The following is a 288,358-nucleotide window of genomic DNA, read 5'->3' as shown; positions in this document are numbered from 1 at the left end:
AATCTATCTCCAATCTTTAACCTAATTTATTTGGTTTTGTTTGTTTGCCAAGTGTCTCTTGTAAATCATTCTCCACTCCTCAAAGACCAGACCAGAGTTGGAATTTTCATTAGATTTTAGTGCCACCTTGTGGCAATCTTTATGGAGTCTTTTACTAAAAAAAAAAAAAAAAAGTAGAAAACCTTTAGTCAAAAAGTATGTGTTTTATGGATATTTTTATTTTAAAATATTTCAGAGCATATAAAACTCTGAATAATGTTTTACAAGTAGATTCTTTAGAAATTCTTCATATATATTTATACATATGTAACTTTTTCATGTACACTTTACAAAAATATTAACGAAAATGCCATTCAGTGAAAAAAAATTCCTTCCTAGTTAAACAGTAACTTCTAAAAGAAATTAGAAGAGAAAGATAAAGTCTATGGATCTTTACTAACTTACAGACTAAAGGACTTCATTTTTCCTTAATTATAATGTACAGAAATGTAAAACAACTTTAGCCACAAAAATCATTCCATTTTTGCCCCGGTTAAGAAAGGCATCATTGGATACTCTGGTGTAGTTAGAAGTAATGATAATTCATGTACTAGGAACTAGCAGTTCAATAGACATTCCTGACAGGCATTTAATTTAAAAACTTTCCTAATTTAGGAGTAGTTTAATGTCTCTAGGAAAATTGTCAATCTCCCATCTCTATGCAATGACCTTAAAAAATTGAAAAGTTGGTCAGGCGCGGTGGCTCACGCCTGTAATCCCAGCACTTTGGGAGGCCGAGGCAGGCAGATCATGAGGTCAGGAGATTGAGACCATCCTGGCTAACACGGTGAAACCCTATCTCTACTAAAAACACAAAAAATTAGCCGGGCATGGTGGTGGACACCTGTAGTCCCAGCTACTCGGGAGGCTCAGGCAGGAGAATGGCATGAACCGGGGAGGCGGAGCTTGCAAGTGAGCCATGAGCCGAGATCGCATCACTGCACTCCAGCCTGGGCGACAGAGTGAGACTCCGTCTCAAAAAAAAAAAAAAAAAAAAAAAGGAAAAGTTACCCTAGCTATATTATTTCACGTGGAAGAACTGAGGCATTCCGTCTGGCCCATTTGGAGCCCGTTCAGTCAGGAGTTACCTGGCTGCAGGGCACTCAAGCTGCTTTCTGGGTGGGGTCTCCGGCTAGGAGCAACAGCGGATAAAATACCCTTCTCTTCCCCTCAGAGTGTCGCAGAGCTAAGAAGGAGAAGGCTGCACTCAAAAGAGAACCACCATTGCTAGGCTATTAAACTGAGGCACGTGGGCATTGAACTCTGATCAAACTCCTGCTTGTCCAGCCCAGAGCAATGCCAAGGGGAACAGGCAATGGGCAGTAGGACCGATCCTGATCTCTCTAAAACTGCAGTCAGTACAGTAGCCAGTAACCATGTGTGGCTATTAAGTACTTGAAATGTCACTAATGCCACTGAGGAACTAGGCTTTTAATATTATTTCATTTTAATTACATTTAAAAACTGTTATTTGATTCAATTTGATGGAAACTTTTAGGTATATTTGAAACAACTTGGGTATATAAATCTGCTTTTTCAACTGAAAATTTTATGAAATCTAAATACAGATTCTTTTTGATAAAAATTTAGTGTCCAAATTAAGATGTGCTTTAACTATAAGCTAAACACTAGAATTTAAAGACTTAGATTGAAAAACATGTACAATAGTTTATTTTTACATGTTTATATTAATAACATGTTGAGATGGTAATACTTTGGATATAGTGGATTTTTTTAAATGTGTGAGATTTAATATGTTGAACATGTTATTCAAATTAATTTCATCTTTTTAGGTTTTATTATTATTTTTTTCTTGAGACAGAGTCTCATTCTGCCACCCAGGCTGGAGGGCAATGGTGTGATCTTGACTCACTGCAGTCTCTGCCTCTCAGGTTCAAGCGATTCTCATGCCTCAGCCTCCAGAGTAGCTGGGATTACAGGCGTGCGTCACCACGTCGGGCTAATTTTTGTATTTTTAATAGAGACAAGGTTTTGCCATGATGGCCAGGCTGGTCTCAAACTCCTGGCCCCAAGTGATCTGCCCACCTCTGCCTCCCACAGTGCTGGGATTACAGGTGTGAGCCACTACACCTAGCCACCTTTTTAACTTTTAACGTGTCAACTAGAAAACTTAAAATTACGCACTTGAGTCACATTGTATTTCTATTGGATAGCACTGGGCTAAAATGTCTACAAGTTCAGATGGTTCCCTGGCTCCTCCTTCAGCCACCATCCTCCCAAGGGAGAGTCACTGCTGACATGAGTCCCCTAAAATTCGTTCATCTTTCAGCTGGTAAGACTTCTTTTCGTTTGTTCTAAGCTCATCACTGGATTTCAGAGAGGTTCAGACACAGATGAACGCTGAGGTTTGGAGCAATGTGGAGACTGCCCTCTTGCATTGACTGACTGCTTTCTATACCCGCCACCTCTGTCCTTTTCAGCTCCTCCTCTATAGCAACTCCCTCCTCAAAGTTCTCCAACTCATCCCAACACCAGACAGCATTTTCCTGAACAGGAGAGGCTGTTTGGTCCTTTTTGTATGGTGACCTATTTTCCTTCCCAAAAAAGAGAATCAAAATCTAGTCCTTGTTCAATTTTGGTAGAAAAGTGGTGGGTGTGGATTGTTTTCAGGAAGTCTCCTATGAGCCTCAATCCTCTCAATTCAAGTCAGTAAACACAGATGGAGGGGACAGAGTAGACAAGGGGAGCTGAAAGAGGGAAAGGTGAGGGCAAGTAGGCACACACACCCCACACCCCATGCTGTGCTACATGATGTTACAAATATGTAAATGAATAGTGGAGTTGGCTTCCCACTGGACACAACATTTGAATAGGGCCTTGAATAACAAGTAGGATTTTTCCAGAAAGAAAAGCTTTGCTGGGCGCAGTGGCTCATGCCTGTAGTTCCAGCACTTTGGGAGGCAAAGGTAGGAGGACTGTTTGAGCCCAGGAGTTTGAGACCAGCCTGGGCAACATAGGGAGACTTCATCTCTATAAATAAATAAATAAGCTGGCTATGGGGCACGCACCTGTGGTCCCGGTTAATTGAGAGGCTAAGGTGGGAGGATCACTTGAGCCCAGGAGGTTGAGGCTGCAATGAGTCATGATCACGCCACCGTACTCCAGCCTGAGCTGCAGAGTAAGGTCTTGTTTCAAAAAAATATATATATATATTCAAAACAAAAGACAAGCCCATTTGTACCGTATGAAACATTGACTGTGCGGATTTTATATGGAGAAAGATTCTGCTAGTGCCGTTTGATAGAAAGGAAGAACTGTGATGGGCAGAAGTGGAAAAATGATGCTCCTTGTTCATGCATGAGGTTTGCCTGATGACAGCAAAGTGTGAGGTTCCTCCAACCCTGAGAAATGGGAGGGCAGAAAGGGAAGAGGAAGGTTGCAACAACTTCCCATTGGGTAAGTGCTGTCAGTACAAAATCCACCCCTGCAAATGCTTGCCAGTTTAGTGGTGTACGTTGAAATTGCACATTTATTAATTTGACAAAAGCTCCAAGAAAGTGGGTGTGGAGATGCAGTGAGCAGAAGGGAGGGGGTCTCGTGCCCGGGAGCTGGAGACTTGCTTTTTAGCCCCAGCGTGTCCTAGCTCCACAGCCTTGAGCAAACCATCCTTTCTAGGCCTCAGTTTCCCCATTTGTAAAATGAGAGGTAAAACCCAGGGGTCCTGCAGGTAACATAACTATGTGTGAGACATCAAGTAGTGGCAGCAATTATGGAGAACTGGAGAACATGCCATAATGCAGTTATAGAAGCTCAGAATTTAAAAATCAACTACTGTGTTGTTCAAACAATGCACAGGTGAGCCAGGCACTGTGGCTCATGACTATAATCCCAACACCTTGAGAGGCGGAGGTGAGAGGATCACTTGAGCTCAGGAGTTCAAGATCGATTCTGGGAAACATAGCCAGACCCTGTCTCTATTTCTTTAAACAAAATATAAGAAGAAAGAGAGAGAGAAAGGAAAAGAGAGAAAATGCACAGGCAGCGCAGACTAGATTTGGCCAACAGAACCAGTTCATAGCTCCTGAACTACATGAATTTCATTTTCATTTTGAACAGATCAAGGGGTATCTCACCTGCTGAAAATAATACTGTCAGTCCTTTCATAAAGCGAAAAAAGTGAAAAAAAGAACCCTTTAATAAAGCAAACACATTCTTTTATTTAGTTTTATTATTCAAGATCTTCTTTTATTTTAGTTGCTTAAACTGAAGTCCAAAGGATGAAATATTTCAAAGAATGGAACGTAGAGGAATGTGGTCTTAGGTAAGAAGTTGTTATTCCAGCTGAGGGGGGTTCCCGCACAGAAGGGTGAAAAATCTTACCCCCAATGCCTATCCAGAGGGGAACAGAACACCCAGTTTTTTCTCTTCCCTTTTTTTAGCCTTGAAACCAAATGATCTAATCGAAGTATATTTACACAGGGATGATTCACTTGTTTTCTCTTATGATGTCAGAATATTGCAATAGGGAGGAGTTTAATTCACAATGGGTTTCCACACTCCAGTGTGTTACCACTGAAGATGTGTCTGTAGCTATTTATAGCATGAGACAGAACCTATATTAGGAGCCACTGCTCAGAACCAGGAAATAGGGAAGCAGAGGACGCATTCGTGGGAGGACCCTGTGCTTCTGCTCCAGTCGGGCTGCTCAGTAGAACGTGGCACAGCAAGGGCAATTCTCCTTCCTCAGGGTCCTCAACTGGAAAGGAGAGAACTGAAAATCTCTTTTGTTGACAACTCTTCGATTGACCTGCTTTATTTGTGGGCTGTGGGGTAGTGTGATTTCTGCACAGCTTCATCACAATGTATGTTTAAGAAAGCAGTTGATGCATTTTAAAAATTTGTATAAATTTAAGAGGTATGGATGCAGTTTTGTTACATGGATATATTGTGTGTGTAGTGGGGAGGTCTGGGCTTTTAGTGTAACCATCACCTGAATAATGTACATTGTGCCCATTAAGCAATTTTTTATCCCTTACCCACTCCCACCCTTCCAAGTCTCCAGTGTTTATTATTCCACAGTCTATGTCTGTATGTACACATTATTTAGCTCCCATTTATAAGTGGAACGTGCAGTACCTGACTTTCTGAGTTGTTTCACTTAAAATAATGGCCTCTGGTTCTATGTATGTTGCTTCAAAAGACATTTTTTTTTTTTTTCATTTTAGTGGGTGAGTTGTATTCCATTGTGTATGTAGACCACCTTTTCTTTATCCCGCCATTCATTGATGACACTCAGGTTGATGCCACATCTTTGCTATTGTGAACAGTGCTATGATAAACTTAAGAGTGCAGGTAACTTTCCTTTGGGTAGATACCCAGTAGCGAGACTGCTGGATCAAATGGTCTTATAGCTTGAAAATCTCAATGATATGCCTAGAAAGTTCACTCATTCATTTATTCATTCCACTAATGCCTGGTAGGTGCCTTCTGTATAGCAGGGACCTAGGTATGGGACAGGCTGCTGTGCTTTAAGGAGCTCAGGGACTATGTATAGTTGGCATCTTACAGCTATTGAACGTCCTAAGCCTAAATGATGTAGAGACAGGGCTTGAACCTGGCAAATACGAAGGAGGTGATGATAGTTGCTGCTCTGATTCAAGCACTCATTCTGCAAACATATTCTGGGTCAGGAATGAGATACTGGGAGAAATTAGGTACAGACCCTGCTCTCAGGAGAACTCCAGTTGGTAAATATGGAGCTCCAGTCCATAAATAGAAGCACAACACTCAACAATTAAACTACTTCAACTGAGTATGGCAAGCATTGTAATGGGTAAGCACTGGGAAGGGGCTTAAGGAGGCCAGAGAAGGCTTGTACTGTGTGGTACATTGCACATTGGTGGCCCTCTATGAGCTGCACCCTCCAGTGTTCATCTCCTTGCATAGCTCTTTCACGTGATGATCTTAAGCTTGGCCATGTAACTAGCTTAGCCAGTGGGACATCAGCATTCATTGCATGAATATGCAAGCTGAAGCTTGATAAGTACTTGCACTTTGGGGCTTGCTCTTTTGAAATGCTTATTCCTGGAGAATACCCACCATGGTTTCAGGAAACTCAATTAGCCATGTGAAGAAACCCATATTGAGAACTGGGCCTCTAACCCACAGCCTCAGCTAAGCTCTCAGCAGGTGGCCAGCACCAACTGCCACCTCCATGGGTGGGACCATTTGAAGTCTCCACTCTAAAACCCCAGCCAACCCCATGGGAAGAAGAACTGCATGAGTCAACCTGCAGAATCATAAGAAATAATAAATTGTTGCTGTCTTAAGCCACTATGTTTTGGGATCATTTGTTTCACGGCAATGGATAACCAAATCTAGCTGAGTTCCTGATGACTGCATGGAAGTTAGCCAGGCGGAGAGAAAAGAGGGCATTCTAGATATGGAGGCTTTAGACCGCATGCGTATCCAGATACTAGGCACCTCAGTACCGTGGGAATGTGGGGTATAAGGTGGCAGTTACTGGAACGGGGGAGGCTCACCTGAAGGTAAATCTGGAATCTGCAAGACCACCCCTCATTTTGCAGATTTGCTAAAAGGATCATAGAACTCAGCACGTAACTGTACTCACAGCTATGATTTATTACAACAAAAGGATCAAAGCAAAATCAGCAAAGGGAAAGGCACACGGGTGAAGTCTGGGGAAAATCAAGTGCAAGGGAAATTGTTCTTCTCGAGAATCCTGAGTTCTCTCCCAGAGGCATCACACAGGACACGCTAATTATCCCAGCAATGAATTGTGACAACCCACGTGGAACATTGCTACCAAGAGGACTCGATGCCTAGGATTTTTCTTGGGTGCCTGTGCTAATTAAAGTTTGGTGTTTTTTTTTTTGTTTTTTTTTTTTGAGACAGTGTCTCACTCTGTTGCCCAGGCTGAAGTACAATGGTGTGATCTCAGCACACTGCAACCTCTGCCTCCCAGGTTCAAGCAACTCTCCTGCCTCTGCCTCCCAAGTAGCTGGGATTACAGGCACCCACCACCACACCTGGCTACTTTTTTTTTGTATTTTTAGTAGAGACGGGGTTTCACCGTGTTGGCCAGGCTGGTCTCGACCTCCTGACCTCAGGTGATCCACCCACCTCAGCATCCCAAAGTGCTGGTATTACAGGTGTGAGCCACTGCGCCCAGCAGTGCTGGTTAATTTTTATGCCTAATTTTTATAACTTTGTTAGGCTATGCTACCCAGTTGTTTAATCAAACACCAGCCTAGATATTGCTATGAAAGTATTTTTTAGATTTGATAAACATTTCAGTTACTCAAATACTTTGAGTAAAGCAGATTATATTCTATAATGAGGGTGGGCTTCTTCTAATTAGTTGAAGGTCTTGAGAGCAGAGACTCAGGTTTCCCTAAGAAGGGGGTATTCTTCCCAAAACTGCTACATAGACACCCTGCCTGAGCTTCCAGCTGCAGAATTTGGGCTCAAGGCTGCAACAACAGCTCTGAATTTCCAGCTTGCCAATCTGCCCTATAGATTCTGAACTTGCTAGCTCCCACAATGATGAACCAATTCCTTAAAATAAACCTCTCTCAGCCGGGCACAGTGGCTCATGCTTGTAATCCCAGCACTTTGGGAGGTTGAGGCGGGCAGATCACGAGGTGAGGAGATCAAGACCATCCTGGCCAACATGGTGAAACCCCATCTCTACTAAAAATACAAAAATTAGCTGGACTTGGCGCATGCCTGTGATCCCAGCTACTACGGAGGCCGAGGCAGGAGAATCACTTGAACCAGGGAGTCAGAGGTTGCACTGAGCCATGATGGCGCCACTGTACTCCAGCCTGGTGACAGAGCGAGTCTTATGGTCTTTTGAGATAGAGTGTCTCAAAAATAAAAAATAAAAAAAAATTAACCTCTCTCTCTCTCTCTCTCTCTCTGGTCTGGAGAACCTTGACTAATTCAGGGGTGGTCAAATAGGTAACTTCTGCCTGGCATGTAGCCAAATTCCAGACTTTCAGAAGGAAGGCAGGTGTCCAGCATAAACCATATTGTTTAGACAAACAATGTAGGCACAGCGAGCCACTCTTGTCAGTTCCTGGTGAGAACCGTTCCAAACTCCAGGCAAGAACCAACGTGCTTCTCATGAAGCAGGCCTTCCTAAGAACAGGCAGTGAGGCCTACCATGTTTACTCTTTTCTGCAGAGAAGGTAAACAATTTACATTGAGGGAACAGGGAGTCAGTGAGATTTTTTATGTAAATATGTTCCTCCACTGCAAGTTTTAAGAAGGAGGTGACGTGTTTTGTTCCATGAGGTGGCAGTGGTGTTGGGGATGGCTCACGGAGGGATGAAGGAGGGAAGCAGGCTTCAGATTAGGAGGCCTAGGCCAGGCGCGCGGTGCCTCACATCTGTAATCCCAGTACTTTGGGAGGCTGAGGTGGGAGGTTTATTTGAACCCAGGAGTTTGACACCAGCCTGGGCAACATAGGGAGACCCTGCTTCTACAAAAAAAAAAAAAAAAATTTAAAAATTAAAAAATTAGCCAGGCATGTGCTTGTAGTCTCAGCTACTCGGGTGGCTGAAGTGAGAGGATCACTTGAACCCGGCAGGTCGAGGCTGTGGTGAGCCATGATCGAACCACTGCATTCTAGCCTGAGTGACAAAGTGAGAACTTGTCTCAAAAAAAAAAAAAAAAAAAAAAAGAGTGACCTCTCCGACTATCAGGCAGAGCAAGGGTGGAGAGCTGGGGATAGATTTGAGAAAACAACAGGACTCTTGATAGGAATGTCCCCACCTCCTGAGCAGTCACCTCCTCTCCCACTCAGTGGGAGCCTGGGAGCCTCAGAGAAAGCTGTGTGTGTGTTATGTGTGTTTTGTGTGCTTTGTGTGTGCTGTGTATGTGTTTTGTTGTGTGTATGTTTTGTGTATGGGAGTGTTGTGTGTGTGCGCGTGTATTTGGGGGTGTGTGTGTGTGTGTGTGTGTGTGTGTCGGGCCATCTCGAATCTCTCTCTCCTCTCCTGGGTTATCAGGTGAGAGATGAGGAGGGCACCTGCCATGGCTGACAGACAGGAGGTGGGGGTGGGCTGCATCTGTATCCATGGTGGAGGTCAGTCACCCACCTGGAGACCTGAAGCCCCCACAGGGCCAGGCCCTTATCCCCCTCCTGCCTCCCATCGCAATCCACATAGGGCTTGTGCTCTCTGGGACCTCAGGGGTACACCTAGAGCTTCATAGCTGAAGGGATTTGGTGCAACATTAGGCTTTCATGACTCAAAGTGATGGTCCCTGGACCAGCAACACTGGCATTTCTTGGAAGCTTTGTAGAAAAGCAGAATCCGGGCCCCAGCCCAGTCCAGGCCCTACAGGATCAGAATCTGGGTTTTAACAAGATCTCCAGGCGATTCATCTGAACATTAAAGGTTGAGAAACACCACCCTCCGCTTGTCCTGCTGCGCTGGTGATGATGTGGCTGTGGTGGTTAAATCGAGTGCTGGGTACCATGAAGGCAGACTGCAGCCTCCTGTTTAACTTTTGGCTGATGTTCTTGGAATTATAATAAATTATACTATAAAATAAATAAATAATACTTAAATACTACTAGTAGTACTAATGATGATGATTCTAGTGGGAATAATCGTAACAATTTGGGGACTTCATGTGTTAGCTCCTGTTAAGGTCTCCATGCATGCAGTATCTCATCTAACTTCATCACATAACTTCATCTAACTTCTGCCCCTAGTGACAGAATGTGTTCATAACGAGCACCTTTTTCAGCAGCCGCCTCCCCCTTGTGCCTCTTCCGGGTGGATTCCAAGTTGGTCTGCTGACCCTCACCCTTTCTTGTTGTCCTTAGTGGAGAGAAGACTTGAAAGGAGACTAAAGGCTAAACTGATGCACATTTTTAAAGGGCCTGGAGCTTGTCCCAGAAGCAAGCACCCGGTCCAGAAGGCCAGGAAGGAGTCAAGAGAGAAGTGGAGGGAGAGGAGGGAGCCAGCCCAGCACAGAGATACAGAAAAAAGAGGAGTAAGGTTTGTGGGAGAGGCCACCTTGACAAGCAAGCTCTGGAATGGGCTGGGGAAGGAGAATGTTCAGGGAATTTTGTGTTTTGCTCTGTAGCTCTCCGTTGCCACCTCCTTGGAAGAGTTTTTTGTATATATTTACATTTCTTTTCCAAATATGTTTTGAGCTGAAATGATGTGCCTTCTGAATGCAACGTGGAACTGAGCTTGAACCCAAAGTGATCTGACCTTATTTGTGTTACACTCTTAGCCCCACAATTTACAGATAAGGAAGCAAAGGTTAGAGAGTTTAAATAAATTGCCTAGGGTTGCACAGCCAGTAAATGTTGAAACCAGCTTCCCATAAGCAATCTGTGCCGGTGGACAATAACCATGTGCCAAGTGGTTGGTTCAAATAAGCATTAAACCTCTTGTTACTATTCCCATGGCTATTTTCAGACTCCTCCAAGTGGCGGGTCTTCTTCCTCTTCCTCCTCTTTTTCTTCTTCTTGTTTGTGAGACAGGATCTCACTCTGTTGCCCAGGCTGCAGTGCAGTGGTGCCATCACAGTTCACTGCAGCATCGACCTCCTGGGCTCAAGCAATCCTTCCACGTCAGCCTCTGAAGTAGCTGGGACTACCGGTGTAAGCCAACACACCCAGATACTTTTTGGAATTTTTTGTACAGATGTGATCTTGCTTGTTGCCCAGGCTGGTCTCAAACTCCTGGGCTCAAGTGATCCTCCCTCTTTGACCTCCCAAAGTGCTGGGATTACAGGTGTGAGCCACCACACCCAGCCTGGTTGGAGGGTCTTCGAATTGCCAGTTCACACGCAGAAGTGACTCTAGAGCTCTTGGACTGTGAATGCCATTTTGTGCACTCCCTTCCTTGAAGTATGTTTCCCAAATTGTCCCCTCATCTTCCTTTCCCTTCTCAATGAGCCACCTACTGCCTTCCTGAAACAGCCTCTGTATGGGCCTCTCACAGGTGCTGTCTGTCTGAGTGGACATTTCCTGAGGTCTTCATCAAGGTTTGCCCTTGTACCTTAAAGCCAGCAGCTGGGATGGCTGATCAGAAAATCAGTGCATTTAGAGCACAGTTGGTATAGCAGGTCTTGCCAAAACCATGCACTCCCTTAGCGATTTTTTACTGAGCCCCTACTGGGAAAACAGCCCTCCCTGGAGGCAACGCTCTCTGCTGCCCCTCTGAAATCCTCCCTGACTTAAAACTCGCTTGTCATTAAGTAAAACTAAGCTCACCATGAGCCTCTTTCCCCACCAAGGGACAGAAGGGCTTCAGGTAGGCAATGTCGAAGAGATTAGACGGTGGAAAAGGTACCTGGCTGGTAAACGAGGGAAAGGGAAACTTCTATACTTTTTATCCTATAATGACTCAAGTATAAGAAAAATGTAGATAACAATATCAGCCACCCAGCTTTGCCAATCTTCGAATTTCTCACATTGATTTCAAATCACTTAGGTACATGTGAAACTCCTGTGTACCTCTCCCCAATCCTATTAAACATGTTATTTAATATCCCTGTGCATATATTTATACCTTTACCACAAATGACTATATCAGAAAGAATATCTGGTTGGGTTTTGCATGCTTTTAACTTTTGTGTGAATAGTATTATATATAACTTCTACAACTTGCTGTTTCTACTCAGTGGTATGTTACATTGAAATTTAGCAATGCAAATACATGTAACTCTTGTTTATTTAGTTTGCCTGGATAATGTTCCATTTTGTAACACTCATCCATCCTCCCGTGGTTGGACATTTGGGCTATTTGCAAGTTTTTTCTGATACGCACAGTGCAGAATGACCAATATTGCAATTGGATAGATGTGTGTATGCAGGTGGAAGAGATTCTAGAATATATACATATTCTAGGAAGGAACTTTTCATATGACAAGAATTCTGGATTGCATTTCAAGTTTAGAAATTGTAGCCAAGGGAGTATGAGGTGAGCATGGTGACTGCCTCCAGCTTCCATTTTGGGAGCCTCATGTCCTAAGTGAGTGAATGTGGCCATGTTTCAGCAAGAATGGGGTCCGTGACAGTGCTGTTATATCCAGACCCTGCAGAGTCACACCTGTAGACCCTGCTGTGAATCATCTATCTCATCTGTGTTCCTTTTGGATCTACAGTTGGAAACAGTGACAATTTGGAGGGTTCTGATGAGTTACACTGAGTGACAGTGAGAGAGTGGGGGAGAGGGAATGACTGTTTAGAGGAGGGGAAATGGGTTTATCATGGGGAAATCAGGAGGACTAATGGCCATTAGCCTTTTTTGGGTAATCAACCACCCAGCAAAGATTTCTTATCCTCTTAATTCTGTGGGTTCCTCTGTTGGTCTCTCCTGGGCACTCTTGTGTGGTTAGTTTCAGCTGGAGGTTGGCTGGGCAGGAGGGCCCCATAAGGTCTCACTCCCATGTCTAGAAGTTGGTGCTGGCTGTTGGCTGGGTCACTGTGATGCCACTGCCCGTGGCCTCTCACCCTCCAAGAAGTAAACCCAGCTGCCTTACATGGTGGTCTCAGGGCAGTATTCCAATCGAGCAGAAGCAGGTGAAGGCGGGGCCTAAAACTCACATATTAAATAGCATCACTTCTACCGGATTCTATTGGCCCAAGCAAGTCACAAGGCCAGTCCAGATTTAAGGAGAAGACAAGTGGAGGTCCCCTCTTGTTGGAAGGAGCAGGAAAGACACATTGCAAAGAAGCATGGGATGAATCACTTCTGCCATCTTTGAAAACAATCTCTCATGGTTGAGCAATTTGGGCAGAGATGGAACTTTAACATTCACCCTTGAGATTTTAGCTAGAGCCTTCTGTGCCACTTCCTAAACAGATCAGGACGGCTTTCCTGACTGGAAGGTGGTTCACAGGGCTGCTGGTCCTCCTCTTTATCAGAAGCCCAACAAGGCATCTACCTTCACCTTTGCGAATTCTTTGGATGTTTATTTTTTAAGCACTTCTTGTATACAGTGCATTGTGCTCGGTGCCTGGCACACCACAGTGAACAAAACAGGTGTGGTCCTACTCTCTTGGAGCTTTAATTCTATGGAAGGGAGAGAAGCATCACACAATTAACTGTATAGTTACATAATTGATGACTATGATGTTCAGTGCCATGGGATAAGTGAGGTATGTGCAGAGGAAATTTAAGTGGGTGCTCTGACCTAGTGCCATGGGAAACTTCCCAAGGAAGATACGTGAGCTAAATTTTGAAGAATAAATAGACATTATGCAAGCTGAGGGAGTGGGGAGGGTGGTAAAAGGGAATATTTCAGGCAAGAGAAACATTATGTAGTAGGGTCCTAGAGAGGCAAGAAGCCTGCATGTCTGAGGAACTGAGAATTAAACAGAAGAAAGGGGAGAATTGACCAGATGAGATCAGAAAACAGGCAAGTGCCAGGTCATGCAGGGTTTTATAGACCATGTAAATAAAGGGTTTTTTTCTATCCTGAGAGTAACAGAAATGTGTAGGCATGTGTTATGGACTGAACTGTGTGCCCCCAAATTGATATGTTGAAGCTCTATCTCCCAGTGTGACTGTATTTGGAATAGAGCCTTTAAGGAGATAATTAAAGTTAAATGAGGTCATAGGGTGGGGCCCTAACTCAATAGGACTGGTGTTCTCATAAGAAGAGGAATAGACACCAGGACAGCCGCGGCACAGAGGCAAGCCCGTGTGAGGACACAGGGAGAAAACAGCCTTCTGTAAGCCAAGAAGAAAAGCCATAGGATAAACCAACCTGCTGGCACCTTGATCATGGACTTCTAGCCTTTAGGTTATAAGAAAATAAATTTCTGTTGTTTAAGCCACCCAGTCTCAGATAGTTTCTTGAGGCTGCGGAGGCCTCAAGAAACTTATACAATCACAGTGGAAGTATACTTTGTTATGGCAACTGTAGGGGACTAATACAGCCTGTGAAATACTGAGATTTATGCTCCCAAGAAATCACCCTGGTTGTCTGTTGGGGATGGACCCAAGGAACAAAAATTGTCACAGCAAGATAAGCTAGGAGGCCATAGCAGATATCTGTGCAGGAGGAGGGCTGGCCTGCAGCAGGCTGGCTGCAGTGAGGATGGAGAGAATGGAGGCATGACCGAGAGGGGAGGCAGGGACTATTTAGAGGGAGGACGGGGTGGAGGCCTGATTGGAGGAGACACATTGAGGAGTTCTGGGGAGGAATGCCAGTGCTCTTCAGTTTGGCTGCAAAGAGAAGAGAGATGGGCAATAGATAGAGGATGAAGTGGAGTAGAGTTTTGTTTTCTTATAAAATGAATGACACATAAGAATTTGTTTGTTTTTGAGACAGGGTCTCACTCTCACCCAGACTGGAGCGCAGTGGTGTGATTATAGCTCCCTGCAGCCTCAAACTCCCGGGCTCAAGTGACCCTCCTGCCTCAGCCTCCCAAGTAGCTGGGAACACAGTTGCACCCAGCTAATCTTTAAAATTTTTTAAATTTTTTAAATTTTTTAAATTTTAAAAATTTTTTAAATTTTTTAAATTATAAATTTTTTTTAAATTTTTTAAATTTTTTAAATTTTTAAAATTTAATCACCACACCCAGCTAATTTTTAAAATTTTTGTAGAGGCAGGGTCTCGCCACGTTGCCCAGGCTGATATTGAACTCCTGGCCTCAAGCAGTCATCTTGCCCCGACTTCCCAAAGTGCTGGGATTACAGGCATGAGCCACCATGCCCAGCCCCATATAAGCATTTTAAATGCCGCTGGAAAGGGTGGCTAGAAAGAAGACTTGAATAAAAGTGTCAGGTTCCACCCAGGGAGATAGGAGGGATCAGGTCCAAACTGCATATGCTTTATGAGGGAGGGAATGAAGGAAAGAAAGTAATGTATAAACAAGAGAATGAATGAATGAATGAAAAGCACCTTCCTGTATGCACCAAACTATATTGTCAGAGTCTGCAATGCAGCAGCCATCCATTTTCAGTGTACACCACCTACCCAGTGAACCTATTCATAAAGCAGCTTGGGCTCTTTCCTTCTCCTTCAGCTGGATGTTTCCGATGCCCTACATGGCCATGGGCATGAGCTAAGGGAGCTACTGCCCAGGGATCCTGCTTGCTTGTGCCCTCCGGTCCTGTTCATGCCCAATTCCACGTGTGCCTCTTCCATCTCACTATGGCCGGCAGCTGGGCCTGCTCCACTCTGATTTGGTGGTTCTGATATGACTCAGTTCACAATGGGCAGTTTCAGCTTCATGGTCACTTGGTGTCCCATGTTCAGGTGATCAGTCTATTGTAGGGCCCAGAAGCACGCCAGTTGTTCAAGAGGCATTTAGTTCTCCACTGCAGAGGCCACGGCCTCACTCCAGTACCCAAGGGTCTGCACTGTGATTCTCCACTGGGACTGGCTGCAAACCTCACACAGCAGCTTTTCCCATCACTGACATCTTCCCCTCCATAGGTCTAAAGGATCACATGCCCCAAGAGGCAGAGGTATTGGCGGCTGCAGCCAGAGCCCTTTTGTGTCGTCCAGTGGATGGGCCTGGCACAGTCCACTCAGCCTTTCCCACCCTTCTGGTGACACATGATTTCCAGATGTCCATGGCCACCAAAAGGGAGTAAATATATAATTTTAACAACCACGCCCGCCCCAATGTGTTCAGCCCTCAGAAGCTTGCTAAACACTTTCTTATTCCATCCTTGCAATTTTCCTGGAAGCCCAGGCTTAAGCTTTTTGTCTTTCAGATGAGGAAACTGAGGCCTAGAGAGGTAGAGACTTGACTTGTTTATGAATGCTATACAGTGGGAGACAGAACCAGCAAGAAAACAGGAGCCTTGGACTGAGCAGTAAAATGTTTTAGAAACAGGGAAAGTTGGGTAGAGTAGAGGAGAGCATGGTAGCGGGTGCCCAGGTAGATTAACAGCCAGCTCCAGCCTGCCTGACTGGAGGAAGATATCAGGCTCTAAAAGTTGCCTGATTAAACCAAGGTCATTGTATTGGTCAGTTACCATGCTACTATGAAGAAATACCCGAGACTGGGTAATTTATAAAGAAAAGAGTTTTCATTGACTCACAGTTCCACATAGCTGGCTGCGGAGGCCTCAGGAAACTTCTAGAGTCACGGTGGAAGGCACCTCTTCACAGGGCAGCAGGAGGGAGAATGAGTGCCGAGTGAAAAGGGGACGCCTCTCATAAAACCATCAGATCTCGTGAGAACTCACTATCATGAGAACAGCATGGGGAAAACCACCCCCATGATTGAATTATCTCCACCTGGTTCCACCATTGACACATGGGGATTATTATAGCTCAAGGTGAGATTTGGGTGTGGATACAGAGCCAGACCATATCAGTCATCCCTTAGCACATGGAAGTGGATGGTGTGGGCTGGGCAATCCCCAAGACTCTGCCGCAACCCTCATCTCCCTCTACACTCCCCCTCACCCCAAAATCCAGGCTATTTAGAAGACCAAGTGTTTGACACCCGCTTACAGATTGATGAAACCAAATTAGGTGCTCAATGAAACCCAAGAATATTCCGATAAAAGATAAGAGCACTAAGTCAAGGACTTTGAGCTCCCTTTTCTCTCCTAATGTTTATTTTAAAAGCAGCAAACTTAACTTTTAGCAGAATCACCTGCAGGGTTTTCTCAAACTCAGATTCTGGGCCTCACTCCCAGGGTTTCTGATTCAGTAGGTCTGATCAGGGCCCAAGGAAATGCACTTTTCTCACAGGGTCCAAGGTGATGTATTGGTCAGCATCACCAAAGAAGCAGAACCAATAGATGTATGTGTGTTATAAGAAATGGGACCCAGTGCTGTGGTTCATGCCTGTAATCCCAGCACTTTGGGAGGCCGAGGCGGGAGGATTGCTTGAGCCCACGAGTTTAAGACCAGCCTGGACAATATGGCAAAACCCTATCTCTACACAAAAATATATAAAAATTAGCTGGGAATAGTGGTGTGCACCTGTAGGCCCAGTCACTCAGGAGGCTGAGGTGAGAGAATCACCTAAGCCCAGAAAGTCAAGGTTGTAGTGAGCCATGATGGCACCACTGCACTGCATCCTGGGCAACAGCGTGAGAACTTGCCTCAAAAAATATATGTCTATTTCCTTGGAAAGCCAGGCTTTCCAAAAAAAATTGGCTCACAGTTATGGAGGCTGACAAATCCTAAAATCTGCAGTCAGGAAGATGGAGACCCAGGAGAGCTACCGGTATAGTTCCAGTCTAGAAGTCTGCAGGCTCAAGACTTAGGAGGAGCTAATGTTTCAGTTTGAGTCTGAGAACTTAAACAAAAATGATGTCCCAGCTCAAAGGCAGTCACGCAGGAGGCATTCCCGCTTACTTGCAGCAGGGTCAGCTCTTTGTTCTATTCAGGCCTTCAACTGATTGGATGGGGCCCACCACACTGGAGAGGACAATTTTTATTCAACCTGCCAATTCAAATGTTAACATCAGCCAGGCGTGGTGGCTCATGCCTATGATCCCAGCACTTTGGAAGGCTGAAGAGGCAGATTGCTTGAGGCCAGGAGTTCAAGACCAGCCTGGGCAACATGGTGAAACCTCCTCTACTAAAAATATGAAAAATTAGCTGAGCATGGTAGTGTGTGTCCCAGCTACTCAGCAGGCTGAAGCACGAGAATTGCTTGAACCAGGGAAGTGGAGGTTGCAGTGAGCTGTCTTTAAAAAAAAAAAAAAATGTTAACATCATCCAGAAACTCCTTCACAGACACACCTAGAATAACATTTGGCCAGATATCCAGGCACCCCATCACCCAGTCAGGTTGACTCATAAAATTAATTATCACAGATGCTGCTGCTGCTGCCGTGTGACCAAACTTCGAAAATCACAGCTTGGGAGTGTCTGCCTCTCTTTGAGGTGGGGTTAAATCATTATCCCCCTGTCTCACAATCTACAGGGGGAACACCTATGATCACGGGACAGGAGTCACAGCAGGATAGGCACAGCCAACCACAGGAGCAAAACTCAACTGGCTGGCAGACTGTCAGGGACATAGAGTCCTCAGCTGAGTGGCTGGAATCCTGTGTTGCTTGTCATCAGATCCTAAAAGTCACTTCATCTCCCTGGGCTCGAGACTCACTTAGGATCCGTGGATAAAACACAGGACCTGCTAACACTAAAACCTTATTTGCTATTTATCTGAAATTCAAATTTAACCTGCATCTCTTTCTCTTTTTTCTTGCTTCTTCTTCTTTTTTTGCTAAATTTGGCAACAGGGCAGGCCACTGCTGCTGTCATTAGAAAGACTACTTCCAGCCCAGGCGAGGGGAGGAGAGCAAATCTGGAGATGGTAACCTGCTCCCCTAGGCCAGAGGAAGCAGAGACCTTCTCATGAGGACCAGGCAAGCAGAAATGTGAGTCAGCCTGAAGGGAGGGTGGGACATGTCCGGGCTCACTTAACCACAGAAGGGTGGCCCTCTCAGACCAACGCTGACACCAGCAGTAAACAGGAAATGTCCTCCGACCGCAGGCCTCCTGCTCTTCCTGCCAGGGTGGAGAAGATTCTAGCCCAGATTCAGAAGAGGAGCTGACTGGCCTGTGGCAACCCCAAGCTGGATGGCCAGCTGCGGAGGCAGAGGTGCGTCAGGTTTCTCAGCCCCCAGGCCGAGGAGGCCCCTACACCCACTTGCCCCAAGAAGCTGGGGCCCAGGCCAGAGAGACAGCCCCAGAGCTGATTTGGGGGCGGGGAGCTTCCTACAGGCCCTGGAGGTGCCAGGAGTGGGTGAGGTGTGGGGTGGTGGACTCTACAGCCTGGGCACACGGTTTGTCTGGGGGATCTCTTGGCTGCTGGTATGGTGGGGAGGTGTTCCTGTAGCTGCTGCAGGCACCTCTGTTTCCGTGTGAGCTCCGTGGATGAGAAGTGGGGTTGTGGAATGTGTGTCTAGAATCTGCCATCTCCAGCTCTGTGCCTGTTTCCCCCAGCCCCATAGGCCCCAAGACAAAGCAAGAGAAATGAGAGGAAATCACAGCTGGGTCAAAGCTCTGGGCCACGAGTACCGAGGTAGGTGGTGGCATCCAGACCCCCTCTCCATGGCGCCCGTGAGAGCACAAGGCAGAGGAGAGGATAGACCCCTGGCTTGAGGGGCCAACCACCAGCTTCTCAGCCAGCTCTGTCACTCACTTGCTGCTTGGCAAGTCACTTAACTGCTCCAAGCCTCAGTTTCCACTTCTGGAAATGAAGATATGGCCCCCTGCCTGCTTCCTCCTCATGCTGGCATAAGAATCAATGACATGGTGACAGGACTTTGTAAATTATAAGTTAGTATTAGTTAGGGCTCTTTAGTCACAAATGTGAGAAACTAGACATTAAATGAGGCAATGCAAAAGGGGGATTCACCAGCTCAGAGGCCCAAGACCCAGGGCAGGGAGAGGAGGTGCTCTTATTCCCTCTCACCCCTGCGGGTCAGTCTCTTCTTCCGCAAGCCTGGAGCCAACTTCACCTCCTAAGAGGAGCTTCTCTGCTCTGTCACTGCCAACTTGAACAACCACGGGGAGGGCCCTGAATTGTGTCACATGTCCACCCATGGTTGTGAGACACTATCTCATGCAGCTTCTTCTGGAAGTCCATACTGGAGAGCTGGGAAGCTGGGTTTCCCCAAAATAAGAGAGGTATTGTTCCCTAGACGGGGGGAATGTGCTGGGAAGACATCCATTGTCAAGGTAACATTTTCTCAATCTTCTTGTTTTGATTGTTGGCATCAGCATTATAAGTCTGCCACATTTTCCTCATTCCCATCATCCTTAGACAAAATAACGTAGGGGCCAAGGGCACAGGCTCTGGAACCCAGATTGCCTGGATTCAAGTTCTGGTTCTGCCATTTTCTCACTGTGTAACGTTGGGCAAGTTGCTTAACTTCTCTGCACCTCAGTTCATAAGTTCATGAAAATTAAATGAGTTGATACGTGGGAAGTAAGAATTGTGCCTGATGCCCGCCAGGGGTTCAACAAATGCTAATCATTATTATTGTCAGAAAAAAAGGGGCAGTGCCTGGGAATCCCAGGATGAGAGACAGCCTGAAGAAAAACCATCCTCCTCCACCTACTCCTCAACCTTCTTCCGGGGAGCGCTTACAACTGCAGGAGCTACGGCTCAATAAAGATGTACAGAGCTACGCAGTAAGCCCTGAGAATTACAGAAGTTGACAGAGAAAGTCGCTTTTTCTCCAGAAGCTCATTGCCGAGTAAGGGAGACAGAGGCATGAAGAGATCATGTCTGTCCTGTGCTAGGTAGAAGCGCGTGTAGGTCTCTGTGGGAAGCCACAGCGGGACAGCTGGTCCAGAGAGAGCTGCCTGGAAGAAATGACAGCTGAGCTAAGGCTTGGAGCAGGGGCAAGAGCCTGCCAAGCAAGGAAAGGAGGGAGGGTGTTGTGCTGCCCATTGGCTGTTGAGTCTCGGCTCCAGATCTCCACTTGTCAGGTTGGTGCCACTGGGGATTGATCTGTGCAAATTACATGTCCCCTAGGTCAGCTGGTTCTGGCAGGTTCTTCCAATAAGGGGCACTAGGAGACTGAGGTCAGGAGGAGAGAAGGGACTTGCTCTTTTGTGTTTGCTTGCTTCTCCCCAGCAAGCTTTTTGCGGCAGAAGCATCCATTGAAGCCTCCAGCTTTTTTCAGCCTCAGCAGCTGGAAGCCATTTGAAGCAACTGACAAACAGCTGGAGGCTGACATGCCTGCTGTGGCGGGAGCAACAGTTTAAACCAGTGAGCATGTAGCATCAGAAAGCTACATGGATGATACATAAGGTCGGGTGTGCAGATAGCCTTCCTGTCTAGCACTGGGTACCAGAAAGAGGCAGCTAGGGGCAGGGTCCAGCCCAGGGCAGGTTCAGAACCAAGATCCCATGTTGTGGGAGAATGGGGTCCATCAGGCGGAGCCTGGGCCCAGGGAGCTCTGGTGCAAATGCATGGAACCAAAGCACCCAGAACCTCCTCTGAGTTCCCAGCACTGATGGTGTTTTCAGAGATTACCATGACTCCCAGCCCTGGGAAGCCAGACTTGGGGCCAGGACTCTGAGTGGGGGGGTAGGAGAGGGGACAGCTCTAAGGATGGGTGTTGGTGGCTGACAGCAAGGGGCTGGCTGTATCCTCTGAGTATCTGGGAGCCATCATGGATCAAGGTGCCACTCCCATATTAGGAAAATTCTTTAAAAATTCCTCCGTGCAGTGCACTCTTGATTCTCTAGTGTGGGATGGGAGCATTGTGCCCCAGATGTGGGAAGTCCTGGGCCAGGCCCCACTTCTCTGGACCAGAAGTGCCGTGTCCCCACAACCCATCAGAGAGCTGGGGAAGTGCCATCCAGGCGAGCCTGAGCAGGTCCCCAGCCTTTCCCAATTCCCACATGTGCAATGGGAATGCAGCCAGTCAGAAGCAAGGGCCTCTGGCTCTGTGCCTCCACAGGGCAAGGCTGGCCACAAGAACTTGTCAGCCAAGGTTCGTGGACCCCTGCCAGTGCTGGCCCTGGCTCCAGGAGAGGAATGTCCCTAAAGAGCTGAGGACCTTCCTCCTAGTGCTGCTCCCGGATGGAGGGCTGGGCACAAAGAACACAGCATGGACACGGAGGACCCAGGCTGTGAGCTGTCACCCTCCACTGGGCCTGGGGGTGGTGGAGGGGGAGGATGGATGGAGAGACGGGAGAAGGGGATAAGTGAGGGAAGGAGGAAGGGAGGGAGACAAGGAGGTGGGGGAGAGGAGTCATATTGACGTCCAGGTTACGGACAGAAACGGACAGCTCAGGAGCCCATCAAGGCATAGCAATGCCGCAGAGGCCGAGCGCGTGTGCTCTCCCTCGAGCAGCTCCACTCCGCTGGGAATTCTTCGTATGGCACCTGGCTTGCACTTCAGTCTCTGTGAGTCCATCCAACAGTCAGTCCTACACTCCTATTCAGCTCTGGGGGCCACAGCCTGCTCAAAGAGCGTCTGAAGCCACCGAGGCAAGCGGCAGAACTAGTGGCCCCGCTGTGAGCGGGTTAGCTCATCTTCCTGGGACCCACAGAGCTGTCGGCCATTCCAAAGCATCAGCCTCCTCACTGGTTTCCGCCCAGCTGCCCAGGGACTCCCCATGGACTTGGGGGTTGACCTTCCACTGCCTCCAGCTCATGGGGATGGGCTTCTGCTCTAAAGGCAAGGCAGCACCACCAACCCCCTGCCACTCCAACAAGAGGGAGCTGTTCTTTTTCAACGTGGGGATTAAAACTTACAACAAAAATACTCAAGAAGCAGGCCAGGCACAGTGGCTCATGCCTGTAATCCCAGCACTTTGGGAGGCCAAGGCAGGCGGATCACCTGAGGTCGGCCGTTCAAGATCAGCCTGACCAACATAGAGAAACCCCGTCTTTACTAAAAATACAAAATTAGCCGGGCACGGTGGCACATGCCTGTACTCCCAGCTACTCAGAAGACTGAGGCAGGAGAATCACTTGAACCTGGGAGGCAGAGGTTACAGTGAACCGAGATCACGCCATTGCACTCCAGCCTGGACAACAAGAGCAAAACTCCATCTCAAAAAAAAAAAAATACTCAAGAAGCCCCAGCTCCAATGCACCATCAGAGCCTTCCAAAGTCCTTGTTTGTCACCACCTCATGGGGGTGGCTTCCAATGACTACCGAGCAGACCATCAGGCACTTATTCTCTGGTCATTCCAGGCATGTGACACATTGCCAGCCACTGGCATTGCCAAGAAGCTTGGGATGGACTGCTACCATAGTCACCTCGGGGGCATTACAAGCAGATGTGCCCAAAGTACTAAAAAGTTAATATTTGTTTATTTATTTTTGAGACAGAGTCTTGCTCTGTTGCGCCCAGGCTGGAGTGCAGTAGCACCATCTTGGCTCACTGCAACCTCCCGCTCCAGGGTTCAAGTGATTCTCCTGCCTCAGTCTCCCGGGTAGCTGGGATTACAGGCACCTGCCACCATACCCTGCTAATTTTTTGTATTTTTAGTAGAGACGGGGTTTCACCACATTGGCCAGGCTGGTCTCGAACTTGCGACCTCAGGTGATCCTCCCCGGCCTCGGCCTCCCAAAGTGCTGGGATTACAGGTGCTAGCCACTGCGCCTGGCCAAAGTTAATATTTATATTATCCAAAACCAGAGGTCCTACAGGAACAAATATTTACTTCCCTTTTTACAGAGGCCCACCTGCTAGGGCAATGTTTAGGTGCACATGACATAAACCAGGCAATGCTAGAGGTACGTGCGTATGGTATCTGTGCAGGGGTAAGCGATAGTTTTAACACAGGCCTTGGAGATTTCTATGAGATTGGTCATTTCCTTAAACAGCTTATTTCTGGCATCAAAAACTTCCGTCTTCAACACTCTTACTCCCTCCCATTACTTCAGTTTCTACCTTTACTCCTAAATATGCAGCTACAGCCTTTACTTGGTTCTTGAGCTCCAGATTTGGCAAACTCACCTATCTCCATGGGGAAGTCTCATGGCCTTCCAAGCTGAATAAAATGAAACGTCTCTCTTTGCTGTAAGCCCACTCCTCCTCCCATCTTCCCTGTTCCTGTGAGCCATAACACATTCACCTTATCACCAAGGGTCACGCCCTTAGAATCCTCACCAACGGCTCCTCACCCACAAGCAGGAAGGCTGGGCAGTGCGCCCTCACAGCTTGTCTCAGAATCCTCACATCCCTCATACCTGCTGTCACTGCCCCAGGTGACCTAGAAAGCTGCTCTCCTCCCTCCTTTTCTTACAGCACAACAAGCCAGGTTCATCTTCCAAAGCACTGCTGTCCTCTCCAAGCTGCAGTCTCTTGCTCTCTTGCCCTCAGAGTAAGTCCAAATGCCTCACCCGGGCCTCCATGATCCAGCCAAGCTGCCCTTGCAGCCTTTCCTCCCCACACCCCACCAGTATCCTCTGGGCTGCCCAAACAGCCTCCACCAGATTCCCGGGCAGGGGAGCCATGGGGGAGCGTCCAGTGTTGGAGCTGGAAGCCAGGGACGCTGACTTTAGAACTGGTTGGTTGCTGTGGAGCCACATGGAGTCTTCCCAGGTTTGTCTCCCTGTTTGAGGCTTGCACTCCAGAGGCCCCTCTGGGCAATAATGAACCACCGGGAGTGGTGCCAGGATAGCGACAGAGACGGACTGCCTGGAGCAGGGTCACCAGGACCAAGGCAGTAACTCCGGTCTGTCGGCGACTTTGTCCACTTCGTCTGTCTCTCAGGCAATTCCCAGAGCTGTGGGAGGGCCCAGGACATGCCCACACCTAGCCGCAGTGAGGATGAGGCTGGTTGCTCCTCACTTCTGTTAAATCAAACTAAATTTGGCCTGAGAAAGCCTCTGTACTCACATACTTGAGTTCTTACTTACGAACAACAAGCTAACTTAGTACCTAAACAAACTGAAAACTCAACTCAGCAATATGCTTCTGTAACAATAGCTGAGTCTCAGCCAATCACAGGCAGCCAGCTATTCAGACCTTGTTCCAGTGAGGAAAATGCTGAGCTGTAACTAACCCAGCTGTTTCTGTAGCTCACAATTTCTGTATGTCGCCTTCCTTTTTCTGTCCATAAATCTTATCTGACCATGTAGCAGCCCCAGAGTCTCTGAATCTATTCTGATTCTGGGGGCTATCAAATTCAGAAATCATTTTGGTTGGTGTTTTTTTTTTTTTCTTTTTTCTTTTTTTTCAATTAAACTCTGTTAAATTTATTATATCTAAAGTTTTTATTTTAACAGATTTGGTGTCAGAAGTGAGAATACAGAGTAAAACTTCAGCAACCCCCAGGAACACCAGGGAACCAGACCAGATACCCGTGGAGCCAGCTGTGCCCACTGATCGCTTGTTTGTAACTGGAGGTTGTGGCTGAATTTTCTTTCAGATTCCAAGATCCAAGAATCTGTGTTCTCAGCTCTCCAAGTTTGTTTGAGCAATCTTTGGACTGGGCTGGGTTTGGTATTGGATTGGATTCGATAATCAGCTGGATTAGATTTGGTTAGAGGCTGAGGGCCTCAGGTGGGTTCCTTTTTGATAATGAGTTCATCTCAATTAAAAGAGTCTGGGACTCCACCTTCTGGGACTCCAGCTACTTTTATGTATAAAATTATGGACCCAGAACATGTGCATTTTCAGAAAAATGGGTTAACCTCACTGAGACAACTTGGAAAAGATAATGGGGAAGTTTTAATTTGGTTAAAATTATTTATTTGCAAGTCATATGAGAAAAAAGGTATCAGAATCCCACACAAAAACAATAGTATATATTCTTTATATATATTTAAGAATAGTATATTCTTATACTATTAAATATATTAAATATATATTTAATATATATTTATATTATATATATTAAATATATATATTTAATTAGTATGGGTGTTGGGGGGGCATCTAAAAGACTAAACAAATCAAAAATTGCATCCCTAAAAGATTCTTTGCAAAAAGCAAGTGAAAATCTTAAACAACAGACTAAGGACATCATGAAAGAGGACTAAGGCCGAGCACAGTGGCTCACACCTGTAATCCCAGCACTTTGGGAGGTCAAGGTGGGAAAACTGCTTGAGTCGAGGAGTTCAAGACCAGCCTGGGCAACATAGTGAGACCTCATCTCTACAAAAAATAGCCAGGCGTAGTGGTTTACACCTGTAGTCCTAGCTACTTGGGAGGCTGAGGTGGGAAAATTGTTTGAGCCCAGGAGGTTGAGGCTTCAGTGAGCCAAGATTGCACCACTACACTCCAGTCTGAGCAACAGAGTGAGACACTGTCTCAAAATAATGATAAATAATAATAACAATACATTATTTTTGTTTTTGTTTTTTTGAGATGGAGTTTTTCTCTTGTTGCCCAGGCTGGATGGAGTGCACTGGCGTGATCTCAGCTCACCACAACCTCCGCCTCCCAGGTTCAAGCAATTCTCCTGCCTCAGCCTCCCAAGTGACTGGGATTACAGGTGCACACCACCACGCCTGGCTAATTTTGTATTTTTAGTAGAGATAGGGTTTCACCATATTGGTCAGGCTGGTCTCAAACTCCCAACCTCAGGTGATCCGCCTGCCTCAGCCTCCCAAATTGTTGGGATTACAGGCATGAGCCACTGTGTCCGACCTATAATAAATTAATTTTTTAAATTTCCAGTGGTAAGATACTTTGAAAAAAATAAGGACTATGCTCTTACTGAACTAACTACAACTGTTTATTCTCTTTATCCATCCCTAACTAAATATTCTGAGTCCACTAACCTTGCTAAATTACCCTTTCACCCTGAAGACGATTGACAAAAAGGAAGGCAAACAGATGTCTTTACAAAATAAGACCTCCAATCAGCCAGGCCTTCTTGCTGTAACCACTTTAACTCCATGATCTAAAATTGAGCTTAGAGCCATTGTAAAGGACTTCCCTGATACAAGGAGAAATCTTCAAAAATTTACTGAGGAATTTAGAATCTTCCTAGGAACGTAGGATCCAGAACTCCTTGACCTTTACCAATTTATTCACATGATATTGGGACCTGGCAAATGGATGCCAGCAACAGAATGGAACACACATGAGGAGGATATTAAAGACCCCTCCAAGACCTCCTCACGGAAAGGGCCAAAAGGAGCATGAAAAAATGCTGAACCCCTTCTAGATTCAATTTCTAAGATTTTTCACACATTTTTGTCTGCTGGTTTGCATGATGGACCAATCACATTCACCGAAAATTGATTGGTCCATGATGCAATCCTGCAGACAAGACAAAAAAAAAAAAAAAGATGAACCAGTTTCAGATTTAGAACTCACTTAGAAACACAATTTCAGAAATATTCTGAGCTCAACATATGGCAAGGAGCATTTCCTGCAGAGACTGAAATGGCATTAACTGTTCTATTTATAAACGGACTTCGTCCTGAACTTCGCAGTTTAATTAAAAATCATAAACCTAGATGGGAAGTGACAGATATGACTGAATTGGTGGCTGTAGCTGAACATTTTGAAAGGACTCTACAGGAAGAAAAAACCCAAATGTTAACAAGCCTATGTCCCTTCAACCTTCAAAAAGCTGCAACCTATGAAGCTTTTTCAACCAAGAGGTCCTAAAACAAGAGATCCCAAAGTATCTGCCTTTATTGCAAATGACTAGAAAAGAGAGGCTGGAAAAGAAATTCTCCATTTTTCTGTCAGTCCACCAATAAGCCTCTTTCCTTTAGGCTAGAGAGAGCCCAAGAGATTTTAGCTCTCGTGATAATTGACCAGACTCTAAGAGAGTCCCCTGGTAAAGTGCTGCCCATAATACCTCTAAATAAACATAGAGAAACAAGAGTTAGAATAAAGGAAATCTTGTACAATCCTGGTGGATACCAAAGCCTCCTATCTACCATAAAGCCACTTTAATAGATCAACACATCACTCAGAGAAAAAACGTTGTTTTTTTTTTTTTTTTTTTTTTTTTTTTTGGTGGGGGTTTTGAATGAATTTCAAGAGGTTCTTATGTTTGAACTTATTCAATTGACTTTGGGGCCATTTTCAGAAAAAACATACTTTTATACTATGGGATACTGCTCCAGTAGACTTGCTAGGGCAAGATTTACTTTCAAAGCTAAAAGAATGCGGGCAAGATGGCGGATAGAAGGCAGGACTAGCTTGCAGCTCCTGCTCCGACTGACAGAGCAGCGTGCGGAGACTCACATTGTGAACTTTTTCTCCAAGAATTACTGCAGGAACATACCAGGAAAGCTAACAGAATCCACAGACCCGTTGAAAGAACTAGATCACTGCTGCAGGGCCCCTGAGATGCTGAAAACCTGTGAGTTTGCTTGCTTGCTTCCTCAGTGGGGAAGCTGGTGGTCTAGGGCAAGTCCTCAGCCCTGGTCACCAGCTGCCTGTTAATAGACTTCGTGATGTTGGGGGGCCACGGTGGGAATGAGACCAGCCTTTAGGACTGCAGGCTGCATGGGAGTGGGGTGAGATCTGTGATTGCTGGCTTTCCCCCACTTCCCTGGCGACCAGTATGACTCAGCAGAGGCAGACATACTCCCCATGGGAATACAACTCCATTGGACTGGGAACCACACCCCCATCTCCCACAGCAGCCACAGCATGACCCAACCAAGGAGAGTCTGAGCTCAGACATGCCTATCCCTGCCCCCACCTGGTGGTCTTTCTCCACCCATGCCGGTAGCAGAAGACAAAGATCATAATCTCTTTGGGAGCTCTATGGCCCTGCCCACTGCCTGAGAAACCTGAATATTTAACCAGGTGTCTCTAGGGCAATTTTACATCCTCCCTATACGATTGCAGCTGATGTGCTCTTGGAAGCCCCACCTCCTGGCCAACCAACACAAAACCAGTACACTAAACAGAAATACAAGGAAGGACCTACGCAAAGTCCACGTCACTACCCTGCTACCTCCACTGGAGCAGGTGCTGGTATCTATGGCTGAGAGACCTGAAGGATCACATCACAGGACTCTGCAGACACTCCCCAGTGCCAGCCTGGAGCCCAGTAGCTCTGCTGGGTGGCTAGAGCCAGAAGAGCAAAAGCAATCACTGCAGTTCAGCTCTCAGGAAGCCCCATTCTTGGGGAAGGGGGAGAACACTGCATCAAGGGGGCACCCCGTGGGACAAAAGAATCTGAACAGCAGCCTTGAGTCCCAGATCTTCCCTCTGACATAGTCAACCCAAATGAAGAGGAACCAGAAAAACAATTCTGATAATATGACAAAACAAGATTTGTTAGTACCCCCAAAAGATCACACCAGCTCACCAGCAATGGATCCAAACCAAGATGAAATATCTGGATTGCCAGAAAAAGAATTCAGAATGTCGATTATTAAGCTAAACAAGAAGGCACCAAAGAAAGGTGAAGTCCAATTTAAAGAAATCAAAAACATGATACAGGATATAAAATAAAAATTCTTCAATGAAATAGATAGCATACATAAAAAATAATCACAACTTCTGAAAATCAATGACACACTTAGAGAAATGCAAAATGCACTAGAAAGTCTCAGCAATAGAACTGAACAAGCAGAAGAAAGAACTTCAGAGCTGAAAGACAAGGCTTTCAAATTAACTCAATCTGTCAAATACAAAAAAAAAAAAAGAATTTTTAAAAATGAACAAAGCCTCCAAGAAGTTTGGGACTATGTTAAATGCCCAAACCTAAGAATAATTGGTGTTCCCAAGGAAGAAGAAAAATCTAAAAGTTTGGAAAACATATTTGAGGGAATAATCAAGGAAAACTCCCCTGGCCTTGCTAGAGATCTAGACACCCAAATACAAGAAGCTCAAAGAACACCTGGGAAATTCATCACAAAAAGATCATCACTAGGCCAGGCGCAGTGGCTCATGCCTGTGATCCTGGCACTTTGGGAGGCCAAGGCAGGTGGATCACCGGAGGTGAGGAGTTCAAGACCAGCCTGGCCAACATGGTGAAACTCTGTCTCTACTAAAAATACAAAAATTAGCTGGACGTGATGGCGGGCACCTATAATCCCAGCTACTTGGGAGGCTGAGGCAGGAGCATTGCTTGAATCCAGGGAGGAGAGGTTGCAGTAAGCCAAGATTGTGCCACTGCATTCCAACCTGGGCAAAAGAGCAAAACTCTGTCTACAAAAAAAGAAAGAAAAAAAATATCATTGCCTAGGCACACAGTCATCAGATTATCTAAAGTCAATATGAAGGAAAGAATCTTAAGAGCTGTGAGGCAAAAGCATCAGGTAACCTATAAAGGAAAACCTATCAGAAAAATAGCAGATTTCTCAGCAGAAACCCTACAAGCTAGAAGGGATTGGGGTCCTATTTTTAGCTTCCTTAAACAAAACAATTATCAGCCAAGAATTTTATATACAGTGAAACTAAGCTACATTAATGAAGGAAAGATATAGTCTTTTCCAGATAAACAAATGCTGAGAAAATTTGCCACTGTCAAGCCAGCACTACAAGAACTGCTAAAAGGAGCTCTAAATCTTGAAACAAATCCTCAAAACACACCAAAATAGAACCTCCTTAAAGCATAAATCTCACAGACCTATGCAACAATAACAGTGAAACAATAACAATGAAAAAAAACCAAAATATTCAGGCAACAAGTAGCACAATGAACAGAATAGTACCTCACATCCCAATACTAATATTGAATGTAAACAGCCTCAATGCTCCACTTAAAAGATACAGAATGGTAGAACGGATAAGAATTTACCAAGTTTCTGCTGTCTTTGGGAGACTCACCTAGCACATAAAGACTCACATAAACTTAAGGTAAAGGGGTGGAAAAAGATATTCCATGCAAATGGACCCCAAAAGCGAGCAGGAGTAGCTATTCTTCTATCAGACAAAAGAAACTTGAAAGCAACGGCAGTTAAAAAAGACAAAGAGGGACATTATGTAATGGTAACAGGACTAGTCCAACAGGAAAATATCACAGTTCTATGTTTGGTGCATACCAAACACTAAAGCTCCCAAATGTATCAAACAATTACTGCTAGACCTAAGAAATGAGATCGACAGCAACATAATAGTGAGGGATTTTAATACTCCACTGACAGCACTGGACAGGTCATCAAGACAGAAAGTCAGCAAAGAAACAATGGACTTATACTATACCCTACAGCAAATGGACCTAACAGATATTTACAGAACATTCTACCCAACAACTGCAGAATATACATTCTATTCATCAGCACATGGAACATTCTCCAAAGCTAAAAGAAAGTATATATTCTTGTCAGAAAGAAAAATAATCTTACAGTTTCCTGACTCTTCTGCACCAGAATTGTTATGTTCTCTATGGGCAGAAATTGATGAGATTAAAAATCAGGACCGTAATGCCCCTGATGTTTCTAAAATACCCGAATGTTTATGGGTCTTTTCCTCAACTGACACAGGAAGGGTTGAAAATGTGGAACCCGCAAAAATCCAGACGATTATTCTAAACCTTTCCCTAAATTACTCCAACAGTCACTAAAACCCAAAGCATTTCAAGGGCTCTCACCAATTGTGGAAGATTTAATTAAACAAGGACTTAAAATTGTATGTACTAGTGCTGGTAATTCTACAACCCTAGCAGCTGAAAAACCAGAGTCCAGAGCAAGATGGCCCACTAGTATCCCCTAGCACTGATCTCCTTCATGAAGACAGCCAGAACAACGAATAAACAACTACACGTTAGTGAAAACAACTGAGAGAGAGTGCTGGAGTGCATCAGAGGCATAATAGAAACCCCAGTGAGCTCAGAAACTTGAGATGGCCACATAAAGAATGGAAGGAAGCCAGGCACGGTGGCTCACGCCTGTAATCCCAGCACTTTGGGAGGTCGAAGTGGGAGGATCATGAGGTCAGGGGATTGAGACCATCCTGGCTAACACAGTGAAACCCCGTCTCCACTAAAAATACAAAAAATTAGCCGGGCATGGTGGCGGGTGCCTGTAGTCCCAGCTACTCGGGAGGCTGAGGCAGGAGAATGGCGTGAACCCAGGAGGCGGAGCTTGCAGTGAGCGGAGATCACGCCACTGCACTCCAGCCTGGGCGACAGAGCAAGAGTCCATCTCAAAAAATAATAATAATAATAATGGAAGGAAATGCCAAACCTCCACCACCGCATCTCCCAGCTGGGGTCAGCTGAAAACCAGGAGGAACTTCTTTGTATGGTGAGGAGTTAAGCATGAGGATCCCAGCAACCCTCATCACCACCTTGGGCACCTACAGACCTCACCACTGTAGTCCCTTGCATTCCTTACAGGCATTAAGCCCAGCTCAAGGAGCTGCCTGGAGTTCACATAGCTGTGCTTCCTCCGAGAGAAGGAGCAGATACTGCGCTCGCCCCTGTGTGGCCCATGCAGCTACTGCACTAAGCCGTCTTGGAACTGGGACTACATCTGGAGTATTATGCTGCAGGGGTAAGTACTAGCCATAGCTTCCCTTTATCCCTGAGGCTAAGATGACAATGAACTGTCCCTGGCCACTGACCCAACAGCCCCATGCTGAGCTGCAACTGAAAGCAGCTGTTGTGCCCTTCCCAGGAAAGCTAAGCAGAGGTGGAGCTGCTCCACCTACCCCTCCCTCCAGCCCCTTGGGCCAGAATTGAAGCAGTAACCTTCTTCCTGGGAAAACAGTAGCTGGGCCACGCAGAGAAGTCACATCTCCCCAGTGCCTAAGTTAAAGCAGTGTCCCACATCCCAGGAAATGGTGCCCTAGCCACCTGGAGTGGTCACACACCCCAGTACCTAAGCTGAAGTGATATCCTGCATCTCAGGGAAACAGTGCCTAGGCTTTCCAGAACAGTTATGCTCCCATCACCCCAGGTTTGAGCTGAAATGACACATAGTCTCCTGGAGAATGTGTGCCTTGCTCAAGCTGAACAGCTGCATATCCCAGGGCTGAGCTGGTGTGGTACCCCACATCCCAGGGAAACAGAGCAGTGGCTGAGCAGAGACACCCTGTTCTACAGGCCAAACAATTTTAGTACCCTGTTTTCCTGCAGCGAGACTAGTTCCTCAGAGCCTGCGCTGTTGAGACAGTCCTTTCCCTGAGGAGTGGAGTCATCTCTGTGGTGTTCCCTGCCCCTCCAGAGCCCAAATGACAGCTGTGCTTTACCATTCTGGAGCACTTGCTGCCACCGCCCCTGGCCTCACAGAGTCTGGGATACTGACAAGCCCCACCATCCTAGGGTCTAGAGTCACTACTACATGGTGCTTCATCCTCTGGAACCTGAGTTGTCACTGAGCTCATTGACTCTGGTTCCTGAATTGCAGCCCTACTCTACTTCCCAGGCCCACACCGCCAGAGCAACTCTTCTTCCCTGGAGTCAGGCCAGTGCTATGCCCTTCCCTCCAGGGGTAGAATCACAGGCATAACTTGCCCACCTGGACCTGAGCTGCCAGGGAGTTACTGAAAGTCAGATATCCTGACTCTATGGGCAATCAACATCCAACTCTGCCTCAGAAAACAAACCTGCACCCCAAGACCTGGGTGCCACAATAGGTTTGTGAGACCCTGAGCCTAGAACCCTGACCCCACAGCCACTCAGAGCACATGCACCTAGAACCCAGTGCCTCTGCCCTGCCTGTAGACTATGTCAGACCTGATACTAAGAGTGATCTCCTCAGCTAAGTCTCTCCATTGTGGAGAAAATGAGACTAGGAGGACCCTAAAAGCCCTTGACACCAAGGACATTCACAACCTACACTGCCGCTGCCACAAACTTCTACAGCATAGGCTACTAAGGTACCCACAGCTATTGCTGTCATAGAACGCAGCTGAAGAAACTCCACAGAAACTAAACCACTGCACCTATCTAGAACTAGAGTCACCACACCTTTCCCAACTGGCACACTAAAACCCAAAACTGCAAGTGAAAATCCTTCTCTACAAAAGCCACACTAGGAAGTTTGGAAGAGCCGATTTTTCCACCAGATGCACAGACGTCAATGTAGGGACAAAAGAATCATGAAAGGATACAGAAATATGACACCACTAAAGTAACATAACAATCTACCAACAGACCCCAATGAAAAGGAAATCAACAAATTGTTGGGATAAAAGAATCCAAAATAATGATCTTTAGGAAACTCAATGAGATACAAGAAAATATAGATGATTTGATGAAATCAGGAAAACAATTCAAAATACACATGAGAAATTCAACAAAGAGATGAAAATCATAAAAAAACAACCAAACAGAAATCTTGCAGCTAAAGAATTCAATGAGTGAAGTAAAAAAAAATACAATAAAGTGTTTCAACAGCAGACTTGATCAAGCAGAAGAAAGAATCTCTTAACTTGAAGATAGGTCATTTGAAATTGTCCAGAAAAAGAAGTTACAATGAGAAAGAATGAAGAAAACCTACAAGACTTGTACAATAGCATTAAGTGAACAAATATGCATTTTATGAGAATACCAGAAGGAGAAGATAAAAGGTGTAGAAAATTTGTTTAATTAAACAATAGCTGAAAACTTCCCAAGTCTGGGAACAAATATGAACATCCAGACCCAAGAAGCTCAAAGGTCCCCAGGTAGATTCAACTCGAAAATATCCTCTCTAAGGTACATTGTAGTCAAACTATCTTAAGTCAAATACAAAAGAATTCTAAAAACAGTAAGAGAAAAGTGTCATCATATACAAGACTGAAGCAGATTTATCTGCAGACAACCATGTAGGCCAAGAGAGAATGGGATGATATAGTCTCTTTTCTGGCAGGAAAAAAAAATTGCCAATGAAGAATACTATACCCAGCAAAGTTTCCCTGCAGAAATGAGGAAGAAATAAAGTCTCTCCCAAAAAAGCAAAAGTAAGTGAATTAATCACCACTACGCTGACCCTACAATAAATGTTTAAAGGAGTCCTACATCTAGACATGAAAAAATGATATCTACCATCATGGAAACACACAAAAGTGTGTAAAACTCACTGGTAGAGGAGATGCACAAATGAGAAAGAGAAAGGAGTCAGCTGTTAGAGGCAACTGTTACCATTATAGAAAATCACCAAACTGCAATGAAAATAAGAGGAAGAAAGGAACAAAGGATATACAAAACAATCAGAAAACAATATAGAAAATGATAAAAATAAATCCTCACCTATCAATAACAACCTTGAATGTAAATGGATTAAATTCCCCACTTAAAAGATATAGACTAGCTGAATAGATTTTTAAAATGATCCAACTATATGCTGCCTGCAAAAAAAAACTCACTTTATCTATATAGATACATATAGATTGAAAGTGAAGGAATGAAAAAAGATATTCCATGCAAACAAAAGTCAAAAGCAACCAGGAGTAACTGTATCAGAAAAAAACTAACTTTAAATAAAAAACTGTAGAAAGAGACCAGGTCACTATATAATAATAACATAACCAATTCAGTAAGAGAATACGAAACATTTTCCAGGATAGACCACATGTTAGGTCACAAAACAAGTCTCAACAAATTTAAAAGAAGTGAAACGATATTCTTTTTTTGTTTTAAGAGATGGGGTCTTGCTGTGTTTCCCAAGCTGGAGTGCAGTTGCCATTCAAAGGCACGATCATAGCACACTTCAAACTTGAACTCCTGGGCTCAAGTAATCCTCCCACCTTAGCCTCCCAAGCATCTGGAACTTCAGGCACGTGCCACTGTGCCTAGCTTTAAGTATCTTTTCTGACCCCAATGGAATAAAACCAGAAATTAGTAACAAGAGAAACTTTTGAAATTCTACAAATACCTGAAAATTATTATACAACATGCTCCTGAAAAACCAATGGTTCAGTGAAGAAATTAAGAAGAAAATTTTAAAGTTTATTAAAACAAATGAAAATAGAAACATAACATACCAAATCTATTGGATACAGCAAAAGCAAAGCAGTTTTAAGAGGGAAGTGTATAGCAATAAATGCCTATATCAAAAAAATAAAGAGGTTTCAAATAAATATCCTAATGATGCATCTCAAGGAACTAGAAAAGCAAGAAGAAAAAAAAATCAAAACTGAGTAGAAGTAAAAAAAAAATAAAGATCAGAGCAGAAATTTAAAAATGGAGACAAAAATGCAAAATATCAATGAAATGAAAAGTTGGTTTTTTGAAAAGATAACAAACCACTAGCTAGACTATCCAAAATAAAAGAGAAATGACTCAAGTGAATAAAATCAGAAATTAAAAAACAAAACAAAACACTGGTCGGGCACGGTGGCTCATACCTGTAATCCCAGCACTTTGGGAGGCTGAGGTGGGAGGATCCCTTGACCTCAGGAGTTTGAGACCAGCCTGGGCAACGGAGGGGGACCCTATCTCTACCAAAAATACAAAAATTAGCCCAGCATGGTGGTGCACATTTGTGGTCCTAGCTACTCCAAAGGCTGAGGTGGGAAGATCACTGGAACCAGGAAGTTGAAGCTGTAGTGAGCCATTATCACACCACTGCACTCAGCCTGGGTGACAGTGAGACCCTGTCAAAAAAAAAGAAAGAGGGGGGGGAGAGAGAGAGAGAGAGAGGAAAGAGAGAGAGAGAAAGAAAGAAAGAAAGAGAGGAGAGAGAGAGAGAGAGAGAAAGGAAAGAAAGAAAGAAAGAAAGAAAGAAAGAAAGAAAGAAAGAAAGAAAGAAAGAAAGAAAGAAAGAGAAAGAAAAAAAGAGAAAGAAAGAATTACAAAAAATACCACAGAAATACAAAAGATTGTTGGAGACTAATACAATTATATGCCAACAAATTAGAAAACCTAGAAGAAATGAATTAATTCCTGGACACATACAACCTACAAAGATTGAATCAAGAAGAAATAGAAAGTTTAAACAGGCCAATTACAAGTAATGAGGTTGAATCTGTAATAAAACATCTCCCATTAAAGAAAAAAATCCTGGCTTTCTGATATTCAAGTGGTTGATAAACACAATGACTTTTGTACTCTTAGAAACAGAAGAAGCTAACACCCATTGTTTCACTCCTCTGTTTGTTCTACCCAGTTATATAAAATATGACATGCCTACTTATTTAGAAAAAAAAGGTCTACAAAAAGTGCATCAGTAGTGGTAGAGGTCAGGACAGTGGCTATTTATGGGTCTGGTTGAAGTATTGACTGAGAAGGAACGTAGGGTGACATTCTGGGGTGATGAAAATGTTTTGATTTTTTTTTATTTTAATTTTATTTATTTATTTATTTATTTATGTAATATGGAGACGGGTCTCACTATGTTGCCCAGGCTAGTCTCAAACTCCTAGACTCAAGTGAACCTCCTGTCATGACCTCCCAAAGTGCTGGGAATACAGGCATGAGCCACCACGCCTGGCTGAAATGTTTCAAATGTTAATGTGGATGGAAAGAGTATGTGTATATGTAAGTAAAAATTAATTGAGATATTCATATGATTCATGCACTTTATGTACCTCATTGGATGTATTTTATACTAAATTTTAAAAATAATAAATAGAAGGAAATTTAAAACTAAAAAAATTAAAACAACCAATTGGATGAGGTTAGAGATTTGTTGATACTTTACAGGCAATTAACAAACTTGTAATACCAAATTTCCTGTAATTTCAAATCCTAAAACTTTATTATCTAATGTGCCCACTAATTCAATGTGGCTTATGGTAATATACCTTTGATCAACCTTCTTTAGCATTCCAGTTCATAAAGAGAGTCAACTTATTTGCTTTTACTTGGAAAAATCAGCAGTATACCTTCACCATATGAATTTTTCCCAGGCAGTACACCAGAACTCAATGACCCCACAGTTTCCTCAAAATTTTACTTTTTATTCAGTATGTAGATGGCCTACTGCTATGTTCTCCCACTAAAAAATGACTGCTTTGAAATGGATTCAGTTTACCTTTTACAGCAACTCATACATAAAGGTCACAAGGTTTTGATGGAAAACTTCCATTTTCATGAGAAAAAGTCCACTATTTGGGACATGACTTAACTACTGAAGACTTTCTCTCTCACCTGAGAGAATAAAAACTATTTAAAGTTGTCCTCAGCCTGCAACCAAAGGACAATTAACAGGTTTTCTTGTATTTGCAGGATATTGCAATCCTGGGTTCTAAATTGCTCCTTAATGGCCTCACTATTGTATGAGCTCATTAGAAATGCAGCACCAGATCCTTTACTTTGGGAAGATAGTTATGAACAGGATTTTAACCAAATGGCATTGACCTCACAACAGTCTCCAAGCTTTAGGACTTCCAGATTACACTAAACCTTTAACCTTGTTCATTTGTCAATGTAGCAATCAGTCATTAGAAGTTCTTACCCAAGAACATGGCAGAGCACATAGGCCTATTGAATATTATAGCCTGCAATTAGACTCAGTAGCTAAGGTATACTTGAATTGTATTAAAACAGTAACAGCAGTCGAGTTGGTGAAAGCTTCATCTGAGCTGGTGAAGGAACTTAATTTGCAAGTCCCATTATGCTGTGGAAAGTCTATTAAATTCCAAACAAACAATATTTTTCAGCAAATAGATTAAAATCTTATGAAATTCTTTTCCTGTTTCCTTCTAATCTTGGTATAAAATACTGCTATCTATTTAACCCTGCTACTTTATTAACTCTGCCTGATGATGGTGAAGGTCACAATTGTGCAAGTGTAGCATCAGAAATAGTCACCCCTTGTGTTAACTTACAAGATACTTCATTGGATCATCTTGAGTTAATACTTTTCTTGATGAGTCCTATGCCATAACCTCAGAAGGAAAAGATCAGGCAGGGTATGCCATTACTACTCAAAATGAGTTAATAAAGACGGGATTTCTTCCTCAATTTAAGTCAGTTCAATTTGTAAAGCTTTTTGCTCTCACCCAAGCTTGTCATATAGCTAAGGACAAGTCAGTAAATATTCACACAGATAGCAGATATGCTTTTGAAGTAACACACAGTTTGGGCATGTTCCAGAAACAATGAAGGCTTCTCACTGCTACTAGGACTCCTATCAAAAATGGGCTCCTTTCTGCTTTGCTATTACCATTACAGATTGCCATTATTAATATCGAAGCTCAACCTGTAAAACTGAATCTGAATATCAAGGGAATGGCTGATTTTTATGCTAAATCAGTGCTGAAATGTTAGAATATGCAACTTGGATTAACTGTAAGAGTGATCCAAGTCAATTCCCTTATGAAGACCTATTTAATAAACAGTGCAGTGCATCTGATTTGGAAAAACAAAATTGGTATCTGAAAGTACGTAAGTGCAATGTAAGCATGGAATCGCAGAGGGCCTGGACGGCCACCTGGTCCTTCTTGAGTCTTTGAAGTTTCCATTGTTAAAATCTCTGCACTCCAGAACTCATCATGGAACAGAAAAAATGATACAAATTATGAAAAAATATTGGTGGGGTAATTGTTCTAAAATTACTAAAAATGGGTTATAACCAATGTGTGTTTTGTCAGACTCACGATTCTGGGAGAACAAAACTTCAGGAGGTATATTTCTGCTACACGATGGACCATTTGAACATTTAGAGATGGACTTCATTCAGTTGCCACCCTCAATGGAGTGTCAGTACATTCTTGTAGCAGCTTGTATGTTTTCTGGTTGGTTAGGGGCTTTTCTATGTAGGAAGGCCAATGCTGTGACAATAGCTAATAAATTATTAGAAAATGTGTTTCCATTATGAGGCATTCTTAGAGAAATCTCCAGTGATATGTAAACTCACTTTATGGAGCAAGTTATAATGCAGTTTAAAAAGGTGTTATAGACACATTGGCACTACCATTGTGTCTATCCCACTCAGTCTTCCGGAAAGATTGAAAGAACAAATGGTAGGCCGGGCGCGACGGCTCACACCTGTAATCCCAGCACTTTGGGAGGCCAAAGAGGGTGGATCACAAGGTCAGGAGATCAAGACCATCCTGGCCAACATGGTGAAACCCCATCTCTACTAAAAATACAAAAATTAGCCGGGTGTGGTGGCAGACACCTGTAATCCCAGCTACTTGGGAGGCTGAGGCAGGAGAATCGCTTGAACTCCGGAGGCAGAAGTTGCAGTGAGCAGAGTTTGCACTACTGCACTCCAGCCTGGTGACAGAGCGAGACTCTGTCTAAAAAAAAAAAAAGAACAAATGGCATCTCAAAACCGAAACTGGAAAAGTTAACCGAGTCACTTGGCCAAAATGTACTACCATTGGCTTTAATGACAACCTGATCCACTCCCACTGGAAACCACAAGTTGACCTCCTATGAAATAGTCACTGGAAGGCCTATTCCGCTAATAATAGAACTTCGTGCATCTCCCACTCTCCATTTAGTTTGACTAAATAGAGCAAGGCTTTAATGCGTTATGCCAAAGCATATCTTCCCCGGGTAAAGGAAGATTTCTGTGATCCGCTGACTGAGGACAATCAAACCATTCATGATCTAGGACCTGGTGACTGGGTCTTCTGAAAACTACATCAGAGGAACACCGCTCTCGAACTCCCTAGAAAGGAACCATACCAAGTTCTTCCACCACCCATACTTCAGTGAAACTTCAGGGCTTTGAAACTTGGGTTCACATCTCACAACTCAAAAGAACTGCTTCAGACTTTTAGAACGGTATACCTGTTGAAGACTTTAAGATAAAGCTATTAATAGAAAAATGTATCCCAGAAGCAGATGACATACTAGACTTGAACAACTTTCCTAAGATAACAGATCAAGACTTTCATGCCATCATGGAAGCTTTATGCTTTTTCTTTTTTCCTCATTTTCTGCTGTCCTAATCCTTTCCTTTTGCCTTCAGGAAAATCCATGGGACCATAAGAAGTGGATGGCTTCAACTCTAGCTTATGCTCTGGCACAAAGCCAGAGAATGGCTGGGTACAATGGTGCATGCCTGTAGTCCCAGCTACTCAGGAGGCTGAGACAGGTGGACGCTTGAATCTAGGAGTTTAAGTACAGCCTGGGCAATATGGCAAGACCTTGTCTCCAGAAAAAGGAAAGGAAAGGAAGGGGAGGGGAGGAGAGGAGAGGAGAGGAGAGGAGAGGAGAGGAGAGGAGAGGAGAGGAGAGAAGTCGAGCAATTGTTGGGTTTGTGGGCTAATGCCAAGGAAAGGAGAGGAGAGGAGGGGAGGGGAGGGGAGGGGCCAAGAAAGGAACGGAAAGGAAAGGAGAGGAAAGGAAAGGACAGGAGAAAAGCCCAGCAATTGTTGGGTTTGTGGGCTAATGCCAGGGTCAGAAAACAATTCCACTGATGTCAGTGCCTCTCCATGTTCCCAATGAGAGTCACCCTGAAATTTCAAAGAAAGAATGGAAAGCTATCCTTGATATTTATTTTAAAGATGACTGCAACTTACTTCACTGCACTTGCTAGAAGCAACACTCTAGGTCGAGCATGGTGGCTCACGCCTGTAATCCCAACACTTTGGGAGGCCAAGCGGGAGCAGATCACTTGAGGCCACGAGTTAGAGACCAGCCTGGCCAACATGGTGAAACCCTGTCTCTACTAAAAATATAAAAATTAGCCAGGGGTGGTGGCACATGCCTGTAATCCCAGCTACTAGGGAGGCTGAGGCAGAAAATCGCTTGAACCCAGGAGTTGGGGGTTGCAGTGAGCTGAAATCCTGCCACTGCACTCCAGTCTGGGAGATGGAGCAAGACTCTGTCAAAAAAAAAAAGAAAGAAAGAAAAGAAAAAGAAAAAGAAACAACACTCTAACTTGAAAAAGATTATTGTGCTTCCAGGCATCACGCACTGAAAACCTGGGAATTACCTATGTGGGTACAGGTATTGTTTGTATCACGTAACCAGATTAAATTCAGTAGGATCCTTTTTTACTAAAGGTGGTTATACACCCTTACAGCATGTTATTAAAAGACTACCAAAAAGTGAATTTTTCACAGGAACTTGTGTAGGAGGTATGCGGATTTATGGGTGAACAAATTTAACTGACCCCCACTCCAATTAAGTGGCCCTCTTTTCCAATCGCTCAGGGCTTCTACTGGGTCTGTGTGGTATGCTTATTCTGTTCTGCCTGCTCACTGGTTTGGATCTTGCTTTCTGGCTGGCTCCCTTCTGCCTTTCAAATAGCTTCCTCTGAATGTTCCCATAGTAGTTTCTATGATCGAAGGCCAAAATGGTCAATAATCAAAATTAGCACCAACTTTGAAACTGATGAAGATAAGCTAGTTTCCACTGAGGAAAGAGTCCAGTGGGATTCCTGGGGGCCCACTTTCAGCAGCAGTGAGGTACCAGAAGGATGCAGTTTAAAGCTAATCCATAAATGAAGAAAAATCTTGGATTTTGCGGTGAATCAGACTTCCTAAGGTTTCAAACAAGTAGAAGCCCCTCTCTGAAAAGGAATGATAACGTATGCATTCAACAAAGCCACTCAATGGAACATCATGTAGCTTAAGTCCCCTTTTTATTTAAGTTGGGGGCTTCTGTTTGCTAGTGAGCAAAACTGAAAGTTCTACCTATTTCTCCCTTAATTTTGTTATTACAGAAAGCTATATTTCAAAGGTGGCTGATACTGCTGTTTTCTTAGATACTGCCACCAGATACATTAAGGAAATCTCTCAAGAGAAAGGAACAGATGATGTGTTTATGGGAGCAACTGACAGGTGATTTGTAAGCATTCTGAATGGTGAATGGCAAGCTTGCCTTTTTCCAAGGTTTTCTAAAGTACAAATTTCTTCCCTCAGGTCTCCAGGTTATTACGATTTGTGTTACCAGGTAACAACAAAAATGGCCTTTTAAAATCAGGCCATTTTACAGCGAACTATGGTTCTTAATCATCACCAAATCCTGAACGAAGGACTATGACCAATTAGAGTCAAATACTGTTGAACTGCCTGTATTGTCTAAACTTTGACCTGTTTGATTTTGTTAGGTTTGTTGAGTTCATTTCTTAGAATTTGTTGAGGAGTACACTTTGTGTTTGTTTGTTTTTGTTTGTTTGTTTGTTTTAAGAGGTAGTGTCTGTGTATACTGCCCAGGCTGGATTCAAACTTCTGGACTTAAGAGATCCTCCTGCCTCAGTCTCTCAAGTAACTGGGACTACAGGCTCATACCACAGCAACCAGCTGGTCTTTTCCTATTATTTTCTTGATAGTCATAATAGTCCCCTGATATGGTTTGGCTCTGTGTTCCCACCCGTATCTCACCTTGAATTGTAATAATCCCCACATGTTGTGGGAAGAACCTGGTGGGAGGTAATTGAATCACAGAGACAGGTTTTTCCCCTGCTATTCCCATGGTAGTGAACGAGTCTCATGTTCTCCCACACAAGCTTTCTTGCCTGCCACCATGTAAGATATCCCTTTGCTCTTCCTTCATCTTCCTACATGTTTGTGAGGTCTCCCCAGCCATGTGGAGCTGTGAGTCCATTAAACTCCTTTCCTTTATAAATTACCCAGTCTTGGGTATGTCCTTATTAGCAACGTGAGAACAGACTAATATATCCCCCTGGTGCACGGCATCATCTCAAGTCTTAAAAGTTTTCTATGCAGCCAGCCACTGAGCATTGAACGGTCCCACCTCAAGTACATCAGCAAGAACATTAAAAACTTGTTTTACTGATGTGATGTTGTGACTTATGAATCCATGCCAAAACCAAATAAGTCATTATGATAGTGACAGGATGGTGTCAATGCCCAGAGTTTTGGTCAATGTCTCAAAATTGAGAGGCTGACCCAAAGGAGGGTAATTATTAAATCAAACTAAATTCAGCCTGAGAAAGCCACTATATTTGAATTCTCTTTTCTTTTTCTTTTTTTTTTTTCAATGAAGTCTCGCTCTGTTGCCCAGGCTGGAGTACAGTGGCACGATCTTGGCTCACTGCAACCTCTGCCTTCCGGGTTCAAGCAATTCTTCTGCCTCAGCCTCCCATGTAGCTGGGATTACAGGCGTGTACCACCACACCAGGCTAATTTTTGTATTTTTAGTAGAGACGGGGTTTTCCCATGTTGCCCAGGCTGGTCTTGAACTTCTGACTTCAAATAATCCACCCGCCTCAGCCTCCCAAAGTGCTGGGATTACAGGCGTGAGCCACCACACCTGGTCACTTAAGTTCTTATGTATGAATGGCAAACTAACTTAGTATTAAACAAACTGAAAAAGCTAATTTAGGAGTGAGCTTCTGTAGCAATAGCTAAGTCTCACCCAATCACAACAGCCATGCATTAGTCAATCACAGGCGGCCATCTGTTCAGAGCGTGTTCAAATAAGGTGAATGCTGTGCTGTAACCAACGCAGCTGTCTCTCTACCTCACTTTTATTTTCTGTCCTTTGCTTTTCTTCTTCTGCCGTAAATTTATCTGCCCATACAGCAGCCCTGAAGTCACTTTGAATCTGTTCCGATTCTCAGGACTGCCAGATTCATGAATCAATTTTTTTTCTTTTTCTTGCTCAATTAAACTCTGTGAAATCTAATTTGTCTAAAGTTTTTCTTTTAACCCTGCCAAGTAGCTCTTTCCATCTGGTTCTTGTCTCATGATCTAAGTGTTTCTCTACCTTTTCATCTCTGAAACAGAGTCACCTGGCGTTGGTGACACTCTGTTCTGATCATCTCTAATGGGAAACTAGCTCTAAAGATGCTGTTTACTATTACAGACAGACATTCACATCTTTTACTGTTTTGCTTTTGTGTTGTGTTTTAAAGATAGCATCATGTGGCCCTCTTTCTCAAGAGCCTGAAGGAGCCTTTGGACTAAAGCAATAAAATTCTGACCTTTAAAAAAATAAGTATCACAAAACTTTCTACCTTTAAAAATTGTATAACTTTTTTATTCTAAAATAAAAAGCATAGGTACACAAACCTAAGCTTTATTCCCAAAAAAGATGTTTCCGAAGGGAATATATTCAGGTTACAAAATGCTGTTTTTAGGGAGCTAAATGATAACTTATGGACACAGAGAAGGAAACAACAGATACTGGGGCTTACTCGAGGCGGGAGGGTGGCAGGAGGGAGAGGAGCAGAACAGGTAACTATCAGGTACTGAACTTAATACCTGGGTGATGTAATAATATGTATACCAAAGCCCCGTGACAGGTGTTTATCTATGTAACAAACCCTCACATGTACCCCTAAACCTAAAATAAAAATGTTGTTTTAAATGCTGTTTTTTTCTTCAATGTATTTAGCTATTTCAGTGATTCCCAAATGATTTATACTCTATTTCTCATTACATGTTAGATTGTGGGGTCAGTGGAAAAAAAAAAAAAAAAATCAGAAGCTTCTTCTTTTCTTTTTCTTTTCTTTTCTTTTTTTTTTTTTTTTTGAGATAGAGTCTCACTCTGTCACCCAGGCTGGAGTGCAGTAGCATGATCACAGCTCCCTACAACCTCCCCGTCCCGGGTTCAAGCGATTCTCCTGCCTCAGCCTCCCAAGTAGCTGAGACTACAGGTGCCACCACGCCCGGCTAGTTTTTGTAGAGATGCGGTTTCACCATGTTAGCCAGGCCAGTCTAGAACTCCTGGCCTCAAGTGATCCGCCCGCCTCAGCTTCCCAAAGTGCTAGGATTACAGGCGTGAGTCACCACACCTGGCCTGGAAGATTCATTTCACAAAAATTTTAATTTAGAGTTTATATAATTTTTAAAAATAATTGAAGAGCATCTCTATTCTATAGGCAAATTAACAGTTAATAGAGCCCTCAGTATGTGTCACAATAACTATAGCTTAGATATACCTCACTATATCTAAAACATATATTTAATTTATAGGAAAAAAATCATGAAAAATGAATTCAGGAGGAAGACTATAACTTAAAACAAGGTGAACAGTGATGATTCAGGGAAGAAAGAGGATGCCTGTGGTCTGTTCATCACTTTCCTCTACACCAAGATGGCCCCTTCAGCTTTGCTTATAACAAAGAGAAAACAACCAAATACTTTTGAAGAATAAGCCAATAATACTAAATAATCATTAAAAAGAAGTTATGTGCTAATGTAAAAAGTATCACATAAAAAGCCCTTCCAGATAAATTGTGGGTTTTGTGTTGTTTTTGTAGATTTTTAAATTTTTTTTGTAGAGAGGTCTTACTATGTTGCCCAGGCTAGTCTTGAACTCTTGGGCTCAAGCTCCGGTGTTGGCCTCCCAAAGGGCTAGGATTATAGGTGTGAGCCACCACACCCAGCCCCAGATAAATTGCTGGGGAATTTTTAGAAAAATCCAGAATACGCCTGTAATCCCAGCACTTTGGGAGGCCGAGCAGGCGGATCACGAGGTCAGGAGATCGAGACCGTCCTGGCCAACATGGAAACAAGGGATCAAAGAGAACCAATGTCTAAGAAATTTAGGAGGCACACATGGACAGGACTTAATGATGAATTAGATAGGAGAGATGAGAGAAAGAGAGACGTCAAGGACAGATCTTAGGTTTCTAACTTGGGAAATTGCATGGATGCTGTGCCCTGAGCCATGAGACTCTGGAGAGAAGCAAGATTGGAGGGGAAAAAGGCGAGTTCATTTTTTGAACCCATGAGGTTTAGTGCAAGTAAGATATTCAAGTGGAGGTTTCTAGTAAGGAATAGGTCAGGAAGCCAGAGGGTTGAGCAGGAGAAACTGCAGGGACCTGGAAACTAAGGGCATCCTTAGCATGTAAAAGCCGGAGGTATAGCCCAGGGAATAGCTGAGATTACCCAGAAAGAATGAGTAGAATGTGTGGAGAAAGATTGGACAGATTCCTGAGGAATACTAGCAATTAAAGTGCCTGTAGAGAAGTCAGAGTTTACAAAGGAAACCGAGAATAAGCCACTAGAGAAAAGGGTAAAAGACAAACCAAAGGGGCATAATCAGGAAAGTAAAAGTAGAGAACAAAGGGAGGGTTTGTAGTGGGAAACGCCCCCACTACCGTTGAGAGATCAAGAGACAAAAATCCCATTGAATAGAGTGTGGTGACTCAGATTCTCACTGCTACTTACTCAGTGACCTTAGACCTGTTATTAATTTTACACTGAGCTTCATCCATAAGTTGGAACGATTGCATTGTATTTAGATTGGCATCTTAATACATGTTCAGTAAATCTTAGCCATTATTATTCAATGGCATGAATAACTATTAGGGACTTTGTTAATCGGGAAGTGCCAAATTAGAGTGACTTTTAGCTGAAGGGGACAGTGCAATTCAGCACTTGAGAGAGGTTGTTTAAATGCAAAGAAGCAGTTCCAGGGAGGAAGAGATAGAAGATAGAGAAGACAGGCTTTCCATGGGAATAAAGTAAAGCAACACAGAAGGACAGGCATGGCAAGAAGCCATGTTGTATGTGTCTACAGAAATACAAAAAAATTAGCCGGGTGTGGTGGTGTGCACCTGTAGTCCCAGCTACTCGGGAGGCTGAGGCAAGGGCTATCACTTGAACCTGGGAGGCAGAGGTTGCAGTGAGCTGAGATCGTGCCATGATACTCCAGAACCTGGCAACAGAGAAACTCCGTCTCAAAAAAAAAAGAAAAAGAAAAAGAAAAATCCAGAATATCACCCATTTCTATTTAAAAAGGGCTGTTGTGTGTGTTTATCTGTGGGCACCAGGGTTATGAGTCGAAGTAATAATCTGGCCTATGGCCATACCACCCTGAACATGCCCGATCTCGTCTGATCTCGGAAGCTAAGCAGGGTCGGGCCTGGTTAGTACTTGGATGGAAATAGTAATCTGCCTGTTTTTTCTGTGTGTTTGCCTCCTCTCTCAAGGGTGCCCCAAGGGCTGGGTGGCAGTGTTTTCTCCTTCTGCCCATGCCTAAGCAGGAACAATGATTTAAAAGCCCTCACTAGAGAAAATTTCCTTTATGCATATTTGTAGAACGAGTTTTTCCTCTCCCAGAGGTAATGTAAGACTGTGCCTGTGGAAAGGAAGAAAAAGGCAGGGTGGTGCCAGATGAAGGGCAGAGAAGATGGATGAGGAATCAACGAAGTGTGAGGGAGAAGACCAGGGAGAGGATGAGCTGAGCTCCCATCAAGTGTGGCTCCATCACTAACTCCTCAGCTGACATCCACCAGCTGGTCAACAGCTCTAGGCACTTGTAAGACTCCTGAACAGAAGAGAAATGAACAGTCGGGATGAACTAACTAGATTATGCTGCAGTAACACCCTCCAACTCTCAGTGGTTTAAAACAATGAAAGAAAACCCTATATATCTCTACTCACAACATCAAATGTGTGGATTTTCCACCCCAAGCAATTCTCCGACTCTCCGGACACCAACTGCATGTCCTGCAATTCAATTCTGATATTATCCACACAGAGTGGGCACAGATCCCACACATTACAGGCTCAATTACACAAGTCCCGGGCCTCTGGTACTTCTGACCAACTTGGCTAAAAATTAGGGGTTTCCGCAACCCTCTCCTTGTGTTTGATAATCTGCTTTCGTGACTCACAGAACTCAAGAAAACACCTTACTTATGTGTGCTTTTATTTGTTTACTTAAATTCTGTAGAGGCAGGGTCTCACTATGTCACCCAGGCTAGTCTTGAACTCCTGAACTCTAGGGATCCTTCTACCTCAGCCTCATGAGTAGCTGGGACTTCAGGTGCACCCGACTACTCCCAGCTCCTAACTTATGGTTACCGGTTTATTATAAAAGATACAAATGAACAGTCCAGATGAAGAGGTACATAGGGCAAGGTGGGAAAGAGGCATGGAGCTTCCCTGCCCTCTCCAGATACACCACCCTCCCAGCACCTCCATGCGCTCACCAGCCTGGAAGCTCTCCAAACCCCTTCATTTAGGGTTTTTATGGAGTTTCCATTATGTAAACGTGATTGAGTCAATCATTGGCCACTGGTGATCAGGCTCGGTTCCCATCCCCTTTCCTCTCCCTGAAGGTGGAGTGCCTGGAGCTGAAAGTTCCAGCCCTCTAATCACATGGTTGCTTCCTCTGGCAACCAGCCCTTCTCCTCCTAGAGTCACCCCACTAGCATAAGCTCATGGTTGAAAGGGCTTATTATGAATAGAAAAAGATGCTCCTTCTACCAGTACCACTCAGGAAGCTACAAGGGAACTAGGGACTAACACCAAATACATATTTCTTATTACACCATGATATCACAAAAGGTTAATTATGCTCACACTATATGCCCATAAAGGCTTGGCTGGGGGCTAGCTCTCCTCCATGTCATTCATCTTTTGAAGACAGAGTCTCGCTCTGTCACCCAGGCTGGAGTGCAGTGGCGTGATCTTGATTCACTAAAACCTCCACCTCCCGGGTTCAAATGATTCTCCTGCCTGAGCCTCCCAAGTAGCTGGGATTACAGGTTTGTATGTCACCACGCCCGGCTAACTTTTGTATTTTTAGTAGAGATGGGGTTTTCACCATGTTGGCCAGGCTGGTCTCAAACTCCTGACTTCAGGTGATCCACCAATCTTGTCCCCAAGATTCAGAACATTTTTTTCCAGACTGAAGGCCAGAACCATGACACTTACTATGTCATCCCTGACCTTATAGCAGAGAAATAACTATGGAGACTCTGATCTTGACTTGGCTCAAGAAAGTCCAACATATTAATTCCCTAAGAAGTCTCAGATTTCCATCTGGGATCATTCCCCACTACCATCCTGGGGCCCATGAAAGGGCCAGGGGCAGGACAGGAGCTCGGGGAAGGTGTGCCAGGTAATTTGAGGGGTAAGAAGCTGCCCTCACAGAGCCCTGCCTTACGTACTTTCTTCCACCACAAGAGGACTGGGAGTCGAAAGGCAGTTGGTTTGGGGAAGGATGGCAGATTGAATAACAAAGTGAGACTCAGTCTAACAGGTGCATGACCCAGAACCTAGCCTGTGCCTGGTTCAGCCACCCACTCTGCCTCCCCCCTCCAGGCATGTGTCCATGACAGTTAGAGAGGACTGCTCAAGACATGGAAGATGTCCTTCCTCCTTAGAGAACCTTCTCAGGACAGCATCTTGGAGCCAGGGCCATGGGGAAGATGAGCGTGAGTGCAAGTCTTAAAAATAGAAATGTGATTCATTCTCTCCTCATTCAACAAATATTTCATTATTTTGATTCACCAAGTGTTATTGATCAGCAAGGAGCCCAGAACCATGATGGGAACTGAGGGATGTACAAACAAGTCTGAGAACGAGCCCCCATACTCACCAAACCTTCAGCCCAGAGGGCAATAGGACCCACAGCCAAACCCGGCGTTCAGGACCCACAAAAGCTCACAAACGGCACAGGAGCATTTTGGTGGGAGGCCAAAGGAGGAAAGGACTAATTCCTGCTGGAGACCCCAGAGCCTTTCCTGGCGAATGTTCAGCCAAAGTCATGGCCTCTTTTGAAAGGAGCTGGATAGGACCAGTCTCTCTTGTAATATTTTTCTCTAAGGCAAGCTGTCCTGCTGGGAGGAGAAGGAATGTGAGGATTTTCCTAGAATTTCACTGGCAGCTGTGTTCTGGGGAACAGGACTAATAAAGTGTTTATAATTCAGAAGCGTGATATAACAAAAAATAAGTATTTGGTTTACGTCCCCAGTTCTTGGTATACTGTTCCTAAAACCCTTGGAATCTCCATAATGATAAGAGTGACTTTTGTATGCTAATGAGATGACAGGTGGCTGAGGGCCCCTGGATAGTTTTAGGATGGGGTCTCCTTGCCAGAAAGCCCAAGGCGTGATTAGAGGGTTGGGACTTTCAGCCTCATCCCTAAACCTCTGGAGAGGGGAGAGGGGCTGGAGAGTGAGTCCAGCCAATGGCCAATGATTTAGTCAATCATGGTTATGTAATGAAACCTCCATAAAGTCCCTACGTTACAGGATTTGGGGAGCTACCAGGTTGGTGAACGCCTTGAGGTGCCAAGAGCATGGCTACCAGGAAGAGGGCGTGGAAGCTCCGTGCCCTTCTCAAATGCTCTGCCTGGTTCAGCGGTTCCATCTGGCTGTACATGAGTGGTGTCTTTTGAAATTAACTGGTAATAGTGAGTTAAGTAGTTTCCTGAGACATCTGAGACATTCTTGCAAATTTTCAAACCTGAAGAGGGAAGCTGTGGAAATCCCCATCTTTGTAGCCAAGTCAGACAGAAATGTGGGTAACCTGGGCACCCAATACTTGCAACTGGTGTCTGAAGTGAGCACAGTCTTGTGGGACTCAGTCCCGAAACCTGTGGAGTCTAGAATTGAATTGATTTGTTGGACATTCAGTTTGTGTCAAAGAAATGGAGAATTCATTGATGTAAGCAAACAACCTACCAAGACAAAGGTTCAGGCGGCAGGTGTTGCCACCTTCTCCACGTCAATGAGCAAAGCCACGTGCAGGCTGCCTAGGCCCAGTTTTCAGGAGTGCAGATGCTGAACAGTGTCCTCAGTCCCTCTCTTTGAGTCACGTCCAGGGGTGCACCCAGGAGCTGCACTGCCAGCCTCTTTCTAGGCCCTGTGTCTATCCTCTGCTATTTTCTCCCCGGGGAAGCCAGATTTCTCTGCTCCTTTGTCTCTATTTAGTCCCATAACCAGGTTAGCCTTCTGGGGTTAGCTCTAACTTTTCATCCTTTCTTCTAGAAATGTGACTGTCCTCTCTTCTACTCAAAACCGATGACCTCTCCTTCCCAGGGATATGTCTCTTGCTTCTTTCCCTATTCAAACTAATAGGTAGCTTCAAACAGAGACTAAAGTACCATAGTCTCCTCTTATCCAATGTTTCAGTTAGCTGTGATCAACAGAGGTCTGAAAATATTAAATGGAACATTCCAGGAATAAACAATGTATAAGTTTTAAATTGCACGCTGATCTGATAGCATGACAAAATCTCTCACCATCCTACCTCATCCCGCCAAGGACATGAACCATCCCTTTGTCCAGCATATCCATCTTGTATATGCTCCCCATGTGGGAGTCACTTAGTAGCCGTCTTAGTTAGTAGGTCTAGAAAACTTAGTATGTATAGGGTTTGGTACTATCCATGGTTTCAGGCATCTGCTGGGGGTCTTGGAATGCATTCCAGAAGGATAAGCAGAGAACTTCTACTATTGTTTCTTCCTGAACAAGAAGGCTTATCAGAGCCAACATTTTTCTAGTTGCAAGAAATAGGAGCCTGTTCTAATTCACCTGAGTTAAGATGGGAAATTTATTTCAAGGTATCACATTGTGTTAGACAATCAAAAACCAGGAAAGATCATTAGATGACAGTTAGACCATAGAAAAACAGGGACCAGAACTGGAAAACAATCAGAAATCAAAGCCGCTACTTTCTCAAATTTCCTTCCCAGATCCTTGGGATCACAGAATTTCTCAGCACGTGTCATTATGGATCTTCTTTCTCCCCGCCACAATGACTTTCTCTACTTCTCTGCCCACATGATAAAAGATGGCCCCACATAGAGCCCAAGATTGACAATGCTTTAGCTCAAGCAACCATCCGAGCCTGAATCGGACCACAGAATTCTCATACCAAAATACCAAAGAAGGAAACTTATTCCATGCTGCCCACATAGGCTACAAAAAAACTATGAAAGAACTATGACCCAGAGAGGCCATTATGTAACGCCAGTTTGGCTGTGTCAAAGGAACAGTTCTTAGAGAAGGGGAGCACTCTCAGGAGAGGGTAGCCCGGAACTCTATGACAGCTGAGCTATCATAGAGTTACAGCACTAAGTCAACCTACAGAGAACTGGGCAAGGCCACTTGTGTAGGGATAGAGATGGTTGCAGCAAAGAGGGCAGTGCAGAACCTGTCCAGTCCTTCAGCCAATATTTTAGTGTCTGGAGAAACTTCCAGGAGCATCTGGAGATGTAGAGTGACCAGCTACAAATACCTGGGCTGGCACTGGAAGTGGACAAGTGGGAAGTACACCAGGAAGCCACTGAGCAGGAAGAGGAAGACGTACAGGAACTGTCTGGGGATGGTCGATGACGGGCACCAGCAACAGTAGAGATAAGCCAGGAGCGTGATTGTGGGAATGAAGGTGGGAACCTGCAGTGGGCACAGTGGGGATTTGGCCCCTGAGACCTGGATGATGAAGGGGGAACAGAAGGTAGCGTATGGTCCCCAGGCTCTGTCCCTCCTGTCTGCCTTCCTGTTGTTTACACCAGCCGGCAGCTCCTCTCTTCCAGGCCCTGCTTTTAAACTTCGCCTGGACCAGGGGAGCCACCTGCTGGGCTACTGGAGGCTCTCCAGGGAGCAGAGCCTTGGGAGCCAGCATTCTGCTCTCCGTGCTGTGTGAACCCAAGTGTGTACATGGATTCTCTCTGCATCTGTTTTCCCTCCGAGTCCTCAAGAAGGGAAATGAGTCCCTGGCAAGCAAAGTTAATGCCTTGTGATTCAACTGTCCCTCCAGCCCCAGAAAAATATGGAAATTCTCTACCAAATATAAGGATCGTGGCAGCCCCTTACAGTTTTCTTCTTGGCTCTGAATGAGGCTGTGGCCCAAAGACCTGCCTCATGCAGGAGCGTAGGGTTGGAAAAGTCCAAAGTCTGTCTCAAAGTCTACCTTGTAAGGTCGGGGAAGATTCTTCTTCTTTATCTGCAACTACAGGAGAGTTGATGGTGGTTCTGCTGATAAGACAGGCTAGGAAAATGTGGGCTGCTCATTACCGGATTCTGCTGTAGGTGGGCTGACCCAGCAGGTGCAAACCTAGGGCAGAGGTGTCAGCTCATCCAGGGCCATTCGGCCACCTCAGCTCCCTGATCCATGCAGATCAAGTAGCAAAGGCAGGGTCAGGGCCCTAAGGAAAAGTATGCACTGGAGGTTAACCAGTAGCCTATTCCTCCCTTTGTCTTCAGGCATACAGTGGCATGCACACAAATTCAGTCACCCACATGCCTTCAGATCAGGCCTCTCTGACTTGCCCTGGCTGGATAACAAGGACATTTTCAAAGGGAAGGAGAGTTTGTGTTTCTTAAAAAAATGAAAACGTGGGCAGGATGCAGTGGCTCATGCCTGTAATCGCAACATTTTGGGAGGCTGAAATGGAAGGATCACTTGAGTCCAGGAGTTTGTGACCAGCCTGGGCAAGAGGGCGAGACCCTGTCTCTTTAAAATTAGCCAAGCGTCGTGGTTCATGCCTGTAGTTGCAACTACTCAGGAGGCTGGGGTGAGAGGATACCTTGATCCCAGAAGTTCAAATTTGCAGTGAGCTATGATTGCACCACTGCACTCCTGCTTGGGTGACAGAGCAAGAGCCTGTCTCTTTTTTTTTTTTTTTTTTTGAGATGGAGTCTTACTCTGTCGCCCAGGCTCACTGTAACCTCCACCTTCTGGGTTCAAGTGATTCTCCTGCCTCAGCCTCCGGAGTAGCTGGGATTACAGGCATGTGCCACCACTCCCGGCTAAATTTTGTATTTTTAGGAGAGACGGGGTTTCACCATGTTGGTCAGGTTGGTCACAAACTTCTGACCTCAAGTCATCTGCCTGCCTCGGCCTCCCAAAGTGCTGGGATTACAGGTGTGAGCCACCATGCCTGGCGATCCTGTCTCTTAAAGACAGAAAAAAGAAATCTTGGTAGAATCTCAGGGAAGTCTGTGCTCTCTTCAGGGACAGCATGCCCACAGCAGAACCCCCCCCAACCACCTATTATTTCCCTCTGGGCTGGTGGCATGGTGAGCTGGGCCACTGGGCACCCAGACAAACCCTTTGCTGTGCCCTCCCCAGTGCTTGTAGTTGGGTGACTGATGTAGGTCTGATAAAAACTCCTAACCCTGGAGGCAGGGTCCAGACCAGGTTATCTTTGGAGGTGGTCAATGCTAGGAGATGTTGGGTCCTACTTGGGATGGACCATTCAGTAATCCTCATTCTGCAGAGACATCCTCAGCCACATTCCCCAGTCTCAGCCTGAAGTCCCCCTAAGCTCACCATGGATTTGATTTTGTTCTTACCATATACTGATTTTATTCTTTCTTATAGGAAAAAGATAAAAGAAAAAAACCTTACATGTTACTTATTGTTCTTAAGAGAGTCGCATCAAGCACAGTACAAGCTGTTCCAAATTAATTCGACTATGACAACAAAGAAAGAAAACGGGCAATGCTTAAAAACTTCTTCCAGGCCAGGTGCGGCAGCTCACATCTGTAATCCAGCACTTTGGGAGGCAGAGGTGGGAGGACCACTTGAGCCCAGGAGTTTGAGACCAGGCAGGGCAACATAGCAAGATCTCATCTCTATTTATTTAAAATATGTATATAAATAATAGTTTTAAAAACTTCTTCTGAGAACTCCCTCTGCACCCAGACATTACGCTTGCCTGCTGCCCATTGACCCTGCTTCAAATGAGGTTATAAACTGGATATCACAATAACCCATCAATTTCTGCCCTTGAGAAAGTAATAAATGGGGTCAGAACATGGTTATTGTGCCTGCCCAGACTGGTTGTGACTCTGACCTGCGTTCCATAGAGATCATGTTAGGCCAGAGTCCAGAATGCAGACCTCCACCACAAAGGAAAAATCAGACCACAGCCGAGGGCTACAGGTAGTGAGAATAATGCCTGAATATCCTTTAAATCATCTTAGCAACAGAATAAAGGAACAAGAAAAAAAGGAAAAATGACAAAGACAGCATAAGTCTTTAATGTGTCTGTCTCTTGGTAAACATATGTCTTACTGAATTTTTAGAAACAGGACAAGAGAGGAGAGAGCCATGTTTAATTTTGGAAACACGACTGGGAGAGCATGGCTGAAATGTAGACGCATGTTCAGGGGACCTGAGCCTGGGCTTGCAGACGTGTGCATAGATGTGTTTATGTCTATATGCACGTGTGAGTGTGACTGTGTACACATGGGGTCTCCAGAAGTATGTGTGCATGTTTATGACTACATGTACTACATGTGTGTGTATATGACGGGAGGGGTCCAGGGGTGTGTATGCATGTGTTTATGTATACGTGCATGTGTGTGACTGTGTACACACGGGGGCTTCAGATACCTGATGTGGGAGGACTGTCTCACTTGCCTTATGAAGTTCACAGTGGTACTGAAACTTCCTGGAATGCCCAGGGCCAAAGCCACGGCCATGGTGAACATCAGGGCTGGAGTTGGTGTGGAACGATAAATATGACCCACGGACAGAATTCAGGGCTGGAAAGCAGAGCTGAGTGTCAAGCAGGCCCCAGGGGAGCCACAGGGAGCATCTCTTCCCCTGTCGAACACACTCTGGACACCAGAATGACCAACCTAACAGTTACTTGTCACCACAGCTTCCAGAGGTAGGTCTCTGTGGTTCACCTGGGGTAACCAGATCCAGGGAGGAGAGGACAGGGCAGGTATGGATGAACCATGGAGAGGAATATGGGATTATTTGGAGACTGTTTTTTTTTGTTGTTTTTTGTTTTTTGTTTTGTTTTGTTTTTTGAGATGGAGTCTTGCTCTGTCGCCCAGGCTGGAGTGCAGGGGCTCAATCTCGGCTCACTGCAGCCTCCACCTCCTGGGTTCAAGTGATTCTCCTGTCTCAGCTGCCTGAGTAGGTGGGATTACAGGTGCATGCCACCACGCCCAGCTAATTTTTGTATTTCTAGTAGAGATGGAGTTTTACCACGTTGGGCAGGCTGATCGTGAAATCCTGACCCCAGGTGATCTGCCCACCTTGGCCTCCCAAAGTGTTGAGATTACAGGCATGAGCCACCACACCCAGCCAAGACTGTATTATTATTCATCAAATATTCAGCCTTCCTCTCCCCACCTTTGTGGGAGGAATATCAGTCCCCCCCATTCATTGACGTGGAGTCTGGCCGTGTTGCTTGCTTGGACCAATAAAATGTGAGCTGGAGTGACAAGTAGATTCTCTAAATATGCTTATGTGGTTTGGCTTGGTCTCTTGAACCTCTGCTACCTGCTATAGGCAATATCAGGCCCCCAGTAGTGGTTACTGCCTTGATCTTAGTACCTGAGATAAGGATAGACTCAGACCAAGGTGAGACCCCAAGCAAGCCACAGCCTGAAGCCAAGTCACAGCTGACCCCTTGACTTGGGAACAACAGTCAAATGTTGTTGCAAGCCACTGAGAGTTGGGGGCTATTATTCAGCAGTGTTGCAGTCAAAGCTAACACTAGGGCAGAGTCCCCAGGGGGAGAAGACCCAGAGGGTACACAACCGCACTAATATTTTCTCTTCTCCCCATGGCCCCTGCACTACCGATGTGCACAAATATCTTTATTGCCAGTCCCCGAACCAGTGTGACCTCCCAAAAACCTGGAAGTAAAGGGATTAGAGTTAAAGCTGAGAGGCATGGGTGCCTAAGTCCCGTTCTCAGAAGAAAAGAGGGCTATATCTTATAGGGAAAGTCCTGTTTTGGGCCAAATGCTAAGCTTCAGGCAAGAGAAAGTGTAGCTGGCTGGCCCTGTGTCACCCCGCTTGCGGCCCCACCTTCTTGCCCAGCCCCAGGCCCCATCTCTCACCATGTGGCCCTCTCTTGCAGCCACAAAGCACAAACGATTTCCGCTGAAGAACATCTCATTGATGGAACCAAATGTTGAGACTGCAACAGCCAAGGGCATCAGCCAGGCCCAGGACCCCAGAACCTGGTTCTGAGGACAACCAAGGGATCAGGGGAAGGAATTCCAACAGCACCCTGGAAGAAGCCACAAGACCCCACTCAGAAATGGAGCAAGCAACACATTCAAAGACAAGTTTAAAGACACATGGAGCACTTTCCTTCCCCAGCCTGGAAAGTCTGCTTGGTGTCCAAGGGACATATGGTGTGATGCAGTCACCCCCGGTTCACAGCCATAGCGTCAGCAGAGAGGGTCTCACTGGGTGATAGCACTAGCAGGTAACTGAGGTTGACCAGGACATATAGGCTGGTGACCAGGGGGATGGCCATCACCAGTGCCCACACCAGGTTCTGCTGCAGAGTTGGGGAGAAGGGGGCACATGTTAGCCAGGGAGGCCTTGCTTAGGTGACCAGGACAAGCTCCACAGCACAGCGTTGAGCTCATCCCAGCAGCAGGGAGTTCTGCCAGGCCCTGGGGGATGAGTCAGGCCAGGTGTCCCTCTTACGTGAGCTCATGACCCCCACAGCCTTTACACGCATTCAGGCAGATGGGCTGGGAGGCAGTGAGGGTCATTAATTAGAGTCAGAGCAGCAGAGGTACAAGGGGGCTGGCAGGGCTGGGGGAAGAATGGAGTGATCACCAAAGCTTCTGGAATGAGGAGGACCTGAAGTTGGGCTCTCCCTGAAGAATGGAAGAGATTCAGGTAGCTAGGAAGGAGAAGAATTCTCAGAAGGAGCAACCACAAGAGCAACCACAGAGAGGAGGCAGGAACGTTAAAGATCTCATTAGTCTGCTACTGCCTGATCAATCCAACTGGAGTATTTCAGGACCCACTGCCCCAACCCAGCCTAGTTCCTGGGTTCTCAGCACTCAGGCCCAGACTGAGGGCCACTACACCAGGGCTTCTACTACAACCCTTGGCTTCTGCAACTAGAAATGGGGAATCACTGGGGGTCTGTAAAATGGGACTCCTCACTGCTCTGCCTCTGCATGGGTGAGGCCCAATGGAGAAGATAGGCAGGGAAGGGTCTAGACACAGGGTTTTGGGCACTTGGACTGGTTCACACTGTTGCAGCCTCAGCTCCCATCTGACCTACAGTCCCCCAATAAATGTATTGAAGACATTCAGTACATACTGAGGAATGAATGAAAAGTGCATTAAACCTGAGTGTACACAGCTCCCTCCCACTCTGCACCCCCAGCCCTGAACACCATTCTGAAGCCAAGAGTAAATGGAGGGAAGAGCACTCCCTCTGGACCCACAGAACTAAGATTTTCCAGGCTCAAACCAGCCGCAGATGGGCATCTTTAGACCCGCAAGTAGGAAGCCGCTTCAGAGGAAGCCGTGTCTGAGGCACCACTGGTCTCCTGGAGGGCGTGATCTGGGTGTCCCTTGGCTCACCTTGGGAAAGCGAGGCACACATTTGCAAGGCTTTTTCCTTCGCTGCTGTTTGGGCGTGGTACCAAACTGTGCATTCGAACACAGTGTTGCTATTACTGAAATTTAAAATGTAACATTCAACAAAACAGAGAAGAGGCAATTCTTTACCAAGATGCAGGCAGATATCTTGGAGAGCCTGGCACAAAGCAACCCCCATGGGGGCTGCACCAAGGTCCCAAACAGGCCTCCTCTCACCCACCAGATAAGGCCCTCCCCACATTTAAGCATCTGCTTCTGATAAGCATGCCTTCTCCTCTTCAGCATGATATAAAAAGCAATTTTCAGATCCTTCTGCCAGGGCTGAGATCTGCCCACAGAAAACTTCAGAGCTGGGTGTGGAAGGGAAGGCGTGGTGGCATTGAATAGTAATCTCAGGACTCACTTCAGGTCCCTGTGATCGGCCCCAGCGATGAGGCTGTCATCACTCACTGACATATTTCCTTGTGGTGCAGACATGCCTTGCCCTTTTTGGCGTCTGGATTGTTCATGCTGCTCCACATAGCTGTGTTGCCACAGGCTGCATCTGCCCTTGGAGGCTTGGCTCCAGGCTTCTCTCCCAGGAAGCCTCATTGGGCTGTTCTGCCTTGCCAGTCATACTACCTGGTGGGCTACGTGGCAAATCTGTGAAAGTGAAGCCAATTGCACAGCAGTGGATTCTCGAATAAGGTGGGTCCTCTCAGGTCCTTCCCAGCTCTAAAATTGGGGATTCTTACAAAAATCAGCCTGGTGTGGTGGGGCGTGCCCATAATCCCAGGTACTCAGGAGGCTGAGGCAGGAGAATCACTTGAACCGGGAGGCAGAGGTTGCAGTGAGCCAAGATCGCACCACTGCACTCCAACCTGGGTGACAGAGCAAGACTCTGTCTAAAATCGGGGATTCTGAGGGCAAAGGAAATTGCCCCAACCTCCACATAGGCATAGAGCGAATTCCTCATCACTCCAGTGCTGGAATTACAGGTCTCCCAAACGAGGTGCCCAGATGAGGCTGTCAGTAGCCAAAGTGGGCCAGTGGAGTGGAGTGCTCCCTCCCACAGGCCTCAGGATGGGATGACTTCAGCAAGATGGGCACCCAGCACGCATGGTCCAGCCCCACAGTCACAGGGCAGGGGCTTGGTTTGCCGCTGAACTTGACCTCATCTTAGGGAGCTCTCCCACCAGCTAAAGAGCTGTGATGATGGCAGAGCCCTGATTTGCGCCACAGACAGGTTTCTGGCCAAGACAATAAGAACAGATTTTCTGATTTCATGCTCGGGTACCTTCATTCTTCACTCAAATCCCAGGGAGTCTGGGCATAAGGCTGGCCCTAGTGTGGCAAAGGTTTTGCAGTTTCTTGAAAAAAAGTATGAAATAAACAAAGATACACCTAACATGTGCTTTAGAGGGCAAAGTTGGAGCCAGAATCCAGAGGAACGGCTTTGTGTTTGCTTTGAAACACACACTTGTCAAAAATGCTCTATACACAGCAGGGATCAAAAAACTACCACCCTAGACCAACTCCAGCCCACCAACTACGTTTGTAAATAAAGTTTTATTGGAACACAGCCCCACTCATGTATTTACCTTGGCCATTTTCATGCTACAACAGAGTCGGGTAGTTGGGACAGAGACCATTTGGCCCGCTGTGGGGACAAGAGTGACTTTTTTTAAAAATGCTAATCCCCAGCTGGGCACAGTGGCTCATGCCTGTAATCCCAGCACTTTGGGAGGCTGAGGTGAGTGGATTGTTTGAAGTCATGAGTTCAAGACCAGCCTAGGCAACATGGTGAAACCCCATCTCTACTAAAAATACAAAATTTAGCCAGGGGTGGTGGCACACATCTACTAAAAATACAAAAATGATACAGGCATGGTGGCGGGTGACTGCAGTCCCAGCTACTAAAGAGGCTGAGGTTGGAGGATTGCTTGAACCCAGGAGGCAGAGGCTGCAGTGAGCCAAGATCGCGCCACTGCACTCCAGCCTGGGTGACAGAGCAAGACTGTGTCCCAAAAAATACAACAAAACAAAAATAAATAAATAAATAAATAAATGCTAATCCCCCAGGTGACTTCTGACTAGCCCCACATCTGGGAATGCCTCCAAAGTATCAAGGTGACATTTTATTCTTTGTGTGGGAACACCTATTCACTGTGAGTGTCACCTTCCCTGCAAAACAACCTTTGCTGTTGGTCCACACAGCATAGGCTGTGACACCCATAGCAATGTACATGTGCCTTCCAAAGCACATATACTTTTTCCCCAACATATAAGCCCTGGCTCTGGGGTGCAGTACAGAGATCACCCTATCTTGCAGTCACCCAAGACCATGCTTCTGTCTGTAAATTCCCCCACCTTCTATTGACAAACTGGATTAGTCTGTCTCATTCTTTGGTTTCTCAGCTCTTTTGGCATTTGGGGGCCACTTTGCATATATGGCCCTTTCACAGAACACTCACAAAGCCTCAAATATTAACTTTCTGGATTCTTTAGAGCAAAGATTTGCCAGTCCCTGCTCTAAGGATGGGGGCTTGTCTGCCTCATCTTTGGACCCCGTATTCTTTCCCAAGTCCAGCTCTGAGCCCAGGGTGTGGTTCAGAGAGAGAGGGCTCTCACCCTGCGGACTGAAGGAGCCAGTGCCTCTGCTTGTAGTTCCCAGTTATCCCCAGAACCAGCCTGACCACAGGCGAACGGTGCACCTGAGAGGTGCACCTGTAGACCTGTTTAAGGCACTCAGAGGCCTAGCCATCTTCCAAAGGTGATTGTCATTGATATTCCAAAGCCTTGTGAGGTAGGCAGGGCAGCTATTAGAATCCCATTTAATAGGCAAAGAACTGACGCTCAAGGAATTACATGCAAAAATAAAAACTAGGTCCCAGAACTCCTGGCTCTCTCCCTGGCTCTCTCTCTGCACAATGACTTGTCTCCAAGCTGCTCACCTTCTCTCAATATCTCCCAAACCCCACTCCAAGGAGCCTTTGCCAAGACCGGGAGAGCTGTAATGGCCCTTAAGCCAGCCCAGAGGACAGAGAAGATAAGACATGAAGTTTTCACTCTGTGAGAATTTTAAAACTTCCGCAGGGAAAAAAATAAAACAAATAATACTCCAGGCAAATATATTTAAAATAGGAAAGAGTTAATACCTGCCATAACCAAAGATCCAAATGTTTTACCTGAATCCCAAGCTGTCCTGAAGACCGCCCCCACCAGGGCAGGGTCTAGTCAGCCCAGGTCCCACAGGTGGGGTGAGCCAGGCAGGACTGGCTCTTCCCCTGTCCAAAGTACGCTCTGTCCTATAGTAGCTCCCAGGCTCTGACAACTGTGAATTAACCACCTGCTGCAGTGTTCTGGAGAGGATGATCCAGGAGATAGATACAGAGTTGAAGCATCAAGCATGATCTTTCACAGGCAGTGTGACTGCAAAATCATTTTCCCTTTTGAAATCTGTTTCCCGTGTGAAAAATGGGCTCATAATGCCTATCTCGCAGAGCAGGAAACGGAGACCGTGAGTGTATTACTAGAAAGTTCTCTGCTTATTTGCAAAGTGATTATTTCTATCATTACATAAACTAATCAGGATGGCCGGTGGGCCAGCATGCAAGTCCCATGAGTGCAGGAGGGGAGCCCACATTTCCAGCTGGATTGCTCATAGTCTTAGTCACCCCAAAGCTGAATGATTACAGATCCAATTATTGGAGTTGCTGAAGTTCAGAGCTTTTACCACAGACGTGACATTATGGACTCACGTGTGGATTCTGGAGCTCCTCCATCACATAGTTGATGCTGTTCCAGTCATTGAGGGACCACAGGCAGGCCGAGCGTGGTGGCTCATGCCTGTCATCCCAGCACTTTGGGTGGTTGAGGTGGGCAGATCATTTGAGGTCAGGAGTTTGAGACCAGCCTGGCCAACACGGTGAAACCCTGTTTCTACTAAAAACACACAGATTACCCGGATGTGGTGATCCAAGCTTGTAATCCCAGTGGCTCGGGAGGCTGAGGCAGGAGAATCACTTGAACCCAAGAGGCGGAGCTTGCAGTGAGGCTAGATTGCACCACTGCACTCCAGCCTGGGCGACACAGTGAGACTCTGTCTCAAAAGGAAAAAAAAAAGAAAAAAAAAAACAACAACCCCAGGCCCTGGTAGAAGACTAGAAGGCCATGTCGATGTGCCCTGCCTGCCACATCGTGTGGTGGAAGGCAGACATAAGGGCTTCCGTGCAGCCCCAGCCCTGGCCCAACAGTACCCCACCAAGGATGACCAGCAATGAGAATACTTCGGCAGCCGTGCACACGTTTGTCAGCATGGTGGCCAGCCTGGAGCTCCAGCAGTTAGCCACCATCAGAAGGAGGATACTGGTGACAGCCACATTCTTGAGCACAGCCAGGGGCAGTGAGGCACAGCCAGGGTAAAAGGGAACTATTGCATGCTCCACAAAGCTCAAAGAAACAGCAGCAATGGTAGCTGGTCTGGCCACCAGCAAATATGCGTAGATGACCAGGAAGGCTGGCAAGGAGCTAAAGGTTCGTAAGATGTAGGTATACTTCCCCCAGATTCAGAAACAAGGCACCCAGTTCAGCATAGCACAGGGCGCCCAGCATGGCCGGGAGGCCACAGCCTGCCCAGACCATGAGACTGGCCCCAGGACTGCCCATGTGGACCAAGACCCCCTGTGGTGACATGACGATGCCAGAGTCAATCATACAGCCAGCAGTCAGGGACTCAATGCTCCACAGACCAATCTCCCTTTGCAGCCTCAGCCCAGGCACCCCATCATCCGTCCCTTGCCCTACCACCCCTCACAGCCATCTCTTTCCTTACTTCTCTCCATCTCAGGACTTCAATAGACACTGCCTCTGGTTGAGCAGAAGCAGGGGCTTTGATGTCTGTCTGTCTTACGGGCTTCCTGGAGAAGTTAATGATTACAGCGCCGGAGGGAGTCTGAGCCAGCAGCCAAAAAGTCAGGGCATAGTGTATTTAAAAAAAAAACAAAACAAAACTGAGGCCTCACTGATCTAGCCAGCACCTGTCCAGCTCAGACCCCAGTACAGGGAGTTTGCAGGAGCTGTTTGCCAACACAACCCAGGAAAGATCAAGGAAAGAGAGGTTTTAATAGAAAATCCTGTTGCACTGGGCATGAAAACTCACGTCTATAATCCCAGAATTTTGGGAGGCCGAGGCAGGAGAATCACTTGAGGCTAGGAGTTCAACACCAGTCTGGGCAATATAGCTAGACCTGGGCAACATAGCTAGACATATTGTCAATGGTTGCATTCTTGCAGAGTTGAGTCACTGTGACGGGGACTGTGTGCACAGCGAAGTCTAAAATATTGACTAGCTGGTATTTTCAGAAAAAGCTGCTGACCTTTGGCATTGGGCACAGACAGGAAGAATTGGGGCAGGAGAAAGAACAGAGTAGATGCCATACATCGACTGAGGCTGGCAGGCTGGCTTTGAGCACAGGTAAGACATTTCCTGAAAAGTCCCTGAAACACTTCAGAAGACTCTCAGGGGTCTGGAGATCACGTATGATCAAGGTGATAAGAGCAGGAAGCATGCGTTTTTGATGTTGACATAACTTCATTCATCTCCATGGGAGAATGGGACATAAGGATTTTCATATTATTCTCATAAACACTTTTAGGGGAGAATCATCAGCCCCATTTTACAGCTGTCCTGATTTATAGATGGCTCATACTTACAGAACTGTATTGGTCTCTACCAATAAAAAATTTAAAAATTTTAACAGTGTGGTGGTACATGCCTATAGTCCCAGTTACACGGTAGGCTAAGGTGGGAGAATCGAGGATAGCTTGAGCCCGGGAGGTCAAGGCTGCAAGGAGCCACGATCGCACCATTGCCCTCCATCTTAGGTGACGGGGTGAGACCCTGTTTAAAAAAAAGAAATCTCTGTTGCCCAATTCCACGGCAATATGTGAGGAATAACAATTGGATGGGTGCTTTGTAAATCATAAGTGACTGCACATCAGGAACCCAGGAAGTCTTTGCAACAGTTTTATCAGCCAAGCTATCAGGAAACAAAGGTTACAATGCATTCAACCTGTAATTAAAGTTGCATGAATCCTACCCTAGAGAAGACAGGTGGGGCAGGTCACATAAGCATTTTTTAGCAGCTCCATTAACATTTCCTTACCAGCACTGTTCCATAAAAATGACCGTCTTTTCTGTAGCTCAGTGGCAGAAGTCATGCACAGTAGTTCACAATGGAAATTTCATGGTGTCTGGCAAAACAAGCTCTTAACTTGGCCCAAACCAGATTTTTTTCTTTCTTTTATTTGTTAAATTTAAACATTTTAATGTTAACAAAAGAGAAAGAAAGAGAGAGATGGGGGTCTCGCTGTGTTGCCCAGGCTGGTCTCAAACTCCTGAGCTCAAGCAATCCTCCCACCTAAGCCTCCCAAAGTGGTAGGATTACAGGCGTGAGCCACCATGCCTGGACCAAAATTATTTCTGGTCATCAAACCAGTAGCCATTATTTTTCCGATTTTGTTTTTTCACCTCTGGTGCCCAATTCTGTGCATCTTTAGTAATTGTTCTGAGATCATCTTTTGGAAGCTTTTCTGACTGGGCCATGAGATTTGATCAGGAGGATCGCTAAGAGGAACATTCTTTGTAGCATTTTCTGCAAAATGGTATTCCTCTAACCTCCATGAAGTCTGGTTTCAAATGTCCTGGAATCTTAATAATGGCCAGAGCTGCAGGTAGTTGTTTTGCATCTAACAAGTCTTTTACATGAGGTTCATTATTTATTTTGTCTCTATTGCAAGAAAGGAGTCCCTGAGCCTACGCTGGCTCAGGAGGCTTTTCTGATTCAAAAATTTAAAAATTATTTTCACTCCCCTATGTTGCCCCTCTGTTAAAATAGAAACAGAGGCCAGGCATGGTGGCTCACGCTTATAATCCCAGCACTTTGGGAGACCGAGGTGAGCAGATTACATGAGGCCAGGAGTTCAAGACCAGCCTGGCCAACATCTCTACTAAAAATACAAAAATTAGCTGGGTCTGGTGGTGCACGCCTGTAATCCCAGCAACTTGGGTGGCTGAGGCATGAGAATCGCTTGAACCTAGGAGGCAGAGGTTGCAGTGAGCTGAGGTCACACCATTGTGCTCCAGCCTGGATGACAGAGCGAGACCCCATTTCAAAAAAACAAAACAAAACAAAAATACAAATGGGAATTAATTTATGTCCCACTCCTGAATACATGTAAACTTTGTGCAAAAATATCTTCTATGAAAATGATTTGTAATCTGTAGACTTAACATCTGGGAGATGTCCTTAGATGTAAAATCCCATCATTTGGGTTGTGGGTTTTTTGTTTTCTCCAAATAAATCTGATCTTTAAAGTTAAAAAAATTCAAAAAAAAGCTTTTTAATTAAAAATTTTAAAAATGTTTGAAGAAAATGAGAAAATAAAATAAAAACAAGAAAAGATCTCTGCTTTCACAATCTTTCAAAATCATGAGCAAGTTCAAATGCATATCTACTGTCTGTATAAATGTTAGCGATTTTTCTCTTGGGAAGGAAGCAGGCTGGAATGAGGGCAAATAGCTCTGTCTGCTGGGCTGAAGCAGCTAAAGCAAAGGGAGACCGCTTCCAGTCTCCAAGGAAGTGGTAATAGCATAACCTGCATATTGTTCACCAGTATCATCCTGTATGAGCCGTCTGTAAACCAGGACAGCTGTAAAATGGGCTGATGATTCTCCCACAAAAGTATTCATGAGAATAATATGAAAATCCTTATGTCCCATTCTGCTATGGAGATGAATGAAGTTATGTTGACATCAAAACTCACGCTTCCTGCTCGTACCCCACCTTGCTCATACGTGATCTCCAGGCCCCTTGCAAAGTCTTCTGAAGTGTTTCACGTATTTCTCAGGAAATGTCTTACCTGTGCTCAAAGCCAGCTTGCCAGCCTCAGTCTGTGTACGGCATCTCCTCTGTTCTTTCTCCTGCCCCAATTCTCCCCATCTGTGCCCAGTGCCAAGAGTCAGCAGCTTTTTCTGAAAATACCAGCTAGTCAATATTTTAGGCTTTGCTGTGGACACAGTCCCTGTCACAGTGACTCAACTCTGCTAGAAAGCAGCCATCGACAATATGTCAACAAATGAGTGCGGCAAGTTTCCAATAAAACTTTATTTATGAACAATGTGATTTTCATTTTAATTTCATATAATTTTCATAAGTCATAAAATATTTTTCTTTTTTTGCTTTTTTCGCCCAATCTTTTTGAAATGTAAAAAACATTCTTAGCTCACAGGCCATAAAAGAAACACAGGGAGCAGGCCAGGTTATCCCACAGGCTGCAGTTTGCCAACCACTGCCCTATATACCCATGACACTGCAGTGGGGGCCCCTCACTCCTGTGAAAATGCCAGTGTATCCAAGGACGCTGCCTGCAGTGTTTCCAAAGCTTCCAGTCCTCAAAGTGCTGGGAGGTGCTGGGATCCATGCAGAAATGAAGGAAGTTGCTTTTCCCCAGCTTTGTGAAATACTTTGTCACCTCAACCTGGAAGCTTCAGTTGCCCATATGCCCAGAGATAATCAAAGTGCAACCACATAATGAGGTCATACCCACAGCTGACTGAGTCCTCGTCTTATAACCCCAGCCAGGGGTGAATCCAGGTTCTGTGCTGCTTGAAGCATGTAAAATTTGGAGGCCCTCTTTTAGGCCGGGCACGGTGGCTCACATCTGTAATCCCAGCACTTTGGGAGGTGGAGGTGGGTGAATCACGAGGTCAGGAATTCGAAACCAGCCTGGTCAATATGGCGAAACCTGGTCTGTACTAAAAATACAAAAATTAGCCAGGCTTGGTGGCGCGTACCTGTGGTCCCAGCTACTCAGGAGGCTGAGGCAGAAGAATCACTTGAATCCATGAGGCGGAGGTTGCAGTGAACCAAGATCGTGCCACTGCACTCCAGTCTGGGAGACACAGCGAGACTCCATCTCAAAAAAAAAAAAATTTGGAGGCCCTCTTTTAATACAAGATGGGTGTGATGGTGACATCAGTGAAAATGGTGGAATAAGAAACTCCAAAGGTCTGTGCCTCCCTAAAATCAATGAAAAATACTTTAAGAATTAACTTTCTCAGAATTCTTTTTTCTTTTTCCTTTATAGAGAAGGGCTGTCACTATGTTGCCTAAGCTAGTCTCAAATTCCTGGCCACAAGTGACCCTTCCACCTCAGCTTTCCAAGGTGCTGGGATTACAGATGTGGGCCACCGCACTCAGCCAACTTTTTCAGAACTCTGGAAACTAATCAAAAACTTGTAGTAATCAGGAGAGTGTCTAAGCTAGTAAAACAGTTGCATCCTTGTAAGAGCAGGGGGTCTCTGTGGCATTTTAACTGACTTTGGTCTCATCCTCCTCTCCCCAGCTCAGTAGTAGCCTCAAAAATAACAGCCTGTATTCCCAGTATTAGAACCTGTCCCAGAGGGAGCAGAAAGGGAACACAAAGAATTGTAATTATTGGTTCTGACTGTCGGTGGCTCCCTGGAAGACCAACTCAAAAGGCCTGCCCTTATCTCATCTAACTTGGAACTCAGCCAAGCTAACACAGCAGGTAGCAAGTGCTAACAGTCAGGGCATACAATAGACTAACCAACACGCTTGGATGGAAAGCCTGGGGAATGGGTTCCTTCGGGCAATAAGGACTTTGAAAACCTCTGACAGATTCCTGGAAATCTAGAAGGCCACGCACCCAAAGTGGTACGCATGCTCAGAAAAGACCTGCTAAGGCTCTAAACTTCCATGTCAGGGTGACCTTCCCTTTAGGCTCTGTTCAAGCAGGTGAGGGCTAAGGCACAATTGCAAACCACCTGGCTGAATGTTGAAGATGTGTCCCAACACCTACAAAAGCCCATCTGCAAAGACTGGGAGATATTTTGGTATCAGGTGTTCAAGGAAAGCTCTTTCTAATCATTAGCTGACTACTATAAGTCTTGGATAATGGAATATAATTGAGAGTGCCGAGAAATAAGCTCGTATATTTATGATCAACTGATTTTCAAGAAGGGTATCAAGATCATTCAATAGAGAATTGTCTTTACAACAAATGATGTTGGGACACTGGATAGCTACGTGAAAATAAATGAATTTGGACTCTAACAGCTTAGTCCCTGGACTGCTGGGAGAGGGAGAGGGTAGAAGGGAAGGGTGGCTGCTGGGGCCCCCTCTAGACAAGCACTCTGGTCCCCAACCTGCTGTTCTAGGGGTTCCTTCCAAGCACACTCTTTCCCCAACCAGATCATTCCATTTTTGTCCCTGTCATTTGGGAAAATGGAGTTTCTCTTAGCTTAACCATGGCCTTCAGCAACACGGAGTCAGGTATGCTTCTCAGATGTAGCTCCTTGGATCTCTGCTCATAAGGGGCCTTTTAGGAGCCACTGGGGCCTCACACACCCTGGCAAGGAACCCAGGGAGAGGGTCCTGTGTGAGGTGGAGTGGGGCAGCCCAGGGCTTTTGATACCCTGGACAATACTGGTGTCAAGAAACTCTTTCTATATGAACAGACACTTCTCAAAAAAAAAGACATTTATGCAGCCAATAAACATGAGAAAAAAAGCTCAACATCACTGATCATTAAAGAAATGCAAATCAAAACCACAGTGAGATATTATCTCACACCAGTCAGAATGGCAATTATTAAAAAGTCAAGAAATAGGCTGGGCATGGTGGCTCATGCCTGTAATGCCAGCCCTTTGGGAGGCCAAGGTAGACAGATCACTGAGGTCAGAAGTTCAAGACCAGATCGAAACCCCGTCTCTACTAAAACTTACAAAAATTAGCTGGGCGAGGTGGCACACATCTGTACTCCCAGCTACTTGGGAGGCTGAGGTGGGAGGATCACTTGAACCCGGGAGGTGGAGGTTGCAGTGAGCTGAGATCATGCCACTGCACTCCAGCCTCAGCAACACAGTAAGACTCTGTCTCAAAAAAAAAAAAAAAAGTCAAGAAACAACAGATGCTGGTGAGGATGTGGAGAAATAGGAATGCGTTTATACTGTTGGTGGGAATGCAAATTAGTTGAACCATTGTGGAAGACAGTGTGGTGATTCCTCAAGAATCTAGAACCAGAAATACCACTTGACCCAGCAATCCCATTACTGGGTATACACTCAAAGGAATATAAATCATTCTATTATAAAGACACATGCACACATATGTTCACTGCAGCACTATTCACAATAGCAAAGACATGGAATCAACCCAAAAGCCCCCCAATGGTAGACTGGATAAAGAAAATATGGTACATATACACCATGGAATACTATGCAGTCATAAAAAGAAATGAGATTATGTCCTTTGCAGGGACATGGATGGAGCTGGAAGCCATTATCCTCAGCAAACTAACACAGGAACAGAAAACCAAACACTGCGTGTTCTCACTTATAAGAGGGAGCTGAACAATGAGAACACATGGACACAGAGAGGGGAGCAACGCACACTAGGGCCTATCGCGGGGTGGGCAGGGGGAGGGAGAGCATCAGGATAAATAGTTAATGCATGTGGGGCTTAATACCTCGGTGATGGGCTGATAGGTGCAGCAAACCAAAATGGCACACATTTACCTATGTAACAAAACTGTACGTTCTGCACATGTACCCCGGAACTTAAAATAAAATTTTAAAAAAAGAAAAAAGAAATCCTTTTAAGAACAGTCTGGGACACAAATGATGGGAACAAGACCCAGTCCTGATTTCTGAAAGCTTCGTGGTCCTACAGCCCCAGGAGCAAGAAGGAGAAAGTGATTGTGAACTCACAGACCTCAGTAGGTGCCAGGCCTCTCCCATCTGTCAAGGCAGGAACAGCTGGCCATAGCCTCTAAGCTTCAGCAAAGCCAGGCAAAGAAGCAGCCGTTCCTGCCCTCTCTACTGAACCCAGCATTTCCCACCCACAAGAGCCCTATAAGGACAGGACAGAGTCCTGGGAGAGGAGCTGCCTCATGGCCCAAGAACAATCTTGGCAAGGCTCACTAGGGGAGCACCAGGCCAGGCAAAGGCTCGGAGAGTGGATGCCTAGGCCTGGACTGGGGGCTGCCGCCCTCTAGTGGGCCCAGAGGGACAGAGGGAGACAGAAGAACTGGACAGAGAGAAAGAAGAGAGACAGAGAGTGAGAGAGAGGTGTCAAGGCAAGGGGGAAACAGAAGGACATGGACAGGGGAGCAGAGGGGAGAAACAGTCTCATTCCAGGGTAGTTCAGCTTCCCACTGGGCAGTGCATATTTCACCTGATTTGTACATTGGTCCCTGAGAGCTCTGTGAGGGCAAGTGTGGCCAGGGCTCTCATTCATCACCGAGAGTTCTGACAGAGCTGGGAATTCCTGAGCCACTGTTCTTTGATGATCTTATCTGGTTGTCTCCTCCTGTGAGATTGCACCGAGGACCCACTGCCAGATGGGTCAATTTAGGTGTCGTCTCCTTCTGACTCCAACTGTCCCATCCATTCCTCTGATTTCCACCCCATCCTTATATTTTTGCTAAATCTGTAGCTCTATTCTTGACCTCCCTCCAGAGCTTCAGACCTGTACACCCAGTTATCCACTTAATACCCCACATGCACGCCCCTGAAACACCCCACACTCACTATGTGGAAAATGGAGCTCATCGCCTCCCCCAAACCCACTCATCTTTGTGGTGTTTCTAATCTTCAGCAGCCCTACCACGTTTACTTGACATGGTAAACACTGTGAAGGGCCACCAAGGCTCCCCTCAGGAATGAGGGGTTTATTCTCCCAACTGCTAGAAGCACAGCCAGCAGAAAACCAAGGGTTTCCTCAATTGCAGAGGGCCCCTCACCCAAGCTCATTCCTTTCCCGGAAAGGTCCACATCATGTGACCTATCAGTGTGAGAACACAAAGACCCAGACCCATGGCCCCGGCTGGCACATCTCTGCAGGGTGGTCCCAGTTTTGCAGCTCCCGGGAGGGTCAGAGGACTCTCTGTTGAAGCTGTATTGCAGCCCACCTTCTCCATCTGCCCGATCCTGCTTCCTGCCCTTCCCTTCCATAGGCATTGAGCCCAAAAGAACAGCCAAATCAACCTTTGGAAAGCCAGCGTCTGTCTGAGACTTTTTTCCTGGGAGTACATTCTGCATGGAGCCAATCAGAATCCCAAAACAAACAATCCCAAACACCATAATTGCAAATGGTGAAATCCTGAAAGATCTAAAGTCCCTACCATCTAAAATCCTAAATATCACAACCCCAAAAGACTAGAATCCTGAAAGCTGAATTCTGAGAAAGGAATTAGAGTATTTTCAGTTGTAGGCAGGACAGTTGTATCATGTTAGTTGCATCATGTTAAGTAGAACTATTATTCATTATTGCTTTTATTTGCATTTGGAGGAAAATTCAGATGAGTAGATTGGCCACTATCTGAACGACAACAAAAATCACAGTTTAAAAATGCATCATTTGCTGCATTGGTGAATATTCCTTCTGGCTGATGAAATTCCAGGGGCTTTTAATAAATGTTAAGCTTCATTTGCCTGAAGAAGCCAGCAAAGTTATTGACTGGTTTGAAAAGAAGACACGGTGTTACTGTCCTATCGCCAGTATTGCTTCCACCAAATTCATGATCTATATATGAGGGCATGTGAAGTGGATTTCTGAGTCCCCAAAACAACATAGAAACATGGCACAGCAGATGGGAAAATGTAGGCCGGGTGCAGTGGCTCACACCTTTGGGCACTTTGGGAGCCCAAGATGGGTGGATCACCTGAGGTCAGGTGTTCGAGACCAGTCTGGCCAACATGGTGAAACACTGTCTCTACTAAAAATACAAAAATTAGCCGGGTGTGGTGGTGCATGCCTGTAATCCCAGCTACTTGGGAGGCTGAGGCAGGAGAATCACTTGAACCTGGAAGGGAGAGGCTGCAGTGAGCTGAGATCGTGTCACTGCACTCCAGTCTGGGCGACAGAGAAAATTCTGTCTCAAAAAAAAAATAAAAATAAAGGGAAAATGTAACAGGGAATACTGAATCATGGAAGAATTTCTTTTCTTTCTTTCTTTTTTTTTTGTTTTTTTTGTTGAGACAAAGTCTGGCTTTATCACCCAGGCTGGAGTGGAGTGGCCTGATATCTCGGCTCACTGCTACCTCAGCTCACTGCTACCTCTGCCTCCCAGGCTCAAGCCACCTAAGCTTCCCATGTAGCTGGGACTACAAGCACGCACCACTATGCCCACCTAACTTTTTGTTGTTGGTAGTAGTGGTAGAGATGGAGTGTCGCCATATTTGGGAGGTCTCAGCCTACCAAAGTGCTGGGATTACAGGTGTGAGCCACTGTGCCTGGCCAAGAATTTCAAAAAGAGCAACACCACATAGAAAATGAATGTGAACATATTCTCTAAGGAGAGCCGTGCCCTAAAAGGAAAAAAGCAACTATTCATCTCAATGCAGGACTTCAAAATATAATAATGATCATCAAAGTCAGTTAGCTCTTACGGTCTACCTATGTGTAATTACCCACACACTATCCCTGTAATATACTTTTTCATAGGTCAATTTTTCTGTTTTTATTTTTTTTAGTTTTTCCCACTATTTAAAATTGTCAGCATTACTTTTAACAGCTCACTACGCTATGAATTTCTTTCTTTTTTTTTTTTTTAAGAGATGGGTCTCACTATGTTGACCAGGCTGAAGTGCATTGACTATGCACAGGCATGATCATAGCACAGTACAACCTCAAACTCTTGGGCTCAAGCAATTCTGCCTCAGCCTACCGAGTAGCTAGGACTATGGGTGTGTGCCACCATGCTCAGCTATGCAATGGATGTCATAGTTGCATCATTTCCAATAGGGGAGGTATAAATTGCCTAAAGGCTTTTAGAGTCTTTTATATTTTACTCAAATTTGCTTCCACAAAAGTACATTATCTCAATGGTGACCTTGTGTGTAAGCAACGTGCATGTATGTAAAAACGTTGAAACTTCCTCAGTAAATGAAGAGATGTCTGTTTTTGTTCACTGGCATTTGTGAAAGAAAATTTTTTGAGTGCACAGTGGTAACTCCCTGCAGTTTTTGATCTTTGATCAATCTCATCAAAAGACTTAGGTTGTCCATCACAGTATTTCAGATGACCACAGTTATAAAGCTGGGTGCATTGGATAGGAGAGTGTTTGAGGGCGTAAGTATTTTGAAAAATTAAATAAATAAAGCTGGGTGCACGCAATTACCAACCATAGTGACATGTGTTTATATATTTCCCTTTTTGACCTATTTCTTTATGAATATATTTCCTCTGCTCTTGACTGTTATACTCCTGTGACTGTCTTTAGTCTACTGAATCCTTATTGTTGCAAAATGATGTGTGCTATTGCCTCTCGCATTGTGTCAAGTAGCCTATGAAGTGTTATTGTGTTTTTATGTTTCTCAAACAAATCCCCTTTTAAAAAATGTAAGTAAATGTCTTTAAAATAATTTCCAAAATTATTTTTTCCAGAATTATATTTTTGGGATTTTGATCTCTTGGGATTTCAACATTTGGGATTAAGGTGTGTGGGGCTCTGTTTTTCAGAATTATTGCCCAAACTCCTGTCCGCAACACCTGATCGCGGGGCTTAAACCCTTAAAGTCCTCACTGACAGCTCCTCACCCACAAGCAGGAAGGCTGGGCAATGCACCCTCACTGCTTGTCTCAGACCCCTCACGTCCTTCATACCTATGGCCACTGCCCCAGGTGACCTAGACAGCTGCTCTCCTCCCTCCTTTTCTTACAGCACAACGAGCCAGATTCATCTTCCAAAGCACTGCTGTCCTCTCCAAGCTGCAGTCTCTAGCTCTCTTTCCTTTAGAGTGAGTCCGAATGCCTCAGCCGGGCCTCCATGATCCAGCCAAGCTGTCCTTACAGTCTTTCCTCTCTGCATCCCACCGGCATCCCCTGGGCTGCCCAATCAGCCTCCACCAGATTGCCAGGGAGGGGAGCCATGGGGGAGTGTCCAATGTTGGAGCTGGAAGCCAGGGACGCTGACTTTAGAACTGGCTGGTTGCTATGGAACCGCATGGAGTCTTCTCCGGCTTTGTCTCTCTGTTTGTGGCTTGCACTCCGGAGGTCCTTCTGGGCGATAATGAAGCACCAGGAGTGGCACCAGGATCAATGGATCGCAGACAGAGATGGACTGCCTGGAGCAGGGTCACCAGGACCAAGGCAGTAACTCAGGTCTGTCAGGGTCTTTGTCCACTTTGTTTGTCCCTCAGGCAATTTCTAGGGCGGCAGGAGGGCCCAGGACAAGCCAGGGCCCAGCGAGGGTGAGGATGAGGCCATGAGGATGAGGCCAGTTGCTTGCTCCTCGCTATCAAATGGCTATCTTTTCATCTGGTTCTTGTCTCACCATCTAGACTTTGATTCGTCTTAGATCTCTGAACTATACGGTCTGATTCTGTGGCATTGACTGGGTGATATATTGATCTGATTATCCCTTATGTGAAATCAGGCCTATAGATGCCATTTACTCATCAATTCAGGTTTGCGTTTTTTTTGTCTTTTTTTTTTTTTTAGGTTTTTTTAGTTTCTAGTTTCTCAGGCTTTGTTGTTGTTGTTTTTACTTTCACTCTTTACAGGGTGTTTCTAAAAGAGCATTTGCTCTGCTCTAGGAGGTTCTTGTTTTGTTTTTGTTTTTTTGAGACAGAGCCGTGCTCTGTCACCCAGGCTGGAAGGTGGTGGCATGATCTCGGCTCACTGCAACCTCTGCTGCCCAGGTTCAAGTGATTCTCATGCCTTAGCCTCCCTAGTAGCTGAGATTACAAGAGTAGACCACCACACCTGCGTAATTTTTTTTTGTAATTTTAGTAGGGACAGAGTTTCACCATATTGCCCAGGCTGGCTTGAACTCCTAGCCTCAAGTGTTCTGCCCATCTCGGCCTCCCAAAGTGCTGGGATTACAGGCGTAAGCCACTGCGCTGGACTGCTCTAGAAGTTTTGTAATGACATTTAGACAAAACTGTAACATTTTGCTTTTTTAAAAATTAATAAATATATATTTCACCTACATATAATAGAAGCATTTTGTTTTTGAATGAAAAAATGTGTATGTACAAATCCAAATTTTACTTTCTACAAAACACTTCATTTTGAAGTGATTTTCAGAGTTGTGTGCTTCTTCCAATATTTAATATTTCAATTTAATTTAATTTAATTTTTCATAATTTAAATAGAGATGGGGTCCTACTATATTCTCCAGGCTGGTCTCTAACTCCTGGGCTCAACTGATCCTCCTGCCTCAGCCTCCCAAAGTAGCTGGGATTATAGGCACGAGCCACCACGCACAGCCCCATTATTTAATTCTTAATATTATTCCTATATATTTTACATTTATTTCTGAGTACCAGGGTTGCACGTTAAAATTGGGGATTTGGAGGCGGGCAGATGATGAGGTCAGGAGATGGAGACCATCTTGGCCAACATGGTGAAACAAAGTCTCCACTAAAAATACAAAAATTAGCCTGGTGTGGTGGTGTGTGCCTGTAATCCCGGCTACCTGAGAGGTTGAGGCAGGAGAATCTCTTGAACCAGGGAGTCAGAGGTTGCAGTGAGCCGAGGTCATGCCACTGCACTGCAGCCTGGGTGACAGAGCAAGACTCTGTCTCAAAAACAAAAACAAATAAACAAAACAAAGCAAAACAAAATTGGAGATTTGGGTGATCTGCTTAAGAAACACAGTTATATTATTTGATTCTTCACTTTAAAAAAGGCATCCAAGTATAAGTCCTTTAAATCAGTCAGACTAGTATTTGGTGTGATTCCATTTGTTTGTTTGTGAGACAAGGTCTTGCTCAGTCACTCAGGCTAAAGTGCAGTGGCGGTATCACAGGTCAGTGATTCTCCCACTCAGTTTCCCAAGTAGCTGGGAGGTGTGTGCCACCACTGCTGGATAATTTTTTATTTTATTTTTTGTTTTGCTTTTTGTAGAGATGGGGTCTCCCTATGCAGCCCAAGCTGGTTTCTAACTCCTGGGCTCAAGTGATCCTCCCACTTCAGCCTCCCCAGTTGCTGGGATTATAGGCGTGAGCCACTGCCTGGCCCATCTCATTTGTTTTATGCACATGCACACTTGGAAATTTTCTGGAAGGATACAGAAGAAAGTGTTAACGGTTGTTCCTTTGAAAGAATGAGAAGTAAATGCATCTTTCTGTGGCTGCTGGCATTTCTCCTAGCAAGCACAGTAAAGGAGGCATGTGCCTTTTCTGTGGTTACAGAAACAGAAATTTCAGTGGCTGGCCCTAGTTTTGTGAGTGCAAAGACAAGTACCACTACACCCAGCTAATTTTTATATTTTTAGTAGAGACAGGGTTTCACTATGTTGGCCAGGCTGGTCTCGAACTCCTGACCTCAAGCCATCCTCCCATCTCGGCCTCCCAAAGTGCTGGGATTACAGGTGTGAGCCACCACACCCGGCCTATTTCTACTTAACTTGTCTGGAGTTGTCTCCATTGTATGTAACCGTACCTTGAAATGACACAAGGAATAGGGGATAGAGGGCAGACTTACGAATCTCAGAGGAGATCTTCATAGGATGTTGCTAACAGCCTCCTTTGTTTAATTATCCCCCCATGGATGTGTACTATGCCCTGAACCAGATCCTGGTCTCTGTACAGCAATTTTCATCCCTTCCTTGTACTGGTTCCTTCTCCACCTCTTTAGCAAGATATCTATGTTTATGTATTAGTCAGGACTGTTTGGTTGCAAGTAACAGAAACTGTTAACTCAATCTATTTTAAGACAGATAGATAGATAAACAGTAATATGGTTTGGAGTTTGTCCCCTCCAAATCTCATGTTGAAATGTGACCTCCAGTCTTGGAGGTGGGGCATAGTGGAAGGCCCATTGGATCATGGGGGTGAATCTTTCACCAACGGTTTGGTGCCTTCCCCATGGTAATGAGTGAGTCCTTATTATGAGTGAGTCTGTTAGTTCACTTGAGAGCTGATTGTTTAAAGGAGCCTGGATCCTCGTCCTCACTCTCTCTTGCTCCCTTTTGCTATATGACATCCTGCTTCCTCTCCACCTTCTGCCATGACTATGAGCTTCCTGGAGCCCTTGCCAGAAGCAGATGCCAGCACCACACTTCCTGTACAGCCTGAAGAACATGAACCAATTAAACCTCTTTTCTTTATAAATTACTCAGTTTCAAGTATCTCTTTATAGAGATGCAAAAAATGGACTGACACAGATAGCCAGATAGATATTATATTGGATCACAACCAAACAGCAAGGAGGTTGGGGTAAACCTTTTTTTTCCTCCCTCTCTCCTTCTCTCTTTCCCTCCCAGTCCCCAACTCGATTTCTCTTTTAGTCTCTCTTTTATGCAAATTTGTGTACGTTAGTTTTCCTCTCTTAGGCTGGCTGTCTCCCACAAAAGTGTAATGATGACTACTGGGAGCTCTTGGCTCAGATCATTACAGTTTGTAAGAGAGAGAAGAGGGGCTTTCCTCTCCCAACTTCAGTCTGAAAAAAAAATCTTGTGGAATAATTCCATTTGAGTTAACTTGGTTTATGTGCTTGTCTTTTGGATAAATCATTATGTCATGAGGGTGGCTTAGCTTGATTCAAGCAGGGTCTCTTACTGGAAAAGACTAAATGATGCTTTAAAAAAGTAAATGACCGGCCGGGCGTGGTGGCTCATGCCTGTAATCCCAGCACTTTGGGAGGCCGAGGCGGGCAGATCACGAGGTCAGGAGATCGTGACCATCCTGGCTAACACAGTGAAACCGCATCTCTACTAAAAATACAAAAAAATTAGCCGGGCGTGGTGGCGGGCGCCTGTAGTCCCAGCTACTCAGGAGGCTGAGGCCGGAGAATGGTGTGAACCCAGGAGGCGGAGCTTGCAGTGAACCGAGATGGCACCACTGAACTCACTCCAGCCTGGGCGACAGAGCGAGACTCCCTCTCAAAAGAAAAAAAGAAAAAAGTAAATAACCATTAAAATGTGTCCCTCGACTGTGCAATGCATACATGACTATTTTTATATACAGTGAGCCCTCACTTAAGTTTGTTAATAAGTTCTGGAAACTGTGACTTAAAACAAAAAGTATGATTATAGCAATGCAGGAACGGCTCATTTTTTTAAAAAAAAGTATAATGAGACCAATCTTCTTTTCTCATCAATATTATAACAAAAAGACATTAAAGGAAACTACATTATTCCAGGACTCGCTGTGCAACAATTCACTGAAGTCCCAGTTTCCAAAAACCTAATTCAAAGATGTTAAATTAGAACTTCTTGCAATTCTTTTTTTTTTTTTTTTTTTTGAGATGGAGTCTTGCTCTGTCACCCAGGCTGGAATGCAATGGTGTGATCTCAGCTCTACAACCTCTGCCTCCGGTTCAAGCAATTCTCGAGCCTCAGCCTCCTGAGTAGCTGGGATTACAGGTGCACACCACCACATCCTGCTAATTTTTGTATTTTTAGTGGAGGCAGGGTTTCACCATGTTGGCCAGGCTGGTCTCAAACTCCTGACCTCAAGTGATCTCCCCACCTCAGCCTCCCAAAGTGCTAGGATTACAGGCGTGAAATTTTTAAACTGATTCTCTGGGAAAAAAAAGTCCTGGTTTATAGCATTTGCCAATTTCTGTTATATAATTACTCCCAGCATGGCTAATGTCAAGCTACCAACAGTTTAACAACTGGCTTTCAAAATTCCTGGAAATTTAACACTTGGTTCTCAAGCTCTCATTCTACTGTCCCATCCCATACTAGCCCAGGGTTTGGTCTTACGTCAATTCATATGGCAATAGCAAATTCGAAACAAGCAGAGACTTAAAAAGCACTTGCACATAGGAGCTTACCCTCTCGCTGCACCTGGAACTCTGTTATCAACTATGACAATGAGCCGGATGACTGAGCTGAACAGTGAGAGCCACATGACCCAGTTGTTAGGGAAGCAGGAGCCTGGGAGAGCCAGAATAATATCATTTTAAGTTCAAACTCCGTCTTGAAACTTGCAAGGCACATTCCTTGCCAGCCACAACTCGTCGTCCTAAGATGTTTATAGTTGAGAAAAACCTACAAGGACATACTCCTAAAATAGCAGAAAGTCCAGAAGTCCCAATTCCCATAACAATATATACTTTCAAGATAATAATAGTTATGTTTTGAGGTACTCACATACTAAAATGTCAAGAATAGTTTTCTTTAAATCAATAGAATAATAAATGTCATGCTCTCTGTTCACCAGCACATAAGCATAGCTGAGTTTAGTTTTTGCATAGACAGGACCCCTATATAAGAAAAATTCGTCCCTGTCTCAAAAAAAGTCCAAACAGTTAGAAGGTGTAATTTGATAAACCACAATCATTGTATCAGTAATCTATTGCCACTATAATGCTGTATAGCAAACCATCTCAAACTCAGTAGCTTGAAACAACAATCACAGAGGTAGTTGGAGTTCAGCAGCTCTGCCCTTGGCTTGACCACTTTACATTGCAGGTTTGCAGTTAACTGGGACAGCTCTGCTCCACAGTCTGTCATTCTGAAACCAACAAGCTAACCCCCCTGATATGTTCCTCACAGAGCAAAAGCATGAGAGGACACACAGGAACTCACAACTCGTCCTGAGATGAGGTCACTGTATTAACTATGTTTTCCTATTTTCTGTATCTTGATGCTCTGGCATTTGGAGGCTTTCCAGACACCAGGGCTGGCTAATTCTTAAAGATGGGAAATAACTGATTTAGAACACCTCCTCTCACATTCAAGCCAACCACCCGCCTTTATCTAATTCTTCTATACCAGCCCTAAATCACTCCAGAGCCAGATTCCAGGAAACTAGAGACCACCCATATAGCCCAAAGCTATATGAGGGAGTTATTCAAACCAGCCAGTCCTAAACTGTTCTCTGCCTGCACTGCCTTTCCTGTGGAAACCCCCATAAAGGCTATGACCTCCACATTCCCCTCACTTCTTTCTGCCTCCTGACCAAACCTGTGCTTTCTGCTGTGGCCCTGAATGGCATGGCATGCCCCCTTCTCTTGGGAAATGTAAGAAATAAATTCTTTTCTTAATGGCATCGGCCTCTCCATGTTGGCACCCTGCCACCTCCATAAATTAAAATCCGACGGGCACAGATGACACAGCCTCTAGCTGCACGTAGCCACTCCCACCCAAATTATCCAGTTCAAAGCAAATTGTATGGCCACATCCTCCTCTGAAAGAACTGTTAACACACAAGGCAAAAGATGCAGATATGGGAAAGGATAAAGAATTGGAAACACTGGCCAGGCGTGGTGGCTTATGCCTGTAATCCCAACACTTTGGGAGGCTGAGGAGGGAGGATTGCTTGAGCCCAGAAGGTTGAGACCAGCCTGGGCAACATGGCAAAACTCCATCTCTACTAAAAATACAAAAAATTAGCTGGGCATGGTGGCAAATGCCTGCAGTCCCAGGTACTCAGGAGGGCGAAGTGGCAGGATGGCTTGAACCCAGGAGGCAGAAGTTGCAGTGGGCCGTGATCGTGCCACTGCACTCCAGCCTGGGTGACAGAGTGAGACCCTGTCTCAAAAAAAAAAAAGGACTGACAACACTAATACACCCTACACACTGTTGTGTATAGCAATAAAGAAACATAAGGTTCCTAGGAATTATTCTGATGAAAGTTATTTTGTGACTTTATAGAGAAATTGACACAATTTTATTGAAAGTATTTAGGCTTACATAGAGAAATAGACCATGTCACCATATAGGAAGAACCAAAGGCAGAAAGATGTTCATTTCCCCCAAATTAATCTGTAATCCAATCCAATCCAAAAAAATTTGAGGAGGAAAAGAACAAGATGAGGAGACTTGGCCCACATAGCAAGACTTCTTAAGCTACAGTTATTAAAACAGTGTGATCTTGCTATGGGGAAAGAAAAAAAGGAGAGTAGCAGACAAGAGAGACCAGAGATGAATCTATGCATTTGTAGAAACGTTGTATGTCAGCAGGGCCACTTTCAATAACCATGTTGAAAAATGAAATAACATTTTACTTCATACCATGTGCAAACATCAGTTCTACACAGGATCAGTTGAGTCATGAGTCACCAGTCTGGTGGAGTCAGTCTGACAAAATCTCAAAAAAAAAATATTGGATAGGAGGTTTGAAGGATAGATTACATAAAATGAAAATAAAAACAATCTTAGGTTCTATAATATAATATGATGCTATCCATAGAAGCTGTTGGGGAAGCCACAAATCTTGTAACCTCTGTTCACATGACTCCTGAGCAGTAAGGGATTATATAAACTACACCTGCATTTTAGCAGAGTTCATGCCCCTCCATAATCTTCTGGAATTTCATTAGTCTTGCAAAGGCAGTTTTCAGTCCCTGAGCAAGGAGAGGGTTAGTTTTAGGGAGGGAGTATAATCATCCTTGCTTTCCAGTTAAACTATAAACCAAATTCCTCTCAAAGTTAGCTTGCCATGCCCAGGAATGACCAAAGACAGCTTGGAGGTCAGAAACAAGATGAAGTCAACTATGTCAGATTTCTCTTACTGCCATAATTTTGCAAAGGTAGTTTCAGTGGCATCGTAAAAGCACAAGCCATCGTAAAAGCACAAGCCAACCTGATGTGGTGGCTCACACCCGTTAATCCCAGCACTTCAGGAGGCCAAGGCAGGAGGATCACTTGAGCCTGCAATCCCAGCACTTTGGGAGGCTGAGATCACCTGAGTTCGGGAGTTCGAGACCAGCCTGGCTAACATGGCAAAACCCCATTGCTACTAAAAATATAAAAATTGGCCCAGCGTGGTGGCATGCACCGGTCATCCTAGCTACTGGGGAGGCTGAGGCAGGAGAATCACTTGAACCCAGGAGGCAGAGGTTGCGGTGAGCCAAGCTCAAGCCACTAGACTCTAGCTACCATATTAGACAGTACAGCTATATAGAATTTGCGGTCATTGTTTAATTGACTAATGGTATACTGTGTGAATTACTGTGGTAGTTTTCAATTGTCTCAGGTAACTGAAAAATTATTTTTGTGTAAATAAAATTATTAAAGAACGCTTCTTAATTTGTGTAAGTCAAATTTATAGGGTTCTAGAGTCTTGTGTAGCCAAGTTAAGTGAACTCAGTTGTTAATTATGGTCCAGATGGTGTTCAGAGTGGGCATGCTGTGCCCAGATGGGCATTACTAGAGCCCAATAATGACCAGTGTGTCTGCTTATTTGAGGGGCTTTGTGAATGAGTGAGGTGCCATATGACTTTCCCAGTGGAGCAGAATTTCCCAATGATCCTATCTTTACCTAAACTATAATTATTATTTTATTTTAGAGACAGAGTCTCACTCTGTCACCCAGCCTTAAGTTCAGCAGTGCAATTATAGCTCACTGCAGCCTCAAATTCTTCTGCTTAAGTGATTCTCCTGCCTTAGGCTCCCGAGTAGCTGAGATTACAGGTATGCCTCACCACATGCAGCTAATTTTTTTTTTTTTTTTTAAAGACTGAGTCTAGCTATATTGCCCAGATTGGTCTAAAACTCCTGACCTCAAGCAGTCTTCCCACTTCGGCCTCCCAAAGTGCTGGGATTACAGGCATAAGCCACTACACCAAGCCCCCTACCTCAACCTTTTTCACAAAAGCCTATTAGAGGGTTGGCTGGGCTCACTCCTGTAATCCTAGCACTTTGGGAGGCCAAGGCAGGAGGATCACTTGAAGTCGGGAGTTCGAGACCAGCCTGGCCAACATGGTGAAACCCCGTCTCTACTAAAAATACAAAAATTAGCTAGGCTTCATGGTGTGTGCCTGTAATCCCAACTACTTGGGACGCCAAGGCGCGAGAATCACTTGAACCCAGGAGGCAGAGGTTGCAGTGAGCTGAGATCGCACCATTGCACTCCAGCCTGGGCGACAGAGCAAGGCTCTGTCTCAAAAACAAACAAACAAACAAACAAAAAAAAAAAGTATTAGAGGCTAGAAGTGGCATTGCTCTCTTCAGACCAGTACCCATGGGATTTCTTAGCATATAGGTTATTAACAGAGAGGGGAGCAAAGACAGAGAAAGAAAAAAGTAGATGAGAAATGAGGGATAGAATGAGGTAAACAGAAAACGAAAATTATCTAGTGTTTGAGGTAAGAAACTAGCAATTTCTAAGAACTCCTTGGTAAGGATTTACTAATGTGCCCATGGTGAGACAGAAGACTCAGAAGCCTTCTATGACCCGTAAATCCATAGGAAGATGAGGATATGAGTTGGGCTGACTCCAAAGGTCAGCAGAGCCTGTGCCCTGAAAAAGCAGGTAGAGAGTAAGGTTGGAGATCTTAGAACTGTGAAGAAAACACTAGGGAAGGGGGAAAAAGTCAGCTGCATTGAGGCTGAGCCCAGCTTCAGGGTTTTCTTGGTCTGGGAGGACTGGGAAGGCTGAGGCTCGCTGGCTATGGCTGTCCTAAACCAGTCCTCCCACAGCCCTTCTCCCATGCCAGACCCAAGTGGGAGAAGTTTCTTTTGCATCCATAAGTCAGATTCACTGTTCTTATTCCCGCTTGCCCACTCTGGACTTCAGGGCACTGCAAATTTCCCTCAAGTATTATGGGGCATTCTTAGGAGGTGTCTCATGGGTACTCACAAACCAGTCTGTCAGTGACTGTCAATGCCAACCATCTTCACCCCCTTGTTCCTCCTGCCCCTGCTCCCCTTTATCGATGTCCCAGCTCACAATCCTGCAGTGAGGACATCTCCTGTAAGATGACTCATGCAGTGAGCCAATGTAATCCAAGCACTTTGGGAGGCTGAAACAAGAGGATCAGCTGAGCCAAGGAGTTCGAGACCAGCCTGGGCAACATAGTAAGACCCTGTCTCTATTAAAAAAAAAAAATTAAAGAAATTATTCAGGTGTGGTGACACATACCTGTAGTCTCAGCTACTTAGAAGTCTGAGGTGGGAGGATCGTTGAGCCCGGGAGGTCAAGGCTGCAGTGAGCTGCGATCTTGCCACTGCACACCATCCAGCCTGAATGACACAGAAAGAGACTGTCATACACACAAAAAAATTAAAAATCTCTTTTAACTTGTGAATATTTGCAGGAAAATCAACTGACAAAGGGCAGATTAACAAGAGAAAAGGCATGTGAATTTATTTATTTGGTTTTTTTTGTTTGTTTGTTTTTTAAATTTTTGTTTTTTGAGATGGAGTTTCGCACTTTCGCCCAGGCTGGAGTACAGTGGTGCGATCTTGGCTCACTGCAAGCTCCACGTCTTGGGTTCACGCCATTCTCCTGCCTCAGCCTCCCGAGCAGCTGGGACTACAGGCACCTGCCACCACGCCTGGCTAATTTTTTGTGTTTTTAGTAGAGACGGGGTTTCACCGTGTTAGCCAAGATGGTCTCAATCTCCTGACCTCATGATCTGCCCGCCTCGGCCTCCCAAAGTGCTGGGATTACAGGCATGAGCCACCACTCCTAGCCAGCATACAAATTTATTAACATGTGTGTGGGAGAATCACAGTGATTGCTCTTACCCCCCACCAATAGGTAACAGTAGCTTATACACCCTTTTTCGTAGAGGAGGGAGGAGATAGAGAATGCAGACAATTCTTCTGAGGGGCAGGAAATGATTAGTAGGAAGAATGAATGGATCAGGGAGACAAAAATTAACTTGTAAGTGATTGTTTTGGGAATTTGAATGAGCCCGAGAGGCAGGTAATATCTTGTGGAAAAGTCCATCTAGGTGTGGCTGCATTCTTCAGTCTTCTTTTCTGCAATAGATAATTGAGGTAACAGGGAGGGAATAGAAGGCAATTATGTTTCATTTGGTAAGATGCTTTCTGGTCAGATAAGGGAATTCTAGAGAGAGCCCTGCTCTGTGCATGGGGGACGAGAGACAACACAAAGTTAGAGGGAGCTTGATTTTGAGGCTGATTTCTTTTTCTTTTCTTTTTAAAAAAAATTTTTTTTTTTAATGCTTAACGGGCCTATTTCATGAGGCTTATCCCTGAAGTATTTCCATTACTAAAAGCATGCAGCATGCCCAAGTGCCCAATTTTAGAGAATCGTTTTCTCTACCTCAATATTCCCCTGTCTGAAATTTTCCTAGAAGTTTCACACACTAAAACCTGGGTTGGTGACCGTATTAGTCCATTCTCATGCTGCTAATAAAGACATACCCAAGACGGGGTAATTTAGAAAAGAAAAGAGGTGTAATAGACTCACAGTTCCACATGGCTGGCGAGGCCTCACAATCATGGCAGAAGGCAAAGGAGAAGCAAAGGTATGTCATACATGGTGGCAGGCAAGAGAAATGCTAAGCAAAAGAAGGAAAAGCCCTTTAAAAAACCATCAGCTCTCCTGAGAACTCACTCACTATCACGAGAACAGCAGCATGGGGATAATTACCCATAGTAATTCAATTACTTCCCACTGAGTCCCTCCCACCACACCTGGGGATTATGGGAACTACAATTCAAGATGAGATTTGGGTGGGGACACAGCTAAACCATATCAGTGACTATTGATGTGAGTTAGTAGCTGAGTGACAAAGGATCCCATTAAATCAGTTTCCCATTTCTGGGACTAGGCCAGCCCAATTTAAACAGTTGTGTCTCATTCCATGAGGTGACATGGCAGACAGGCTCTCAAACAAGAAAAAACAAAGTTTCATGTTTGGAATAGTCTACAAATCAGTTTTCTTAGAGTCTGGAGGGCAGTCAGTTGAGGTGTCTAGAAGTTAGACTTGAAACTCCTTTAGTTAAAGTGGAAGTAGGCAGTGGCAAGCTGACAGATTTTTTTGGTCTATAGTTTGTATGTCACAAGGTTGTTTACACATGAGATTCTAGTTGCAGGGCTTCAGGGAAAAAACTAGTTAAAATTTGAATGCATTCAAGTCAGAAAGATTGAAGAAAATTTGGAAACATTAGTTTAGGGACTTGTAGCCAGGAAAGAATTCCAGATTCAGTCCAAATGGTAGGCAAATAAAAACTCAAAAAGAATGGTCAAGAGCCAGGTACAGTGGTGCATACTTGTAGTCCCAGCTACTTGGTAGGCTAAGGCAGGAGAATATATTGAGTCTAAGAGTTTGAGTCTATAGTGCACTTGTGGTCAGGCATGTGAGTATCCAGCTGGGGCAACATAGCAAGACCTCACGTCTTAAAAAAAAAAAGTATTAGTCAGGGCTAGACTCTCTAATAACAGGGGTGCTTCTAAAATATAAATGTTTTCTCTCTAGTCCCCCATTAGAACCGAAGATAAATCATAGTAGGATCAATTTATTTGCAAAATATGTTTTAGTCTTATTATACTTGGCCTGATAATTTGCATAAAGTGCAGTAAGAATGTGATTAGCCATGTAGACTTTTTTTGTTGTTTTTGTTTTTTTTTTGAGACAGAGTCTCGCTCTGTCACCCAGGCTGGGGTGCAGTGGTGTGATATCAGCTCACTGCAACCTCCACCTCCCAAGTCCAAGCAATTCTCCTTCCTCAGCCTCCCAAGTAACTGAGATTACAGGTGTGTGCCACTATGCCCAGCTAATTTTTTGTATTCTTAGTAGAGACGGGGTTTCACCATGTTGGCCAGGCTGGTCTCGAACTACTGATCTCAAATGATCCTCTTGCCTCAGCCTCTCAAAATTCTGGGATTACAGGTGTGAACCACTGCGCCCGGCCTAGACTTTTTAAAAGTTGGGCTTGCCGAAATTTTTTTTCTCAGTTGGAGTCTCTATCTGTTGCCCAGGCTGGAGTGCAGTGGCACAATCATGACTCAATGCAGCCTCAAACTTCTGGGCTGAAATGAGCCTCCCACCTCAGTCTCCTGATTCCTGAGTAGCTGGGACTACAGGCACACACCACCAAACCTGGCTAATTTTTGTTTTAAACTTTTTTCTAGAGATAGGGTCTCGCTATGTTACCCAGGCTGGTCTTGAACTGCTGGGCTCAAGTGATACTCCTGCTTCAGCCTTTCAAAGTGCTAGTATTATAGGCATGTGCCCACTCCATCTGGCCTATAATTTTTTTTATAAGGAATCTATTATACTTTTGAAAACTTCTCAAGGATATGAAGCCAAGTCAAGGATTTGCCATCAGACTGTGCCTATAATATTTATATGAATTGAGTAAATTCCTCTCTTCTTGAGGTCCCCAAAATATCTTGAGATTCCTGCACCTGTCAGGAATGACAGTGACATTTTTTACTTGCTGCAACATCAGAAACCCTGTAAAGCAACTGTGTAGACAAGTTATCTGTCCAATACTTCAAGTTTATTGGCTTTATAAAGGCAACCTCAATGCCTCAAAGTGGTCTGGTCACATTTGAAAATGACATTCTAGTCAAAGATTTGGTAAAATAACCAGTGTTTCTAATGTGTCCTGTTACAAAAGAACTCATGCAAAGATAAAGGGAAAAATTATTTCTGGGAGGAAAAAGATCAGACAGTGTGAATATTCATACCAAAAAAGCACACTAGAGTTGTTACACTCCAGATCAGTCAAACAAATCCTTTTCACCCATTAATCAAGATTTTGTTAAGGAAAAAACAACAGTGATTATTTACTGTCCACTCAACTGGATTCCAGAGAGAGGGGATGGGATTTTGGCTCATAAGAATTTTTTACCCTTCTGATGACTTGTCAGGTCCTGGTTTCCCTTGGCTGCAGCTTCCAGAAAAGCAGAGTTTTGGTATCCTGTTCACAGCACCAAAACTATAGAGGCCAAGGAAAAACTTCTTCACTCTCTGAACATTTGCTGAAAAGTCAGCTGACAAAAGGCAGATTAATAGGACAAAAGGCAAACAAGTATACCAACATATGCTCAGGAGAGAACAACAAAGTGATTACTTCAACCCTCAATGGGGTAGAGAAACTTTTTTTTTTTTTTTTTTTTTTTTTTGAGGCAGGGTCTGGTTCTGTCATCTAGGTTAGAATGCAGTGATGCGATCTCAGCTCATTGCAACCTCTGCCTCCTGGGCTTAAGCCATCCTCCTACTTCAGTCTCCCAAGTAACTGAGACTACATGTACACTCCACCACCCAGCTAATGTTTGTATTTTTACCAATTAAAACAATTTAAATGACGGAGTTTCACTGTGTTGCCCAGGCTTGTCTTGATCTCCAGAGCTCAAGAGATCTGCCTGCCTTGACCTCCCAAAGTGCTGGGAATATAGGCATGAGCCACCACACTCAGCCCAGAAACGTATATACTCTTTTTCATAGGCAAGGGAGGAGATGGAGAATGTAGACAATTCTTTTGAGGGGCAGTAAATGATTATTAGGGAGAATGAATGGATCAAAGAAATAGAAATTAACTTGTAAATGGATTATTTCTGGAATTTGAATGAGCCTGAGAGGCAAGTAATATCTTGCGGAAAAGTCCATCCAGGTGTGGTTGTGTTCTTTATTCACCTTTTCTGAAATAGATAATGAGGTAACAGAAGGGGATATAAGGCAACTGTATTTCATTTGGTAAGATTTTACTTAATTAAGAAATTAATTAACTAAATTAAATAAATAATAATCAGAAATGAAAATTCTGAACAGAGTCCCTCATTATGCCCAGGGGATGAGGAAGAAGACAAGGTTGAAGGGAACTTGATTTTGAGGCTTGTTTCCGAGACTTTTCAATTTTCAAAAGCCCTCAGCAAGCACCATATTTTGGGAAATCATTTGCTGAACCCCAATCGTTGTCATGCCTTTCCAAAGGTGGATCTCCCATTGCCCCCAGTCCTTGACACGCAGTAGCACCTCTGCCAGAGGTGGGATGGGCCCCTGCATCAGTGCCTGGGCTTCAGTTTCAGGGCCTGAGCTCCATTCCAAATTCTCAGAAAGACTGGCTTATAATTTGACCCTCACCTGCCTCTACTGAAGACCTCATCAACCACAGTCCTGGCCATCACCCTCAAAGTATCTTGTTTCTTTTTCTGCTTTCCCAATTGGCACAGTTCTCTTCCTTGGCCCCAGCAAGCCACAAGCTAGGACCAGGGGTAGGCTCCAGGATAAAGAGGGGAGGGAGGCCCATCAGCAGGTGCAGCTCTGGGTCAGAGCACAGGGTAGCAGGTGGTGAGTATGTCTACGAGTCTATCAGGGAGTTAGCAGCAATTAGGAGAAATGAACTAAGAGGTGTCCCTGGGATGAAGAGCAGTAATAGGAACCTCCAGAGGCTTCCTAGTGCTTCTTTGGGTCACCAGTAGCCTCAGTGCCACAGGCAGCATGGATCTCTACTGGATGTGGAGAGGCAGCTGTGCCCCATGCCTGCCACTGCCTCCTACAGGGAGAAAAATAGAAGATGTCAAATTAAAGGGTTCATCACTCTTCTGAGCCAACCATCAATTCCTCTTTGGGCCCTGATATGGTTCAGCTGTGTCACTGCCCAAATCTCATTTTGGATTGTTCCCACAATCCCCACATGTCATGGGAGGGACCTAGTGGGAGGTAATTGGATCATGGGGGTGGTTTCACCTATGGTATTCTCATGATAGTTAGTTCTCACAAGATCTTATGATTTTATAAGGGGCTCTTCCTTCTTTGCTTGGCACTTCTCCTTCCTGCCACCTTGTGAAAAAAGTGCCTTTCTTCCACTTTGCCTTTGCGATGGTTGTAAGTTTCCTGAGGCCTTCCCAGCCATGTGGAACTGTGAGTCAATTAAACCTCTTTTCTTTATAAATTACCCAGTCTCAGATGTTCTTCAGAGCAATGTGAGAATGGACAAATACAGTAAATTGGTATCAGATATGGGGTGCTGCTATAAGGATACCTGAAAATGTGGAAGTGACTTTGGAACTGGGTAACAGGGAGAGGTTAGAACAGTTTGGACGGCTCAGAAGAAGACGAGAATATGTGGGAAAGTGTAAAACTTCCTAGAGACTTGTTGAATGGCTTTGACCAAAATACTGATAGTGATATGGACAATGAGGTCCAGGCTGAGGTGGCCTCAAATGGAAATATAGAACTTCTTGGGAACTGGAGCAAAGGTGACTCTTGCCATGCTTTAGCAAAGAGACTAGTGACATTTTGCCCCTGCCCTAGAGATCTGTGGAAGTTTGCACTTGAGAGAGATTGTTTAGGGTATCTGATGGAAGAAATTTCTTTTTTTTTTTTTTTTTTTTTTTGAGACGGAGTCTCGCTCTGTCACCCGGGCTGGGGTACAGTGGCCGGATCTCAGCTCACTGCAAGCTCCGCCTCCCGGGTTCACGCCATTCTCCTGCCTCAGCCTCCCGAGTAGCTGGGACTACAGGCGCCCGCCACCTCGCCCGGCTAGTTTTTTTTTTTTTTTGTATTTTTTAGTAGAGACGGGGTTTCACCGCGTTCGCCAGGATGGTCTCGATCTCCTGACCTCGTGATCCGCCCATCTCGGCCTCCCAAAGTGCTGGGATTACAGGCTTGAGCCACCGCGCCCGAAGAAATTTCTAAGCGGCAAAGCATTCAGGAGGAAGCAGAGCATCATAGTTTGGAAATTTTGTGGCCTGACCATGCAATAGAAAAGTAAAATGCATTTTCTGGGGAGAAATTCAAGCTGTCTGCAGAAATTTGCATAACTAATGAGGGGCCAAATGTTAATCACAAAGACAATGGGGAAAATGTCTCCAGGGCATGTCAGAGAACTTCACAGCAGCCCCTCCTATCACAGATCTGGAGGCCTAGTAGGGAAAAATGGTTTGTGGGCTGGGCCCAGGGCCCCCCTGCTCTATGCAGCCTCAGGATATAGTGCCCTGCATCCCAGCTGTTTCAGTGTCAGCCACGGCTAAAAGGGGCCAAGGTACAGCTCAGTATGTTGCTTTAGAAGGTTCAAGCCCCAAGCCTTGGGAGCTGCCACATAGTATTGGGCCTGTGTGTGCACAGAAGACAAGAATTGAGGTTTGAGAACCTCTGCCTAGATTTCAGGGGCTATATGGAAACACCTGGATGTCCAGGCAGAAGTTTGCTGCAGGGGTGGAGCCCTCATAGAGAACCTCTGCTAGGGCAGTGCAGAAGGGAAATGTAGGGTCAGAGCCCTCACGCAGAGTCCCCACTGGGGCACTGCCTAATGGAGCTATGAGAAGAGGGTCACCATCGTCCAGACCCCAGAATTGTAGATTCACTGACAACTTGCACCATACGCTTGGAAAAGCTGCAGGCACTCAATGCTAGCCCATGAAAGCAGCTGGAAGGGACAGTGTATCCTGCAAAGTCACAGGGGCAGAGCTGCCCGAGGCTGTGGGAGCTCACCTCTTGCATCAGCATGACCTGGATGTGAGATGTGGACTCAAAGGAGATCATTTTGGAACTTTAAGGTTTAATGACTGCCCGATTGGATTTTGGACTTTCGTGGGGCCTGTAGCCCCTTTGTTTTGGTCAATTTCTCCCTTTTGAAATGGGTATATTAACCCAATGCCTATACCCCCATTGTATCTAGGAAGTAACTAACTCACTTTTGATTTTACAGGCTCATAGGTGGAGCCTGCCTTGTCTCAGATGAGACTTTGGACTTAGACTTTTTGGGTTAATGCTGGAGTGAGTAAAGACTTTGGGGGACTGTTGGAAAGTCATGAGTGTGTTTTGAAATGTGAGGACACGAGAGTTAGGATGGGCCAGAGGTGAAATTATATGGTTTGGATATTACCCCACCTAAATCCCATCTTGAATTGTAGTTCCTGTAGCCCCGACATGTCATGGAAGGGACCAAGTGGGAGGTGATTGTATCATGGGGAGATTCCCTCATGCTGTTCTCATGATAGTGAATGAGTTCTCATGAGATCTGATGGTTTTATAAGGGGCTTTTCCCCCTTTGTTCAGCACTCCTTTTTCCCGCTGCCTTGTGAAGAAGGTACCTTTCTCGCCTTCACCTTCTGCTATGATTGTACGTTTCCTGAGGCTTTCTCAGCCATCACAACTGTGAGTTAATTAAACTTCTTATCTTTATAAATTACCCAGTCTCAGGTATTCTTCATAGCAGTGTAGGAACAGACTAGTACAGGGCCCTTGTGGTCCGTATCCTCACAACCTTCAGCTTCTAGAACAGTCCCTCTGGGGCCTAAAGTGGTATTTGACACATAGCACATATTCAATCTATGTTTGTCAAATGACTGGAGGACTCTGAAAGTGACGCCTACTTACTTGTAGCTGCTGGTTTCATGGCTAAACATTTTTTACTAACCTGGCCAGAAGTTTGCCATCACTCCTGTTAGACTGGTTTGGATGACTTCATTTCACAAAGCCCACATTCCTCAAAACAGGATCCTCACAGCATCATCCCTCAAAACAACACCAGCATCTCAAAATAACATTTCACAGGGTCATCCACTCAAAACACCTCAGCATCATCTCTCAAAATAACATCACACAGCGTCCTCTCTCCCACAGCTCAACCCCCCTTTCCTGGGGCAGCCACCAGCTGTGGTGAGGACCCAAACAAAGGGAAATAGCACTGCATGGGGGCAAGGCCTTCCTCACTGCATCTTAGAGGGTCTGGAGGAAGTGCCTATCAAAGCTCCTTTCCCAGAGGTGCTTAGGCAAGAGTGAGCAGACACCTTCCTGTGATGAGTCCACTCATTCATTCTACACCTATTTCTTTTTGTTTTTTTCTTTAATTAAAAAATTAGAGACAGGGTCCTCTGTGTTGCCCCAGCTGGTCTTGAACTCCTGGGATCAAGAGATCCTCCTGTCTCAGCCTCCCAAAGTGCTGGGATTACAGACATGAGCCACCCTGCCCAGCCCCACACCTATTTCTTAAGGGCTTATCCCATATCAGGCACTGTTTTAGAAGCTGAGGCAAGCCATGAACAGAACAAAGTCCCTGCTCTCAGGGAGCTTACACTCTAGTGCAGGAAGACAGTCAATAAACAAATAATATTTCAGGTAGTGATAAGTGCTCTGAAGAAAAGTCAATCAGAGTAAGGAGGCACAGAATGGCTAGGAAGGATATGAATGTGTGTTATCCAAGGAAGAGTTTTTAGAGGTGGTGTTCCTGATATAATGAATTTGAGCAGAAAACTGAAGGAAGTGAGGAAGTGATGTCTGTGTGTATCTGGGAGAAAATGGTCCAGGTAGAGGAATTAAAAACACAAAGACCCTGAAGTAAGTGTGTCTGGTGTTTCTGAGGAACAACAAAGCATCCATTGTGACTCAAGTGAGGGTGAGAGGGGTAAGCAATTTGAGAGGCAGCATGGAGCCAGGTCATGAAGATATGGTAAAGATTTTGGATTTTTCCCAAGTAGTATGAGGAGCAATTAAAGGGTTCTTAGCAGAGAAGTGACATGATCCAATTTGAGTTATAAAAGGAACACACTGACTGGCTACAAACTGAACTAGATTTGGCCAAGTGTGGGAGCAGGGAGACAGGAGGCTTTGCAGTAACCCAGCTGAGAGATGATAGTAGCATGGACCACAGCTGTGGCTGTGGTGGAAGTACCTGGAAATTCATAGAATCTGTCTCATAGATATATCTCAAAGGCAGATTTTCTGATGACTTGTATGTAAGGCTTTAGAGAAAGATGAAAGTCAAAGATGACTCCTGAAATAACTCAGAGCTGAGCAAATAGGAAGAATGCAGCTACTATGGGGAAATGCTTTCAACTCAGCATCTTGCATTTCTCTGAAAAGAAAATGAAAATCAGGAACCAAGAAAAGGACATGCTAAGGACCAGGGTACAGGGATCATAGTTGACTGAAGTTGCCAACCCTGCAAATGTGCGTGCTGATGGGCACGTAGATACAAAAGGGGCACAGTGAGGACCATGACGCTGATGGTAGGCATGTGGGTGCAAATGCAGATGAGTGCATTGTACAGGCAGGGTGCCACTTCAGGTGTGTGTTAGAACATGCATGTACTGCACAGTACACTCAGGTGAAGTCTTGTTACTCACCTTGTTTTGTTGTTGTTGTTGTTTGTTTGTTTTAATGAGACAAGTTCTCACTCCATCACCCAGGTTGGATTGCAGTGGTGCTATCTCAGCTTATTGCAGCCTTAACCTCTCGGGCTCAAGCAATCCTCCCACCTCAGCCTCCTGAGTAGCTGGGACTACAGGCATGTGCCACCATGCCTGGCTAATTCTTGTATTTTTTGTAGAGACAGGGTTTTGCCATGTTTCCCAGGCTGTTCTCAAATTCCTAAACCCAGGCAACCTGCCTGCCTTGGCCTCCCAAAGTACTGGGATTACAGGTGTGTGCCACCACACCCAGTCACTCACCCGTTTTAACTAATGTATGTACTAGACTTTTGACTGAATTGTTCAGTAAGATTTATCCGGTTCTAAAACCACCAATGGCAAAACTTTGAGGTTTTATTTGGGACTTGGTGCATGAGAAGCCCAGAGCCTGGAATGAGAACTATTAATACAAGCAGTTTACTCTGAATTATTGTAGACAATAAATTATAGATTCTGTGTAGAAGAGTTTGTTCTTGGGCTCCAGTTTCTCCTTATGGGTAAGATGGTGAAAATCCGTAACTACTGCAACCAAGAGTATAGTCTTTCCCTCTCAGGTTTCCTCCAGCCAAGGATGCCTGCAGATACCCCTTGATGAGCCCACACTGATTGTCTCACATGGTGAAGTTTGCTCTACAATGCTTTTGTTTTGGTTTTGGGTTTTTTGTTTTGTTTTGTTTTGTTTTGAGACAAGGTCTCACTCTGTTACCCAGGCTGGAGTGCAGTGGTGCGATAACAGCTCAGTGCAGCCTTGACTTCCCAAGCTCAAGTGATCCTCCTGCCTCAGCCTCCCAAATAGCTGGGACTGTGGGTGTGTGCCACCACACCCAGTTAATTTTTTTGTATTTTTTGTAGAGATGCGGTTCTGCCATGTTACCCAAGCTGGTCTTGAACTCCGAGGCTCAAATGACTGGCCCACCTCAGCCTCCCAAAGTGCTGAGATTACAGGCATAAGCCACCAGGCCTAGCCCATGCTCTGCAATATTTACTTTTTTTTTCTTTTTTTTTTTTGAGATGGAGTCTTGCTCTGTCTCCCAGGCTGGAGTGAAGTAGCATGCTCTCGGCTCACCGTCACCTCTGCCTCCCAGGTTCAAGCAATTCTCCTGCCTCAGCCCCCCAAGTAGCTGGGATTACAGGTGTGCACCGCCACACCAGGCTAATTTTTGTATTTTTAGTAGAGACAGGGTTTCGCCGTGTTGGCCAGGCTGGTTTCAAACTCCTGACCTCAGGTGATCCGCCCACCTTGGCCTCTCAAAGTGCTGGGATTACAAGTGTGAGCCACGCGCCCAGCCTGCCTTGTTTACTTCTTGCCTCAAACTATTTGTTCCTATTTATGGTCAAGAATTCTTAATTTTTGCTTACATCCATATTTCAAAGAGTATTTGTTTTTGTCTAATGTCTATAAAATGCTGAAAGTCAGCTCAAGTTTCAGCCAACCACATGATGGGATAGTTCTGCTTTCCCTGCCATGCTGTATTTGTCTCTGGGATCAGCCTTCCCTGTGAGCTTTGGCAACAGGATGGATATCTTAAACCCCTCTAAGAAATCACTCTCACACACCACACACGGCAGACTGTGAACACTGAGGCAGAGCCTGTGGCACAACCAGGAAGTTTGCAATAAGATTTTGTATGTATTTTTTCTGTAACAATACATCCCTGGATTAGTGACAAAATAAGAAAGCACAAAAAGCTTTCAAAATATCCATTCTTGGCAGTCTATTTTAATTAATTTTTTTCTCATTTTCTCATCCCATGGCACAATGTTGACATTCTTGGCAGTCTATAAAGTAGAAGATACCAGTAGATTTTCTTTGATATCATAAACAAATGGTGAATTACTTGTGTTTATTTTATTTTCTATTTTTTGTAGAGAGGGGTCTTTCCATGTTGCCCAGGTTGGTCTCCTGGGCTTAAGCAATTCTCCTGCCTCGGCTTCCTAAAGTGCTGGGATTACAGGCATGAGCCTATTTTTTTATTTTAATTTTTTAGAGATGGGCCCTTGCTATGTTGCCCAGGCTGGCCTCAAACTTCTGGGCTCAAGAGATCCTCCCACCTCAGCCTTCTGAGTAGCTGGGGCTACAGGTGTGTGCCACCATACCCAGATACTTCTTTGCATAATTTGACTCCCTGACTCAGCTTCTCACAGGCTCAGAATCACCCCTGTGGTATGTAGGTCAGGCCTGGACATTATGGAAGCATGGCATGCCTGGAATAGTACAGGGCTTCTTGGTCCAGTTTTGCCACAAAGTCATAGATCTCCTGGTCTCTAAGATCCACTTTTCTTTCTCTTTTCTTTCTTTCTTTCTTTTTTTTTTTTTTTTTTTAGACGGAGTCTCATTCTGTTGCCCAGGCTGGAGTACAATAGCATGATCTCGGCTCACTGCAACCTCCGCCTCCTGAGTTGAAGTGATTCTCCTGCCTCAGCCTCCCGAGTAGCTGTGATTACAGGTGCCTGCCACCATGCCTCGCTAATTTTTGTATTTTTAGTAGAGACAGTGTTTTGCCATGTTGGCCAGGCTGGTCTTGAACTCCTGACCTCAGGTGATCCACCCTCCTCAGCCCCCCAAAGTGCTGGAATTACAGACGTGAACCACCGTCTTTAATTTAAACCACTTTTCTTATTTTGAGCCAAAGAAAGCCTCCTGCTTTATGCCCAAGTGTGAGGAGTAGCCAGGATTTTCTCCCTGGGAAACCAAAACACTGCTGGGAGAAGCCTATCCTATCCAGGCATGTTCATATTCAGGAAAATGCCTCTGGCTCTCCCTCTGATATTCAACCGACCCCTTCTCCAGGGGCTGGTACGGTTTGGCTCTGTGTCCCCATCCAAATCTCATGTTGAACTGTAATCCCCATGTGTCGCGGGAGGGACCTGGTGGGAAGTAATTGGATCATAGGGGCGGTTTCCCCATACTGTTCTCATGACAGTGAGTGAGTTCTCACGAGATCTGATGGTTTAAAAGTGTGTGACTGTTTCCCCTTGCTCTTTCTCTGTCTCCTGCTCCACTGTGGTAAGATGTGCTTGCTCCCCCTTCACCTTCCGCCATGATTGTGAGTTTCCTGAGGCCTCCCACTCATGCTTCCTGTACAGCCTGTGGACTATGAGTCAATTAAACCTCTTTCCTTCATAAATTACCTAGTCTCGGGTAGTTCCTTTTTTTTTTTTTTTTTTTTTTTTACACAGGATCTCACTCTGTTGCCCAGGCTGGAGTGCAGTGGCACAATCTCAGCTCACTGCAACCTCCACCTCCTGGGTTCAAGCAATTCTCCTGCCTCAGCCTCCCAAGTAGCTAGGATTACAGGGTGTGCCACCATGCCTGACGAACTTTTCTATTTTTAGTAGAGACAGGGTTTTACCATGTTGGCCAGGCTGGTCTCCAACTCCTGACCTCAAGTGATCTGCACCTCCTTGACCTCCCAAAGTGCTGGGATTACAGGCGTGAGCCACCATGTCCTGCCTCATGTAGTTCTTTATAGCAGTGTGAGAACAAATACTGGGGCCAAACATGTTAAGATTATAAGAGCCCTTGCCTCGTGCACAAACATTTAGAGAATTCAAGCAAACAAACTCACAGACACTACAATTTTTCTAAACTACAACAATTATTCCCAGAACCCAAAGCATACTGAAATCCAGATCCCTATTTTCATTGCCTTTCATGGAAGAACAACAGGTAGTCAATATTTAGCTAACAGCGGGGTGTTTATTTTGTACAGGCACTTGGGCGATAGAGTGGGATTCAAGCCTGCATGAGCCATGTTGTTCCTTAAAATACGATGAGAATGATGGAAGAAAATTGCAGAACCTTCAAAACTGGAAATAATAGCTTTGGGGAAATCTTTTTTTTTTTTTTTTTTTTTTTTTTTTTTTTTTTTTTGTGAGATGGAGTCTCGCTCTGTTGCCCAGGCTGGAGTACAGTGGTGCCATCTCAGCTCACCGCAACCTCTGCCTTCCAGGTTTAAGCAATTCTTCTGTCTCAGCCTCTCAAGTAGCTGGGACTACAGGCACCTGCCACCATGCCCAACTAATTTTCGTATTTTTAGTAGAGACGGGGTTTTGCCATGTTGGCCAGGCTGGTCTCGACCGCTTGACTTCAAGTGATCCTCCTGCCTCAGCCTCCCAAAATGCTGGGATTATAGGCATGAGTCACCAAGCCCAGCCAGCTTTGGAGAAATCTCACACTTGAGACTAAGTGTTCCACTTAAAGAACAAGGTATTATTTAGTGTTATGTAAGTTCATCAGACTACGAATACTAAGAAATTTCCTCATAATTTTGAAAATGAGAAGTTGATATAAACCACGCCTCCACAATTGCTTAAGAAATTGGATTCTGTCCTGGACAAGAAGGAGGCTTACAATAGCTCTACAGAGGCTGCTTCAGAGCTCTTGCTTGATTCCAGCACTGAGCTAGGACTCTAACAGACGTGACTGCTATGACAGGATAAACCAGGAAGCAAAGCATTCCTCCTAGCTTGCCATCTTCCAGGGCACTCTTAGTCAACACAATAAGCTGAAGCTCACGGAAGTAGGATAGACCCATGATTGGAAGACAGGGTCTTACTTTATCACCCTGGATGGAATAGAGTGGCGCAATCTCGGCTCACTGCAGCCTCGACTTCCTGGACTCAAGCAATCCTCCTGCCTCAGTCCCCTGAGTAGCTGGGACTACGGGTGCACACCACCACGGCCCCACTAATTTTCTGTATTTTTTGTAGAGATGCGGTTTTGCCATGTTACCCAGGCTGGTCTCAAACTCCTGAGCTCAAGCAATCCACTTGCCTCAGCCTCCCAAAGTGTTGGGATTGACTGAGCCACCGCACCCAGTCAAGAGGATCTTCACTGGTGATCAGAATCCAGGTTGTCAAGCAAGAATTCAACTTAGTGCTGACTAAGCTCCTTCCCTCCCCCATTATGGTTTCCTCAGACTACAGAGAAGTGATTATGCCCAGAACTGTACCCAGCACTCAAACTATAGCTCTGAAGGGAAGACACATTGGTCTCAAATGAATGAGAAAGCTATCAAAAAGATTTTGGTCGCATTGAAGTCCAAGAAAATGTTCTAGGTCTGCCCATGATAACCTTGAGTAGGAAAAAAAAGAAAAAAAGAAGAAAACAGTGACCTTTCCATTAGGTAAACACACTACAGGCAGCGAGGAAGAAACACATCACATAAAAGGCAGAGAACCCAGTCTGAAAGAAACTACAACTGAGAGCAAAGGCCCTCCACACAAAAACTCATAGACAAAGGTTTATGTCAGCATTATTCATATTTGACAAAAGGTAGAAACAACCTAAATGTGCATCAACTAATGAACAGATAAACAAAATCCATACAATGAAATATAATTTGGCCATAAAAATGAAGTACTGATACATGCTCTCACATAGATGAATCTTTAAAACATTATGCTAAGTGTGGGCTGGATGGTGTGGCTCTCGTCTCTAATCCCAGCACTTTGGGAGGCCTAGGCAGTAAGATCACTTGAACTCAGGAGTTTAAGACCAGCCTGGGCAACACAGGGAGACCCTGTCTCTACAAACAAACAAAAAATTAAAAACTAAACAAAACATTATGCTAAGTGAAAGAAGCCAGTCACATAAAAGCACATATTACGTGATTCCATGTATATAAAATGTCCAGAATAGGCAAATCTATAGACAAACAGTAGATTGGTGGTTGCTGATAACTAGGGGATAGAAGGATAAGGGAGTGACAGCCTAAGTGTATGTGGTTTCTTTTCAAGATGATAAAAACAGGCCAGCGTGGTAGTGCACACCTGTAATTCCAGGACTTTTGGAGCTTGAGCCCAGGATTTTGAGTACAGCCTAGACAACATAGTGGACACCCATCCCTACAAAAAATGCAAAAATTAGCCAGGCGTGGTGGTACACAAATGTAGTCCCAGCCACTCTGTAGGCTGAGGTAGGAGGATGGCTTGAACCTGTGAGGTTGCGGCTGCAGTGAGCCATGATTGTGTCACTGCACTCCAGCCTGAGTAACAGAGCAAGATTTTATCTCAGAAGAAAAGAAAGAAGGCTGGTCTCAGTGGCTTATGCCTGTAATCCCAGCACTCTGGGAGGCCGAGGCGAGTGGATCACGAGGTCAGGAGATTGACACCATCCTGGCTACCCCATAGCCAGTGAAACCCCGTTTCTACTAAAAATACAAAAACAAAAAATTAGCTGGGTGTGGTGGCGGGCGCCTGTAGTCCCAGCTCCTCGGGAGGCTGAGGCAGGAGAATGGCATGAACCCGGGAGGCGGAGCTTGCAGTGAGCCAAGATCATGCCACTGCACTCCAGCCTGGGTGACAGAGCAAGATTCCATCTCAAAAAAAAAAAAAAAGAAGAAAAAGAAAAGAAAGAAAATAAATGATAAAAATATTCTGTGTAGATGCTGGGTGCATAACCTATGAATTAAGCCCTGCTCCACAAGGAGTAGCACCATTCAATAAAAGACAGCAAAATAAGATTAATAAAAATATTCTATAATTGAATGTGGTGACGGTTGCATATATCTGCGAATATACTAAAAACCATTGAATTGTATATGTTAAATGGATAAATTGTATAGTGTGTGAATTATATCTCAATAAATCTGTTTAAAATGTAAGAACTAACAATGTTATCTAAAACAAACTCGTTTAAACACAAAAAAAATAAGATGCAGAAAATCTGACAAGGCATGGGCAAAGATTTTTTACAGAAAGACACAAAATCACATTTTCTGAAGCTGCTGCTGATAGAAAAGAATATAATAACATGACTTCAATAAAACAAGTTCCAGAAGATGATGCATCAGTTGAGGTCTGGTCAGAAAAACAGAAACCACACTGATTATTTCAACAGAGAGAATTTAACATAGGGAATTGGTTAAACAGGCATTCAAGAGATGGCAAAAAAAAAAAGAGTCAGTGAGGTAACACAGAGTGAGCAACTGCAGTAAGCAGCCGCCACCCCTGGTGAAATAAAGGAATAAAGGGAAATAAAGGGGAGAGGTGGATGTTATCTGAACTTTCTATGCAGAGGAAAAGTCCCAAGGAGTTGGGGCATGGACCTCTGAGGAAGCAGTACTCTGGATGCCCCTGAGTTCGAAGAAGAGGCCCTGTGGAGCTGGGTCTTAGGCCTCTAGGGAGGGGTACAGTCCAGCTGCTGCTATTCCTCTGAGGGGGTAAAACAAGGCTAGTTCTAGTCTAATAGGAGAATGCAAGGGAAGTTGGAAACTGGAACCAGCTGCTGCAGTTGGACTTACATACTGTTCTGGGGTCATTCTGACAAAAATTACATGTGAACAGGAAGGAGCAAAAGACTTCTCCTTTCTTCTGCTTTCTTTTTTTTTTTTTTCTTGAGAAGGAGTTTCACTCTTATTGCCCAGGCTGGAGTGCAATGGCGCGATCTTGGCTCACCGCAACCTCTTCCTCCTGGGTTCAGGCAATTCTCCTACCTCAGACTCCTGAGTAGCTGGGATTACAGGCATGCACCACCACACCTGGTGCGCTCTCTCTCTCTCTCTCTCTCTCTCTCTCTCTCTCTCTCTCTCTCTCTCTATATATATATATATATATTTTTTTTTTTTTTTTAGTAGAGATGGGGTTTCTCCATGTTGATGGGGCTGGTTTCAAACTCCTGACCTCAGGTGATCTGCCCACCTCAGCCTCCCAAAGTGCTGGGATTACAGGGGTGAGCCACCGCACCTGGCCTTCTTCTGCCTTCTATCTTTTTGCCACAGTGCCCAGCCTTCTTCTGCCTTCTAATCTTTTTCCAGTTGCCCACTATTTGCAGAGCCTAACAGAGAACTAGCTCGTAAGAGGTGTAGCTTGCAGATTTCTTCTTATAATCTTTTTTTTTTTTTTTTTTTTAACAGGGTTTGTTATATTGCCCAGGCTGGTCTTGAATTGCTGGACTCAAGTGATCATCCTGCCTCAGCCTCCAGAGTGTCTGGGACCACAGGGGCATGCCACTATGCCTGGCTAATAGTTTTAAATTTTTTTTGTAGAGATGGGATCTTGCTATGTTGCTCAGGCTGGTCTTGAACTCCTAGGCTCAAGTGATCCTCCTGCCTCGGTTTCCCAAAATGCTGGGATTACAGGCATGAGTCACTGTGCCTGGCCATTCCACATTTTTATAAAATTAAATACATAAAAGAAGAAAAAAGCAAAACCCGAGTATAGGTGTTAAGTTTTACTTTTGTTTATTTTTGTTTTTTTTTTGTTTTGAGACAAAGTCTGACTCTCTCACCTAGGCTAGAGCACAGTGGTGCGATCTTGGCTCACTGCAACCTCTGCCTCCCAGGCTAAACCATCCTGCCACCTCAGCCTCCCAAGTGGCCGGGACTACAGGTGCACACCGCCACACCCGGCTAATTTTTTTGTATTTTTTGTAGAGATGGGGTTTCACCATGTTGCCTAGACTGGTCTTGAATGTGTGAGCTCAAGCGATCCGCCCTCCTTGGCCTCCCAAAGTGCTGGGATTACAGGCATGAGCCACTGTGCCTGGCCAAGAAGGCATTTTTAAACATGAAATAACTTGAAATATGAGGATATCATGGAATGAACAAAATTTTTTTTGTAATTCCTCCCATCAAAAGATAGTCTTTTGAATCTGGGCTGGCCTTATGATTTGTTTTCACCAATAAATTGTGGTGGAAAGGATACTATTTGAGTTCCAAGCTGAGGCCTCTCAAGAGGCCTTGCACTTTCCATTCTTAGTTCGCTACCATGTGAACAAGCCTGAGCTAGCCTGTTGGAGAGGCTACAAGGTGCCTTGGCTGATCACCAAACCTCAACCATCCAGTTAAGCCACCAGCTGACTGTAATTGCATAAGGGAGCCAGGAAAGATCCACAAATCCTCCCAGTTGAACCCAGCCAAATTCACCAACCCACAGGTTGTGATCTAATAAACACATGATTGTTGGGGGTAGTTTGTAACACAAGTAAATGCTAACTGATACATGATGAAACCTGTATAAGCAAATCAAAATGAACAGGTCAGAAATAGAGCAGTGAACAATGAATATACTTAAATACTGAAATTAAGACAAATCAATAGGAAAATCATGGATAAAATAGAATGTAAATATCATAAAATCTGACAAAGTATTTTTCGACAAAATATTAATATAATAAAAAATTATAAGCAAAAAATTAGGAAGGACAGGGAAGAGGTGGTAGAAAGTCAGACTGTTTTTTTCTTTTTGAGACGGAGTCTCACTCTGTTGCCCAGGCTGGAGTGCAGTGGCGCGATCTCAGCTCACCACAACCTCCACCTCCTGGGTTCAAGTGATTCTCTTGCCTCAGTCTACCGAGTAGCTGGGACCACAGGCACATGCCACCATGCCCGGCTAATTTTTGTAGTTTTAGTAGAGACGGGGTTTCAGTATGTTGGCCAGGCTGGTCTCAAACTCCTGATCTTGTGATCTGCCTGCCTTGGCCTCCCAAAGTGCTGGGATTACAGGCATGAGTCATCACGCCCAGCAAAAGTCAGACTGTTAATCTATCTTTAATGGAAAGGAATTCAGCACCGATCAATACTGAAACATACAGTTTGAAAAATTACAATGTCCTATGAATGATTTTTATAATTTTAACCTTTGAGGTTGAGCAAAGTGGCTTATGCCTATAGTCTCAGCTACTATGGAGGCTGAGGTGGAAGGATCACGTGAATCATTCCAGTCCAGCCACCGCATTCCAGCCTCAGCAAGACCCCCACTTTTAAATAAATAAATAAATAAATAAATTTTTCGCCTGAGAAATGTTTTATGAATCATTTTCTCTTGAGATGAAGTAGCAGTCATCTGATCAGTCCCTTCTGTTTTTCTCTTTTGTCAAATTCAAATGAAAATAAATTCAATACTGTATTTAAAACAATACTATGTTTTAAAAATAATATGTGAAGAAAGAACCTATTATTGTTCATGTTACTCTACCTGTGTATTTCTCCATTCATCCTTAAATCTGTATTTATGCCTATAATAATGGTGTTCATCAAATGTGATTTGTTTTCTGTGATATTAAAATTGGGATGATTTAAACTGCTTTGTATTTCTGAAAAATTTTATAAAGGGCTTGTATTTTTAATTTTTTTGTAGAGACAGGGTCTCACTATGTTTCCCAGGCTGGTTTTGAACTCCTGCCCTCAAGTGATCCTCCCATCTTGGCCTCCCAAAGTGCTAGAATTACAGGTGTGGACCTCTGTGCCCAACAAAGCTTGTATTACTTTTATCAAATCGACAAGGTTACAAAAAGAGTTTACAAGGAGTTTCACAGTCTCAGTGGAAAAGACCATTTGCATAAGGAATATTAAAATGCTCTAAGATTTATGCTCTAAGATGTGGTCTATCTAAATTGGTGGTTCTCAGTCATGGCTATACTTTGTAACTACTGAGGAGTTTGTTGTTGTTTGTTTTTGAGATGGCGTTTTGCTCTTGTCGTCCAGGCTGGAGTGCAAAGACGTGATCTCGGCTCATTGCAACCTCCACCTCCCGGGTTCAAGTGATTCTCCTGCCTCAGCCTCCCTAGTAACTGGGATTACAGGTGCCCACTACTACACCCGGCTAATTTTTGTATTTTTAGTAGAGATGGGGTTTCACCCTGTTGGCCAGGCTGGTCTCGAACTCCTGACCTTAGGTGACCCGCCCACCGCAGCATCCCAAAGTGTTGGGATTACACACAGGAGCCACCATGCCTGGTTGTGAAGAGCTTTTAAAAAGCACCCATGTCCACGCTTCAGCCAAGACCCATTAAATCCAAATCTCTGGTGGTAGGGCTTGGGAATTAATATATTTTAAATGTGCCCCAGGTGATTCTGATGTGCAACTCTGGTTGAGAACCACTGAACTCAACAAGCCAAGGAGACACATTCCCAAACGCAATGCTTGTGGCTGGAAATTCAATACACTCCATTCTGTGCCTCCTCCAGTCCATGGGGTATATACACCAGGACCAGTTGTTAAGGTAGAAGGGGAGAATGAACACTGGATAGGCTACTGGCAGTCTGATTTCCCTTGTGGTCATAAGATGCCTGTCAGCGGGAACTGTGGCAACATGTTTTCTTGTTTACATTCAGGGGAGAGACAGGACTGGCTTTTCTTCCTCCAGAAGCTCTGAGTTAGCACCTCTTTGTGTCTCACTGGCTCAAAATGGATAAGGCACGCCCATTACAGAACCAATTTCTAGCAAGTGGGATGGAATTATTGTGATTGGCTTACTAATGTTTCTCAAACTTTATTGTGTATAGGAATTACCCAGGAATCTTATTAAAATGTAGATTCTGATTCAGCTGATCTGGCATGGTGCCAAGATTCTGCATTTCTAACAAGCTCCCAGGTGATTAGAATGGCTGTTGGGGTGTCAATTACAATGTCCACCTCGACTACCAAGCACACGAGATATTTACATTAGCTTGAGGAGTGTATTCTTTCATTGTAGGTAAATCTAAAGAGAAGCCAATTATAATCAGAAGTGCTTAATGAGCATGGCAGATTGCAAAGCATATGTGAAGGCACAGAAGCAAGAAACTGCTCACTGTGCATAGGGAATCATGAGCTGGAGAGGAGACAGGGACATAGGCAGAGTCAGATCACTAAAGGGTGGAGCTTTCATCTGTGTCTTGCAGAGCACCAAACGTGTAAGAGATTCTCCATGAAGAAACACCTTCTAGGGTCAAATTTGGTTGGGACACATTGCATATTATGTCCCTCACTTGGATATTTACAATGCATATTTTTATTTTAAAGGCACTAAGAAGTCTGGCAGAAAATAAACCTTTTGTCAAATAGAGATAACACTTCATAGGTAATTTGTGGAGCTCAGTTCAAAATGAAAATGAGGGGCCCTTTCGTCAAAAACCACTAAGACTTTCTACATGGTGACATCAGAGCATTAAACCAATCACAGAACCTTTCTAGACACCCCCTAGGCCTTGTGCAACTGCCCAGGTCACGTGTCTGTGCTGAAGCTGGCCTTGCTCATGGGGATATCTGGAACACTAAATGAGACAATGTATGGAAAGTGCTTTGGTGCTTGCATGTTGAAAGCACCAAACAAATAACTATAGCATACACATGGCTTTTAGTAGGACTCTTGGTTGTAACAGAAACTCACTTCATCTAGCTTAAGCAAAGAAGCAGAATTTATTATAAGGATCCAGGAATGTGGCTCAGACTCCAAGGGTAGAGGCAGCCAGTCAGACACAAGAACATGTGATAGAGAGGCATTGTCACCACTCTCCTTTTCTCTCACAACTCCACTCTTTTCTACACGTTCCCTGTCTTACAGGATGGAACGAGTCTGCCCAAGGGATCCCAGGTCCAAGAGACTTTGGAGGTTGGGGTCTCTTAGTCCCAATTTCATATTCTAAGGGACAGCCTGTGATGGATTTATCTAGTTTCACCCACACTAAGCAACGGTATATAAAGACCCTTCTGCTATTATCAGCTTAACGGAGGGGAAAGGAGAAGGAAGGCAAAATGTGTACACCCCAGTATCTCCCATTCTTACTTGATCGTGAGACATTTCTTAAAGGAGTATCTATTAATACTGAACGCAGCACACTAGGGAAATGCTGTCGTGGGTGATGGGGAGCAACGAGATGGTTGAAGCAGAGGCCTGAGCGCCAGGAATTGGATTTGCATTTTAGATAGCAGTGAGCAGAACTGATTGGAGGGAGTGAGACTGGAGACAGGAAAGCTGATTAAGAGCCAGCTACAGAAATCCAGACCTGGGAAGCAAGGCTAGTATTAGTGAGGAGGCAGAGGAAGAGACTGTCTCCAGAATTACTTGGGAAGTAAAAATCTGCGAGGCTTGGTAAGTTATTTATATTTGGAGTGGGGGATAAGAGGAAGAGACAAGGAAGGTTCTCAGAGCAGTAATTTGGGGAATGAATAGGTGGTGGCACTGCCAACTATAGAGACAGTACAAGAGAGGGGGTAGGGGATGGGTGTGACTTCAGTTTTTAACATGCTTGGCGACAAGAACATTCAGGTGAAAATATCTAGAAGCCTGAAATATGAGTCTAAGGTAGGGGCTTGGGATGGATTTCAATGTCAGACATTTTTCAGTAATAGTTAAAAACCGAAGAGCCCATGTATTCAACAGGCACTTGAGAGCACAGTGTAAAACAAAACACAAGGTCCTTGCCCTCGTGGAGCTCACAGTCGCCTAGGGAATACATACATTAAGCAAAGTATAAGGGAGGTCCTGAATCTTTACGAAGTGCAGCATGTCAGGAGAGCCAGGAGCTGTGCAAACCATCAAGAACATATCAGACACGGTGCCTATTACAGCTGTGTGACCTGGAGCAGGTTAGGTTAGAATCCTGGAATCACCACTGCTTTGCACGGGGGGCCAGGACAGCAAGGCAGATTTGGGGTTTCCAACGAGCCTGTAAATCGGGAAGGAAACAGCGCTTGGTACCCGAGAAAAAGAAACAGCCAACGAGTGAGAATCACTGGCCCAGCTGGAGAACGACATGAGTTTCCTTTGTGTGCACCGGGACCAAGCACTGGGGGGCCGACAATTTGCTGAGAGCTGGCTCCACCTGCCTGGGGTGCAACGACGAGAAGAGTGACAGCCCTCTCGCGGGGTACAATCTTCCACCTCCAAATGCATCTTCCTCGTCTCGTGCGGAGGTATTGGGTGAAAGCTAAAGGCCTGAATTAACGTCCGGCTCTTGCGGGCGCCAGCACTCCGGAAGCGAAATGCCAGGAGTACCCCAAGGTGGGCGGCGCGGGCGCAGACACCCGCACACCCAGTTGGGGGAAAACAATGAGCAACCGGGTAGGAAGCCGAGAGTGAGAAGATTCAGAAGTCGAGGCCCCACGCGGTAAGAGAGTCGAACACAGCCTTTGGCAACAGCACGCCTGCGCTGTCCCAGCCCGGCGCGCGCTCCCGGCGCCGCGGCGGAGCCCAGGAGGGAAACGCGAGCCCGCAAGGTGAGGGCGGGGGAGGGCACGCCGGAGAGGCGGCCGAACACGTGAGAGCGCGGAGAACGTGCGCACGCGCAGGGCGCCCCCGGCCCGCGCGGCAGTAGCGCGGGAGCTGGGACGCAAGGCATTGAAAGGAGCCGCGCCTCGGTGAGAGTTCCCCCTCCCCTTTCTCCCGGGATGCATTGCGCGCGCCCGGTGGGCGGGGGGGAGGGGAGGGGAGGGGAGGCGGCGGTGGCAGCCATGTTGTTGTGAGTCTCTGTGTCTCACCCTCGGTACTTCGGTGGTTCGTAGGAGGAGGGGGAGGAGAAGGAGGAGGTGGGGTGGGGGGGGAGGGTGGTAGGTGGAGAAAGAAGACATTGCCGCCACCGAAGGCAGAGGAGGGGGAGGACCGCCAAGAGCGACGCCGCCGTGTGCCCAACGGTCGGTGTCCCCGGCTGAGGCAGCGCGGCCGCAGCAGCCCTGTAAGTCAGTCCGCGCTCGCTCTTTCTCCGGTCCTTTGGCGCTGCCGGGGCTGGCTCCCCGGGCTTTGTGCGGCGGCGTCGGCGGGAGCCGATCACCAGCGGGAGGGCGGACGGGGCCTGCTGAGTGCCCGGGCCGGTGCGGCCTGTGGCCCGCTCGCACAATGCAGGGGGAGGGGTGCCGGAAGGGGGTGTGCGCGCGCGGCGGAGGGGGCTCCCGTCCGACCGCTTTCCCGCTTCCTTCCCTCCGCTGGGCCGCCGCCTCGGGGGTCTGGGGCGCCGACCCCGTTCTCCCCCAGATTCGGCGGACTGGAGGTTAGAGACTGAGCTGTCGGCCCTGGGTTTCGGAAAGTGCGGGAGAGGCCGGGTGGCCCCAGAGAAGCATGCGGATTGCAAGTGGGTGAAGAGGAAGGAGTGGGTTTATGAAAACAAGTGTGGGCATTTTCAAAGGCCCGAATGTGTCCGGGAAAAGCTTGCCGTGGACAGATGTAGGTATGAAGCAGTGACTTGGATTCGCCTTGTTTAGGTGATGTTTTGTTATAGGAACGGATTTCGATAGAAAAATATGTAACTTATAACCAAAGACGAGATTAGCGGCTTCTGCTATTTGAGCAGTAGTTTTGTATCTGAATTGGGTCAGATTTAGGGGAAGATGTTTTTAAAGTTTTGTGCCCAAACACGTGTAAAAGTGTTGTTTCTGAGAACACAGCTAGAGAAAACCTACTTAACTTAGCTTTTTATTCTAACATACGTAAACTTTTGAAAGCATCATGTTAGGACTTAGTACTTCGAGATTTTTACTTGTTGAGAAAACTGGGGGCAGATGTTTGGTGAAGGAAAACATGATAAAAATGTTTGTACACGCTGAAGAGAAATGTAATACCTGTAAAGGTATTGTATGTCAAGAAAACAGTTTTAATAAAGGGAGTTACCGAAGAATTTTTAAAGCTTGTTTAATGGTTAGATTTCGTGTTTAATAGGTGACTCTTCGCCATATGACCTGGAGTATTGGAAGATGACTTAAGGAATCCTGTAAAAAAAAAAAAAAAAAAAAAAATGAGTATTTTCAATTTGTTTCTATTCTTAGCCTCCTTTTAACAATGATTTACTTCATTTGCTCAATCATCATGAGTAAATGATGGCATTTTCCGTGCTGCAAGAATTTCTTTAAAATTCGATTTTTGGTGAAATTGCATTGTGTAGAATTTTCTTGGTGTCCATGAGGGCAGTTTTTGTGTGCAGAAAATGTTTACGATAATCTTTAAAATAAAATTATATTTCAGAAACCTGGTTCTTGAGGATTTAAGTCAGTTTTTTATTCTGTTTACAGGTCTAGCTATTTTGAGTTATAATTGCCAGTAACAATCCTAAGCATCTTTCAACAATTTAAGCTGTGTTTAACACATGCTTTCCTTAATTTGAGTCCAAAGTTCTCTTAGGTGTTCCAGTATTTAGCAAGATTTCAACTTCTAAAAAGAGCCTAAATTACTGACATTTAATTTGTTCTTACAAAGCTGTCACTTTAGACTCAATTCTCAGGCATTACAAATACTGTATATGAATTACCACATAATACTTGGATTTTGTTTCTCTTAAGCATTCCATACTTGTTTATAAATCTTTTTTTCTTTTTTGAGACAGGGTCTTTCTCTGTCGCCCAGGCTGGAGTGCCGGTGGTGAGATCTCGGCCCACTGCAGCCACCGCGTCCCGGGCTGCAACTGTTCTACCACCTAAGCCTTCCGGAGTAGCTGTAGCTGGAGCTACAGGCGCACGCTACCACGCCCGGCTAATTTTTGCATTTTTGTAGACAGGGTCTCACTATGTTGCCTAGGCTCAACTCCCGAGCTCAAGCGATCCCTCCCGCCTCGGCCTCCCAGAGTGCTGGGATTACAGGCGTGAGCCACCGCACCGGGCTTGTTTATAAACCTTTCTGGTGTTGAAAGATAATTTGCCTTCCTGAGTTTGTACTTATCTTAGTTAACAAAAGTAATTTTGACCAGAGATTCAGGCCAGGTGTGAAATCGACACCCCATTTTCTCAGTAACCAAGCTGTCTCCTTTTTATAGACCCTAACATGAACTGCGTAATTTTAAGTGGAGGTGGGTTCCTGTCTCCTAAACTCAAGTTCTACATACTTCCTACCTTAAATACTTCGTTGGGTTTCCAGGATATGGAAATACTTTGTATTTTTTCATAGTCTTAAAATTTGCAGGTACTTAAAATATCCAAATATTTGATTCTCACATGGCTTTGTCTGCATGGCTGCAGTCACAGCTTGAGACCATTTTACTAACAGGTGTGATTAAGATAAAAATTATAACCAGGTAAATTGGTTTGTGGCATATTAAGTAAATTTCTTGCTTTTCTTCTTTAATTTTTTTTTTTGTTTTTTAAATATAGGCGAGACTTGCTATGTTGCCCAGGCTGGTCTCAAACTCCTGGGCTCAAGCAGTTCTCCCGCCTTGGCCTCCCAAAATGTTGGGATTATAAGCATGAGCCGCAGTGCCAGACCCTTGCTGCTTTTAGGAAATGCATTAAAATAGTCTAACTTGTTGCTTTTCTCCTACCTTCTCGCTTCGTTTTGATGAGTTTTTAAAAGGGAAGGCTGATGAAATATGGCTGAGCCCCTTCCTCTCTCTTTGTCTCTAGGAGTCTTCTCCCTGCAGAAAGCACTTAATTTGCTCTGCTTTTTCATGAGACTACCAAAGTTAGACTCCCCATTTCCAGAGGACGGTAGTTGTCCATTGCTACTTGTGACTGGGTTAAAATAATTATGGAGTGTGTTGTTAGGACGCCCCCTTGGCCTAGGTCTAAATTATGCCTCCACTGTGACTTTATCGGTAGTAAAGGAAATCTTTGGATTAGCATAAGTCCAGCTACTGTGTCTTTCAGTCAGTTCTGAATTCTGGTGTGGAAAAAGGTTTCCTCAAACCCTATCATTTAGGAGCTAATATTTTAATAGTGATTTTTATATTTGGCAATATAGACAGGAGACAGTTTTTATTTAAAACTTAATTGCTTTTGTAGTTGAAAAAGTTTTCTGTTTTCAAGCTTTTCCAGTGAGTGAAATGCTGTATAGAATTATTAGGTAGGTGCATGATAAATGCTTTTTGAGTTTCATGTAGCATTATGTTTAGAGACATGTTAGTTGTTTTTTTTTTTTTCCTTAGTGACTTTCTTCAAATAACAAAGATAAAGAGATTTATCTTTTTAAATGAAAAATCAAGGCATGCCTAATTAAACACAAATATTAAAAGTTTTGTTTGACCTTTGCTTGGTTCCTTTTTATATTCTTAAGTGCTTTAAATAATTTTTAAAAAGATTGTTTATTTAAGCATGTTGGCAAAAGCACAGTTTCATTAATAAGCTCTATTCTGCAAGTTTAGCTACTGAATCCCATCCATTTTCAGGTTACATATTGTAGATTTTCACTTCTTACTCTCTCACTATTCTCTTGTGGAGGAATAAAAGATTTTAGAATAGAGTACTGGGAAATATCCAAATGTACACACCTTGTATGCCTATCTCTGTAGCTGGCAAGTGCAGGAAAAGAAGTAGCATGAAGTGCAAAAGGAGAAGGGAGGTAATTGAATTGTTAGATGGTTTGATTGACTGCAAATGGGACAGGAAACAAAAAAGTAGTCATCACCTATTTGGAGCAAAATACGTTGGGACCACAGTAGCACCCTAAAATGTTTCCTGGAAGGGACCTGGTGCAATTGGCTGTGAAACTGTACTCAAAACCACCTAGTCAATACTGCTCGGGGAAATGGAACCTGCAGCTGACTGCCAACACACATACAGTGTGGTCATGGCAGGGCAGTAGGGAAGGATTATTTACATTTTTTTTTAGTTCTGGGGAAAAATACATTAATGGAGGGAACCTGGTTTGAGGATAGCTCTTTGATCTATTTTATTGTAGTAGCCATCTTATGACAAGAGTAACAAGTTCTGAATCTCAAAGTGGTGATCCCTGACTTTAGGCAGTTTCTGAAACAGTTAAGATCAGTGAGAGAGAGATGCGATTGGTCTTATGCATTCAGACATTAAAGAAGGCAAATGAGTGTTAGAGGCAGAGTGCCCCTAAGTATAGGTCTTTATTAGGCAGTCAAATGAAGCAAACTGTAGGAAGAGAAAAATGTGGATTGTATTGTATGATTTTATAAATACCAAAAATATACAGATGGGAACTGCTTGTATCTTCCATTTTGGTGACCACGTCATTTTTAAGTTAATTTATTAAAAACATCTCCATAGTAGCTTATCAGTACTTTTAGCGTAATTACATGCAAAAACATTCAGTTATCTGTGATAAAACTTGAATCTTGGCCGGGCGCGGTGGCTCACGCCTGTAATCCCAGCACTTTGGGAGGCCGAGGCGGGCGGATCACAAGGTCAGGAGATCGAGACCATGGTGAAACCCTGTCTCTACTAAAAATAGAAAAAATTAGCCGGGCGCAGTGGTGGGCGCCTGTAGTCCCAGCTACTCGGGAGGCTGAGGCAGGAGAATGGCGTGAACCCGGGAGGCGGAGCTTGCAGTGAGCCGAGATTGCGCCACTGCACTCCAGCCTGGGAAATGAAGCGAGACTCCGTCTCAAAAAAAAAAAAAAAAAAAAAAAAAAAAAAAAAAAAACTTGAATCTTTAAAACCAATTCAACATGAACATAATTATGTTTTGAAGGTGAGAGGATAATGGCTCCAGATTTTGCCTATAGGTGTTTTCTTGGACCACCTTTCCATGGAAGTGTAATTTATTTTTATCCAAAGAAGAGTCTTAGGTGCCCTCGTTTTAGTACCTAAATTATGTGCATCCTACACTAGCAAAAGTAGGAGTGCTCTAGGCTCTTGCTAAAGGTAAATTGTTTGCCAGTTCTTTCAGAATCGTGGCTGAGAAAATATTCATGGAGTATGGATATTCAGTCCATTTGTAGTCTGAATATTAAAGTGTTGTATTTTCATCAAGCTAAACTACCAGAAACCTGCACAATTTTTTTTTTGAGGCAGAGTTTTTGCTCTCACCCTGACTGGAGTGCAATGGCGTGATCTCTGCTCACTGCAACCTCAGCCACCCAGGTTCAACCAATTCTGCTGCCTCGGCCTACCAAGAAGCTGGGATTACAGGCGCCCACCACCACACCTGGCTGATTTTTGTGTTTTTAATAGAGACAGGGTTTCACTATGTTGACCAGGCTGGTCTTGAACTCCTGACCTCAAGTGATCCACCCGCCTTGTTCTCCCAAAGTGCTGGGATTACAGGTGTGAGCCACTGTGCCCTGCCCCACCCTTTTTTTTTTTTTTTTTTTTGAGAGTTGCAGACATATCATGTGCCACACACTGTCCTTAGGTGTTGGTGATAATGGTGATATGTGGTCCTTGTTTTTAAGGCCTTTATAGGAAAGTAGAGAAAAAGAGGATTAAAATTGTGATTACAGTGTAGCATGCTAGCCTGCCACAGAGGTGGTATTATAAAAGTGCTGTGGTGTGGGCACAGTGGTCCATGCCTGTAATCTCAACACTTTGAGAGACTGAGGCGGGACGATCGATCACTTGAGTCCAGGAATTCAAGAACAGCCTGGCCAGCATAGGGAGTCCTTGTCTCTACAAAAAATTTAAAAATTAGTCCGGCACGGTGGCACACACTTACAGTCCAAGCTATTTGGGAGGCTGAGGTGGGAGGGTCACTTGAATCCAGGAGATTGAGGCTGCAGGGAGCTGTGATCGTGCCACTGCATTCCAGGCTGGGCGACAGAGACCCTGTCTCCCCCCTTCCCCCTTAAAAAAAAGTGCTATGGACACATGTAGGTAGAGACTGCAGAAACAGGAAAAACTTTCCACAAGAGGTAAAGCGGAATCTTAAAATATTATAGAAGTAAATTTAGTCCCAAGATGGGTGAAGTGGCATTCGGCCAGAGGGATTAATAGCTGTAGTAATCCTGATGGGGGGAATGGCAGAGCTTAAGGTGCAGTTGTAGGGAGGAGGATGACAAAGGAGAGATAGGTAGAAACCCACCAGATTGAAGTCCTTTATCTAATATGAACAGTCCAGGATTGTAATTTAGGATGATTTAGACAATCATGCTGTCCTTGGAAAGCCTTAGAGAATTACTGTGTAGTTTTCCTGGATTATATTAGGAGTTAGGTATTTGACTTTTCCTTGAGGAACTGACTATAAGAAAGACTATGAGGCTGGGCACCTAACACTGGGAGGCCGTGGCAGGTATATTGCTTGAGCTCAGGAGTTTGAGACCAGCCTGGGCAACGTGATGAAACTCCATCTCTACAAGAAACGCAAAAATTAGCTGGGCATGGTGGCTCCAGTCTGTAGTCCCAGCTACTTGGGAGGCTGAGGCACGAGGATCTCTTGATCCCAAGAGGCAGAGATTGCAGTGAGCCAAGATTGAGCCACTGCACTCCAGCGGGGGCAACAGAGTGAGACCCTGTCTCAAAAAACAAAATAAAATAAAATAAAAAAAGACTATGAAACCTTGTATCTGTTAATGGGAATGTTGAAGATATTTTCTGTTACAACTCTGTTGCCTCAATAATGCTCCACTTAAGAAATTGCTTTTTTTGCTTTGAGACTGGGGTGAGGGTGGGTGTCTCACTCTGTTGCCCAGGCTGGAGTACAGTGGCGAAGTCACTGCTCACTGCAGCCTCAACTGCCCAGTCTCAGGCGGTTCTCTCACTTCAGCCTCCTGAGGAGCTGGGACTACAGGCGCACAACATCATACCCAACTAGTTACTTTTGTGTTATTTGTAGATACAAGATCTCGCAATGTTGCCTTGGCTAGTCTCGAATTTGTTGCCCCAGGTGGTCTTGAATTCCTGGACTCAAACAATCCTCCTGCCTTGGCCTCCTAAAATGCTAGGATTATAGGTCCAAGCCACCATGCCCAACAGAAATTTCTTTTAAAGCTTAGTGATAAGAATAAGGTTGCATCCAAGGGGTTGGTATGACTTCTTTCTCTGGATGAGAATTGTACATACCCACTGTTTGTACAATTACTAGCACAACTAGTTAGCATTAAACTTACTAGTTTATTTGCTATTTTATTTAATAAATTATTTAGTTATTTTTATTTAGAAACTTTTTTTTTCTTTCTTTCTTTCTTTTTTTTTTTTTTTTTTTTGAGGCAAGGTCTCTGTCACCCAGGCTGGAGTGCAGTAGTGTGAACATGACTCACTGCAGCCTTGACCTCCCTGGCTCTAGTGATCCTCCCACCTCAGCCTCCTTGAGTAGCTGGGACCACAGGCATGTACCAATACGCCCAGCTAATTTTTTTGTTTGTTATTTTGTGTATTTCCTTTAAGGTAGTCTGCCGTCTTCCAAACATTTGCTTAAGTGAATGAAGTAAGTTTTATTTAAATTATACTGAAGATTTTTTTTAAAAAAACATAGACCCTTTTAAAAATATATAATTTAGCTGGGCTTAGTGTGGCACTACTGTAACCCTAGAGGTTGAGGCAGGAGGATTGCTTGAGCCCAGGTTTGGAGGCTGTGATGGCACCACTGCACTCTAGCCTGGGTGACAGAGTAAGACCCTGTCTGTAAATATATATATGATTTAATACTTAATCCTTGAAACTAACACAGATTTGGTTTCTCTTCATACATTTCTACCTAGATGTTTGGTGGTGTTTTTGATGTAACTACTTGCCTTTTTAAAACTTAAGTATCTTTAGGAAATTGGCTTGGTCATTTCATCTCACTTTAAAGTTAACCAGTTCAAAGCTTTTCTTGATTACTTGAGGAACTTTAAAAACCAGAATTCATACTAATCACCTAAATGATTCCTTTTTACTTCAAAGATTTATCCAATTCATATATATTTCTTAGACTATTCATAAGTCATAACAAACTAAATATATTTTAAAGCTTTTAACCATAAGTTAGGGTTTTCCTAGACAAAACTTAAATCTCTGTTCTACCCAGTCTTATGAGAAAATTGAATATGTTTCATACCTCACATTCGTTTTTCTTTGTCTTGGAAATGACTAGAAACACTACATAAAATGTATTTGTGTTAACATTTATAGAAAAGTTATGGTAATACTGGGTTAAGGTTAAAGTTTTAGTTGTAGAATTTCTTGGAGCCAGTAACAGAAGGAAGGAAAGATTGAACATGTACTCAGAGCTTGCAAAAGAGCAGGTGGGTGCTACTGAGCAGCATACCTGAAATGTATCGGACAAGGGACCACTTATTTCTGAGAACACTGAGTTAGTGAATAAGGAGCATACTTAAGAAAATTCTAAAGAAACTGCATTAAAGTCTGCTTCTTAAAATTGTTATTTTTCTCCAGTTGTCTCAGACCATGCATTGATTTCTTCCTTTAGTTCTGTTACAATTTAGTTAACATTTCTTTTTCTTTTCTTGTTTTTGTTTTGTTTTGTTTTGTTTTGAGACGGGGTCTCGCCCTGTTGCCCAGGCTGGAGTTTAGTGGCGCAATCTCCGCTCACTACAACCACCACCTCCTGGGTTTAAGCGATTCTCCTGCCTCAGCCTCCCTAGTAGCTGGGATCGCAGGTGCCTGCCACCACACCTAGCTAATTTTTGTATTTTAGTAGAGACGGCCTTTCACCATGTTGGCCAGGCTGGTCTCAAAGTCATGACCTCAAGTGATCCACCCATCTTGGCCTCCCAAAGTGCTGGGATTACAGGCTTGAACAACCGTACCAGGCCTCTAGTTAACATCTCTTAAGTTGTTTTTCCTTGGTGAGGTATTAATTCTAATTGACAGCATGTAACAATTGTAAATTACTAAGAGCCATGTGAGACAAGTCTTCATTTGTTGGACTCTCAGCCTAATACTAATAGGAACAAAAAGTAACACAATAACTTTTGTACTTTGATAGTTTCCAAACTGTAATGCAGTTAAGCTGTATTTATATAGGATATTAAGAAATTTATTTTGCAACTTCAGTAAGTCTTAGCAACATGGAGAAATACAAAGATAAAGCCAACAGTACCTTCTCCTTTACCAAAGTTGAGTGAGGTGTTTATTTTTTCATACTTCCCACAAACATATATAGTCATACATTGCCCCGCTCCTTCTTTGAACAAAAATGGGATCATATGACACACATTAGGCAACTTGGTATTTTTACTTAATATCATGGACATTTTACATATAACTTTAATTACTTGTGATTTTTGTAATGGCTCATTGTTTTAACTTTTTTCTGTTGTTGAGTTTAGGTTATTTTTTAAATTTTATACTACCATATAAGTGGTGCTACAGTAAATATCTTTATGTAGTTAATTCATTTGTGTTGGTGCTGTTTGTTTAAGGTAAATTTCCAAAAGAGAAACTTCTGGGTCAAAATATTTTCTTTTTTTGCGGGGACGGGGAGTGGGCGGTGCGCAGGTAAGAGCTGTGGCCCCCACTGTGTTGCCTAGGCTGGTCTCCTGGACTCAAGCAGTCCTCCTGCCTTGGCCAACCGAAGTGTTGGGATTACAGGCATGAGCCACTGTGCCCAGTCCAGAGAATTTTATGTTGGTTTTTAAACAAATAAAAAGTTCAGTTTGATGTGTCATTAATTCTCTAGAAAGCACTTGCATTTCAATTTCATGTGTTACCTCAATCTTTGCAACAGCCCTAAGAGGGAGGCATTGTTGTTTCCATTTGCAAACGGACAAATGAGATCAAGTTCATTTAGCTAGTCAGTGGCCAACCTGGAACTGTATGCTAGGTCTTTTGATTCTGATTTCTGTTATACCATGATGATTGATACTAACAAAATTTTTTAGTTGGGAAACTTCTAGGGTGTTTGTGGATACATTCCTTAGCCATATGGTGATGTATGAGTGTTTCAACCCTATCTGCACAGGGGAAGCATCACCTGGAGAGCTTAAAAAATACTAATAAAATTCTGCCTGTCTTGCCGCCCAGACTAATTCAAGCCAGCCTTTGGCAGGTGGGACCTGAGCAACTGTAGTTTATAAAATCCTCCTACCTGGACTCTGATGTGTGTTGTAAGTGTTTGAGAACTAGTGATCTCAAAATTGGGGTGCTCCTATCCCTGAGGGGTACATGAAGAGTTTCCAGACTACATCTGTTAGTGCATTTAGTCTTCTGGGAGTCGGTTATCAGGTCCTCACCGTATATGTACTGAGAAAGATGGAACTCTGATCCATTCCGCATCTTAGCGTTGTGTATTTTACCCAGGTAGTTAAACTTTGGCACCAAAGAGTTAGCTTTCTTTTGTGATTAATCCTATCTTACATTGCTGTTGGAGTGAAATGCAGCATTCTAGAGAACTGGCATATTTTCACCTCCATTGGTATTTTCTGAATTCATATCAACAATATTTTTGGATGATAGGAGTAATGACACTTTTTTTTTTAACCACTTCTTCCTTCCCTAACCTGTTAAAGAATACATTACAAAGCAAAGGACAGTACTAAAATACTTTGAAAGCTAGAAATACATAAATCATGTTTATCACAGCATATTGTCAAATATATTGACTATAAATTAAATGTATGATTTAATTGACCCTGTTTTTATTTTTATTTATTTTTTTACATTGAGGAATTTATCAAGAGTAGGATAGAACTAACCTAGATGAAATGACATTTGTAAATACTTATCCTGTGTTTTTCTTTTATTTATTATTTTTTGAGATAGAGTTTCGCTTATCACCCAGGCTGGAGTACAGTGACACGATCTCGACTCACTGTAACCTCCGCCTTTCAGGTTCAAGTGATTCTCCTGCTTCAGCCTCCAGGGAGGCTGGGATTACAGGTGTGTGCCCCCAAAATTGGCTAATTTTTATATTTTTACTAGACAGGGTTTCACCATGTCTGCTAGGCTGGTCTTGAACTCCTGACCTCAGGTAGTCCACCCGCCTTGGCCTCCCAAAGTGCTGGGCTTACAGGCATGAGCCACCACGTCCCGTCTGCTTTTCTTTTTTCTTTTAAATTAGATGGTGAGAGAATATTTATGTCTACAAACTGGGCTTTGCTTTTTAAAAACCTGGTGTCATAAAAGTAAGGCTAATGATATTTACTGTAGTAGGTATTGAGTGTACACGTAAATTCTTTTATATTCTAAAATGATTGGAAGCTTACAAACAAGACTGAAATGAAAATTGAAAATATTTTTCTTTTAAGTGATGCTTAGTTTAGATATTTTATTGTACTTTTTTTTTTTTTTTTTTTTTTTTTTGAGATGAGTTAACCCTGGTCATTTTCCACCTCCTGGTCTCAAGTGATTCTTCCTATCTCAGTGTCCCAAGTAGCTGAGATTACAGACATGTACCACCTTGCATGCAGAATTACATAACTACTGTAATTTATTTGCAAGTCATGATACATACCGTGTATGTAAGTGTGTTTAGGAAAAATCTAGTCTTGCTCATACATTGTAGTAAACATTTTTTTTTGAAATAAGCTATAGAAATGACTTATTTTTTAGTGCTTAGATGTGGCATATTATTAATTTATTAAATATTTGGGTGCTACCATATATAAAGCCATTGATTTCCAAGTTAACATGACTATAAGAACTATATAAATGTGCTGTGATTTTATCATGTATATATTTTAAGTATTTCTAAAGTTATAACTAGTGTGTGGAAAACATTCTAGCAATTAAGAACCATCAAATGTAATGTAAAAATAATGCATATCCTTTTTCTAGGTGTGACCATTATAAATGGTTACGTGTGACTCGGCCCATATATGCTTGCATCCTGTTTTTACAAAACTAGGATGATAGGAGCAGAGATTGGTTTTCATGTTCCCTTTTCATGTAATAACCTGGAATATTTGTATTGTATCATTTCCCTTCCCTATTACTATATTCTTAGTATTCCTTTTGACCTCCCTCATAACTAGGAACATTTCATGGAACACTGGCATAACCAGAAGAGTTGATGAGATTGTGTGGAATTTTTTTCTTTCCTAGTTATGATTTAGAGAAGTTTTAAAATTTAATGGGCAAGATATATTAGTAATACGGCAACATACCAGTTAAATTCCGTGTGAATTAAGAGAAAGATTGTTTGGGGTCAGTTTTAGGGAAAGCTGCATTTGAGCCAGACTTTGAGGGATTTGTGGGATTTGCACATGAAGGGATAAATGGTAAAGAGTTGTCCAGGTGTTTTTGTTCTGTTTTGTTTTGTTTTTGAAACGGAATCTTGCTCTGTCACCCAGGCTGGAGTGCAGTGGCGCAATCTTGGCTCACTGCAACCTTCGCCTCCGGGATTCAGGCGATTCTCTTGCCTCAGCCTCTCAAGTAGCTGAGATTACAGGCACACACCACCCCACCCGGCTGATTTTTGTATTTTTAATAGAGACAGGATTTTACCATGTTGGCCAGGCTGGTGTCGAATTTCTGAGCTCAGGTGATCCACCTGTCTCAGCCTCCTAAAGTGCTGGGATTACAGGCATGAGCCACCATGGGCTTTTGGAGAGTAGTGTAATTGGCATTAGCTTGAGTGATGGCTTATGCTTGGTTGGTATGGGAAAGAGCATGGGCTTTGGAGTTTTGGTGGTATTATGTTCCCTACCATTTTAGTAGCTTTGTATATTGGGGTAGGGAAATTGGCAAAGTAATGATACAGTATCTACTTTGCTGGATTGTAGTGAGAATTATATATAATGTGCCTGGTACAATTTGTGGCATAAAATGGGGCGCTCAATAAAATTTCTGTTGTTATTCTCTTTGGGGGAAGGTTGTCTGATTAAAAATTAGTCTCTAAAATTTGTACCCATTTGGAAATAAGTTTTTAGGAAACATTTTCATACACTAGTCAAAAGTATGGTTGAGGAAGTAATAAGTGAAATTGTTTATATGAAGGCTTGGACCCTAAGTGAATAAAGAGTAACCCCCTTTATAAAATTGCAGTTTATAAATGTTTTAAAACAATTTTTGTCCAAATTGTGTAACTGACCTTCAAGGCCCAGCTTAGATACCATACCTGCCTTATGTGGCTTTCTGTCAGACAACTATATGTATTTTATTAAACTTTATTTTTTTCTAACCACCTAGCATTTTTATTATGGAAGCTTTCAAACACGTAGAGAGAATAGTAAGTATTGTGAACCCTTGATAGCTACCATCTCTATGCAACATTGTGTGAAATCTTATTTATACCCATATCTTTTTGAAGGAGTATTTCAAAGTAAATCCCAAGCAATATGCCGTTTCAAGCATAAATGCTCTCACTGATGAGGACTTACAAAAAACAAACCCAATCCTCTTGCTAGTATCGTAACTAATAGAATTCCTTACTGTTATCTAATACTCATTCTATATTTGAGTTTCTCTAATTTTTCTCAAAAAAGTCTTTATAGCTGGTTTGTGAGAAGCAGGATTCAAACAAGGCTTACACAGTTTTTTTTGACATTTAGTCCTATATCACAGTCTTATGTAATCTGCTTCCCCCCTTTCAAAATTTTATGTCATAGATATGTATTTGGATCAGTAGTTTTATTATAATATTAGATTGAAGCTTAGTGTTTTTTGAAGGCAGTTCTTCATATGTGGTGGTACTGTTTCATATTACATTACATTATGAGTCATATAATGTCTTACTCCACTATTAGGATGATGTCACATTTTAAATAACAAAATAATTCAGGAATTCTAGGCCAGGTGTAGTGACTCATGCCTGTAATCCCAGCACTTTGGGAGGCCGAGGTGGAAGGATTCCTTGAGCTCAGGAGTTCAAGATAGGCCTGGGCAACATAGTGAGACCCCATCTGTACCACACACACATGCACCCAAAATTTAGCCAGGCCTGGTGGCACCTGTGGTCCCAGTTACTCAGAAGGCTGAGATGTGAGGTTCCCTTGAGCCTGGGAGGTCAAGGCTACAGTGAACCCTGATTATGTCACTGTGCTCCATGTTGGGCAGCAGAGCAAGACCCTGTCTCTTTTTAAAAAAAAAAAAAATTATAATATATCTTTGACTTTAGAACCACTTTTTAAGCCAGGCACATTTGCTCATGCCTGTAATCCTAGCATTTTGGGAGGCCAAGGCAAGGTGCAGATTGCTTGAGTTCAGGAGTTCAAGACCAGCCTGGGCAACATGGCAAAACCCTGTCTCTACAAAAAATGCAAAAATTAGTTGGGCATAGTGGTATGCACTTGTAGCCCCAGCTCCTTAGGATACTGAGTAGAAGGATCACTTGAGCCCAGAAGTTCAAGGCTGTGGTGAGCCATGATCAATGCCACTGCACTCCAGCCTTGGCAATAGTGAGACCCTGCCTTAAAAAAAAAAAAAAAAAGTACCAAACCCCAAAAAACCACTTTCTGTGTTATGTAAAGTTTTCTAAAGCTTGTCATCTTCATTTCCATCTCAATTATTTGACCTGCTTCTTTCAGACAGTACCTAAAGCATCAAAACCCAGCATAGATTGAGGCTGTTTAGTGTGTAGATCTTCTCTAAGTAGTATATTTTTCAAAATAAGGCAACTTTTCTTCAGCAGTATTTTGATTCTTCAAATAAGTCAGTTGAGACGGTGCCTTATAAGATGAGAGACTTTTGTAAAGGCCCAAATATATGGTAATTCCCCTTTCAGAGAATTTTAATGGAACAGAAGTCTTATATTTGCACATATGTAGATTTGTCTAAATGATGAAGTTGGAATAAAACATTTAATTAAAATATTTGAGCTTTGAGCTAATAGGGTCTTGCAAGGAGATTTTTGATTTCTGTAAGTCTGTACGTTGACAACACTAATTTTTACGCCAAATTTCATTCAAAACATAAAACTTGACTTTTTCTTACTATAGTTGAGTCAGTAATACTATTCTTTGTTATAGAGTTTTTTGCCTTGCTGATAAAGCAAGCAGAGGTAACTCCCCCGTGAAAGTATTTGGACAAACTAGAAAACAGACTGTTGATGTAGCTCTTGGTTGATCCACTAGCTAAGTGACTTGTTCATCATCACTAAAAAATTGTATGATTCAATGTATGCCCTCAGAAAAATAAGAAATTACTGAGAGTTGGTGTGAATAGTAGAAACTTTGTTAAATCTTTGAAGGCTAATGGTCTGCTACAAATACCTAAACCTGAATTTAGATTTACTTTTGTCATGTGAATGAGAAAAGGCGTTGCTAAACAAAAAAATTTTGTTGGCAGATTTGCAATAAAGTGATTTAATTTGCTGAGCAGAAGAAAGTACTCTTTAGGAATTCAGCACTTGTTTGTTTGCCGTAGATACCACTAATGTTCAACGATTATGTTCTTTAAAATCAGTCCAGCTGGGTGCAGTAGCTCACACCTTTAATCCTAACAATTTGAGGGGCTGAGGCAGGAGAACTGCTGGAGCCCAGGAGTTTGAGATCAGCCTAGGCAACATAGAGAGACCCCTGTCTCTACAAAAAATACAAAAATTAGCCAGGCGTGGTGGCGTGCACCTTTAGTCCCAGGTACTCCCGGAGACTGAGGTGAGAGGATGCAGAGAGCTGTGATTGCTGAGGATGCACCACTGTACTCCAGCTTGGGTGATAGAATGAGACTTTGTCCCCCCGCAAAAAAAAAAAAAAACCAGTCCAAGTAGGATGATTACGAAGAATATGTCCTAAGAAGCTTAAGTCACTCTGTGTATTGACTTATTTGTGACTCAACTAGGTTTTTATGTAATTTTGTTGTCTTTGTAATAGATACAGTCTCCAGGCTGTAGATGACAGACTTGGAGAAGTAGTGCCCATGTGAAGTTGCAATCATTAGTCATTTTGTGTTGGTAAATGTCTTCAGCAGTACAAAAAGTCTAAGGGAAAGCCTTGTTCATTGTCCTTATGTTAAAATGAGCCTTGTATATTAATATATGAAGACGTGTAAATAGTCACTATCCAGATACTAATTGATTTTATGATCGAAATTCACATTGCATAAAATGTTTTTTTCATTCATTAAATGTTGAACATTTGACATAGCTAAGACAGTCACTAATCCCTTTGACCCCAGAGGTTAATTTCTACTATGGCATTAATTTATAATTATAAGATTATAAAAGTGTGATTAGTACCATGTGGCGGTAGAGTGGTTTAATACCATATATTGTATCTCCAAATGCTTTCCCCACCTATTTTTAATGGTAGGTATATGGTAAGAAGTTGGACCAGATATCCAGGAATAAATAATATTTTTAATTTAAAAAAAATTTTTTGGGAGACTGGGTAATTTGTAAAGAAAAGAGGTTTAATTGTCTCATGGTTCTACAGGCTGTACATAAAGCATAGTGGCTTCTACTTCTGGAGAGACCTCAGGAAACTTAGAATCATGACAGAAGGTGAAGCGAAAGCAGGCACCTCTTATGTGACTGGAGCAGGAGGAAGAGGGGGGAAGGTATTACATACTTTTTAAACAACTGGGTCTTAGAAAAACTATCACAAGAATAGCACCAAGGGGATGGCAATAATCCATGAGAACTCCGCCACCATGATCTAGTCACCTTCCAGTAGGCCCCACCCCCAACACTGGGGTTTACATTTTGATATGAGATTTGGGTGGGGACACAGATCCAAACCATATCTCAGGGTCTCACTACGTTGCAAGGAGTGGTCTTGAACTCCTGGGCTCAAGCGATCTTTCTATATTGGCCTCCCAAAGTGCTGAGATTACAGGCATGAACCATCCTGCCCAGCCAAAACAGATAACTTTTAATGATGTAAATGTCCTATATTAATGCATTTTTTTTGGTTCTTTACACAAGCTATTTATCAATTTTTTGGCTTTTATTTTGTTGTTGTTGTTGTTGTTGTTGTTGTTTGAGACAGGGTCTTACTCTTACCATGGCTCACTGCAGCTTCAACCTCCCGGGCTCAAGCGATCCTCTCATCTCAGCCTCCCGGGTAGCTGAGACCACAGGTGTGCACCATAATGCCCAGCTAATTTTTTAATTTTTTTGTAGAGATAGGTCTCCCTGTGTTGCCAAGGATGGTCTTGAATTCCTGGCCTCAAGCGATCCTCCCACTATAGCCTCATAATGTGTTAGGATTACAGGCATGAGACACTGTGCTCAGTTGTTGACTTTTTGGATTATGCACTAGTAAAAAAACTATCACTGAGTTAAATCAAGTTGTTATATGAGTACTTCACCTATTTTTCCTCACATCATTAGTAATAATCTGCTTATAGAAAAATTAGCTAATATTGTTAAAGTTTAGAATGAGCAAAATAAGACACTGTCATTTCTTTTCTTTTGCTAGGAAATAGTCATAACCTCAAAAATGACTTTTTAATTCAAATATAAGATTACACTGGGTCTTGGCCAAAGAAAAGTTTCTGTCATATGTTTTCTGTGTTGGTAAGTTCTAATTATTTATTAAAGAAAATAATATTGGAGATTTGAGCCTTAATAATGCAGACCAAAAAAATTGAAGATAGAATTTATACCCCAAGCAGTACATGGTACCATAACTCCTGAATACATTTTTTTCAAAGAAACAGTGAAATAGTATATAACCAGTTGCTAGTAGGTTCTGTTGCTTGTTGGAAAAGATCTTTCCTCCCTAAGATTTAATCATTCAGATAAAGTCATTAAATTTATATCCAAATTCTAACTTTTTTATTGCCATCAGATGACACCAGCATTTGTAGCTGTTTAAGAGACAGCAGATTGACGTACTTCAGAAATTTAGGAGTCCCACTTAGTGGCATATGGGCAACTGTCTCCCCATCCCTTCAACTTTATTATAGTCTATATGGTGATTATTGCATGGAAGTTGGAAAAGTTATTTGTCTCCCATTGTCTTGCCCAATTTCTCCTTCATTCTCTTTCTCATAATTGAAATAAACAGTAACACCCTAAACAGAAAAGCCGAGCTTAAGTCATGCTGGTGGGGTGGGGTTTTTTTTAAGTCTTTTTACTATGACTACCCTGATTATTGAAAGATAATAAAATCACCTCCATTTAGATATGATCCGTAACCCCCAGTTGTTGGGGGTGGGGGGGGAAACACTCTAGTAGTATAAGTGAAAAAGTTGAAAGCAAAGCCCTGATGCTTAACTTTCGGTATACTCATATTTGGAAGTGGATTTTGTGTATTTGAGTTTTGGGGAGCAGTCAAGAGAGAAAATGAACGAGAGGAGAGGTCTGCAAACTGTGGCCTGCAGGCCAAATCTGACCTATCACCTGTTTTTGCATGGCCCACTCTTTGGGAATGGTTTTTACATTTTTTGATTGTTGGAAAAAATTTTAGAAGAAAAATTTGTGATACATGAAAAACACATGAAACTCAGAATTTACAGTTTATCAAGTTTTATTGGGACATATCTGTGCTCATTCATTTTGGTATTGTCTATAGGTGCTTTCGTGCTGCAGAGGCATAATTGAGTAGTTGCAGCAGAGGTCATATGGCCTGCACAGCCTAAAATGTTGACTCCTACACTAGGGGCATGATTTATCCCAACAGTAAGAATGGATCCAAAGAGCTAAGAGACCTCTCAAAATTATCCAGAGGTTCTTTAACTTACATGACCTCATCTATTTGGACCACTGATAAAAACCTGAAAGTAAGCAAAATAGGTAAAGCTCTAGTGCTTGCTTTGACTCTTCAGAAAAATTCGTGTCTACTACTGATACTGTGTTTTTCTTTTTTTTTTCTTTTCTTCTTTTTTTTCTGCTTTAGATACTGGTTTTAACAGTTTTCTTGGGTTTGCCCTTTCCCCACATTGACTACCTTCTTGGTAACCATGGCTGTTAGATTAGAGGTCTCTGCATAATTTTTCTCTTTGGGGGACAGCTTTAAGGCTATTGGCCAAAACTCAGTCACTGAAATCTGAGGTTGGTCTTGTATTAAGGTCCGATCTAGCACTTTATTTTAGCTGTTACGGATAACAGTAACCAAGGGATTGAATATTTCTCCTTAAAATTAGTGTGCGTTTTCTTAGACATTTACTTTGTGAGAGTTAAGTCCATCTTTAAATTCCATTGGTAACTTTTACCCTTAGTAACTGAGTGCAGCCCAACTCCTGTTCCATACCATGAGGGACCACGTGGCCACCTAGGAATCAAAAGTTTCTCATCCCCTATCCTTTCGTTCTTTCTATTCCCAAACAGCGTATTTTCTTTTTCTCTCCCTAAGTTGTCTGAACAAACGACGTTTCTGTGAGCCAGGGCTGTATTAGCAAATCCCACTTCTGACACCAAATGTAAGGCTGTAGGATAAAAACACAGTTTATCCTACTGTACCCTTACAAAACAGAACACTTCTGTGATCCCACATGTATTACTTGATATGCTATATCAAGCAATCTGTCCTGCAGCAAATTCTCCAGTGGACACCAGCTGGATGTCCTCTTAACTCATTTCTGACCCTGTCTACCTGGAGAGAGCATCAGCTCCCACAGATTGAGGGCTTGGGCCTATAAGACTGTCCCTCCACTTCAGATTCCAGTCACAAGTCGTAGGTTGTTACCTAGATTTCTGACTGACCAGCTGTAAATCAGGTGTCCCTCTAACCTTCGTTGGTCAATTAATTTGCTAGAACAGTTCACAGAACTCAGGGAAACACTTTACTTAAATTTACCCATTTATTATAAAGGATATTACAAAGAATACCGTTGAGAACAGCCAGATGGAAGAGATGCATTAGGATGAGGTTTGGGAGAATGGGGCAGGCCACTCTCCAGGAACCTCCAAGAGTTCAGCTATCTGTAAGCTCCCAGAATTCAGACATTTTGGAATTTTACAGAAGCCTCACCTCATTACATAGGCATTAAAATCCTTGGTGATAACTAAGTTTTCAGTCCCTTTCTGGAAGCGGGAGGGGGAAGTGAAAGTTCAAACTCTCTAATCAAAAGGATGGTTCCCCTGGCAACCAGCCCCCAGTCAGTCAGCTCATTAGCATGCAGAAGACACTCATTACTCCAGCAATTCCAGGGGTTTTAGGAGCTTTTTGCCAGGAAATGGACAAAGGCCAAAAATACATTTTACAGTATTACAGTTTCAGCCTTTATTCTAAGATGATATTTTCAGCAGGTGTAAAAGTCTGGATTGGCACTCCTTTCAGCACTTTAAAATCTTGTCCTTTATGTTCTGGGCCCCGTTATTTCTGGTTCCAAGTTAGCAGTCATTCATATATCATTGTTCCTCTTTATGTAATGTGTTTTTTTTTCTGGCAATCTTCAGGACTTTTTATCTTTGATTTTCAGTGTTTTTATAATGAGTGTAGGTGTAGAATTGTTTGGTCTTATCTATCCTCTGGTGTTCACGGGATTTCTTGATCTGTAAATTTGACTCTCACCAAATTTGGGGCGATTCTGGCCATTGTTTCTTCAATATTTTTACCACCCTGTTCATTCCTGGAACTCCAGTTACATGTAAGTTGTACTTTTTGGTATTGTTCATGTGGAAATTACACATTAGGTCATTCTTGTAACACCCAACTAAATCAGAATCTAGGGTCCAGAGGAAAAAGGCACTTGAGCACCTAACATCTGATCCAAAAATTAAATTTTCAACAAGAAAATTTAATTTCCAGCTGTAGAAATGGCCCACTGTAACCCTGAGACCTGTTTTACCTAGTAGCACCGGAAGCAACTTGCCACTACTCTGAGACCAGCTTCATCTAGTCAGAGCTTGCCAGTTCTCAAAAGCTGCTCTAGTACCAATCTGTCAAAACAGTCTGTAACATTTCTCTAGTAACTTACAGTCTTCTCTTTGTTCTTCAAACATACCCAGGACCATCCAGTGTGTATACATATGCTCCAAATTACATTATTTTCCTTTTTTCTATTTTTTATTTTTTTGAGATGGGGGTACTTTCATTCTGTTACCCATGCAGGAGTGCAGTGGCACACTCAATGGCTCATTGTAGCCTTGATTTCCTGGACTTCAAGTGATCCTGCTTGGGACTCAGTCTCCCAAGTAGCTGTGGCCATAGGCATGCCATAGCAGGCTGATTTTTGTATTTTTTGTAGAGACATTGTTTTTACCATGTTGGTCATCCTATGACCAAACAGGACCATATGGAGAACATAAGGTCTTATCTTTTTTTTTTTTTTTTTTTGAGACAGGGTCTTGCTCTGTCACCCAGGCTGGAGTACAGTGGCACAATTATGGCTTACTGCTGTAGCCTTGACCTCCCGGACTCAAGCGATATTCCCACCTTAGCCTCCCAAGTAGCTGGGCCCACAGGCATGCACCAACGTGTGTGAAGCTAATTTTGAAATTTCTTGTAAAAATGGAGTCTCGCCATGTTGCCCAGGCTGATCTCTTAACTCCTGGGCTCAAGTAATCCACCCACCTTGGCCTCCCAAAGTACTGGGGTTATAGACATGAGCCACTGCACCTAAATTAGATTCTTGCTTCCTAAATACAGCATTTTCAATTTAGAGAGTCATCTCTGTTTTTTTTGGCTTTGACGTTCTACAGGTCACTGAAGCTCTGTTCATTTTTTTCCCACTATTTTCCCATTCTTCAAATTAGAAATCTTGTTGATATATTTTCAAGTTCATTGACCCTTTCTTTTGTTGTTTTACAATCTGCTAAGTGCATCCAGTGTAATTTTAAAATATTTTTTTCAGTTTTAGAATTGGTTATTTTTGTAGTTTTTCTTTCTCTGCTGAAGTTTTGCATTTGTTCACTCTTTAGGAGCATGTTTATCTTTATATCTTTGAACACAGCTATGGTAGTTGCTTTAGGATTCCTGTTTGCTAATTCTAACCTGGGTCATCTTGGAGTGGTTTTTTATTAATTGACTTTTTCCTTTAGGTCACATTTTCCTTTTTTCTCACCTGTCTAGTAATTGCAGATTGTATTCCAGACTTCATGATTAATGTATTGAAGATGCTCCAGATTCTGTTGTTTCTTTGGAGAATATGGAGGGTGTGTGTGTGTGTTTGGGTTTTTTTTTTTTTTTTTTTGAGATAGAGTCTCGCTACGACGCTCAGGCTGGAGTGCAATGGCACGATTTTGGCTCACTGTAACCTCTGCGTTCCAGGTTGAAGTAATTCTTCTGCCTCCCGAGTAGCTGAGACTACAGGTGCGTGCCACTGCACCCAGCTAATTTTTTTGTGGTTTTGGTAGATACAGGGTTTCACCATTTTGGCCAGGCTGGTCTCAAACTCCTGACCTCCAGTTATCCGCCCACCTCGGTCTTCCAAAGTGCTGGGATTATAGTCATGAGCCACCACACTTAGCCGATTGCTGGGTTTTGTTGGGACTCAACCTCCAAATTTCTGTGACTTTTGTGGTGGTCAGCAGTAGAAATTTCTGCTCAGTTCTTTTAGCCTTAAGTGAACTCCTTGGAGTCTGTCTCACATATGTGCAGTTCAAGTGTCATCTAAAAATCCCCATGTAATTTATACACAGGACATGGCATGTCCTCTGTGGGATTCCCTTTCTTTCTTTCCAGCAGCTCCGGTTGCTCCAGACTCTGTCCTTTGATTTCTTCAGGCCATTAAGGCTGGGTTCTTAAGGACCCTTCTTCCACATCCAGGCCTTCCCTCAGGCAGAAATGCCATTTAAAAAAAGAAACAACCACCACCAAACAAAAAAATCTTACTCTGTGCTACTCCTTTCTTTAAAGGGTAGACTATTCTCCAGTTTCTGGGCTTTAATTGTTTTTTATTGCCTTCACATAGTTGTTGGCACACAGAATAATTCAAGAACCCTTGACCTCATGTTTTTCCATAGGTTTTAAGGTAGGTTGGTATCATGAACTGTGGGAAAACCTGTCTCCATAGAGAAATCAGTGCTTCCCTTTCTCAGATCATGCTAATATTAGTCATAACAGCAATGTAATAAAATAATTGAAGAAGTCTGTTTAAACATTTCTTTGTACTAATTTTTGTTTTTGTTATTCAACAGGTTTGATCTGTGGATGAAATGAATCATGATTTTCAAGCTCTTGCATTAGAATCTCGGGGAATGGGAGAGGTAAATGTTTACAAATACTAAGAACTTACACCTCACTTTATTTTGAGCCATTGGAACTTAATTTGTTTTTTTAGCCATCAACCTTCCTGGAAATAGTGGTCGTATCTTCCAAACTATGTGGAGGGGTTTAAATTTCAGATTGTACAATTCTATTGTGATTTTTGGCTTAAAAAAAAAAAGCTTTTAGCAGTAATTTTTAGTGTGATTATTTGTGTCTAGGTGATTTGATTGATTTGGTGAGATAATTTCTTACATTTCGGTAATGAACTATAATTAGCTTTGCTCGAAAAAAAACTCTAGCCTTGTTCTGCTGTTTTATATATGTATGCTGTGTTTACTTTAGTCATACTTGTTTTACTATTCTCCCTTCCAAAAATCTCTTGTTCACCCAAAACTGTTTACGTAACAAACTTCTAATCTTCTACAAGACTCAGCTGTGATGTATCTATTGTCTAGTTGCTATCTGCCATAGAATTAAGCACTTCATCTGACTTCTAGTTCTTTATACAGTCTTTTATTATATTGCTGGTTACAGTTTGTTTTACACTTGTCTCCCCTATAAATTATTAGCTTTGAATGCCTAGCATAGTAGACACTGCATTTCTTAATAGATTTTATCGTTCTTGTTAATCTGTGTTTTTCTTTGGGGCACCAAAGTTAACCTCATCATTACATATTTTAAGGCATCAAATACTTAGTTTTTCATATAGCTAATGAATACTTAGAGAACTTTGATTATGGAAACTCTTGTGGTGACAATCTGTATTTTGTCATGTGCTGTACTACTAACATAGACTTTGATAATAGAAGATAACAGTGAACAGACCTAAGATGTGTAATTAACTGCTTGCTCCTGGAGATTATTTTACCTTGGTAGAATAGAGACCTTCATGAGACTCACTCCATCCAATGCTGTGCTCTTCAGATGCAGAAAAGAGTCCAAGTCTCTCCTTTGGGCCACAAGAGGGCACCCTGCAGCTAGCTAACCCTCCCCTTCTTCAGAACAGCGTTTTCCAAAGAGTATGTCATTTTCAAAGGACTGATTTAAGGGTGAGTTAAGGTGCTTAAGCTTAAGTATTGCCAAAATAAACTTGTTAGACCAGTGCATAAGGTAAAATTCTCAGCCCTAAGAAAAATTGAAGAAATTGAATTTTTTTTGTTAAACAAAATCTATAGCTTCACTGCAGTGCAATATCTGGTTAGGCATTATTTATGCTATTGGCAAATAAGAGGCAGATGAAAAGAGCTTTTATTCTTTCCTGGCCACTAGTTTTCTTTGGTCTTTAAAAAGCAGAATAACGTATGTTAAAAGCAGGGTTGAACAGTGCTTCAGCCTTCTTGTCTGTGACAAACTTGAACTTGCCGATAATTCTGTAAGAACAAGAGAGTCGTACCCCTGCATTAATTTTAGACTCCCTGTATCACTTCTTAGATGTATATTGTATATGTTTTTAAACTGGTGTTTTTTCACTCTCTCTAAATATTTAGTAATTCTAACGTTAGCTTTGCAGAGCAAAAAAAAATGTCATAATCAGAAACAGTGGTTGCAAGAGTTTAGTTATTTGGGGGATGGAGGAAGGATATCTGAGGTTTTTAGAAAAGAGTAGCTTGGTTGAATGGTACATTAAGAGAAAAAAGCTTAAATCCAGACTTTTTATTGGACATGTCAGATACGCAGAGTAAAAGTGACCAGGGTTTAGACTTCCTGCTACCTGGTGGATAGCAGCATGTCAGTGTATCTGTGTAACCTTCATCCAGTAGAAATATTTTTTAAAATAAGATGTTCTCATTAGTTTTATTTCTTAGCAGTTTAAGCACTAATACTGTCACCTCAGAGAGAGCTAAGAAAAACCTAGTGAGATTTCTGTCTCTGGGTTCTCTCTCCCACAAGACTTTCTATCTTTCCTCGTCTCACAGGCAGCAGGGAACCTTCTGGGATTTCCTTCTTTGCCTGTCTCTCTCTCACCAGTCTTCTCCTCCTTTCCTGACAGGTGAGGTTTTTTTGTTTTTTTAATATCCCAGAATTCATTCATTGGAATAAATTAAAAGCAGCCTTGAGTTTCTGGCTCTTGAGTTTTCTAAAATTACTTTTTTCTTTTTAATGCAAAACTCTTTTTAAAAAATAGATTGCCCTCATCTTGACTTTCTTTAAAAATAGTTTTTGCTTACTATGTCTTAAGTTTTGTAAATCTCTAATGTACAAAGTGTTGCATCTACATATAGGACTAATTTCAAATTTACTGTTTTATAGATCATGATGTCTTTACTGAGCCATCATCAGAAGGCATCCAGAAATAAGAGTAGATTTATATTCACCTATTCGTAAACTTACCCTCTCTGTTTTTACACTGATACTATGTTTCTGTCGAAAGACCTACTGATTTGCATTTTATGTCATGTGCCTTAAAAAGAGCAAAACTAATCTATAGGGGATTGAACCCTGCTTTATTAGTGTAAAGTCAGACACACTGCATAGGCTCATAACTATTAGCTTCTCTAGATTGTTGGGGGCACATATAGCTGGGTTTCTGCTTGTTTTTTAAATAACAGGAAAGAAGGCCCTGTCTGATATTCTTCAAAAAATCCAGAATCTAACTTTAAATCACTGAACTAATGTCTTTTATTTTGAGAATATCTTTATAGCTTAGTATGATAAACAGTGCTTTCTCCTGTCTTTCCAACACACTAATATATAAAGAAAGCATTAAAGAAAGCCTGTGTGCTAAGATTCTATGTAGTGTGGTGAAGTTGAAGACTTACTAGATAGGCGAGTAAGGAGACTTGTGTTTTCTCTCAGATCTCTCACTAGTGTTATGACCTTGAGTAAGACTGACTGACTTTAAAAATAGTAACAAAAATAACCTTTTGTATGAATCACATACATCTCTCAAATGCTCTTGCTTTAATCTAAGCTCTTAGGGATAACTGGAATGGAAACCAGCCATTTCAAATAGTGTTTAAATAGCTGATCATAGTTTGTCTACATAATCTCTAAACAATTCTATCTTAAAATTTACCCACTGTAATAGGAAGAATATTATGATAATATTTTAAGCCTTTTTATTTTTTTTTATTCCCAGTGGTGATGTAATACTGGATTCTTTTTTCTTTTTTTTTTGCTAGTCTATATCTGTAGAATAATACTGGAAATTTTCAGAAATCATGATGAATTAAAATATGATTGAAAAGATCTATCTTTTATGGTAGTTAAGTATGAAGAGAAGGGCCTTAGAATTAAGTAGATAGATATGGGTTCAAATCCCATTGTTAACGTTTGCCAGCTGTGTATGTAACCTTGGTCAGTTTTCCTTGTGCAAAATGTGACTATAGTAGTAAACTGTTCTTTCTAAGTAGTGGGCTTTCATCATTGCCCTAGGATAGTCAAACCGACTCAAGAGAAAAGAAGTCAAACAGCTATAGACAAAATCGTTATAGTGAATAATACAATATTTGAAATAATCAGTTGTATGTTGTGGGTCAGTAAGTTAAGTCGTGTTTGATAACATTAAAGAATTCATACTGTTGGTAGTGAAGATACCTAATATTTATGTGTCTGCTGTACTACATGTCATTTTTTTTTTTTTTTGGAGATGGGGTCTTGCTCTGTTGCCTAGGCTGGAGTGCAGTGGCGTGATCTCGGCTCACTGCAACCTCCACCTCCCAGGTTCAAGTGATTCTTCTGCCTCAGCCTCCCGAGTAGCTGGGACTACAAGCGCGTGCCTCTACGCCCGGCTAATTTTGTGTATTTTTAATAGAGACAGGGTTTCATCGTGTTAGCCAGGATGGTCTCAATCTCCTGACCTCGTGATCTGCCCGCCTTGGCCTCCTGAAGTGCTAGGATTACAGGCGTGAGCCACTGCACCTGGCCCTAGATGTCATTCTAAGCAGTTTACAATGAGGAAACTGAAGCTCAGAAAAGGTTAATTAAAACTAGTCCAAGGCCACATAATAGTACTTGAAGAGCAGTTTGAACTCAGGGAAGTCTTGAGTGTTTACAGTACTACTTCCTGTTGGAAGTGACGATATTTAGTAATGTTTGCTGTTGATACCAAGGATTTGGGGAAGTGGTATGAGTTGAGAAAATAAAAATGTTAATATCTTTTATTAACAGAAAAGATAAAAGTTTGGAAAAGCACCATTTTTGTGTTCTATGGAGTTACTTTGTGTTTTGTTCTGTATGTTCTTATGTTCCATTTGTTGTTGTTGTTTGTTTGGTTTGTTTTTTGTTTTGGAGATAGGATCTTGCTCTGTGGCCCAAGCTGGAGTGTAGTGGCATCATCTCAACTTACTGCAACCTCTGACTCCTGGGCGCAAGTGATCCTCCCATATCCGCCTCCCCGGTATCTGGGACTACAGGTGCACGCCACCACGCCTGGCTAATTTTTATAGTTTTTGTAGAGACAGAGTTTTGCCATGTTGCCTAGGCTGGTCTCGAACTCCTGAGCTCAAGCAGTCTGCTTGCCTCAGCTAATTATAGCTCACTGCAGTATCACCTCCCAGGCTCATTCTATCCTCCTATCTCAGCCTCCTAAGTAGCTGGGACTAGAGGTACATGCCACCACACCTGGCTAATTTATTTTATATTTATTTATTTATAATTATTTTATTTTTAAAAAGAGACAGGGTCTCACAGTGTTGGCCAGGCTGGTCTCTAGCTCCTGGGCTCAAATTATCTTCATATCTCCTACAGTGCTGGGATTACAGGCATGAGTCTCTGCTCCCTGCTACAACTTAGTTTTGAGATCTATTCTTACCTCTTTTGAGCTTCCATTATAAGTAGAGTGACTTTACATTCTGATTTGCCCAGGACAGCTCAGATCTGTATCTTCTCATGGCATAATTATTAATAGCATCTCTTTTCGCAGAAATATCCCATTTGGGATGATAAGTTATATAAATAATTTAAAACATAATTTACGTTTTAAATCCTTTTAAGTCTTGGGATTATGTTTATTTGGTTGGTTTAAGGGTTTTCCATAACAATTTAAAAAGTGTGAAGTATAGGTGTGCTCATGTAAATGCCCGAGTGGGAGTTTGATTTTTTTGTTTTGTTTTGTTTTGTTTTTGATGCAGTATGCCTGGGTGCTGATTGATTTCTTTGGAAATGGAGAAAGCAAGCCATACATACTTTTGAAGGAAAAGACACTGTATATTCACTCAAACATTGGAGTTAGGATAGAAGAGCAGATTGATAAGAAACACTGAGTTGCCTGACCTTCCTTTAGAGTTTGTGAAGTAGGGAACTAATATGAAGTGGTATTGGATAACATATTTTATAGATCTTAACCGTTTCTTAATTTTGTTTTCTGTAATGTTGTATGGTTGCTATTTCTACTACAGTAAAAGACTCTCCAGGGGCAAATCTCCTATTTTTATTGCTTTTCTAATCAATGCATTGTTTAACCTTTTTTTCCCCCCTCTTTAACTGTTCTATTCTGAATTGTTGCCTTCCCGTACATGTAGTTCATTTAACCTGTTCTTAGTCACCGACTAGTAGATCCCCTAAAATTATTTGAATCAGTATCTTAACTGTCAGAGCAAATAGTTTTTAGAATATCAGTGAAGGCCTTTGGTAGAGTGTTAATTTCAACTATTAAATTTTCCTGTGCGTAAAAACTTACTAAATGTTTGAAAATGAAGGTACTCATAGTATAGTGCTTGGCCATAGTAGACACACTTGGTAAGTGGTTTACAGACTCCTTATTCCTCCCCTCCCCACCTAGGTATACAGTTTGCTTTTTTTTTTTTTTTTGGAGACGGAATCTCGCTCTGTCGCCAGGCTGAAGTGCAGTGGCACAATCTCAGCTCACTGCAACCTCAGCCTCCCAGGTTCAATCGATTCTCTTGCCTCAGCCTCCTGAGTAGCTGGGACTACAGGTGCGCACTGCAATTTGCATTTTAAAACAGTGATCTGTGAAAGCACTCCCAGAACTTTAATCCCAAAAGACTTTAGAATCGTCTCAAAGGGGTGCTGTTACTTTTACTACCTCATAAGATGAGTCTGTTTTAGCCACTTCTGTGTCTGGGATAAATGCTTTATTAGTTGTTACAACTTTATTTTAGATTACTTATTTGTTATTCTTATTTTGATACTGAGACATTTTTCTTCATGAAGTATGGGATAAAAGCATTGCTTTATTCTTTCAGGAATTATTTTCATCTGCTTGGAATGGCTTATCTATACAGTATTTTTAGGGGATTAACTTGGGTTTTAACTATGAATGTTCAGTTATTTAAATACATCAAGTATCGTGCTTTAGTATTCATATTATTAGATTTATGTTTTGTTGAATATTTACGTGAATCTTTTATGGTGAGATTTTTAAAATAGAAGGAATAGAGGTTATAGTTTACTTACTGGGATCTTTATTAGAGCAGATTTTTGTTTAAAATGTCTGCTCTTCATAAATTCAAATTATTTACAGCCCAGGGCCATCCTAGCATTTAAAAACTTTTTTTAAAAAATGGAGTTCTTTTTTTTTAAATTAAAACATTTACATTAAACATTTTAATTAACATTTTTAAATTAAAACATTAAGTTTAATTTAGTTGAGCAAAAGATCTGTAGTTCAGGAACATGCCCACATTGGATATTTTCTCTTCCCTTTAAAGCTGCTTCTCCTGGTTTGTTGTTGTTTTCCTATTTTGGTCAATAGCACTGCCATTTACCTTTTTACTTAAACAGGTTATTCTTTTTACTTACCTTCCCCACCATTTGTATTCGGATCCTTTTGACTCCAAGGTGTCTGTCAGATCCATTTTATTTTCTCAGCTTTCTCTGCCAGTACCCTCTTTTTTGTTTGTTTTTTGTTTTTTGAGACAGAATCTTACTCTGTCACCCAGGCTGGAATGCAGTGGCGCAGCCTCCACCTCCCGGGTTCAAGCACTTCTCTGGCTCAGCCTCCCGAGTAGCCGGGATTACAGGTGCCGGCCAACACTCCCGGCTAATTTTTGTATTTTTAGTAGAGACAGGGTTTCACTATCTTGGCCAGGCTGGTCTTGAACTCCTGACCTCGTGATCCTCCTGCTTAGGCCTCCCAAAGTGCTGAGATTACAGGTGTGAGCCACTGTGTCTGGCCCAGTACCCTCTTTTAGTTCTTGCTCTCTTGGCCCTCTTATTATAAATTGCCAAAATTGATCTCCTTGTTCTATTTGTTATTCTTAAAACTTACAACTTGAGTTTTTTGTAATACCTAGTGTTACCCTTGCTAACTCTTCTCTGTTCCCTGTTGCTTCAGTAGAACATCTAACTTCCTTAGCATGTCTTTAAGGGTCCTCAGCATCTGTTAGCTTTGCTAGCATCAACTTTTGACCTTGCCACATGTTTCATCTTACACCCTATTCTACACACTGTGCATTTTCTCAAGTTTTGCCTTTATTGATGGTTTACTACGTCACACACACAAACACACACATCTTATCTTAGACCTATTTCAGGTATTACCGAGTTCTAAGTTTATATGTTTGTAAGCTCTCTGAAGATGAGCAGACCATGCCCTTAAGAGGTAAACATACAGGTAATTGAATGTGATAAGTTTAATAGAAGTATACACAGGTTTTATTGTTAGCACTGAAAAGACTGGGCACCTAATTAAGGGTTGAGAGTGATGGTATCTTATGAATGCTGCTTTAAAATGCTTAGTGCACTTCTCAGAAAACCAGTGTGTTCTTTTCAAACAAACATATCCAAGTTGGCCACCTCCTAAGCGTCAGGGACAGTAGGGAGATATGAATGAATATTAAAGAATAAGAATTGCCCAAAATGTTCATTTTGAATAATCAATGAATGATTGTAGCAACACAATTTTTATGTGCTATGCATGTCACCGTATTGGATAGAGCACGGGGCCTTGAGATTGTTTCTTTTCTATGCATGTTTTCTACCATCCATAGCTTTTTGTTATGGGATTGACAGATAGTACTACTCAGCAGCTAGTAAGAGGTGTGAAATTCACTTCCATTGAATAACTGAGTTAAGAATGAAAAAGTATTTTCTATTCTGGAAGATATGATAGGAGGTGGTCTAGGGAGAAGATGTGGAAGTGAGGAAAAAGTTTAATCATTCCTATGGATGTGATTATTAAATCTGTTATTGAGTAAGAAATTTAATAAGCCTTTTGAATAAATTTACATTGTAATAAAAATGTATGGAAAGTGAAGAAAAGTCAGAAGTAGATTTTGATTTTTGTTTAAGGTCTAGAAGTATTAGCACCAGCACACAAAAATAAGTGGGGAGTTAATTTACTATTAACAAAACAACTTAGAAAATAGGTCACTCTGAATTTTCGTTAGCATTGAAAACTAATGTATCCATAGCATTGATATGTTCGAGACTTCTTACATGTTAATTCTTTGTAATTAGAATAACTGTAATTTTTCCTCCAAATAGCTTTTGCCTACCAAAAAGTTTTGGGAACCTGATGATTCAACAAAAGATGGACAAAAAGGCATATTTCTTGGGGATGATGAATGGAGAGAGACTGCATGGGGAACTTCTCGTAAGTTACTGGTATATGAATTATGAATATATTTAGCATTTTATAAGTCATATGCACCTTTTTTTTTTTTTTTTCAGACAGAGTCTCCAAATTTTTGCATTTTTGTAGTTTTGCTGTGTTGCCCAGGCTGGTCTCAAATAACTGGGCTCATGAAATTCTCCTGCCTTGGCCTCCCAAAGTGCTGAGATTATAGGCGTGAGCCACCACACCCAGCCCTATGCACATTTTCTTAATGGCAGCTAAGAAATGTAATTTTAGAAGTATTTGTCACAATAAGATTTTATTAAGGGTTTTTTTTTTTAATTGATTGTAAAATTCTGTGGCTATTAAAAAACAAGATGCTCATGAGGTTGTGGTGAAAAAGGACCACTTATACACTAGTAGTGGGAATGTAAATTAGTTCAGCCATTGTGGAAAGCATTGTGTCAATTCCTCAGAGAAGTAAAAACAAAATTATTCAATTCAGCAATCCCATTTTTGGGTATATACCCCAAGGAATATAAATTGTGCTACCATAAGACACACACGTGTATGTTCGTAGCAGCACTATTCCATAATAGCAAAACCATGGAAAAATCTAAATGGCCATCAACAGTAGGCTGGATAAAGAAAATCTGGTACATATGCACCATGGAACACTATGCAGCCATGAAAAAAAGTTGTGAGATAATGTCCTTTGCAGCAACATGGATGGGGCTGGAGACCATTACCTTTAGCAAACTAACAAAGGAACAGAAAATCAAATACCGCTTGTTCTCACATATTAGATGGGAGCTAAATAACAAGAACACAGGGACACAAAGAGGGGAACAACAGACGTGGAGGCCTCCTTGAGAGTAGAGGATGGAGGGAGAGTATCAGAAAAAATACCAGTCAGGTACTATTTTTAGTACCTGAGTAATGAAATAATCTGTACACCAAACCCCTGTGACATGAATTTACCTATATAACAAACCTGCACATGTACCCCCCCGAATCTAGAATAAAAGTTTAAAAATAATGAAATTCTGAATTTTCATTTAAAATGGAGGATAGATTAACCATAGAAATTTTTAGTCTTAATTTGTGCTAGATGATCGTGACTGATTTATTTAATTGCAGGTCAACCTAGCTTTATTAGATATTTGCCACACCCAGGAAGGAAGTAGTAGACTGTCTTGGTAAGATAGAGCTCCCAGAAAGGGAGCAGATCTTTAAATGTTTTGATTTCGACTTCGTAAGTAATGGGGAGAGGCTTAGGTCTAAGAAACTGTTAAGGGAAAATTAGCTGGTGTATAAGGAGTATAACATGCAGGAGTGACAGTGTTGGCAAATTAAAGATCATAGTTAAATGCTTTTTTTTCTTTTTAAGAGGGTGTTGCTCTGTTGCCCAGGCTGGTGTGCAGTGGCACGATCTTAGCTCGCTGCCGTCTCAAACTTTTGGGCCAAAAAGATCCTTCCACGTCCTCCTCCCGAGTAGCTAGGACTACAGGCTCACACCATCACATCTGGCTAATTTTTCTTTATTTTTTTTTCCCTGAGACGAAGTCTCGTTCTGTCGCCCAGGCTGGAGTGCAGTGGCCCTATCTTGGCTCACTGCAAACTCCGCCTCCCAGGTTCAAGTGATTCTCCTGCCTCAGCCTCCTGAGTAGCTGGGATAATACACCCTGCTAATTTTCATATTTTTAGTAGAGACGGGATTTCACCATGTTGGCCAGGCTGGTCTTGAAATCTTACCTCAGGTGATCTGCCTGCCTCAGCCTCCCAAAGTGCTGGGATTAGGGCATGAGCCATCATGCCTGGCCAGGTCTGGCTAGTTTTTAAAACTTTTTTTTTTTTTTTTTTTTTTTTTTAGAGATGGGGTCTCACTATGTTGCCCAGGCTGGTCTCGGAACTTCTGCCTTCAAGTGATCCTCCTGCCTCAGGCGTGAGCCACCTTGTTCGGCCCATAGTTGTGTTAAAGTAGTTAGCATATCTTTTTACTGATTATATTTTTACATGTTTCCAGTTAGTAAAATCTGAGAGGTGTCCAGCTAGATCATGTATTTTACAAATATTTTCCTTTTTTTATTTAAGTTAATACAGTTTGCTTAAGCTCTGCAGAATGACCAAAGTAATAATGAAAACAAATTTTTGCATGATAATTACCCAATTATCATTATTTTTTCAGTATTAATCACGAGATATTTTCTTATTCTCTAAATCATGAAAATATATTAGAAGATTTAATGCTTCTATATGGTGTTTCATTTCATTACTGTTAAAATAATTGCCAAAAAGCTAAAATCTAAAAGGTTAAGGTCTGGAAAATGTGGTGATTTCAACAAAGTAGGTTGCAAATGTTGGCAACAAGTAATTTAGACAGAAGTTTTCTTAAAATATTGTAAATTTCCTTTGAGTTCAACTAATATGTGATACCTAATATGCCAGGTTTGGAGAATATAAAGATAAATGATATGACGCTTGTCCTTAAGGGTCCCTTGTCCTTTATTTTTCTGAATTAGAATTAACCTATATTAGGTTAGACTCATAATTTTAAATATTTAGTAATTTGGACTGGGATATATCTTTGCTACAAAAGGCATATTTCTTGCTGAGAGCGTGTGTGCTCGATAACTTGGTTGATGGACATGATTTGAAAGTTGAATGCACAACTTATTTACCAGAATGAGAATCAAAGATTTTTTAAATCTTTTATCTTTTTTTTTTTCCCCTAAGACCAGCTTATAAGGCTGGCTAATTTTTATATTTTTGGTAGAGATGGGGTTTCACCATGTTGCCGAGGTTGGTCTCGAACTCCTGAGGAGCTCAGTCTGCCTGCCTTAGCCTCCCAAAGTGCTGTGATCAAAGGCATGAGCCACTGTGCCCAGCCAACCAAAGATTTTTTGAGGTGTTGAAAAGCAAAGCATCCTGAGCACAGCATGACAAAGAGAGATTATTTGAAGATAGATGATAGGGAAACCGTGAAATTTATGATTTCAATTTTTTGTGCCCCTCTTCTCCCAACTCTCATAACATTTTGAAGATGAGTGTTTGTCTTTTACTAGAAACCATGAGAAAATTAGAAATGAATGGAGTTTTGTTTACCTAGCGAACATTTATTGAATGCCAGGCACACAGAAATATGCATAACACCTTCTTGTTCTCAAGGAATTGTCTTTCTAAGAGAGTCTCTTTCTATGACTGCAGGAGACTTGACATACTCCCTCTCAGCAGAACCACATTACTTGTGATTATCAGGTTCATTATGTTCTCCAGCACTTCTTGGCATTTGAACATTCTGGTTTCTGTAACTGAAATGTCCTATCACTCCCACCTCCCCATTGGTTACCTTTTTTTAACCCTTCATTATCAGCTGAAATATCACTTCCATCTGTAATTACAGCACTTTAGGAGATCAAGGCTGGCAGATGCTTGAGGCCACGAGTTTGAGACCAGCTGGGCAATATAATAAGACCCTGCACCTTCCCACCAAAAAAAAAAAAAAAAAAAAGCACACTTCCTTTGGTGGCATTGATTCTAAGACTTGGAAGGATTGATGCCCATCTTTCTTATTTTTGCTTTTTTTTTCCTCTTAAATTTTACTTTTTACTTTAAGCTCTGTTGGACTTGAATGCCCATCTTTCAGATCTCATGGTATCATGGATTATATTTTGGTTGAAGCTCTTTTCTATTCTAATTGCCTCTTATTAAACCTATACTCTTGAGAACAGACTGTTTTGTTCTCGGATTCCTCATATATAGGTCATTGCTTAGCATACAAGAGAATGAATCAATATTTCAACTGTATAATGAATGGATGAATGGTTGAAAGAGAGGATATAATGACTAATCTCTTATGGATGCAGATACTGAAATGGAAATGTTTTGATTTGGTTTAACAAACATGGCAATCATTTCAAAATTATTACAGTTAATAAAATGATGACTGGCTACCAGTATGAAATTTCAGCCTCAATAGTTTAAATATTGAGTATTATACCTGTCACAAAGAATCCAGAGGTAGCTGGTAGCTTACGGGTTCTTTCAAAAAAGTTTCCAGCAAAAACTGTTTGAATGTTGCCTCAAATGTGTTACTGTATTTGTATTCCATTAACTCTCAGATCTTAAATACTACCTTTACTTTTCATTCCAAAAGTATGGAGAAAAAAATATATAAAATGAATAATTTTGTTTTAAAATAAATGGAAAACTTTTAAGCTAGAAGGTAATTTAGTTTTTTTTAAACCAAGAATAGAAAATTCTGTAGTATTACTGATTTTTCCGGACTTACTCATTTGTGATTATAGCGTTACAGTCATGAGTTCTGATCTATCCAGTGCATAACTCTGAACTTGAGAAGTGTTTCTGCCAAATTGAAAGTTTATTTTATTTTATTATTTTAATTTGTTTATTTGCAGTGAGGAGCAGAGTCTCCTGTGTCACCTAGGCTGGAGTGCAGTGGCACAATCATGGCCCACCAAAGCCTTGACCTCCCAGGCTCAGGCGATCCTTTCACCTCATCAGCCTCCTTAGTAGCTGGGACTATTAAGTGCCTGTCACCATGTCCAGCTAATTTTTGTATTCTGAGTAGAGATGGGGTTTCGCCTTTTTGTCCAGGCTGGTCTTGAACTCCTGAGCTCAAGCAGTCCACCTGCCTCAGTCTCCCAAAGTACTGATTACAGGAGTGAGTGACTGCCTCTGGCAATTTTTTTTTTTTTTTTTTTTTTTTTTTTTTTTTTTTTTTTTTTTTTTTTTTTTTGAGACAGAATCTCACTCTCACCCAGAGCGGAGTGCAGTGGTGTGAACATGGCTCACTGCAGCCTCAACCTCCTGGGTTCAAGTAATCTTCCCACCTCAGCTCTCAGCTCCTGAGTAGCTGGGCCTACAGACCTGTGCTGCCATGCTTGGCTAATTTTTAAACTTTTGGTAGAGATGGGAACTCACCATGTTTCCCATGCTAGTCTTAAACTCCTCTGCTCAAGTGATCCTCCTCAGCTTCCCGAAGTGCTGGGATATCAGGTATGAGCCCCTGCTGTCCAGCCTCTTCTAGGTTTTATCCCTGAAGGTTTATGTTATGAATCGTTATAAATTGTCAAAAGAAGGTTAACTTTTTAAAATGATGTTTATAAGCAACTGATCCTTCAGGTAGTATCCTTTGGGTACTATGTCTACCTTTATTGACCTTTTTGGTTGTACTGTTCTTAATATAGGTTTTTATCTGTTTATTGCCAAATGGCTCTTTCCATCTGTATTTTCAAGATATGTGCTCCAGCCAGTTAGTCTCAACCAAATGGAGAGCTTTTTATTTATTTTTTATCTTTTTTTAATTATTATTATACTTTTAAGTTCTAGGGTACACGTGCACAAAGCACAGGTTTATTACATAGGTATACATGTGCCATGTTGGTTTGCCGCACCCATCAACTCGTCATTTACATTAGGTATTTCTTCTAATGCTATCCCTCCTCCAGCCCCGCAACCCCCCAACAGGCCCAGGTGTGTGATGTTCCCCTCCCTGGGTCCATGTGTTCTCATTGTTCAACTCCTACTTATGAGTGAGAACATGCAGTGTTGGGTTTTCTGTCCTTGTGATATTTTGCTGAGAATGATGGTTTCCAGCTTTATCCATGTCCCTGCAAAGGACATCAACTCATCCTTTTTTATGGCTGCATAGTATTCCATGGTGTCTGTGTGCCACGTTTTCTTTATCCAGCCTATTATTCATGGACATTTGGGTTGCTGCAATAAACATATGTGTGCGTGTGTTTTTATAATAGCATGATTTGTAATCCTTTGGGTATATACCCAGTAATGAGATTACTGAGTCAAATGATATTTCTGGTTCTAGATCCTTGAGGAATCGCCACACTGTCTTCCACAATGGTTGAACTCATTTACACTGCCACCAACAGTGTAAAAGCGTTCCTATTTCTCCATATCCTCTCCACCATCTGTTGTTTACTGACTTTTTAGTGCTCGCCATTCTAACTTGCGTGAGATGGTATCTCATTGTTGTTTTGATTTGCATTTCTCTGATGACCAGTGGTGATGAGCATTTTTTCATGTATCTGTTGGCTGCATAAATGTCTTCTTTTGAGAAGTATCTGATCATATCTTTCACCCACTTTTTGATTGGGTGTTTTTTTCTTTCAAATTTATTTAAGTTCTTTGTAGATTCTGGGTATTAGCCCTTTGTTGGATGGATAGATTGCAAAAATTTTCCCCCATTCTGTTGGCTGCCTGTTCACTCAGGTGATAGTTTATTTTGCTGTGCAGAAACTCGTTCGTTTAATTAGATCCCATTTGCCAATTTTGGCTTTTGTTGCCATTGCTTTTGGTGTTTTAGTCATGAAATCTTTGCCCATGCCTACGTCCTGAATGGTATTGCCTAGGTTTTCTTCTGGGGTTTTTATGGTTTTAGGTCTTACATGTAAGTCTTTAATCCATCTTGAGTTAATTTTTGTATAAGTTGTAAGGAAGGGTTCCAGTTTCAGCTTTCTACATATGGCTAGCCAATTTTCCTAGCACCATTTATTAAATAGGGAATCCTTTCCCCATTTTTTGTTTTTGTCAGATTTGTCAAAGATCAGATGGCTATAGATGTGTTATTTTTGAGGCCTCTGTTCTGTTCCATTGGTCTGTATATCTGTTTTGGTACCAGTACCGTGCTGTTTTGGTTACTGTAGCCTTGTAGTATAGTTTGAAGTCAGGTAGCGTGATGCCTCCAGCTTTGTTCTTTTTGCTTAGGATTGTCTTGGCTATATGGGTTCTTTTATGGTTTCATATGAAATTTAAAGTAGTTTTATCTAATTTTACGAAGAAAGTCAGTGGTAGCTTGATGGGGATAGCATTGAATCTATAAATTACCTTGGGTAGTGTGGCCATTTTCACAATACTGATTCTTCCAATCCATGAGCATGGAATGTTCTTCCATTTGTTTGTGTCCTATGAAGAACTTTAAAGATTATAGTAATAACATTCAAAATAAAGCAATGTGCTGATTTTTTTCAGTATATTAATTTGTGGAACTACATTTTGTTTAACTTAAAAGTACATGTATGTAATTGTATTTTTTCTTCCAAACAGACCATTCAATGTCCCAGCCTATTATGGTACAGAGAAGATCTGGACAGGGTTTTCATGGAAACAGTGAAGTAAATGCAATACTGTCTCCGCGATCAGAAAGTGGAGGCCTTGGTGTGAGCATGGTAGAATATGTATTAAGTTCTTCTCCTGCTGATAAATTGGATTCTCGATTTAGGAAGGGAAATTTTGTAAGTATTTTGAATAAAGAAATATTTAATATTTGCTTGAGAGTTATTTGGTTACATTACTTTTTATTTTTAATTCAATTTATTTTTCTGTGCCCTTCCTATAGCTAAGGGAAATTTTGTAACTGTTATTGCTATTCTTCTGCTTAGCCACTTGAAGAAGGTGAAATGATAGAACCATTGGAAATATGTATGATTTGAACCATGTTACAAAAGTCAAATCATACTAATTTTAAAACATAATCTGCAAAATTAAAATTGCTTATTCCTGGTAGTGCTTGATGTGAAAGTAACTAAACAAAATCTTCTACGCATTATTTTAATCTAGTTTGTGGTGTTAACTGCTTTTCCAGCACCGCTATAGTTAAGGTTGCCTTAGCCCTTCTGTTATAAATAACTAGTTTGTACTCAATTATTGGGCCTTTGATGAATTAATTGACTACGAAATTAAATAAGATTCAATGCTTTTATTGTTTACGTGCACTGTAGTGTAGTGTTAGGTCACCTTATGGTGCCTTTTATTTTTGTGTTCTATTAAATATTCAGAATCAAACAGATTCTTTTTCCTCAGGGCACTAGAGATGCTGAAACAGATGGACCTGAGAAAGGAGATCAAAAAGGCAAGGCTTCTCCATTTGAGGAGGACCAAAACAGAGATCTTAAACAAGGAGATGATGATGATTCTAAAATAAATGGCAGAGGTTTGCCAAATGGAATGGATGCCGATTGCAAAGATTTTAAGTAAGATTTTAACTTTCTCAAGAAGAAAAGCGTATCTTTTTAGGGATTACTACTATTAGTTGATGTGACTGATTTAGACATTTTCATCATTTAGGTTTATTTCCTTTGAACTTTGTGTTAATCTGGACAAATTTTATTTTTTTACTATAAAGAAAATTTGTGATTACAAACCATTTAAAAAAAATAATCTTCAACCCAGCCTCTGAAACAGTGCATTCTGTTGAAGGAGTAATGTTAGAAGCTGCACTTACTTTTCTGTTAATATAATAGTCCAAATTTGAACTTTTTCCTTTCTGTTAAGTTTTAGTGAAGTGTAGGTTTACTCTGATTTTTTTTTTCCTCTTGGGAGTGCTTTTGAGCACCTTTCAGTGGAGTTTTCTTCCTTCTGAGTATTTATGCCCTGCCTCCCATTTAACTTTTAATCTTAGAAAAGAGGAGACAAAATTAGCTTAGGAGTAGTAATCTTTCTTACAATATATGAGTTTGTGCTAATACGTAAGATTATTCCTGCAAATCGCAAGTGGGGAGCATATTAGAGACTTTTAAAAGTTAGCTTTAAGCTCATAATTTTTTATATTATAGCTTTTTGTTGTCTTTTTATGTAGCTTTTTATTGTCTTTTTATGGCAGTTAAATAAGTACTTTAGCCTTTGGTCTTAGATTAGACAGTGTACCTTTATCTACATATTAGGGAGTGGTTTCTTTGTATTGATTTTCTGTAATATTTCAATAATGAGGTGCTTTGGAGCCTGTATCTGAAAATGAGCTGTTTCTTTGAGGTCCTCTGACCGTGGAATCTTACATAAAAGAGTATTAGGTATATGGTGGGTGGTATTCTTTTACATTTATTGCCTTTTATTATCAAAAGCAAAGTAACAATGCTTCTTAAAAACAGTGCCATTTCTGTCTGTTCTGAGTGCAAAAAAGCATCCAAAACCAGTAAACCTCTTTTGACAAGAAATACATTTAATGCTATTCAGATTTAGAACTTTATTATGAGTTTGTTCTTCACTATTACCTAATCTAAGTTTTAGTTAAGGAAATGCATTTAAAATTCAGTTGATGATAAACCCTTCAGAGTATACATTTATAATTGAAGTGTTAATACACCATTAACTATAGCAAGAAAATAGCACCACTGATAGCATTACTTTTTTTCATAATGTCCTCTATTTTTGCTATATATGAGTTACTTTGTGTGAGAGGTTATACTTCTCCCCTGAAATATTAATGTGGATTTTACATTTATTAGCATTCTAATTTTATTCCATTAAGTTTTAGATATGTGTTTTAAATTACTAATTATTTTAGATACAGTATTAGTTATTACTTGACAGTGTTAAAATGTATTAACACAATCAACAGCTGTGGTCATATGGTCACTATGCCAGCACATCATTAATTTCTACATTAACTGATATGTCATCAATATGTACATTATTGGAGTATAACAGAAATCAATAACATAACTATTGGACACTTACTTTTTTAAAGAAAAATTGGCTGATTTTAAAGAAAATCCTTTTAGTTTTTTCTTTCCATATGTTCCAAATGAAAAATGAGCCTTTGGAATGTTCACATACAAAATTAGGTGTGGTTTAAAGGGAAAGGAGTTTGAAATCTTCTGATTTTGCAAGGACAAAATGGTTGATGTTTAAAAGAAATGTTAAGTTTGCTTACATACCTATAGAGAACAATTCTTGTAATCAAGAAATTGCTTTGTAAACTATATGTTAGCAAATTTATTCCAATCCAGACCACCTGAAGTTGGGAAGAGTTAGATAGATGTAGCAACTGGCATTAAAAGCCAGGTAGAACAGTGCCATTTACTTAATGTACTCATGCTTGAATATCCTGTGAATGCATAGTTACTCTGAACAATAAACTCTTTCTTACAAAGGAAAGGATCCTATATAAAATATTTATGTATAAGATAAGCTATAAATGAGAATTGGTCATGAGCTAGAAATGTAAGTTTAGACCATGAAGGTGGTTAGTAAAAAGAGAAGCCAGTACTTAAAATTTAGTCCAGTGTTAATTAATTCCTTGTGAAAATTAAGGAGACCATATAGTAGTAAGGTCCCTTTTTCTATTTTTTATGTAGAAAGATCCTTTTCTTGCTGTGTATACTTAATTTTTGATAAATGTCATACATTTCCATATCTTTCTGATGGTTTCAACTGAACTATTTGGTATAATAAACATTGTCTTTGGAGGGCTTTCATAGAGGACTTTCACAAATAGTTTCTTTTGTTCTTATTGGAATCAAAAGGTCATCTCTTAAGTAAGAAAACTGCTGCTTGAAAGATGACATGACTTGCTCAAAATCATATTTAAAAGACAAAGTCAGGAGTCAGCCTTTTGACTTACCACGTATGGTACCCTTTTCCTGTTGCATCCCACATTTTGGCCCCTGAAATAATGAAGACCATAATGATCTCTTATGGCCAAATTTTTTTCTTAAGTATTATTAAGCAGGATGTTATGGCAAAATTATGTGTTGGCAGGGCAGGACAGCAGTATGGTAAGTAGGTTTTGGTTTTGAGCTTTTTCGTATTTGCCACTTAATAATCTGCTGTTTATACACAGTTCTTTGTGACTATGACTTGACACAGAGATTTCAGGTAGTATAAGCCTAAGTTGTGATACTGGCCAGTTTTTCTAATCTGTAAAATTGCGTTATATCTTTGTTATTCAGATTGAAGAGAGTAATCATTAATAATATTTTTTAAATCCTCAAATCATGCCAGCTCTTAAGAGGAAAGTTATATTAAATAGAAAAAAATGCAATAAGATGGCATAGTGACCCAGAATGCCTTATTCACTGTATGTTATAACCATTTGTTCTTCATGATTTTTCTATTTTCCCATTTCACCATTTGACTTGTTACTTTTATTTATAAGGCTTTTCTGTTTTCTTTATATAGTCGTACTCCTGGAAGTCGTCAAGCCTCTCCAACTGAAGTAGTTGAGCGCTTGGGCCCCAATACTAATCCCTCAGAAGGACTGGGGCCTCTTCCTAATCCTACAGCTAATAAACCACTTGTTGAAGAATTTTCAAATCCTGAAACTCAGAATCTGGATGCCATGGAACAAGTTGGTCTGGAATCCTTACAGTTTGACTATCCTGGTAATCAGGTACCAATGGACTCTTCAGGAGCTACTGTAGGCCTTTTTGACTACAATTCCCAGCAGCAGGTAAAAGCATGCTCTTTCTTTAAGAAGGTCCTCTTAGTTATATACTGGTTTAGCCTGAAGTGCTATGTGGCATTGAAAGAATGGTAGGAGTGTTTGAGTACTAAATGTTTTATTGATTAAAGTGTCCTTGTATTTGAGAAAGTGTTCCCCCCCCCCCCAAAAAAAGTTTAAAATGTTTTATTCAGATTTCTAATTAGAAATGAAAGATTTTGACACTAATCTTTGTGTTAAATATTTTCCCTAATAGCTCTTTCAGAGGACTAATGCACTAACAGTTCAGCAGTTAACTGCAGCTCAACAGCAGCAATATGCATTAGCAGCAGCTCAGCAGCCACATATAGGTGAGTCTTCGTCATTTTGACCAAAGTCTTGTTAAAATATCTAGGATGTTTCACTTCTCATTTACTGATTGGTGAGGTTTTGTTACTTTTTGAAACATCTGAGATCAACAAGTAATAGGTTGTATGACAAAGGTATTCATTAACTAGGGAATTGTTTCTGATTATTATTTGCATCACTGGTTAAATTAAATAAAAATCTGTAATTTTATAAAAGTTATCACGTAAGTTTTTCTCCAGTGTGAAGTTGAGAAAGTCAAACACCTGGAAATTCAAATTTAGTTATTTGTGTCCATTATCAAGTCAGTATGTTCATTTAAATTTTTTCGTAAAATATTTTTTTCCACGAAGTTATTTGGTCTTTGACTTTTAATCTGCTAGTATTTAAGCTTGGTACATTATGTTGTCTGTACTGGGTCTTCCCCCCTACCTCCCACAGTAATAGTATGGGAATAATTTCCCTATACCCTTTACCCAATTTCCCCTAATGGCTACACTTAAATAATTATAGTACAGTATCAAAAACAGTAATATGATATTGTTTATCACGTGTAGATTTGTGTAACCATTTTTATAAAAGCCGGTCTGATTTTGGGTAAGTTTGTATGAATACTATTCAACATCAGTCTGTGGAAGGGGGTTCTCTTTCCTTAATGTCATATTGTTCCATGTTAGTGTTGTAAGGCTTCGTAAGCCCTAATTCTTATTTTTCGGTTTTTTTTGTTTGTTTTGGAGACAGAGTCTCACTCTTACCCAGGCTGGAATACAGGGGCGCCGTCTCAGCTCACTGCAGCCTCCACCTCCTGGGTTCAAGAGATTCTCCTGCCTCAGCCTTCTGAGTAGCTGGGATCACAGGTGCCTGCCACCACACCTGGCTAATGTTTGTATTTTTAGTAGAGACGGGGATTTTACCATGTTGGCCAGGCTGGTCTCGAACTCCTGATCTCAGGTGATCAACCCCCCCCCCACTTGGCCTCTCAAAGTGCTGGGATTGCAGGTGTGAGTCGCCATGTCTGGCCTATTTTTTGTTTTCATCAAAAATGTCAGGCTGCACGGTGGTGCCCTCCTTTAATCCCAGCACTTTGGGAGGCCGACGCAGGTGGATCACCTGAGGTCAGGAGTTCGAGACCAGCCTGGCCAACTTGGTAAAACCCTGTCTCTGCAAAATTAGAAAAATTAGCTGGGCATGGCAGTGGGAGTCTGTAATCCCGGCTACTTGGGTGTCTGAGGCAGGAGAATTGCTTGAACTTGGGAGGCAGAGGCTGCAGTGAACCAAGATTGCACTACTGATTTTCAGCCTAGGTGACAGAGATAGACTCCGCTCAAAAAACAAAAACAAGTCCACATATATATATGAGTGCCAATTATAGCATGTACTCTGGCCCTGTTTCATTCCTCTTTTTCCCTCTCTCTTTCCTCTTTTTTTCCCCACCCCCTTTATCCCTCATTTGTCCTCTTATGTTAGAAGTGTACTGATTCCTGTCTATTCATGGATAGCACAACAGTTTTTATTTCTTGAGGCTTTATGTTATAATATTTGGCAGGCTAAACATCTATTACTCTTCTTTTTTTGGAGTTTTAAGTTTTTGGTTCTTGCTTATTTGCTTTTTTGTATGAACTTCAAAATTAGCTTATCTACTTCCAGAAGATAGGATTAAATTTTGTAATTTACTTAGGGAAATTTGACATCTTTGTGACATCAAGCATCAGCTTTTGTTGTCGTTGTTCTTGTTGTTTTTTTGACAAGGGGTCTCACTGTTTCACCCAGCCTGGAGTGCAGTGGTGCAGTCTTGGCTCACTGCAACTGTTGCCTTCTGGGCTCAAGTGATCCTTTCACCTCAGCCTCCCGAGTAGCTGGGACCACAGGCGCACGCCACCACACCTGGCTAATTTTTTGTAGAGACAGGGTTTCACCATGTTGCCCAGGCTGGTCCTGAACTCAAGTGATCCACCCACCTCAACCTCCTAAAGTGCTGGGATTAGAGGCGTGAGCCACCATGCCCTGCTGACATCAAGTATTCTTGTCCAGGGCATGATGTGTCTTTATTTTTGTTCAAGTTTACTGTAGTGTCATTTGAGTACTTTAAAATTTTTCTTACATGGGTTTGCATATTTTAAGTTTATTTTATGTTTTGTTATCGTAAATGACTTTCTTCCTGTCTTTCATTGTAGCTTTAAAGTGTTATCTATGAAAACTCAAGTACCATATATCAGATTTCATGAATGATAATTTAAAATAGTTGAATCATCTTCCCATTCTTGGAATAAAAAGACTTGTATATAACAATTATTATTTCTTTTAACATTACCCTTTTAATTTGCTAGTATTTCATTTAGGATTTTTGCATCTATATAGTTAGCTGAAATTAGTCTCTGTATTTGCAGATTTTTCACATTTTTTGGTGTCAGCATTCTTGCTTCACAAAAATAATTTTAGATAGGTCTTTCTCCCCCCACCCCCCAAAGACAGCATCTTACTGTCACCCAGACTGGAGTGCAGTGGTACAGCCTCAACTTCCTAGGCTGAAGCAATCCTTTCATCTCAGCCTCCAAGGTAGCTTGGGACTATAGGCTGGACCGATGCCTGGCGCATTTTTTGTAGAGATGGGGATTCACCCTATTGCCCAGGCTGGTCTCAAACTCCTGGGCTCAAGTAATCCACTGGCTTGGCCTCCCAAAGTGCTGAGATTATAGACATGAGCCACTGCACCCAGCCCAGCTATTTCTCTTTTATTTTAATGCCTTAGAGTATTTTAATAATATTGGAAAAGTAATCTTTAAAGATGTGGCAGAACTTTTTTGTGTGTGAAACCTAATATAAATCAATTTGAAAACCTAGAAAGCATAATTTATCAAAATTGACCCCACATTTTAACTCAATTCCACAGTTAAGCGTATTCATTGTTGACAATCTTTTTGATCCAAGTTTGCCTGGTCACCTGTTAGCTGGCCAGTAGCTCATTTAGAAAAGGACTAGTCAATAGAAAAATGTATAATATGTACCATATAATTTGCAGTTATTTAGTAATCACATTTTTAAAAATTAAAAATAGGTGAAATTAATTTGAATATTTTATTTAGCTCATATCCAAAATATTGCAAAATATAATCAGTATGGAACTTACTGCTGAGAATTTTTGCATTCTTTTCTTCATATTGTTTTTGAAATATAGCTGATCTCAAGTCAGCTTTGAATATAGCTGATCTCAAACTAGTCACATTTTAAATGCACAGTGACTATATGTGGAAAATTTTTAGAGTGTGAGTCGACAAATGTCTTCTCTACAAAGGGCTGTTGAATATTTAAAGCTTTGCATCCCATATGGGTTCAGTCACGACCACTCCACTGTGCTGGTAAAGCATGAAAATGGTCATTAGATGATGCATAAACATTGCTGTGTTCCAGTAAAACTTCACTAATGGGTACTGAAATAGGAATTTCAAATAATTTTCATGTGTTTGAATTTTATTTTTTTGAACCATTTAAAAATACTAAAACTATTCTTAGCTAGTTTGTACAAAAATAGGTAAGACACAGGCTTAACCCATGTACTCGACCAGATAGAAATAATAGATAGGATAGAATGAAAACAAAAAGGCAGGGTTGTGTAGTTGATTGTGGAGTTCCTAGAGTACAAGGAGTTGAGGGAGAATCCATACGGGGGTGAACTGAGAATAAAGCCAGGTGACCTGCAGATGGCTAGAAGAGGAATAAACAAACCAAAATGGGCCTATGCAGTACAGGCATTGGGGTTTGAGTTATAGTAACCATGTAAGAACTCCTCCAGCTAATAAAAGACTTGGCTTGGAGATTTAATCCTGTAGTATGTAGTTGAGGCAATAATTCTGATACCACATAATGGACAATTGAGTGCACAAGAAACTCTCACGTAAGATAATGTTCCAAACGAAAATGACAGTACAAACAAGAAAGATCAGCCAGAAAACATGTCACAGGGTTCTAAGATAGGGAAGGCAACTTTAAAGTTGTGCAAAGAACATAAGAGTGTATTCCGAACCTTAAGAGATAAAGGATGTGTGAGCCATCAGAGATCATCAAAAGTCTTAACAGACTGCTGTGAAAAGGAGCCATTTCTTGGTCTTGTAAATAAGTCATTGAAAAAATAGTTCTAGGTGAGCTGCATTATTGGCTATCACCTACCACTAAATGAATTAGGAAATAAAACGTAGTTGGTCGCCCAGAACACTGAAATTCCCTGTGGTAATCAAGGCATGGGATATATAAAGGAGAAATGAAAAGCTATGGAATGAATTAGGGAGTAAGTAAAAATGTACAAAGTATTTGTAAAGAAAACTGTAAACTTTCCCAGAAGTCTTGAATAAATGGAGACACGTGATTTTTTCTGGGTAAAACTCAGCATTATAAAAATGTCAGTTTTCCCTAAATTAATGTGTGTATTTAATATACTCTTGGTCAGAATCCCAGCAGGCTTTTTGTTTTTTAAACTTGAAAACTTGATTTTGATGTTTGTCTCAGAAAAGTAAATGGTACTTTTCTGTCACCCAGGCTTGGAGTGCAGTGGCATGATCATGGCTGATTGCAGCCTCGACCTCCCAGGCTCAAGCAATCCTCCCAGAAAAACTAGAAAATTAATGGAAAACTAAAATTAAAGTGGAAGAGGAGGACTTGCTCAACCATACTGTTCCGAGCAAAAGGGCTCACTGCCTGATGCAGTAGAAGGCAATGCTGTCGACCAGGTTTTTGAGAAAAGAAAAGCTTTTTTTGTAGGTCAACCAACAAGGAGACAGGAGTCCAGCTCAATTTTATCTTTCTGTGATGGCTTTAAGGGAGTAATTTTTATTAAAAAGGTCTTAGGGGATGGATTTTGAGATTATTTAGTGATTGGTGGAAGAAAAGGGAGGCGTGGAAAGTCCTTAGCATGCACAGCTATCTCTTCATGCCTCCCGATGGGTCGCATGTGCAGATTGTAGGAGAGTTAGTATGAAACATGGTGGAAATTTGGGCTGTGATGTCAGCAAGCTTGTTCTGCACAGACTGCAGTCGGCCATGTTGGTTTTAACTGATGTCAGCCAGTTGTGTTATCTTATAAGCAGAGAGTTTCTGCATTTCTTTCTACAAATTCATTCTTTTCATATTTGCCATCCTGCAAACTCAGGAATTTTCATTAGTCACTGCTTTAACTTTTTGGAGCACAGTTTCAGTTTTTTAAAACAATTATTACTAATGACGATTAAAATAGTGTGATATTGGACTCAAAATATATGAGTAGATCATTGAACAAGATTACTTTGAATTTTCATTAATCACTGCTTTCTTTAACTTTTTGGAGCACAGTTTGAATTTTTTAAAACAATTATTACTTATGACTATTAAAATAGTGTGGTACTGGACTCAAAATATATGAGTAGATCGTTGAACAAGATTACTTTGAAATAGATCTGTGTGTGCATGCTTGCTTGTTTAGGATAGAGTGGTGAGATAAATCTCAAATCAATGCCAAAAGAATGATTATTTGGAAAATAGCTTCTGGAGGTTATTGGGTCTCATTCCTAATGGATTGAAATTTTTAATGAGAAAAACAAAAGCATAAAAGATTTAATTTTTAATTTACCTATTAGGTTGGCGAGTCTTCAGAATGTTTGATAATGTTCTGTTTTGGCAGGAGTGTAAGTGGCACTCATACTTTTGGAATCTAAACTGCTACAGTTTTCCTGGAAAATAATCTAGAAAAGTGGATCAGTAATTTATATGACAAAAACAGAAAAGTCAGATGTGGTGGCACCTGTTTTTATTCTCCGCTACTGGAGGTTGAGGCGGGAACATCAGTTGAGCCTAGGAGTTCGAGACCAGCATGAACTCTGCAACATAGTGAGACATCATGTCTTAAAAAAGAGAATTTGTTTTTGTTCGTTGAAGTAAATTTTTGTAAGGATATAGTAATGTACACACCTGTGTATCTAAAGGGATAATAGCATTATTTATTTATAGCAAAAGATTATGAGCCATCTAAATATGTAAAGGTAGTAGACTGATAATATCATGTTCCTTCTATACAGAAGAGTACATAATACGTAGCCATTAAAAAGAATGAGTGGCTGGGCACAGTGGCTCATGCCTGTAATCCCAATATTGTGGGGAGGTCAAGGAGGGTAGATCGCTTGAGCCCAGGAGTTTGAGACCAGCTTGGGCAATATGGTGAAACCCTGTCTCTAAAAAAATTAGCCAGGTATGGTAGTGCGTACCTGTGGTCCCAGCTACTTTAGGAGACTGAGGTGGGAGGATCACTTGAGCCTGGGAGGTGAAGGCTGAAATTAGCGATGATTATGCCACTGCACTCCAAGCCTGGATGACAGAGCAAGACCTTGTCTCAAAAAAAAAAAAAAAAAAAAGGGGATGAGCTAGGTATGTATCTATAGACAGATTTATGATTAATTAGTAGGTGAAAAAGTGTATTAAAGTACTGTTATAGATTAGAGTACAAAATGTATGAGTATGTAAGCATTTAAAAGTATGTATACATATCAGGAAAGGTTACATGAGGATTTTCAGTTTCCTCTTTATGTCTTCCAGTATTTGAATTTTTAATAACGATCTTTTTATCATAAAACTATAAAATATTAAATTATCCTTTTAGATTTTTTAGTGGTATAAGTAGAACAGGAATCCTAATACATTGTTTTCTACTTTTGTGCTAAAGATAATTCATGATAGATGAAGCTGCAAACCAAAAGATATCCGAGACAGGTCTCAATCAATTTAGAAAGTTTATTTTGCCAAGTTTAAGAACATACCCGTGTCACAGCCTCAGGAGGTCCTGACAACATGTGCCCAAGGTGGTTGGGGCACAGCTTAGTTTTATACATTTTAGGGAGACATGAGATACCAGTCAGTATGCCTAAGATGTACATTGGTTTGGTCTGGAAATATGGAAAAGCTAGAAGCTGGGTGGAGGCTACCAAGGCATAGGTAAATAAGAGACAAATGATTGCATTCTTTTGAGTTTCTGATGAGTTTTTCACTGAATGCACAATTTACGGAATAATCACGCGTTAGTCTGGCTTAGTGAAGAAATCATATATGCTTTTTTCTTATGTGAGCAGAGGGATGACCTTGAGCTCTGCCTGTCCTTTGTCCATGAGGAATTTTCTTGCAGGCAAACTGTGAGGCAGATATGTAGCTTTTTTTTCTCTCTTTCAATCTTTATAGCTATCTTATTTAGGAATAGAATGGGAGGCAGGATTTGCCCAATGCAGTTCCCAGCTTAACTTTTCTTTTTGGCTTGGTGATTTTGGGGAGATTTATTTTCACTAACCTGAGTGGAATCTTGCAACCTGTTTGACCTAGGCATAGTTAAAAATAGGACTTAACACATGACTTTAAAATGAAAGGATTTTATTGAACTCATAGTTTAACTCATATTTTCTTCATAAGAAGTATAAACCAAAATACAATTCTAGAGCCCCCAGCAACCATCTGAATGGACTTCTTCCTTGGCCAGGGTGCTCTTAAAATTTAACTTGAGGCTGGGTGCAATGGTTCACGCCTGTAATCCCAGCACTTTGGGAGGCCGAGGCAGGCAGATCATCTGAGGTCGGGAGTTCGCCACCAGCCTGACCAACATGGAGAAACCCCGTCTCTACTAAAAATACAAAATTAGCCAGGTGTGGTGGCACATGCCTGTAATCCCAGCTACTTGAGAGGCTGAGGCAGGAGAAACACTGGAACCCGGGAGGCAGAGGTTGCGGTGAGCCAAGATCATGCTACTGCACTCCAATCTGGGCAACAAGAGCAAAACTCCCCGTCTCGGGAAAAAAAAGAAAAAAATTTAACCTGAAAGACTGGTTCAGGCTATGATGGGAAATGGGAGTTGGACATGCTTCATTATACCTCTCCAGCATTAACGTCAACGCAGACCTTAAGTCTGATAAGGAACAGAGTCTGTTCTCTCTGAAGCCTGCTACCTGGAGGATTCATCTGAATGATAAAACTTTTGTTTCACAACCTCTTATCGCAACCCAAGTATTTCCTTTCTGTTGATCCCAGGTCTTTAGATAAACTCAACCAATTTGTCAACCAGAAAATTTTAAAATGTACCTAGAGCCCTCATATTTGGCTCAGAATAAATCTCTTCAAATAATTCACTGAGTTTGACTCTTTTCGTTGATAAAGGAAGGTTTCTTAAATGACTGTGTTGTGCCTAGACATGAAATCAGTGTTGAGGCTTGTATTTTTTTTAATTAAATAGGTTATAGAAAATGATTTTGTGTAGGGAAAACTCTAAAACTATGTTGTTGTTATTTATTTAGGAGACAGTCTTACACTGTTGGCCCGGCTGGAGTGCAGTAGTATGATCTTGTCTCACTGCAACCTCCACTTCCTGGATTCAAGCAATTCTCATGCCTCAGCTTCCTGAGTAGCTGGGATTACAGGCATGCACTACCACACCCAGCTAATTTTTATATTTTTAATAGAGACAGGGTTTCACTGTTGGCCAGGCTGGTCTTGAACTCCTGGCCTCAAGTGATCCGCCTACCTCGGCCTCCCAAAGTCCTGGGATCACAGGTGTGAGCCACCATGCCTGGCCTAAAACCTTGTTTTTCCTCTACTCTCAAGCCGTGACAACATAGACTTACTTCTGTGACCCATGTGTGGGTGGTTTTCTCCACACACCAAACAGGAGACACCAGCTGGGTGTCCTCTAATACAGTTCCAACGGTGTCTACCCAGAGACAGTGTCAGATCCCAGAAGTTGAGGCCTCAGTCTCCAAGACTGCTTTCCACCCCCAACACAACACTAGTTGCAAGTCTGGGCCTCCAGAACGTCTGACCGACTGGCTTCAAGTTGGAGTTCCCACAAACCCCTCTTTGGGTTTGATTTGCTGGAGTGCCTCACAGTACACTTACTTTTACTGGTTTATTACGAAAGATACTGTAAAGGATACAGGTGTACAGAGCTGCTGGGTATGGCGAGGTATGGAGGAAGGGGTGCGGAGCTTCCATGCCCTCCCTGGGCATGCCCCCCTTCAGAAGCCTGAATTTTGATTTTAAGGCCTAGTAAGATATATTTTCCTTTTGAATACTTTTTAAAAATATTACTATTATTATTTTTTATTATTATTACTATTATTTTATTTTTTTGAGATGGAGTCTCGCCCTCTTGCCCAGACTGAAGTACAGTAGTGTGATCTCGGCTCACTGCAACCTCTGCCTCCCAGGTTCAAGTGATTCTGCTGCCTCAGCCTCCTGAGTAGCTGGGATTACAGGCATCTGCCACCACTCCCGGCTAATTTTTTTGTATTTTTAGTAGAGACGGGGTTTCACCATGTTGGCCAGGCTGGTCTTGAACTCCTGACCTCCGTTGTTCCACCCGCCTTGGCCTCCCAAAGCGCTGGAATTACAAGCATGACAAGCCACCACACCTGGCCTATTATTTTTTATTTATTTTTGAGACAGGATCTCGTGAAGTAATTTTTTCCAGTAGCTATGGTTGAAAGACCTACACAGTAATTCCTCAACATCTGAGAGTTTCTTCTCTCTTGAATGAGTACTGCAAATGTATATTTTTAGATCTTTTTCAGCCTTTACTAAATTCATATGGTGAACATATGTTACACTCAAAAGTGAGTGTAACCGGCCTTTCAGCTCTTTCTTGTTTCCCTATTGACTGTAGGGTAAAGTCCAGACTACTTAGCATGAGCCAGGAAGCTCTTCATTGGTCTTCATGATGGTTATAGCTCCAGTTTTATTTTATCTTACACTATACCTCATTCATTTTACTCGCCCCTTCCAAAGTTTATTAGATGTTCCTCTTCTCTGTGCCCAGAGCACTTAATATGCTATATTCTGTTTGCTAATATACCTGTTTTTCTCACCAGATGGAATGCTTTGTGAGGGCAGATTGTATATTCCTGCCTCACTGAACCCCTACCTCATAATGTGACTTTATAAGATTGAGTGAAAAGCTACTATTTACCAGTAGCAGTTCTAGCTCTCACATTTATTTTGTGCCAGTCTCGTGCTAGTACTGTGCAGTCATTTACTTTTTATTTTTGAATTTATATTTTTATTTTCTATAACATACCCCTAGAGACAGTACAGTTATGTCATAATTGGTATTACATTTAATTCTCATAGCAATTCTATAAAACAGCTGTTTCTTAAATGAAAACTTTAGAATTAGTGGTACATGCCTAAGGTCACTTAGTGAAAATGTAACCATTATGCCCACTCTACTCCCCGCCCCCATTCCACACCAGATTCAGAGTAGAAATGTTTTTATCTAATGAAAAAAATCATACTTCACATTGTTGTTTATTATTTCTCCCCTTTTAAAATATAGCTGGTGTATTCTCAGCAGGCCTTGCTCCAGCTGCATTTGTGCCAAATCCATACATTATTAGTGCTGCTCCTCCAGGGACCGATCCGTATACTGCAGCAGGATTGGCTGCAGCAGCTACATTAGCAGGTAACATACTGTTCGTTTATCTTTATTATGGCTACTTTTCAATGTATTTAGTTTTGGGTGTAAGCTTTATTTTTATCTATTTGGGCAATTTGAAATTCCTGAGAAAAACTGAAACATTATCCAGAATGAACTAAAGTTTCCAGGAAGTTAGTATTATTTTTCAATTGTAATGCTTCAGGGAAACGCTTACACAGTAACTTTTCCTCCTATGCGTAATTGGCTTACATTTCAGCTTTATAGTTTTAGAAATCTATTGTCAACCATGAATCTCCATTTTAATGACCAACCCCATTACCCACAGAGACAATGCAAAGTAAAATTACTTCTCAGAAAATAAAATAGAGGTAGGTGTCCTGCATATATAGGTCAGGGATAGAATAGAGTAAGGTAAACAGATACAGTAATTTTGAGAAAATATGTATCTAAAATTTCTCAAGCAATGCTAAAATGTACAAACAAGCTGGGGGACAAAACGTTTGGATCAAGTTAGAAAGAACTTACTAAAAACTGCCCAGCCTGAGACTATCACTCAGAATCTGAAATAAAAGCCAAAGCTGTCCAGGTGCAGTGGCTCACACCTGTAATCCTAGCTCTTTGGGATGCCAAAGCGCCCAGCCTGGGCAACAGAGTGAGACTGTCTAAAAACAAAAACAACAACAAAAAAGCTGTATTTATTGTCTGTATAAGTAAGGAAAAGTTGTGTGCTGATCAGACACAGTCTTATTTGAACAAAGCAATTGGCTGATCTTAGTTGGGGTTGTTGGGAAGAGTTCGTTTTAGGTTGAGGTGGCTACAAAGACAGAAATGAGTTAGTCTGAGGCATTGTTTATATTGATTATACAGGCAAGAATAGGTTGATGTCTGCCTTAGAATTTTGTTTATTGGAATGAGTCTGCTAATAGGCTGACTTTCAAAACTTGAGGCTGTCGCTGGTTTTTTTTTTTTTTTTTTTTTTTTTTTTTTTTTTTTTGGCCTTGAGCGATACCTTCACTGAAATATTGTCACTAATCAGTTTGAAATCCACTTCTGACACTCAGTCTTTTCCTAGGAGACTTGCTTTTAAAGTCAAGATCTTGTTTTAAAAAATGGGGAAGAAATTTCAGAATTATTCTTGATATCTGAGCTACCAGAATGAAACTAAACTGTCACTCATTAGCTTTTGGTGTGGACTTGGATGTGATTCTATAAGGATGTGAGCTTTTCTGGTGCCATTTAACTGGATGTTAGTACGTTAAGTGTTGGTATAATACAGAGAACCACTAAACTGTGGGTCTGATAGAAGTAACTTTAAGAGGTCATTTAGTTTGTGTATAAGTATTCTATGTATTTTGGACTTAGGTTTTCTAGGACCAACATTGTCCAATAGAAATACAATGTGAGCCAGAAAATGTAGTTTAAGATTTTGTAGTAGCCACATTATAAAAGTAAAAAACAATAAAATTATGTTCAGTAATACTCTTTAATTTGTCCCAGTGTATCCAAAATATTATAATTTCAGCATGTTAATAAATTCAGGCTTCTGGCCAGGTTGGATGAGTTTCTAGGTAGATGTCATTAATAGAGTTTACAAAACTTTTATTTTTTGCAATGTATCCTTTCATTTTTACAATATCCTTTTTATTTTATTTTTACAATGTATCCTTTTCATTGTTTTATTTTTACAGTGTACCCTTTTATTATTTTACAGTGTATCTTTATTTTATTTGTACAATGTATCCTTTTTTTGTAAAGTCTATGCAGTGTTTTAATAGTCCTCATTTCAGGTTCAGCTTACCTGGCTATCTATAGAAATAAAAACTTTATTTTAGTGATTCAGTCAAATATACTGGGCTTTTTTCCCCTTTGAATGCAACGTGAAACCGAGAGTTTGACTTTTAAAAATATATTAATACAAATAAAGATGTCCTAAAATTCCACTGATAACATTTTAGGACATGTTTGTTATGTAAGTCAGGAATCATGACATTTTATTCATTATTTTAATGGTGAAGCTTTTTGTACATAAACTATTTACTCTCCAGGAATCAAATAATCTTGAATAAAGTAGACTAGAGCAGGAACAATTTATTCTTATTTTCCTAGTTTGCCTTCTGTTTTTCTTTGTGCTTGTATTATCTAGTGCTTTCTTGTCTTGACTCAGTTTCATTTTCCTAACCACATAAATATTGACGTCTCATTTGTTTTCTTATAATTTGCAATTGTTCTGTGAGAATTGTGACTAACTGCGAAATATGAAAAATATTTTAAATTTTAAGGTTTTCAATTCAATTACCATTGTAGCATGCTTGGTACCAGAATGTTCCTCAGTTTTGTGTTATAGATTGGAAAGTAAAATATTTAAAAATTATTTTGTAATCCATCTCAGTAGTCAAAATTCTGAGAGAAGTAATGAATTGAGCATTTAAAAAATCTTAGTTTTATGGAAGCTGTGTTCTCTGAATATCTTATCTGTGTAGTGTCAGACCCAAAAATTGGCATTTGTTAAATGTTGGATAGATGGTTAAGTGTCCTATCAGTTTATTGGTAGCCTTGAGGTTGGATTCTCATCTTTTCCTTTTAAGACCATTGCTGTCACCCGTCAATACTTTGTTTTTTATTATAAAGACGTGTTCTTCTCTAACTAAGTCTTCTTTCTGCCCCCTTTTATAATCTAACGATAGGTAACTAACCTCATGTCTCATAGGTAACTAACCTCATGTCTCTGTAAAATCTAGTAACTTTTTTTTCGGGGGTCGGGTGTGGGGTTCAGGTCCAGCAGTGGTTCCACCTCAGTATTACGGCGTTCCATGGGGGGTGTATCCAGCCAACTTATTTCAGCAGCAAGCTGCAGCTGCGGCAAATAACACAGCCAATCAGCAAGCAGCATCACAAGCTCAGCCTGGACAGCAACAGGTAGGCCTTCCTTCTATAAAGTAATACCAAGTATTCTTTGAAATTCTTTGAGCCCCTAATGTTTAATATTTGTGGTTTTCGACTTATGTTTCCTCACTGTGTAACATGACACCTGGCATATAGTTGATACACAAGTATTTATGCGTGGGATTTTTTTTTTTTCCTAGTCACTATTTTATGAATTTAAAAGATTTGGCTGTATTCAGTTTCTGTGTTTCTGTTATTTTGCGATCTTGAAATCTAGCAGTTTCTAAATTTCTTTGCCTCACTTATTAGTATGTTAATAATGTTCCTATCAAAATAATTATTCTTCCATATTTTTCCAGGTATTTAAATTACAATTTTAAATGTTAACGTGTTTCTGACCAGTAAAAAGAGATTAGTAGGTATTTTATATTTTTAAGCAAGAAATGATAATATATTTTCACTAAAGGTTAGCTTTAATTTCTAGAAAAATAAAGATGTTTATATCTTTAAAATTTCAGCCTTTTTCAAAAGAACTAACTTGATAAATCTAAAAACACTATATATCAGAATTCTGGCTGTCACATTCATTATATTTATACCAAAGAAGCACCATGGTATTACTTGGCAGTTAAACTTTATTCTGAATTTCCTTTAATATATGTTATTTATTTATTTATTTATTTATTTATATTTTTTTGACAGTCTTACTCTGTCGCCTAGGCTGGAGTGTAGTGGCATGATCTCGGTTCACTGCAACTTCCACCTCGGGCTCAAGCGACTCTCATACCTCAGTCTCCCAAGTAGCTGAGATTACAAGTGTGCACCACCACACCCAGCTAATTTCTTCTATTTTTATTAGAGATGGGGTTTCACCATGTTGGCCAGGCTGGTCTTGAACTCCCGGCCTCAAGTTATCAACCCACCTCAGCCTTCCAAAGTGCTGGGATTACAGGCATGAGCCACCGCCCTCGTCTAATATATTTTGATTCTAAATAGATGCTCTGGTGAAGCTGTTTTTGGCTCAGTCCTTGGACATCATATCACTTCATTGTTTAATAAATTATTTTTTAATCTGTATCTCTGGACAAACGTAATGTCACATTAGCTTAAAATATACACACCTGTGTTTGATTCTTACAGAGAGGGACTTAAAATGACTCCCTCTTGTCCTGAGTAGTGTAAAATTAATGATTAAGTTTATCATGCTTGTATATGATTGCTACAACAGCTATGTATTCCAGAATAGCAAACCTTGACCAGACTGTTTCCACCTTATTTTGATACAATCTTGTGTTCTTTTTAAAATATTATGTTTAAAAGCAGCTTTTACTCTTATTAAGGCTTCTGAATCCTGAAAACTTCATTTGGTCTACAGCAGTCTCATAACAAATTCATACTTTATTTGCCGAATCTTTTCGTATTTCCGTTTTCAGCCTTAGAAAAAAAATTTTTTTTTTTTTTTTTTTTTTTGAGATGGAGTTTCGCTCTTGTCGCCCAGGCTGGAGTGCAATGGAGTGATCTCAGTTCACCACAACCTCCGCCTCCTGGGTTCAAGCAATTCTCCTGCCTCAGCCTCCCAGGTAGTTGGGATTACAGGTGCTTGCCATCATGCCTGGCTAATTTTGTGTTTTTAGTAGAGACGGGGTTTCTCCATGTTGGTCAGGCTGGTCTTGAACTCCTGAGCTCAGGTGATCCACCCACCTTGGCCTCCCAGAGTGCTGGGATTACAGATGTGAGCCACCGTGCCCAGCCTAGAAAATAATTTTAATAAAATCTAATTTTAGGCCGGGTGCAGAGGTCAGGAGTTTGAGACCAGCCTGGCCAAAATGGTGAAACCCCATCTCTACTAAAAATACAAAAACTTAGCCAGGTGTGGTGGCGTGTCCCAGCTACTGGGGAGGCTGAGGTGGGAAAATCACTTGAATCCAGGAGGTAGAGGTTGCAGTGAGCTGAGATCATGCCATTGCACTCCAGCCTATGTGACAGAGCGAGACTTTGTCCCAAAACAAAGGATAAAAAAAAGAAAAAAATCTAATTTTAAAGTCTTTAAGATTTTGCCATTCTTCCTGCTCCCAAACAAATCTTTAAACAACAACTAACAACAACAACAACAACTACCAACTGTTAGCAACAGGTCTTACAGCACTGAGCTCTGGGGGCTTGGTGCACTGACGTGGGGCCAGCCGCAGGGAGGCGGGGATCAAGTGGCCGAGGCCAGGATTTTGGCCACCTCCTGGGCAAGTTGCGGGACAGTGGCGCCAGAAACAAAAGCGGCACAACGCAGCTCGTGCACTTGGAGTCCTTTTATTTAAAAAACCTCCTTCTGGGCTTATCAGGAAGATAAGACTAAGCCAGGAGACTGCATACCAGATGTACCAGGCAATGAACATGCCAGGGAATTTCTGGCTCACATACCAACTAAAGGACTTTGGGACTTTGGATGCCACTGGGGAAAGAAATCAAAGTTAAGAAGTTACTTTTCTTTGGATTGCTTCAAAATTTCTTGATGATAGAAAATTCATTCCTAAAGCAACAAGATTAAAGGATGCTTGGGTTGGCATTGCAAATGGTATGGTCACCAAACGGCAACAAAGAATGCCCTTTTTTAATCAAAGGCAACCAAAAGTTAGAGCAGTTCAGAGCAGCACATGGAGATCCCATGTATGGCATCATACGAGGCAATAAAAGACATGAAAAGGATGTAAGGATACAGCAGTTAAAACAGTTACTGGAGGATTCTACCTCAGATGAAGATGGGAGCAGCTCCAGTTCCTCTGAAATAAAGAGAAACACAAGAAAAAGAGGAGGAAAGAAAAGCATAAGTAAAGGAAGAAGGAGAAGAAAAAATGGAAGCACAAATCTTCCAAGTCAAATGAGAGTTCTGACTAAGGGTGACAAGGACTTGACTTGTTCAACATTCTCTTCTCAAGAATTAAACACTGTAGCCAAGGAACAGAGGAAGATGCAGTCAGATAAAGTACCAGCATAGAGAGGCCGAGAGAGGAGGATATGTGGCTCACAGCAGTGAGCTCCCACCCGCCTTCCGGTGAAGATGTGACCCCAGGGGAAGGAGTGTCTCCTTCCATGTGCTAGCTCTGGACAGAGGCTGATTTTAGGCAGGAAAGTTTCTTCCATGTTGTCTTCCCTGCTGGTCACATGAGTTTACCATTCATTCTTTTGAAATATCTTCCACAAGGTGGCAGGACTGAGGGAATCTCTGAGGCGTGTCTTCCAGGCCCAGCCACAGCTTGTGTCCTCCACAGTGTGGATTCAGTTCAGGTGGAAGACAGTCTGGAGTCTTCTCTGTTGTTGAGAATAATAAAAGCTCATTATTTATTTTTTTTAAAAAACTACCTTGTTAAAGAACACGAATATTAGAAATAGTTATTAACCAAAGATTTTCTGTAACCTCCCATGTTGCTTTATAGATTGTTCTAGCTGTTAAGAGCTAGTGATTGTTTTTGATGTTAATGTATTTTGTGATTTTTCATGCTAAATCTACATTTCCTTGCATGTAAATGTTTAAAGAATATCCAAATGCTGTTCGTAATAAATACACAGTTGTCCAAGATAAATTTACTTATTCATTATTTTATATTGATTTTAAGAAAATCGTTTTACCTTTGTAGGTTCTCCGTGCTGGAGCAGGTCAGCGTCCTCTTACTCCCAATCAGGGTCAGCAAGGGCAGCAAGCAGAATCACTTGCGGCAGCTGCAGCAGCAAATCCAACTTTGGCTTTTGGTCAGGGTCTTGCTACTGGCATGCCAGGTATACAATTGGTCATTTGTGGAAATTTGAATAGATTTAAAATGTTAAGTGTAGGTACTCACACTGAAGAGTGAAAAAAAATCAAACTGTATTTAAAATCTTGCCAACCTGTAACAAAATATTTAGAACTCGGATGCTAGTAATTGAAATCAGTATTGATTGTGGGAGTCAATGACAGGAATGACAAATATGTATCAGAATTCTCAATGCAGCCATTTTTTGTAACATCTATCTAAACCTAACCCAGAATTTTTAGTATATTGCTTCAAGAAGTAAAACAGTTGTTGAGAGTTGGTATGCAAGACAGAACCTATTTGCCACTCCTGCCTTGTAAGAATAGTTGTTAATACCAGAAGAGTTTGCAGCTAATGTTTTTTACTTTGAACCCTGTTTAACTTTGTTTAGCCCATTTATAGCATTTAAAGCTATTATTTATAACTTAATAGCAACAATGTCGATAATGTGTCTATGAAAGCCTAGTATAAAAAAATTATAGTATAAAATTTCTACCTATTGCTACTGTACAACTTTTGGGAAAGGGCAACAAAGTACTTTTTTTGTGAAACGATCACTAATAGTAATGGAGGAAGAAAGGTTGTTTTCTAAGAAAAAAAATGCAGCACTTATTTTTAAACTTTAAAGCTATATTTGAATATCAATAGATAAGGCATAACTTGCCATTCTTTTCTGAAGATTTAAGTATGCTTTTTTTCACGTTTGGTATATCAGTGGTTGTCCCTATATCAGTGGGTTACTTATTAATAATATTTGAGTTCCAATTTCCATTTAATCGTAATGCAGTTTACTTTTTTATTCAGATCATTTAAGAAATACGTTCAGTGTATTGGAAAAAATGACTTGCATGATTGAGGGTTTCTTTTATATATTAAGTACTTGTAAATACTTTGGTATGTTGTTTGAAGGATTTCTATTTCAGTTACATTTATTCCTCTCTGGAATTCTAAGATCTGAATTTATCATCTTGTGTGGTTCACGGGATAAAGAGAAGATTTTCATCATGCTGTCCCTGAAGTAGAAATGGTAGTACAGTGGATGGCATTCTCATTATTTTATTTTTTATACGCCAGCCATATATTTTTGCTTCCTGGATTCTACTGTCATGGAGTCATTGTGGATTAGAGACCTTGGCAAAAGCAGACTTTTGAGAAGTGGACTGTAAAGCTGAAGTTGTTTTAGGCACATGGATGTTGGGCTGAAAAGAAGTGAGCTGGGAGTTTTTTAGGGCCACTAAGACTATTTTAGGTTCTTCTTAGGTTTCAGCTATATGTAGAACGGGGAGAGGAGTTATGGAGTACAACAATTTTTCCTGCTTTACTAGTTTCTCTGAGGAACCTGGAATTAAGAGAGTGCCTCTGGCCTGCATGTATTTGCTGTGTCCTGTAACCCATTGATCCTCCTAGGCTCTTGATGCTGGCCCTATTACTCATTTCTTATAAATACCTTTGCTCTTTATATTCAGCTCATAGTTTTATTTCTTCTTCTTTTTTTTTTAATTAAGATGGAGTCTCACTTTGTCACCCAGGCTGGAGTGCAGTGGCACAATCTCAGCTCAGTGCAACATCTGCGTCCCAGATTCAAGCAATTCTTGTGCCTCAGCCTCCCGAGTAGCTGGGATTACAGGGACGCACCACCACGTCCGGCTAAATTTTGTATTTTTTTGTTGAGACAGGGTTTCACTTTGTTGGCCAGGCTGGTCTGAAACTCCTAACCTCAAGTGATCCATCTGCCTTGGGTTCCCGAAGTGCTGGGATTACAGGCATGAGCCACTGAGCAAATAAAATCAAAGTATTTTGCTCTTAATTTTGTTAATTTCAATCTTACAATTTAGTTTTATATTCATATTTCTTCTTTCCCTTCTTTGAGAAAGTTCTTTTTTCCTCTCTTTTGCTGCTGTTCAACAGTGAATTCTGTTAGTAATTCTAGAAAAAAGCAACCTTTTGTTCTATATTTGTCTAAAAACAGTTGATTATATCTTTTGAGTGATGATAAAAATAGGTAATTTTTTTTTTTTTTTTTTTTTTTTTGAGACAGAGTCTCGCTCTGTCGCCCAGGCTGGAGTGCTGTGGTGCATGCAGTCTTGGCTCACTGCAACCTCTGCCTCCCGGGTTCAAGCGATTCCTCTTCCTCAGCCTTCTGAGTAGGTGGGACTTCATAGGTGCGTGCCATCATGCCCAACTTCGTAATTTTAGTAGAGAAGGGGCTTCTCTGTCACCAGGCTGGAGTGCAGTGGCACAGTCTTGGCTCACTGCAACCTCAGCCTCCCAAGTAGCTGGGATTACAGGCACTTGCCACCAGCCCGACTAATTTTTGTATTTTTAGTAGGCATGGGGTTTCACCATGTTGGCCAGGATGGTCTTGAACTCCTGACCTTGTGATCTGCCCACCTTGGCCTCCCAAATGCTGGGATTACAGGCCTGAGCCACTGCACGCAGCCTTACCCTTTTTAGAAATATAAATGTAAAAACCACTCTCATAAGAAGGGCCTTACTAGAATTTGTATTTGTATGTTTTGGTGACTTTTGGGCTATTCACATGATCCCTTCACACTAAAACTTTCTTTGATGCCTTCTTTACTTCATTCTGCCCAGACTGTGACGAGGAAATAATTCTCGTTTTCCATATCCAAATAGTTACATAGTTATAAAGCTAATGTGTATACTAAAAAGGGCTCATGTGAGAAAATCGATGTTCCTTCAGGGCTCATACTTTAACTCTTCTTTCTAGCTTTCTTCAGTACTTTATCAGATCCCTAGTTACTGTCCTGTTCTTAACTCTTCTGCTTTATCTTGTGTGCTATTGTTTTTCTATCTTGAATCTTAAGTCTTTCCCCCTCCCAGTCCTTCGTTTCCACCCACTGTGCTGTTCTGCCTGTTCAGTCCTAAAAAGCTTTATCTCTACTCTGCTTCTCTCATGGACTATTAGTCAAAATTTATACTCTACCCCATACCTCTTTTAAATTCTGCCTCCATAATTCCTTTGTAGTGTCTCTAATATAAGTTAGAGACAGTTACAAACTATAATTTCCTCTGTATCTTTTTATGCTCAGTTTGTTGCAGTTCACCCTGTTGACTCTGTCCAACTCTTTGTAACTCCTTTCTGCTGAGTGGTATTTCACTGGTAGCCTTTTCACCTCTCATTGCTTTTTTATTAGTCTCTGCTTCCTCTATATATATCCTTAAATATAAAAGACAGTCTGACTTAATGGCTACCTTCTTCAGAGTTAGATTTGCTGTATTTCCACCACATAGCTATTGTGTAACCATGCCCAAGTTATTTTCCTCTTTGAATTTTGGTTTCAGATAGGAAAAATGGAGATCCTTTACACTTATTCCTTAGGAGAGTATATTTTCATTAATCCTTTCAACTGTCATCCCTGTGAGTTTACATCTGCGTCTTGAATTCTTTTCTGAACACCTAATACATACATGTCTGTCCTTGTACCAAACATTTCTACTTTTATGTTGCAGGCACTCTTCAAATTGAAAATGTCAGAAAATGAACTCACATTTCCAAATTTTCCTGTCTACTGTTTACCTTGTTTCACTTAACTCTACTATTCTTTAGAACTAGAAACTCTTAGCTTCAACCTCAAAGTTATCTGTAACTATTGGTTTTCTTCTATGCCTCCACATCCAATGACTTACCAGTTCTCTACCATTCTGCCTCATGGTCATTTTTATTTTTATAGAGGCAGTGTCTGTGTTGCCAGACTGGTCTTGAACTCCTGGCCTCAAGCAATTTTCCTGCCTTGGCCTCCCAAAGTGCTGAGATTATAGGCCTACCAAATGTCTCGAATTCCTTTATAGTCCTGTGCTTTAATGCACTAGACCATATACTGTTATCCAAACATACCATGTACTTCTATGCCTCTAGTCCTAGCTCATGTTCCTTTTTTTTTTTCTAGCTTAAAATACCCCTTTATAAATTTTAAACAAAATTGGTGTATATAGTGTTTGCTTTTTAAAATTTCAGCCCATAGACATTTTATGATTAACTTTCCTTCTTATCTTAATATGGTCCCTTTCATGAAGCTTTCCTCAGTCTTTCCCGGTGCTTATTCACTGATAATTATTCCCTTGTCTGCTCTCTTTGGCGTATTACTCGCACCTTTCTTTAGTACTTCTGTATGCCTTGCATTTCATTTAGCTATTTGTGGTTTATTTTCACCATTCTACAACACTTACTTTAATGTGATTGTAGATGGGAAATGTCTTAAAGTTAGAGAGTTTTGTTACTCTGAAGGGAAGTTGTTAGATCTATGTCATATGTTAAAGTCAATGGCATTTTAGAATTAAGGAGTGTGTTTCCTTCTCTGCTAGATTGCATAATTCTTGAGTATGAGGACCATGTTTTTTAGTTTTTGTTTTTGTTTTTCAATTCCCCATGTCTTGTCTTTCTATATCATTCTTCCCTACGTCTTTTTTTTTTTTTTCCTTTTCCCACTCTTGATACATTCACCTAACCTTAGTCACAGACTTTCTCAGTAGCAAAAAGATAATTCAGACGAGATCAGGCATGATCAGGGTTGTATGGCCATAGATAAAACAATAATTCAGTGGAAATTAGCAGCTTTTGAATGGAATTACAGTGAAAATGCTACATATTTAAACTTGTAGATTAGAACAAAAACAGAACATAAGAGAATATATAGGTTTTAATGATTACATGAGAACATTAGGCTGGAAATGAATGAGATAAGCATTTATCCAGAAACTAAAAAAAAAAAAAAGAGAGAGAATGAAACCAAAGAATGTAGAAGGAAGTACATAATAAAAATGGGAGCTGATGTGAATGAGATAGAGAACAAACAAAATAATTATCCCAGAAATTACTTTGAAAAGACAATGAAGTTAACCACCTCTTTGAAAAGACAATAAAGTTGATAACCTCAGAGACTCATCAAAACAGAGAAGGCATAAATAACCAATAATAGGAAAATTAAACGGTCATGAGCTATTAGGAACAATCTCATGATAGTAAATTAGAAAATGTAAACTGGATAAATTATGATGTCCATCTTTATCATAAATAGAAACTCTGTTCTTACAATTCTTAGGCCAAAAAATAACGGGAATCCTTGACTCCTTTTTTCCTCACATTCCACGTCTAATCTCAGCAAATCTTGAGGGCTCTCCAAATTCAACTACCTTTCTATTCTACCATCACTTCTATTTTGACTTGGTCCTAATTACTTCTCTGGATTAGCTTTCCATCTGGGTTCTCACATATCTTCTTGTCCCTTTTTTCTCCCCTGTGGAGTCCTCTCTCTACGCAGTAACTGAAGTAAATGAAGTAACTGAAGTTATCCAAACATACCATGTTACTTCAGTAACTGAAGTAAATGAAGTAAGAAACGTCAAAGTAATTCACTCCTCTCCTAAAAACTAATGGTTTCCTGCCTGAAGTCAAAGTAAAAGCTCAAGTTATTACAGTGACCTGTAAGGATCTGGCCCCTTGCTGCCTGTCTTACTCTTCCCTCTGTCTCTCTTCCAGTCGTACTGGCTTACTTTCTGTTCCTTCTATTTGGAAATGTCTTCCTATAGATATCTGCTTCACTAGTTCTCTCAGTTTAGATTTTTCCTCGTATGTCATCTTGTTATGGAGATTCTTCAGGACCCTTAGCTTCGAATTATTAACACTATTGTCACTGCCCAATAACTTCTCTCCACTTTCCCTGTCTGATTTTTCTCTCCTTTTAATATGTAAAACTGTCTAACGTACCTTTTTACTTATTTTTCATTTATCTCACTTGAAGCAGAAAATAATCTCCTTTAAGGATATTTTTCCCTGCTTTATCCCAGTACCTAGAATAGGGCCTGGCATGTGGTAGCCACTTGATAAATATTTGTCAAATTGATGAATTGATGAAAAATTAAGCTAAGTACAGAATGAGAGTGGGAAAAAATATTGTGTGACAAAGGAACAGAATGCACCAAACCCCTGTGCTGAGGGGAAGCATGGTGCCTCTGAGGAGTTTGAACCCCCATTTTTCCCAAAACATAAAATAGGTATATGGATACCAGGTAAAACTAGAAAGCCAGCCAGGAACCAACCAGATCATGTTGTGGACCATATTCAGAGTTTTGCTTTTCATTTCAAACCCTTTGGAAGGTTTGGAGCAAGAGTGTGGATTGATATCTTTTAATATCAATCTCAGACCACAGTCTCTGTGGGGAATGTGTTATAGACACGGAACAAAAGAGCAAGGGCAGACCATATAATCTGGTTGGACAGGAAAGTAATCATCACAAGAATGGATAGATTTGGGAAAGATTTAGAAGGTAAATGAACAGGCCTTCAGAGATGAGTTGACTATGGGTTATTTTGTCTCTGGGAATTTATATATGCAAAATTTAGTGAAGTAGCAGTTAAGTGCTGTTTGATTTGTCAGTAGAGTGTTTATAGCCAAATGTCCAAATGGATTTACTTTTATTTTTCATTCAAAATCAGATGTTAAGTAAATGACAATGTTTTTGAACAAGAATATTTTTTGTGTGCCTTGGATTTAGGAGTAGACCACAAATACTAGTTAAGACTATTGACTGGTGTGTACATCTTGAAATTTACTAGTAATGTGGATGTTTTATTAGCAGCGTGCTAATGCTTATTCTTGGTCAGAATTACTGTATTTACTGAAAACAACATATATATGTGGAAGTTTCAGTCTTACAGGTGAAGTGTTTATCTGAGCGTTGTTTATTATATTTGAGCTGAATTTAGCCTACTGTGTTTAAAGGCAATAAAATGCTCATGCTGCATTATCACTAATTTTACTATAACTCTGATTTCTGCATAGTGTTAACAAAATAAGACTAAAATTGATGTTGGAATGTATTTCAATATAGTGTATGTTTTTAAAAGCTTCTTAAAGGGCCAGACACAGTTGGGAGGCTGAGGCGGGAGGATCGCTGGCCCAGGAGTTAAAGACTAGGCCAGGCAACATAGTGAGACCCTATTTCTATAGAAAATAAGAAATTAACCAGGCCTGGTGGCGTGTACCTGTAGTCCCAGCCACTTAGGATGCTGAGGCAGCAGGATCATGTAAGCCCAGGAGTTCGAGGCAGCAGTGAGCTATGATTATGCCACTATGCTCCAGCCTAGACAACAGAGCAAGACAGCACTCTTTAAGGGAAAAAACAGTTGCTAGTACATTTTTTGCTGATAGTTGTAAGGTTATTGGGCCTCAGTTTTTGTTGCTTTATGAGGCAACCTTTCTCAGCTGAGTTCCAGAAAAGAATAAAGCCTTATTATTCTAAAGTATCCACAGTGTATATAGTTAACTTCTCTCCTATGATTCCAGAGTGATGCTTGTTATATATCATCCTTAGGAGAATTAACAAAATACTTACTTAAATCATTTTCTGTGTTTTTGGTTCAACAGGGAATCTCCATTGAGAAAGTCTGCTAAAAAGTTAACTTTATTCTCCACTAGGTGTGAATATTGCAGATTTACCTACCTTGTGCTTAAGGCTACAGTAAAACTAAAGCCTGTGTGATTTTTAATTAAACTCCAGCTTGAGAATCTTCACAAATAGAATGTTTGGCTTAAGTTTTTAAAGAGATGGTTATAAATGAAAATCTAAGGAAATGCTGGTAATAAGGCACTTGGTTTTGAACTTCAATGAAATTGCGTAGTAAACATTTCATACAGTGTTCTACCTTGCTATTCCCAGTTTTTTTAATCCTTCCTCTTCGAAGGACTAAATGGTGGTATTTTTTTCTAATATCAGCCCTTCCTTCATAGCCTGTAGTTTCTATATTAAGGAAAATACCTCTTCATTTTGTGGCCCCTAAGTAAAATTTAGAGAAAAAGTGTTTAATGACAGTCTATTACTTTTTCATACATTTAGTAAGACCTTGTCAAATGTGTTGTGTTGCCTATATTAACTGAGGATTTTATAGTAATAATACAAATAGCTGTGTTTTCTAGTTGAAAAATACAAATGCAGGGGGAAATAAATATGCATGTTTTTGTAATAAGTGCTTTCATTAGTGAACATTTATTTTATTTAGGCTATCAAGTATTAGCTCCAACTGCCTATTATGATCAGACTGGTGCCTTAGTGGTTGGCCCTGGAGCAAGGACTGGCCTTGGAACTCCAGTTCGGTTAATGGCTCCAACACCTGTTTTAATTAGTTCAGCAGCAGCACAAGCTGGTAAGTGTAACTGACATTTTTAGGATAATATTTTTCTGGTGTTGAGATCTCGTTTTTTAAATACAGAATAATTTCCTGGCTGGTTTAAAGAAGTATCTGAAATTTATTTTACAGCAGCGGCAGCAGCAGCTGGAGGAACTGCAAGTAGCCTTACAGGCAGCACAAATGGTCTGTTTCGGCCAATTGGCACTCAGCCACCGCAGCAGCAGCAGCAACAGCAGCCAAGCACTAATCTGCAATCTAATTCATTTTATGGAAGCAGTTCTTTGACTAATAGCTCCCAGAGTAGTTCTTTATTTTCTCATGGACCTGGTCAACCTGGAAGTACATCTCTTGGCTTTGGAAGTGGTAACTCTTTGGGTGCTGCTATAGGCTCAGCCCTCAGTGGATTTGGTTCATCAGGTAAGTTTTTTTTTTACGATGAGCATACTCTGCTAAGTGGAAGAGGTATATGAGTGTGTTTAACATTAAAATAAGCAATAATAGCATGTAGTATAGGAAGGACAGGAATAAAGTATTGGACTACTGGTTTAATTTTGTAGGAAAAAAAGTATCCTGCAAATCTTTTTAACACTCACCAATGTTTAACTCATTACAAGCAGCCTATTCTTAACTCATATGTAATACATTTCCTTTTTCCCTGGCTCTAGGAATTGATTACTGTAATTTTTGTTTTAGTAAGGTTATTTGGGTCAATATATTATTCACTAATTATTAGCTCATCTTCATTCACTACATAATATTAATGTTTGTGGAGGTAAATATTTTGCCATCTTAAATTTTTGGTATTTTAAAGCAGTTATCTTTGTGTGCTTATTAGATGGTTTATTCTTATTAAATGCTGGTAGTTTATTACAGTTTTAAAATTTGGCCTAATATAAAAAAATACATATGTGTGTGTATAAATAATGAAATGTTCTCAACAGAATCCCCTAAGAAACTACCAGTATGGTTATCTTTTTTTAGGTTAAATAAGTTAGCCTTTGTCACTAAAAATTTACTTAAAAGAGTATCTATTCATGTATCTTAGCTTTATATGACACTTAAGAAATCAAAATTTTAAATAGCTTCACTAAATAATTGACCCAGTCGAACTGGTTCCTGGATCCTGTGGTAGAGGAAGAACTAAGTGAAATCAGAAGAGTCCCACGTTGACTTCTTGTTGATACACTTGGTGTATTCTGTGAGTTTTCCACAGTACTCAGGAAACATTAGGGAAAAAACAGCTGACCCAGTTCTATTGGTGCAGTTGGCAGCCTTTTCTTCATGAGGGTAGGGCTATTTGGACCTCAAGAAATTTTCTGTTTCTATAACATAACTTGCTATAGTCCTTAATATCTGTTTCTTATCTCTTTTCTTACCACATCAAATTATATTCTTTTCTGGTGTGGAAAATGGCAGAACTAACACATGCCAGGCATTATTAACAATGCTTGCCAGTTTTCTAAGGGAGTGTCTTCTGAACTTTTATCATTCATATATACAGGAAGGATGGTCTAGAACAGCCATAAACTTTTAGATGGCAGAATCTTTCTTTATTGTCATGAAATACAGTAAGTGAATGTCATATTTGACTGACACAAAATTATATAAAGGCTGCTCATAAGAATTTCTGAGGGAAAATCCAGTGAACATGGGGATTGTTAAATCTTTTCATTTTTATACTTGAGTTTTTTCATTGCTTTTGGAGTTGTGTATCTCTTTGTCCACCTCACGCACTCCCATAGGACTCATTCCTTGTTTCTAATACAATTGGGACATTTTCTCCAAAGAATCCTGAATATTTTGAGGAAAACTGGAAGAACAAGTAATATAAAAAACTTGTGGAAATAGTTTCTAAATTACAAATTGTAGGCCCTAAATAATTCAGAAAAAAGAGAACATTGATTAAACCCCATGTTTCCTTTCTCACGTAGTATGTCACTGATGGTCTGGTACAGATTTCTAGGCTCCTACTCAGTTCTTTCAAATTTCCATTTGTTTCTTAGGTAAGGCTCTTTCCCCCTTTCAAGAATTGATTGACATGAACATTTTGTCCCCTACAGATGCCGTTTCCCCAAAACTAACCTTCACGCCTCAGTTATTTACAAGCATGGCTTAGTCAATTCTGACTCCAATCTGTAAGAGCTTCATTTTACCTTGCTTTAGAGAGCATTAGTGATTGCCACCCCTGAATGCCAGTAAAGAGTCCATCATCTCCCTTCTCTTGGGCATTTTGTAGGGGTTTATTCAAGTGCTATGCATATGGACTCTTACAACTTTGCCTACTGCCTTTTCACATTATGGCAATTACATACTTATATGAACTCTAAAACATAATGTGGCTGTGTGCCTGTATGCACATATATAAGTAACATACACAATCATTCTCTTACCTCTATGATGAAATCATTAATGTTTAACAGTGTTAAATACCCCATTTTATGATACAGTTGGCCAAGAAGCCTAAACATCGTAACATATAATTTAAATCATCTTTTCTATGACCTGTTTTTTTTTAAAGAGTTGTTACAATTGAAAGTTTATAATTTAGCCTTTTTTTCACAGTCAATGAATGATTAGCAGTCTGTCTACCCTCTTAGATATTTTAGGTACACTTTGTTTCATATCTCATAGTCATACTGTTGGAGATAATTTAGGCATATAGTAAAACTTAAAGAGCCAGCTTCTTTATGTTTAAGGTTATTTCTGAATTAGTTTTAAATGTTTGGCTTGACTTTTCCTTTTTGGAGGAAAATAATATTGCATATGTCAAAACTGGTTTATTGGATTATTTGTCAGGGGAATAATGCTGCTCTCATTAGAGAGCCGTTGTCTTTTTCATTGTCAAATTGTTTTCTGAAATAAATAGGAATTTAAAATGTAGCCATATTTTAGAAAAATCACTTTGACAGTGTCCTTTTAAATTAGCATAGTTAATGTAGCATACATTGCCAGTTTTGCCAAAACCAACTGAAAAATAGCTGTTCTATTACGTGTGCTTATAATACATTTTTGCAATAAAAATGCATATAGACACCTCTAGTATTTTCTTACTATGATATCTTAAAATGTAAAATTTTCAACCAAACATGGTCAGTCTCAGAAACTGCATTGGCTGGTATAAAAGGTTGAATAGCATTATAATCTTTTGCCTAATGTGGTAGCATAAGCCTGTGTTTTTGTTTTTGTTTTTTTTTTTACCCCTCTATAGAATTTCGAATGTGGCAAAATCAACGTAATTAAGTTTTCTGTCTGTATTATACTCTTACCTTGGTCTACCCATGATGTGCACTTCTTAATTTTTTTCTTTATACCCTTTATGACCTACATATATATGACTTGTGGTTAAATAAGATTTAATAGAAACTTACAGATTCCTTGGAAAGCATTGCCATATTGGTCCGAATATAGAGCTTGTCATTTAAAAATGTATTTGGCAGGTTCAGAAATGTGGTTTGAAATTTTCTTAGATGTAAAAGTTATTCAGTTAAAAGAGGCTAGTGCTTAGAAATAGGAAGGAAGCATACTTGAATATATGGGCTTTAAATGAGACTTGAGAACTGAGAGTTTTGGACAGCCCTTAGAGATGCATGCTGTGGAATTTGATTATCCAGACAGGTGTTGATTAACAGCCAGATCTTGATTAGCTTTTCTAAGCATGTATAGCTCACCAGGACCTACATGGCCTTTATTTTCTGCACTATATAAAAGAAAAAAGAATTAGAAGGATAATAGTTACATTTGGTATTAAGTAAAAATTCGGTATGCAGTGTATTAAGGGATGTGAAGTAAGAGAAATTGTGTATTGTCTAATGACAAAAACCTGATCAGCCTTGAGTAAGGGGCTCAGGAGGCAGTACTAGCATCTTAGGAGTGGAAGAGTCCTGTGGGATAAGTGAAAGCATGTCTTTGGTTTGATAACAATGAGTGCTATTAATTTTCTAAAAGTTGAGTTATTTTGTAATGTAGTTGGAGAACAAGGGAGAATGTGTAGTATGAAAAATACTGTTGAGTTAGCTGGTCTCTCTGTTTTACAACTGATCAATATTCGGGCCAATATGGACTTAAAGGGCTGTGTTTTGAACACAGCTAGATGACAAATTACATATGAATGGTGAAGGAAATGTACTAATATTTTATTTATTCATATAATCTTTTCTTGGCATTGAGTTAACGTCTAAGAAGCAGGTTCCAGAGATGAGGATACTACCAGAATTTAAACTTAATGGAATTTAATCTCTAGCATGTCCTAATGCAGACAACTTGCAATTCCAGGGTTTATAAATCATACCAGGGTATTAAAGCACAGTAAGCAGGTGTGTCAGTGGTAAATATGTGTGAAATAATGAAACATATGACTGCTCTGTTAAGTATTTGGTTCTTTATTGGGGTGCATTTATACCCTTTTATGATTAATAAGTTAGTATATATAGTTATCACAGTAATTATCTTCTCCAAAATGTTTCTAAAAATAATTATTGTGATCACTTCTGTTATTGCCCAGCGAGAGTTGGGGATAGGTTTTATTCAGTTAACACTGTATGTAATTAGGGTTTTTTTTATTTCTTCTTCAGTTGGCAGTTCTGCAAGTAGTAGTGCCACAAGGAGAGAGTCTCTATCTACTAGCTCTGACTTGTACAAAAGATCTAGTAGCAGCCTAGCACCCATAGGGCAACCATTTTACAATAGTCTGGGATTTTCCTCCTCTCCAAGTCCAATAGGCATGCCTCTGCCAAGCCAAACTCCAGGACATTCACTTACGCCACCGCCATCACTTTCATCACATGGATCCTCATCCAGTTTGCATTTAGGTAAAAAAAAACCCAAAACCCTTTTTATTTGTATGTATACATGTATGTGTGTTTGTGTGTGTGTTTATAATATATGTAAAATATTTAATGTTGGATAAAACATGCCAAATTGCTTTTGCTTTTAGATATTAGTCTTTTGAAAAAGTTCTCCTTTCATGAAAATTAAAAGTGAGGGTCTAATGTACAATAAGGTAAAGACCCCCCCCCATTGTTTCTTATGTTTCTTTTATGAAATATAATGGTGTGTTTTTTCTTGTCTGTGCTTTTGATTTGTGTGTTTTAGAGCATCTGAAAAGTCTACTATTTAAACATAATAGTGAAAGAGAAATTTCACTCTCAAAAGATTTGCACACCATAAGAAAAACATTAGTTACATAGCTACTGAACTAGGTTAGTACACTGGTTTTTGCTTTGGTCTTTCAATGCCTGGCCATTTTACCAGAGAATTATTTCAGTGAATTTGAATTTAGTATATTTGTCACTTAAGGAAGCTTATGGGCTTAGGCCATATACTTTTCTTTTGGATATGTTAAAAATGTTTTAGGCTTGTTGTACCCCTGAAGTTGGAGCATTGAGAACTTTGTTTATATTTGTATATTAAAATTGTTCCCACCCCCAAATAATTAAATTGGTGGTTACCTTTTTTCCTTCCCCAGGAAGTATTTATCCATGCAGATAATATGTTTTGAAGGGCTTTGGACATCAGAGGCTGTGTATGAATCCCTATCTTGTCAAAGAAATTATTTTTTAAACTTTATTTTGAATTTTTATAATTCTAGTTATTCAGCTGAAACTGAGGGATTCTATTGACAGCTTTTACGTATTTGGAAAGATTTAAATCAGCTTGTGTTTTAAAAAGTAATGTTGTTACTGTAAGCAGATGTACTGTAAGTTAGTGATCATATTTGACCACCCCCTCCAGTTAACATGGGTATAGCTATTTTAAAAAAAAAAAACTTGTTAATACAATAAATGTCCATGTAACAAAGGTATCTGTTGCACTGTTCATTTTGATTTACATTATTGCATACACAGTGGACTAGATTTCTTTTTTAAAGACTCTGGTCCTCCACCCCAAATTCTGGGCCTTTGCTCATTTGAGGATTTTGGGGGATACTGAACATACACAACCAATTAATGTATTCAAATGGAGTGCTAAGATCCACTTTGCAGCACTAGATGTGTAGATTTACCAGTCTTTAGCCTAATACCGTTCTTCATTTATTATCTATTCTTAGTCGCAGGAGCTGCTCAGCTCCTGATTTCTGTTATTACTGCTCAGGCATCCCGCCTTCATAAGGCATGCCTATGAAATGGACACAAAAATTTGGAACATAATAAACCTAAGATTAGATCTATCATAATAGTTTTCTGTTTTATTGTTAAGATTTTATTTGTCATGTCCTGTCATCTTTTCATAGGTAAGTTTCAAATCAGATTCTTGTTCAGCTCTTACTGCTGTGTTGTGCTTTAGTGCCTGTATAAATGGCAGTAAATAGGTTCTACATAGCTTGCTTAGAAATCGGATATAAGTGACTTTTTAGATGTCTCTGTGATTAAAGAGCAGTCTAGATATGTGCTTCTCTTTCTTTAGGTTGTAAAGAAACCAGCCTAATAGATGCTTAGGGAAGGAATTCTGGTCAATTGTGGGAAATAATCACCACTGGGCCAGCAGTTCTGCGTTGTAGACTAACATAGCTTCAGCTTGAAATCTGCTATTTTAATACACCTCTGATTGAAATTAGTAATTATCTGTGTTATTTTCTTTTTGTGACCCCCAATTTCCCATAGCTTTAGTGGTAGTATGACTGGCAACATTGTTAGCAACGAATAGACCCATACTAGGTTGAAAATAACTTGAAGGATTTCATAAATGTTCTCTTTGCATACTATTCATGGAAATAATCTACTCTGCACCTCCCTATGAATGGATCATGATGCAAGACTTTCCTGCTGTCCAATAAAAAAAAGTATTTTAATTATGTACCCATGAAGCGAATTTATTTATGAAGCAAGTCTCAAGGCTGATGGTATAAAAGACCTATGGAAATGGAATTTGCATATTTTAAAGTAATTTTACTGATCTCACATATCAAGAATATGAAATCATAAGATAGAGATAAGTTCTCTCAATTCTCATTAGAATTGGTTGGAATTAATTCCAGGTTATTTTCCTGGGAGATTTTAAGATGTGAATGTTAGAACCATTACAGTTACATGTAAAGCTTGAGGTCTGCATGCCCAAAGTATGTTCCTTTGTTAGTGTTAGTTATTTGAGATTCACAGAAAATGCCCAGAAGCAACATTCTGTGCTGTCTTCCAAAAAAAATTTTTTTTCATTTTTTAAGCTAGGCATGTAACCAACACATATATTTTTAGCAGGATGACTAGTAATCACTTTTTGATTGAAGTGTAAGAATTTCAGTGCATAGTTCTGGGGTGTTGATTTTTTCATTAAAATCTAAAACACTTGTTCAAATTTGCAACTCTGTTGCTTATTCTAATAAAGTTAGACGCATGAAAACATAATTTTATTCTTCCATTTTTTATTGTGTAATATCTGAGGTTCTATTTCTAAAACAATAACTACAGTATATCATATGTTTTTAAATAATTTCTTATTAACTCTAATCTCCTTAATTGACTTAAATGTCTTTAACAATTGTTCCGTTTGAATCACAGTCAAAATAAGGTTCATACATTGCGTTTGTTTGATATGTCTTAATGTGTAATTGTTTTTTCTTCATCTTTTTTTCCCCTTTCCATTTATTTGATGAAGCAACTTAGTCCTATTGGTTTTCCCACACTCTTGACTTTGCTGATTGCTTCCCCATAGTGGTATTTAAAATGTTCCTATATCTCTTTCCTGTAAACTGGAATTTGATCTAGAGGCTTGGTCAGATAGTTTATGAGTTGGCTGGTTTATTTTGACAACATGGGGTTCTGTTACTTTTTGTTGTACCATATCAGGAGACACGTGTCTGGTTGTCTCCATTGTGAGATGACCAGCCTGATCCACCTAATGATTTTGGCAGCCTTTGATCATCTTTTTTTTCCCAGAGATTGCAAAATGGTGATGTGTTAATTGTGTCATTCTTTATTCATTTATTATCTGGAACTTTTCTGTAAAGAATAACAACTATCCCTCATCCGTTACCCTGAAAGATAGTTCATGTAAGAGTCAGAAGAATGCATGATTCTTTCCTTTACTTTCAGAATAACTTTGATGCCCAGCAACCTTTAAAGGTGACTCGTGTTTTTATTCTCATTGTTATCTACAAATGGGTTGATTTTGGGGATAATTGGTATGCTTCGGTTCATTGCAGTGTAAGACATCAATTTTATATCTATTTTTGATTCTAAAATTACACCTTCTTTGGCCCCTTGGTGCCCCTTTATATTGGTTTTCATGTTGACAACAACTTGGAGAGAGAATAGTTTTGAGATTAGTTTTTACCCTGAAATGCAAAGAACAGTATAAAATTCTGGGCTTCAGGTTCAATATTAAATATTGAGTTATTTTCTCATGTTGTATTAATCTATAGGAGGGGGGCAGTCTACCTACAGTTGTTTTATACATCGTTGTCTAGGATAGAAGTCAACATCTTTTTTTTTTTTTTTTTTTTTTTTTTTTTTTTTTTTTGGAGATACTTCACTCCTTATGAAGAACATTAACTATTTCTAGTATTGCCTTATTTTTCTACCTGGAGCTAGCCGGCTAGTTCTTTCCTTGTTTTCCTTCTTTTTCTTCTAATAAACTTTTAAAATACAGTGTTGATAATTTTTTTAACTCCAATCTTTATGCTCATAATAATTTGATTGATGTGGAACTTAGTAGGTATAAAGCAGTGTTTGTATTTTTGTTATGTAACTTAGGTTTTGACAAACTAATGGCTTCTTGCCCTGTACCTCTTCATTTTTGAACTGGCTATTTTTTCCTTAAGAAAAAAGGGTGCTAAAGTGTAACGTGGGCTTTGAACTCAGTAAATGTATTTAAAGGGGACTATCGTCAGGGGCAGTGGCTCATGCCTGTAATCCCAGCACTTTGGGAGGCTGAGGCGGCAGGATCACGAGGTCAGGAGATCGAGACCATCCTGGCTAACACAGTGAAACCCCGTCTCTACCAAAAAAATACAAAAAAAGTAGCCAGGCATGGCAGCATGCACCTGTAGTCCCAGCTGCTGGGGAGGCTGAGGCAGGAGAATGGCGTGAACCCAGGAGGCAGAGCTTGCAGTGAGCCGAGATGGCACCACTGCACTCCAGCCTGGGCGACAGAGCAAGACTCCATCTCAGAAATAAATAAAAAAAAAATAAAAAAGAAAGGGGACTATCTAGTCTGAAGAATGTCATGTATTCAGCAAGTAAATGGCTGTGCTTTAGTTTGCTGTGGATTATAAAATTTCATAACCTGTCTTTTCTTCCAATTACAGAAAATTTTAGTAACAGGCAAGATATTGTAAATTTTTAGAATCATTCTGTTATAATTGCTGGCCTCTGGCAGACGTAGTCCTGTGCTTCTCTTATAATAAAATATTCAGAGAAGTAAAATTAGTAAGGTCACCTGCCATTTTTCTGAGTTTCACATATAATCATTAATGAAAGCGGAAAACAGTATGAATTATTTGAAGCATTCACTGAAAATACTGTTATCCTTTATCAATTACAGTTCTCTGTAACTGAATAGCATTTGATAGTTTTTTTTTAAAGCACCTTCATATTCATTATTTCATTTCATCCTAATTGTTGGCATAGACTGTCAGAGTGGTTTGTTCATTAAAGATGAGGAAATTAAAGATCAATTGATTAAGAGACTTTCCCAAACCAGTAAATAACAGAATTAAGGCTAGCGTCCAATTCTGACTCCTAATACTATTCTTCCTTTTTCCATTATGTTATTCTATAGGGAACTGAACAATTTTATGAAGTATATAAATTATTCTAATTAGCCTCTCAGAATCTAATGATTACCTCATTATGATGGTATAAATTAAGCTTTTCTTTGGTTAAAGTATGTATAGGATTACCAGCTTTTTAGATTCCTTTCTCAGTTTAGTTATTCTTGAGATTTAGATAAAAATACTGTCTAAGCACATGTTATATTTGTACTACTTCTTATTTGAAATAAGAATACTTGTTAATCTAAGGCAGGCAATTTAGGGACTGTGTATAGAGTAGCACACCCTACTCTCAACAGAGTCTTACACGTTCTTGTGTTAATATAAATTGAAAAGCAGCTACAACCCTTTGGTAGACCTAGAAGTAATTTATTTGCTGATGAGTAGGAAATATGTTATGGAGAAATTATATTACTAGTTGTATGGAAGAATTTGTGATGTTTGGTTTTCTGTATAAAAATGTCTTCATCTTGGTTGTACTACTTTTGGGTTACTAATTTTTTATTTATTTTCCTTTAATAGCATCAGTGACATTGTGGTTCTAACTTCTGAGAAAGTTTTCACCAGTTAATTTACTTAGATAAGATAATCACAAACTTAAGACTAGAAAATACTTGATCCGATTCTGTGTTTTAGCATCAGAATCACTTGGGGCACTTGTTTAAAATGCCTAATGGTAGACTTCACAAGGATGGGAACAGTTTGCAAATGTGCGGCAACAGTTTTTGCTCGTTACAATGCTTGTGGGGATTCCATTGGCATTAAATGCCTGGCAGCCAGATGTTATACTTTGCATAATCAGCACAAAAATAGTTCGTCCCACTGAAATTTTCAGTAGCCTCCACATGGAGACACTGACTTGAAGTAATTTGTAGTTACTCTTAATATTCTTTTAATCGGCCGGGCGCGGTGGCTCATGCCTATAATCCCAGCACTTTGGAAGGCCAAGGCGGGTGGGTCACAAGGTCAGGAGATCGAGACCATCCTGTGAATGGTGAAACCCCGTCTCTACTAAAAATACAAAAAATTAGCCAGGCGTGGTGGCTGGCGCCTGTAGTCCCAGCTACTTGGGAGGCTGAGGCAGGAGAATGGTGTGAACCCGGGAGGCAGAGCTTGCAGTGAGCCGAGATCACGCCATTGCACTCCAGCCTGGGCAACAGAGTGAGACTCCGTCTCAAAAAATCAAATAAAAAATTCTTTTAATCTACCAAGAATTCACCTGTAATTTACACCATTCCACCATGCTTATAATGCACCCTAAGGATCAAAAAGTATCCTTTAAAATACAGGCAGATGTGCTTCATGAGAGATTTGCAGTGTTAGCCAAATAACATAAAAATGAAAGTAGCATATATCTCTTGGAATGGCATTGAAAAATTGTTTCATATATATATATATATTCTCTATATATAAATATAGAGAATATTTTCACTGGAGTTGTTTTGTTGTGATATACCTAGGAATGGATCCAGTGGAAGAAGGGCAAGATCTTTTACATTATAAACTATAAAATGCTGACGGAAGTTACAGATGACTTAAATAAATGGAAGGATATACCGTATTTTAGGTTGAAAGACTCCCTATTATAAAGATACCAGCTTTCTTCTAGTTGATCTAAACATTGAATGCTATCAATAAAATTAGGTTTAAAAAAATTGATAAGCTGATACAAAAAATGAAAATGGAAAAGCAGAAGCAAAAGTAGTGAAGACAATTTTGAAAAGCAAAGTTAGAAAACTTAATACTGCCAGGTACCAGAACTTAGAAGGCTACAATAACTAAAACTGTTGGCACAAGGATAAATAAATAGAACAGCGGAACAGAGTAGTGCATCCAGAAATAGACCTACTCATTTAGATCCGTAATGACCAAGTTGCTACTGCAGCTTATACGAGAAGAATGGGTGTTTCAGTGACTTGGGCAGGAGTAGTTGAATATCCAAATGAGGGGGAATGAACTTTGATTTCTGTTTCACACCACACATACACATATGCACACACACACACTTTATTCTCAAAGAAATTACATGACATATATTCATGAAGTTAGTAAGAGGCAGAGCCAAAATTTTGAGGCCACATTTATCTGGCTTACTCCAGGTGTTGTACTGCTTCTCAAAGGATGCTTTTCTATTTATTTATTTATTTTTGACACAAAGTCTTGCTCTGTCCCCCAGGCTGGAGTGCAATGGTGTGATTTTGGCTCACTGCAACCTCTGCCTCCCGGGTTCAAGCGATTCTCCGGCCTCAGTCTCCTGAATAGCAGGGATTACAGGCGCCTGCCACCACGCCCAGCTATTTTTTGTATTTTTAGTAGAAACAGATTTTCACCATATTGGGCAAGTTGGTCTTGAACTCCTGACCTCAGGTGATCCACCTGCCTTGGTCTCCCAAAGTGTTGGGATTATAGGCGTGAGCCACCATGCTTAGGATGCTTTTATTTATTGTATTTATTAATTTTTTTGAGATGGAGTCTTGCTTTGTCCGCCAGGCTGGAGTGCAGTGGCGCGATCTCAGCTCACTGCAAGCTCTGCCTCCCGGGTTCATGCCATTCTCCTGCCTCAGCCTCACTGGGACTACAGGTGCCCGCCACCACACCTGGCTAATTTTTTGTATTTTTTAGTAGAGACGGATCTCACCATGTTAACCAGGATGGTCTCGATCTCCTGACCTCGTGAGCCACCGTGCCCAGCCCAGGATGCTTTTATTTCTAATATCTATCTGAATAAATTAAAAGGACCATGTTTTCTATGTTTCACATCTTTGTAAACTTTTTATAAAATTGTAGTAAAATATAATTTAACCTGTTGTGACTTTGTGGAAAAAGTGAGTTCAAATGTCAGTGTATTGGCTTCTTTGTGGTTTTTCGCTTGCTAATAATTGATCTTTAATCCAAATTAAATGCTATTTTAAGGGTCTTATAAATATTTCATTACTAATTTTAAGTTAAAACTGATCAGATAAGAATCTTAGGTACAGTGGCTCACACCTATAGTCCCAGCATTTTGGGAGGCTGAGGCAGGGGGATTGCTTGAGCTCAGGAGTTCGAGACCAGCCTGGGCAATGTGGCGAAACCCTGTCTAATAAAATTACAAAAATTAGCTGGGTGTGGTGGCATGTGCCTGTAGTCCATGTCACTTGAGAAGTTGAAGTGGGAGGATCGCTTGAGCCCAGGAGATGGAGGTTGCAGTAAGCCAACGTTGTGCCACTGCATTCCAACCTGGGCAGGACAGATCGAGACCCTGTCTCAAAAAAAAAGAATCTTATTTGTAATATTTTAAAATACTGTAAATAGGATATAAATATCAAGTTTTTATTTTATTTCTAATTACTGAAAGTAATTGCTATTTTATCTTTTCTGTAGTTTTATTAGACTCCTTTTTAGAATTTTTATGTGATTAAAATTTTTACTTATTCAATATTGAATACCTATGTTCAATACAATATTGAAGCCAGCCTCTGCTTGACTAGGAGAAAAAACACCATCCTTATTCACTGTCATTGCGTTTGTAGCTTTGTGGTAAATACAGACAAAAACAGCAGTTACAGTATAATGATTTTAATGTTCTTGTCTTATTTCACTTTATTTAATAATTCTATAGAAACATAGTGATTTCATTGGAATTATTTTCCTTTATGGGTTTTTTGAACCAAAGTTAGCATACATTGGATTACAATAGAATTGTTTCTAGGTTTATTTTCTCCACTAGATTAGAAACAAGAAAGCCCAGGCCTTTTTCTACAACTAAAAATACTCAGATTTCACTGAATGTTTGGGTAATTGAATTCAAGCGGTTTTGTTTATTTGTTTTATTGATGAATTTATTATTGAGTAAGGACACTTCCTTTTTAAAAAATACTTGGTATCCTACATAGATTACTATATTAAAGCATTATTTGGCTGTTCTCAATCAGTGTTTTCTTTGTTCAGTGTGCCAGGATCATGCTCTTTAGAACATTGCACTATGAAAACAAAGTTTTGACAGTCAGTTGTGTGGAGTTTTTGTTTTGTGTGTGTGTGTGTTTGTTTTTTACCTTCCCAGTTCTTCAGCCTTCTTCCCACCACCACAATGACCCCATCAAGAGAGATAATAAATGTACCCATAATGTTTGTGTAGGATCAGAATTTATTCCAGTATTCATAACTTTTGAAGCAAGCTTTAGGATTGCATAAATCCTTAGTAATTATGGTTTAAGGAAAATAATCCCAGCTCCTATAATTTTTCTTCACTCCAATTAGAAAGGCAACTGGCCTTGAAATCTCAGCTGGAATATTTAAAAGGAAATTCAGATATGGCTTGCTCGTTTATTAACTTGTTACCAAATGTAACAAAGAAAAGAATTTAGGCCAAATCTGACAGGGTTATATGACATATTCAGGGAAAAACCAACAGGTTCCTATTAGGCTACTCGAACTCACCCCACTACTACTGTCTTTTGCGGGGTTAAGGGTAAGTTTTTAAAAATGTTCTCATGTCCATCGGTCACAAGAGAGGTAGTTTTCACTAAAGATAAAAAAGGCAATTTTTGAAACTATACAACATTACCCCCTTTTGATAGTGTAATGGAAATTGACAGGGTGGGTTATTGATTGAAATGATGTCATAACTAGTCTGAAGACTGTGTATGTTATGTTAACGAAGTATGTTATCACTTAGTCTGTTTAAATGCTCCTTGATGAATGAGGGAAGATTATTAAATACCTTCTATGGTGATAGTCTGCCCTTTATTTTTTTAAGTTTAACCAGTAGAGACTATAATAAAAGGTAAGATTTTTTAAAATTGCTTATAGAAAAGAATCACAAGCAATAGAAATGGAAACAACAGATTTTTATTTTATATTTTAGAGCGCTTGGCTTGTCATTTGCATCTACTGTTGTTTTGCATATTGTCATAAATTTAACAATTTTAAGGTAGTACGTTTGACAATGTTTATATTTTTATATTAGCCTATTAAAATGATGTGGAAGATTATACTTTTATATATGCCTACTTTGTTTTTTTAAACTCATTGTAGTCTTAGTCTTTCCTCCAATAAAATTTTTTTGTCTTTATATGGCAAATGTGTAATTAATAATAAGTATTAAAATTTTATTCAGTGTATACCTCATGTAGCTTCAGTCATTTTGCAGACTTACGAATGTCATGTGAGAGTAAACATTTTCCAGGAAGCATAGCAGAGTATGACTGACAACTTTACGTGAAATTTTTAGACATAATAGTAAACAAAAATTCAGCCTAATTATTAGCTGTGCTTTCTTGGATAAGTTATTTAGCTTCTCTAAGCTGTTGTCTCACAAGTAAAATGGCGGTATGTCTGCCTCATAGGCTGTTAAGAAGATAGCATTCTCATACAGCAGTGTTACAAATGATGTATCATAAAATAATAGTGCAACCACCTGCCAATTTCAGAAATGTAAAAAACGATTTATACTTTAAATGCGATAGACACACAAAAAAATTTAAATTCTGAGGGGAAAAAAAATGAAATTGCCACACAGATTTGAGTCATTTATATATTAATCTGGAAAGAAATGTTATCTATCTGTACCTTGTTTTATATTTTTATTTTAGCATTCACCCTGTGTACATGAACTATATTAAATGTATATGACATTAAGTATTCCAGCTAGGCTGGGCACGGTAGCTCACACTTGTAATCCTAGCACGTTGGGAGGCCAAGATGGGTGGATTGCCTGAGCTCAGGAGTTCGATACCAGCCTGGGCAACATGATGAAACCCCGTCTCCACTAAAATACAAAACAATTACCCGGGCACGACAGCATGCGCCTGTGGTTGCAGCTATCTGGAGGCTGAGGCAGGAGAGTTGCTGGAACCCAGAGACAGAGGTTGCAGTGAGCCAACATCGTGCAACTGCACTCCAGCCTGGGTGGCAGAGCCATACTCCGTCTCTTTAAAAAAATAATAATAAAAAAAATTGAAGCTAATATATGATTGATTTTCTTGAATTAAAGAAAACAGAGTGACATTTGTATTAGTTTCCTAGGACTGCTGTAACAAATGACTACAACTAGGTGGCTTCAAACAATAGAAATTTATTCAACTCAGTTCTAAAGACTGTACATCTGAAATCAAGATGTCAGCATGACCATGCTCCAAAGGATCTAGGGAACAACCCTTTCTGTCTCTTCCTAGGTTTTGGTGGTAGTTGCTGGCCATCATTGATGTTCCTTGGCTTATAGATACGTCACTCCAGTATCAGTGTCCGTCATCACATGGCATTCTCCCCATGCATCTCTAAATTTTCCATTTCTTATAAGGACACTAGTCAAAGACGCTTTCCCCAAAGAACGTCACGTTCACAGGTACAGGGGGTTAAAACTTGAATATGTATTTGGTGGGGGACTGTTGTCCCGTTTGCCGCCTGATTTCCCAAGTCTGAATCCAAAGTCTTAGCCAGTTAAGTAATGAGATAGAAGCTGGAAGAACTTTGAGCCACATAATAGAAAAAATTTTTGTCCTCAGTTGGATGGCTTACAACATTTATAAAAACTTGGACTTTTCGGAGGCTACAACACAATACAGCATTTTACGTAAAATTTGCATATCACGGTATCCAACACAAAATCTTCAACAAATGGTAGCTACCTTTTAAAAAGTTACTGTATACACGACCATGTTAATGTGCAGATAACAATGTGAGCTCGGCTCACAGATAGTTGCCTTTTTCTTTTTCAACAAAAGTTAATTACTATATGCCATGGACGTTTAAGGACTAGCATGTAGTACCAACTATGGGGATTTAGAAACATGTCAAGATCCCTGGGTGATTGGTGTGCATATTGAGAAGCACTGTTACGTCTTCCCCCACTTTACTTTTAAGTTTTCCCACTAAAGCCGAGCAACATGCATATAGTTTTGAAAAGTAATCAGAAAATACTGAACTAAAAGTACTAAGTTGCCCTCTTTTTGGAGTAGAAGTAGCTAAATGCTGTACAATACTCTGTCCTCATTTTAGACGTTCCCAGCTACTCCTTCTGTATCTTTGATTCTTTGGCTACTGCAGCTATCATCTTTCCATTTATTGTGATTTCCAGAGCCTTGGCTTCTGAAATAAACTCTTACCTAGTAGCCTGTGTGTAGTTGTATCCTTTTCAGGAACGCCCCCCCCCCCCCCCAAAAAAAAATTTATTTATTTATTTATTTATTTATTTATTTATTTATTTATTTAATTTAGACAAGGTCTTGCTCTGTTGCCCAAGCTAGAGTGCAGTGGTGTAGTCTCTGCTCACTGTAACCTTTGCCTCCTGGGTTCAAAGCAATTCTCCTGTCTCAGCCTCCCAAGTAGCTGGGACTACAGGCGTACGCCACCACACCCAGCTAATTTTTATATATATATATATAGTGGAGACGGGGTTTCACCACGTTGGCCAGGCTGGTCTTGAACTCATAACCTCAAGTGATCCGCCCACCTCCGCCTCCCAAAGTGCTGGGATTACAGACCTGAGCCACCGTGTGGGGCATACTTATTTTCATTTTTATTTGCAATTAGTAGTTGAAAATCTGTTGTAAAATGAAACATTAAATTATTTTTATTCTAATTAATTAGTCCCCATACTCTTCTATCGGAATACCCTTCAGGTAGATTTTTTTTTTTTTTAATTTATCCAGAAGGAGTAATTATGTATGTTTTAAGTAAGGGTCAGGAATCTCTATTCTTAGAAGAATATACAGGCCTGATAGATTGAGTAGCTGTCTTTCCAATCCCAGAAGGTAGAAAACAATGAAAAATGAAGGCTAGATAGATTTAATTATTTTGTGGTTATTTCACTTACAGTCTCTCCCACTACCCCCTGCCCCGCAGAGGACCTGCCTTATCTCCACAGATTCCGCATCCTTGGTTAGGAGGCGGAACCTGTAGATACGGAGGTCTTGCCGTTCATATCCATAGGTGACATAGGCCCAAACTGCTGGAGTTCAGCTTCCACAGATTTTTCGTATTTTGTGTGCGTCCTGGAACCAATCCCCCATGCATACTGAAAGACAACTGTATTTTTTAATACTCTTTTTGACTTGTGATACTTAATAGGGAAGGATTCTAAAACAGACTTCTCAGAAATTATGAAAACCTGTAAAGTCATGTTATTTCTACTAATAAAATTGTGTTTGCCTTTATTTTAAAGTTCTCATGAATGAACATGAAAGATGTAAATAGCACAGAAGATTGGCACACTGTCATGTGAGATAAGCTCTGGCCTAAGGGTCTTGGCTGACTAGCTGCATGTCCCATACCTTTTGGACCATTGGACCATAGTGACCTCATCTGTGAAATTATAGTACTGATCTACATGTCCTATATACACTCTTAGGCAGATAGTGATTAAACAGTCATGAATGGTAGTGGGGACTGAATGATGAAATGAAAAGACCTTATCTCTTTAATACTTTTGGTGCAGAAGATAACTGCTTTTAGACTACCAGCAGCAGAAGTATGAATATGATGATCTGTTTGTGTGTTTGTTTTTAACTATTTCTGGGATAATTTGAAACTAATGGGAAAATTGCAAAACTATACCCTTCACCCACATTTTCCAGATGTTACCACTTTTATCACATTGGCTGTATGATTCTCTCTCCCTGTCTTCCCCTCATCCACAACACTATTTGGGCTTACTTTTGAAAGGAGGTTGCAAGTGGGCCGGCGTGGTGGCTCACCTCTTTAATCTCAGCACTTTTGGAGGCCAAGGTGGGCGGATCACTTGAGGTCAGGAGTTTGAGACCAGTCTAGCCAACATGATGAAACCCCGTCTCTACTAAAAAAAATACAAAAATCAAGCCAGGCATGGTGGTGCGCACCTGTAATCCCAGCTACTCATGAGGCTCAGGCAGGAGAATCGCTTGAACCCAGGAAGCAGAGATTGCAGTGAGCCAAGATTGCGTCACTGCACTCCAGCCTGGGCAACAGAATGATACCCTGTCTCAAAAAAAAAGGAAGTTGCAGGCATGATGTCCCTTACTCAGAAATACATTAGTGTATGTTTGTTGACAGTAAAGTATGTGTTTTCATATAAAACCACAATTACTAAAGTCAGGAAATTAACACTGATAAACCACTAATCAAAGCAGCCAACTTTATTCAAACTTTGCTACTTACCTCACTGATTACCTTTATAAGAAAGAGAAAGGGAGATTGATTTGGGGGTCCATTGTCAAATTGAGGATCACAGATTACTTTCATCACTGCTCTTTTCTTTAATCTTGAACTATTTCTGTTTTTTATGACCTTGACATTTTTAAACGGTATAGGCCTGTTTTATAGAATGTCCCTCAATCTCCAGATACTTTAGATGACCTGCTTTCAATATTTAGATAACGAAATTTAAGATGTCTAATGTATGTTTTAAATTGGGTTTTACACACTTACTTATTTGTAAGAGAAAAGTTATGCTTCCCTGGGTGAAAGTGAATTAGTTTCTGGAGAATAATATTTTTTTTCTCTTTTCTTTTTTTTTTTTTTTTTTTTTTTTTGCGGGGGGCAGGTGGGGGTTATTGTTTTGTTTTGTTTTTGAGACAAGGTCTCGCTCTGTTGTCCAGGCTGGAGTGCAGTGGCACAGTCTCATCTCACTGCAACCTCTGCCTCCCAGGCTCAAGCGATCCTCCCTACTTCACCCTCCCCAAGTAGCTGGGACTACAGGCACACACCACCACTCCTGGCTAATTTTTGTATTTTTTGTAGAGATGGGGTTTTGCCATGTTGCCCAAGCTGGTCTCAAACTCCTGACCTCAAGCTATATGCCTGCCTCAGCCTCCCAAAAATGCTGGAATTATAGGCGTGAGCCACCAAATTTGTGAATTTCGTGTATGAGAAGACCACCTAGTCTTGTAGAACTGAATGTCTAAGGTTTTTTAAAATTTAAGACAGTGTAGTATTAGATAGATATTGTGAACCATGTGCACAGGAGTTCTGTTGTTAGGAGCTGATAGAATTTAAATCAAAGAATACCTAGATACGGGAGAAATTCCTGTTGCTTATTGGCAGGATATTTGGAAGGTACCAAATAAAACCGGCTTCTTCATTTCCTGGGGTGAGTATGTGTTTTGAATTTGGTGTTGAAAATCTTTAATGCATTAAGGGTATGTTTGAGGTAATGATAAATAGTAACGAGTAAGTGGGCGGGGGATATGAACAGTTAGGGTACTACTAAGAAATTTGTGTGAAAAATAGGTTTGGAGTAATGACTTGAAAACTAGGTTGAAGATCTTAGAGCATATACTGTATCCGGATTCTGTAGGTTTTTATCATAAAGTGACATCAGAATGGACTTTGAAAGGAAAAATACAGTTCGTGTGTATAAAAATGGATTGGTGAATCTGAAAGTCAGCTGATTAAGAAAAAAAAATTTTAACCAGATTGAAATGATAAGCAAAGCACCCCTGCCCTTCAGAAAGGGCAAGGATGCTAGAGAAAACCCAGTGGCTCTGCAGGATGTGATAAGGACCCAATTATAAAGAATCAGATGGGCTAGTGATCAGTTATTATGAACAGTTGGAAATATGTAAACAAATAATGGAAGCAGAAAGACTGGCAGTCTTGAGACCGTATTGAAACACTGAACTCTTGAACGTTTTGAATATCATAAATGGGTGCTGAGATAGTTATATATAACTAGACCAAACAAGAATTTGATCTTAGAGATTTTGGTGTGTAAGATAGCTTGTTAAATTACATACTTTTTTTTTTTTTTTTGAGACAGTCTCGCTCTGGTACCCAGCCTGGAGTGCGGTGGTACAGTCTGCTCACTGCAACCTCCGTGTCCCGGGTTCAAGCGATTCTCCTGCCTCAGCCTCCTGAGTAGCTGGGATTACAGGTGCACGCCACCACGCCCGGCTAATTTTTTGTGTATATTTAGTAGAGATGGGGTTTCACCATGTTGGTCAGGCTGGTCTAGACATTGTTCTAGGCACCAGGTAGCTAGCATGTAGATTAATGTAATTTTATGGCTCTTGTATTGGAGATGGTACTGGGGATTCAAATAAATAAATGCATGTTATGCTATGTAATGGGAAGTTCAATGAAGAAAAGTAAAGTTAGGACAATAGGGGCAGAAAGTGAAAGAGGAATGTTCTAACCCAATTTACCCTCCAGGATTTGACTATTTTACTGCTCTCTGTCCTTGTAGTTCTTTTCGACCTCTGATACTTCCATTTAGCTTTGCACTGACAGTGTGTCCTTGGGACCATCTCTACCCTGTGGCCTGGATTGTATATATAGTACTACTCTGCATAGAGTTTGCATATAATAATAGCATGATGCTGGTAGTGCATTTTGTTTTTCTGAACTCCACTAATGTGTATTTTACAACTATCTATACATTTTTCTTTTTTAAAAGGACACTGTCAAGTACTTTTAAACTGTTAATTGTAATTTTAAAAATTTCCTGCATGTATTTATTTTTATTTCTATTGACTGCTCTTTGATTTTCTTTCTTGGAATGGAACATAAGTTAAAGATTTTTTTATTCATTTGTAAATGATAAGGCTCTAGGAATAATAACTGCTGTTGATTAATACTCTTGTTTGTGAAATAGTGGCTTTATGTCATTCTCATATATAACTATATATTAAAATAAAATACATTATATATATATATATATATATATATATATATTTTTTTTTTTTTTTTTTTTTTTTTTTTTTTGAGACAGAGCGTTGCTGTGTCACCCAGGCTGGAGTGCAGTGGTGTGATCTTGGTTCACTGCAACCTCCGCCTCCTGATTTCAAGTAGTTCTCCTGCCTCAGCCTCCCAAGTAGCTGGGATTACAGGCGCCCGCCGCCACACCTGAGTAATTTTTGTATTTTTAGTAAAGACAGGGTTTCACCATGTTGGCCAGGCTGGTCTCGAACTCCTGACCTCATGATCCGCCCTCCTCGACCTTCCAAAGTGCTGGGATTACAGGCATGAGCCACCATGCCCAACCTTATGTCAAATATTTTAAATAAAAAATTTTAAATCTTAAAATAGTGTATAATTTAGATTTATTACCTAATATTGTGGCTTTTTAAAGTTCATACCATCTGTGGTTTAACTAATAATTGATTTATCTTTACATGGAAGTATATATGACCGAATGCAAAAAGTACAGATTTAACACTCAGTGTTACTGTGTTAATAATGTTAATGAATTTCAGTCTATTTCAGTGGCTTAAAATGTAAGTTTGCTAGTAATTTAAACTTGCTTGTTAATGTAACTGAAAATTTTGTTGGTGGTTTCAGTGTTCTGGCATTGATAAGAGTGCATATGACACTAGATCATATAATTAAGTTCTAAACTAAGCTGCTGAAAAACAAATACTTACTTTTCTCATGTTTTCTAGTCTCTTTATCATATAGCCACATACATGAGGTATATGGGTGAGATTTTCCCCTCCCAATTTTAATTTTCTTCATAACAAGTAGGAATTAGTGGGGGGAAATATTTCTTTATTGACTGAATTTGTAGCTAAAGTAAATTTTATTTGAGGAATAACTTGTCAAAAATACTTGCTGACCATAGCTGCTTTGTTGTAGGAGGACTGACAAATGGTAGTGGTCGATATATCTCTGCAGCACCTGGAGCAGAAGCAAAATATCGAAGTGCTTCAAGCACTTCCAGTCTATTTAGCTCCAGCAGCCAGCTCTTTCCTCCTTCCCGGCTTCGGTATAATAGGTCTGATATTATGCCTTCTGGCCGCAGTAGATTATTGGAAGATTTCAGAAACAACCGCTTCCCGAACCTTCAACTTAGAGACTTGATTGGACATATAGTTGAGTTTTCTCAAGACCAGCATGGTTCTAGGTAGGTGATTATGATATTTCTCACTTCATTTTTGCTTTGGAAACTGCTACCTTATAAAAGCTTAAATTTTTCTGAACTATCCTTAGCCCAGTCTGCATTAAAATTGGCAGCTTTTAAGAGCTAAAATTCAGTTTGGATTATATGTTTTTTCTTTCATGTTGGGGATAAATTATAAAAATACAGGTTTTAATTTTTTATAGTTTTCCAGTTTTTTACAGTGAGAATATTGTTATGATGAGAATATAGCAGGGCCCCCTTCATTGGGTTATTTTGATTACATCAGCTCTGTATTACATTTGTGGGCTTAAGTGACCCTCGTGTGTTTAAAAAATACAGCAAACAATGTTAAATGCCTTTGTGTGCTGCATTATAGGTTGGTATTCAGTGTGACTTGGCTTAGGTTGAAATATTTCACATTTGTTATAGGAAAATTTGGTGCCTTTTTACATTAAAACGAATGTGATACATGAGAGATACATCTGAATTAACATTGTCAAGATAGCTTAGAAAGGAAAATAGAATTGTAACACATTTAATAAATTTAAGATATTTTCTCTTTTTATAGCTTTAAGGTAAACCTCAAATTTTTAAGTCGTTTTAGATTAGATGGCATACAAATTTTGTCTCTATATAGTCATGCATCACTTAACGATGGGGATACATTCTAGAAAATGTGTTGTTGTGTGAACATTACAGAGTGTACCTACTACACACCTACTCTGTATATTGCGCCTAGGCTACAAATCTGTACAGCATGTTACTGTACTAAGTAATGTAGGCGTTTGTAACAATGGTGTTTGTATACCTAAGCATAATAAACGATAGAAAAGATACAGCAAGACTATAGTGTAAAAGATTTAAAAATCATATACCTGTGTAGGGCACTTACTGTGAATGAAGCTTGCAGGACTGGAAGTTGCTCTGGGTGAGTGAGTGAGTGAGTTGTGAGTATATGCGAAGGCATAGGATGTTACTCTGCACTCCTCTAGACTTTATAAACACTGTACTGTACACTTCAACTACACTGAATTTATTTAAAACTTTTTTTCTTCAATAATAAATTAACCCTAATGTAACTTCTCCCCGCTTTGAGACAGAGTCTTACTCTGTTGCCCAGGCTGGAATACAGTGGTATGATCAACACTCACTGCAGGCTCAACCTCCTGGGCTCAAGCAGTCCTCCCAGCTAAGCCTTCCGACTAGCTGGGACTGCAGGCATGCACCATCACACCTGGCTAATTACTTAAAATATTTTTGTAGAGACAGGGTCTCACTATGTTGCCCAGGCTGAGTTTACTGTAACATTTGAGCTAACTTACTGACTCTTGTAATAACACTTAGGTTAGAACAGAAACACATTGTACAGCTGTACAAAGATGTTTCCTTTATATGCTTATTCTATGAGACTTTTTCTTTTTATCGGTTTTTTAAACTTTTTGTTAAGAACTGAGACACAAATGCACACATTAGCCTATAAAGAGTAAAGATCATCAATATCACTCTCTTCTAACTCCATGTCTTCTTCCACTAGGAGATCTTTAGCAGCAACACCCATGGAGCTGTCATCTCCTATGATAACAGTGCCTTTTTCTGGAATACTTTCTGAAGGATCTACCTGAGGGTGTTTTGCTTTTTTTTTTTTTTTTTTTTTTTTTTAAACAAGTAGAAGGAGTACGCTCTAAAATAACAATAAAAAGTATACTAAATACACAAACCAGTAACTCAGTTGTTTATTATCAGATATGCACTGTACACAATTGTATGTATTACACTTTTTTTTTTTTTTTTTTTTTTGGGAGACGGAGTCTCACTCTGTCACCCAGACTGGAGTGCAATGGCATGATCTTGGCTCACTGCAGCCTCTGCCTCCTGGGTTCAAGTGATTCTCCTGCCTCAACCTCCTGAGTAGCTGGGCTTACAGGCATCTGCCACCATGCCAGACTAATTTTTATATTTTTGGTAGAGACAGGGTTTCACCATATTGGCCAGGCTGGTCTCGAACTCCTGACCTCAGGTGATCCAGCCACCTCGGCCTCCCAGAGTGCTGAGATAACATGGGTAAGCCACTTGCACCCAGCCATACTATAATTTTATAAACTGACAGTGCAGTAGGGTTATGGCATCATGAACACCTGAGTAATGTATTGTACTATGATGTTATGACAGTTCCTACCCAATAGGAATTTATCTCCATTATAATCTTATGGGACCACCATTGTATATGTGGCTCATTGTCAATTGAAATGTCGTTAAGCAATGCATGACTAGTTGGCAGTTCCTTCAGAGTAACAAATTGAGCCTTGTATCACCCAGAATGGCTATCTTGGTTAGAAATTCATTCATGTTGGAAGAATTTTACTTCTAAGGGTTTCATTTATTATGTTCTAAAAGTTAGATGTTTAGTAATACATTGGTATATTACAAAAAATGAATGAGTAAGCAGCAAAATGTATGTAATTTTCTTATTGATTATAATGTAACCAAACTAACCTAAGAAAGATAAAAATCCAGGTTTTTTGTCACTCTAGTAGATAAAGTATTACAAAGAAATGCTACATAACTTTTGTCCTTTTTGCTGTAAGTTAGCTGTCCACTATATAAAGTATGTTAATATTTCTGGAAATAACTTGCAGTGCATATATGTGGACTGGTAGAGTGTAATACTCAAGAGTATTAAAAAACATATTGTCGTATTAAAATTTTTCCCCATGTAGATTCATACAGCAAAAGTTAGAGAGAGCTACTCCAGCTGAGCGACAGATGGTATTTAATGAAATTCTGCAAGCAGCCTATCAATTAATGACTGATGTTTTTGGCAACTATGTTATACAGAAGTTTTTTGAGGTAAGGATTCATGCATATTTGTATATCCACCCATCCAGCTGTTGTATACTTGATATTAAGAAAAGCTCTGAAAGTTGGTTAAAATCATTTTCATATAAAAAAGATAATAAGCCAGGGATAAGGTATTTACAAATTATATATCTGATAAACATTTTATCCAGAATATATAATGAACTCCTAAAAGTCAACAACAAAAAGACAACCCAAATGACAAGACAACCCAAATGACAAATGGACAAAAGACTTGTGCAGACATTTCTCTATGTAAAATAATACAAAAGGCCAAATAGGCCATGAAAAGACACTCAACATCCTTACTAATCAGGGAAATGCAGATCAGTCTCACAATGAGATAGCACTTTATACCTACTAAGATGGCTGTAATCAAAAATAAAATCAGAAAATAACAAATGTGGATGAGGATATGGAGAAATTAGAGCCCTCATAAATTGCTGGTGGAAATGTAAAATGGTGTAGCTGCTATGGAAAACACTTTGGCAGTTTCTCAAAATTAAATATTGAATTACCATACAACCCAGCAATTGTACTCCTAGGGATATACCAAAATGAATTGAAAACAGGAACTTGAACACCAGTATACATTGCATCATTATTCACAATAGCCAAAAGGCGGAAACAGCCCAAGCGTCCATCAACAGATAAATAGATAAATACAAGTGGTATATGTGTACATTGTAGAATATTATTCTGCCAGAAAAAGGAATGATGTTCTGATACATACTACAACATGGATGGACCTTGAATATACTAACTTAAATGAAATAAGCCACACACAAAAGGACAAACATTGATACTGATCTACCAGTATGAAATGTCTGGAATAACTAATAGTGGCATAAAGAAGATTAGGGCTTACTGGGCCTAGAGGAAGAAGGGTTTAGAAAGTTACCGTTTAATGGATACAGCATTTGCGTTTGAGGCCACGGAAAAGATTTGGAAACAAATAGTGATGGTGGTTGCACAACAATGTGAATATAATTAATGCTACTGAATCACCTAGCTAGAAATGGTTCAAATGACATAGTTTGTCACAAAAAAATGTTAACATGAACCACTTTAAATGAAAATTTCCTTTTAATCCCGATTCATATTTGAAAATATAAAGCATTGGTAGTCACTCTTTGATGAAGTAGTTAATGAATAACACTACAGTCTTTAGATTTATAGATATGTGTTATTTTACAGTTTTAGCCAATTTTTAAATCTATAAACATCTGTGTTGTAGCTTGACTTAAAAGTTTTTTTCCTCAATCATATCAGAATGTAGTTTGATGATTATCTGGGTGAGAGTTTTGGTGGTCAATATATGGCTAAGAAAGTTATATATTAAAGATGAAGGGTTTTGTAAAAATGTTCACTTTAAAAGTGTTACTTTAAAAGGTAGTTAACATATTAGTAATAAGGAAATTGTAGTAAGACTTAACCCAAAAAAGTAATAAAATTATTATTGCAAACATCTCCTGGTCTATCTTAATTAGCTTCTACCTTAAAGCCCCTGCCCTGCATAATTGCTAATAGATTGAATAGACTGCAAACACTGCCTTACTCAACTTCAACAAAGCAATACTAAGGCCACTTGTTATTAATGTTATATCTTTTCTGTCAGTTTGGGAGTCTGGATCAAAAACTAGCCCTGGCTACTCGTATTCGTGGTCATGTTCTACCCTTAGCCTTGCAGATGTATGGCTGCCGCGTTATTCAGAAAGCATTAGAATCTATTTCTTCTGACCAGCAGGTAATTGTAAGTTAAGACAAAATTTTTGTATTATTTTATTCAATTTTTAAATTATTACATTTTTAATCTTACAATAATCTTGAAGTAAAATGACTTAAATATTTCTACAACTAGACTAAAATATTGTTACTGTGTCCTAAATAGCACACTACTAATTAGAAGTCACAAAGTAGATAATTTCTAAATGAAGATATTTTAGCACCTATGTGGCAAGCAGAATGTTAAATGATGAGTGTTTTTATTACTACTTGCTTACTTGATTTTCTGCAATGTGAGAATGCATGTTACTATTTTCCAGTGTTTATTTTGATGGTGTCTAATGTTCCTATTATAAGAAAATTTTTGAAACCAATAGCATTACTATATGTCAGTTTTATTTATATATATGAAAATTTTTTAAAGTAAATATATAGCCCAGCAAAAAAGTAACTTAAGAATTCTCTTTAAAAAGGTATAATTTTTTGAGAAAAACGAGAACACATAAATTAAATGAGAAATATTCTGTGTTATTGGATGGAAAGTCTAAATATTTTACATTAATAAAGGAATTATTGATCAAAATAATGCTTTAAATCATTTGAAATAGACAAGAATATTGAGAGTAGGGGATAAAGATAAATGCTGATCCACCAGATTTTTAAAATACACTGTGAAGCAACACTAATTAGTGGGGTTATTGTATAAGATTAAACAGACTTTTAATAAGAAATTTATAGCCCCAAATCAGTACAGTTTTCTGACTATATGCTTTATTTATTACAATGAAAGCATAAGACTGAAGGAAATAATTATTTCTTAAAAGATAATGGTAGTTTAAGTTTGGAAAGAGGTTGTCTTTGACTCATACAATAAAAGTAAATTTCAATAAATAGTAATATATGGATGGATGGCTATATATGTGTATATATTCATCACTGCATTAAAATCCGTGAGAAAATACTATTATTCCTCCAAAGGAAATTCTGAGTTTCACAGTAATTTTAAGGTATGTGACAATGGAGAAATATAAACACATTTAATTATTTAAAAGCTTAGAAACTTCTGCCACAAGTTTCTAATTGGCATAGATATTTTTTAAATGTCTGATATTTAAAAATAAAAGCATTAGGAGTAAGTCTTTGTTGATACAGTTAATGAATAACAGTATTTGGATTCCTTTGTTTTTTTCTTTCCCCTTGAAATGGAGTCTCACTCTGTCTCCCAGGCTGGAGTACAGTGGCGCAATCTTGGCTCGCTACAACCTCCACCTCCCAGGTTCAAGCAATTCTCTTGCCTCAGCCTCCCAAGTAGCTGGTATTACAGACACGCACCACCACACCCAGCTAATTTTTGTATTTTTAGTAGAGAGGAGGTTTCACCATGTTGGCCAGCCTAGTCTGGAACTCCTGACCTTGTGATCCACCCACCTTGGCCTCCCAAAGTGCTGGGATTACAGGCATGAGCCACCTCGCCAGCCTTTGGATTCTTAAGCATGTTTTGTTTTGTAATTTAGTCCATTTTAGGCTTTTTTGTTTTGTTTTGTTTTGAGACAGTCTCTCACTCTATCACCCAGGCTGGAGTACAGTGGCACGACCTCGGCTCACTGGAACTTCTGCCTCCTGGGTTCAGTTGATTCTCGTGCCTCAGCCTCCCGAGTAGCTGGGACCACAGGCGTGAGCCACCACACCCGACTAATTTTTGTATTTTTTTTAATAGAGATGGGGTTTCGCCATGAAGGCGAGGCTGGTCTTGAACTCCTGGCCTCAAGTGATCCATCCACCTCAGCCTCCCAAAGGACTGGAATTACAGGCATGAGCTATCGCACCCAGTGATTTTAGTTTGTAATTAAACATCTGTATTATAGCTTGACTTAACAGGATTCACCGCAGTTGCTTCAAAATGTAGTTGAAAGTCCTATGGGTGAAAGATATTTTAAATGTGAATACCTTTAGACTGAGTATGTGTACTCCATTTCTCCACAGTACTATTTTTTATTGCTCTAATAAGGCACACAGATTATTTTATCAATATTAAAAGCTATATGAAGTTTTACAGTTTTTTTGTTTTGTTTTTGGGACGGAGTCACACTGTGTCATCTAGGTTGGAGTGCAGTGGCACAGTCTCAACTCACTGCAACCTCTGCCTCCCAGGCTCAAGGAATTCCCACCTCAGCCGCCCAAGTAGCTGGGACCACCGTCATGCGCCACCACGCCTAGCTAGTTTTTTGTATTTTTGGTAGTGGCCGGGACCATGTCACACGACTGGTCTCAGACTCCTGAGCTCAGGTGATCCACCAGCCTCAGGCTCCCAAAATGCTGGGATTACAGGTGTGAGCCACCTCACCTGCCCCTAAGCACTTTATTATAACAGCATTTTATAAAAGAACAAACAAGTCTGACATTAATTCTTCCCTTAGGGAATTATTGAGGTACTATGTAAAAATCACATAGCCCATAAGTAGTCATCAACTTCTTAACCTTTTCTATGTATTTGAGAAACTCACTCAGCCATTAAAAATAATTGCTTTGGTGGTGGAGGTGGTACTAAGTAAGGCAAAAGTGTAGAATTCTGGATTAGTCATGTTAGTTACCACCCGATAAATACAGATGATTTACTTGGTGAAGACAGTTTAAATACAGCAAATTCAGCATCACTACGTTATTTCAACGTAGATCATTTGCATTGTAATCCTGCAGTATGTTTTAGTAATTTTCACTTTTCAATGGTTTCTGCTAATTATACTGCAAGAGAAAAATATTTAAACTCATGACAAACAGGAAATAATGTTAAAATATATTTTTGTTCCCATCTCAGTATTTTTAATACTGAGATAAATATACTATTTTTAATATTTTTTTTAATACTGAGATAAAATATACTAGTATTTTCTCGTTTTAGGTAATTATTTAAATAACATCCTGTCTTTTGCAGAGTGAAATGGTAAAGGAGCTGGATGGTCATGTGCTCAAATGTGTGAAAGATCAGAATGGAAACCATGTTGTACAAAAATGTATCGAATGTGTTCAGCCACAGTCACTGCAGTTCATCATTGATGCTTTCAAGGGACAAGTATGTTTGAGTTTTGGCTTATAATTTGTTAGTAGGGCATTATTTTAGAATTTTGAGTATCAACACAATTTTCTTAAGTCACTAGATAATACCCAGCACTTGTATACAAAAATAGGATACAAAACAGTAAATGTACGTTAATGTCTTCCTCTTTCATAGTCAGTAGATAGCTTCATTTTTCTGAAGCTACAAAACAGAAATAAGAGTTTAATCACATTACTTCAAGAAGTAAAAGTAATCACTGTTAGAATTATTTTTTATTTATACCCAACAGTGTTTTCAGGTTTACTCAGAGAAGGGAAGGAGGTTTGGAGAAAGACTTAAGACTGTATAATAAGACAGAAAACATATAGCAATTTGTAACTAATACCCTAGTAATTAATATTTCTTAATGCTAAACTACCCTTTCTCTTTTCAGCCATTCATTCCCATTGTTACATAAACTCAGGTTCAGGTAAAGTTCTGATTAGATTCCTTTTGATCAAAATATCTTCAGCTCCTAAATGGGGTGCTCCCTGTCCCCACTCTCCAGTCTTTGCTGACATGGTGGTAGTCATATTAAATATGAGTTCATCACCCTTCTATTTTACATTACTTTGAGGTGTCAAAAAGAAAACAACAGTCTGCTTCATAGAACTGTGCAAAAATGTCAGAGAATACAAATTTTAATTCTTCTAATTGTCCTCAGGTATTTGTGCTTTCAACTCATCCTTATGGCTGTAGAGTAATTCAGCGCATCCTAGAGCATTGCACTGCAGAGCAGACCTTACCTATCTTAGAAGAACTCCACCAACATACAGAGCAGTTGGTACAGGTATACGTTACCTAATAATTTGAAATGTTTTTATATTTTTGGAAATTGTTTTAATTTTTAAAAGAAATATAGTTTGTTATTAAACACACTATAGAAAGAGTGAGACAAAAGCCTGTTGTATTCTCCTAACTATACTGCTGGATTTTTAGACGAAATGGTTAACATGTCTTTAAAGAATAATCATTCTTAAGGAATGACTTGGGGAAAGTAATTTTTAAATATCTGTCTTAGGATCAGTATGGCAATTATGTTATTCAGCATGTACTGGAACACGGTCGACCTGAAGACAAGAGCAAAATTGTTTCCGAAATCAGAGGAAAGGTTTTAGCCCTGAGTCAACACAAATTTGCCAGGTATTGGGATACATTGTAATTTCAGGGGTCAATTCTTTCAACTCATTGACTTTTATTAGTTATCACAGAAATACATGTAGAGCGTAGCATTAAACTATAGTCTTTTTTTTTTTTTTTTTTTTTTTTTTGGTGTCACTAAAATGCATCTATAGAACATTGCTTTTATTTAAAAAAAAAAAAAATCTACGTAACAAATTTGTTTTGCCCATGTATGTTCATTTTTGAAATCTGTATTTGGAAAATAATTTTTCCCAACACCGGAAATGCAGATTTATTTAGTACATGTTCTTGAAAACCTCACAGCTTTAATGATCTGGTTTCCTTTTTTTGAAGTACAATTTTAAGAGACCCATAATTAAACTTGTGGATGTCAAAATTATGTAGGTCGTTCCATGATACCAATTTCTGTTATAAAAGTAGTTGGCCGGGTGCAGTGTCTCACACGTGTAAATCCCAGCCAGCACTTTGGGAGATAGAGGCAGGAAGATCACTTGAGCCCAGGAATTTGAGATCATCCTGGGCAACACAGAAGGAAATCCTTTCTGTACAAAAAATTATCCAGGCATGGTGGCACATGCCTGTAGTCTCAACTCTGAGGGAAACTGAGGTGGGAGAATCACTTGAGCAAGGGAGGTCAAGGCTGCAGTGAGCGGTGATAGCATCACTGCACTCCAGCCTGGGTGACAGAACAAGACCCTGTCTCAAAAAAAAGAACAAAATAAAATAAAAGTAATCATAAGACAAGAGAATCCCATCCTGACTTCCGTTTTATCGTGCATTGGAGAAAATTCTTTCAAAAGTCAAGGAAATTTTGCTGTAATGAAAAAAATAACAAAGCTTTGTTTATCTGCTTTAATTTTTAGCAATGTAGTAGAAAAGTGTGTTACTCATGCCTCCCGTGCTGAGAGAGCTTTACTGATTGACGAGGTTTGCTGCCAGAATGATGGTCCTCACAGTGCCTTATACACCATGATGAAGGACCAGTATGCCAATTATGTGGTTCAAAAGATGATTGATATGGCTGAACCTGCTCAAAGAAAGATAATCATGCACAAGGTAATAACCGGATATAACACTCAGATAACTTTCTTTGTCTTTTATGTTTAGGCTACACATTTAACCTCCTTGGGCTTTCATTTCCTCCTGTATTTTGTAACTGGAGGAAAAAATTAAAATTGATGGATATTCTTTGGCAGATATATTGGTATGGTTTCCATTTTTATTCTTAAGGTTATCGCGCCAGGCATGGTGGCTTTTGCCTGTAATTCTAGCAGATTGGGAGGCTGAGGTGACAAGATCACTTGAGTCTAGGAATTCGAGACCAGCCTGAGCAACGTGGCAAGATCCTGCCTCTTAAAAAAAAAAAAAAAAAGACAAGCGTCATGGTGCAAGCCTTTAGTCCTAGCTACTTGGGAGCCTGTGGTGAGAGATCGCTTGAGCCCAGGAGTTCAAGACCAGTCTGGGCAACAGACCCCCATCTCTACAAAAAATTTAAAAATTAGCTGAGTATAATCGATAAACATGCCTGTGGTCCCAGCTACTCAGGCAGCTGAGATGGGAGGATGGCCTGAGTCCTGGAGGTTGAGGCTACGGTGGTCTGTGTTCATGCCAGTGCAAGTAGAATTTTGTGTTTATGTTGTGGGGGGTAGCACTAACTCATAATTGTTTCCCTTTAAGCTGTTTCCTCTCTGTATCCTCCTCCTAGAATCTAGTAATTTTTTAAGAAATTAGTAATTGCAGCAGGAGAACATTGTTATAAAGAACACTGAAAGAAACACTTAATTTTGAATACTCTTGATCTTAATGTATTCATTTACAAAACATGGAGCGAATTACATAACCCCTTTGATCCTCTCCTCATATAGAGAGAAAAATGATATCTTAGGATTCCTTCCATCTATAAAAGTGTTTTGGCCTTCTGATTTTTAAAATTCATTCTTCAACTTGATGTAAGTTTTCCTTTTTCTTCTGTTCTTTCAAGACAGGGTCTTTGTTGCACAGGCTGGAGTACGGTGGTGTGATCTCGGCTGACACTAGCCTCAGCCTCCTGGCTCAAGCCATCCTCCCACTTTAGTCTCCTTAGTAACTGAGACTACAGGCATGCACGCTCATAGTTCTGTTTATATTTTGTACAGAGGGGGTCTCGCTGTGTTGCCCAGTTTGGTCTCAAAGTCCTGGGCTCAGGTGATCCTCCCACCTTATCCTCCCAAAGTACTGGCCTCTAAGTGTCTACCTATCTTTTAATTCAGTGTTTCTGCTGTAAACTAATGAATATAAAAAATTGCAATCTTATTTTTAACAGCTACATTATTTATTTGACTGGTATCATATTTATTATATTTGGATTGTCCCTAATTGTTTAATTGTTATCAGTAGTGCTTTGTACAAAAGTGTTTTTGTAATTGTTTTGGTAGAATAAATTCCTGGATGTGGAATTACGGGGTAACTTGCTATATTTGGGGCCTCTGCCTGTTTCCATGTGCCATAGTTAGATGTAGTGTTTTATTCATTGAACAATTTTGAGAACAGATGTTTGGAGGGATTGAGCGGATCACAACTGCTTTTGCAAAAAGTGGCTTTCTTTGGATTTAAATTTTTTTTAATTGCAATTATTCCTCTAAATTACCCAAAATTGGGGGTGCTTTTTTAAGAAATCAGAAACTAAAATGACTTACATTTTCTAAGCAGATTATTTGTTTTTCAGATTCGACCTCACATTACTACTTTGCGCAAATACACATACGGGAAGCATATATTGGCCAAGTTGGAAAAGTATTATTTGAAGAATAGCCCGGACCTAGGACCTATTGGAGGACCACCAAATGGAATGCTGTAAATTACAGGAGCACGAGAAAGAAGATAATTTAACCATGTGAAAAGAATTTTTTTGTGTGTGAATTATCAAAACACAACTCAACTATGAATCTTCAATTTTTTTTTTAAAGCAAAACTATTTATTGACTTTATTCATCCATTTGTAAATTTTTTAAGGTTCTTGTGTATATTTGGGGGGTGGGGGATGAATTATAAATTATATTCAGCCCTGAGTGGAGACCTATCAGATTGGATTGCTGGCAAAGCACAGAATGCCTGTATATGATGTAACTGTATCAAAAATAAAAAGCTGTCACATATTTTGTAAATTTTTACCTTGTAAAGTCACAAAAATAGTTTTTAAAGGAAAAAGTACAGTATTCTTTTAATAAACTGGCTCACAGTCTGGTAGGTCTACAACCCCATAGCACAACAGGTTTATAGAGATGTATATAGAATTATAGTCCTTATTTTTTTCCTTTGCGTGAAACCTTTTATAACAGATTAACAATCAACTGCATAAATATTATTAATATTTTAAAAAGAGTTAAGTTGTATTTTGATAATTCACAAACTATCATGCAAATAACGAGCAAGTAAGACAAGAATAAAGTGGTTTGAGATGAAAAGAACTTAACATTATTTACAGTAGATGTGGTTTTAATACAATTACTGCCCTAAAATGTCTCTGGCAATGTACAGAAATATTGTATATACTTACATATGTAATTGTTGTAAGAGTTAAGAAATACAAAATCATGGTGACATTTCCAATTTAGTGCACTAAATGAAAAGTTAAGTCACTTACTAACTTTTCGGTTTGGTTTGCAATGAGAAAGAGTGGAAATTTGTATTTTGTTTTGCTTATAGAATTACAGACTTGTTGAGGAAGTGTTGAGCTTTATTTTGCTTTTTCATAGAGGCAGAAAGTAGGAACCAGATAGAGATGAAAAGGGGCCACTGAAAAGTGAATTTGATAGCTCAGCATTTAAGCATGATTACATATTCAGATAGCTCTTTTTGCTTTCTATAAATATATGCATTGTGTGTGTAGTAATAGATGTAAGTTTACACTTTGAAAGGAAATCTTGTTTCAATGTTTATTATAAAAGCCTTGCTAATTTAGTAGTGATGCTTTCCTTGGTTGTACAGGTGTACATTTGTAAACCTTCATGCTGTAAATGGAATTTGTTTTATCTCTTTGGGATACATTTGCATTTTAGTGTACATTTACGTCCCTGCCCTCTTTGACCTGGCAATATAGTGTTGTATAATGTAAATTTATTTCTCCAAATCGAGAGTGATTTTTTAAAAATTTTTTATCTTTATATGGTTTCAGAAGTATGAACCAGCTTTCTTTTTATTATTGTGAGATCATTTTGTTTTATAACATAGTTGTTGACTGTTAATATGGACATGCTAGAATTTGGATCACTTTCAATTGAAGTCAGGGTATTGTGCATAATAGAAAGTATTGGACTGAGATATTTGGTTACCATGGAGGCCAATGCTTTTTTCATTTTATTAAATGTGATGTGACTTTTTTCTTTGTACAGAAGAGTACTGTATTTTTGAATAGCCTACTCCCAAGTAAGAGCAAATCTGTATGATAACATTTTTTTCTCTGGACATAACAGTAACACGATGTACATTTACAAGCGGCCTTATGTACATTTCCCAACAATCTTTTTAAGGCAAAATTGTGACCATATGTGTATAATTAAAATCGTTTTTAATCCTTTGCCTATGAAAATATTTTGGAAAAAAACTTGCTGTGTATATTCAGTTTCTGAAAGATAAAGAAAGTGCTTTGTATTTTGTTGAAGTCAGTATTTTGTATAAACATTTATGTTGACCCAGTTATGTTTAGTGCAGAAAACTAAAATGAATATGCTATCTCTGTCAGCTGAATATGGAAGAAATCTTTTTTACTAGAGATCTGCAGAAGAAAAGCAATCTTCTGAGCACAATATGGAATCTAAAGGTTTTATCACTTAGTTATTCATATTATGAACCTAAAAATAATGGCATAAAGTTTGGGGATGCCAGGCATACTTTTTCATGTTTGGTGTTTAGTTATTTTAGTTTCCTAACCCAACATTCCTTGGTGAGGCCATTAAATCCAAACACTTGTCTCCGTTCCTTCTCATGGTCACACTGGGTCATCAGCATGTCCCAGTCACTGCAGCAACGCCTTGTGTGTGTTTCATTTTTTTTAAAACCCACACAAAGCCACTCTCTCACTTTTTCCTACATTACCAACCTCAGAGTATTTCAGCCCATGTCGAACTTTTGTTCTCAGTATCAGCCCATGGTTTCAGGATCAAAGCTGTCATGTTGGAGATTGGTAATGGCTTTCCTGTCTTTGTACAGTTGAATTCTTAGTCTGTCTTCATCCTTGCCCTCTGTTGGCACAGGCATTATCTGCAATTTTAGAAAATGAGAAGTAGAGATACTACATTGAGAAACTAAACCCTCTCCTTGGGGTCCTGATATTCCCATGTGTCCCAGTGCTGACAACCCAATCTTCCCAGTACTTTCAGGCCTGCTCTACAAAAACACCTTTCTTGTAGAAATTTTACAGTCTGCCATTTTGGGTGCCCACCCCAATTTTTACCTTTTAGTAAGTTCGCATGAAATTTTGTTAAAATCTGAAAATCACATTTCAGAATAAAGAAACAATTGGGCAGAAACTACCTAGGCTTTACTCTTGAGTGTCTCCTTTTGATAGGGATTGTTTCTGGACCAGTTTGTCTAAGTCCTGGCTCTTATTGGTTCATATGAAATAATGTTAACTTCACTTCTTTGTATATTATGTATAAATTAGCAAATGAAAAATGTGTGAATAACATTGTATGAAATAAACCTGGTCTTGTGTTTTTCTCTAGATAAAATACCCCTCTGTACCTCAGTTATAACTTAAGATTGATTGCCCATTCAGGTTTACTCTGACATAAGGAAAACATTTTTAACACATGGGTGCTATTCTGGAGCCACTGATTCCTCTGATGGTATTCATTCCATCCTTTGATTAGTATTTAAAATATATAATTGCATACTTCATAGGATAAAACTTTTAGCCTGTTTCCACATGAACTTGAGGAGGCAGTGTTGTCTAAAGGCAAACAAGTTCAGGTGTGGATTTAAAGTTTACCTTATTATTTACAAACTTCGTGAACTTATCTAAACCTTGAGGCCTTAATCTGTATCAAGGGATAACACAACTCATTAGTGTTAAGAATTGAGAATATACAAAAAGATTACCTAGAACCTTTTTTATTTTTTTTTTTAATTTTTAGAGATGGAGTCTTGCCGTGTTGGTCAGGTTGGTCTTGAACTTCTGGCCCCAAGTGATCTTTTTACTTTGGCCTCCCAAAGTGCTGGGATTACAGGCATGAGCCACTATCCCTGGCCAAGAACCTCTTTTTTTTTTTTTTTTTTTTTTTTTGAGACGGAATCTCACAGTGTCGCCTAGGCTGGAGTGCAGTGGCACAATCTCGGCTCACTGCAACCTCTGCCTCTCGGCTTCAAGTGATTCTTCTGCCTCAGCCTGCAGAGTAGCTGAGACTACAGGTGTGCACCACCACACCCACCCAGCTGATTTTTGTATTTTTAGTAGAGATGGGGTTTCACTATATTTATTGGCCAGGCTGGTCTCGAGCTCCTGACCATAATCCGCCCAACGTGGCCCCCGAAAGTGCTGGGATTACAGGCATGAGCCACCACATCAATCCGGAACGTAATTTTGTTTTTTGTGTTTTTACTTTTTGGTGGTGGTTTTTTTTTTTGTTTTTTTTTTTTTTGAGACGGAGTCTCGCTCTGTCGCCCAGGCTGGTGTGATCTCGGCTCACCTCACTGCAAGCTCCGCCTCCTGGGAGCTCACGCCATTCTGCCTCAGCCTCCTGAGTAGCTGGGACTATAGGCGCCTGCCACCATGCCCGGCTAATGTTTTGTATTTTTTAGTAGAGATGGGGTTTCACCATGTTAGCCAGGATGGTCTCGATCTCCTGACCCCGTGATCTGCCTGCCTCAGCCTCCCAAAGTGCTGGGATTACAGGCGTGAGCCACCGTGCCCGGCCCCAGAACCTAATTTTCAATGAATTGCTTGTTAATACCATTTCTGTTTTTCCCATTCCTTCTACAGCTATAAAAAGAAAAAAAAGCCAGAACAATTTGATAGACTCAAAAATGGAAACCTACATAAAGCTTAAGTGGGAAAAAAAAATGTCATCATACACATTGTATTTCCTGAAATTTAACTTTGTCTTAGTTTGGGTCTCTTCTGAGTAACCCTCTTGGATTACTGACATACTATCCCACATTGTATTGAAATTTAAAAGGTCTTAACAAGGAAACATCACATCTTCGCACCCTGGCTTACCAACCTAAGGAAAGCGGTTTCCTAAATTCGCCTGGCTCATAGTTAACCATACGCCCTCTTGACGACACTCTCCGGAAGATTTTAAAGCGGCAGGGGACAAAGAAACCCCTAAAGGAGCCATATTCACTGTCCACCTTCCCTACCTCACTTAGTTTCCCACCTCCGCCTTCCAAGTAGCTGGGACCACAGGGTCATGCCACAATACCCAGCTACTTTTTGTATTTTCTGTAGAGATGGGGTCCTTCTGTGTTGCCCAGGCTGATCTCGAACTCCTGCTCAAGCAATCCACCTGCCTCGGCCTTCCAAAGTGCTGGGATTACAGGCATGAGGCAACGTGCCCAGCCAACTCTTAAGACAATATAGGACAAGACAGCCCAGGATAGCTCCTATAGGCAGTTTCTTCAGTTTCTGCTATGTTCCATTCATAGAACTTTTTTTTTTTTAAAAAGAGCACAAAAATCATAACTGTATGGATTAATTTTCACAAATAAATACTCATGAATCCAGGATTTAGATCAAGAACCAGAACATTACCAGCACCCAGAAACCTTCCCGCGCCCTCTTCCACTGAGTGGCCCTTTCAGCCGTTACAAAGGCAGAGAGCGCAAGTCCTGGGCCCTGTGGCTTTGGTGAGCGACGCCCTGGACCGATCAGAAAGACCCAGTGACTAGGGAAAATGCTCTTCTTACCGATAAACTTGAAGCAACTCATGACTGTGGCTCTGGCACCGCCTCGGCAGAAGCGGAAGTGCCATAGAAATTTTTAAAAATATATTTACCAAGAACTAAAACCAGGTGAAATAGTCTTGTACTTGGTAGTTTACGGGAAAGAAATTGGCTGGACTAAAATTGATTCAAATATCAGAATCTTTTCTTTTAGAATTTTCCAGTTTTTACCAGAAAACCCAGCAACAGAAAGATTGATTCAAACTTTCTAGGGCATCAGAAGGTAATGATTCAGAGTTTGGGCTCTAGAATTAGACTGTCCAGGTGCCAAACACTAGCTTCATATCTAGTAGGTAAGTGGTTTCATCTTTTAAGCCTTAGTTTCCTTGCATAAGTCAAGGAAATGGTGACCTGCTGAGATTGTAAGGATTAAAGAGAATAGATGTAAAGTGCCATGGCAGGTACTCGGTACACATTAGCTACTAAAGCAACTCCTGCTCACCACTTAGTTAAAATAAGTTTTCATTTTTAAAATTTGGTTACATGGAGCCTCAAAACATGGTTTGGAGATAATTTATGTTTCTGCAAATGAGCAAAACTCTTGACTCAAGTTGCAGATAAATCATTAAGTCATATGTAGATTTGCCCTGATGTATACAAGCGGCCAAGATGGAGAGAAGAGCAAGGAAATCAAACACATTGTGATGGGAAATCTCGGTATATCTCTCACAAACATACACAAAAGCATATTAGAGACCTAGAAGCTGCTGAGGTTTTGTGGAAGTCAGAGTATCTCGGGACCATCAACTGATCTCTGCCATTTCTCATCCCATCCCTTGCATGATTTTCACCAGTTTGGAAGCCTCTTGATGCTATGGTTATGCTTCAGCAAAAGAATGGGCCTGCAAAGAAGTCAATTATTTGCTGAGTGTTTGATTTAAAGAGCTACCTCCAGGCCGGGCACGGTGGCTCACACCTGTAATCCCAGCACTTTGGGAGGCTGAGTTGGGCAGATCACCTGAGGTCAGGAGTTCGACATCAGCCTGACCAACATGATGAAACTCTGTCTTTATTAAAAATACAAAAAATTAGGTTGGGCGCGGTGGCTCACGCCTGTAATCCCAGCACTTTGGGAGACCAAAGCAGGTGGATCACCTGAGGTCGGGAGTTCGAGACCAACCTGATCAACATAGAGAAATCCCATCTCTACTAAAAACACACCAAAAAAATAGCCGGGCATGGTGGCACATGCCTGTAATCCCAGCTACTCAGGAGGCTGAGGCAGGGGACTCACTTGAACCCAGGAGACAGAGGTAGTGGTGGACTGAAATCGAGCCATTGCACTGCAGCCTTAGCAAGAACAGTGAAACTCCATCTCAAAAAAAAAAAAAAAAAAAAAAATCAGCTGGGCATGGTGGCAGGTGCCTGTAATCCCAGCTACTCAGGAGGCTGAGGGAGGAGAATCACTTGAACCTGGGAAGTGGAGGGTGCAGTGAGCCAAGATCACACCACTGCACTCCAGCCTGGGCAACAGAGTGAGACTCCATCTCAAATAAATAAATAAATAAATACCTATGTCCAGTTATTTATAAACATCTGCTGTGTTTGAGAGTTGAGCCATAGTTGTAGCCAAGTGAGGAAGAGCCCTGCATAAGGGTCCATCCAATTGATGCATCAAGTTTGAAGGAAGCCACAGTAACACTCCTTAATAAAGCTCTGCCAACTTGGCTTACAGCAAGGAAGGCATTGAACTGAGAAAGATTTGCCTGTTAGCCCTCCAAACCTTTCCCTCTCAACCTCTGCCTGGACAACAGTTAGGATGATGGAAGCTTCCTCAAAGCAGTAGGTGTTTAGAAATCAGAAACAAGGGTCTCACCCAACTCTACACAAAGCACATGTTTTCACCTTCATAGTCAGAAAATATGGGATGTTGGCAATAATGACTTACGAACACAGCCATCTATGATCCTGAGGGAAGTCAAAAGCTGCTTGAGAAGATCATGTGTGACTTCCCTCAGCACACATTTTGGTGTCCATGCACTTGGGCAGAAGCCTTCCACCCAGTTCAGGATCATATCTTTTCTGCGTAAACAGCATGTAGCTCATGGTCAGACACAGGTTATGGAGGGAATGCTGAAGAGTGGAGGAAAATCCACCACAAATCATTCCATGACCAAATAGGACCATATGGAGAACATTCAGTCTTTTGTATTGTTTTGTTTTTTGAGACAGGGTCTCACTCTGTCACCCAGACTGGAGAGCGGTGGCGCAATCACAGCTCACTGCAGCCTCAACCTCCCAGGCTCAAGCAATCTTCCCACCTCAGCCTCCCGAGTAGCTGGGACAATAGGCATGCACCACCGTGCCCAGCTCATTTTAAAATTTCTTGGTAAAGACAGAGTCTTGTCATATTGCCTGAACGGGTCTCAAACCCCCGGACTCGAGTGATCCTTCTGCCTCAGCATCCCAGAGTGCTGAAATCATAGGTATGAGCCACTGCATCTGGCCGATCTTACCTATGTTTTGAGAAGGCACAAGGCCCTGATGGGGGGGTAAAAAAAGTAATTCCTATCTCAAAGCCTTTAAATCTAGGCAGGAATCAAGATTTCAAAACTAATCAGTGCCTTGGGCTTGGAGGGGAAAGGTAAAATGAAGAGGATGAGGGGATGGCTTTGGGGGATGGAGGGCAAGGCGGGGGCAGCAGCCAGTGCATTTTCATAGTCTTATTTATTGAGCAACTACTTTGTGTCAGGTTTCATTTTTTGTTTATTTGTTTTGAGATGGAGTCTTGCTCTGCCGCCCAGGCTAGAGCGCAGAGTGCAGGAGCACAATCTCAGCTCACTGCAACCTCTGCCTCCCAGGTTCAAGCAATTCTCCTGCCTTAGTCTCCCAAGTACCTGGGATTACAGGTATGGCCCACCATGCCCACCGAAGCCTAATTTTTGTATTTTTCATAGAGACGGGGTTTCACCATGTTGGCCAGGCTGGTCTTGAACTCCTGACCTCAAGTGATCTGCCCACTTCGGCCTCCCAAAGTGCTGATATTACAGGCATGAGCCACCATGCCCAGCCAGTGTCTGGTGTTCTTGATGCTGAGGATACAGCCCTCAAGAAGCGCACACCCCAGTGGAGGGAGAAACAGAATGAGATTCTGGATACAAGCAATGCTTCAGTTAACAATACGGGCCATCACAGATTCTTGAGCAGGGGAGTGACAAGTGCAGTGGTGTGGAGGACCCAGCACAGGCTGGCAGAGCAGCAGTAGAGAGGGACTGGAGGCAGGGGAGTTAGTAGTGCCAGTTACAGAGCTGAGGGCTTCCCCCTAACAAGTGCAGAGTCCCATCTTTTTCTTGCTTTATTCCCACCCCTGGCCTTTTATGGCAGGAAGCCTTGGAAAGCTGGGTCACACCTGGTGCGCCCCTTCCTATGGCAGGAATGAGGACGAAAGCACGTGTATGGGCTCGCCCTGGAGAAGAGGAGGGGTGTCTGGGAGTCTTCTTCTGCCCTGCTCCTTCAAAAGTCAGTTCTGGTCTGAGCACTGGAGTCTGGGCTTGGAGGGCACCTGTGAGCAGAGGAGGCAGGGAGTCACCCCCCAGAGTTTGGAAGGGCGACAGCTTCATCTGTATTCCAATACCCACCCTATTCTAGAGTAGCGTGGAAAACTAGAGAAGGGACCTGGAAGACAAAGCTGGCGCAGGAAGAGGCAGCTGTAGACACAAGGGCAGCCTCCAGGTGACCTACAGCCCTCCCCACGGACCCAAGCCTGGCTCACGGGACAGGGTGGCAAGGGCCTGGGGGCGGCCTTAGAAAGCTGCAAACCTGGCTGGGCGCAGTGGTGATCCCAGCACTTTGGAAGGCCGGGGCGGAGGCTCGCTTGAGTCCAGGAGTTCGAGGTCAGCATGGGAAGCATGGTGAGACACCCCCTTCCCTATAAAAAAATAAAAATAATTTTTAAAAAGAAAGCAGTTGACCCTCCTGGGTGACACCCTCAAGCCCCCCCCCCCCTTTCCCCACCCGGGCTTCAGTTTGCTCATCAGGGCCTAACCCAGCAGTGCTATTGTGAAGCTGCCTGGGAGACACCAAGAGGGACCCCACCCCGCCTGCCGAGAGCGCCCCCTGGTGGCCCGGCCCTCCCCTGCGCCGCAGGTCCTGCGGCCCTTCCCAGTCCAGGCGTGGTGGACACTGGGGGATTCGTCCAGATCCGGAATTTTCTTCGTCTAAATTACCTGGAGTTGATCTTTCTAAACGGGATTGCTCAGACACACCCTGCCTTCTCGAACAAGGAAAGAACCCTACCCATCCCACTCAACTGCCATGTACGACCGCCTGCAGCCTCATTACAGGGCACATCCCATCACATCCTATCACCGTGGAGCCCAGGCCTCGCCCCTAAGGCCCCAGTCCTGACATCCTGCAGCCTGGAATCCCACATCTCCAGTCACGTGGCCACTGGCCCCCTTTCCCCAAACATGTCCGGAACCGAACCCATCTTCTTGCACCAAACCTGCTTTTGCATTTCCTCATCCATTCCTGAACAAGTCGGCCCTAAAGCCACAGGTGGGGCGATAAATTTTTTAGTATAACTATATCCCAAACATTGCATAGGACATAATTATACATTTTATACTAATTTAAAAAAAAAAAAAAAAAAAAAAGGTCTTCACCTGAAATTCAAATTTAACTGGGCATTCTGTTTTTATTTGCTAAATCTGACAATCCTACTGCCCCCGTCCTGGCCAGCCAGTTCCTCCCAGTCTCCTGTGGCCAGCCCTGGAGCTTCCCTAGACAGATTCCAGGTACAGCTCCTCCAAGCACAAGGTCGCAATTGCGGTGATGGCTAATTATTGCAATGGCTTGTTTTCTTATGTTTCTCCACCCACACTGTGAGTTGTTGGAAGGCCAGACTGTGTGTTTCTCTCTCTTTACCCCAAAGCCTGAAGTTAGGTGCTTAGGAAATGCTTACCACTGTAAAGCCAGGAGGAAGTAAGCGCTTTTTTTCTGTTTTGTTTTGCTTGTTGTTTGTTGTTGTTATTTTAGAGATGGAGTCTTGCTCTGTTGCCCAGGCTGGAGGGTAGTGGTGCGATCTCAGCTCACTGCAACCTCTGCATCCCGGATTCGAGCGATTCCCCTGCTTCAGCCTCCTGAGTAGCTGAGATTACACACACATGCCACCACGCTAATTTTTGTGTTTTTAGTAGAGACGGGGTGTCGCCATGTTGGTCAGGCTGGTCTCGAACTCCTGGCCTTGTGATCTACCCGCCTTGGCCTCCCAAAGTGCTGGGATTACAGGCGTGAGCCACTGTGCCCGGCCTCTAAGCACATTTTTAAAGGCGGTGTCTCTCGGTGAAGAGCTGTCATAAAATGGTGCTCTCAGGGATCTGTGGGCCGCTGTACCCAGAGGCCTATACTCCCAAGTTCTCTGAGTTACTTTTGAAAACCATTATACTTGAGCTAGTTTGCCCATGGGTGTGTGAAGGGAGACAGTCAGTGTGGAGGCCACAGGGTACTCGCCATGCCAAGATGAGCAGCACCTTAGCTAAGATCGTGGAGATAGAAGCCAAGATGACTTGGACTCAAAAGAACAAGGCCACAGCACACCACCTAGTGCTGCTTAAGGCTCATCTTGCTAAGCTTCATCGAGAACTCATTACTCCAAAGGGTGGTGGTGGTGGAGGTCCAGGAGAAGGTTTTGATGTGGCCAAGACAGGTGATGCTCGAACTGGATTTGCTGGTTTCCATCTGCGGGGAAGTTGACACTGCTTAGTAACCTGGCAGGGGTATATTCTGAGGTGGCCGCCTATGAATTCACTACTCTGACCACTGTGCCTGGTGTCGTCAGACACAAAGGTGCCAAGATCCAGCTCCTGGATCTCCCAGGTATCATTAAAGGTGCCAAGGATGGGAAAGGTAGAGGTCAAGTCATTGCAGTGGCCCGAACCTGTAACTTGATCCTGATTGTTCTGTATGTCCTGAAACCTTTGGGACGTAAGAAGATAAATGAAAATGAGCTGGAAGGCTTTGGCATTCGCTTGAACAGCAAACCCTTCAACATCGGCTTTAAGAAGAAGGACAAGGGAGGCATTAATCTCACAGCCACTTGCCTGCAGAGTGAGTTGATGCTGAAACTGTGAAGAGCATTCTGGCCGAATACAAGATTCATAATGCCGATGTGACTCTATGTAGTGATGCTACAGCTGATGACCTCATTGATGTGGTGGAAGGAAACAGAGTTTATATCCCCTGTATCTATGTGTTAAATAAGATTGACCGAATCTCTATTAAGGAATTGGATAGCATCTATAAGGTGCCTCACTGTGTAGCCATCTTTGCCCATCACCACTGGAATTTTGATGACCTATTGGAAAAGATCTGGGACTATCTGAAACTAGTGAGAATTTACACCAAACCCAAAGGCCAATGACCAGATTACACATCCCCAGTGGTGCTTCCTTGCTCCAGGACCACAGTGGAGGATTTTTGCACGAAGATTCACAAAAATCTTATCAAAGAATTTAAATATGCTCTGGTCTGGGGTCTCTCTGTGAAACACAGTCCTCAGAAAGCAGGTAAGGACCATGCGTTGGAGGACCATGCGTTGGAGGACCATGCGTTGGAGGACCATGCGTTGGAGGACGAGGATGTGATTCAAATCGCGAAGAAGGGAAACCTTTCCCTTTTCCCATCTGCCAGACGAACCACAACAGCCTTTCCCATGATCAAGCGCCCTACCCCAGTTCTTTCTGGGTTTGGCAGACACTGGATCAGGATCCAGGGGAGGGAGATGGAGGAACTTAATTTGTCTTACCTTGGTGTCACCTTGGATGTCGAACTGCATAAAAGACCTGGTAGGCTGGTCAGCTACATGCAAAAAATAAAAATAAAAAAACCATTATACTTGAGCTAATTCTTATAGTAAAAAAATTCCCCAACAATCAAAAGCAAACAAAATAAAACCAAACAACAAGTTTCCCCTCTTTGTCTCTGCCCTTCAATTTCATTCCCCTCCCAAGAGTTAATCGTTAACAGTCAAGTACGTAAATTCCAAATATTTTTCTTTGTATTAGGCCATAATGAAAAGCCTAATAAATGCAAAAAGCTGAAATCATACAGGACACATTCACTGAATAGAATGCAATTTAATGAGAAAGGGAGGGCAAAAATTATCTTAGAAACAGAAATATATTTATTAATAAAGCATATATCTTCAAAATAGAAATATATTTGTTACTAGAAATATATCTTAGAAAAAAAATTTTTTTGAGACAAAGTCTTGCTGTGTTTCCAGGCTGGTCTTGAACTCCTGGCCTCAAACAATCCTCCTACCTAGGCCTTCCAAAGTATTGGGATTACAGGCATGAGCCATCATACCCAGTCTAGAAATTTTTTAAAATACTCTTCTTAATAACTCCTCGTTTAAAGAGCTAATCTAATCTGGAACAAACTACTATGGGTTAATTTCCAAATTAATAGCAATGACAGACTTATATATAAAAACCTGGGGATTCAGGCCAAAAGTTATTTAAAGAAAATGTTTAGTCAAGAAAATCTGGAGATAAATGAACTCAAGAAGTTAGTAAAATAATAACAAAAAAAATTACAAAGAAAGCAGAAGGAAGGAATTAATAACAAACTCACACACACAGTCACAAAAACTTGATCAGTTAAAAATAATGAATTAGACATGCTTTTGGAAAATTTGAATTTAACAAAAAAGATGAAAGACACAAACAGTAAGAGGATATAAAATTGTGATTTTTAATTATAAGAGAATTTATATTAAAAGTCTACTTACACACTAAAAAATCAAATGAAATAAATAATTTTCTTTCCTTTTTTTTTTTTTTTTTTTGAGACAGAGTCTCATTCTGTCACCCAAGCTGGAGTGCAGTGGTATGATCACCATCACAGTTCGCTGCAAACTCAGCCTCCCAGGCTCAAGTTATCCTCCCACCTCAGTCTCCCAAGTAGCTAGGACCACAGGTGTGCCCCACCACACCCAGCTAATTTTTAGTATTTTTTGTAGAGATGAGTTTTCACCACATTGCCCAGGGGGGTCTCAAATCTCTGAGCTCAAGCGATCCTCCTGCCTCTGCCTTTCAAAGTGCTGGGATTACAGGTGTAAGCCTCTGCACCCAGTCCAAAATAAATAATTTTCTAGGGAAATATATAGTTCCAAAATTGATTCAAGAAGACTGGAAAACTTGACTGGATCAATAACCATTAAAGAAATTAAGGAAGTAGTAAATAAACAAACAAACAAAACCAGAGGTATCATGTTTCCTGATTTCAAAACTTATTAGAAAGCTACAGTAATCCAAACAGTGTGGTACTGGCATAAAGACAGACATACAAACCGAAGGAAGAGAATAGACAGCCCAGGGATAAACCCTCGCATATATGGTCAAGTGATCTTCCACAAGGGTGCCAAGACTGATTGATGAGGAAACAACAGTCGTTGCAACAAATGATGCAAAAGTTGGTTCCTTACCTTACATCATATACAAAAGTAACTAAAAATGGATGAAGATCTAAACGTAAGACCAAAAACCGTGAAACTCTATAAGAAAATGTAGGGGGAAAGCTTCATGATGTTGGATTTGGCAGTGATTTTTGGCTATGACAGCAAAAACAAATGCAAAAGCAAAACTAAATAAATGAGACTACATCAAACTTTAAAATGTCTGTGCACCAAAGGAAACAACCAACAAAGTGGAAAGGCAATCTACAAACTGGGAGAAAATATTTGCAAATATGTAAATAATAAAGGGTTAATATTCAGAATACATAGACCCCAACAACTCAACAACAACACAAAATAACAACAAAAAATGGACAAAGGACCTAAATAGACGTTTCTCCAAAGATGATATATAAATGGCCAAGAAGAATGTGAAAAGATGCTCAACGTCATCATTCATCATCACGGAAATGCAAATCAAAACCACAATGAGATATCATTTCACACCCATTGAGACAGCTACTAAAAGAAAAAAAAAAAAAAACAGAAAATAACAAATGTTGGTGAAGCCTCTGTGGAAAAAACAGTATGGTGCATCCTTGAAAAATTAAAAATAGAATTATCATGTGATTCAGCAATCCCACTTCTTGAAATACGTCCAAAGGAATTGAAAGCAGGATCATATTAAAATAGTCAATAGCTAGTGGTGTGTGTTTACATACAATGAAATTTTAATCAGCCTTGAAAAGAAAGGGTACATGCCACAGCATGGAGGAAACTTGAGGACATTGCACTAAATGAAATAAGCCAGCCACAAAAAGACAAATACTGTATTTCCCCAAATGAGTTGAAAACTATGTCCATAAAGAAATTGTGTAAGAATGTTTACATCAGCTTTATTCATAACTGTTAAACATTCAGAACAAACCAAGATGTCCTTCAGAAATAGATGAACTGGTACATCCACGCAACACAATATTGCTCAGCAAGAAAAAGGAATGTGCTATCAAGCCATGAAAAGACCTGGAGGAACCCTAACTCCACATTACTAGGTGAAAGAAGGCTGCATACTGTGTGTTTGCAGCTGTTCAACACTCTGAAAAAGGCAAAACTATAAAGACAGTAAAAAGATCAGTGGTTGCCAGGGGTTGAGAGGAGGGAGGAAAGAGTAGGAGGAGCACAAGGAATGTTTTGGGCTGTGAAAAAGACTCTGTAGGCTACTGTAATGGTGGAGACATGTCACTATGCATTTGTCAAAACCCATAGAGTGTACACCATCAAGAGTGAAGTCTGATGTGAACGAGGGACCTTCGTGAATGACAGTATGTCAGTACTGGTTTGTCAGTTGTAACAGATGTATCACATCGATGCACCAGGTTAACCACAGGAGAAACCCTGTGTGGCGGGTGCGGAGAGGTCGATGGGAACTCCCTGTACTTATGACTCAGTTTTTCTGTAAAACTAAAATTGCTCTTTAAAAAAAGTCTGTTAATTTAGGAAGGAAGGAGGGAAGGAAGGAAAGAAGGAAGGAAGGAAGGGAGGAAGGGAGGGAGGGAGGAAAGAGGGTGGGAAGGAAGGAAGGGAAAGAAGGAAGGAGGGTAGGAAGGGAGGGAGGGAGGAAAGAGAGAAAGAAGACAGGAAGAAAGGAAGAGGGAGCCTCTCCTTACACAGGGCCTGGCTCCTGGTGGGCTCTTGCCAGGTGTGAATTCCCACCCAGCCTCCGTCCCGGACACTGGTCCTTTCTCCCCTCCGGCCTATGGCTCACTTCCTCAGGTGTGTAATCAGGCCTCTCGCTTGCCTCGGGCAACATTCCCACTCCTTAGCTTGGCGGTTGAGGCCTTCACCAGCTGCCCCAGCTTCCTGTCAGCCTCACCCACTGCCACTCCCTTCGGCCCCTGCCCTGAGCATTTAGGGAACACCATTACTCAGCGGTGCACAGATGGCCCTGGCCCTTTCAGGGCCTCAGCTGGCCAAGTCCTCTTCCAGCTGGAGCAGCCCTTCCCACTTGCTCCTCTGACTGACAAACTGCTACTCAGCAGGCAGGTTTCTGCCTGGACATCAACTCCTCCAGGAAGCCTTCCCTGAACTCCTCCCTGCAACCCAGGACTGGGGCCCCTGGCTCCTGAACCATCTCGTCATAGGACTCAAAGATTGCAGTTGCCCCAGGGCAGGGCCCTGCCTTGGACACCATGGACTCCCAGGCCCTGGCTGCGGGTGGGCGCTCGCTGCAATTTAAGAGCATCCAAAGGACCACGGAAACACAGCGTTTGGGGAGAGCAGTGTGGCAGCAGTCTCAGAATCTCCTCCAAGGCAGCCAGGCCACTTCTGTCCTAAGAAAAGTTTGTCAGCTGTGGGACGGAGTCCACGTGAGGATGTTCAACAGTGTTGTTTGTGACAGCAAAGCCTTTAAAAGTGGCACCCATCAGAAAGGGAATGCTTAAATAAATCAAGGTATAGCCAAACCAGAGACTCCCAAGCAGCCACTAACAAGATTGAGTCTTATCTATAGATACTGACATTTCTTTTTTTCCTTTTTTTTCTTTTTCTTCTTTTTTTGAGATGGAGTCTCGCTCCATTGCCTAGGCTGGAGTGCAGTGGCATGATCTCAGCTCACTGCAACCTCCGCTTCCTAGGTTCAAGCAATTCTCCTGCCTCAGCCTCCTGAGTAGCTGGGATGACAGGCATGTGCCACCACATCTGGCTAATTTTTTTTTGAGACAGTGTCTCTCTCTGTCACCCAGGATGGAGTGCGTGGTACAATCTCAGCTCACGGCAACCTCCGCCTCCTGGTTCGAGTGATTCTCATGCCTCAGCCTCCCAAGTAGCTGGAATTTCAAGTGCCTGCCATGACGCCTGGCTATTTTTGTATTTTTAATAGAGACAGGGTTTCACCATATTGGTCAGGCTGGTCTCAAACTCCTGACCTCAAGTGATCCACCCACCTTGGCCTCCCAAAGTGCGGGGGTTACAGGCATGAGCCACCGTGTCCAGCCAAATTTTTATATTTTCAGTAGAGGCAGGGTCTCACCATTTGGGTCAGGCTGGTCTTGAACTCCTGACCTCAGGTGATCCACCGACCTCAGGTGATCCACCGACCTCAGCCTCCCAAAGTGCTGGGATTATAGGCATGAGCCACCAGATACTGACATTTCTAAGATATATTGTTAGGTCAAAAGGCAAGTGGCAGAAGATTCTAAACAACACATACACACAATCGTGTATCTGTATAAGTATCATTTATTCATGCAAATGCATAGGAAAAAGTCTGAATACACCCATACCAAACTGTGGAGAGGAGTGGAGAGGAAAATAAGGAGAAGAGAAGTGGGGAGGGGTTACTTTCTCCTCCATATGCCTCTGTATTGTTAAATTTTTATAGCCTGAGTGTGTTCATGTATTTGTTGTATTTTTTTTAAATGAGATAAATCTATATATGTTGATTTGGAAATATACCCCATATACATTGTTAACATAAATGTTAACACACATGCAATTGTGTATACATGGAAAACAGTCTGGAAGAATCTGTAACAAAATTTTAACAGGGATTACTCCTGAGGAGCAGGGAAGGGACAGGAACTTTCAAGATTTATGTTACATGCTTTGGTGCTGTTTGGATTTGTTATGACAAGCAAATACTAATTTTTTTTTTTTTTTTTGAGATGGAGTCTCGCACTGTCGCTGGGCTGGAGTGCAGTGGCGAGATCTTGGCTCACTGCAACCTCTGCCTACTGGGTTCAAGCGATTCTCCTGCCTCAGCCTCCCCAGTAGCTGGGATTACAAGTGCCTGCCACCACACCCGGCTAATTTTTTGTATTTTTAGTAGAGATGGGGTTTCACTATGTTGGCCAGGCTCGTCTCAAACCCCTGACCTCAGGTGATCCATCCGCCTCGGCCTCCCAAAATGCTGGGATTACAGGCATGAGACACCACGCCTGGCCTAATTTTATTCTTAAAACAATAAAACCTATTTTTAAAGGAAAGTTTGGATGAATGAATAAATGGATAGCTGAATGGATGAATGAGATGAGGAAATTGAGACTCTCTGGTGGGCAGCTCAGGCTTTCATCCCTAGTTTGTCTCCTCAGCAAAGAGGGCTTGTGCAGAGGAGAGGACAGTGGCCAGGCCCTCCTGGCCAGAACAGGAAAAGTGCAGGAAAAGTGCCTTCTCATTAGAGAGGGCCCCCATCACCCATGGGTGCAGGACCCCCACCCAGTGATAGCGTTCCCAGCCTTCTAGGACCCCACTCATCCCACCTTCCCAACATAAGCCCCAAGACTGGTTCCCAGTAAAACATGGCACTTTCCAGCCTCTCCTGCCTTGTCCACGCTCTGTGCCCTCTGCTGGGGCGCACCCTTCCGTTTCTTCTGCCTGGATAAGCCATGCTTGTCCTCAGAGGCATCTACCTTCTCAGGTGCCCTCCCCTGAACTCACCTGGCTCCTCTAGCGCTCAGTCTCTTGAATGAGGGTCTGTCTTCCATCTCAGACAGGAAGTGGAATCCTTAGTGCAAAGGTCACCTTACCCAGCATCCCCATTGAAAGAGCTTCCTTTTCAGCTCTACCAACACTTCACACCGTGGGATTTCAGAAGAAAGATGGGAAATCCGGTACTCCATGGCAGCTCACAGGGCTCTGTGTCAACAAGTGTTTTTCCCAATTAGGGAACAGTGTGTGTGCCAGGGGACTGGGGGCCAGCATGCAGACACACAGGAACACTGAGGTCCCAGAAGAGAGCTCCAGGTACCACAGGGTGGTCTCCAGAGATGATCAGATGGCAAGGTGAGATCTGGGGAAAACAAGCTGTGTCCGTTAAAGAAAGTCCCTTCCAATCTCTGTAGAGCTTGGCTACAATCTTGAAACCGGGGGCTGATTCCAGAAGCAGTAATAGCAGCAATAGCTGAAAATTTACGAAATACTGAGTGCCAGGCACTAATAAGCCCTTTACATGTTGTCTCATTTCACCCCTGTAACAACTCTGTGAGGAATGTACTGAGATTATACCTATTTTACAGGTAAAGAAACTGAGGCATGGCTGGGAGCGGTGGCTCACACCTGTAGTCCCAGCATTTTGGGAAGCCGAGGCGAGTGGATCGCCTGAGGTCAGGAGGTCAAGACCAGCCTGACCAACATGGTGAAACCCCATCTCTACTAAAAGCACAAAAATTAGCCAGGCGTGGTGGCAGGTGGCTGTAATTCCAGCTACTCAGGAGGCTGAGGCAGGAGAATCGCTTGAACCTGGGAGGTAGAGGTTGCAGTGAGCTGAGATCATGCCATTGCTCTCCAGCCTGGGCAACAACAGCAAAACAAGAAAGAAAGAAAGAGAGAGAGAGAGAGAGACACGGAGGGAGGGAGGGAGGGAGGGAGGAAAGGGAGGAAGGGAGGGAGGAAAGGGAGGGAAGGAGGAAGGAAGGAAGGAAGGAAGGAAGGAAGGAAGGAAGGAAGGAAGGAAGGAAGGAAGGAAGGAAGGAAGGGAGGGAGGGAGGGAGGGAGGGAGGAAGGAACTGAGGCTTAGAGAGGTTGTATGACTTGTCCAGAGTTCAAATCCAAATCCAGATGGTTTGATGTTAGAGTGGACACACTCAACCGCTGTGCTAGGGCTCTGGAACTCAGATCCCTGCAGGGCCCAGCAAGTAGTGGACGTGCTAGAAACATACACACTGTGACCGTGGCTTCCGCTGGTCTTTGCTTTGACTGGATGTGGGTCCAGCATATACCAGCTCTTCTGATTCAGCTAGAAAAGTCAGAAATCTTTTTTTTTTTTGAGATGGAGTTTCGCTCTTGTCACCCAGGCTGGCGTGCAATGGTGCAATCTCGGCTCACTGTGACCTCTGCCTCCTGGGTTCAGGTGGTTCTCCTGCCTCAGCCTCCCAGGTAGTTGGGATTACAATCTCCTGCCACTACGCCCGGCTAATTTTTGCATTTTTGGTAGAGACGGGGTTTCACCATGTTGGCTAGGCTGGTGTCAAACTTTTGACCTTAGGTGATCCATCTGCCTTGACCTCCCAAAGTGCTGGGATTACAGGCGTGAGCCACCACGCCTGGCCGAAAAGTCAGAAATCTTGATTCTTACATGCAATTCTCCAGTGGAAATCTCTTTTTTAAAATAGTGTAGGCTGAGTGCCAGCACTTTAGGAGGCCAAGGCAGGCAGATCACCTGAGGTTAGGAGTTCAAGACCAGCCTGGCCAACATGATAAAACCCCATCTCTACAAAAATACGAAAATTAACCAGGTGTGATGGCGGGTACCTGTAATCCCAGCTACTCGGGAGGCTGAGGTGGGAGAATCACTTGAACCCAGGAGGCGGAGGTTGCAGTGAGCTGAGATTGTGCCACTGCACTCCAGTCTCACTCTGACAGAGTGAGACTCAGTCTCAAAAAAAAAAAAAAAAAAAAGCATAAGGGGAAAACAAAAACAAAATAGTTTAAAGGCAAAACACTTCTACAGGCCAAATGTAGCCCGAGGGGCCATCCGTTTGCAACCTCTGTCCCATTCTTAGGGAATACAAAGTCATCTTCTCACCTTCTGTTGAGTGAACTGAGTTACTCATCTGTTACGTGAATTTGCATATGCATCCTGGGGCTGGAGGTGAGGCACACCTGTGTGCGTGAAGGTGCGTGCACATGTCCTACACATAGCTATGAGCGCCGACTTAACACTATGACTTATACATCCTGGCTGCAGTGAGCTCAGGAACCTCTTTGGAGCCCAGCCCAGATTCTCCCCTGGGGGCTTTAGAATCTCCAACCTCTCTCTGTGATTTCTAGGGTCCTGCCTTGGGCCGGGTAAAGTGCTAAGTGTTTTATATGTATTATGTCAGAATGCTTAGGAACTTGCCTAAAATGAGTCTATCTGCCTCTCCCAGTGAATTCCACTGTGGGCATCCACGGCATCACTAGCATGCAGGGGGCACTTACACGTGTGTGCCAGGCCCTATGGAAGGCTTAGCCTATTCAATCCTTAGGACTCTGAGGTAGGTACTGGTATTTCTCCAATTCATAGAAGAACAAATTAAAGAGCAAAGAGGTTACTGCTTGCCTGAAGTCACACAGCTAAAGTAGCTCAAAGAATGTATAGAAGGACTGCCTGGGCAACATGACAAAACCCCATCTCTACAAAAGATACAAAAATTAGCCCGGCATGGTGGTGTGTGCCTATGGAGTCTGAGGGGGGAGGATCGCTTGAGCCCAGGAAGCAGAGGTTGCAATGAGCTGTGATTATGTACGTCACTGCACTACTCCAGCCTGGGTGACAGAGTGAGACCCTGTCTCAAAAAAATCCAAACAACAACAACAACTCCCCCGGGCCCGCCGCACCCTCCGGCTGCCCCTACTCCCAAACACAAACAGCATGTTGCATACAGCAATTAGCAGGGGCTTTGTAGAGTCTGTCCCTGGGCGGTTGAGGCGGGTGGATCACCTGAGGTCAGGAGTTCAAGAGCAGCCTGGCCAACGTGGTGAAACCCCAACTCTACTAAAAATACAAAAATTAGCTGGGTGTGGTGGCGGGTGCCTATAATCCCATCTACCCAGGAGGCTGAGGCAGGAGAACCACTTGAACCTGGGTGGTGAAGGTTGCAGTGAGCCGAGATCATGCCACTGCACTCCAGGCTGGGTGACAGAGCAAGACTCCATCTCAAAAAAAAAAAAAAAAAAAAAAAGTCTATCCCTAACTGAGCAGGTGGGGTGGGACAGGCAGGACCTACGTCTCTGCTCCAGCCCGAAGGACACCAGCATGGGCTCCGCTTCCCCACAGGGGCTGAGTCACAGGGAACCTGGTGCTGCTCAGACTCCAGATCCTTGATGATGCCCTGCAGGGCAGGGGCTAGTGTGAGCCAGTGGCCAGTGGCCTCACCCCAGGAAATGGCTCAGGGTGACTCGGCCTAGCTGCACCTGGGAGGGTGTGGCTGGCGTTGGCACTCCTCCCTGCTGGAGAGCTTCCTGTCCAAGCCTCCAACAAAGGCAACAACGGCTAGTCCTTGAGGCAATCTAGAACTGAGTCACGTGCCCCGGGGTGGCATCTACGATAGGACTTCAGCACCCAGCGCTGCCCCAGCCCAGGCAGCCACTTTACACACTGATTCGGCCCCTCTGATGCTAGCTGTTTACATAAACCAGGTGGAAATGTGCCCTCACCAAGGATTTTCCATATTGCACTGTTCCTCTCCTTCATCCATCTCCAAGCCTCATCGTATCCTACCTCCTCCATATTATTCAATCCTGGCTCCCCACATTGTACCTTCGTGGCCCCTGCATACAGTGTCCCAGCCCACAGTCTCCCTCCCTGCAGCCTGCCCTTCCCACAGTGGCCAGAAGATCTTTCCAAAATGCAAATCTGATCCACTGGCTCCTCCAGCCTAGGCATGGCCTGTTACTGGCACAGGCTGCTCAGGCTCTCCCCGCCTGACCCAGCCCTTGCCAGAGGTCCTGTGCCCCGGCCAGTCCAGCCCACGTCAGACTCCTTCCAGTTCCTGAACATCCTGAAGCTCTGTCTTGCTTCTTTCCCTGCTCTTTGCTGGGTTTCCTGTTCGGAATGTCCTTTCCCTGCTCTATCTGCCTGCGGTAGGCTGAATAATTACCCTTAAAAGATAGCTATATCCCAGCCCCTGGAGCCTGTGAATGTTAACTTATAGAACAACAACCAATACAAGGTGGTGGTGGTGGGTCTTTGCAGATGTGCAGATGTGATTAAATGAAGAATTTTGAGATGCGGGTGATTATTGGGAATTATTCCAGTGGGCCCTGCATGCAGTCCTGTATTCTTACAAGAGACAGGCAGAGGGAGATTTCACCATACACAGAGAAGGCGGCAATGTGAAGATGGAGAAGAGAGAGCTTTGAAGATGCCAGCTTTGATGACTGGAGTGATGGAACCACAAGCCAATGAATACCAGCCGTCACCAGACGCTGAAAGGGGCAAGAGATGGATTCTCCCTAGAGCCTCAGGAGGGAGCACAAACCTGCCCACACCTTGATTTCAGCCCAGCGAAACTGAATTTGGACTTCTGGCTTCCAGAACTGTAAAAGAATAAGTGAGTGTTTATTTATTTATTTAGAGACAGGGTCTTGCTCTGTTGCCCAGGCTGGGATGCAGTGGCATGATCTTGGCTCACTGCAGCCTTAACCTCCCAGGCTCAAGCAATCCTTTCACCTTAGCCTCCCAAGTAGCTGGGACTACAGGCGCATGCCACCACATCCAGCTAATTTTTTTGTTTATTTTTTTGCAGAGATGATTTTATATTGCCCAGTATTGCTCATTATATTGCCCAGCCTGGTCTCAAACTCCTGAACTCAAGAAATTCACCCACCTTGGCATCCCAAAGTGCTGGGATTACAGGTATGAGCCACCTCGCCCAGCCTAAGTGGGTGCTATTTTAAGCCACCAAATTTGTAGAAATTTATTACAGCAGCCACAGGAATCTAATACACTGCCCAAATCCTGTTTCTTGATCCAAGGACAGGTTCTAATGGCTTCCCACCTCCCCTCAACCTTCCCTCACCATTGAAACCTTTGGAAACTTTATCCCTGCATCCGGAATCCATCATTTCCTTACTGCTGCTGATGGACAGGTTAGTATTGCACACACTTCTTTGTTTCATAATGATTGTTTAGTTCAGTTTTTCCCCAAAGACTGTGAACTCTCAGAAAATGAAAACTTTATGTTTTCACTTTGGTATCTCCGGCACTCAGCCCCGGATCTGGCTCCCAGTAGGGTCTCTGCAGCATAGCACTGCTGCATTGCACAACAACTCCACGGGCACCATTCATGCCCGATGCTATGGACTGTGAATCCCTAGAGCACAATTCCACGGGACCCACCCTTCCTTCCTTCCCTCTCTTCTTCTCTTTCTTCCTTCCCTTTTTCTTTCTTTCCCTTTCTTTCTTTTCTTTTTCTCTTTTTCTTTCTTTTCTTTCTTTCCTTTCTTTCTCTTTCCCTTCCTTCCTTCTTTCTTCCTTTCTTTCCTTCCTTTTCTCTTTTTCTTTCTTTTCTCTTTCCCTTCCTTCCTTCTCTTTCTTTCTCTCTCTCTCTTTCCCTCCCTCCCTTCCTTCCTTCTTTCTCTCATTCTCTCCTTCCTTCCCTTCCTTCCTTTCTTTCTCTCTCTCTTTCTCTCTCTTTGTCTCTTTCTCTCTTTCCCTCGAGTGCAGTGGTGCAATCTCGGCTAACTGCAACCTCTGTCTCCCAGGTTCAAGTGATTCTTGTGACTCAGCCTCCCGAGTAGCTGGGATTGTGGATATGTGCCACCACGCCAGGGTAATTTTGTATTTTTAGTAGAGGCAGGGTTTCACCATGTTGGCCAGGCTGGTCTCGAACTCCTGGCCTCAAGTGATCCATCCACTTCGGCTTCCCAAAGTGCTGGGATTACATGCATGAGCCACCGCACCTGGCCAGGATACCATTTTCATGGAAGACACTGAATCATGCTTCCTGGAACTGGGTAACGCTCCATCTCTAGACATATTTATCAAATAAATAAACTATACTCCACTCTCCTCCTCCAAAAAAAAAAAAAAAAAAAAAAAGTTGTTCCCATAGACAAAGGGTTCCTAGGCCTCCCTAGGATGATGGGCACCATGAGGTGATAAAGGTGGTCCCTTGAGGGGATCGATTTGGGGAAGTAGATACTCTGATTTGGACGTGTAAATTCCAATGATATCTACAAAAGGTGTATTATTCTCTCTCTTTCTTGCTACCAAATATTAGAGGTAACTTAGAAGGCAAGGGAGATTATAAGTTAGAAAGGGAGAGTCAGCACAGGGTGAGGCAGGTTTGAGGTTGAGAACAGAGAAGCAGGACATAAAGTCCAATCCACTTGCTGCACACCGAATCCCCAGATGATTTGGAGCTACCCAAGCAAGAAAGTGCAGACACGCTTGGTTACATATTTCTCAATATCTGAGAATGAACATATGGCCCGGCACGGTGGCTCACGCCGGTAATTCCAGCACTTTTGGACGCGGAGAAGGGTGGATCACCTGAGGTCAGGAGTTCGAGACCAGCCTGGCCAACATGGTGAAACCCGTCTCCACTGAAAATACAGAAGTTACCCAGGCATGGTGGCAGGTGCCTGTAATCCCACCTACTTGGGAGGCTGAGGCAGGAGAGTCACTTGAACCCAGGAGGTGGAGGTTGCAGTGAGCTGAGATCATGCCATTGCACTCCAACCTGGGGTACAGAGCGAGACCCCGTCTCAAAAAAAAAGAAAAGGAAAAAAAAAGAAACCAAAACTTTCCACTGCCTCTACGTCTTCATGTCTCACAACAGACTCAAGGACAGCTCTGCAGTAGTGGTGGGTGAGAGGCTTCCTCTGGAGGCCCCCGATGGCACTCACGGTCGTGCCTCTGCACTGGGACCCAGCGAGAGCCATCCCATGGTGCATCAGAGGAGACACACACTGGTGTGGCCTTCAGACAGTTCTCTGAAAACACCTCTCCAACACGGCTCCTGCTAGCCTACACCTCTTTTTGGGCAGGAATTGTCCCCAGACTTAACATACAGTGTGGGGCTGGGAAACTGGCTGGGCTGCCTCCTAGAGGCTCTTTGTAGCAGCAGCTTCAAAGCTATTCCTCTCACCCTCCTCCTCAGTCACCTCTTCCTCCCTTTTCCAGTTGTCCTCCCCATACTCTCTTGGGATGATCCATTTAGTCCTATACAGAAGAATGAATTCAACAGTGTATTTTTAGGCTTAGAATTGCTGGCAAGTGAGAGAAAAATCAGAGAAACACTGTCCTAAACAAACAGAGACATTTTTCCATAATGTATAAGTTTGCCTGGGCAGTCCAGGGACGACGCTATACTCCATGGGGCAGGGACCCATGCTTCCTTTAACTCGTTCCTCTGCTGTGGATGGCTTCTGTTCCCATGTTCACTTCATGGTCCAAGAAGGCTGCTCCAGAGGCAGCCATCAGATCTGTATCCCAGCCAGGAGAAAACAGAAAGGGAAGGAGAGCATGCCTCCTTCTCTTGACACCTTTCTGAAAGTGCATGCACCACTTCTGCTCATGTGCCACTGGCAAAACCCTAATCATGTGGCTATGCACTGGCTGTAAGGGAGGCAGGGAAAGGTAATCTTTATTTTAAATAGCCAGAAGCCCAACTGAAATTTAAGGAATCTCTTACTGAGAAAGAGGAAAACAGATGTGATAAGTAAACAGAAGTGTCTGCCCAGTCGGCAACTAAAGGCTTCAGCAAAACATTTCCTAATGGGAGGGATGTTCAAAATCAAACAGCAATAAGATATAATTTTACTTGCATCGGCTGGCAAAGTATAAAAGGTCCAACAACATCAAGTCATAGGAGGATGTAGAAAAATGGAAACGCTCTTAACTGCTGTTGGGAGTGTAAATTACTATAAGCCCTTTAGAGAGCAATTTGCTTAGAGCAATTGCTTACAACAATTCCTGACAAAGTTGAAGATATTCATACCTATAATCCAGAGCTCTACTTCTAGAGAAAGCCTCACACATACACTCAAGAAGACAAGTATAAGGGCCAGGCGCGGTGGCTCACGCCTGTAATCCCAGCACTTTGGGAGGCTGAGGCAGGTGGATCACCTGAGGTTGGGAGTTCAAGACCAGCCTGACATATATGGTGAAACCTCGTCTCTACTAAAAATATAAAATAAATAAATAGCTGGCCTGTGGTGGCCTGGGACTGTAATCCCAGCTACTTAGGAGGCTGAGGCGGGAGAATCGCTTGATTCCGAGAGGTCGAGGCGATTCTCCCTGCCTCAGCCTCCCGAGTAGCTGGGATTATACGCACCCACCACCATGTCCGGCTAATTTTTGTGTTTTTTTTTTGTGTGTGTGTTTTTGTTTGTTTGTTTGTTTGTTTTGAGACGGAGTCTCGCTCTGCCGCCCAGGCTGGAGTGCAGTGGTCAGATCTCGGCTCACTGCAAGCTCCGCCTCCCAGGTTCACGCCATTCTCCTGCCTCAGCCTCCCGAGTAGCTGGGACTACAGGCGCCCGCCACCTCGCCCAGCTAGTTTTTTGTATTTTTTAGCAGAGACAGGGTTTCACCGTGTTAGCCAGGATGGTCTCGATCTCCTGACCTCGTGATCCGCCCGCCTCGGCCTCCCAAAGTGCTGGGATTACAGGCTTGAGCCACCGCGCCCGGCCCTAATTTTTGTATTTTTAGTAGAGATAGGGTTTCAGCATGTTGGTCAGGCTGGTTGTGAACTCCTGACCTCAGGTGATCTGCCCGCTTCGGCCTCCCAAAGTGCTGGAGTTACAGGCGTGAGCCATCGCGCCTGGCCATGAGTGACTTTTAAAAAATGAAAAGACTCCATCAAATCCTCCCTGACCCCAGTTTTCTCTGTTTTGAGCAGTCGAGAAAAGTAAGATTCCAAAATTCCTATTTTTCCACCATACTGGGTTGAAGGGACCTGTGGAGCCATCCTCTGGTAGAGGCAGTCAGAGCCTTGAAAAGGGCATTTTTAATCCACGGGGACTTCTCGAGCTTGGCTGGACCTCCGTGGTGCCGTGCGGTGAGACCATCTATCACTCAGGCACTCAGCGAGCCCACATCGGCGCCCAAGAACCCTGATGAAGGTTTTCCTGCTCCACAGACAGACTTCGGGAGACGGAGACCCCAAAAGCGAGAGCTCCTTGAGGTCAAACAGGTGTTCAGGAGCAGGGACACAAGCAGGCCATCATCTTTTGGTGTGAGGTGGAGTAGAGGGATGAGATGGAGACGCAGGAGGCTGCTCGGCTCCAGAGCCTGCTCCATGGTGGAAGGTGGAGGAGAGTCCAGGGTCCCATGGTCAGTCCCTGCATGGCCCAGGAAGGTTTAATTCTTTTAAGGAGAAACACTGGACACTTCCTGATATTTTCGTGGTCGCCAGCTCACGCCGACCCAAGTTCTTGCCTTCCGCCTCGGGAAGACAGGTGAGGAGCACGCCATCTTTGGTCTCCGGGCCCAGGTGCGAAGGTCGTTTGGCACCATCTCTCCTGCCTGCCAGTTGTGGGCAGGGGCCGTCCGGTTCTTCCCCTTTGCTCTCTCGGCCTTTTCCCCTCCACCCGCAGGCCTTCCATAGCTTTTTGTACTGAGGCCCAGGGCCTCGCAGGGAATCACGAAGGAGCAGAAACTGCACGGTGTCTTCAGATCCGCGTGCCCGAGGTCACTGGGGAACAAAGAAGTTACTTATTTTTCCTTTTAGCTCAGCTGAAGGGAGGGCGTTGTCTTTCACAGAAAGACGCTGCGAACTCCGCCCCCGTCCCCCGTTTTCTTACAGCCCTTCTGTGCGGGTGCAGCTGTTTAAGGCCCCAAGTTTCCAGCACTTTGTGGAGTGCTGGAAGAACGTGAGCGTACGGGACAATCTGGGCCGGCGGGGCGCAGCGAGCCCCATCGCAACTGGAGGAGACCCGGGGTGTGTCTGTGTGTGTTTGCCCGTCGGTTGAAGGCCCCATCGCCCCCGGGCCGCCGCCCTGCCCCAGAAAGCGTTCCCCAAGAGAGCTGGGAGTCCTGCGCACCTGGAGCGCGCTCCGCGTCCACGCCCAGAGGGCGCTGCAAACTCGCGCTCGAGGACTGACTGCGGCCCCTTCAGTCCCTCTCCCGGGCAGCGCCTCCGCACCCAGGGCCCGGGCAGAAGGGGGTGCGCCTCGGCCCCACTACCCAGGGATCAGCCGAGCTGAAAGGCCGGGAACCACGACTTGCGGGAACCACAGCTCCCGAAGGCGAGGTTCGGCCACCGGAGGAGCAGGAGCCGGGCGGGCAAGGACCCTAGTGGGCGGGGCGGGGGGCGGGGCGGGGGGCGGGGCTAGGGCCGGGGGTGGGTGGTTCCGAAGGGGCCGAGAGGGGTGGCTCGGGGGGCGGGGTCCTGGGGGGTGTGGACTGGGGCTGGCCCGGAGACCTGGCGGAGCTGGGGGTGGGGGGCTAGTTTTTGCAACGGCTAAGGAAGGGCCTGTGGGTTTATTATAAGGCGGAGCTCGGCGGGAGAGGTGCGGGCCGAATCCGAGCCGAGCAGAGAGGAATCCGGCAGTAGGGAGCGGACTCCAGCCGGCGGACCCTGCAGCCCTCGTCTGGGACAGTGGCGCGCTGGGCAGGCGCCCAAGAGAGCATCGAGCAGCGCAACCCGCGAAGCCGGCCCGCAGCCGCGACCCGCGCAGCCTGCCGCGCTCTCGCCGCCGGTCCGGGCAGCATGAGGCGCGCGGCGCTCTGGCTCTGGCTGTGCGCGCTGGCGCTGAGCCTGCAGCCGGCCATGCCGGTGAGTGCGGCCGGCGGCCAGGCAGGGAGGCGGCGGGAAGCCGGGACTGGTCACCCGCTGATGCCGGCGGGTGCACGTGGAGGGGGAGGGGGAGCGGGGACTTCCCTTCTTCCCGCGCTAGCCCAGCGGGTCCCGGGACGGTGAGCCCCGAGACGAGGGCTCCAGCCCTAGTTTCCTCCGCTGTCGGTGGGCGCCTCACCGGTCCCGCGCTGGGGAGGGTGGGGGGCCGGGGCCCCGCGCTCAATTATGTGAAACGTCTCCACATGCGTCGGAGCCCGCCAGCCCACAGCGGCGCCCGGGGGTCGCCCGCTCCCAGCCCCCTCACCCCGGCCACCGCGGCGGGTGGGTCCCCGTCGGTGACCCGGGGGGATGCAGTGACTACGGCCACAACGCCCCTCCCGCAGGCCCTAATTCAAGCCAGACCCGCTGGCTTGCGCCCCAGCGCCGCCGAGCCCGGGCGCCCGGCCCCTTGCGCCGGGGCAAGTTTGGGCGCAGCGCAGCCGGCGCAGGAGCGGGCGGGCAGGCGGCCGCGTTGGCCCGGGGAGCCGGGCCAGGGCTGCGTGGGGGGCGCGGGCGAGCGTCTGCAGGGCCCTCAGGCTTGCAGTGGGCGGCTCGAGGTGAGTCGAGCCGGCCCGGCAGCGGGAGGTTCCGGGAAGTTGGCCTCGGAACGCTGGAGACCTGGAAGAGCCCAACTTCTGGGCTGCTGAAGTTGAGCTGGCCCGGGAGGGCGCGTTCCCGTGCCGGGCACGGCCGAGGCGCGGGCGCCTTCCACGCGAGGGGACCCGGGAATGGCCTCCCGCTTCCCGGCTCGGCTTTGTGCTGAAGCCGCGCGGAGGGAAGGCGGGTCCCTTGGCCCGCCCAGTGCAGCTGGGGGAAAAGAGGGGCAGATGTGGAGCTCGAGGCTGGAAGAGGCCTTTGGGTGGGATGCAGCATCCACCTTCAGCGGGGCTGAGGCTCCACCAAAGAGGGACGTGACCGACAAAGAGCAGCCTGAGGGTCCCCAGAAAGTGGCTCTCCCGTCCCAGCCGCCGGCCGCTAGCCCGCCTTCCCCAATGGGGGCGCTTTGTTCTCGGCCCCTGTAACCCTTTCCTGGGAACCGCCCCGTAACGCCGGCCTTGACGGGGGCTGGGACCTGGGCCGCAGCCAGGTGTCAGCGCGGGCCGCCCGGTGCCCGAGTCCACCACCCGAGTCCGCCTCCCCAGCCCCCGCGCCCGGTGCTGGCGTCCCGGGGTCCCTCCTGCGGGCCGGCTCGGCCATCCCCCGGGCTGCAGAGGGGAGGTGCGGAGCCAGGGGCACTTCCCCTTCCGGAAGTGGCGGTCTCTCGCCACCACATCTGGACAGCTCGACTTCCCCAGCTCTGGCAAAGGGAGGCACGTGGGCAGGCAAGGGGCGGGGGCGGGGTGGGCACTCGGGTCCTCCCCTGCTAATGTGACATCTGGATAGGTCTCAGCAGCGCTGATCCTCTGTAAGCGTTTCCTCTTGTAATAGCTGCCAGTTATTGAGCGTTTTTGGTTTTTTTTTTGTTTTTTTTTTTTTGTCTTTTTTTTTTTTTTTTTTTTAAGAGTCTGTCTCATGGGAGATGAGGTAGGGACAGTCGTTTTTGAGGCTGATGTGTAAAGCGACCTCCCTGCTTCCCAGGTGACTCGTGCTTCCAAACATTTTCCGGTCCAGGAGAGGTCCCTGTGCCTATTGAACTGTGAATGGGCTGGACTGTGAGGGGTATTTGGGAGCACGAGGAGAGCCGTGATTTCCGAGCTGGGTCTCATGCACTCCTGGCTTTCAGGTCCAAGAAGCTGCTCTCTAGGGTGGTGGTTTCTGTGGAGCTGAGACTTTGCTTGGAGTCTTCGCTCCGACTTTGGAGAAGAGAATGGAGCTACGTAGCTTACCTCCCTGGACCGCCGGGCATCACCTCACTGCCCCATTCTCGCACATGATGGGGCCTCAGCAGGGGCGGCTGAAGTTGGGTCCTCCACCTATTTCCGGCTGGATTTAGGAGGGCTGCTGGTTCCCTTGCCTGCCTGGGGTAAAGCAGACATTCCAGAACCCTGGGATCCCACCGCACCCGTTAACGCTGGGGAGGCAGGTGGAGTTTGGGATTCCCTGTGGACTACCTTTCCTGGAGTTTTCTGTGGGCTCGGGCAGATGCTGCAGTGTGAGACATTATTTCTTGCCCAGAAACTTGGACATAGGGCCCAGTAGGCAGGAGAGTCTCAAAAGGGGAAAGGAGGGAGACTCCCTGGAGCTACAGGGAAGGAAGGCTTCCTGGAGGAGGTGCTTGAGCTGAGCCTGAGAGCCCCACCCGCTTTGGGGTCAGACTCTGGCTTGAAACTTAGGTGTTCTTTCTGCTTTTTCTGATCTTACAAAGTTTAGTTTGTTTTCTCTTTCCCAGTTCTGCCCTCTCCCTCTTACAGTGAGTGTCCATGTTAGGTTAAAGGTGGGGACATGCAGTGCCTTCCCAGAGCTCTGATACCCCTTTGCTAAAATAAATCAGGCAGCTGGGATTTGCTTAAGATGGGAGAAGATATCCACAAGTGGCAGAGATCTGACCCTCTCTGAAAGTTAACTGTGGCCCCAGTGGGAAGCAGGTCAGAAACCCCCTGGGGACCAGGGAGGCAGGGAGTGACTGAATGGCTGAGGGGAGGCTGCTAGGAGAGGAGGTTGCTCAAAACCACTCCCAAGAGACTAAAACAGGTTTGTCTAAAAAGGTTTCTCTCTCTCTTTCTTTCTCGCTCTCTCTCTCTCTCTCTCTCTCTCTCTGTGCCTCTGTGTGTGTGTGTTTCCTGTGGTCTTTTGTTTCTGCCGTGTAAAAAAATGGCTTGTTCTGGAATAGTTATTTGCTGTTTTTCTTTCTTTCTGTCTTCTCTTTCTTGAAAGGCATAAAATCCCTTTTGCCCTAATTACGGGGGCTAGCAGAGACATTTTCCCACAGCCTGGCAGGGAGGGTATGGGGGGAGGCACTAGCTGCCTCCGCTCAGGCTCAGAGCCTTCTAGAAGTGATGTCACCCCTGGCTTCAGCTCCACAGGGAGGGTGGAGCCTGTTTAAGTCTCTACCTGTGGCTCCTGATGGGTTCCAGTAAAACCTCATTAACACACATTGGTAGGGAGACAGTAAGAAAGGAGAGAGCCTGGAAAGAATTAATGAAAAGCTTGACTTCTACAGTTTTTTAGAGGAATCTTTTCTGCTGCAGCAGAATTTTGGATTCCTGAAATCCCTTGGGAATGAGGTGTCCTGTGTATTCGTGTTTTTTCATCAAGCTAAGAATCCCTGTTACCCTCAAGTATTCTTACTCTGGGCAGGACTCTCTGAAATATTTATTTCCCTTCCTTTATCAACCAAAAAATGCTAGGCATGATTTAATCTCTGCATGCCAGGGTCATCGTCCTCATCATTGTGCTGGGTTAGGACATCGTCTCCTGGATTTACTGTGCTCTGAAGAGCACTTTCCCCTCTGCCTGGTGCCCCAGGTTGCTCTGTTTTGAATTCTGGTTCTTCTTTTTCCAGAGAACAGCCAGAAGTGACATTTATGTGCCTGAGTGTTGCCAGCAGCCTTTCTGATCAGTTCTAATTTGTTACTTTTCTCCAGTGGCACTAAGAAACTAATCAGATGGGTTAGGCTTATTTCCAAGCTGAGAGTTTTAGGCTGTGGGTAAGGGCCTTGCCTGTGAGTGAGACTAATGATCTGTGATACGTGCATTTTGTGCCATTTATGAACTTCAGCTGGGACCTGTTGCAGTCTCCCGTCTACCTCCCTGCACCCCACCTAGAGTAACAAAGAGGTGCTGCCCAGGTGAGGCCTTTAGCGACTTCTCTCAATGGAGAAAAATGAGTCTTCTCTTGGGGGGAAGTGCTTGCTGACCCCCATGTTTCAAGTTCCTCGACCTGGTTTTACATGTAAGTGACTTGCTGGTCACAGGTAGCTGGACTGACCAGCTGAGGGCCATTATTCTTTAGCCTTGACTGGTACTCTCAGCCTTGGTCATGCCCCCATCTCTTTACCACATTTGATTTGGATTTTAGTTCCTGTTTCTATATAATATGCATCCATACTGTGTGACAGACCAGAAGTGGCTTTGGATTAAGTAGAGCCCCAGGACTGAGTCTCAGCTCTGCCACTAATTTACTCCGTAATCTGGGGTGAGTCACTTTCCTTCCAAGTCTTCTTGTCCTCATCTGTAAAGCGGACATCACGGTACCTGTTCTCCCTGTCCTCATTCTGTCATTTGCGTATTCATTTCATAATGGATATGTGAAAGTACTCTGTGATGAAACTGCGTGAAGAAAGTAAGCTGTCGATACAATTAAGGTTACCTTTTTTTTGAGCGCCTGCTGTTCAGTGCTCAGTACTTTTCCTTCATTCTTATTTGAACTTTACCCCAGACCTTTACAATATATATCATTGCCCCATTTTGTGGATGAGGAAGCTGAGACCTAGGGTGGCGGGCCCCTCCAATGGCTGAGCCAGGATTTGTGTGTGTGTGCGCGCGCATGTGTTTGGATATGGTGTGAATACATCGCAAGGCTGTCAAGTCTCCCCTGAGAAGCCTGGCATTTGGGGGCTGGCTGAACCCTGCAAGGCTCTGCTGGGCATTTGGTGGTCCGTCCTGAAGAATCATGGGTGTGAGCGTTTTGGGCGGAGGGGCCCAGGCCGGGCTGAGCTGGCCTGAACAGTGCCCTCAGGCAAACTGAGCACCAGGGTAACATTCAGGAGTTGTGTTGGGTTCAACTGATAGCCGCTCAGGGACAGGCGAGAGCTCCTCACAGGAAGTAAACAGGGACCTGAGAGAGCAGGGTGGGAACCATGTGGACTGGGTGTGGAGGGGCCTGTTTGGATGATGCCCTCAGGCCGGACCCCAGGTGGTACCCAGCTTGCACCATCTTTTACTTTGGGCTCTGGGGAAACATTCATGGAATTAGCAGATTCTTTTGTAAGCCTGGGAGGTGAGCAGCATGACACAGGTGGTGGCCAGAACCCAGGACTCCTAGCTCTGGTGCCACAGTCAGTCACCTCCTGGTCCCCTTCAACAGCAGGTCCCGCTGGGGGCGGGGACAGCCGGTGAGGAAATGGTCATTAAGTGATTGCTATGCTTCGACTCTTGCCCGATTGCCTTCTTTTCACCAACCAGTTTTGGAGTTTTGGGTTGAAAGGGGCCCTGCGGCCCTGCCTAAGTGTGTCTAGAGAAGAATGGGATTCAGGGAGTTTGTGGAAAGAGGGCTTTTGGTGCCGGGATCCTGTACCCTGTCACCTCTCTCTCAGCTGTTCCAGCAGAGGTTGGGTTTTGGATGGAAGCATGCATTCTGGAACCTTCCACTGAGTGGGACATGAGTACCCTGACAGGCTCCACGGGAGGGCTGATAGGTGTATGCCCTTCACCACAAAGAGGTGTGTTTGGGGTGTAGGTTGTAGAGGTGAGGCCGCAGAGGCAAGACCCTGGGTTTGGGGCGACTTCAGCAACTGTCATGTCCAGCTGCAGGTTGGTGTTACTGCTTCTGCCCGCCCTCAGGAAGCTTTCATTTGGGTGGAAAGACAGTATGAGAAGGTCCCTGGCATTCCTGAGACAGGTGCACTGGGTCAGCTTGCCTGTGGTCAGAACTGTGGGGATCTCGGGGAGGGGTGGTCTGAGCCTCCCCTGGAAAGTGTCCTGCTTTTTGGCAGGGCCTGTAAGGGTGGGGGCAAGCTTATGGGGCAAGGGGGGCGTGCCATGGGAAATCTTGGGTCTTGGGGCCATTGAGTCAGGAGAGTGGAACAGGCGGCGGCTGGACTTGCCCAGTGACCTCTCCTGCTGTGCTTGAGGCTTCCCGAGGCTGCCACCGGTTCCGCTCCCCACTGGGAGCCCCTCAAAGGTCTCTGACCTCCTGGCTTTTAAGGCTTCGTGGCTGCCTAATTCTATGTAGAGGATGTGCCTCCTCTGGCCATCAGCCCTGGGAAAAACTCTCTGCCTAGTGATTCACCTGAGGGTTGCAGCCCCGTGAGATGCCGTGTGTGTATGTGTGTCTGCGTGTCTCCATGTGTACATGTGTGTGTCCGTGTGTCTGTGTGTCTCTGTCCACGTCCATGTGTCTGCGTATGCCCCTCTGTGTGTCTGTCTCTGTGTGTGTGTCGTGTGTGTTTGTGTCTGTCCGTGTGTATGTGTGTCTCTGTGTCCGTGTATATGTGTGTCTGTGTGTGTGTGTTCGTGTGTGTATGTGTGTCCGTGTGTGTATGTGTGTCCGTGTGTGTGTGTGAGGGGGTGCCTACTGCACAGCTTGCCACTGCATTTGGGCCTTGCCTGGGCACTCTTCACTTGCCTTCCCTGTCAGGCTGCTGTCTCAGTTTTGGGGGCCCTGTCACTCCCTGGCTGCAGCTTCCTTTTCAGACACCAGCTTCCTTTCTGCCTCCCACCTCTGCTGGTGGCCTTTTCTCTTTTTCACTGTGGCTCTGACATTCATCATGGCCTTGGCCTTGGAAGTCTGTGGAAGTTATTCCTACAGAGGCAGGCAGTCGGGTCAGCTGGCCTTTCTGGTTCAGCTGAGCCCCGACTGTGTGGCTGTGGCAGGCCATTGCCCTTCTGGACCTCAGTTTCCTCCTCTGCCAAAGGGTCCTTTTTCCCGTCCTCAGTTCTGAGAGCCACATGGTTACAGAGACACCTTATCCTGGGAAGGGCGGAGGTGACACTGAAGGACTTGTTGGGGGCTCACCTTCCTCTGCCAGTGTTCCTTCTGGGAACTCGAAGAAGAGTTGGTTGCCCAAGGGTTCAATGGTGGGATGGGCTGGGCCAGTGGAGGGCAGGGCAGGCTGCTTGAGGGGTGGATTCGAGCTCCTTGTGGGAGCTGGAGTGGACAAAGGCGCCTGGGTGAGGTTGGGCCGGGGCTGGGGCTGCATGATGTTCTCTGCACACACACCCAAGAGTCCTGGCACCTGCCCGAGGTCCGCTCAGCAGCAGGAGTGAAAGTCATGGCGGGCAGGTTGGGGCAGTGGGGAAGGCGGGCATGTTGATCAGTCCACTCATCAGCTGAGTCATGGTGCCAGGCCCACGGGTCCTCCCCTGAGACTCACCCAACCAACCTTGATCCACTGCAAGCCCTCTGGGGGCCGGGACGAGGCGGGGAGTACAGCAAGACACAGGCCGGAGCTCAGGGGCCTGGTTTTCTGTCCTGGCCCTGCCTCCTTACTCTCGAGTGGCTGTGTCCGGAGGCCTCTCTTGGCCTCAGTGAACCCATCTGTGACATGGGGGGAAGGGGCTGAGAAGCAGAGGTGAGGCAATGCTTTTGGGTGTGCGTGGCCTCTTGTGGCTGTGTCGTGTGACTGGTGGGTATCTGGGGGCCTGCCTGTGCTCTGCTGCCTCAAGTTCTGAGGGCTTCATGAGCCCTATCTGGCTTGACCAGATCTAAAGCCCAGAGTCTGGGCACCTGCTGTGTGCGTAGCCTGGTGCAGTGCTGAGAGCTCCATATCTGGTCCAGGGGATTCCTGTAAGAGAGGGTGGCTGCTACTGGAACCAGATGAGAGAGGTGGTCTCTGCAGTGACAATGAACGGGGTTCGCGATTCGGCACCTGTCACGTCTCCCCACAGGAAGGGTTTTGTCCCAGAGTCCCATGATACAGCAGTATCGAACTAGGAGCCTGGGCGGTAAGGCGGGATGTTTTATGGAGCTCCAAACCTGCGGGGCTGCCTTCTGGCCATGGGAAGTGTCAGGGCACGGGGTCTCCCTGAGGGAGCTGCAGAGGCTGTCAGTCCTGCTCCAGGACCACTCGTGTGCACCATGGATCTCCAAAGGTGTTCAGGGAACTTCCCCACAGTGGCGTGAACTTGAGTTCATGGTCATTTCCACGTGGGGCTGCCTGGCTCTCTCTGTGGATCTTCTGTGCTACTCAGCAGGCTGGGAGACAGAACTCTGGCTCCTGGCCTGGGATGCGTATGGTGAGCATTGCATGTCTGCCAGGGTGGGATGTGGGGAAGTTGGAGGAACTTCTGGAGGGCCGAGGGTCTCGTGGCCACCTATGGCATTTGTCACAAGCTGGGTCCCAGAAAGCCCTTTAGGACTTGGGCCCTGACCCTGCTGTTTCCATGCTACCAATACCAGTGGTGGCCGCTGATCCTCCAGAGGCCTTACCTGGTTGGGAACTTGATTGTGTCAGAGTGGCGTTGACTCTGCCTCCAGTAGCTTCCTGTCATCCCTGCTGCCCAGGAAACTGTCCGAGGCCTTGGAGGGCCCATCTCTCTGGAGTGTTCCAGACGAATATGGTGGTCAGGTTTGGGCCTGTAGGGCCCGAGGCTGTGGGGCGTTTCAGGAACCTCTGAGACTTTCCTAGAGGCTGACGTCACTCTAGCTTCTCCCAGAGAAAACCACAGGGTGCAGTGCTGCTGTGGCGGTGACCATATATCTTCCTGGATGGGGTGTTGGGGAGGGTCTGGGCAGCAGACCTCAAGGCTGGCCAGGGCCTGCGGGGCTGAGGGCCAGGCTAGAAGCATGTGCCCCGCTTGGGCTGCATGAGATCTTCAGGCCGTGCCCCCCACCTCCCTCCCTGAAAGGGACCTGGGGCCTGGGGAAAGAGCACAGGAGGAGTTTCCCTGGGGTCAGGCCTGGAAAGTCCAGGAAGCTCACCCCTGAGTCTCCTTGGGTGAATCTGCAGCAGTGACTGGTTGTCTTGGGCTCAGGGAATTGTAGGAAGGACATAGAGCCCCCTGCCTTCCTCCCCACCCCTGGTGAATGAGGTTCATTCTTACAGATCTTGTGGAGGCTGGGCGTGCAGTGGGCACTCTGGCCTGCCTGTCTTCCCTGTGTAAGGCAGTCACCTGAGCCTGAAGGCCTGGGCCTTCCTACCTTTGGGGGGCCCAATATTGAGTCCTGAGACCTTGGGGCTTGACAGGCGAGGTGGGACCGAGAACTAGCTGGCTTGGTTAGTCCCGGCTCGGGCTGGAGCAGAGAGGTGGTGTGGAGGCCAGGAGGAGCACAGGACACAAGTCTAGCCTGCCTGGATCACATCCGGACTTCATCGCTTCCTCCCTGTGTCATCGTGAGCACGATTCTTCACCTACCCCCACCTCAGTTTCCCCATCTGTGAAATGGAGTGTCTCATATCCTGTCCCAGAGGGCTTTTGCAGAGATTCCATAAAATACCATGTGTGATGTGATTGGGGCCCCTTCCTTGCCTGGAGCACAGAGAAGCAAGTCTAGGGGAGCACTGAGGCTGACCTGTGGGAAGGGGTGCAGTCTGACCCAGCCTAAGCCTGGAGTCACTCTGTGTGAATGGCCTGCTGGTCTGACCCCAGTGCTGCTGACGTTAACAGGGCCTGCAAACACGGCTTTTGCCCTTCTCAGAAACACGAGCCTTCACTAGCAGGCCAGACTTTGCTCTCTTCCACCTGAGCCTCTGCCAGGGGCTGCCTCCTGACCTGAGAAGGTACGGGCTGGGCTGGCAGGTGGGAGAGGAGGCCAGGCAAAGCCAGACATTGGGGCACCCTCGTAGGGGCTCAGGCCTGCTGGGCAGGGCCCCCAGCAGTGGGGCACAGTGGCCTGTCCCCAGAACTTCAGACTGATGGCTGTCCTGGAGAGGGAACTGGGTTCTCTATGGAGGCTGACAATGCTGGGCCAGATTGCAGGGTGCCGCCAGTGGAAACGATGGCTGTTGTCTTCCTGAGAGTGAGAGAGTGGGCTTCACTGTGATGGGTGGTTCATGGCATGCCTACCAGAGCAAGACTGCTGGCTTCAGTGGCTGTGTGCCTTGGGACAGATGACATAGCTCCTTTGCCTCAATTTTCTCATCTGTAAAATGTGCATGGTACTAGAACCTAAGGTGATTGTGAAGATCAAATTAATTAATTCAGATTAAAAAAAACTGATTGCCAGCTCCTCTGGCCCAGGGGGCTCAATAAACATCAGCTGTGATCACCTTTTCCCCCCAGAGCCTAATTCAGTTGTTTCTATTCTTCAAGTAATCTCTAGCCCAGGTCACAGGCTTAGACTCTTTTTCTACCACACGCCCCGCCCCCTGACCGCCCTGCTGGTCCCTGAGCTCTGGGCAAGGCATATGGCTACTTCCCTTTCCCAGGGTCACACTGAGCTTTTCAGACTGAAGCTGTATTCACAGCCTCCCTTTCAGCCATCTCAGCACTAACCGTGTGCAGAAGCTCCGAGGGCTAGGAGCTCTGTGCTGGGGGTTCGAGGCTTTGCAGATCTGCCAGCCCATCAGAGGGAGGGCAAGCTGCTTGACCTGGGGACCCACCAGTAATCTGGAGGATCCACCTAGCCTCTTCAGAGAGAGCCTTCACAGAAAATTCTGTCTTCCATCACCCAAACCAGAAGGTACCAGCCCCACCCTCTCCTGGGACTCCTTCAAGGACACTCTGCCTTCCCGTGTCTCTGGGCTTCCCAGCAGCCTCAGTGCCTACTCAGTCTGAATTGTTCTTTATCTGAAAGGTTCCCAGGCTAGCCCATTGTTCTGTACACGGGAGGAGAAACCATGTACATCTGTGACTCCAGGAAGAGCAAAGAGAATTCCTTCCTCCTTTCCTGGGTATGGCGTTGCTGGCATGCACATTTTGAGAAAGGTTAAAAAATTTGCCCTTGACATCTTCCAGCTGCTCTTTTGTAATCCTGTTCCGTCTCCCAGAGCTCCCATCTACCTACCCTCAGTGCCCTAGTTCCGGAGTTAGCCCCTCCCCACCTGGAAGTGATTTATGCTGTAGTGTGAGTGCTGGCACCCTTTAGCCCTCCCAGAGGACTTGTTTTCAAGGGGATATTGTGCAATGACAGGGACACTGATAGAGATTTTGGTAATACCTTGGAGCTTGTTCCCCTCCCCCACCTTCACACACAGCTGGAGCCCTGGCTGGCTGCAGGTGTGTCAAAAGCACAGTTTCTGCCTCTGTGAAACTTGAGGATACTTTATTTAGCAAGTACAAGGGGAGGATGTTCCTAGAAGTCCATATGGCAGAGGTGCCCTGGTCCCCAGGTCTGGTGGATACCCGTTCCAGGGGACCCCATCGGGACTGACAGGGCTGGGCTTCTCAGTAGGGGCCGACTGGGGAAATCTTGGCTGAGATTCTGGCCTTGGTGGGCTCTTTAGGGCAGTCAGGGCTGGGGGAGGGACAGCGCTTTAGAGGCTGGCTGCCCCCTCTGTCCCCATAGGGTGGCAGTTGCCCCACAGTCACCTTGATTTAGGGTATCCCTGGCATCCTGCCTAAGCCATGACTCCCCTTGGGAAGCTGAGGGTGATGATATCAAGTCAGTGTGATCAAGTGTCCTTGTGGGTCCCTAAGTGGGGGGTGTTTGGTGAGTCTTGGGAGACAGATCCCCTGTCTGGCTCCCAGAGCAGTACCAGGCACTGAGGCTGCAGGGCCTGGGCTGGGCTGCTTTGCTCAACGTCTGCCTGGGTGAAACCTTGCCCTGCCTGGCCTGGCCTGGGTTTTGCCAGGTGGGGAAAAGCAGAGGAACTGGTCTTCCAGCTCCGAGGCTCCACACCCAGCCCTCAGCTGAGCCTGTTCTGAGACCAGTCCTGGCATGTGAGCTGCCGAGGCAGGCGCCAGCTCTGTGAAAGGGTAGGTATGGGGGTGCTGGGGGCAGCACTGGCTTGGCTTGGGCATCGGAGCTGGCATGAGGTTGCCAAGATCCCTCCTCTTTCAATAAACGCCCCCGGTGTACTGTGAGCAGGCAATGCAGTGCAGTGCAGGGCAAAGGGCCCAGGGCTGGGAGGCTCGGCTCTGTGACCTTGACCTCAGGCTTCCCATCTGTAAAGCCCTGACCTCACACTAAATGGAAAATATTACCCGAAAGTGGTCTTGAAGGCCAAGTGTGAATGCCGTCCCTCCACCCTGGCCCTGCCCTGAAGTCCCCAGGACAATGAGGGGTCCATCTCGAGTGGCAGGGTAGGGCTGTGTGTGGGGGTGCCATCCAGAGTGTCCCCGAAATGCGCTCCTCCCCTCGGAAGTGCTGCTGGGGACAGCCTCCTCTTCCTGCCCATTTCTGTCTCCCTCCTGCCCTGGTCCGGGCCCATCACTCCCTGCCTGTCATACCCGCAGCAGGCCCCGGCTTGCCTTGTTCTCAGTAGAGAGCCAGTGAGCTGATAAATTACTGTGCCTGTCACCGGAAATGCTCATGCTGCCTTGAGGCACCGGTGAGGCCCCTCCTCCTGGGAATGGTTTCAGTGGGGGAGATTTCGGGTCTGGAGGCCCAGACCCCATCTGCGGCCTAAGCCTGCCTCCCGGGCGGGCGGTGTTTTCCCGGCTCCTGAGTTTGGAAACCAGCCTTAGGACAGGAGTGATGTGTCTAGCACTTCCTCCACAACCCTGAGGCTGGGGGAGCCCAATGTCTCCTGGCCTGTGGCCCTGCCCTGCTGCCTACTCCCACGAGTCCCACTGTTTTGGCCAAACCCCCATTGTACAGACGGGCAACGTGAGGTACGATATTTCTAGCACCACCCAGTAATTTAGGGACAGAGGCCAGACTATCACTAGACTGTCCCCATGTTGGACCTGATCATTTTCCCTGGGCCACCCTTTTGTGGTCAGTGCTGTGGGTCCCTGAGGAGGGGGCATTTGGAGAGTCTTAGGGGACAGAACCCCTGTCTAGTTCCCAGAGCAGCACCAGGCGCTAAAGTCAGCGGGGCTAGCCTGTCAGCCATAAGGCACTTTAGCATTATCCACCAAGCCCCTTCTGGCGTCTAGGTGGGGAACAGGTCTAGAGAGAGGCTGAAAGCTGCCTAGGTCCCCAGCATGGGAGCCGCGTGGTGGATTCCAACCCTTTCCCAGAAACCCTTGCTCCTGGGTGCTCAGGTCTGACCTGCCTGCTCCGTGCTTAGGCCATTTCAGTCCAGGCTGAAGGAGAGGGTCACAGGGCTCCCCACAGAGGGAAGGCAGCTGCACATACACTCTGCAGGGCACTGAGGCATTCGGAAGGCGGTGGGACTGGGAGAGGGTGTTGCAGCTTTTTCTCCCCCGCCCTCCCACTGGTACTCCTGGAAGAGCAGGACCAGGCCCTGCAACCTGTGCTGCCCTCCAGGCCCAGCCTTCGTCCCTGGGGCCCACCTGCCTCTCAGCTCCAGCAGCTGTCTTCTGCTTATCCCTGCTGGGTCCAGCCAAGCTGGCTGGTAGGAAGCCAGTGGGCTCAGCCCCAGGCACGAAGGAGCCTCAACCCGGCTTCAAGTAGACACTTTCCCAGTCATGTAGGTGCTTCTGGATGTTCAGTGGGTCTTCAGCCCCTGGGGGAGGGAAGCTGGGCCGCCACCATGGTGTGCTATCTGTGCGAGTGGATGTGTCGGAAAGGTATAGGACATTGCTGAGCTTTCCCTGGTCCCTTTGCCACTAGAACTTGTTCACAGGGCTCTGTTGCTACTCAGTGCCTTGACTTTGAACACTGGACTCAAGTGAAGCGAGCTCTTGCCTCCTCCAGATTGGGCCACTCTGGGGGATGCCTTTTCCTCTCCTCATTGTTTTCAAAGTGCAGTCTGAAGACCCCCTACAGGACCTGGGGCTTGTGAATGACAGACTCAGCCTCTGGACGGGGAGCTCGGAAGACTTCATTTGTAGTGGTTTCCTGGTGATTCTTGGGGACCCTGAAGCTGAGAGTCCCAAGTCTGGATGCAGGTGATGGTTTGGATATCCCTCTCAGCCAGTGTGGTGTCTTGATGAAGAAGTGGGGGTAAAGGCTAGGGCTCTGTGGCTCAGAGACCTCAGCCCCCGAGAGTCCTGAAGTCTAGGGGAGGCGAGGGTCAGCCTGTTTTCCTTATATTTGTAGATCTGACTGAGAAACCAAGGGGGTAAAAAAGATTTCCAAACAACTGTGACCCTATTTCAAGCCTCGGAGGACATTTGCCATTGTGTGGAATCCCAGGATGGGGAGGGTGGGTGTCCAGCCTGCCATGACCATGGGCCCTCCTGCCTCTTGACCTTGCAACCTGGGCTCCTAGAACAGGTCTGGGTCTCTCCTGTCCACTGGCCAGAACCAGCACCATGGCCCCTGGTCCAGGCTGCTTGAGAAAGGCAATGACCTAGCTCCTTTGATAAGGGGCAGCTCTTTATCCCTGGTTTGTTGGGGCTTGTTGATTCAGTGACTCGGCTCCCACAGAAGCCGGGGATTTCGTGGCCACACGGGGCAGGTACAGCTGACAGATCAGCTTCCCTTTCCTGCTCTACCACGGATGACTGCGAATCAGAGGCCCCCTGCGCTGCCCAAGTTAGTGCCTGGGGTGAGCATTGTCTTATCCTCTCCTGGGTTGGATTGCGGGCTTCAAGGCCTGGCCCTAGTAGTCCCCTTAGGGCAGCCCTCTGTACTCCAGCCTCTGAAGCTCCCCCTTTTTAAACCCCCCTGGAGCCGGATGCCTGGCCATACGTTCTGGGGAGCTGGGAGCTCTGCCGGGCCAGGACCAGAGTATTTCTTCCCTCTTTTCTTCCAAAGCTTCTGGCGTAATCTTGGCTCACTGCAACCTCCACCTCCTGGGTTCAAGTGATTCTCCTGCCTCAGCCTCCCAAGTAGCTGGGAGTATAGGCGCACACCACCACGCCAGCTAATTTTATATTTTTAGTAGAGACGGGGTTTCACCATGTTGGTCAGGCTGGTTTTGAATTCCTGACCTCAGGTGATCCGCCTATCTCAGCCTCCCGAAGCCCTGGGATTACAGGCGTGAGCCACTGCGCCTGGCTGTCAGTAATGATTTTTAAGGGGTTTGTGTTTTACCCATCACTCACTTCAAGCAGCAGGTGACCAATGTCAGTGATTCAGGGTGCGGGCTGGAAACCAAAGGCCTTCTGACCTGATGGCCTCAGGCTGATGGGGTAGGGTTAGATGGGCAACCTCTCAGGTTAGCGACTGGGCCCGCCGCCCTCCCTCGAACCTGTCTGAGATGCCCACTGGACATCCTGGCTTCTGAGGCAGCCAAGGCACTTTTGAGCTGTCTTGTAGAGGAGCTGCAGCACAGCTGCCCCTTGGCCCCAGGGCTGGCCAGGGCAGGGGGCTCTGCTGAGACAGAGGTTGCCGAGGAGAGTGGCCCTCTTTACCTCTGGTATGGGAGCGAAAGCTGGCAGTTGGCTTGAGGCTGCCTTCTGGAAGCTTCTCCACCAGCTCTCTGCCCACAGACTTCAGATGTGCTCTGTAGTGGCTGGCAGTGGGTGATGATGACTCCCCATCCCTCATGGCACAGGTCCCCTTCCGGTCCATGCCATTTCCTCTCCACCTCTCAAATGTGGGCTGGTCCCTGGGTAGCTTCACTGCTGGGGCAGGCTCAGCAATTCCAACTCAGTGAAACTCTGTCCCATTGAGGAGCCTTAGACAGGTTTTCCTTAAAACTGATGGGCTCAGCTGGTGGGGCTGGGGAGAGAGAAGGGGATGGCAGGTGAGGAGAGCAGTGCTGCTGCACAGGAAGTTGTAGTGTCTGGGCAGCCTTGGGCAAGTCCCTTGCCTTTTAGAGGCTCTAGTCCTTATCTGCTAGGGAGAGAGATCCTTCTCAGCCCTGCTGCCTCATCTGCAGGGGAGTTGTAGGGGTGAAAGAGGAATGGGTGGAAAGTGTTTCCAGCCTTAGAGAAGACCACACTCCTTCATACCTTCTTTCTTGCTGGGTCAGAGCCCTGACCCCAGGATTCTCTCCAGGGTCCCCAGGGTATGGCCAGGAGACCAGCATGGCTGAGACGGAGGTGGGCTGACCTGACCATGACTCCCTAACTCCCTGTCCCCAGACTCCTGGCAGTTGCCTCTTGATCCCCCAGCCCCCAGGCGAGCCAAACCTTGGGCTTTCTTTTCAGTGAGCTTCTAGTGTCTGCACTGTGGGTGGGGAGGGGGCAAGGCATCCCTTGCTTTGAACAAACAGAATGAGTGGAAGCCTAGATCTTACCTAGCACAAAGTTGTTGATTCGTTCTGTGAACAGTTGGTTTTCCTAGGACTTAGAGAGGTTAAAGGCTGGTTGGCCTGTTGCCTTCCTGGGCAGGGCATGAGGTGGGCTCCAAGCTGAGGCGACCTGTTCCTGAGCAAACTTGAACAGTGGCCAAGCAGCCTCGGAAGCACCCAGGTTGGAGATGATGCTGAGGAGGGCTGCCCAGGAGGCCTAGAGGCAGCGTGCTGCAGGCCGTCAGCACAGCAGGCCTGCTAAAGGAAATCGGAAGTCTCACCGGAAACTCCTTTCTGGGAGTCGGCCGGCACCTTGGTAATCCAAGTTCAAACTCAGCAGTTTCTGCTAATTTCCTCCCCAGGAGGCTGAATTCTCACCTTCTCCTCATTTGAGGGGCTGTCACAGAAGGTTCAAGCTGGAGGAGATTTGGGAGGTCTCTCTAGCCCATCCCCTTAGGCCCAGGGAGGGGAGAGGCCCCCGAGGGCAGGGAGCTGGTTTCAGTGGAGAAAACATTTGCTTAAGAGCTTGTTGTGTAAACAAGATTGCAGAGGGATAAGCCAGCAGAGCTGAGGGAACAAATTGTTTTAGGGACCGGGCAGACTGAAATGCCTATCTAGTCAGGAGGAAAGCCCTGCTCTTGGGAAACTGCTAACCTGCTGGGGCCTCCCTGGCGTTCCTGGGTCTCACTGGGCGGTGCCTCCCAGGCTATACATGGGCCCCAGTGTGTGTGTCTTCCGTGTGGGCTTTGGTGGCCTCATCTGTGGAGTGGAGCATGGATCTAATGGCTCTGGCTTCTGCTGAAAGGTTCGGCACTCTACAATGCAGTGGAGGCTTGTGGGGTCGAAGTGTCAATGCCTTGCTCTGTCCTTGCCCCATCTCGAGCTTTCTCTTCAGGGAGGCAGTGCAGCAGGAGAGGGCAGGGCAGAGTCCTTGGGTGAGAGTGAAGCCATGATTTCAGTGAGTATGGGTGGGGGTGCCTACTCTGTGCTCCCCCCCCGGTGGGCAGTATTCTTTGTTGGTGAAGGGGACAGGCTTGAGGGAGGCCAGGGCAGCTTCAGAGCTCTGTGGAGGCAGCACAGGTGTTTGAAGCACCACATAGAGATGGTAGAGATCAGATGTGGCCTTGTGTGGAGGCGGGGGGAGCATGAACTATGACTGTTGGTTTTTATTGATTGCTTGAGACGGAGTCTTGCTGTGTCACCCAGGCTGGAGTGCAGTGGTGCAATCTTGGCTCACTGCAACCTCTGCCTCCCGGATTCCAGGGATTCTCCTGCCTCAGCCTCCCAAGTAGCTGGGACTATAGGCGTGCGCAACCATGCCTGGCTAATTTTTGTGTTTTTAGTAGAGATGGGGGTTTCACCGTGTTGGCCAGGCTGGTCTCGAACTCCTGAGCTCAAGTGATCCTCCCACAGTGCTGGGATTACAGGCATGAGCCACTGCGCCAGCCAATGGCTGTTGATTGTAGATGGGCCATGGTGGACAGTGACTGTTCACTGTAGGTGAGCCTTGGTGGAATGTAACTGTTTACTGTAGATGGGCTATGGATGGCCCTTATAGGGTCAAAACCTTTCTCTTGGGGGAAGGAAGGTACAGTTTTGCTTTTGTCCTTTCAAAGGAAGTTCAGTGTTATTTCTGACCTTGTGGTTTCTACACGTGTCTGATGCTTTCCTCTAACCCAGGCCCCTGGATGTAGAGCCTCCACCTGGTCCGGCTCTGCCCTGGGGCTGCCTCAGGAGTCAGGAGGTGTCTGTCCCTCTCTGCTTTGCAGTACCCAGGAGTGAGACCCATGGGCCTATGGCCAAGGCCTGACAAGGCCTCTTGGGCTGAGGAGGCCCTTTCCCTTTGGAGCCCAGCCTCAGGTGGGTGACAAGTCAGTGCAGAGGCTTCTGGTGAACTGACTTCTTCCTGTCCCCCTCTTCTCATGAAACTTTATCTGCCTCCCTTTTACCCTCTTTCTAGACAGGCCTGCTGGCATTTGAGGCTCCCCTAGTTAGACAATGGCCACTGTTTGTGGGTGCCTACTGCGTGCCAGGCTGTGTTAGGCATAGCTTCATTGAATTTTGGCAGTAGTCCTGGAATGTAGATGTTATTATTTCCCCATTTTACAGATGGAGAGACGAAAGCTATAAGCGGTTTAATGATATCCCAGGACCACGCATCTCGTGAGCAGCAGGGTCCGGAGTTCCTAAAGCTAGTGCACTGGACTGTGCTGTTCTGCATATTTTTTCATTCTTTGTTCTGGTCCCAGACATTGGGGCCCTCTCAAGATAGACTGTGTAGTGAGTGGGGTCCTTGGGTCTGAACCTTCAAGCTGAATAGGGCTTTCAAAGCCACACTTCTTGCCGCCTGGCTGCTGGGTTCTCCGTTCTTTACCTGAGGTCCTGGGGCTAGTGTGAAGGGCAAAGGCAGTCCTGACTTTCTGCCCTCGCTGCCGACCAGGGTTCTGCACAGGCCTGCTGTGTGTGGTGTGATCCTGCCTCCCCGCCCCCGCCCCCGGTCCTGCCGGTCAGCCCCGGCCTCAGGAACTGGAGAGATGTGTATATGTTTGCCCTCTGGCCCCTTTGTCTTTTGGAGCTGGGCAGGCGGGCAGCATTCCTGGGGCTGCTGTTTGCCAGCAGGGCCCGTCCCAGGTCCACAGCCCACTTCCTGGAGCCTTCTCCATGCAGGGCCCCTTCCAGATTAGCCTTCTATGTCCCCAGCCCGATGGGCACCCTGTCCTTCCTTCCCCAAGGAGGACGATACTCTGACCAGAGAGCCTGAACCCAGTCTTTACTGTTGATGGGAACTGGGCCGAGTGTGGGAAGGTGTGTCGGGGCCAGGCCTGGGGTTGCCCTGCGTGGGCAGACCTGCCTCAGAACAGACAGTTCCCTATGCCCAGCGGTGCCCCTGCCCCTTGTGCCGCCCTCGGTGTCCACACCTGGGGGCCAGCATGCCTGGAGGCTGCCTCTGCATCCAGGTTGTCCTGAGATTGTTCTTGGGGGTTTTCAAAAGCCCCTCAGTGGGGCTGGGTCAGCAATCTTCGGCCCCAAAGTTCCCTGGCTGATGACCCCAAGAGTAGGGTAGGGTGGGCTGATGGGGTCCCATGGGGGCCACAGCCTATGTTCCCAATAGCAACTCCCTGTCTGCCCTTCTGAGAGGTCTGGAGCTCCCTCACCAGACTGAGCTGCTCAGGGTGAGGGCCCTGCCCACTCTCTTGTGCCCCTGTGCCCTGTGCCCGGCACCAGGCTGTGTTGTAGCATCAGGGGTTGGGGCATGGGAACCAAAGTGCTGCCCAGAGCTGAGGGGGCCTGGAGCCACATGAGAGGCGTCTCCCTGTGTACCTGTGCAGCACAGGGTAGGGCGAGTCCACTCAGATGTCTAGGAGAGGACCCAGGAGCAGCAGAGCCCCGGCCAAGCCTCTACTCATACCATATTCTGATCCTTTTCCAGCAAATTGTGGCTACTAATTTGCCCCCTGAAGATCAAGATGGCTCTGGGGATGACTCTGACAACTTCTCCGGCTCAGGTGCAGGTGAGGTTGTCATGGGGGCCCCCCACCCAAGATGGCAACAGGTCATGCCTGGGGGCAGTGGTCAGACAGTCTCCTGTGTTTATTGAGCATGTACTGAGTGCACCCTGCCCGCCCCATCTCCACCCAGCTGCCTCCAAAGGGCAATGCTGAGCAGAGGAATGGGGTCCGTGAGCTGCCTGGTTAAGGAGAGCTCATGCTTAGAGGTGAGGTGAAGGCTGTGAGCTCCAGAAGGCCGCAGGGCTGCCTGCTGCATATAGGCTCATATTCACTGGGAATACTTTCTTTACTCACTAGGAAACCTCTGGAACCCCCTTCAGAAGGTTATTTGACCCCTGAGCCTCTGTTTTCTCATCTGTAAAATGGGAATAATACCTTGATAAGCTTGTGGAGTTGTAAGGCAGCACAGAGCCTGCTGGGGTGTAGCTCTTCCATCCAAGCTCCCTTCCCTAGTTTCCCTTTCCCTGGGGGAGAGAAGTCCCTGAGCTGGAGGTGGTCAGGGAGGCTTCTCAGAGGAGGTGGCTCTTGAGTGGACCTCAGAAGAGCAGTGAGAGCTAAGGAAGGAGGCTGAGGTCATCCCTGGGGAAGTGACCCAGCAGAGGCCTGAGAGCTGCAAGGTAGGGTATCTGTAGTTGGAAGTATCTGTTGTTGGAAGTGGGGGCCTTCAGGGAGGGTGGGGCCGGAGAGGTGTGTACCCTGGGATAGGTAGGATAACTGAAGTAGTTATGCCCCTAAGGGATGCCCACCCCACACCTGTGGTTACAGGAAAGCTTTCCAAGGTGGCCTAGGCACCTGTCTCATGGCTCCAGAGACCAGGCTGCCCCTGGACACACACAATGAGAAGGGACAGCTCTCCTTGTCCATTTTCCAAGGAGCTTAGCCTCAGCTGCCTTGCCTAGGTACTAGCCTCCCTCAGCCTGAGCTTGGCCGGCCCAGATGCTCTGTGGCCTCCCCTGACCCACCCAGCACACTGCTTCAGGTCCTCCCCCCTCAACCCAGCACACTCTGCTTCTGATCCTCCCTCCCCACCCTCCCCAATACACTCTGCTTCAGGTCCTCCCCTGCGCCCCCCCAACACACTCTGCTTCTGGTCCTCTCCCCCCCGCTCCCCCAACACACTCTGCTTCTGGTCCTCCCCCGTGCCCCCCCAACACACTCTGCTTCTGGTCCTCTCCCCCACCCCCCCAACATACTCTGCTTCTGGTCCTCCCCCCGCCCCCCACAACACACTCTGCTTCTGGTCCTGCAGGTGCTTTGCAAGATATCACCTTGTCACAGCAGACCCCCTCCACTTGGAAGGACACATGGCTCCTGACGGCTACTCCCACGTCTCCGGAACCCACTGGCCTGGAGGCTACAGCTGCCTCCACCTCCACCCTGCCGGCTGGAGAGGGGCCCAAGGAGGGAGAGGCTGTAGTCCTGTTAGAAGTGGAGCCTGGCCTCACTGCCAGAGAGCAGGAGGCCACCCCCCAACCCACGGAGACCACACAGCTCCCAACCACTCATCAGGCCCCAACGGCCAGAGCCACCACGGCCCAGGAGCCCGCCACCTCCCACCCCCACAGGGACATGCAGCCTGGCCACCATGAGACCTCAGCCCCTGCAGGACCCGGCCAAGCTGACCTTCACACTCCCCGCACAGAGGATGGAGGTCCTTCTGCCACCGAGAGGGCTGCTGAGGATGGAGCCTCCAGTCAGCTCCCAGCAGCAGAGGGCTCTGGGGAGCAGGTGAGTGGCCTCTGCATTCCTTGGGACATTGGGTGGGTTAGCCCTGATGCCTGGCACCTGGCACGCCCCACCTGTGCCCTGCGGGTGTCTCATATTCCTCACCAGGAGGACAGGGCACAGGGACCCACCTTCCCCTACCCCCAGGGCCTCACCCAGAGCAGGACGGACTAATTATGAGATCAGAGCAAAAGTGCCCTTAAAGATCACCCAAGAGAGGGCTCCCCAAACTTCCAATCCAAACTTGCAGCCCCTGCTGTAAGAGTGAACGTTATACCAAGTCCTCCTATTTTTTATCTTGCAGCTTCGTGGGATTTTTACACTTTATACTAAAATAAGCCTGCTTGTTTCCATACAGAAATGTATGCTTTGTATCACTTTTTGTGATATCCATGCCATGGGCCAGCCAGGGTCCAGAGTGGATGTGGCAAGAAGGCCTGGCTTTCGGGCCCCGTGCGATCCTGGTTTGGGTGCATCTGAGTGGGTGGTGGCAAAGATCAGGGAGGCAGGAGCTGCTTCTGGAGCTGGTTGCTGCTGCTGGCGGTGACCTAGCCAACCCAATCTGCCCCTGCCCTCCCATAGGACTTCACATTTGAAACCTCTGGGGAGAACACAGCTATAGTGGCTGTGGAGCCTGACCACCGGAACCAGTCCCCAGTGGATCCGGGGACCACAGGGGCCTCGCAGGGTCTCCTGGACAGGAAGGAGGTGCTGGGAGGTGAGTTTCCTCTCAGGGGGGTAGTTCGGGGTGAACTGCTGCTGTGGGGTCGGGGTGGGGCTGACCACAGCCAAGGCCACCACTTGGGGGAGGGTCTGCAGTGGAGCCCAGGGAGCCGCTGAACTGAGCTGGCCCCGTCTACCTGCCCTAGGGATCATTGCTGGAGGCCTCGTGGGGCTCATCTTTGCTGTGTGCCTGGTGGGTTTCATGCTGTACCGCATGAAGAAGAAGGACGAAGGCAGCTACTCCTTGGAGGAGCCGAAACAAGCCAACGGAGGGGCCTACCAGAAGCCCACCAAACAGGAGGAATTCTACGCCTGACGCGGGAGCCATGCGCCCCCTCCACCCTGCCACTCACTAGGCCCCCACTTGCCTCTTCCTTGAAGAACTGCAGGCTCTGGCCTCCCCTGCCACCAGGCCACCTCCCCAGCACTCCAGCCCCTCTGGCCGCTCCTGCCCACGGAGTCCTGGGGCGTGCTGGGAGCTCCACTCTGCTTCTCTGACTTCTGCCTGGAGACTTGGGGCACCAGGGTTTTCTCAAATAGGACCTTCCACCACAGCCAGCACCTGGCATCGCACCATTCTGACTTAGTTTCTCCAAACTGAAGCAGCCTCTCCCCAGGCCCAGCTCTGGAGGGGAGGGGGGATCTGACTGCTTTGGACCTAAGTGGCCTCATGTGGCTGGAAGATTCTGCGGGTGGGGCTTGGGGCTCACACATCTATAGCACTTACTGGTAGGACCAAGCATCTTGGGGGCGTGGCCGCTGAGTGGCAGGGGACAGGGGTCCACTTTGTTTCGTGGGGAGGTCTGATCTAGATATCGACTTGTTTTTGCACATGTTTCCTCTAGTTCTTTGTTCATAGCCCAGTAGACCTTGTTACTTCTGAGGTAAGTTAAGTAAGTTGATTCGGTATTCCCCATCTTGCTTCCCTAATCTATGGTCAGGAGACAGCATCAGGGTTAAGACTTTTTTTTTTTTTTTTTTTTTAAACTAGGAGAACCAAATCTGGAAGCCAAAATGTAGGCTTAGTTTGTGTGTTGTCTCTGAGTTTGTCGCTCATGTGTGCAACAGGGTATGGACTATCTGTCTGGTGGCCCCGTTTCTGGTGGTCTGTTGGCGGGCTGGCCAGTCCAGGCTGCCGTGGGGCCGCCGCCCCTTTCAAGCAGTTGTGCCTGTGTCCATGAGCTCAGGGCTTTGCTGAGGCCTGGGCCACTGCCACATTGGAGAAGCCCATGTGAGAAGTGAATGCTGGCGGCTCAGCCTTCAGACTGAGAGAGGACTGTAGAGAGGGCGGCAGGGGCCTGCAGATCCTCCTGCAGACCAGGCCTGTCCCGCCTGTGGCGCAGTCTCCGGAAGCTGCTTCCTCCTGGAAATTGATAAGGGGCGGCATCCTCCTGGAAATTGACAAGGGGCGTCTTCCTCCTGGAAATTGACAAGGGGCGTCTTGGGCAGAGCTGGCTCTGAGTGCCTCCATCCAAGGCCAGGTTCTCCGTTAGCTCCTGTGGCCCCGCCCTGGGCCCTGGGCTGGAATCAGGAATATTTTCCAAAGAGTGATAGTCTTTTGCTTTTGGCAAAACTGTACTTAATCCAATGGGTTTTTCCCTGTACAGTAGATTTTCCAAATGTAATAAACTTTAATATAAAGTAGTCCTGTGAATGCCACTGCCTTCGCTTCTTGCCTCTGTGCTGTGTGTGACGTGACCGGACTTTTCTGCAAATACCAACATGTTGGGAAACTTGGCTCAAATCTCTGTGCCTTTGTCTTTCCCATGGGGAGGGATTCTGGTTCCAGGGTCCCTCTGTGTATTTACTTTTTTGTTTTGGCTGAAATTCTTCTGGAGGTTGGTAGGTTCAGCCAAGGTTTTATAAGGCTGATGTCAATTTCTGTGTTGCCAAGTTCCAAGCCCCATCTTCTAAATGGCAAAGGAAGGTGGATGGCCCCAGCACAGCTTGACCTGAGGCTGTGGTCCTGGCGGACGTGTGGAGCCGAGGCCTGCCCCGCAGACATCTAGGACATCCTCCTCCCACCTGGTTGCAGAGGCCAGAGGCCCCCAGCCCAGGGCTCCTGCACTTGCTTATTTGACAACATTTCAGTGGCTCTGTTGGCCACTCTGAAAGGTGGGCCAGTCTGTGGATCAGAGATGCACCGCCAAGCCAAGGGAACTTGTGCCCGGTATTCGATACTGCGACTTTCTGCCTGGAGTGTATGACTGCACATGACTCGGGGGTGGGGAAAGGGGCCAGCTGATCATGTTCGTCTGCTGGTACGTGGAACGGTGCCCAAGCCAGAGGCTGGGTCCATTTGTGTAACAGCAATAAACGGTACTTCTCATTTCGGGCAACAGCTGCTGTGGTGGTGGTTGAGTCTCTTGGCCTGGCGATGTCCTGCCGTGTCACTTACTAGGGGTGGGAGCCTGGTTCTGGGCAATGCTCTGGCTTGGTACAGAACAGCAGAATTGATGCTGGTCCCTCCTGTCGCAGAAGACAGAGTCCATCTCTGCCCTCCTTCCCCAAACCCCTGTGCAGGCATTCAGTATCTCGCCTTCCTTCTCCTGGGGCTCTCGGTCTTCCTCCTGCCCAAGCACTCCTTGTTCCTTAAGGCTCCAACTGGATCATTTCCTTCCTCAAGGACATGATGGGCTCCCTACTGATTCTCAAAGTTTGCTATTGATTGTTTGCTCATTGTGATTTCTGTATACTTACTAGCAACAGTCTTAAGTGCCAGAGGTCTGAACAAATCATGTGCAGAGTAGGGAAAAACGACAATGAAAGACCTGGACGTTGAGGCAGCACACTGCACTGCAGGGGTCCTCAGTGTCCTAGAGCATCTATTATAGCTGGCTTCCCAGTCTTGTCCAGGCTGCTGGTCCACTCTGTCCCTGGTGCAGGTCAGCCCCTGACCCTAGACTCCAGGCAGGGCCTGGGCCGTGCAGAGCGGGAGGGACCATTTCTTCCCCGCCCCTGCACCTGCTGATGGAGCAGAGACTGCTGGCTCCAAGTGGCTTTGCAGGATGGATAATTCTATTCTTCCCTGACACATTGTGTTCCAAAGGGTTTGGAGGCTGAGATAAAGTTCCCTAGGTCATTTATTCATTCAACAAACACTGAAAACACCAGTGCGTGTTTCCTGCCAGTTCCTGGACTGGACAAGGAGGGTCGAGTTGTAGAACTGGCTATCAGATAGTAATACTTTGATTAATAATGTATTAATAACCCTCCACATGGGACCTGCAAGTTCCCAAGACTCCAGCTCCCTGGGCTGCCTGTCCCCATATATCCAAATCAATTAAACTGCACCCCATCCCACCTCTTGGCCCTGCTCGTTCTTAATGCCCTCTCTCAATTCTGCGCTTCCATTCTGAGTCCCCCACCCCAGGGCACCCCCAGGACAGGGATGTGCCATCAAACAGACTTCGCCGCATATTTGAGAAGAACAGTAAAAAAGGTGGAGGTGTTTAAATGTCATCTTTGGGCACCCCTTCCTCAAGCAATGACTGCCCACCTCCCGTTGGGCCTCAGCCTGCTGTCCTGTGTCGCAAAGCCTAATATCCATCTCTTCACTTTCCCACTTGCCCTGCCTGGGAGGGGAGCAGTGGGCACTATTTCCTTTTTCCGTCCCCTTTACATCATGCCCACGGTCTGGCCTGGGTGTGGGGAGAGCGTGTGTGTACATTGCATGCACGGCTCACTGCATCTCCTACTAAGACCTCTCCCAAGTTATTTTCTAAACGTATGAGCCATCTTCTCTCAGATTGTGCCGCACTCTCAATGTGCAGCCAGCTTCTGTTTTAAATAGCATTTTTTGCCTCGCTTGCCTCGGGGTTGTGCTTGGGATATGTTTTCATAGCCAGAATAAAGACCCTGCCTTCTATTCTGCTCTCTGCTCTCAGGGAGGTTGTGGCCAGAGGGAGCAGACAAATGACAGAGTGGTATCAATGACAAGAGAACTGTGTGGGCTGTGCGGCAACAGGGCACCTAACCTGCACAGCGTCTGGGTCATGGAGGTGCCGGAGGGTGGTCGAACTGGGTCTGGAAGGACAAATTCAAGTCAGTCTCTCAGGCGGGGAAGGGATGTCAGTAGAGGATGTGAAGTGCCAGCAGGTGCAGGAGGGAGGGGCTGAAATGCGGAGCGGCAGGGCTGCCCACAAGGGAGAGGGTGCCTCTGAGGGACTGCAGAAAAGACGAAGATGCAGAGGGCTGGGGGCCTGAGGCCTGACCACGGAGCAGAGGTGAGGGTTGATGACTGTGTAGGATGGGTGGGGAGGAGGGGCTGGTAAGAGGCAGAACTAGCAGCACCTGGGCGGCATGCCCCTGCCTCACCTTGCTCTCCTACAGGGGAGCCTGGGGATGAGGCTGTACTCTGGGTGGGCCATCTACGGCGGAAGGGACAGTAGTCCCAGAGTTGGGCCTTGAGGTGGGCCATCTCAGGCTCCCTCCCAGGTCAGGCACTGCTGGTGCACGGGTGCCCTACAGCATCTGGCAGAAAGGGTTTTTTAAATGGATCTGCAGGTACCGACCGCACAGAGGAGCCCCGGGACCAGGACCATGCTCCCTCCGCTGAGGCGCCCTCTCCCTCACCCCTATCACCCTCATCGTCTGCCCCTTCTCTCCAGCCTGGCAGAAGAGAAAGGAGGCTGGGCTGCCTCAGGAGGTGGTGAGCCCCTGGCACCTGGAGCTGAATGAGTGAGGAGCCTAGAGGGGCTTAGAAACTGCTTTGGGCCCACAGGCCCTAAAGCTGTTGGAGCTGGAGGCTCCCATTCTGCAGACTCTGCCTGGCCATGGGACCAGCCCTCACCTGGCTTTCTCCCTTCCTCCCACCCCCAACACCACTGCGCCTCCCCAGCACATTAGTCACGCCCACTCGTGGCGTGCACACGTGCAAGGATGGATTTGCCCCAGTGCAGGTCCTCGGCAGGTCCGCCCCACACTTGCTCTCCTTCAAGGCTGGGGGAGGCACTTGAGTCCGTTGTGTTCTCATAACTTCGGGTCATGCCTCTCGGGCACCTCCTGCCACATGACAGCAGGTATCTGTCTGGCTTCCTGCCACCCTGGGTGCTCCTGGAGGGCAGATGTTTCCTTGTGCAGTCTGGCAGGAGGCATGGCATTCAGGGGCTCACTGCAAGTAGGAGGACTCTGCTTTTGGGGTGCTCATTGAGGCTGGCTAGTACTGCTACCCTGCTCTGAAAGTCAAGCAACATTTAGAAGATTTTTTTTTTTTTTTTTTTTTTTTTGAGACGGAGTCTCGCTCTGTCGCCCAGGCTGGAGTGCAGTGGCCGGATCTCAGCTCACTGCAAGCTCCGCCTCCCGGGTTTACGCCATTCTCCTGCCTCAGCCTCCCGAGTAGCTGGGACTACAGGCGCCCGCCACCTCGCCCGGCTAGTTTTTTGTATTTTTTAGTAGAGACGGGGTTTCACCGGGTTAGCCAGGATGGTCTCGATCTCCTGACCTCGTGATCCACCCGTCTCGGCCTCCCAAAGTGCTGGGATTACAGGCTTGAGCCACCGCGCCCGGCCCATTTAGAAGATTTTTAACAGTGCAAGTCACCACCACACACACCTCCCACCACCAGAACGGCTGCATTTAGGGATGCGTAACGTTGTGTTGTGGGGAGATGTCCCTAGGCTGTTGGAGGGAGTGAGAATTGATAGGAGCTCTTTGGAAACTTACTTGGAAATACCTACTAACACTAAACATATACCTACCCTATGATCCAAGGAGAATGAGAGCATATATCTGCTGAATGGCGTGTATAAGAATGCATGTAACAGCTTTATTCATCAGAGCTCAAACATAGAAACTGCCCGAATGTCCTTCGCTGTGAGAATAGGTAAATGAATTGTGGTATGGTATATTCACACAGTGAAACACTACTCAGCAACAAAAAAGGACGAGCTACGGACACAGGTATAACAGAGATGAACATCATGGGCATATATATTAAGCACAAGAAGCCAGACACGACAAAGCCAACATTACATGATTCCATTTGTAGGAAGTTCAGGAACAGGCAAAACTAATTGACGATAATAGAAAGCCAGTGGGTTCCTCGGGCTGAGGGTGTGATATTGACGAGGCATGGACACAAAAAACCTGGGATGTGGAAATGTTCTCTGGATTGACGTGGGTGGTGATTAGAAGGGTGAACATATATGTAAATAAATCATCAAGCTATGCACTTAGATGAGTGCACACTGTGTATGTTATTCCTCAATGAGAAAGTTAAAGGGAAGAAAAATGCTTATAAAAGGGCTTCTGAGTTTCTAATTAGTTCCTTCAAATCTCACTGCAGCTTTTTCAGCAAAAACGAGGGAGGCCCACATGGTGTACGTTTTCTTCAGAATCCCAGAGGATTCTGATTTATGGGCAGAGAGGCCCAGGGCAAAAGCCTCTCACAGCTGTGTGCTGAGCAGAGCAAGTAAGTGGCGGCTTCCCTGAGCCTGATGGGGAAGGCGGGGCAGGCCCTCTCTTCAGACAGTGGGAGGGTGGGCACTGCCTGGAGGGCGGCCCTCGGGACCTCTTCCCCCAGCTCCAGCCAGGCCCCAGCTTCCTCTGGTTCCTGGAACCTGCCCTACCCAGCCGGTGTTTCCAGCACTTAGGGCTGGGAGCTAAGCTGTTCTTCCACTCCAGGAAAATATTTGTTCAGGGACTTGGCACCCGAATAAGAGGAAATAAAAGCCACCTTGCAGTCAAGCGGGCTGCTCTGCTGCCGGCGGCTGTGTCTGCCCCTCCAGGTTGCCTCTGCAGGTGCCCAGGCCCGGCGTCTGGGGCCTTCCAGGAACCCCACCCCACAAACAGGCCTGCTTAGGGATAAGCCTGGGGTGCCACTATTTATTCATTCATTCAGTCAGTCATCTGTCAGTGCAGTCAACAAATGTTTATGAAACCTATTATGTGCCAGGCACAGTGCTGGGCCCTGGACATTGTCAGTGACCCAGGCCCCATCCTTACCTTCAAGGCTGTTGCAAGGTAGTGAGGGAGGCTGGCAGCATAGCAGGAGCATTGAGGGTATGGAGGTGAGGCCAGGGGGAGCCACCAGGCAGGCCGATACCACCAAGCACTTGGCAGGCACCTAGCGTCAAGCCAAAGGAAACGTAAGGTCAAATGAAGGGATGACCCAGAGGGGAAGGAGCATTCCAGGCAGATGGAACAGCATAGGCAAAGACCCAGAGGTAAGACAGCACAGAGCTTTGTGGTGTTGAGAGTTGAAGGGGTTGGCTGGGGTTGGTGCCAGGAGTTCAGCACGAGGAGGTTGGAGGTTATGCGGGAAGAACCTCCCTCCTGGGTGTAATGCTCAGGACTGTGGACTTTATCCCCAGAGCAGTGGAGGTTTTTATTTGTTTTGAAACATTTAAACACATTGATTTTGATTCTTTTTTAAATAGAGAAGTACAAAATGAAAATTAAGTTGACCTCAAATCTCACCACCTAGATATTTCCCGATGACCTTTAAAAAATTAAAATATGCGTGTGCACATGATTAGAAATCCAAGCAGAACAGAAAAGTCCAAAATGAAAAGTGAAATCCTCCTTCTCCCCACCTGTCTCTTGCCAAAGGCAATTTCATTTAATAGGTTTTGCGTTGCTGTTTCCAGAAACTTTTTCCGTGCACATACCTGTGAGGATAAGTCTATGTTTTTAAAAAGTTACACCAAAGGGATGGGCCTATCCACGGGGACTGACAGCTCCTTTTTCTGACCCAGTTTCATTTCGGCACGTGCAGACAGTTCTACCCCATTCGTATAAGGACTGCGGAACATTCAGTTGTGCAGACCGACTGTAACTGACCCAGTTCTTCCCTGTTGGTGAGCACCTTATTTCCAGGCTTCTGCTATTGTACACAGTGCAGAACTGAAGGTCTTGGGCGGGTATTTTAGTAAACCATCATCAGCAAACACCTCAGAGGCTTTTCTAGCAGTGGGCTCTGGATGGAAAGGAGTGCTCTTTACAATTGACCTCCAAAAACTTCCCCCATTGGCCACACCTGTCACCATGCCCAAACTTCGGGTGGGAGTCCCAGAGACCACCCCTTCAAGTGGTTCCATTTCCTTCTTTCCACTGGAGTGGGGGATAGAGATGATATCACACAGTTGTTTTGATTTTCTTTTATTTAATTGCAAATAAGATTAGGAATCATTTCATATTTTTTTGTTTTATTTTGTTTTGGTTTGAGACAGAGTCTTGCTCTGTTGCCCAGGCTGGGGTGCAGTGGCACGATCTCAGCTCACTGCAACCTCCGCCTCATGGGTTCAAGCAATATTTGTGCTCAGCCTCCTAAGTAACTGGGACCACAGGAGCACACCACCATTCCCGGCTAGTTTTTGTAGTTTTAGTAGAGGTGGGGTTTTGCCATGTTAGCCAAGCTGGTCTCGAGCTCCTGACCTCAGGTGATCCACCTGCCTCAGCCTCCCAAATTGTTGGGATGACAGGCATGAGCCACCGCACCACCCCATTTCATATGGTTTTGCCATTTGTATTGCTTTTTTCTTAGAGGAATTGCATTGTCCTGTTTTCTGGCCCTTCTTCCTTAGGGGTTTTTGTTCTTTTTCTTGCTCATGGATGTGGGTTCCTCAAGTACTCATGACTTTGAGGGAGGAGCATGGCAGGCTTTGGTCTCCAAATGATCCCGCTGGCTGCTGTGGGAGGAGCTTAGGGGCCAGTCAGCTGGGAGGCCTGTGCAGGGGTCCCTGTGAGAGGGGCTGTGGCCTGGAATAAGAGGTGGCTGCAGGAAGGGAGCCGTGACTTGATTCTGAAGATACTCAGGAAAGAAGACTGAAAGGAACAACCAGTAGGTTGATTTTATGCACAATAGTCCAGAGCACTTTGGTTCAATGAAAAAAAAATAAAGCGAAACATTGCCAATGGCCCTCCCACGGCAGTGGCACATCAGCTAAGATGTCTTGACACAGGATTCTCAGTAAGTCACACAGTGGGTCACGGTCCCCACTGGACCATGGCTGACAGCTCGCACTGCTTCTCCTCTTCCCCGTTGGAGAAGGGGTGGGGTGACAAGGAGGAGGCTGGTTCCCAGGTTCCCACTTCAAATATTATGGTCCCACAAGCCATGGAAACATCTCAGAAATTCCAGTATTTTAGCACACAGTAACTGGCCGAGCCACGTGGGTCACCATTAGGCAAGAAGCCATACAGGTGCCCCAGGAAGGGAAACAGGGGCATACAGGGCCTGAGTGCACAGGGTCAGGAGGTGTGAGGAGGGCTTTCTGGGTCCAGCTCCCTGCTCCGTGCAGAGCACATAGATTTACAGGGAGTGCTTCACAGATATCTACTAGGTGAAATACTTTTCTTTTCTTTCTTTTTTTTTTTTTTGTGTGTGTGTGTGTGTGTGAGACAGAGTTTTGCTCTTTTTGCTCAGGCTGGAGTGCAATGGCACGATCTCAGGTCACTGCAACCTTCACCTCCTGGGTTCAAGCAATTCTCCTGCCTCAGTCTCCCGAGTAGCTAGAATTACAAGCATGTGCCACTATGCCCAGCTAATTTTTTTGTATTTTCAGTAGAGATGGGGTTTCACCATGTTGGCTAGGCTGATCTCAAACTCCTGATCTCAGGTGATCCACCTGCCTCGGCCTCCCAACATACTGGGATTACAGGTGTGAGCCACTGTGCCTGGTCTGAAATTTTTTAATAATTCAAATTTATGTTATGATCAAAATGAGTGGAAAAAAGGGGGCATGTAATGTTAAAAAGGAAATGTAATTTTTTCCTTAAAAAAAAAAAACAAAAAACCAAGGTATATTTTACACACAGTAAAATTTGCCCTTATTGTTATACAGTGTTTTTTCAAATGCATGCAATTATATAACCACCACTACAGGTAGGATCTAGCACAGTTTAATCATCCCCAAAACTTCCCTGGCCCTTTGTAGTCAACCCCTTCCCCACCCCTGGCTCCTGGCAGCCAGTCATCTGTTTTCTGTCTCTGTAAGTGTTGCCTTTTCCAGATGTCCTATGAGTGGAATCATACAGTAGGAAGCCTTTTGAGTCTGGCTGCTTTCATTTAGGAGACTGCATCTGAGCTCCATCCAAGCTATGTGTCCTTTTCATGGCTGAGTAGTGTTCCATAGTGTGGAAATGATGACTTTGTAACCACTCAAAACTAGAAAAATGCAAGTGCTCTTCAACTATGAGCATTTCCTTAGTTCTAGATTTATATATCGAAACACTTCCTTTGTCCATCTACGAATCTTGATTTAGAATCCAAAAAGCATGGTCTGTTTGCCTGAGGCTGAGAAGTAACCTTGGAGAAACCGCAGAGGTGAACAGGCCCAGGGCCAGAGGGCAGGAGGACACTTGCTCCAGGGACCTTGGGCTGACTGTCTGGCCTTTTTTTGGGCAGGCCTAGCCCCAGTCCACATGGTGACTCTGCATCCGCATTTGGGTGGGGTGCAGCTCAGTTAGCAGATGGTGCCTCTGACCAGTAAGAGAAAGTCACTCTGTTCTCCAGGCCTGTGAGCCTTGCACCTGGACAGCAGGATTTCAGTCCCCCACTTGCTCCTTGACCTCGGCAAAGCCTGTGCGGCCACTTGCTCCTTGACCTCGGCAAAGCCTGCGCTGTCACGTGGACAGTCTAAGTTTGGACTAGATTTAAGGCTGAAAAGTCCTGAGACCTGCAGACCCAGGAGGCAGCAGATGGGCTGGCTGCCCTCAGAGCCTCAGGGGAAGCCTGTTGGGGTTCCCCTGGGCTGCCTCAGAGCGCCCTGTGGGCAATTTGGACCTCAGAAAGACCTTTCCAGGGCAGCATCTTTCTTTTTTAAATTAGAGACAGGGTCTATGTTGCCCAGGCTGGCCTCAAACTCCTGGCCTCAAGCAATCATCCTGACTTAGCCTCCCAAATAGCCTCCCAAATAGGGATTATAGGTGAGAGCAACCGACCCCAGCCCAGGGCAGCATCTTCAATCCCAAATCTGCACAGCCCTTTCTAGGACAGAGCCCAGGCAATTGGCTGGGATACTTAATCTAAGGGCGAACGGCTTCCCTCTGTGGGGGTTTTAACCCCCATGTTAGCCCTTAAAGTGAAGATGGCTGTTGGGGAGCAGGAGACATGGTCACCCCTTCAGAACTCACGGAGGAGGCAGGAAGGCATGGTGGTTCAGAGAAGGACTCTGTAGCCAGATGCCTGGGCTCAAAATCCTGGTCCTGCCATTTTCCAGCCTCATGACTAGTGCACAGGGTGTCTGTTGCAAGCCCGGGAGAAGTATGACGTGGCCGCACATGGGCTACTGCAGCCTCTCAGCCCTGATAGATACTGTTGTTGGACCAGTGACAGGGCCACAGACTGAGACAGTGTGGAGCCCCAGGGTGACATCCCTTAACCAGGGCTGCCTCCTTCTGATCCTCATCTTCCCCTCACCCATCAAATGTGGCCCCAGGTGAGATGACTTCTCATACTTCCCAGGATTCTGCCAGGCCAGGGTGACCAGGTCTAGTGAGAACCAGGCTGAGGGGCCTCAAGGATGCAGACCCCAGCCCCATCCTCCTGAGAGGTGCTCCCTGCAGCCTGACGACCAGGGACGAGGGTCCACACTGGGCCCCTGGATCCCCAATGCAGGAGCAGCCTGGCCTCCCCTCTGGGTCCAGCCCGGCTACTCCTGAGGGTGGAAAAGATCCCATGGCACGAGGGCTGGGCTGAGTTCCAGCTCGTGGCTGCCTGGACAGAGTCCACAGAAGAAGAAAGACTTTTACCAACTCCTTTTCTCTATGTCTTGCTCCAGGGACCTTGGGCTGACTGTCTGGCCTTATTCTCAAGGCTATAAAACATTTTTATTTATTTTTCCCTTTTTAAATGAGGCTGTTTTGCCCTATCAGATGTGCTACCACTTGCACCCATTAGAAAAGACTGGTCGCTTGGTGTGAAAGGTAAGGCCTTTCAGGCCTAAGAATCCAGACACAGCAGGGCTTCTCGCAGAGGGAACTTAAGCATGCTTTGTGCATGAAATGGGGCACAGTCCCTGCTCCCCAGGGTGAGCTTAGCTGTCCCTGAGATGTGCCTCTCCGGTATAGTGCCACACAGGCTGACCAGCCAGGGCTGGCCCCTCCCCAGAGAGCGCTCACACCCACAGTGCTCAGGGGTCATCACCATCCTTCCCGCATCGTATTCTCATACAAACTCTGGAGCTGTGTGGTGGTGCGGGCATTATTACCGCTCTTGTTTTGCAGGCGAGGAAACAGGTCTGGAGAGGATAAGGGTTTGCTCAAGGTGGCAGGCCTGGATCTTCGGGACCTGCTGGACTTGATTTTGTGGACCCTGGTGGTGGAGACTGAAGTGGAGACTGCTTGAGGAGGCTGGTCATGCTACTCAGACACTCTGTGTCCGAACCTGACAGGCAGCCCTTCTTCCCAGCCCTGTCTGTTCAACTCCCTCCTTGCCTGCACCCCAGACAAAGGAAGTTTCTCCCAGGAGCCAGAGGCCAGGCTGGGAGCCCAGAGCTGGCGCTCAGCAGGCTCTGCCCGCCCTGGCTGAGGGGCTGCGTGAAGTTGTTGCATCTCCTTACCCCTCCGTTTCCTTATAGGGAAAGCAGGAGGGCCGGTGCCCACCTTCAGATGCAGATGAGACTTGGAAAGAGATTTAAGAAAACGCAGCCTTCCACTAAATGTCAGGCACCAAGATTCTGGTTAATTATGAATAAGGACTACCATTTCCAACGTGCTTAGAATGTGCCAGGCTCTATCCATGCCTACCCTCCGATATCAGGGACACAGAGTTATATAGTGGCAGGAGCAGAGGCTTTGGGGTTAGACCCCACTTTACGGGCTGTATGACCATAAACTCCTTAGAACCTCAGCTCTCTCATCTGTGAAATGAACTCATCTCCTACGGGCATTAAATAAAGTAATGGGAGTAAACTCTTTAGCATTTTGGTGTGGGTACTTTGCAAGCATTGCATGAATAGTGGCTATGACTCTGATGGTCACAAAATCCCTCACAGGCAGGAATCACCACCCTCTTTTTGTAAATGAGGAAACTGAGATCCAAACTGATTCTTCATGCAGCTCCTTAGTGGCCAAGCGGACGTGCAGACCCAGGTCTGTGCTGCTCCTGTGCCGCGGCTGCTTCCTGTTCATCTGTTCTGTCCCAGAGGACACCTGGACAGGCATGGGAGAGGCTCCTCCAGGCTGGAGCTGCCCCAGCAAGCCCCAGAGCGGTTCCCAGGCATGGGAAAGGGTGGCCTCCCTGACACGCCTGGGTGCTGGCACCACAGTTAGTAATGATGTGCCCTGCAGGGAACCATGGTCATGAGTACACAAACAACTAGGGGGCAGATGGCAGCTCATTTCTGCCCAGGCCCAGGGGCAGCTCCGTGTCCCTATGAACCAGTGGGCAGGTGGTGGGATGTCACTTGGAATATGTCAGATCCAGAAATTGGGGAGCAACTCCCTTCTCCCATGGTGGGAGGAGCATGGGCAGTGCCCCTCTGTCTCCCAGGAAGCTGGCTACATAGGTGACGCTGGCCTCTGCTGGGGAAGCCCAAGGGAATAGCTCCAGCCCCGCAAAGTGGCTCTTCCCTTGGAGCCCTGTGCCCTGAGCACATCCCTACGTGTGTCTCACTCCTTCAACACAGTCACTGAGGCCTCCTCCGGGTCAGGGCCTGGGGACCCAGAGATATCGGGAGCCCTGCCCTGGCCTTTGAAGAGCCCACGGTTTTGTGGCAAGGATACACACGCTTTATTAAACAATACAGATGTCCAAGGGCAGGGCTATAGAAACAGATGAAGGACACCCCATCCAGCTTGAGGAGTTAGAGAAGACTGCCTGGAAGAGGAGGCATCTGAACGGGGTCTTGTCAAAGGGGCTGGCCCGGCAAAAGAGGAGAGAGGTGTTCTTGGAAAGTGTTAGGTGCACCCAAGGACCCACAGGATCGCCCCAGTGTGCAGTATCTGTATTGGGGGTGGAAAAGCAGTGAGAAGGGAGGCTGGAGGGACAACTGGAGCCAGTAAAGGAGGGATGGTTTTCTAGGTCAAAGGCACAGGGGTGTGGCTGATGGTGAGGGAGCCGGCTCTACTGGCTTTTGAGAGCTGACTGTGCTCATGAGTTCAGTGACCTCACAAGGTAGTTTGAAATTGGCCATGATGGAAATATTTATACCATGGACATTGGCAAGTGCCACAAATCAGAGCCAGTTGTTAAAAAAAAAAGCGGGGGAACAACCTGGGTGGATTCTAAAGTAAGGGCATGAGATAATTAGGTTTGTTCCTTAGAAGGGTGTCCTGACTGTTGCAGTATAAAGAACAGGTGGAGGGGAATGGGCTTGGAGACTGGAGCTGGGCCCTGGGTGACCTCCTGGAGACGGCCACAGGCTGCCCAAGAAGGGTCTGGGTAGTGGGAGAGGATAGGCCCCTGCCTCCCGCTGTGTAACCTGACTCCCACTGTGTCGGGCTCAGCCTGGGGGTGGGGCAGAGGATTAGGTGACTCTTTCAGCCTTCCTCAGCTAGAGCCTGAGAATCCCAGTAAAACCCTTAATGAAAAACACCTGGGGCTCTGCCCCCGAGCCAGGCCTAGAGATGGGGATGGGAAGGGATTAGGGGATCGGAAGTGAGGGCGGAGAGGGACCCAGCTCCATCCATTCATTTGTTCATTCATGAACTCTCGTTTCACCCAGCTCCCTGTGCCTGGCCCTGGGAGAAGGCGGAGCAGAAGAAAGAGGGGCTAAGGAAGCCATGGAAGCACTGCACAGGGGCCAGAGGCAGGTGCCTGCCTCATGTACTGATGCTTACTCTATGGAAGCTTCCAGGACAGATCACCGTGCATCAGAGTCACGACTGGGCTAGGTCCTGGGTCTCCCATGTCTTCCCCACAGAATCCTCTCTCTCTCTCTCTCTCTCTCTCTCTCTCTCTCTCTCTCTCTCTCTCTCTCTGTGTGTGTGTGTGCAAGTACACACACAGGATTGTACTGAGGGGCGTGTTGATTAGTGAGAATACAGGAAGGGTGGAGGCTGAGGTCCACCCGCTGGAGCGGTGGACCTCAGCCTTCATCCTTCCTGCCCAAGACATATTGCAGATGGAGCATGTGAGATCCCAAAAAAGAGAGTTGGCGGATCCACAGCCCACTGGGGCTTGGCCTGGTCCAGGCTGGCCTCTGGGTCAGAAATGACCTGTGAGTCTTTGATGCCTGGAGAGTTGGGGTGGCTGTGGGAGGGGGCTGGGCTCCAGGACCTCTGCCCCACCCTTCCCTGGAAGGAGGCACTGAAGAGGCAGGACCTGCCTTAGCCAGGCAGCATTGCTCTTTGGCTTCTCAAGATGGCTCAGGGCTGGCCTGGAGGCAGTCATGAGGCTCCTGGGCGCTGTGCTGGCTGGCATCGGACTCAGGCTCCTGGCTGGAAGTGCTAGCGGTCATCAAACAATTGGGTTGGCATTAGAAAAAGAATGTTCTGTCCTGGGGAGATGCTCGTTTGTGAACTCAGTTCCCACCTGTTGTGCACCTTCCGAGCCCTCCTCCCTACCTAAATTCTGCCCAGGCACAGTCAACGGGCAGGCAGGGGCACAGGGAGCACCTCTGTGCATGTTAGAAACAGCACTCCCTTGGGGAAGATCCCCTCTGGGCAGGCACCTGGCTTGGTGAGTGGGCATGGCCTTTACTGAAATTAGAAAAGAGGACACAGCTTCAAGCAGACAAAGCACAGGTGCAGTGACCAATCTGCACAGATGCACCTGTACCCTCGAGCTCATCCTCCAGTGACTGGTGGGGAGGGCTCCATTTGTACAAACACAACTGTTGCTTCTACACCCTATCTGCCCTTCCTCCACCCACGGGCCACTCCATTCCCCATCCTTCAGGTAATGGACATTTCTTAAAGGGACATGAGGGACTGGGGCCTGGGGTGGGTGTGCTATGAAAGCAGAAATGTTCACACTTCAAGGACTATAGGAGGCGTGGCCCCTGCTGACAGCTGCTCTCAGCAGGGGAAGCCCCCACAGGCCTTCTGGGCACCATGTGGGGAGCGAGGCTGGGTATCTGCAGAGGAAAGGCACAGGACCCGCTGCAGCCCCAGGAGGCAACCCAGGAGGCAGCCCAGCCAGCCTTCCCAGGGCTTCCCTCCAGAGCCAGGTGGTCCCAGCCTGTCTGCTCCCCTCACTGTTTCTGTGGTGTATCTACAGATGCTCCAGGGTAGAGGAACTGGCCTTGCCAGCCAGGCTGTGAGACACAACCACCTTCATTTCAGCCCTTGAAAGTGGAACAGCCTTCCCAGCACCCTGGCCCTTCTTCTGATCACTGGCCCTCTAGGGCAAGCCTCTGGAGAAGCAGCGCAGAGCTGCAGACCAGTAGGCCCAGGGTCCCGCCTGGTATCTTGGGTGCTTTCCTTCCCTCCTGGGGCCTCAGATCTCCTCATCTGGAAATCAAGTTCAGAAAGGTGCAAAATGTACTGGTAAGAGGCAGAGCTGCTCCTTGAACCCAGGACTGCCTGACTTCAAAGCTTCGTCACAGCATCACAAGTTCCTCTAGGAGCCAGAACAGACAGAGGCTAACGAGGACTCATCCCTCATGGGATCCTTCGGATGTGGCTGAGCCCGCAGTTGCTTCACGTACTTGGACTTCAAGAGGTCACAAAGCTGTGAGCATTCTTTGGGTTTCTGAGGGCCACCCCCTTGAAGTTGAGGTTCAGAGAAGGGGAGTCACTTGCCAGTCATGGGGAGCCCAAACTCCCTTGCTCCCAGCCAGGACTCTCTGCTGTGCGGAGTGGCTTTCTCCAGCCCATCTAGGTTAGATGTCACAAATGTATAGTGAGTGGGGGCCTTCCCCATGGGAGGAGAATGTTCTCTTGGGGAAGCAGAAACAGGGGCGCCTCTGGCTCCATGGCTGCAGCAATCACATGATATCTGCCCTGATCACCTGATATCTGCAATGAGTCTGTCACCCCTCCCTCTGCCCCTAGTTACTGACTCACAGAACAGTCGTTAGTTCCTCAAAGGGACAGGAGCAGGCCTGGAGCCTGCCTGGAGCCTGCCTCTGTGGGAGAAGGGAGGCTGCGGGCAGATGCTGGTTCCCCGTTTCCCTGTTCCCCTGCAGCACCCACAGAGACGGCTAGAGCAGGCCACCCTCAAAGGGCACAGTGGGCTCTCATGAGTCAGGGGCCAGGCTGGGGAGCACCCTCTGAGCCCTACTTCCCAGGCGGCCTTCCCACCATTGCCTCCCACCTTGAGGCCACTTCCTGCAAGAGTTAGTCAGCTCTGCTCACATGCCCAGCTGGGGGTGCTCAGACAGCACAGTGAGACAGCTGTCTTGGGCCCCCTGGACGCTTCCTTTGTGCTGTCCAGGAGACAGCCTGCCCTCTCACCTGCCACCCCACCCCACAGCTCCAAGTCTGTGGGGCAGCCTTCGGGGAAAGGAAGTCCTCGGGTCACTCACCCACTCAGCCAGCCACCTGGAGGAGCCCCGGAGATGAACTGTGGGCTTCTCCTCACCGTCTCTTCCTCCTCCTCTTCCTCCTCCTCCTCCTCCTTCTTCTCCTCCTCAATCCTGCAGTTCTGGCCTTTGCTTTTCCCAGTTACTTCCTCAGCAGCTGCGCTTTGATTCCAAGACCATCAGCACCCACAGGAACGACTTCCAGAAAGAGGCAGGCCCGGAACTGGTTCCTAAAGTGCCAGGAGGACATGTCTAGGACTCCAGAAGCTTCCAGGAGTCAGGAAACCTGGTGCAGAGACAGTCCTGAAGGCTGTCAATGGGGCAGCTTGGCCTCTCCTTCCCCGCCCTCCATTCTGACCCTCAGATTCTCTCCAGGCACAGCTGGAAGTGGGGTGAGGATGACAGCAGGAGGAAGAAGGCAGGACTAGGTCGAGGGATTCTGTCTGTGGGACAAAGAAGTTTATCTGTCTGATGGGGTCTCCAGGTGCAGTGAGCTACCTCTGAACATGCTAGGGGGGGTTAGAACCCAGTGGGGATAACATGGACAGGCAGGGGACAGAGGGAAGAATGGGCCACTCTTTCCTCATTGCCTCCACCACCCTGAACACACGGGCATTCCTGGCTCTCATACCAGCCAGGTGCCCCCTCTCGGCTTTTCCCTGGGGCTCCTGGTGATTTTAGGATGTTTTCTCCCCATGCTGGGCTGCTGTGGGGGATGAGGGGTGAGGCAGCCCTGGGGGCCCAGTGCACACAGCTGGGGGTTTAGCCAAACGCACTGAACAGAGGGACACTGCAGATGGGACTCATGACAGTTACACAGCCAGGCCCTCCCCCGCCCTGCCAGTGAGACTGATGACTTCCTGAAAAGGGGTTACATGGAGGGTTTGCAACATGGAACATTTGATGTGACCTGTGAACTTCCTGTTCAAATGACCCCTGGGGCTCTTGACCTACTCTCGAAAGTGTCACGTGCACAGTTGGAATGAGTCCTAGGAAGCGGGACTTCGAGCAGAGCTGCTTGCAGGCTGTGCCCACCCTGAGCACCAGGATCTGGCTCTCCTACTCCAGAGGTCTCTTCTGAGTTGCTGCCGCAGAACCTGCTTGGTGGCCTGTGGCTCACGATGTCAAAGGAGGAGCCAATGGGAAGTGGATCTCCCCAGCAAGAGGGCCTTCTGATGCCCCCCACCCTCCTCAAAGCACTAGGGAAATTGGATCTTAAAAAGGGCCTTAGGAACCCAGTGCTGAGCCCTCGGGCCCTGAACCTCTCGTGTGTAAATCTGCCCTGGGCCCCTACTCAGGGTTTACTGGGGGCCTCGGAAGATTCCCTGAGAATGACTGAGCAAGGCCTTTCTCTAGTAAGGACCATGGCTGTCATTGACCTTACTTACATCGAAGGATGGGCAGTGGGCTCAGCCCACTCTCTACTCTCACCCCGTCCATACCAGGGGCCTTTGCAAAACCAGGTTGGCCAATTCTTGCCCTGAGCACTCTTGTTCAATACCATCTTCTCTGAACTGGGCCGTCCATGCCTTGCTTCAAGAAAGTCTGTACCTGCTGGTGTCTATGGAGACTGTGCAGCCCTCCAATGCTGTGATAGCCTGGCCGTTCCAATACAAGATGCGGGCCCCTAGCTCTCATCTGAGCGCTGAGGGTGCAGTCTGTGGGGACCATTGACCCTCTCAGTGTTTATGGGGAATTCTGTGATGGGAAGACCCGTTTCCTGCATGGAATCTGAGAAGAAAATGCTTTGGAAGAAGCATAGTTACCCTAATTTCTTGTGTAGCAACATTAAATTCCACCTTTCAATCCGATTCACACAACTGAAACCCTTGAATTATATTTCAATTTCTTCATGCCCAGCATGCTGTGGGTTCCACGGTTGAACCCCTGATGATCCTCTGGAAGGCCCTAGTCCTCGGCGGCTGCCAGTGTGCCCAAGAAGAAAGATCCAGATGGCCACGCTCAGCCACTCCCGCACTAGATGCTCTGTGCACAGGGAACAGGAGCGATTGTGGGGACACTGAGGACGGGCCCCAGGCCTGTGCCGGAGCCCAGAAGCTCCCTGGGAAAAAAAGCCTTCTTGAGCTTTTCAAGGTCTCAGCATGACCTGGCAAGGTGGGGCAGGTCAGAGCACTGTTCCATGGGCCCTGACACTGTCTCAGCCCACCAAGGTTAACGTCCACTCAGCCGCCCCTGTTACCTGCATGACATCTCATGTGACCAACCAGTTGCTCAGACCTGGGCTGCCCACAGCATTCGCTGTCTGCCCGCTGGGCTGCCTGTGAAGCAACGTGGCCGGATCAGGCCTCGACAGACACTAATGAATACCAGGCCCGTGGACTGGGGATAGAGGTGGTGGGAGTGGGGGGCTCAAAGGCAAATCGGCCTCTCAGGAGAGAGTCATGGTAAGTCACCATGGGTAGATGGACTGACGCATTGTGCAAACTGCTACCCCCTCAGAGGCATGAGTGTAAGATAAGCTTCTAAGGCCGCACCCGGCCCATGCCCTCTGGGGACTGACCACAGGGTATTCTGTGGGTGAGAAAGGGAAGGAATGGCTGAGAGGCCATCTGAAGAGAGGCTAATGCATGACTGCGGTCAGGATGATGAGGTGAAGCCTGAGAGTGTTTGCTTTCCTGGGAGAAGGCAAACTGAGCAGTGACTCAATTGAGAAATATGCCATCAAGTGCTTGTTTCTGAAAGAACAATGTAATCAGAAGGCAGTCCAATTAGGAACGACCAGTGAGGCCCGAGGAGTTAAGCCACCACCCTCTGCCACCTGTGGTCCTGCTCCAGCACCAGGGCCCACCTCCGAGGAAAGCCTAGATCTGACCTCCTGCCCCCTGAAAGCTCCAAGGAATGGATGGCTAAAGGAAGATCTAAGCCCAATGCCTCCCAGATGGAAGCAAGCGCTGCAGCCTGTTCAGCTTTCCTGGCTGATGGGCAAAGGTGTATTTTTTTTTTTTTTTTTTTTTTTTTTGAGGCGGAGTTTCGCTCTGTCGCCCAGGCTGGAGTGCAGTGGCCGGATCTCAGCTCACTGCAAGCTCCGCCTCCCGGGTTCACGCCATTCTCCTGCCTCAGCCTCCCGAGTAGCTGGGACTACAGGCGCCCGCCACCTCGCCCGGCTAGATTTTTTTGTATTTTTTAGTAGAGACGGGGTTTCACCGGGTTAGCCAGGATGGTCTTGATCTCCTGACCTCGTGATCCGCCCGTCTTGGCCTCCCAAAGTGCTGGGATTACAGGCTTGAGCCACCGCGCCCGGCCGGGCAAAGGTGTTTTTTTGGCTGGCAGCTCTGGCTTTGTTTAACTGCTGGCACCTCTGGGGATGGAGTCCTCCCAGACCTCTCCTGTGGGCACAGCAGGAGACCCAGGAACTCTAGGTTGAGTTCATGCATCTGAGAGCCTTCTTCCTGCATCCGAAGGGGAAGGACAAGGCCAGCAGCCATCTATTCACTGACGCCTCTCCATGGCTCCCAGGCCATTCCTGACATGGCTTGTCTAGGAGAACTGGATGGGTCCTGGCTAAACATGGTAGAAAATCAGGGATTCAGGAAGGCTGGGTGTACATGTGCATTTATCCACCTGGATGTTTGCAGGCACTGCCTCAAAGTTATCATTTCCATCCCAAACACCAGCCTCTCCCCCGGGTATCCTCTCTCAACATCTCCATCCCCTCCATTGCCTGAGCCAGACATGCAACTGCTCCTGGAGATACCTCCCTCTCTGAAATGCTCCTGGTTCCACCTGTTGAATGTCTACATATGTCTTGGTTCCAGCTCTTCCTTCACCCTCGTCACCACTGTCCTGGTTTGCTGCTTCATTTTCCTTCATCAAGATGATAGTAATAGTCTCCTAGCTGATAACTTTCCCCAGTCTCATGCCCTCTATCAATCAGGCAGGTCAAATTCAAATTTGGATAATTCGAGAAGAGTGTACAAAGATGTGGGCAAGGGGTCTTGAATCTCTGAGGTAAGCTGGGAGAGTGCTGTGCCTTTTCTGACAAGATGCAGCCAGCTTGCACACAGCCTGCAGGAGGGAGTCAGGGAGAACCCTGCTCTCCTCCCTCCCCGCGCTTCCTGCTGGGGCTCCCCAGTAGCTGAATTGTCTGTCCACGGGAGGGTGAGGGAGCCCGTGGATGCTGTCTGCTCAGGTTGGTCTTCCTAGTACAGGGCAGCAGAGAGAATGTTCTGGAAGGTGAAGGAAGAGTGTTCATACAGATGCAGACCTATTCGCCACATAGTACCAGGGAGATGTTGCTAAAACACATACCTGGACATGAGCCTGCTTAACATCCTGAGAATAACCAAAACAATTGTGTGAATGAACAGCAAACACCATCGTCACCCCCGTGGGTCTCTGGTGCGGGCTAGGCACCAGCCTCGGCCCCTTTCACAAGATCTAACCCTCTCTTTCTGTGAGCATCATGACCTTCAAGGTCGATGCCAGTGTCCCATTTTACAGCTGAAGCAACTGAAGCTCGGAGAAGCAGACGCGTGTGTCTCACATCTAGGACCTGGTAACACTGGAGTCTGAGCGTGGGGCTGAGTCAGCTGTGACAACATCTCTTCCTGGGGCCTTCAAGGCCCTATGGATTTGTCCTCAGCCCTCTCCACTCTTGGCCCAGCCCTGCTGCTCCTCGCTCCTGGGGCTCCTGGGCTGTAGCCAACCTGAGTGACTGGTTCTCAGGAGCCTCCCTGCTCTCTTGCCTATCTGAGCCTTTTGAGGCAGGGGTGTATAAACGATGGCCCAGAGGCCACAGTACTGCCACCATGCCTGCTTTTGTATGGCCTGTGAGGGAAAAATGCTTTTTACATTTTCAACAATTGAAAACTTCAAAAGAAGACTATTTTGTGACATGTGAAAATGTGGCATTTCAATGTCCATAAATAAAGTTTTATTAGAACACAGCCCCACCCGTTTGTGTGCCTCTTGTCTATGGCCGCTTTTGTGCTGCCGTGGCAGAGTTGAGCAGTTGAAAATATTTCCAAATAGTTACTCTCTGACCCTTTACAGGAAAGGTTTGCCAACTCCTGCTGAGTTGTATGGCTTTATGACACACAACTCAGTCTTCACTGTATTTTTGTGTGTGTTTAAATTTCACCTGTAACTAATGAATATATGCACATTATGGAAGATTCAAACAAGGCAAGAATATGGGGGAAAGTACCGGAGTTCCCTGCCCCCACCTCCTTTCTCGGGTGATGGCCATTAACACCTCTGAGACTTGCAGATACTGCTTCTGCTTCCTCTGTCTGGGTTGCCCTGTGCTGCTTCTGTTTCACAAAATCCCATCACACCTCAGGGCCAAGCGCTGCCGCTGGCCCTGCCTTCCTGGCACATGTTGCTCCAAAGGTAGCATCTTGTAGAGACTGAGAGCACGGGTGCCGGACCGGCTGCCTGGGTCTGAACCGGGCTCTGCCACCTACTAGCTGTACATCACTGAGCAAGTTGCTTACTGTCTCTATGCCTTAGCCTTTCCCTCATCCTTAAAATGGTGGTCATGGAATGATCTATGTGCTTCACAGGCTTGTGAAGCTCGTGTAATAAATAATTAAACACATGTTGGCTGGGCACAGTGGCTCACGCCTGTAATACCAGCAGACAGATCACCTGAGATCAGGAGTTTGAGACCAGCCTGGCCAACATGGCGAAACCCTGTCACTACAACAATACAAAAAAGTAGTCTGGCATGGTGGTGTGCACCTGTAATCCCAGCTACTCAGGAGGCTGAGGCATGAGAATCGCTTGAACCTGGGAGGTGGAGGTTGCAGTGAGCTGAGATTGCGCCATTGCACTCCAGCCTGGGCAACAAGAGCAAGACTCTGTCTCAAAATAAATAAATAAACAAACACATGTGACCTGCTAAGAACAAGTTGTGGTATACAGACGGTGCTGCTAGGGAGCCATCATGGTAGCTGGTGCCCATGCAGCCTGCATCCATGCCTGGCTCCCCCACCAGGGTGTAGGCCCCCGAGGCAGCGAGTGCGTCCTCTCTACTCTTAGCCCAGAGAGGCGTTCTGGAAACAAACAACGATGCTGCAAGAAAGCCGTGTGACAGGCCTCAGGGCCAGGGCCTCAGGTGTCCTGAGTGAACGAGGGCACCATGGGAGCCAGAACACCCAGCTCTTCTCGGACTGGGCTGTGAGGATGTCCCAAGCGCATGACCCAGAACTTGGGGTCCTTGAGGCTGGGCAGGTGAATCTAGGACAAAAAAAGACACAACTTCTCAATAAGCAGGAGCCCACCCTTTTTTGATTGTTGAGGGAGCTTCAGAGAATCTGAGGATCACAGTGTCTCTTGGCTGTGAGGAGGGGCCAGGGAGCTCTGGCAGGCCCAGGCCTGGGCACCCAGACTCCTGGGTTCTTTTAGAGGGGCACCCAGCAAGGCTGACTGAGCCCTCAGATCAGCTGGGAGACCTCATCAGACCAGCAGGGTCAGACTTTTCAGAACGCTGAGGAGGGGGAGTGGGGGTGGGGTAAAGACACCTCCACCCCTCCCACCTTCATCTTTCCCCCTCCCCACCCCCACACACGGTGCTGCCCCTCGAACCCCAGATGCACATCCCAACCTTCTTCAGTCTTCCTAGCTTTTGAGGCAGTGAAGCCGGACCAGAAATGGACTCACAGTTTATTTAGGATAAAGGACTTTAGTGCTCCACTCAACAAGCAAATAAAAGGCTGAAGCCTCGGGCGAGGCTGGGGTGGACAGGTACGGCAACGTCGGCAAATCTGGAGGCAGATTTGGCTCCGAATGAGCTGTGAGTTCTCCACCACCACCACCATGCAGGCTCTGGCGCTTGAGACCCCGGACGCTCCCAGGGAGGGGCCCAGGGGCTGGTGTGGGTGTGGGCACATGCCTGTGCTTCGCCGAGCAGCCAGGGCCAGAGACCCAGCTCCACAAGGCTCAGAGGCTTCATGGAGAAACTGGAGGAGGGGCCTGAGGCGTGTCTCCCTGTCTGCCCTGGGCCTGGAGTGGGCGGGTCCTCCGGCATCCTCCAGTCCCGTCTGGAGTCTGATGCTCTGTGGCTGGAGCAGCGTGGGACAGGCTTAGGTGACACTGTTTGAGGAACATCCCCCTCGAGGCTGGTCTCATCCCAGCAATGGATGGCTGGCAAGAGGGACTGGAGTCTGCATGGGCTGGAGTTGGGGGATGGCATCAAATGTGATTGTAGTCACATCTACACACCTGACTAGGCTGTCCCTTATTTCCCTCCAGCTTCATGTCCCTTATTCTGGGAGCCCGCCTGGCCCTGCCCCACTGGGCCGGCCCCTGAGCCGGGTGGTGTGTGCGGGCGGCGGGTGCGGCCACCATTGTGCAAGGGGTGAGCTCACCCGCCGTGCCCGGCCTGGCCTGCACTGACCTGCCCGCTGCTGGTTAATCATTGTTCAAACACCCTGGCAGGCAAGTGGGCTGTGGAGGGAGACGTGACAGGGCAGGGCCGCCTCTGCCAGGTCTCAGCAAAGCTCTGCCAGCAGGCCCAGGGCCGGAGCTGCTCCCCTGGACCCCACAGAGAGCAGCCTGCAGTGGGGCTGAGACCACGTCTCCTAACTCCTTAGGAGGAACTCAGTAAATATTTTTGATAGACTCAAAGAACACCCCTTTGTAGGTTTCCTGTCTTGGGGTAAACTCCCAGCAGTTTAGTAACATAGCTATGAGGGCAGGTCCCAGAGTCCAAATGCTTTGGGTCAAACCATAGCCCTGTCACTTACAGGCTGTGTGAACTTGGCCGAATTTCATAATCTCTCTGTGCCTCAGTTTCCTCGGCTGTACAAAGGTATTGATGATGATGATAGTGCCCTCCTCATAGGACTGTTGGGAGGATTAGGATATATATAAAGTGCTTACTAGGCCCATGACAAAGAAATCCCAGTGCCTGAACCAAGACTGAAACACTCATCACGGCTCCCAGCTCATTCCCAAAAGGAAGATGAGTGGCCACCAGATGATGGGCAGGGCTGTTTGTACACTCACATGTTCTCCTGTGAATTAGGTACGACTTTCACCACTTCCCAGATGAGAACAGTTGGGCTCAGGAGAGGGGTGGGGAGGGATGTTATGTGTGAAGCAGCTGCTGAAGGTCCCAAGAAAGAAATGACAAAGCTGGGTTTCAAGCCCGTGTCCATCTGCACCCAAATGCCATGTTCTCCCTATCACCCAGCCCTGCCAGGTTTGCAGATCAAAGATGCAAATCTGAACTTGCCAGGCAATTAAATTCTGCCCATGCTCATTGACATTCTCTGAGCGCGGTGGGTAGAGGGGTGGTGAGGAGGCTCTGGACTGAGTTTGCTAAGAGAAAGACAGAGATCAACAATGCCCAGCCCAGTCCCTGGGCCAGAGAACCCTCGATGGATGAGGAGATAGCGTGAACTGTGCACTGCCCGGCAGAAGCCCAGCACCACCATGGCTGAGACTCAGGCGGCTCCAGGACCCCCTGACAGGCAGGGTCAAGGAGGAAGCTGGTGGGAAAAGGGCCTTGCAGCGGCACACTGGGTTTGATTTGTGTGATTCTTTTCAGGGTGTGTATATTTGGCATGGTTTAGTTAGGGGTGAGCTGCAGAGATCAGAGGCCTAGAATCCCCTTCTCCTCCCTGAGGCTCCCCCACGATGCTGTTACTAGCTGGGACTGAGTAGAGACAGCCATAGAAACAGGTGCCAGACTCCTGTTAAGGGCCCTGGCAGAGGAGCACTCGTCTCCTGGGAAGAGTCTCAGCCCTCAGCACGGACTCTGTGGTCTGCTTCAGAGCTGTACCTGGAGGGAGAGTTCCGGGCATCAGGCAGCTTGCCCCAGGGTCTGTAGGGCATTTAGGGGCCCCATGGGAGCCTGCACACCATGGGATAGGCAGCTAGGAAAAATCCATGTCAGACACGCAATCTGAGACCTTGGGAAAGAAAGGACCTTGAGGCCAAGGAATGCGGCTCAGGGACCTGCGTATGTGTATGTGTGTGTATGTGTGTGTGCGTGTGCGTGCATGTGTGTGTGTGTCTCTCTGTATCTGTGTGTGCATGAATGTGCACTGACGGCCGGCTAGGCAGCAATGTTCCTCCTCAGAACAGTGACATTGGTAATGGTCATCTCATGACAGCCCCAGGAACCTCCCCCTGCCTCACGGGCACGCCACCCTTCCTTCTGGGGGCGCCCACTCACACCTGCCCTCAGTCTCATGCCCAGTGCCCCCTGGATTCTCAGCCTCTTCTCATCCAAACAGGCTCTCAGAATATCCTCGAGAAAGTCACTTCTCCTGAGCTGTTGGTGGCTGAAAATGAGGCCTCCTGTGTGGCCCACCCAGCCATTCTCACCTTCCAAGGACAGTCCTCCTGTCCCTACATGCATGGCCGCAGCTATGACCAGAGGGGACCCTGGCTTTCTAGGACACAGAGGCAGCCTGATCCTGCCTGGCTCCTGCTGGAGATGGAAGACATGCCCGGCTGTGGACTAAAGGCAGCTGAAACCAGTCATGGCCACCATGACACATTCCAGCCCCTGAGGCCAGACTGAGCCATGAGACTCTCCTACCTACTTACTGACACAACTGAGAGTCCTCGGGCACAAGGAGACACTTCCTGGCCCTGGCTGAAGCCATAGACACAGGTGTTGGGGGACACAGGTGAGACGCTGGTAGGGCAGGAAAAGTGCGTGTGATATATGGTGTTGCTGCCAGACGGGTGTATGGGAGATATTAGAAAGATCCTAAAGGAGGTGAAAAAGTTGTCATCTCCTCTCCAATTTATCCTCCACACAGACCTCTAGTATTATCTTCTCTATCTCAGCCAGTCCAGCTGTTCAGTGATACATGGTGGTAGTGTTAGGGAGGTATGTGGTGTTCTGGAAGACATGAGAAAGATGCACAGATCATGGAGGAAGCGAAGGTTCTAATCTTGTCTTCAGTTTGTTCTCTACACAAACACTACTATTATCATCTTCCTCATCTCAGCCAACTTGGCTGTTCAATGACGATCAGGTTCTTAGGATAAACATTTGTGTCTCCTAATCCCCAAAGGTAAGATGGGAA

At 44.1% G+C, this 288,358-nt stretch overlaps 3 protein-coding genes and 1 long non-coding RNA gene across 18 annotated transcripts; all 4 read left to right on the top strand.

The window, feature by feature from the left end:
• Positions 1-18,057: 18,057 nt before the first annotated feature.
• On the top strand, positions 18,058-25,023 carry LOC119627192 (uncharacterized). Its single transcript, XR_012095225.1, has 2 exons — positions 18,058-24,006; positions 24,693-25,023. It is a non-coding gene; the product is annotated as an uncharacterized lncRNA (long non-coding RNA).
• Positions 25,024-107,938: 82,915 nt separating this feature from the next.
• PUM2 (pumilio RNA binding family member 2) lies at positions 107,939-213,407 on the top strand. 15 transcript variants are annotated; one of them, XM_038006608.2, is made up of 22 exons: positions 108,217-108,332; positions 131,102-131,170; positions 132,096-132,220; positions 139,560-139,668; positions 146,716-146,903; positions 147,472-147,641; positions 150,568-150,838; positions 151,086-151,179; positions 161,499-161,624; positions 164,374-164,516; positions 168,113-168,251; positions 176,286-176,429; positions 176,544-176,831; positions 180,986-181,222; positions 198,646-198,913; positions 201,628-201,757; positions 203,385-203,519; positions 206,424-206,561; positions 207,250-207,375; positions 207,607-207,728; positions 208,592-208,784; positions 210,433-213,407. In XM_038006608.2, the coding sequence occupies exons 5-22, from the start codon at positions 146,724-146,726 to the stop codon at positions 210,562-210,564; spliced, it is 3,036 nt and encodes a 1,011-aa protein (XP_037862536.1). In that variant the 5' UTR covers positions 108,217-108,332; positions 131,102-131,170; positions 132,096-132,220; positions 139,560-139,668; positions 146,716-146,723; the 3' UTR covers positions 210,565-213,407. The 15 variants fall into 15 exon arrangements, with proteins under 15 accessions (XP_037862535.1, XP_037862537.1, XP_037862534.1 ...); XM_038006607.2 differs by lacking the exons at positions 108,217-108,332; positions 132,096-132,220 and adding an exon at positions 107,939-108,018 and having other exon boundaries at positions 203,385-203,513; XM_038006606.2 differs by lacking the exons at positions 108,217-108,332; positions 132,096-132,220 and adding an exon at positions 108,000-108,018.
• Positions 213,408-221,108: 7,701 nt separating this feature from the next.
• On the top strand, positions 221,109-235,494 carry LOC103220723 (developmentally-regulated GTP-binding protein 1-like). The gene is given in 6 exon segments (XM_073022709.1): positions 221,109-221,316; positions 221,319-221,699; positions 221,702-222,433; positions 228,708-228,825; positions 233,500-233,613; positions 235,308-235,494. Coding segments are annotated over 6 exon segments (1,740 nt in total).
• A 3,401-nt stretch (positions 235,495-238,895) lies between these two features.
• SDC1 (syndecan 1) lies at positions 238,896-263,338 on the top strand. Its single transcript, XM_007971370.3, has 5 exons — positions 238,896-239,246; positions 258,471-258,552; positions 259,799-260,277; positions 260,857-260,992; positions 261,144-263,338. Exons 1-5 carry the CDS (start codon positions 239,181-239,183, stop codon positions 261,311-261,313), a joined length of 933 nt encoding a protein of 310 aa, XP_007969561.1. The 5' UTR covers positions 238,896-239,180; the 3' UTR covers positions 261,314-263,338.
• Positions 263,339-288,358: the final 25,020 nt, after the last annotated feature.

This window comes from Chlorocebus sabaeus, chromosome 14 (assembly GCF_047675955.1).
Source record: "Chlorocebus sabaeus isolate Y175 chromosome 14, mChlSab1.0.hap1, whole genome shotgun sequence".
Classification (NCBI taxonomy): Eukaryota; Metazoa; Chordata; class Mammalia; order Primates; family Cercopithecidae; genus Chlorocebus; species Chlorocebus sabaeus.
This window is presented reverse-complemented; position numbering and strand designations above follow the sequence as displayed.

Bases quoted from the DNA above. Each gene is read 5' to 3' on its own strand.
- PUM2 (XM_038006606.2), top strand. From the start codon at position 131,120: ATGAATCATGATTTTCAAGCTCTTGCATTAGAATCTCGGGGAATGGGA. The intron at 139,669-146,715 runs GTAAGTTACTGG...TCTTCCAAACAG, and splicing joins GACTGCATGGGGAACTTCTC to ACCATTCAATGTCCCAGCCT. The intron at 164,517-168,112 runs GTAGGCCTTCCT...TTACCTTTGTAG, and splicing joins CTCAGCCTGGACAGCAACAG to GTTCTCCGTGCTGGAGCAGG.
- SDC1 (XM_007971370.3), top strand. From the start codon at position 239,181: ATGAGGCGCGCGGCGCTCTGGCTCTGGCTGTGCGCGCTGGCGCTGAGC. The intron at 260,278-260,856 runs GTGAGTGGCCTC...GCCCTCCCATAG, and splicing joins CAGAGGGCTCTGGGGAGCAG to GACTTCACATTTGAAACCTC. The intron at 260,993-261,143 runs GTGAGTTTCCTC...TACCTGCCCTAG, and splicing joins CAGGAAGGAGGTGCTGGGAG to GGATCATTGCTGGAGGCCTC.